The sequence below is a fragment of the Pecten maximus genome, chromosome 10 (genome assembly GCF_902652985.1).
Source record: "Pecten maximus chromosome 10, xPecMax1.1, whole genome shotgun sequence".
NCBI lineage: Eukaryota > Metazoa > Mollusca > Bivalvia > Pectinida > Pectinidae > Pecten > Pecten maximus.
The window spans coordinates 20,473,419-20,747,968 of record NC_047024.1 but is presented as its reverse complement, the minus strand read 5'-3'; the positions used below and the strand labels follow the sequence as shown (position 1 = coordinate 20,747,968).

General features: G+C 36.3%; 10 protein-coding genes and 1 long non-coding RNA gene across 24 annotated transcripts; 6 read left to right on the top strand and 5 right to left on the bottom strand.

Moving 5' to 3' along the window:
* Positions 1–57,246: 57,246 nt before the first annotated feature.
* Positions 57,247–93,446, bottom strand: LOC117336508 (troponin T, skeletal muscle-like). Of its 10 annotated transcripts, none has more exons than XR_004534637.1 (14): positions 93,083–93,292; positions 75,978–76,024; positions 74,595–74,612; positions 71,485–71,520; positions 68,125–68,161; positions 67,677–67,793; positions 67,164–67,250; positions 65,672–65,812; positions 64,867–65,076; positions 64,642–64,682; positions 64,452–64,481; positions 64,109–64,145; positions 62,424–62,831; positions 57,247–57,923 (listed from the first exon to the last, which is right to left on the bottom strand). XR_004534637.1 is itself a non-coding variant. In XM_033897109.1 (14 exons), the coding sequence occupies exons 2-14, from the start codon at positions 75,998–76,000 to the stop codon at positions 57,912–57,914; spliced, it is 870 nt and encodes a 289-aa protein (XP_033753000.1). In that variant the 5' UTR covers positions 76,001–76,024; positions 93,083–93,294; the 3' UTR covers positions 57,247–57,911. The 10 variants fall into 10 exon arrangements, 9 of the variants coding, with proteins under 9 accessions (XP_033753000.1, XP_033752994.1, XP_033752991.1 ...); XM_033897109.1 differs by lacking the exon at positions 62,424–62,831 and adding an exon at positions 63,385–63,465 and having other exon boundaries at positions 93,083–93,294; XM_033897103.1 differs by having other exon boundaries at positions 62,597–62,831.
* A 4,591-nt stretch (positions 93,447–98,037) lies between these two features.
* Positions 98,038–132,679, top strand: LOC117336224. Its single transcript, XM_033896683.1, has 5 exons — positions 98,038–98,104; positions 100,278–100,490; positions 100,905–101,301; positions 124,611–124,696; positions 131,148–132,679. Exons 2-5 carry the CDS (start codon positions 100,322–100,324, stop codon positions 132,581–132,583), a joined length of 2,088 nt encoding a protein of 695 aa, XP_033752574.1. The 5' UTR covers positions 98,038–98,104; positions 100,278–100,321; the 3' UTR covers positions 132,584–132,679.
* Positions 111,138–117,911, top strand: LOC117336225. The gene is made up of 6 exons (XM_033896684.1): positions 111,138–112,217; positions 113,174–113,300; positions 115,149–115,222; positions 115,551–115,965; positions 116,250–116,336; positions 116,767–117,911. Exons 4-6 carry the CDS (start codon positions 115,896–115,898, stop codon positions 117,060–117,062), a joined length of 453 nt encoding a protein of 150 aa, XP_033752575.1. The 5' UTR covers positions 111,138–112,217; positions 113,174–113,300; positions 115,149–115,222; positions 115,551–115,895; the 3' UTR covers positions 117,063–117,911.
* LOC117336223 lies at positions 132,593–159,024 on the top strand. 2 transcript variants are annotated; one of them, XM_033896682.1, is made up of 12 exons: positions 132,593–132,893; positions 133,497–133,591; positions 134,183–134,255; positions 134,520–134,636; positions 139,193–139,495; positions 140,418–142,662; positions 146,771–146,886; positions 147,135–147,277; positions 148,942–149,080; positions 149,709–149,840; positions 151,554–151,670; positions 152,066–159,024. In XM_033896682.1, exons 1-12 carry the CDS (start codon positions 132,690–132,692, stop codon positions 152,159–152,161), a joined length of 3,780 nt encoding a protein of 1,259 aa, XP_033752573.1. In that variant the 5' UTR covers positions 132,593–132,689; the 3' UTR covers positions 152,162–159,024. The 2 variants fall into 2 exon arrangements, with proteins under 2 accessions (XP_033752573.1, XP_033752572.1); XM_033896681.1 differs by having other exon boundaries at positions 140,418–142,950.
* Positions 159,025–159,597: 573 nt separating this feature from the next.
* Positions 159,598–166,206, bottom strand: LOC117336578 (secretion-regulating guanine nucleotide exchange factor-like; the record flags this gene model as incomplete). The annotated part of the gene is given in 11 exon segments (XM_033897189.1): positions 159,598–159,802; positions 160,128–160,280; positions 161,576–161,734; positions 162,215–162,286; positions 162,660–162,758; positions 163,416–163,491; positions 164,064–164,143; positions 164,380–164,535; positions 165,083–165,116; positions 165,118–165,213; positions 166,057–166,206. Coding segments are annotated over 11 exon segments (1,245 nt in total), but the record flags the coding sequence as incomplete, so codon positions are not given.
* Positions 166,207–168,474: 2,268 nt separating this feature from the next.
* On the top strand, positions 168,475–186,065 carry LOC117336222 (nuclear transcription factor Y subunit alpha-like). Its single transcript, XM_033896680.1, has 9 exons — positions 168,475–168,645; positions 171,267–171,558; positions 172,645–172,779; positions 173,694–173,753; positions 174,103–174,325; positions 174,609–175,129; positions 176,021–176,185; positions 176,498–176,620; positions 179,407–186,065. Exons 2-9 carry the CDS (start codon positions 171,349–171,351, stop codon positions 179,500–179,502), a joined length of 1,533 nt encoding a protein of 510 aa, XP_033752571.1. The 5' UTR covers positions 168,475–168,645; positions 171,267–171,348; the 3' UTR covers positions 179,503–186,065.
* Positions 186,066–198,291: 12,226 nt separating this feature from the next.
* Positions 198,292–239,214, top strand: LOC117336267 (ras-related and estrogen-regulated growth inhibitor-like). The gene is made up of 5 exons (XM_033896747.1): positions 198,292–198,540; positions 226,569–226,699; positions 227,467–227,654; positions 228,459–228,582; positions 238,199–239,214. The coding sequence occupies exons 1-5, from the start codon at positions 198,483–198,485 to the stop codon at positions 238,340–238,342; spliced, it is 645 nt and encodes a 214-aa protein (XP_033752638.1). The 5' UTR covers positions 198,292–198,482; the 3' UTR covers positions 238,343–239,214.
* LOC117336268 lies at positions 228,849–236,436 on the bottom strand. Its single transcript, XR_004534568.1, has 3 exons — positions 236,246–236,436; positions 229,106–229,161; positions 228,849–228,890 (listed from the first exon to the last, which is right to left on the bottom strand). It is a non-coding gene; the product is annotated as an uncharacterized LOC117336268 (long non-coding RNA).
* Positions 239,215–242,103: 2,889 nt separating the features above from the next.
* LOC117336010 (serine/threonine-protein phosphatase 6 regulatory ankyrin repeat subunit C-like) lies at positions 242,104–249,162 on the bottom strand. 4 transcript variants are annotated; one of them, XM_033896333.1, is made up of 2 exons: positions 248,963–249,162; positions 242,104–246,268 (listed from the first exon to the last, which is right to left on the bottom strand). In XM_033896333.1, the coding sequence occupies exon 2, from the start codon at positions 246,253–246,255 to the stop codon at positions 244,252–244,254; it is 2,004 nt and encodes a 667-aa protein (XP_033752224.1). In that variant the 5' UTR covers positions 246,256–246,268; positions 248,963–249,162; the 3' UTR covers positions 242,104–244,251. The 4 variants fall into 4 exon arrangements, with proteins under 4 accessions (XP_033752224.1, XP_033752222.1, XP_033752223.1 ...); XM_033896331.1 differs by lacking the exon at positions 248,963–249,162 and adding an exon at positions 248,342–248,668; XM_033896332.1 differs by lacking the exon at positions 248,963–249,162 and adding an exon at positions 248,082–248,330.
* An 8,903-nt stretch (positions 249,163–258,065) lies between these two features.
* On the bottom strand, positions 258,066–266,208 carry LOC117335992 (ER degradation-enhancing alpha-mannosidase-like protein 2). Its single transcript, XM_033896298.1, has 10 exons — positions 266,063–266,208; positions 265,393–265,503; positions 264,138–264,283; positions 263,685–263,810; positions 262,697–262,908; positions 261,792–261,933; positions 261,158–261,282; positions 260,038–260,182; positions 259,578–259,699; positions 258,066–259,245 (listed from the first exon to the last, which is right to left on the bottom strand). Exons 1-10 carry the CDS (start codon positions 266,170–266,172, stop codon positions 258,082–258,084), a joined length of 2,403 nt encoding a protein of 800 aa, XP_033752189.1. The 5' UTR covers positions 266,173–266,208; the 3' UTR covers positions 258,066–258,081.
* On the top strand, positions 266,156–269,133 carry LOC117335994 (40S ribosomal protein S10-like). The gene is made up of 6 exons (XM_033896299.1): positions 266,156–266,255; positions 266,898–267,039; positions 267,853–268,027; positions 268,281–268,343; positions 268,625–268,680; positions 269,052–269,133. Exons 2-6 carry the CDS (start codon positions 266,899–266,901, stop codon positions 269,085–269,087), a joined length of 471 nt encoding a protein of 156 aa, XP_033752190.1. The 5' UTR covers positions 266,156–266,255; position 266,898; the 3' UTR covers positions 269,088–269,133.
* Positions 269,134–274,550: the final 5,417 nt, after the last annotated feature.

Below are 274,550 nucleotides of genomic sequence, written 5' to 3'. Positions count from 1 at the left end.
ATTCCGCAGCAAGCCACATTATGTATAGAATATATGAGAAATGGATCTTTCCGAAAAGTGAGACTGATTAACTTGAATAAATGTTTTATATTATGGAGGTATAATACAAAGGAAAACCGGAGTTTAATAGTTTATTGGCTTTAGCCTTTCGGCTAATCAGCATAATCATGTACAATACATGATACAGTACAAATTGGGTAGGTGATTCAAGGTAATACAGACATACTCTAACCTTCGCGGTTTTGTTCAGAGTATCTTATTATACTTCCATAGCATAAAAACATATTCAAGTTAATCCTTATATAAATTATCAATATCTAGAATATATGGAATAAATATTTCTGTTGATAAACGTTCATTCAGTTCTCTTCCAATTTTCCCGCGTCAGTTTTGCCTCCCGACGCGCGATTCGTCCCTGTCAGAGATTAATGTCCACCATTGGGGTAGCCGTTCCCTATTGACCCCTGTCCGAAAATTTCATGGTTTTGTGTCAATGTTAAGTGATTATAATGACGCCGTATTTTCTGCATCCTAAATTACAGCCCCTGAAATAGATTAATGTTACTCTCTCCCTACCCTTTTAACGTCTCCTTTAAAGGGTTGAGCAGTCACGCATGCGCACCAACGAACTCGCACTGTTTAAAAATGCCCTGTATTGTATAGAAGGGGCGGCTAAAGGTTAGGCTTGTAGTCAATGATTTGTGGGGATTTGTTACAATGTGCACGGATTAGAGTGTAGGCGAGGTCAAACGCGCCATTGATAGGAACTCTTTTGTGCGCCGTAGTACGTTTTGTAGCAGTATTTCCGGTCCTTCAATTGACTCTGGTGACTCCGTTTGTTGCATAACGCCCAAGGTGTCAGGGGGTCTATTGTAAAATCTGATTTCTATTATCACTGATCTTAGCAACATCATTTTATCTCGGTTTTCTCTTATTAACCGACGGACGCTCGGTAACCGATACACACGTCACATTGAAACTTATTACGTCTTCTCTCACATTTTCGTCTGAGAAGAAAGATATATACTGAGAATTTTAAGAAATCAGTCAAGGCAACAATATTCAAGTAAGGCTCATATACTGTATACTAATTTCTTTTTCTTCTTCAGTTTGTAGATTTAAGGATTGAAAGATAAATTTATTGAAAATAAAACAAAATGATTGGAATCAGTTTTTTAAACTTACAAACATTACAAGTACATTTTTTTTCAGTGAAGTATTTATTATATCTATTGTTTTTAGAAAATTGTATTCCAACTTTTAGTGTCATTTGCTTATAACCTATGACGGTAGAAGTTATTAATCTACCTGAATTTATCACAAAAGACACGTATATTGTACACTTGTAAACCATTTCTTATATAAAGAGTATTCTCACTGTTTTGGGGATAAAGTTTAAATTTTGTACGGAAACAGTGTCCGTGTTGAAGGGACATTGAAGGTATCGGTGGTTTAGGGACAGATAAATCAATTGTAAAGATTGAACGAAACGGCGTCCTAACGAAATGATCACATTGCGTGCTAAAGCCTTATATCAACAACTTGTACGACTTGTTTCCTGTTCATTATATATGCAAAATAAAAAAAAACATCTCTTCAATCTACTGATACAATCACGTGTGAGCCATTATACAAATGACAGTCTGACATTATAATTTAAACATGTATTTTAACGTCAAATAAAATTATAATGAAATTTACTAAGTGCATGTCAAAGAACTTTAAAATTTCAACCAGGCATAAATTGAAAATCGCTTCCATTCAGAGAAATGTTCCCGTTCTGCGCCAATCGTTATTGCGTAATTTGTGGTAAAAGTCCATTCAAATTGTGATTTTAAATTCAAATTGAAATAAATTGAAAAGTGTCACACGTACAGGGAAGTAAGTACATGTGACTGGCGTCATGCTCTTTGCAATGGTGTATGGTGTCAATGCATTTAAAATTTACGGAGTTCGAATGCTATTGAAAAAAATAGGGAAAAAACAAGTAATCGGCGTTTTTGAGGAAGTAAACGATCTTTAACGGCCAATGGAAATATACATCGACATGCATTTCTTTTATAAGCGCATAGGAAGGAGACTTACGGGTGACACTTTCCATTTAAATCTATTGTAGACAATGATTAAGTCAGCCCATTACGTCGCAATTAAGTTATTAACTGTCAAAATGGCCGAGATACAATCAGGGCATTCTAGTGATATCGGTCTCGTTTGGTGACTCCATCATAGGAAGTTTGTCATTTAATATGCAAATTGAAATTATGACAGGATTTATATAATCGTTAAAATTTCAAATTGCGTAGCTCAATTAGTAGCCTTGTTATTTAATAGTATACAAATTGAAATTGCGGTAGGATTTTAATAATCGTTAAACTTTTTTGATAGCTTCATATGATATTATTAATGGAAAAAAGTGAAAATTGAAATTTTTCCAACTTTCATTATGATTTTACGCCAGACAGTTGTTAAGTTCACATTTAATTGGATATTGTCACAGCAAACATGCATCTCACAGGGACCTGAGAATGTGTTACAGTCTACGTGTATTTTGACCTTCCTTGTGTGAATAGCAAGGCCATGGCATATAATGAACATCGGGGTGTTATTTTCACCGATTTATTTTTCATCTAGCCCCCCAAAACCTCTGAAAATGTGCTGTACACACTAGGGAAGGTCCAAATACACGTAGAATGTAACAAGTTCTCAGGTCCCTGTGACGACGCAACTTATGAATGGTAACTCTGTGCGAAGTTGGAAATGATGAACCTGCCAACGTTTGAAGACTGACAGCGATGAATTGCCAATGTTTGAAATAAACATGTTGTCGCATTTCTTCATCCGGGTTATTTCAGCAGGGCGGTGCTTATTTTCATGTGTTTGGTAAATATTAGATTAGAAGATTTAAAGAAAGTTATTCAAGGTTGGATTTTAATTCGTGTTATTTTGTTCCAATCAAGACGTACCGACAAGAAAACAAGATTCATTTCAGCTCAGAAAAATCTGAAGCTAGAACATTTTCTACAGCTGGGTCTTGTGGTTTTCACATGTAAAATGTTTTATATTTGCGCACCAGACATATACAGCATGGCGGTTTGATAGAAGAGGACGCATATGCTTGACAAATGTGGCCATTCAGATCGGGAAAAAAATAAGAGTGTTATAAAGTGCTCTTAAGATCTCATTTAGGAGTAAAACATTGAATTACAAGTCGTAAATTCTCACTTGGTTATGTCAACTGAATGGCCATACACTTTGGTATGTAACTGTACACGGAGTCATTCTGCTGAGCGGCTCGTAGTTAGGGTAATGACCAACCGGACCCCCCCCCCCCCCCCCCCCCCCCCTCCTCCCCACTTCTCGCTCCCACCAGAACCTCGTAGATGTATATATATTTCAATCGTAAAAATGAGGAAAGTAATTTCAATTATGACATATACAATGCTCTTAAGTGTGAAAATATTTTCTTTCTACAAAATTCCTCGCCGCATTTTCATTTCTCATGATCTTGTCAAGGTTACATTTGTACGTGCATTTATGATCAGTATGTTTCAGTGAGGTAGCACTATAAAGTCGGCATCAGTTCCGCACTGTCACAAAGAGACAAACACGAATATACATCCGCAACCCATACCAGACTCTACGTCCGGATAAATACATCCGAAACCCATACCAACCTCTACGTCCGGATAAATACATCCGAACCCATACCAAACCTTACGTCCGGATAAATACATCCGAAACCCATACCAGACTCTACGTCCGGATCAATACATCCGAAACCCATACCAACCTCTACGTCCGGATAAATACACCCGAAACCCATACCAACCTCTACGTCCGGATCAATACATCCGAACCCATACCAAACCTTACGTCCGGATAAATACATCCGAAACCCGTACCAACCTCTAAGTCCGGACAAATACATCCGAAACCCATACCAACCTCTAAGTCCGGATAAATACATCCGAAACCCATACCAACCTCTACGTCCGGATAAATACATCCGAAACCCATACCAAACCTTACGTCCGGAAAAATACATCCGAAACCCATACCAGACTCTACGTCCGGATAAATACATCCGAAACCCATACCAGACTCTACGTCCGGATAAATACATCCGAAACCCATACCAGACTCTACGTCCGGATCAATACATCCGAAACCCATACCAGACTCTACGTCCGGATAAATACATCCGAAACCCATACCAACCTCTGCGTCCGGATAAATACATCCGAAACCCATACCAACCTCTACGGCCGGATAAATACATCCGAAACCCATACCAGACTCTACGTCCGGATAAATACATCCGAAACTCATACCAAACCTTACGTCCGGATAAATACATCCGAAACCCATACCAGACTCTACGTCCGGATAAATACATCCGAAACCCATACCAGACTCTACGTCCGGATCAATACATCCGAAACCCATACCAACCTCTACGTCCGGATAAATACATCCGAAACCCATACCAGACTCTACGTCCGGATAAATACATCCGACACCCATACCAACCTCTACGTCCGGATAAATACATCCGAAACCCATACCAACCTCTACGTCCGGATAAATACATCCGAACCCATACCAAACCTTACGTCCGGATAAATACATCCGAAACCCATACCAGACTCTACGTCCGGATAAATACATCCGAAACCCATACCAACCTCTACGTCCGGATAAATACATCCGAAACCCATACCAAACTCTACGTCCGGATAAATACATCCGAAACCCATACCAACCTCTACGTCCGGATAAATACATCCGAACCCATACCAGACTATACGCCCGGATAAATACATCCGAAACCCATACCAAACCTTACGTCCGGATAAATACATCCGAAACCCATACCAACCTCTACGTCCGGATAAATACATCCGAAACCCATACCAAACCTTACTTCCGGATAAATACATCTGAAACCCATACCAGACTCTAAGTCCGGACAAATACATCCGAAACCCATACCAGACTCTACGTCCGGATAAATACATCCGAAACACATACCAAACTCTACGTCCAGATAAATACATCCGAAACCCATACCAACCTCTACGTCCGGATAAATACATCCGAAACCCATACCAAACCTTACGTCCGGATAAATACATCCGAAACCCATACCAGAGTCTACGTCCGGATAAATACATCCGAAACCCATACCAGACTCTACGTCCGGATAAATACATCCGAAACCCATACCAACCTCTACGTCCGGATAAATACATCCGAAACCCATACCAGACTCTACGTCCGGATAAATACATCCGAAACCCATACCAACCTCTACGTCCGGATAAATACATCCGAAACCCATACCAACCTCTACGTCCGGATAAATACACCCGAAACCCATACCAACCTCTACGTCCGGATAAATACATCCGAAACCCATACCAAACTCTACGTCCGGATAAATACATCCGAAACCCATACCAACCTCTACGTCCGGATAAATACATCCGAACCCATACCAGACTATACGCCCGGATAAATACATCCGAAACCCATACCAAACCTTACGTCCGGATAAATACATCCGAAACCCATACCAACCTCTACGTCCGGATAAATACATCCGAAACCCATACCAAACCTTACTTCCGGATAAATACATCTGAAACCCATACCAGACTCTAAGTCCGGACAAATACATCCGAAACCCATACCAGACTCTACGTCCGGACAAATACATCCGAAACACATACCAAACTCTACGTCCAGATAAATACATCCGAAACCCATACCAACCTCTACGTCCGGATAAATACATCCGAAACCCATACCAAACCTTACGTCCGGATAAATACATCCGAAACCCATACCAGAGTCTACGTCCGGATAAATACATCCGAAACCCATACCAGACTCTACGTCCGGATAAATACATCCGAAACCCATACCAACCTCTACGTCCGGATAAATACATCCGAAACCCATACCAGACTCTACGTCCGGATAAATACATCCGAAACCCATACCAACCTCTACGTCCGGATAAATACATCCGAAACCCATACCAACCTCTACGGCCGGATAAATACATCCGAAACCCATACCAGACTCTACGTCCGGATAAATACATCCGAAACCCATACCAAACCTTACGTCCGGATAAATACATCCGAAACCCATACCAGACTCTACGTCCGGATAAATACATCCGAAACCCATACCAGACTCTACGTCCGGATCAATACATCCGAACCCATACCAGACTCTACGTCCGGATAAATACATCCGAAACCCATACCAGACTCTACGTCCGGATAAATACATCCGAAACCCATACCAACCTCTACGTCCGGATAAATACATCCGAACCCATACCAGACTCTACGTCCGGATAAATACATCCGAAACCCATACCAGACTCTACGTCCGGATGAATACATCCGAAACTCATACCAAACTCTACGTCCGGATAAATACATCCGAACCCATACCAGATTCTACGTCCGGATAAATACATCCGAAACCCATACCAGACTCTACGTCCGGATAAATGATTACTTGTTGGTTTTCATGTTATATTATGTTAGTTCAAGTTGCAGCGTAGATATACGTATATGATGTATATACTGTTTCAAATGTGTAACTACATCAAATATGTTCAAAATTGGGTCGAAAACGTGTTTTTTTTTATTATCATTTTCCCTTAAACTCAAGCGCCATATGTAGCTCAATGCTTCCTCAAAGACTTGTCCAGCAGGAGGTTTCAGATATTTTGCATTTCATTTCATATGAGTTGACATTGGGATGAAATTGATAAAAAAAAGAAGTTCTTAAGTATGGTTCTAAATCATAAAGGCTCCAAACATTATGCAAGTGAAAGTGAGATCACGCTTGTAACCGCGAAAGAAGTTTTTTGTCATAAATACCTTAAAATATAAAGGAATATCAAAAGGAACGTGCATTAACATACATGCACGTGATGAAATGCAAGTGAAATGCATACTTAATATCTTACCACTACTTTAAAGGGTTAAAGCTTTATGTGTACTATTAAAGAATACTTAAGACAATTTACATACACGATTCATTCCATTATTGGAATTCCAAGTCGGGTAATGCAATAGCGACTCCGAACCATAACGCCGCCTTTCCTGAATGAGGAAGTATTCTTTTAATCAAAAGAGACCCATGGGGTGCTGAAAGAGATCTCAGCTTTTTATACTTACCACAAAAACTACCTTCACAGAAATACAAACCATCTGAAGTCTTAAGCCTGTGTTTCACAACAGTTATGTAACTCGATATGGCTGTATGTTGATATCGTGGATTAAAAAATGCGCCGTGGAAAAATTTGAAAAAAGTAACTGCAAAGAATGTTCTAGATGAGACCAGGGACGTGTTCTTCAGACCTTTATAATCAGCTTCACAGAGACTTATCGTCGGAATATATTCCTAAATGGCTGAAATTAAAAATATAATTGAATAACGGACTGAATGTCGAGATAAAAAAAAAAAAAAAAAATTACTTGAAAGTTTTTTTTCTTTCAAAATTATATAAAAAAAAGTTGTGATAGTTATTCGTTAAACTAACTGGGTGATGTAAAACCGGTCAATTTTAGCAAAAATATTCATCTTCTTCGCTATATTTCTTCTCGACAACACCACAGGGCCTTGGGATCTCTGCTACTCCTTTCTCTATCAACGGCAAAATTTGAGACCCGGTTCTGTCCTCTGGCCCAGAGTTATTACTCCTGCTCAGCTTTTTGTGAGTGCGACGACTGGTTCGCCTTTTGTCAGTATATTGTTACCGGGTGGGGTGTCCACAGTATATCTTCGGCGGTATGCTTCAGTGAGGTAGCACTATAAATTCGGCATCAGTTCAGCGCTTTAACAAGGAGAAAAACATGAACATACCACAGCCTCAAAAACACACACATGCATATACAACACACATGTATCTCATACATTGGGGAGGCCGTAGCTTCATAGCTGTGGATAGGGCGTTAAACAAAACAAACCAATCCCAAAACACGACACCTACCCAGTTACATATTTATACAGTGGCATTTACTCGCTATTTGAAGACAGGAAGTACTCAAGCATTACCTTTACGATGATGACATTTTAAAGTTCATTTATCTTTGCAATCGTACATCTAGCTACAAAAACGTACGGCAAATATAAAATGTTTACTTGAAACTTCAATATATAATTTGAAAGACTGCGTTATACGTTTATTCTATTTCAAAAATAAAAATGTCGGTATCATTTCAGAAAATAATTATGTAATAATGCAAAATTTTCACAGTGCATGATTCGATATTATCATCATTCTAAACAGTTATATAAATGAGTCCAGATGCAAAGAAACTGGAATTTAGCGCGGGAAACGTTAAACCGCGTTGCATAATTGGCGCGAAATGCTGCGAGAATCGTACGATGTATAATATTTTTTTTCCGCGCCATTTTGACAAGTCATCATATGAAATATTTCATTTTGACCGACATATTTTAATAAGCAGTCATTCTGCAGATTTTAGATTTCCAGATTACCCGCTGTGATGTCAACGTGCTTCTGTACAAGCTGCTGCAGGGGATCGTAACTTGTGGCTCGCATGCAGAAAACGTCTTTGACTCGCAGCTGGAGTTGAAAGGAACTCTTTTGAACTGAAGTATGTTTGTACCGATATGAATCGTGGATTTTGTAATTTGTGTAATTAAGCTCCTTAGCTGAGCCTGGGTGGTAAGTGTTACGTTAACACGAGGGCGAATGGAGCGCTCGTAACTCAGTCGCCTCTGTGAATCTATATGTACCATTATAGGACCATAGAATGCGCCAGACTAAATCCGAATGTGTTGACATTTGTTTTTGAATGCTACACAATAAAAACTTATAAACACTTATTTGTTGTACATGTAGTTCATATCGATATAATTAGAATTGCACGAAAGTTTTATATCTATAAACCTACCATGCTTAGGAGGCCTTTGACATACAGGTAAATACCGCTGCTCTTTCACCATTTGGAACTTGACAGTACATCCGATCATCACATGGCTTTTTCAAAACACTTTACGGATCGTTATAGGTAGCAAATATAAAAATTAAAAGAATTATAATCAACATCAATAAATCAAAATGAAAACAAATCGAAAATATATATATTTGCCTGCATTTATATGACATTTATAATCCATATGAATGCTTCCACTTTGCCATGGTCGCTCGAACTCTAGACAGACGTCTTTGAGCATATTCAAATCAAAAGGTTTCGATTTTACATTGCCTCGACGTTTAAAACAAAGGCCTAATTCTACGTTACTTTATTTTTCTTTCATGGCACTTGAAAACAAAAGGTCTCGCATACAGTAGATGTTTGACTGAATGTTAGCTTTCACAAAACTTAATAACGGAACAAACTGTATCTAAAAATCTAATTTGCTGATTTCCATACAGCTAATTCCACAACTATGTACACTGTAGAAAGTTTGTTTGATGTTGTAAACATGATATTAATTTCTATCTATCTTTAGAAAAGTGAGACGTTGCTGAAATCAGCAGGAATACTTATTTAAATTCTGAAGGGCAAATTATATTCAAGCCGCGTTTTAAAGCCCTTGACAAACATTATACATTCGTAAATCACTCACGCGAACTCTTGGTTTTTCCCTTGTTCTGCCACGCCCCCTGCCCCGTCACCAGGACTTCTACTCTGCTTTAAGAGAACAACATTAAACGACATTACTTGATAATGCTAAAAGACATTTGTTATATCACGACGCCCTCCCAGCGATTCAAGGAATCTCAAAGAAAGTTTAACGTAATAAAAACCATTTGTTTTGTATCTCTAGACTGAAGGTACTTTGGCAGTGGAGACTAGCTCTCTCCGCCAACAACTTCAAACGTTTCAGATGTTTTGTTTGTAGAAAAAAAAGTCGTTTTTCTTGGCTTTGATCCGCCTAATCCCTCATCTCATATCTGTAATGTCGACTGATTGAAGCCAGCCCTTGTATTTATTCTATCAGACACTGTACATATATTTGTCATTCTGTCAAGTCTCATTATGTACTGTAAACCTACATATTTTAGTGGTTATCTTATTTTACCAATTTTCGTGCTAGAAGCGTTATGCTAAATTATCGTGGCGCCAATTGCACTTTCTATATACTGCTTCTATGTAAAATAATTTTGGCGCGCCAATTTATCATTGCGCTAATCTGAAATGCGCTAAAATTTGTGCTCGCCAAATGAAGTTCGTTTACAGTACGTCTGTTCCGCACGTCCGTCTTTAGTCCGCGTGCATCGTTGCGAATTTATCCTTTGTACGTCAATCCTTTAATACGTAGTGGTGAAAATATTTATCTTGGCATAATTACACTTACGATACAGATAACAAAGGTTTGTCAATGAACAATACACCATACCTGTAAATGAGACTGGCACCAGCCAGTTTTTAGTTAAGAATCTCTATGCTAAATTCTAATACTAGATTATCTTCCCCTAGTTTGAAACATGTTTAGACATAATATCCAAGAGACCAAAAATCATAAATATCAATTTCATTTTCAATCTTAATAGTCTAGAGACAGGGGGCCAATCTACATGTAAGTAAGCCGCCTGATTTTATTTTACAACATTTATGGAAGAAGGTTTCCAATGAGAATGTTCAATATAATTGATCACTCTTGTTGGCCCGTGTGGCAGAAATTGGACGACACGACGAAAGCGCAGGTTCTGTCCACCATATATCTTCACGTTCTTTGTGAAGGGCGAGTCCGCTATCCGGGAGAAAACGGGGTCGGTGATCATTTTTGAGATGTAAACAAGAGACATCCCACTGCCATCAGATTTTAGACAGGAGTCGCATCTTACAATAGCTACAGGGGGACACTCCCCTTCTTGATATTGTGCACAGGTAATGGTATATTTTATGTAAGCAGTCAAACCTCAAAGCTAATGACGCGAAAACTTTAGTTTCGACAGTAAAAAAATCTACGTAAAATATACACAGCTACCTCGAATACTCTGAATATCTCGAAGATGTTTTCCATGAAAGAACATTTCGAGATAACAAGATTCCACTGTATATCTGCTAAAGATTATCGATAATACCCGATATTTATATATGAAATTATTGATACCAGCGCTAGGGATGTAAACTGTTATTATTTATCTTCTACATTTAGTGAAAAACTTGGCACAAAGCGACGTGTTTGTTATTGGTATCCTTTAATGCTCCCCTCAATCATCGCAAAAACGGCAAAAAATAATTAACGAGATATCAGGGAAGTTCACTTCATTTTCTTTGCATTTTTCCATCAGTTGTAGCAAACCGTTAACACATCTTATCACATTGTTTTTATTTTTTTCTCTCAGGAATTTTATTACACGAAAACTATAATAAAAAATGAAACTGCTAAGATACTACTTGAATCAAGAGCACTCCAAGCTGCCCTGTTGATTGGACGCATCTCCTTAACGACCATCATTCTGTCTTCTGTCTATCTCAGTTCTGTCTATTACACGTCTATCATCCGAAAATCGTCAGCTCGTGGGGAATGTCCCTGAGAGATTTCGAGATAACAAGTCACTCTCCACCCCGTCGCAGTGCCCCGAACACGGCAGACAAGGAGTGTCATTGCTGTTTAAGTGAAACAGATATATTCCGAGATTTGTTTGACAAGCAGTTGTTATTGTATCCACATAGAGGCGATCCATATTTTCAAATGTAAACTCAATTTAATTAAAATATTTTTTAACCCCGCTCGCATTGCTGAAAGGCGAGAACGCTACCCACTACGCCACCCGATCACATTTCCTTTGATAACATTCTTCACCATTTCAATCGGCTGCTATTGCATTTACTGTCAAAATGAAAATATTCTTGGTGATAAATGCATACAACGACATCATTACCAGCGTGACGTCATTCTATTAATCCGTCATATAGATCAAAGTAAGATTAAATGCATACTTCTGGCAATCATTCAACAGATGTATTGGTGATTATTGTTTTCTAACCTGAGTGATAGCGGTTCTAGTTTCTTTAATCTTTAAAAACTCGCACAATTCAGATACAAATACATTTTTGATGCGAACTCAAAGTGCTCGTATGATGTTGCTGCCAACAGAAAAACGGTGGAAACTTCTGATAGAAATTGGTGCCGGTTTAATAACTAGGTACAAAAAATCAAAACAGGAAACCATTTTGTAAAAAATGCACGCGTCTGGAACAAGTGGAAATTTTCAGATTTTTAAATTCCGCTAATGTGTATTTTATTAGATAATACGTCTACGATTTTACAGCATGAGCAGACCTTTGAAGCCAGACAATGCGTTAATATTTATTTTGGTATATAACAAGCGGTTTCATTGGCCAATTTGAAGAATGTCATTTATAACGAAGAATTTGATTGGATGTTGCATTATTTGTTTTAAAGTACGTGTAGGTTACATATCAAAAGTCTGACTAATAATACATCCATCTTCTCTTATGTCAACAAATCTGGACCCTTTTCTCCTGTACTTGGTTCAACGTTCTATACAAGTTCTAAACAAACCTATTTAATGCTGTAACACAGAATTCACGTGTATCGGCGCAGTTTCGCTACACCAGAAATAAACCCCCTATCTACACACAGCCAGATGGTAAACTTCAATGTTTGTATATATTATGGAATATCGTTTTAAAAGATAAGAGAAAAAAACGTGTAATTTAGCCAAAACAAGCTATATCGCTGAGACTCTAACTTAACAACGCGTAAACACAAACAAGACAAAACTCAATTATAAGAAACCGTACTCTCTTGGAACGCAATGGCATTATAGCAACGCGGGGTTTTCTCTGTCATAACAGTGCAAATGTTACGACAAAGGGTTTCGTTGTTTTGCCAGGAGAAAGTAAAAACCAAGTTACACGTATCATACCGATTATTATAGTCGATCTACGGTGACATCAATCGGACAACCTCGGGCCTTTCCGGCAAGCTCGGATTATTGAAAATAATACCCGAGGAGTTCCGATTGCGGTGACATGAGTTGTCCCATTTCTTTGAAGTAATATTCAGTGCCGGTGCGATGTTTGTAATTCTGGATTGGATTTCCCCGAAAGAGGACCAAATCGTCACCCTCGAAATAAAAGTATATCCCATCGAGTTTGTCGAATCCAATTAAAGAGTTTCTCGAAATAAGCATGCGTCCCATCGAATCATGCGTACCTAGAAAATCAAATTATCAACATCAAATTATGACGTGGACCATGCACACATTAACTGGTGACAACACATCTACATGCCATTTCGTGTCAATTTTAACTTTTTTTTTTATTTTACGACAATTGCGAAACACGTTACACCGACTTACACCAGCCACTTCTGTTGGCCAGAATGGAAGCGCGCAAGGGGTCTTTCTTACTGTGGGAGGAAACCGGAGCAACCGGGGAAAACCCGTGTGGTCCGGCAGGTGACCCCATACCTTTTTACGCCCGATCGAGGAATCGAACCCCGGTCGCCTATGTGAAAGGCAAGTGTGTTAATACCGACCACCCTATGTGTCATATAAAAGCCTCCGTACAAACAAGTCCAATACATACAACTACTCCAAAGTTTCCTTTATTACGTATGAACGATTCCCTGCAAGCACATCAAAGGAACCCTTATCAGCAATGCATTACGCAAACAATATTGTCTATAGTATAAATAATAATAAAAATGTTAGACGGAGTTATGCCATTTCCCCCCTTCCCTACTTAATTAGTCCCTCCCAAAAATAACCCCACCTCAATCATCCAGACTACTTACCCACTTACCATTACAGAACCTTCGAACCCCTTCAAATGTACCATTATAATACTACTCTCCACACATAATCATCTCGGAGAAGTTGAGGCGTTCACGCCTTTTCGTGTCGGGATCGAAACTACGCTTAGCATGCATCGTACTTCTAAACGTCACCACGACAGATGCGCTGTGCTGTCTCACCGCAGCTGTCTTCGGGACACTTATGAGCACTTCGGAAATCCTCGCACCTCGTTTGAAACTTTTCCCGACCAGACAGGACTATGTCTCCTTATTGTCAAAATATTCGTGGGAATGATAGACTTGACATGTTTGATGCCTTTGGGAATGTTGGCTTCTCATGGGTTTTGTCCGTCTGAAGTTAAATTGTTTTTTGTTTGAAATTTCAACTCATGGCATTCATGTATGATGTAAAGTGCAAAAATAGTCAGCTATTTCTGTGCCTGTATTAAATTGAAAATGACTGTAGTGCATGATGGTGAAACTTCAAAGTCTTTGATGCAGTATTCAGCCATCGACGTCACCAATTTTAACATCAAGTAAACTTCACCGTAATTACAACTTCGATTAGATTATCCACATCTTACTCTTAAAAAACAATTCTTACTTTATCCTCAACCAATATTTGAATTTCAACGTAACCATGGCTACAACAAACCTTAATATAACCGCAATTTATCCTTATCTCATCTAACCTTGACCTCACCTAACCTTGATATCACCTAACCATGACCTCATCTTACCTTGACCTCACCTTACCTTGACCTCACCTTACCTTGACTTTACGTGGATATTTGAAACCTCCGATGTAATGGACCGTTGGACTATCAAACTTTAGAATCTACATTCGACCATATCTACTGTTTGACCTTCGAACTTAGTGACCTCCGAGGGACATATGGGTCATTCGGAGTGTGAAACTACCGAGGCCATTGGATTTTGACATAAGAACCGTAGTATTGGGTCTCATAACTACAAGACATCCGGATTAATGGACCTTAGAACTATAGGACAGCCATACTACTGGGACCTTGCATGAATTCGTGCATCACGTCACAGTTATTCGACATCATCCTTAGCTTAAGGATTGAAGAGTGCCCTCAGCACCATACATATAGATGGGGCGGGGAAAGTCAACAATACCCCGACAGGTACATTTACGGGGGTCGAAGTAATAGTTGACCTGTTCAGTTGAAAAGTTCCGTCGACCGTTCGGCGTACTCGTTAGACCGAACGTGCTTCTATGAAACCAGAACTATTCTAACATTGTGTAAAATCACATGAAATGATGTGAAACTAACAAGACTTAAATATTATACCGCATGTATTTTTATGAAATATTCTGATTTATTTTGACGCGTGGTGTTTTTTTCTCTCTCTCTCTCTTGTTTGCGGTCGTTGGACCCATATTATATAGTGGCATTTAATAAATCCGATACGATCTCAACACTTTCACGAAAAGGGCAGTTTATGCAAATTACGTTTTAAAAATATGAATATCTAATATATTTAATATCAATTTTATTCATGAGCTGACACCCACTACGCGATTACTGCCATGTTTTCTCCGCTTTGCAGGTGTGACTTGTAATTAACAACAGGTGTGAATATCGCTCTATCATGGAAGGATGGCACAGACATTCATTAGCTTATCCGGGCGTAAACAATTAAGAAAAATAAATTATGCTAATTAGGTAGGATTTGAAAACCAGCAGATATCCATAAACGTACATGGCTATGATTTGTTACATCGTGTTTTAGATGGGTGTATATGTAAATATAAATATCACTGCTACTAGCTATTCTGAAATATATCTCAGCCGAAAATACACATTATGTATATAATCTCGCCAGATTATGTAAAACGTTTTTAATCTCAGACGCAATGACATAATATTGAAATATGCAGAAAAATATAATAATGGCTTGATGTATTGCACTGTCAGTGGAAGTAATCGTGTATATATCATTTTATTCATTTGAGCGGGAATATCAAGGCGGGATCGGCCTGATATTGTTTACGTGTTTTTTTAATGGAAAAGCTATTTGACTAATGACATAATGCATTCACCATTTCCGTCGCAGTTTTGCATCGGTTACATGTTTAATGTTAGATGATTTCATTTACAAGCGGGGAATTAAGCAAGTGCTGAAATGCGATCGACATTAGCGCGCGCAGCTGTTGTCGGCCGCGGCCAAAATCAACATTTTTTGTAAGTTTGCATATAAATGTGTCCAGTGTGTGGTACATAAGCTGTAGGTTTTTATTTTTATTTAAAGTTTTATATCAACACGCTGGTAATGTAAACTAACAACAAACTGTCCCATATGCAGAAGGATGCTTGAGAGAAGTACCCAGTTACATAAATAGGTAACGGTATCTGCCACACCTATAAACGGTTTGAATCCGATTCCACTTCCGTTACATAATTTGTTGTTGGCTACGCCTGTCAGCTCGGGTAAACAAAACTAAACTGTGACTTGTTTCATTTACATCGTTAACAAGTTATATAGATATATTTACTTAAGTTACGACAGTCATACCCTCTCGTTTACAATCTGATGATTTGAAGGGAGCTATGTGGATCGTTTCTCCATGTTACAGATGTTATCAACGGATGATGGCACCACTGACGGACATAGTTATAGTGTCATCATACGGGAATGCCACACCTGGCTCACCAAATTACATTATACTGACAAAGGGTTAGCTAGTCTATACTGCAAAGCTGAACTCCAACTAGAGAACATCGAGTACGAATTTTATAGACTTAATAAATTCGTCTCGGTCTGTAAGATATATTTGAATTTAAATAATCTGAAAATGATAATTATATCAAAGCTTCTTTTAGATAAGAAGTGACATCTTGGGCCAAGATAAAGTATAACCCGGAAAGGCGACACCAATTGAGTACAGAAAACTGATAAAATCTACGGGTTTTTATCAGGATGTTTATTTTCACCTGTCTTTCATATAAACAAATTTATACGTATTGACGCTAAATTAAAATAAGCTTTGCCTGTGTGTTATCGGCTCAAGTCTCGCGTTATCTGATCTCCTTAATCGCGAGGGCGTTCAGGCCATCACACCGGACATACGGGGTTTAACTTCGCGTGATGTACGGTACAGGTGTATCATGCAAATGGGGGAATCTTTGTTTGTTTTTTGTGAAATGGATACTGGCATTTGATGACATTTAATTATAAAGATGTCACCAACGCTATCTGTCGTCCGGATACAGGTAGGTAATCCCGGGAAACGGCTGATGGAATGAACATGTCGTCTGCTCGGTTGGCGGAGAACTGACAGGAAGATAGGAAGGAAATCACATTTTAATGTTCTATGGCGGTTTGCATGATTAACCTCATGCAGTTGAATCATCCCAATAAAATCCATGTTATTCTCTTTGTCTTAAGGGCGTATGTCACCTGCAATATACATTATTCCAAAAGAGTTGAAATTGAAAACAAGAAAAAATAAAAAATGAAAATAAAAAAAAAAAAACGGCAGCAAGGAGTCGCAAAAACATTAATTTGCAATTTTAAAATATAAGCATGTTGATTGCTTCTAAACGACAGCTATTTTGTAAGGGATAGTCACCCTAACAAAACATAATGGCAGTGTTAAGCAAGAAACCGTCTTAGAAGTGATGCCCTTAGTTGTTCAGGTTTTCCAATTACGTCATAAAGAAAAAAAATCCTCACGAACATAAAAACAAAAACAAAAGAACGGCGAATCTCTTAGCGTGGTCACCGGGAAAGGTAAACTAGTCAAACGAAGTCCATAAAAGGGTCAGTGCTTGTCAAAGAATTATGTTGGCGTGAAAAAGAAATCTCTATAAAAATAAGCTAATGGTTCGTTAATAGGATGGTGATTATCTGACGGTAGTACAAAGTCCGTTAAACGGAAGTAAACACCAGTGTTGTATACAGTTTGGTCATGTGACCATTTAACAACTGGACAGCGGTATCCGGTAGATAGTTCTTCTTTAAGTGCCTTTCAAACACCACTTGTTTACATTGTAACTGAGTAGCCATTTTAAATATGGCTACCGAGACATGGAGACCGCGGTATTTTCAATGATGTTGCGACCCTGGAGATAAACAAACATCTTCGTCACGGGATGTATTGATGAAACACATTCTTTACAATGGAAGGTGACACTCGAGACCCCTACAAAGCGATCTGGATGGATTACTTTTTCCCCCTTTGATCCGCGGGATGAATGGAGGATGACGCTGCAGAACTCGGACTCGGGTCGCGATTTTGGGACATGATACATCTTATTTTTTAGTAATGTATGTTTTTTGGAAAGTTTTGTGTCATTATAAGTTGCAACATGAACAAAAAAAACAACAACAAAAACCAAAAATCGAGTGCAAAATCCAAGGCTAGGTCGAAGGTGGTGAATATACGAATAAATACGTAACTGAGTCTATGAATCGTGATTTGATGTTTTGTATAGTTTTACTGTGTACTTTAATGGAGTAACCCCACACCTATAAGCTTTGATATAGAGAATGTAAGTAAAATGTAGAGATACGCGGTACACGTGTCCTCGTGACCTTCCTCGGTATATTACCCTATTAGAGTTACATAGACTATCTGAAGAAGAGTCTATATACGGACACTGTACTGGGTGTCTTTACAATATAAAACACACAATGACTAAACATTTTATAGATATTCATTGCCATATAAAAATGTTAACTTTATTCAACAATTGCGAAAACAATTGATCTAAATAAGAGTCTGTTTCCTGTTAATCCTGTTGGTCCGTGTGTCCGGACGGAGCGTGCGAATGGTCTGACTGTGTGGGAAAACTAGAGGACCCGGAGAAAACCCATGTGGTTGGATAGGTGACCAGCATACCTTTTCACGTCCGATCGGAATCGAACCCCGGTCGCCTAGGTGAATGCGAGTGTGTTACCATTGCGCCATCTGACCACTAATTAGTAGCGGAAATGACGATTTAGGGTTGATTCTTGCCGCCACTGCGGCTGACCTTCATAGTTAATTAATTCTAGTGTTGAGGATTGGATCAATATCATTGAAATAAATGTATATTTAAAAGCACGTCCATGATCTGGCCAATTAACAATTTATGTTAAAACATGCATGCTCATGGTCAAGACTATCATGGAGAACTGGCCGATCATACGTCACGCCTGTTTTTATCGATAACACGGTATCAAAGCTTGGCAGCCGGCGTACATTTCAATAGAAACTATTGATTGAAAAATAAATGATTAATTTCACTACTCAATGCATTTTTTGACCTTCTTCATATTATGTATCTCAATTCGATTCGTGCAATACAGTAATCTTGCATGAGTTATTCGATTCAACAGGAAACCGTGAAATGGCTTTGAACTTTGGAAATGGACACCCCGAAGAGGGACTGAATTTTAATGTAGTGTCGTGCGCAAATCATGTTAACACAAATTAGTGGAGAGTAAAAAGTACATTACAGATATATTTCGAGGATCAGCTTTGCAGATTTATATTGATATAGACATGCCATGATATCCCTGCTGAATCGGAGTACCTATGTCGACGAGACACACTTTTAAATTGTGGTACATTTTGCTTTGTCATAAGCTTTTAAACACTATCGCTTTACAGGCGCGACTCCATTATGTCTCCATACGACAGTGCTCATCCCGGACACATTATCTATGTGTTATGATAACTATAAATGGAGTTTGTAAACAATACTTCCGGTACAAAAACGCCTGTATTCGGTTACAGAATAAGATGGAATTAATGCACATCTCGTTCTACATGTAAAGCATTTGTTTATGTCGTTAACGATATTCCTTTCCTCCATTAGAACCATCACAGGGATTCGGCACGAATACCTTCCGAACCCATGGTCCATATATATAGGTACACTGAGTTGTTAGTTTGGACCTTGTGTCAAGTCCCTGAGAGAATCACTGATGATCCCTAGAAGGACGAAACAGCTGTTTGACGCAATTTTATTAATCATTAGGCATATAGTGTAGCTACAACTGAATTGTTATTTTCTTAAAAAAAGATGTCATGGGTTTTTTGTGTAATCTGTGCAAATGCCTTCCGCTGCAGTAATCCATTACTGTCCCTTGACAGGTGGAATAGGCTTATATTTGTCTTAAGGTTAAAAATTGTGCTTTTCTAAAGGACAATGTGTTAGCTATAAAAGTGAACAAATTGGATACAAAGTGATCACGACAACCGTCAAGTATCATCTTCCGCCTTTTTACGACATGTAATGGTTATTACGACACTGTCTCAAATGGGTCCTTTCGTTTTCTCTTTCGGCGACATGTGCGACATCTAGAGGCAATATCAAACACTTTGTGATTCTAGTGTTTCGCGAGAATTATCATTAGTGAAACGAGTACTTCTTAGTTTGTCCTCGTAGATGTTAAGATGTCAACTTTGGTTTTCGTTTGAAGTGCTTGTCCTATCAGTAAATGTATGAGACTTCGTAAGTGATGTCATTGACGAAAATGGCGGCTCCAGTTTCTATTATTTTTGGATTCGTTTACATTACATGGGCTAATTTAAAGTGCATGTCACATATAATCACCTCCTCAACAGGGAATGGGATACGTCTTTAAACTATTTTCAATTTATGTAATTCCAAATTCTGCCGACATGCACTTTTAGCTCTGACACGTTGAAAAGGATCACGAATTAGTATGGGGGGGAAAGCGGTTAGACTTCCGTGAAGCTCGTTTGTTTAAATGTATCCAGAAATCTAGAGAATAATTAAATAATTAATTGATTGTACATGAATGGCTATTTATGTCCGTATACAATATCTACATCAGAGTAATTTATCGCCACAAAGCGCATAGTACTCAGGAGTCGAAGAACCTAAAAACAAGCACAGCTTGCCTGTAGCTACCGCAACAGCATAAATATAACTTTTGGCGGGAATACTGCCATGTTCGTTTCTTCTCCTTAACATCAAGTCGGAAATTTATTTCAAAAGAGATGACCTCACTTGTTTGTTCTTCAGCCGATTAGACAGGATTGTTCTTATGTGTAGAGACTTATAAGCGGAATTTTATAACTCTGAATCATAGCATGGCTAACGCTGCCGATGAAGCTTTCTTTCTTTCTTATTCCAGGTTTGCCTAATTTCAGAAATGTGTTTTCTTTTTCGTCAAAATAATCATTAAAACCAGCCCATTAATTAGATTTCCTGCATGTGCCAACGTAAAAATGAGTAGTTATGTATGTTACCATGGAAACATATGGTCCTAATTCTGCAGGGAGTCTGGAATCCCTTTCATACTTTTTTTATTTAAAAGAAATAAATAAAAAAAAATGAATGAAGTTCAATTACATAAGTGAGATTCGACAGTATGGCTTATTCGGGAGATGTGTGATGTCAAGCCCCCTAAATGATGTATTTTTCTGTATTAAAACTGGTAGGCTAATGAACTATCTGTATTTCAAAAGTCCTTAGGTTCTGTATAGGAAACCTGAACTTTCGGCAGGAATCTGCGTTATACTGTAATATTATTTTGAACCTAAATTTTCCGGTTTTTGTAAGAACTATGACTATAGAGTGTTTTGACATGAAGTTTAGTTGCCTGAATTTACATGGGACAGAAGATAATTTCTGGTTCTTCTAAGGCCATTAATAGGACCTTGCGGTATTGTTGAAATATATTCGCTCTATATTTTCGATAATTAAAATATTTTTCTTACCAAAACTTTTCTTCTATCAGTAGAAACAATAGCACAATGATATGGCCGACCGTAAAAACGTATTATGCAAGCAGGTATACAATAATATAGTGGAATGCAATATTACATTATCCTTTGTTTAACTCGTGATCATTAAGTCTGGATTTTGTATACGATAACACAGAGGAATACAACAGACAATTAAGACATTAGCTTGAGGTTTTACAGAAACAGGTGCCCGTAAAAAAACCCCTAAGTACCGTACTACTTCAAATTATAAAACGAACTCACATGTAAGTACTCAGTAGTACATCTGACCTAGAAGTGCAATTACTAGTTTAACATCATACCAATCAGGCATTTGGTTCAACTTGCTGCTACATAGATTAATATGCTAGTGGTTGGTTGATTTTTGTTAATTTTCTATCATGGCATTTAGTTGTGCGGTTTCTGTTTGAATGGGCATTTAAAAGGTCTGGGACGGGATATAAAAGGGAGATTACTTTCGGAAATGGAGGAGTATAACAAAAAGGAAACAGGTGCCTTTATTTCAGAGAAGGATTTTCATTTAATTCAGGTTCTCAAGAATATTTGTTCCTAATTTTGTCGGGGTAATTGATATGCTTGTAAGGAATCAGGATATTGTTATGATTTTCTCCTTTATGAAAATCTAATTTAAGATTAATCCTCACGTAAAATATTTGTCAACTGCATGGCTTCTGATTATGAAATATGAATTTTCCTCACCGCATTACCATCACCCGGCCATTTGTAGATCCAGTATGCTGACATCGGAAGGGGGCCAGTCATGTTCCCTTATGCAGTCCTTCCAGCACTGAGCGCCATAAAGGGGACAGTAGACACGATTCCTAATGATTGTGGTTCGACTGGTGATAGGTCTAAAAGCCTTTGAGGAGAACGCAGAACCAAGGAAGAAAGAAGCTCCCAGATCGCCCCCTTCGATGGTTTGGTTTGTTTTGTTTAACGTCTTATTAACAGCCAGGGTCATTAAAGGACGCGCCAGGTTTTGGAGGTGGAGGAAAGCCGGAGTACCCGGAGAAAAACCACCGGCCTACAGTCAGTACCAGGCAACTGCCACACGTAGGTTTCGAACTCGCAACCCAGAGGTCGAGGGCTAGTGATAGACTGTCGGGACACATTAACCACTTGGCCACCGCGGCCCCTCGCCTCCTTCGAATCGTGCTATTGGGTACAGAGCAAGTACAATTCTACCAAAATGGCTTGAAACTAAAATATTTCTTTTTTTTGTATGTACCAATTACCCTAACGCCCTAATTTCGCCTATTATACAGCAGATATTTGTCCGAAAACGAGCTCGGTAAGTTTTGTGGTCGTCTAGAACACGTCCGAAACTGCTTCACTTGTCCTGTGTGTGTTGGTAGTTGTCATCGATACAGTATGGGTAAGTTACTAATATACTTGGATAAGACTATCTGATATTTGAGCATAAAATTCATTAAAAACTCATGAAATAAAATTTCAATTTATACAAACTGATAAAAGTAATGAGATATTAGCATTCCACAATTCCAGATTGCAAAGAAATTGACATTCCGCTCGCTAGTAAGAATGATTGCCACTTGAAATACAAGCCACTAAAGTTGATAGAGTCCAAGTGTTATCTGCCGAGAGCGATATAGCTGTAATATATTTCTCATGATATATAAACACATCTATTTCTTTAAAAAGCATATGTATTCTTTGTATCAAAAAAAAATCTTAATGAATGTACTTTTATAAATATATAGTTAACATAATGTACTGTTAAAAAAAACTACAATAAACATAAATATGTGTCTATGTTAATATGTATGTAGCCTAGCATTCCTTACAATTATTGTCTAATACTTCTCTGTGTTAAAAGTTCAAACTCAAGTATCTGTCGTATTCAACTTTGAGATTTATGAGTGTTCGTAATGAAAAATAATAATCTCGTATTTTGCGGTCGGACTTGCTCACATGTTGCGTGATATCCCAAAATTACAGCATGGGGAACGATTAATCTGCCTCCAGTGAGGAAATTTTATGAGCATAGCTTCCTTTGCTGGGAGCAAGTAAAGAGGGTACATATCACTTGATAAATATTTCAGAAATGCACAAAACCAGACGAGAGGTTCAACAGTAATTCAAGTTTGGTTAGCTTTTTCTTCAACCTTTATTTATTTATGAAAGTCATTAATAAAAAATTCAATAGAAAATTGAAAATTCATATGAATATAAAAATCTTCAAAACATATTAGCAGTTGATTTTCGGACATCAAAATGAAAATGTATTAAAATTTAGCATAATCAACGATTGAGCTAATTGATATAACATGGCCAATGGAGATTAAACTACAATAGTATGCATGCTATTACGTTGAATTATATTGTATTATATAACTGTTAATTAATAAGCATATATACTGTCAGGCAGCGACTTCAAGTGCATGCCAAATCTAGAATATGGTCATATTTCCACTTAAAGGACTGAACGTTTCGCTCTGAGACTGAACGTCCCAGTTAATGATCTCGTTTATATCGCGAAATAGAATATCTGTCTATCTGCAACATATCTGTAACTTAATCGTTCTGTCCCAATACTGAGGATAAGATTTCGAAGGCATTTGAAAGGATCTGAGATACCAAATCTATACTTTTCAAAATGTCCTTCTCAATATACAAAAAAACATTGAAATGTTATATCCATTGAAATACTTGAAAATTAAAGTGCATCGCAATTGCCTTGTTAAAAACGAATAAATGAACTTCCTGTTATACGTGAATGGTATATATCAGAATATTTTAGTACTTTCGAATTTGTTAAATACGAGGTTGATTTTCTGTGATTTTAATTGAGTAACCTTGACCATGTGGACCGCGGAGGAATTCACACCAGCTGTGTTTCGTCTGCCACCGACTCACTCGCTCCTTCCGTGTAATAAATTAGAGGTTTGTCAAAAACATGTGGTCTTAGTTGTAATTCGCTCTGGGATTTTTTCCGCCCTTCAGCAGTGTGTGAGAATGAAGCTGACCAAAGTTTCACACAAATCACGGCATGCTCTTCTCGAAACGTGCATCTCGTGTGGTTTCGGGATGCAGTCCCGCAGTAAATATCCAACGTCTGTTCATTAGTGATCATCTTCACCGTTTCCTCCCGGATCTCACTGTGCAGTGTAAACGACGTGCAGAAAGTATCTTCACGGTCAGATCTGTAGACAATTAGCCTACATACAATGTTTATGAACGATGCATGTTTTAAGAGTTTGGTTTATAAGTTACAACTGTAGGGAACAGCACCACGCATGTTTACTTCAAAGGAAAACAGGAAATCTAGCAGGTCCCTCAGTAAAGAGTTATATACTTCAGAATATATTTGAACCTGGATGAGAAAGGCAAGGTTAGAATTGCTTTGTTAAGAAAAATGTAAACAAGGCTTCCGCGCCCATCAATGGCAATCAAACCTTTGCCCTCGTCGTATTTATCAAGGTTTTATCCGTTATCCATTTTTAAATACAAGTCTGTTTAATTTGAATAATTCAGTCAATTCGAAAAGCTAACTGCCAGTTATTTCATTTAATATTGTTAATGTACTGTTAAAGTAAAAGCAAAATTTCATTCAGGCAAATCCAATATGCTTAACTATTTTATTAGTTTAGTATTTTATCATTGCATGGTCAACGCTTAGCGATCAAAATGACCTGTTGAAATTTGTTGTAAAGCTTCAGAAAATTTAGACTTACATCCAAAATGCTTCTTATTATGGACAGATGTTCAAAATTTTTTCTTTTTTTTTTCTGTACAGACCAAAACATTTACTTTAACGAATTTTCAACAAAAGCGTAGTCACATAATTGTTAACATCATTTACGACATAGACAGTTTTTAATAGAACAGAATCAGTTAGGCAGGGACCAAGGAATTATGCATGACATAAGGGCATCATCAATCCGCGTGGCAGCGCGCGCGATGCACGTGCTTATATCTATGTCTAAAGAGGAATTATGTTAACAAAGCATATTAGATAGTTTTGTTATAAACACTCTTTTATCGATGATTGTGTTGATGCTGTGCTATCTTTGAAGATATTGGATACAGATGTTATTGTTTTTATACATTCTCTTACTGAAACTCATTTGACGTTTGAGATCAAAGGGTTCCTTACTTTTAAATTAACGTCTTTAGTTGTTACAATTTTCACTGCGACGCTGCGATTTTGTCTTTGTACCACTTGGCACCCAATCTAACTCTTAAACAACAACTCTCATCAAAAAAACGTCTATTACATCCATGTATGTAAGTAATTATCAAAAGGACCCCATCATGTGATCCTTAAGACAGAGAATCGTCAGTGGCCGAATTTCAAAGAATGTGTTTACCGAGAGCCATATAAATGTTCCTGGAGTAAGTGTTTGTTGTTAGAGAAAGTTAATTTCCAAATTAATATATCTGTTTATGAGTGGATATTTATCACTATTAAATAAGTGTTTCTGTGGGACAGTCAAAGAAAAAAGTCGATAAATGAAAGAGAGGCCAGTCATTTTTAGGATCTTTGATATCGGTAGTTACACAGAGCGTCAGTTTTCTGTGTCACGTCTTCGCGTCACTTGGAGAGAAGTGTTGAGCATTGAGCAAGGGTCATAGGACGAAGAGCGAGGGCTGAAAGTGCTAAGCTCTTTTAAAAGTGGGCTGGGAACATGGCTTATTTGGGTGTTTAAAAAATCTGTTTGCACTGTCTTGTGGATTTTGAGTGGACGATTCAGCTCGTAAGATTGATATTTCTTTCCCCACTTTTTTCACAATCCTCACCTTTTCGCGCGCAAACCACGAAAGATGTTTCAGCAGCATGCGGGAATGTTATGATAATTTGGTTACATTCCGATTGAATGAAAAATCCTTTAATCATCTGAACCAGACTGGGTTGCTGTCCAATCATCCAGAAAGTATGTTTATTTATTTATTTATTTATTTATTTATTTATTTATTTATATGTTTATTTGAAACCTGTCATGTAGACTATATATTATATGATAGATAAACAAATCCTATAATTACAAAAGTCTTTTGTTATATTTTGGTAAAACTTAACAGTTGCCACATGTTCTTTGAGTACAGGGGAAAATCGTTGATGAAAAGTTAACGTGTTCATTTCAAGAATTGTCGTCCATTTTTATCTGACGGCAAAATCTAGTATTCACACTGGGGAACCGAACTGTGTTGTATATATCTTTTCCTTTTGGTTTGGCTTGTAAGAACTGCTCTATTACCCCTCCTCTTGCTTCATATTAGGGACCCCTCCTCTCGCTTTATATTAGGGGCTTAGTCATCACTTTGAAATCGTCATACAAGGTATCCGTTTAATCTCGCAATATTTCACAAACCTGACCCATGGGATGAACTTTGAAATATGTGAAAATTTAAATAAAATTTTATTTAACTGTAGGTATATGGTTTATCAATTTAACCCCACCTTTAAAAAACAACTTTCTTGACCTTATTATCAAACGGGGAAACATTATCGATCAAAAAATACGTTGTCACTTGAGTGCGTAATCAAATTATATAAACGTGTTTTTTTTTCTTCGTTTGCATTTGTATTGCTTATTTCATATTTTTTTCGTTTCTTGTTGAAGACCTGTCTGGCCTTTTCGTTAATACTCGGACATCATGCAATGGAGATGTTAAAATGAAAATGCTTGACCGTTTATTATTTGAGTTTTCTTATTTTGTCGACAGAGAAATTAACCTTAACGAATTTTCAACCGATTTTGCATACAGTGTTTTGCATCATTTACAAACCTAGACAATTTAAAAATGATAGTTATATAGAAACTGTTGGGCGGAGCCAAGGAATGAGTGCCTGACAACAGGACACATGACAGTGCATGCAACGCACGTGCTTGTATCTACACATGCTTTAAGATGAATTATGTTGATAAAGCATGTTAGATATTATGTTATAAACACCCTTTTCAACAATGATTATGCTGATGTTGTTTTATCTTTGAAGATATTGGATACATATGTTGTTGTTTTTTTATACACAAAGGCTTTCTTACTTTTGAATTAGCGTCTTTAGCCGCTCCAGTTTTACTGTGACGCTGCCATGATAACATGCGAAAATATGATAAAGTTTTGTCTTTGAACCACCTGGCATCCAATCTAACTCTAAAACATTAACTCTCAAACAAAAACGTCTATTACATTCATCTTCAATTAAATCCAACTACCACAATACGCTTTACCATGGAAGTAGGTAATTTGAAAAAAGGACACCAGCATGTGTTCTTGAAGACAGTGGCTGAATTTCAAATAATGTGTTTACTGAGAGTCTAAGAAACATTCCTGAAGTAAATCTTTGTTGGTAGAGTAAGTTGATTTCGAAAATTAATAAATCTTTATATTATATAAATTAGATAAGTGTTTCTGTGGGATAATAAAGGATGAATCGAGACAGAGAGGCCGGGTCATTACTGAGGTCTTTGATACCTGTAGTTACACAGGGCATCAGTTTTCTGTGTCGTCTTTTCAGTTTCAAGTTAAAAACTTATACATGTAATAATTTGTGGTTGTTGTCATATGTTCTAGGGCGCAACAAGCGATTAACAGAGAGCATTTTGACGAGTGTCATAGGACCAAGTACGACTCGGAAAGTACCAAGGATTTGTAGACGGCTTTGGGACCATGACACCTCAACATTTAAAATATTTTTATCATGTAATCGGCCCGTTATCCAGTGAATTCGCCCGTGTAATATTTTTGCGCATATGTCATTTGTGTAATGTACACTGGAGCTATTTTATTGGCTGTGTCAAACAGAAATGAAAATAATAGAACAATGACGTTACGTCATGAAATGGACAAGGCAAAACAAAATGGCTGCCTCCGTTTAATTTTTCTCTCCACATTTTCACTTTGAAAAAAAAACTAAAAAAAAATATCTAAACTCGTTTTATAAAATCTCATGAATAAAAATTGAATTAATATTTGTTGTGTTTAGAAGATTTTGAATTGTAAGATTAAGGTTTGAAAACACATTTCTCTTCATTTTAGACCTTTTCACTATCCTAGTCTTCCGTGTAAGCAGAGGATATGTCAAGTTACCACAATTTGGTTCCAGTGTGAAAGAAAAATACCCTCTTGGACTGATCTGAGCCAGCTAGTTCGTCGTTTCGTCGTATGCGAGGTTAACTACTCTTTTAACAATAATTTTGCTGCATTTAGACATTGCTGTGTATATAAAAATATACCCTTAAACAAATACAGTCTTTGATTTATACGAAAAAATGCCGAATATTCTTTCAAAATTGCGACAAATCATCAACATAAAGGTAAGATATTACATTTCATGAAAGGTATTCCTTTTTGACAGCAAATGTCAGTATTCGCAGTGACCAATGTCAAGAAAATGACGGAACTTGAGTAATTTGAACTGTTTCCAGTTACCAGTTGTTCTGTTATTGCTCTACGACCCCTCCTCGGGCTAAGAACAACGGACGCTTTACATAAAGGCCACATACATTCACAGATGTCTTTGACCTGCCTTTGATACAGGGACATACAAGTTATCCGTTTAATGAGGCAAAACTTCACAAACATGTCCTCAATGGATATATTCACTTCAGGTTACCACGAGCAATAAAGCAGGAACGAAAAAAAGATAAAATTTCAAGATAGAAATTAATTACTTGAATTTTTAAGTTCTTTTTACTCATACTTCTCATGATATGGTCACGTGATTATTAAGGCGGTGACTTAATGTTGATTATTGATAAGGATGATGGTAAGAATCGATGATGATAATGATGATGATGATCGACAGTTTAGTTCATTTTTGGTTTATATTTTTTTTTTCGTTACAGATCTAAAATGATGCAATGGCGATTTTAGGTTTCCCTACCTAATCTTTTCATTCATAGCGGAGATATAGAACTGATCAAATATAAGTCTGTGTTAATAGTATATAAAATAAAAAAGACTTTCTTCAAAGTTTATACCATCTTTCTGAAATGAAAAAGTACAATTACGGAAAGATATGTCATCTTTGTAAAAACAAACATTTATATAAATTGATGGCCTTCTAATTCATGAGTCATCAACATGTTATCATATAGAAGATTACTTTGATAAAGACAGGGAAGAGCTTTTATCTAGAAGAGGGACATCCGGATCAAAATACGTCAAAAATAACAAAACAAAACCGAAACTTTACAAAGTGCAAACATATACAAGTGTAATGAAACCGGAAGTAGTTTGAGACACAAAAAAAGCTTCCTTCCGTGACTGAAAGTATAAAGGAGCACATCATTTCTCGATGAATTTAAACTTTCATTAGAACGATCGATTTAGCTTGCTAAATTAAAGTTATGATACTAGTTACAATCTAATTAACAAAACAATTTTACAAACGAAGTTATTATTTCGCCGAAAAAAATTTCGGGAATAACTGATGATATGGAACTTCAGTCAGTAGCTTGGTATCTGTTCGGCGTCACTACTGTTGCCCTTAGTTTGATTGTTTGAAATAACATTTTTAGTCCCAAAATGTTTATATCTAATCTTTGTTAAAGATTTTTCGTGTCAAGGTCATTTCCGAATAAGCTTTGTGAGTTGTTTTTTTTCATAACATGTTGTAACGTCAAGGCCGAGATCTCACGAGACAGTTAGCCGCCATATTGGCATTCCCTGGTATCAAACGGTGACAGATGGATTTTTTAAAGTATAATTAACATGTTGACGTTTGTAGGAATGTAATTAGTGGTTCAACATTTAAGTTAACCTTACCTTTTCTGTTTTTGATTAAAATTAAAGAAGTCGCGGTTTTTCTGCAAAAATATTATGACTGAATTTATTAAATCTTCAAACTCTAGTGTACTTGTATGAAACGATTTTGATTATGAATATTAAAGTCATAGTTTTTCACCCTCTACTATAAACCATGTTTTCTAAGCTAAGTCAGGTTTTCTAAATTATATTTTTTTTTTTCGTCTTCAAATAAAATATACATTTTCCTGTTTCTGATTATAACTTAGAAATTAAATCCTACCGCCCGTAGTTTTGCGAAATTTTGACATTTTTGAAAATGCTGTTATAATTTAATTAAACTTTTAACTACTGCCGCTGATACATTTCAACACATCACGTCTCGGCTCATGTACAACCCGAATAGAAAAATGAAATACCAAGATAGTATGTGAATTACACGGATAGAAAAGTGAAATACCCGGATAAAAATAAAGTACCCGGATAGAAAGTAAAATACCCGGACAGAAAAGGGAAATACCCGGATAGAACATGAGTGAAATACTCGGATAGAAAGTGAAATACCCGGATAAAAATAAAGTACCCGGATAGAAAGTAAAATACCCGGATAGAAAAGTGAAATACTCGAATTGAAAAAGCGAAATACCCGGATAGAAAGTATATCAACTATACAGATAAAAAGAAATACAAGGAAAGTGTCATGTCAGAAAAAAATCAAGTAGTTGGATAAGAATAAAGAAACAAGAAAGAAAGAAATAGATAGAAACAAAGAAAGAAAAAAAAAACCAAAAGACAACTTGAAGAACAATAAGACTGATTTTTAGGACCTGAAGGTGTACTATGTCCTATACTCGTCCTGAAGTCTCCACACACAGTCAAATGGATCTCCGGGCCATTCATTGGTAGACATGTGCTCGAAGTACGATATACCATACATTTTAAAATATCTATTGGACACGATATATCTACAAACTTTCAAATAGCGTGTCTGCGTTATCTAGCCACCCGAGATCGCTTTGTGTGATTTCACAAAGTATTGTTACCTTTTTTATTGACTAGACATGCCATTTAAAAACACGATTTTTAGCATGAGATATAAAAACTGTTAGTTTTGATGAAATGATAGATTCTAGGTGGGTTTTATTTCTCAGCACAACCAATAATCTGAACCTACAACAATGCACTTCTCTGCACTTTCTCGCCGCCGAGCTGCGATCACACCACAAGAAGTCGTGGTGGACAGGCTCGGATAGTTTCCACTTTCCTCTTCCGCCATGTTTACTTTGAAACTGATACCCGGACAGTTCAGCGAGATCACCGGAAATACATAGTTGTCATGCCGTAGTGGATGGATCATTTACATCACAAGAAACTCGCGGTTCAAATAATCATTTCTACAACTTTGTGTAAGCTTTATAACGCACGCATCAATGCTAGCAATGTTAGAAAGTCGAGAAAGGAATGGCGATATTGTAGTTAGCTCTCTTAGTCACCCATCTTCCGTCATGGCTCGTTGACTTCCGTCAGGGTGTATGCTCGTCTGCTCGTATCAGTTTCCGTCGAACGGACCAAGGTGAAGGGATAGCGTCCCCGGACCACCAGCATGGAGGAAAACGGAGTAAAGCATGCGGAAAGATATTTCTTAAACTGAAGAATTGTTTTTCATTCAACCGTTCATAATGAAATACGACCAAACATTTTTGTATGGTATAACTATAGCTATTGTTTATTAACCTGCCGGCAGCATTTATTTGAATATCATATTTCTATACAATTTTACAGCAGTCATTTCATAGTTCTGATGAATAGAAATTGCTGTTTGGAATACAACCCTATGGTGATATAGCTACAAAGCAACATAGTGCACCTAAATACCTAGTCAAACATGTTTTATTCTCTCACACGAATGAAATGTATGATATTCAGTGGAAAACCCTGAAAAGACAACTATTTGTGGGGCCCTTACAGGGTAGGGGTGCTTTCTTCTTTGTCTTCAGTCTATGGGTCATTAGGGAAACCTTGTGTTAGTCCCACTGCATGTCGGTAGAAGAACTAAAAGTGAGCCCCTTCAGAATGGATATTGAAAGAAACACAGTTAAGCTGCTGCCCCTATTACAACACTTAGGGATCTTCATCCTGTCATTCTTTCCCGTGTTTTCCTTTCTTCCTCATTTGTTCTTTCCTTTGGTAACCTGTTTTCTTCTCTTGGTGCCCATGAACACATGTTCTTGTATGACCACGGCTGTTGTGATAACTACTAACCCACTACATTTGTAATAACAAACGAGCCATTAAACTTTGGCCACTTTTTAGCAAGGTTTTTTACATTGGCATTAAAAGGAGGATTGTAATCACGCCAAATAGAGGAATTATTAATAAAAGGGAAAATATAGATATGTTAGTGATAGAAATTGCATTATATCGAAGTATGAATGCGCGTGTATTTCTGGGTTTTATTTTTCAAAGATCAGGGAAGATGGTTGGAATAGTAGTATTCTGACAGGGAAGTGTGATGGAACTGGAAGCCTGAATGGGTAAAGCTGCCATATTTGTTGTTTGTTTACAATATCATATCTTTTATGCGGAATTTATGGATTCGATAAAGATTGCCTTCAACTTTCTCATAAGCCTCTCTCATTCAACCTTAACGCCGGGTTCAGTAGTGGGGGTCATATTTAATTTCATTTACTGTATTCTGATTGGTTTAGGGTTTTGGATAACACATTTTGAATGGTTCCGATTGATCTTATGTATTCTCCTATCTTTCTAGATTTGTTCGACATTATTTACGAATATAATGCAATACATTATTACTTCCTCATTTGAAAGAATTATAATTACCCTCCATACAGTCTGGAGTAGAGACACGTGCTTTTGTGTCCATCTAAATCAGATTTTTTAAGCGTCTCGGTATAAATCCATTTCTTGTTTACGTTCGAACCTCAGGAGTATCACGTGCTTTTGTGTCCATCTAAATCAGATTTTCAATTTAGATTTTTTTTTAAACCGTCTCGGTATAAAGCAATTTTTGTTAACGTTCGAACCTCAGTAGTACATGTTTCTTGTTTTTAAGCGTAAAAATCTTAAAATGAGTATCTACCAAATATATCTAGTATTATCTAATGTTGTTGATGGAAAACAAAAAGTAAATACTATATAAATGTTTGTAATATCAAAAAGCCACAGGAATCTCTATGAAAATTTTCTAAACATCAATATTCTAAGTTTTATCTTTTTTTTCCCGAAAGAAAGAAAGAGAAAACAAAAAATGGAGGTCCTCAAGTACAAAATTCACAGATACATTGGTCGTGACCTCTGATGACCTCGAACTTGTAAGATGTATCTGCAATAACAAGTTCAGTATAAACAAGAACCATTACATTTATATACAAAACACGGATAGCTCGTCTAACCTCCACCAGGTGGCGCTTCCGTAATCTCCGTCGACATTGTTATCTTGATATCATCAATTTCAATTTCAACCGTAATATGTTTTGTCAATTTCTAAATTTTGATTTGAATTTAAATATTTTATTTACAAATGTACATCGAAATATTCAAATTAATATTATCTCGCGTGGCTTTGTTAATTGTCTTTAATTGATGTTGAACAAATTTAAACTCCCAAATTACAACGATATTAGCTTGTAATTGGGTTGTTATTTTTCAATACTGCTTTTGATATTTGAGCTTCTACTTTGAGTCAGTGAAACGTGATAATTTTCTCGAAAGAGTTGATGGAAATATTTTCTATGGAGAAAGCTAACAATACTGTTAGAGACTTTAAATGGATGTAAAGTTTTCTCTAGTTCATAGGTGTCTTATTACATGTTACCAACCACTGTTGTTTGTCAGAAGTAATTTTGAGTAATTCAATCAAACCTGATCATTTGTCGGCCACTATTGGGAGTTCTTTGTTACCGAAACACTTCGACGAAGCGGAAAATAAGATGATGCTAAGTTAAACAATATGCTTCAGAGCCATGGTCAAAATAGCCAACCGGCTTATATCGAGATACTAAAGACCAATATAATAACAACCACTCTCAAAGTTCATTTTCATTTTTCACATTCTTGCTGGTGCTGGCTTCTGTTAAAAGTCCAGCTAACGATTTCGTGAGCAAAGTCAACACTGCTTCCATGACCTTGTGATTAGGACGCATGCGCGGTAAGCGATAGGAATGCAGATTTAGAGACAATATGGGACTCGTTAAACAACCTCACAATCTGTGATATTTTGTGTGAAATATGGACATGTGTGTGTGTGTTTGTTAGTAAGGACGACAGAAAATATGTTCGCTCGTGTATATATATATAAATAGGACCGTGAGAAAATACACAAAAACATTAAACGATTGCGAGGAGGTTGGATGCGGTCAAAGGTCAACATCGTTTTGGTACTTATTTGCTCAGAAAAGAAAAAGAAACATTGTCTATATATTTGCAAGCTTCTTGTAACTAGCACATGCGGTCATGCCCAGTTTAAGATGTGATTATATTTTTTCTGCATGCACATATATAAATCACATCCTCGATGTTTGGGGGAGGTAAGGAACCGCTATCTCACGAACTCCTGAGTAGAGGATATGTTGTTTTAACTTCACGACGTAAGTGATCCTTGCCTGTTTTTATAACTGTGTTGATTTATGACGGACAGAAGAAAAAATAAACAAAATCACTGAAATGACATTTTAAGAAGAATAAAAAAACCTAACGATAGGCATTTTTTTACGACAGGACCATCGTAACATTTTGATCTAAGATATGAAATTCCCTCCAAGCCCTCTCTTATACACTGTTGGATGTCCCCATAACCATTGCACAAGTGTCCCTAACACAATAACAGATAGCCCTGATAGCAGAACACTTTCCATGTCCTCCCCCGAATTGCTCTCGATTTTTTTTGCCGTCCCTCCTCTTTCTGTTCCACTTTGTAAAACGTGGTGCAACTCCTTTACTTCCCTACGTGAACCCTGAGCATTACCTCCTTTCCTGGTTACCCTCCCGCTTACATAGATCTGATAGGATGAGGAGGTTGCCCCGCCCTCCTTCACTCCAATCCTCGTTTTGACTCCTCTCGTTCCTGCCTCATCATTGCGTGCTGTCAAAAAGTGCTTCAAACGAATGAGGAATAACAACATCGGGTTCAGAGAATGCGTGAACCCCAAATCATTACAAAGAATATCTCAGCATACCCTATGGTAGTGCTATGACAACACTTTCGGGAGACTCTTATGATGCCATACAGGGTGAAACGAAAAACTTTCGGAAGTCTTGCATGACAACGACGCCACGTCACCTGAAAAGAACGTTCGGCTCTCTTTGAATTTCAACAAATTTTAATGACATAGAAAGGAGGTCAATAGGGTTGTCTTTCAATGTTTTATGGACACATGTACTTTAAAATCTTTAATATACTTTTCTCTATCATATTCCGGGATATTAATTGTTTATAATCGCATAAAATATTAAATACAGAATTATGCCTATCTAAAGTTTTAATGGTAGAACTGATTGAGATGGGCGTGAGTTTTCTTTTACTGATAGAAACCATTGCAGGAATTTGGCTTAAGTAAAGTCAATATAGTGTAGATTATGCAAATACTATTCATGGCTGTATGTTTCCGGAAATAAAAAACGTGATAAAAAACACTTTCGTTTGATTTTCCTGATGCAATCTTATCTGATAAGAACTCGTAATGGTTACCAAGCAACCAAATCCAAATGTCAGTGATATCTGTTTGAAATCGAATCCATCTGCCAATCAATGAGTGACACATCGGGTATGCAAAAATAAACATGTCACGTGTCTACAAACACGTCACATGACTTCCGGTGACAGAAAAAAATATAGAGATTATGAGATTAAAAGTTAATTTGTTTCCATTACGTCGTGTGTAAGATTTCGGCTGTCAAACAGACAAACTCACACTTCACATATGTACATAGATCGCGTGAGATTAGCAAGTATCAAATCATATCGTTACAACTCGGAGATGTAAGTTTCGTAAAAAAAATATCTGCATAGTCCCTTCATTGTTGAGACACGCGTTGTGGCTCTATATTCAGTCTGAAAAAAAGGTTATATTTTTTTCCTTTTTCGATTTCGAGATTGTCTCTGATGAGAGATAATTTCAAGATAACGAATTAAATTACATGTCAATTTTATAATGTCGTCTGTCGAGTGGCGCAGAGGTAACGCACGCATCTTTCACCTCGGCCACAGTAATACCGATCGCGCGCTTCCAGCCGTACCAACAAAGGTGATTTTCTTTCTCAATTGTTGTAAAATGAATAAAGTTTACAATTTTAGACGTTATTGTTCTGGGCCCAGTTGTTCAAAAGGTGATGAGGCTAATCATGATTTAACAACAATTTAACAATCTTAATAAAATCATTTTTGGTGAAATTAACTTGACCAAATGTTATGAAACTATAACACTACTCAGTCTCTTCCTACCTGCCCACTTTAAAGAAATATACCTACACAGGTACTGAAGTAAATGAGAAATAAGATTTTCACTCATTAAGTGATTAAGCTAATCACCTTTTGAAAAACTGGGCCCTGGAATTTAGTATGAAGGCAATCAGCATAATACAATATTAACTCAGTTGTTGTAATCAAATGACTTAAGATATCGTAAGATATGTTACCATAGAAAACCATAGGACCAGACTTTATTCATTTCTGCCACAATGATCGATAATAACCACAGAGGTCATCCAGTTTAGCATTTACATTCGGAATCTTTCGGAATTTGTTCACCGCCATAGTGATCATTCCGTGACTCTCTCGATTAGGTATGAAACGCTGTACTCGTTTATACTTTATTAGGACTCACATCTGAATATTTTATGAACCATTTGTAATAAATGTTAGATAAAAAATAATTATCATTTACTACGTTGTAATTTTAAATCAATCATACAAAATTGATGTTCTGGCTTGGACTGTCTGACCCCGAATGAATTCAGATCACTTTACCATCGGCCTTTGAACGTGAAATTTCTCTAAGGTCCAAGGCACTCCCTTATAAATGGACGTGGTGAACTGAGGTTAGAAAGGCAAGGAACCTCGCATGATAAAGAAGCATTTAGTTTTACTACTTAAAGTTATGAGACATAGCAGAATTTTCAGTGTGTTTGTGCATCCACAAGTTCTCCGGAAGTTCTCCTGCGCGTGCGATGGTGAAGTCATTACCTAATGAACTCCACTTCATGAATACATGATATCAATCATCCTTAAAATGCGTGTATGACTACTCTCGATGTATCAAAAATGCAGTCGTTCAATGAAAGCACGAGGAAATAGTTAATTTGCACATGCGCATTGTCTACCTGTGGTGCGATATACAGCCTTTGATGTGAACGGCGATGGTGGTATTCAGCTCGCATTTTACTGGCATTTTATAAAGATACACCGCTGACACAAAATATGGCAGACACCCGCTGAGGATGGGGGCGGAAGAATAAAGATATATATTGTATATATAACATACGGCCATTGTGTCTAACCAGACGGGAAATATGAGTGAATGGAATTCCTATATAGGGGACATCTCGAAACTAAAATGTGTGAACATTTGGTATATTATATTTCACTGCATAAAACCCCTTCGTTGGAGTTTCTGGACGTCATAATTTTAACTTATAAATGTTTCTCAACAGTGATCTTTGGAACGGGCCACTTTAACCCGCCACATTTATCGGAAGACTATTAGAGAATGCAAATCTGACCATACTTACTAGTGACATGGTTGATTCAGGACAGATTTTGTTTGGTCCACAGGGTTGAGCCAGTGTCCAATTGACGTTTCTTTATAAATGCCTATACAAGAAATATTTGATCACATAATCATTTGTAATTCTAAAAACACATTTTGAGACGTCCCCGTAACAAACAATATGTGGAAATTTATCTCCTAATTACAAAGAGTTCTCTAATTGGCCGCTTACATTCTGCAGGTGTAGCCTCTTCCTGTGCTGGGGATATATAAACTGGCGCTGCCGGATACCTGGTTCGTCCTTACACCCCCTCTCCCTCCCCCTCCCACAACTCACCCCTCCAACAGCCACTTCATTACATAGATGCAAGTTGTGCAATAAAAGTTTCTGATACAATGTTTGTTTAAAATCATACCGGAAACTGGAGAGTTTATTTGAGCAATGTGTGAAGGAATGTGTGTTTCCGCCTAGCCTGGGATATATCTTAACTAGGTGTGTCGTACATCTAACGTATAATATAGAATTAGAAACGTACGCCATTAAAATCGGGTGTACATCCGGAATTCAAATATACAATTCTAAAATTAGATCAACTCACTTATTGCTAACCTGTAATCGGGGGTTAATTTGTACTGGAGATTAAAGGTTGAAGGCCAACTTCGTTATTCATTTCCATCAACATACTCTGTGAAGTTGTTTAACATTGATTCTTCAAAACTGCAATGAAACCAGAATAGTAATACACTTCAAACATCTAGTTTCACATCCTGTATTTTTAAAATTGCATCCCGTTCCTAAACTTGACTCCCCCACTTCTCGTCTCAGAATAACAGGAACTTGAAGTCCGGTAATGTTAAAAATAAACTGTGATTGGTTCCTTTTCAAAATGAGTTTGAATGCAAAGGATTTTTAAACCATACAGATATCATGGTGGACTGGACTGCGACCATAATTAAATACTTCCTGGTCCAAGCTCTCGACGAATAAAGTCCACAAAAATGTTTGTATTGTAGGAACACAGGGCCACTAAGAAGGGAGCCGTGGTGGGTGAGTGGTTAAGGTGTCCCGACACTTTATCACTAGCCCTCCACCTCTGGGTTGCGAGTTCGAAACCTACGTGGGGCAGTTGCCTGGTACTGGCCGTAGGCCGGAGGCTTTTCTCAGGGTACTCCGGCACAAAACAAACCTAACCACTAAGAATTGTATACATGTTTTTGACAACTGATTTGATGTTGATATGTTGAAGGGATGATATATCATTCTTGGTATGTGAATTGTTCTCATTAGATATGTTTTTGTGCTCCATGATCCTGTGTAAAGAGTCCTGTTTTGACCTCTATCCCTAACCCGGATGTGTAATCGACGTTGGTGAATCCAGAAAATGCCCAACATGCTGTGTTGAAACTTTTATGTTTTGTTGAAACGTCTACACGTGAGGGGATAGCTATCTTGTTATGGCTTTAGATGACGGTGGTGATTGTGATCTTTCCGTGATTTTTTCGGCATAGCCGTATAATATTCTTTTGGCCCCGGATAAGACGCGACAGGTGGCGTTACTGGTCAAGATGAAGTATGTGATTGGTCAATGTAGCGGTAAATGCAAAATGCAGATATGCAGTTAAAAACGAAACAAAGCTAAGATTGAATGCAAGCTAAATATGTGGATGTACCTTTTCAAATGACACATTAATAAAATTATGTTTCTAATTCAAATGCAGTCTTATTATCACCAAAAATGATTCAAACTGATATAATTTTGTTATCCGTGCTGAAACGCATTAGTTCGTTAATCTATTTCACCAGCAGTTTTACATTAAACACCAGCATTAAAACTATGCCGTTTATCTTTTTTAAAGATATTTCTTGTTTCTGTGTATTTCTTTTCTCCGATTTCATTTCTAGATACATATATACAATGTACATCACAAACTACATTTGCAAACCCTACAATTTCCCACAGCGGACAATGACCTCTGGTAGGAAAAAGTCACGAAAAGTGTTTACGATAAATATAAACGTACATTTGGCATCAGAACCATTAAGTCTGGGAAAATTAGCTATTCACACAAAAATACTAAGAGGAAAAGTTGTCATTTAAAAACATAACCTTGTCGACTCCCTGCAGTGGGGCAGGTGTCCCTCTGCCAGATTACGGCCCCATCACCTGACCACCGGCAAGGGGTTATGTTTATATTGGATCAGAGGACACACGCTGAGCTGGCTTTAGGGCGAGTTCCAACCTCTAAGGGTCGGTAACTAAAAACCACTTGACAGAATCTTAGAGGAGATTATCTGTTTTCAGGGATTATACGGATACTTATATGCCATTAGGGATCAAGTGTATTGCGGAGAGGGGCCGGGGCTGAAGGGATGGGGGAAGGGGCGTCAAAATAGAAACGTGGACGGTAGGTAGAGGAGAAAAGAGGGATGAAGAGGAGGAGAGGAGAAGGTAGTGGTGGTAGCGGAGTGTGGCTAAGAAAGATAAGGAGAGTTTTGTCACTTTAGGTCAGTAAAATTTCAATGTTTTATATGAGAAAACATATGGGTAAACACGAGGGACGATAGGACAAGCTCAGATTTTGATATCAGCACCACGGTCTAAATCCGCGATAGGGCCTATATTGTCGGTTTGCAGGCATTAAGAAATTAAACTCCACCGTATATTTCTTCTTTGAATCCATTTGCTCTAAATTAGAGACAGAAAATGTGAGATTTACCCCGACTCGAGTTACATACAGACACGCATTCCATAAAATTTAGAAATCTGAAATCTCGGTTCAGTCCATTAAATCATAACACCCACCAACTACAAGGCCAAGCCTCGCTTTGACTTTAAAGATACCTTACATATCAAGTTTAATTCAACGAGATGCCAGTGGCGTATTTCAAATGCCTTCTACAATACCAGCGCCAGCTTCAATGTCAGAAACATAACTTTCCTTTCGATTGTAAGAATTTAAGAGAAAAAGCTGTGCAACGTCGAGATAACTCAATTTATGTTCCAGGCAGAATTTTTCAGCTAAAAATACACACAGAAAGAAAGGATGACAGCAAACACGAAATCGCTATTTTTGCGTGTGAATTTTACGGACGTCGCCATGTTTGATTTCTTGTCTATTTTAAAGAAAAGTTATTATTTTAATGTGATGCATTTCGCTTTATGATTTCCGATACATATTTTTGCGACATAATACATTTATAAGTGGCCCAATAGGCCTGTATCGCATCCCTGTTAATCAACAATGGTATTCTTGCCACCAGCTCTAAAGATTTTATACAGAATTGCCCAGCTAGATCTTAATTCAAGCCCCCCCCCCCCCCCCCCTTCCCTCCAAGTTTGTACCATGGAATCAGACATATCTAAGATAAATTTTAATTTTAATTCTTAATACTCTTGAGACAGGGGCCAGTCTATAACGCGGTAGCCCCGACAATTTATCACTAGCCCTCAACCTTCCCTTCGAAACCTTCGGGGGCAGTTGTCAGGTACTGACCGTAGGCCGGTTGTTTTTTTCTCCGGGTACTCTGACTTTTCTCAGCCTCCAAACCTGGCACGTCCTTAAATGACCCTAAGGGTGGCTGTTAATAGGACGTTAAACAACATAAACCAAACCAAAGATACAATGTTATTTGGAAGAAGCTGACGGCTAACTTGCAATGGCTCCTACTATCTAGAATGTATCTGTTGGTATTCTTAATTAAGAAGTCGTGAGGAATTTTAATAATTTTGATTTTTTTCCCCCCTCACCAAAGTATTGGAAATAGTTCATGAGTATTCATTTTAAACAAATGATGGCCATTTTCTCTCAGCAAGTTTCTATGACCTTGAAGTATCATTGTAATTTATCTCAACTAAGGCGACGCCTGGACACAGCCATGACAACTATGGCTCGCATGATGAGCTAAAAATAAGGCTAGCTTCCGGTGGAAAACATCATGCAAAGTTCGTATTACATAAATGTGTATTTTTTTCCATGAGTAGTCCTGTTTTGTATATTTCTACAAATTGGTTTTACTTGCAGAGACACACCACATGCACGTGTTCCCTGTACGTGCATAATATACTCCTACACTGGCCACAGGGATGATTCACGTGCACGGAATCCAAAAGCGTTGGCGTTGGAAAGGTTGAATGATTACATAACACTAAAATTACATTAACAGGATATATATGTCTATTTAAACACAATTTATATTCAAGTTTTATGTTATTTCTAATTGGCATCCTTGATTTAGTCATGTTCGAGTCGGACATCTTGCGTCGTAACGGGCAGATTTCAGGCTGATCTATAAATTTCATGACGAATTTCAGTTTGTCTACAGGTTTGAGACAGTTATACAAGTTTCTTTGCGGATTTCGGACCGGTCTATAAGTTTGTCTACAGATTTCAGACAGATATACAAATTTCTTTGCAGATTTCGGACAGGTCTATAAGTTTGTCTACAGATTTCAGACAGATATACAAGTTTCTTTACAGATTTCGGACCGGTCTATAAGTTTGGCTTCAGATTTCAGACAGATATACAAATTTCTTTGCAGATTTCGGACCGGTCTATAAGTTTGTCTACAGATTTCAGACAGATATACAAATTTCTTTGCAGATTTCGGACAGGTCTATAAGTTTGTCTACAGATTTCAGACAGACATACAAGTTGTTTTGCGGATTTCGGACCGGTCTATAAGTTTGTCTGCAGATTTCATATTGCTCAATACATTTGTTTGTTGATGTGCAATACTTGACTGACCGTCATAATTGACTAACCTTACCAGCCCCTGCATGGTGGTTTGTTTGTTTGTTTGTTTGCTTGTTTTTTGTTGTTTTGTAAAGAATTAATTAGCTGTATTCAATAGCTTATCTCAACCTAGTTTAAACTAGCTTTAGGGGCCAGTCTATAATTTTGTGGACTGATTCCGTATTGGTCTGCATTTTTAACATCAGGTTAAAACTGACCTATACATTTATATTATTGGATATTAAGTACGCTGGAAGACGAAATATGTTAATTCTTTAAAATCATCTTCCTTCGAGAGATCAATTCAGATGACGCAGATGTCACGTGGTTCAGTATTCAGAGAAGACAGTTAAAGCGATGAAGTATTCAGGGATGGGAAACGAAAGTGTGTTGTCGTGGTGGTCAATTGATCTCTCAGTAGAGGGATTCCGCCTTCCACCGGAAGGCTCATTTAATATCTAATTCTATCAAATCAACCTACTGTGAGAAATGATGCGAGATTTGTGTAAGTTTTATTATGTCATCTAACCCCAAGGGTCAGTGTGACCTATAGTGATCATATTTCGTCCGTCGTCGTACGCCGTGCGTAAACTTTTACTTTCAAATCGTCACTTCTCCTTAACGCCAAAAGTAGATTTCAACCAAATTTGGTCTGTAACATCATGGTTTATATAAATGAGGCTGGGGAGTGTCACAGATGTATTAACATCAGTGAACCCTAAACATTCGGATTTTTCCACTTGCCCTTTCTTTAAAAAGACCCTTACGGTTTGTGGTGGAGTTCCCATAACGTGTCGGTTTGTGTTTCTCGGAAAGCCGAGAAACAGGCCGGTCAGTGCTGTCATAGTGGTGTCCTTGGGCAAGACACTTTACTATAATTTCTTCGGATGGCCTGCTATTGGCCTCCTGTATCTTGTTCATTGAGGTAGTCACCAGCTACTCTGTCCATATGAATTGTCTCATAGTATCCCTCAGGTGGTGTGTCATAGAGGTATGTCTTTTTTTCAGATTCAGATTCTTTATTTTGCCGAGAGCCTTACGGCTCATAGAGGCATCAATAATACATGTACAAAGAATACAATTATTCACGTCTAATAAACACACCCGCACACTTTCACACACTCTCACACACACCAACATAAGTAAATACTACGTAATCAGGAGAGTGATGGCTATGTGTAATAATACACAAAACTTAACACACAAAAGTGTTAAATGGTAAAAGTAAGCATTGTAAAAATTACACATAATTAAGTACAAACTCATAATAGAGAATAATTAACTGAATATGTAAGAATAAGCTGCAGTGTGGTATACTATAACTACTAAAATATTACTGGTTATCACGCTGCCTTCTGACGCTGACGAGTCGTACCCCCTCCCCTAGCCTCCTTTTGGGTTTTTACTGATACGTTGAGTATCAAAGAGATCTTTGGTTTGTTGCTCAAGATCATTTCCAAATAATCGGTCAGTCACAAGGTTGTCTGAGAAAATCTGTTCGCAAAGCTGTTATGCTGTGTAGAACTTTCGCCACTCGGGGGTTAACATGCTAGTATTTATATTATTTTATGTTGTTGTTCGTAAAATGGTCCTGTTTCCTGAATATCGGTGTTCATTGCCATTGGGACGGCTTGCCGTCATTTCCCTCGTTGGTGATAAGAAGCATACAAATTGTACTGTTTTCTCAAAATTTGGCTGAAAATGGAGCAAAACCCTCGGCGTTGTTTGATTCGTGACAGTAGTTTGGCCATTTCTATAATTTTTTTCTTCAAAAGTGTTCATTGATCGAGTCATACTGTTCATGAACTATACCATCGAGCGGTTTTGTTCCATCAACATTTCGGAGAATTTTCTGACGAACGATTTCCCATTTTAGTTTGTTTTGGTCAGTCGGTACGTTTTGTAACGCCTATATCCGTGAGAACTCCTGCTAAATGGAGGGACCGTGGTTATGACTCATACACGTAGCTTATATATATATACTTACCCCTCACTCGGTTACCAGGCACAGTGCAGAGCTCACAACACATAAAAGGGAGAATTTCAAACACATAAACAAATGAGAAAACATACATCTAATCACCAACGATACTTATTGTTTTGTTTACTGATAAGTGAATAATCGTCTTTTTAAGTCTTTGTATTAATTTCCATATATTATAAGAACATTCATTTGATATCATTTTTTGTCGGAAGTTTTGTTTGTTTGTTGGGTTTATCGCCCCGTGAATAGTCAGTGTCATTTTGAGGTAGGGTATCCTTGTAGTAGTTGGTGACTACCGCACTGAAAAAACTACGGAAGGCCGGTCGCATGCCATCCATAGCAATAAGGGTAAAGTGTCTAGCCCAAGGACACAGCCACGACAACACAGGCCGGCCTGTTTCTCAGCTTTCCAAGAAACACGAGAAACCGACACGGGTACGGAGCGTCAAACCACTCATCTCGAATCTTTACCCGAGATTACGTGGCTGGCGCTCTGACCGAATCAGATATCGCGGCCCCTTATTTGAGTGTCAGCAGGAATAGAGTTTGAATTCATCACTCCCTTACGTATTAAGAACATACATTTTGGAAAAGAAACGCGTAATTTTTGTTTTACAAAACCTGGTCGATCAATTAGTCTATGACAACGTCAATATGGAAACTGCGATCGCGCTATCAACGGGGATGTACTTTTAAAAACAGAATATTTCCCAGTGGAACTTTCCGTGAAGTTGAAGTTCACAGGGAGCAGTTTGGTGAATAAACAGCTGGTTATCATACCAGTGCGAAAATAATTACTACAGCTACATGTTTATTTGGATAGTTCGGCTAAATGTCCGTACACGTAGATATATGTAATGTATATACAAACAATTCTTGTCAGGATAAAAACGATCTATAACATATATCATATTTTGACAGTTGTTTGTTTACTTACATCTCCTGCCAGATTGTCTCTGTACCAGGCCAATGTCATTCGTTACCACGGACACATTCAAACAAGAGGCCCAAAAGGCCTCACGCCCTGAGATTGTCTCTGTACCAGGCCAATGTCATTCGTTACCACGGACACATTCAAACAAGAGGCCCAAAAGGCCTCACACCCGTACCAGGCCAATGTCATTCGTTACCACGGAAACATTCAAACAAGAGGCCCAAAAGGCCTCACGCCCTGAGATTGTTTCTGTACCAGGCCAATGTCATTCGTTACCACGGACACATTCAAACAAGAGGCCCAAAAGACCTCACGCCCTGAGATTGTCTCTGTACCGGGCCAATGTCATTCGTTACCACGGACACATTCAATCAAGAGGCCCAAAAGGCCCCAAGCCCTGAGATTGTCCCTGTACCAGGCCAATGTCATTCGTTACCACGGATACATTCAAACAAGAGGCCCAAAAGGCCTCACGCCCTGTAACGCTCACGTTTGTCTAATGCAACTTTGAAGTTGATCGAAGTCAATTAGGCAGACGTTGAGATCATTACAACTTTATTCAAGTATTAGAGTTGGGTAGGTTTATTTATCTAAATACATTTTGTAGCCCTCCACCCTAACATGCTACAGGCCAAATATTAGGGCTTCTTGGTTATTTAGTAGAATTCATATAAAGATTTCAGTCTACTTGACTCCTGTGACCTTGAATGTAGGTTAAGATTATCCATTTGAGTGAACTTTGGAGCCCTTTACCCCGGCATGCTACATGGCCAATATTAGCTGTTTGTGCCTCTTGGTTTTTGAGAAGTTACTTAAAGTTTTAGTATATTTGATATCAGTGACCTTGAATGTACGTCAAGGTTATTCATTTGAACAAACTTATTAGCCCTTTACCCAAGCATGCTACAGGCTAAATATCAGGCATTTTTTAGCATTTAGAAGAACTTGTTAACACAATTGGCCTATTTGACACATGTGACCTTGAATGTAGGTCAAGGTCATACAGACCAAGTATCAGGTCTCTGACATTGAGAAGAAGTTGTTCAGATAGGGAGTTTACGCCGGACAGACAGCCTGACGATGGACGCCTCACCACAGCATAAGCTCACTGACTCTTCGGACAGGTGAGCTAAATAGTGTGAATTACTTACCTGGTAAATTTAACTTTTTAAAGCTTTTATTCTGGAAAAATATATATTTTGACTGACACAACTTGTATAGATCAATACAAAGATCTAATAGTAAGGCTTTTGCGTTGAATCCATTTTGACCAAACATGGTTATTAGATGGTTTAAATCTTTTGTCGTCACTATCATATCATGTGGTATTATTTTTCATTTGCGACATGGTAACAGAGACCTGGCACAAATTACTAGCTCATTATATATACATGTGTATACAGATCGAGGTTTGTGTCAAGTCCCTGTGTAGATTCCCTCCACTAAATCCTGTGAAATTGTTTTATTTCTGTTTCACGAAAGTTACTTATTGTTTCATCGGTTAATTTGAATAACATGGAATATCTGTTTAAATCATGAATTATATCTGCGTACTGCATTTCGTTCTGTGATTCATTCAATTCTGCACGAAGAACCAAACGTTATCGTGACACAACCTAGGACAGAATTGTTTCTATTTCATAGAGAGTTGAGCAACACAATTTTTGTCTGATAGACTAAACACCTATTTATTATTAATAATTACTCACGATTACTCACAAGACGCGCATGTATGAAATGTACGAAAAGAAACTGCACATAACAAGTTTATTTGAAACTGACAATAATTCTATTTTGATTAGCATATTATATTTCATGTATTTGTACGGCTAGTTGACCTATTGACTCGGAGACGTTCTGATTGAAATAGACACCTTCGCGAAGGCCACTCATGGACATAAAATCCTATCTGATTAAAATCAAAATTTAATGTCGCACGCTCCCTATAAATTACACAAAATTCTGTGAAATCTGAGATGACACTAGAAAGACCATATAAGGTCGTTTTAACGTTAATTAGAGCTAGATTTATATTATAATTACTTCCCTTCCCTGTCATTAAGATATAAAGCTACACAACTTTAACCAAGTCTTTCAAAATATGAATGAAATGGCATTGTTCGTTGTGAAAGTAAACTTGGGGTTTAAATGTTATCAGACTTTAAAGTTCTTTTTCTTTTCTTCACTAATCTCAGAGATAGTCTCAAGTTACATTGTCCACGATTAGCGAAGCAAACACGCCATCTATGGTTATACAAATCGGAAAACCTTTCGGACCTTTCCGCCATTACGATTTTTTTTTTTTTTTTTTCAAATTGTGTTTTACTTGGTAACTGTGTTCGAGTTAACTCCCCTTAACGTTTAAGTTTGCAGTAGCTGTAAGTACCTGAGCTGGAAGTTTATGAAGTATATTTTTGCAAATTTCGAAATTGACAGTCAAAGAATCACCAAGTTACAGTATTGATATTTGAGAAAGGATACAAATACGTTTCACATAGCACTATAGCGTTCACCCTCAAAGGATAGTTGGCTTTTCGTCTTATAACCTCTCAAGTCTGTATTTTCCATCTTTCTTTGTTCACCTAAAATAAACCACGGAATTGTACAAAACACACCACAAGAGGAAAGCATCTTTAATATCCGGAATCTTCATCCCTTAAATACCTCGTTTACGGAAAATGCCGAAGGTTCCCGATTGTAATGAATATAAGAATACACTGGTAAATGATGACGAACGACCGACGGCCGGACGTACGGACGGAAGGGCCAGGTCGATGACTCGACAAAGAAGAACCATCCTTTTCTAGCCCACAGGGACTTGAGAATTAGTTACAGTCTACATGTATTTGGACCCCGCATTTTAACCGAATTTTAATCTAGGCCCCCATAACGTCTCCAAATGTGCTATACACACTAGGGAAATGTCCAAATACATGTGGACTGTAACTAATTCTCAAGTAACTGTGTTCCAGTCCACGATGTTCCCGAGGTAACGATCGTCTATAAAGAATGGAACCCTTGGATATCGAAGTTGTCCGTTTCCGTGCATGCAAATTCGTGACTGAGAAATCATTTTAAAAGGGGTTAACTTTACAGTAATTTGAATGAAAGTATAAATCAATTCAGATAACCGTAGTGTTACATCCAATACATGTTCGGTGATCCCACTTGTAGACAGGTGAACAACAGGTATATCTTATAAGTCGGTATCGCCCACTCACAACCACTCGACCAACTTAATCGAGAGACACTTTTAGACGCCCCTTCCTGTTTTATACAAATAACCGGGCGATTTATATATAGATGTGCCGAAATATCTTATCTTTGAAAATCCTCAGGTAAAATTTAAAAACAGAAATGATGCAATATGACCACGAATTAACTGGTTTACGTTTTGAATTTGAACCGGCCGTTTATTGATCAATTCAAATAGGCAGATTATCTAAACCGGTTTGGTATATGATAAACCAGATGTGTTTCATGAATTTCCCGTGACATTTGTGCAGTCCTTAAATGAGTGAAATAATTTATAATATTTCAAATGTATTTGATTGAACATATAATACAACACGTCTTCAATTGAAACAGAATCGACGACGGCGACGACGACACGATGATGACGATGATAATGATGATGATTCGAAGACGATGAAGACAATCCATTCTGATACGACGACGACGCGATTGTGACGACGACGACGACGACGATGATGATGGCGATGACGACGACGATAATAATAATGATGATGATGATGATTCGAAGACGATGAAGACAAAACATTCTAAAATGTAGATACTATCTGATAATTTATATAATGCAGCTACCATGCTTAGCAGAAACCCACCCACGATGTTCGAGATCTAGTGGTTCATCAAAACGCAAACCTTTTGATGCTCGCTTAAATTCTACTAAGATGACTGACGATAAACAAAACTAACACTTATATAAGATAAACGGTTGTGTGTTGTTATCGTTAACCCACAGCCTGATTAAACAACATGTTGTTTCGTTACCCTAAATTATCGTAGGACGGACCACACCCGGTGAATACAGATTTTTATTACATCTTAATAAAATAGTGCTGCTAGCAGTATCTGGTATAACGGTTGTAAATTGAAACCTGTATTTATTGCAAAACGCTATCCACGGTAAGCATTGTTACACTCCCTGCATTGTATCGCATGCGTCAATATTTTGACGATTTAACAGTTCTGCGTTTTAATATTAACAACAAACAGCAATAATACAATTTAATTTCCGCTAACTATCTGAAATATGTGTACCACTCACTAATCAGGTTTATCAATAAACAAAAAAAGTTACGATTCATGGCGGCCATGTTGTTACTTTTTAAAATAGATTATTTGTTTGATTGATTAAAGTTGTATGGTTTTGTATGCCTCATTTGACAAAATTTCTAGAAAAGGTTATTAAAATGGTCATCTGTCGTGAAAAACTATTCTTGCTGTAAAATGATGATATTTCTTTCTAAAATGTAAACTTGATTTATTTTACAACAATTACAAAACATGTTATATCAACGTACATGTATATAAATTACGCTGGTTGATGCGGATGGGAAAAAAGGGTGGGATGGGGGTGAGGTCAGTTAATTAAAATTATATAGATTTTATAGTGAACTTTATAAGTTTTGTCTCGGTGAGTTTCTGACTCCGGAGGCTTGTGCGACATCTAAGTTTCAAAACCTGAGGGGCTTGTCTAATTTCTTTTCAACTAATTCCAAAAGTCCGTCAGATCATTCCCCATTATCTGTACCTGGGGCCGTTAATTTAAATCCAGTCGTCTTCATTCAAGTCACGCTTATCATTACAAACATTTCAATACATCACTGATTTGTTCCTTTCATTTAAAAAAAAAGATGTTTCATGTTTGTAAATTATAATTTTCCAATTGAAAGGCGAGATATATATACAAAACAACTCAAAGGTGTTGCCGATATCGATTTTAAATAAAACGAAATTTATACTGTCAGTGAGCTTTGTTGTCTGAACAAACACAGATTCGTTGCATGCACAGGAAGTGGTAATTTGTCAACCTTATTGATAACACAGAGAAAAAAAGGACTTAATCATGGAACTGTAAAGTTTGTTGTGTTCTTTTGAATATAAATACGTCGTGAACGCGTAGCGTGGGTCGTTAAATCGGGTCGTGATGTTTACAAAGCTGGACGCGAACAAATTAATTATGAATTCATGGATGGCAATCCAATTCGACCACTTCATACGGGGACAGTTGACAAACGGCGCACTGTACGGGATGAAAGCGGTTAGGGTCTAGAGTCCGCACATATCTAATTCGGGACCCAGAAGGGAGCTTCTTCGGCCCTTTTATCTATTGTCCGGGAGAGGCGGGGCAGTTTGCATTTCATGTCCATTAGATATTCGCGAGGACTCTTTACAGAGGCTGCCTCCCACAAATAGGTGTTTTCTTTGAGTACTTTTATTTTCACAGCTAAAAACAAATTATTTCATGTTCACACAATTTCTGAGGACATTGATCATTAAATTATTTTTCCGAGTCGCGGGTAAGTATATATGCTTCCGTTGATAAAATGTAAACTTATTTTACAATTGTACAATCAATGTATATTAATAACTTTTGTTGGCCCGGATGAAAGCGCGTGAGGGGTCTTACTAGCCGTTGATAGGACGTTAAACAATACCGAACAAAATTAAACCTCGATGGAGAATTGAAATTAGAAACGTATACTATTTCTGTTATAATCATGGCATTTAAATGCGAATGGTGCATAATGTTGAATACATCCTTTTAAAAATAACCGATTCAATAGACAATATGTCTCAGTTTTGAATTGTCAGTTAATTCTCGGTCTATATCTAACCAGCGCCGGCAGTTCGATGGGAGGCAACTCGTATTTAGGATCTCGTCAAGACATACGTCTCCGGCGGTAATGCTGATTTACATTAAATTGTTTCGAGATATAAAAGGGATAATTGTTTGTCAACGATTTGACTTTGCGTTCAAAATAATATCCGTGGGAGAGGGGCACACAATTCAATGTTGCTCTTTCAGACTCACTCTTTTGGATAGCACACGTCCTAATTAGATCTATATTATCATTTCAATGGATTTTTTTTATTGGAAATTATTTTTTAATAGATTTAAAACGAATAACTGGGTAGAGTAAAGGTGCCGCCCTCCTCTAATGGCATTTGATGTACTCTGCAATTCGTCAGACAATCAACATCAAAGTAAAAAATCACGAAAAAGAAAGAGTTTTAGGCAATAAATTGCGAAATGTTTAAATGATGGTTTCATGAAAATACATTGTAAAACGTTTTTATTCGTTATTTTAAGATGAATGAATTAAAAAAAAAAAAACTAACTTTAATGCTTGCAGTGACTGAGAAATGGTCACTAGACATACGTTTCACTGTTTGCTCTTTTCTTGTTTTTCCTCATAATATTTAATTTCGGATCGAATTACTATTATCTATATCGGTTTTTTATTTGAAACAACATTTTAGACGGCGTCACCATCAATACCATTCAATTCGAATTCATGCGAAACCACGCCCCGAAATTGATATTACCTGTCAATAAAAGTTACGTGACATTACGTCAGAGATTTAAATTGCTGTTAGGCATGCGCCAAATTTTAATTTAGTGTCGTCTGCATAAAAAAGGCAGCCATGTTTCAAAGTTTTGAAATAGCAAGATTTTAACCAGAAGACAGATGGAAGTGACTCATTCATTAAAACATCAAACAGCATTCTGAAAATGAAAAAGGTGGTATCAGTTGTTTTACTTTACTGCTTAAAAAGGTAAGGTATATTATTGGAAATTATATGAGTTAAAATGCAACATGCTCTTCTTTTTTTCCGAAAAGCCACGTCATTTCAATTGAGCTGACGATTAGAGTAAGTGGTGCCATACTATCCCAAAAGAGTTTGTTTCACAAGACTTTTATTCCGCCAATATCCAACTTGTCGACACATTGGGGTTCGTATCCAATGACGATGTCGTTTTACAATAGGGATGGATGTCTTGTGACTCAAATTTCACCGTGTATTAACTAAAAACGTTAATTTTACATTCAAAATTATAAACTTCTTTTTTTCTCTCCAAGATTTTATTTTTTCCATTCCAGCAGATTGTGTTTTCTTGTTACTAATAGCATGTTCACCCAAACCGCATTAGAAACCAGATTGTGTACACCAAGATCTAATTATGGTATGATGTAAAAACGGGGAAAAATCGAAGATATTGTCCGTGCTAAATTTTAAAATGTTTTGATTTACACAGACATTCTCAAACTGTTTACATGTGTTTTTAGATCACTTCATGCAAGTTCCAGGGTTGCAAAGATGACTTTTCAATAGGTCTTCTCTACTGTACATATTCACCATAGGTAATCAATTTCTCCGGAATCTAATTTCAACGAGTGTTCGGGTGTACTTTTTTCCGTGCAGTTTTGAGGAGAGGACGGAGAAAATTGCCGTAGGTGACCAATATGTTGGATCCATCGTTCCGATGGGAAAAAGGTAGTGTATGCTTTTCTTCTTTTAATAACACTTAATTCTTTTAAAAGTCAAATACATCAGTAAAAATTTGTGAAAAGGTATAATACATCAATAGTTGACCGGACTACAGTATACGCATTTGTTTCACAAGACTTTTATCCCGCCAATATCCAGCTTGTCAACACATTGGAGTTCGTATCCAATGGCGATGTCGTTTAAACAATAGGGATAATGTCTTGTGACTCAAATATCACTTTAGTAATGTTACTAGAACCGTATATCAACTATAAACTTTTATTTCAATTTTAAGATTATAATCTTCTCTATTAAAAATTTACACCCCAACAGTGTATGCCAATATCTAATTTTGGTATGGCGAAAACGGGAAAAAAATGTCCGTGCTCAGTTTTGAAAGGTTTGCATTTACAACGACATTTTCGCACGTTTTTATGTGTAACTAGGTTACTACATGCAATTTCCAAAGTTACAAAGATTGCTTTCATTGTGTTTTCTCTACTTTTTAAAACCGTTTTCGTGGTTATGCTCATTTATCAAAGGTAATCAATTTCTCCGGCATCTGATTACAACGACTGTTCGCGTGACTTTTTCCGTGCAGTTTTTAGGAGAGGACGAAGAAAGTTGCCGAAGCTGACCAACATGCTGGATCCGTCGTTCCGATGGGGAAAAGGTAGTGTATGCTTTTTTCTTCTTCTTTAACCAAGACATTAGACACCATATATCTGTATGAATTTGTGAAAATGTGTATCATATCAATATTTGACCGGGCTTGTTTCACAAGATTTTTATCCCGCCAATATCACACATGTTCGTATCCAATGACGATGTCGTTTTAACAATAGGGATGCATGTCTTGTGACTCAAACATTACCTGCTTAGGTAATACTTATGTCGCTGGTCACAATTAATACTTCATATATTATTTGGAGTTAGTTTCGTTGTAAAGCATTTGTATTTTCATTTCTTGAATATTTTATCGAAAAGGAGAAAAGCTGAACACGCTGAGAATTGATTTTCGTACATTGCTTGTTGTCTAGATCAATATTTGACGAAAGAAATAAAAAATCTGACCTATACAGAATGAGTATCATACAGATGGGTGCACAAATACCGAAAAGTAAAAGCGAATTTGTAAAATTAGGTACATTGAAAAGTCATAAAAATAAGTAAATTTTACTGTTAAAAGTTGCAGAAAAAGTCAACCACAGGGAAATTCACAACCCCTTCCTTGTGCAGTACGAAATATCGCCCCCAGATACCAGCGATCGGTCCAACTTCTACTTTTTTAGCGTTGTAGAAATATTTGATAGCCATGGTGCAGGGGCAAAAAAAAAAAAAAAAGTCTAACTAGTCCATTTAAAAATCTATAAGCTAGTCCCGTACATACGCGGTGCAATCTGGAACATTTTAGCCCGAGTTTCCTCTACACTAGACATGGTGTCAGGAGATTTATATAAATATCTTATCACTTCCTCTTACTATCAGCCATATTTGAATAAGCCATTAGACACTAACATACAGAGAAATGTAACTATGATTCGGTTATCTGCACATTACTTGAATATAGAAAGAGGAAGATACAGGAATTTAGATAGAAACCATAGGATATGTACATTTTGCAATGATAATGATATTGAGGATGAATTTCACTTTTTGATCAAATGTAATGTTTATGCAAATTTACGAGCAAAATATCTTAAACCTTATTATATAAAAAATCCAAGTATGTACAAACTGATTCAATCATTAGGCACACAAAATTTGAAAGAAGTATATCTTGGAAATTATACTGGTTTAGCTATGTACAGAAGAAGGTTGTTGCCAGCTTAAATCCATAATTTCATATACTCTCTCTCTCTCTCTATAATACTATGCCAATCATTATGTTGGTATGAATGTATATGGTGTGCATGTGAATTAGTGAAATCTGATTGAAATCATAAGTATGTACTATGTATCAACAATAATCCAAGGGATTAGATATGATTTCAATTAGATTTACTGTTGTATGAAAATTTAATGTGTTCGTGTATGTAAATATTGTATTATGTCTTATGTAATTGTGATGAGTTCAAAAAAATGAAAAATAAAGAATCGGAATCGGGCCAGAGGAAACTCGGGCCAGAAAATCTCGTGTCCAAAGTAACTATGTTTTTGTCGGGAAGCTGGGAAACGGGTCCGTCTTTGCGGTCACTTTACCGTAACATTGAAAGTAATTTGCATTTATTAGTTCACGATCAGCTTCCTCGTCAATGGTTTGATTCTAACGTTGATCCTGATGCGCCCTATTTTGCCTGGAAAAACCACAAATTCACAACGCACGGTCCAATAACTGTTCTAACTGCATGTTGTCCCAGTTCTACTTTAGTTTTACTGTTGGGCAAAGGGAAGCAACCCCTATACATATGCAGGATGTCCAGGTATGTCGACTCGGCGCAGTAGTAACAGCCGCGGATATTTCTGACTCGGCAATTTTGTGTGGATCGGGAGTTCGATGCCTGGAGAGTCAAACAATAACTTCCTGCTTTGACATTGCTGTTTCCGTGTATATTTATCGGGCATCAGGTGTCCGTGTCATCTATGTTGTTACTACAAAAATGTCAGGTTGACTTTTGAACACTGGGACATTTTTAGGGATCTCAACTTGGCGCAGTGCAGTCGGTAACACCCACTGATATTTTCTGCATAGCTCAGTTGAAGTAATTTATCTTTTTTTTCCCAAAGTTTAAATTCATTTTCCTAAATTAAGCAACTTCGCTCTCTAAACTAACAGATTTTTCTAAAACTACATGTCCTCTGGTATTAGTCATGGATGCTGTGTTTATCCTAGTTTGTACTTGTAACCAAATAAAATAATCCAATATACAATATGTATCATGTTTCCTTTTTCGCTATTCTTCTTAAAAAATTGTTGATGGAAAGTTGTGACATTTTGAAATAATATTAAGGTTTAACTATAAAACACCTTGAATGATCTGACAAATTACTGATATAACCCACGTTGGGGACTGCATTATGATCTACAAGTGCTACCGCCCTGTCAGATGGGATAAGCTTGACGTCGGATAAAGCCGAGACTGTAGTCAAAGTGCCACCAGGGAACCTAGCTTGGAGGGAGACTGGAGTGAAATAATATTGCAATCAACAGCCATCTAGAGCTGGGACACAGGGACATGTCTAAGTCTGATATTAAAAAATAGAAAGAAATACCTACATGTACATAATTATTTAGATATTTCTGGCTACGTCTTTAATATAAAACCAGACATGCCCCTGTGGTTGGGGGGTCCGGAGCTCGAATTTAAGTCAGGTCATTGTATTAGTTCAGTCCTCTTACATAAGGTATTGCTGTGTAGGGAAGAATATTTCTTCTGTCTTAGTTTAGAAATACCAGTTCCATCAGTATCGGAGATATCGAGTAATTGGTCAAAAGAAATAAATCAGTTAACTTGGTTTTCCCACCACACCTGAGCCCAGTTGTTCAAAAGGTGATTTGCATAATTACTTGATTAGTGAAAATCTCATTTCCTCTTTCCTTTAAAACCTAATTGTTTGTATTCCTCAAAATGGGCAGGTAGGAAGAGGCTGACGAGTGTTATAGTTTTGTAAAATATTGTCAAGTTTTGTTTTACCATAAATGATTTTATCAGGATTTTGAAATTGTTGTTATTCTGTGATTACCCTAATCATCTTTTCAGCAACTGGGCCCTGGTCAAATAGACCTGTCCGTGCTGGGGCTTGACCTAGCGACTTCTCGCTCTAAAGGTCAACATCTTATAATTAACACAAAGCTGAAGGGAGATTCCCGCTAGTCTGAAAGGTGACTTTATTTCTCTCCACTTTTACACTACTATGTCATTCACAAAGTCGTCGCCCCCAAAGACAACCACAACAAGTTCTAAACTTACATGGGCTCAAACGAAGCCCTTAAATAGGAATAATACTTGTAATATAACTATCATTCTATTATTATTATAACGAGTGTTTTGCAATATACATGAATTATTCGGGTATGAGTGATGCAGGCCCTCTGGACCTTTTGTGTTTCTCGTTCAGTAACATGTTATCATGAATCAAAGTCACCCGAGGTCACAGAAAAAATGACAGACAACACAGAAATATGAAGGGATAGCCAAGCCTTTTATTCTCATTATATGTTTTCAATATAAAATCCTAACAAGGGACTATCCTCTGATACAACACCAGCTAAACCACCGTGGTGCTGGAAGGTCGAAGTTCACCCCTCCAGCCCCTATGATAGGCCTACTGTGTCTGCATGATCTTTCCGTACTGTATAATGGTCTCTATAGAATGGGCAAAAATATGGAAAGTAAAAATATACAACCGAAAATGTAAAAGTTCTATATATGCCTTCCATTTTCTGAGGAGCCGCTGTTCAGTTATATTTTTTGAGAAAAAGGAAGACATAATCTAGAACTTTTCCAGAGTTATCTACTGCACAAAATGTTTAATTAATTAAATTAGAGGAAACAAAATTACAAGCTTTATACACTGATGGCCAAGGGAAAAGGTTTGTTTTATCTGGTGGTATCCACTGGTTTTTCTTTTCTTGACATGGAGTTCTCTGCACTAATATCGTAATGATGGGTTAACTAATGAATGAATTCACTGTTGCTACTGACAACAAATGCTTCACTGTTGCTAACGACAACAGTAGTCGTTACTATGGTGACTAGGATGACATCACACACATTTGCTGTCTCAAGCTACGCCCTGTAACACACCCTCTTGGCAACGATACACATGGTGTTTATTCTCGACATCTATGACTCAATCTGCAAGAAAGAAAGCAATACAAATTAATTTGATTATCAATTTTAAATGATTTTAAAAGCCTTGACATTTATAGTGAATCTTATTGCATTTTAATTAATATGTCTAATGATAACATGTTTGATTTTTTAATTATCTACCATGAATTTATCTATGATATCAAATAAGTCCACTTTAACTCTAACACTTAGCATACAGTCCTTTACTTCTTTGGTCACTTTCATAAATCATTCCATATTCTCAGATTCAACACACTTTTTACAGGTACTTCCTTTGGCGCTCTTGTGAAATTTTCAAATAATTTCAATTAAACTAACTGCAATGTGTTATGCATGATGAGCATGATGTTATTGTGAGATAAAACACAACGGTCAAAAATTAATTTCAGCAGTCATCAAATTCCAAACAGGCTAACAGAGTTGTCTTACAGATGTAAGAACAGGAAATCAATCGGGACGTTGCTAGGAACACAGCACAACGAGAACCAGATCCTACTCTTTGTCAAAGTAATAACTAATGGCACATGCTCATATAAATATAAATATATATATATATATATATCTTTTGCACTAAATATGCATCTTCATATACAACGAAATACAATGATTTCTCTATGAAATATTACTTTTTCATTCTGTGGTTTATGAAGGCTTCAAAATGTAATTGTAACATGCAAAGTTATGAATCAGTTCATGACATGCCAACTTTTTTTCCCGAAATAAATGGAAAAAATAATTAAGAAAGTGAAATGATGGTTAATTCATAACAATTATTTCATGTTTGGCAGAATAAAAATATAAAGCATGCAATTTTACTAACATGTCAGCTACACTGCCAGTGATGTCACAACAACCTGTCCCACTACAGTTAAAGGTTACAACCTGCCCCATTACAGTTAAAGGTTACAACCCGCCCCACTACAGTTAAAGGTTACAACCTGTCCCACTACAGTTAAAGGTTACAACCCGCCCCACTACAGTGAAACGTTACAACCTGCCCCACTACAGTTAAAGGTTACAACCCGCCCCACTACAGTTAAAGATTACAACCCGCCCCACTACAGTGAAACTTTACAACCTGTCCCACTACAGTGAAACGTTACAACCCGCCCCACTACAGTGAAACGTTACAACCTGCCCCACTACAGTGAAACTTTACAACCTGCCCCACTACAGTGAAACTTTACAACCTGCCCCACTACAGTGAAACTTTACAACCCGCCCCACTACAGTGAAACTTTACAACCTGTCCCACTACAGTGAAACGTTACAACCTGCCCCACTACAGTGAAACGTTACAACCTGCCCCACTACAGTGAAACGTTACAACCTGCCCCACTACAGTGAAACGTTACAACCCGCCCCACTACAGTGAAACGTTACAACCTGCCCCACTACAGTGAAACGTTACAACCCGCCCCACTACAGTGAAACGTTACAACCCGCCCCACTACAGTGAAATGTTACAACCCGCCCCACTACAGTGAAAGTTACAACCCGCCCCACTACCATGAAACTTTACAACCCGCCCCACTACAGTGAAACGTTACAACCTGCCCCACTACAGTGAAATGTTACAACCTGCCCCACTACAGTGAAACGTTACAACCCGCCCCACTACAGTGAAACTTTACAACCCGCCCCACTACAGTGAAACGTTACAACCTGTCCCACTACAGTGAAACGTTACAACCCGCCCCACTACAGTGAAACGTTACAACCCGCCCCACTACCATGAAACTTTACAACCCGCCCCACTACAGTGAAACGTTACAACCTGCCCCACTACCATGAAACTTTACAACCCGCCCCACTACAGTGAAACGTTACAACCCGCCCCACTACCATGAAACGTTACAACCCGCCCCACTACAGTGAAACGTTACAACCCGCCCAACTACAGTGACATGTTACAACCTGCCCCACTACAGTGAAACGTTACAACCGGCCCCACTACAGTGAAATGTTACAACCCGCCCCACTACAGTGAAACGTTACAACCTGCCCCACTACAGTGAAATGTTACAACCCGCCCCACTACAGTGAAACGTTACCACCCGCCCCACTACAGTGAAACGTTACAACCCGCCCCACTACAGTGAAACGTTACAACCCGCCCCACTACCATGAAACGTTACAACCCGCCCAACTACAGTGAAATGTTACAACCTGCCCCACTACAGTGAAATGTTACAACCCGCCCCACTACAGTGAAACGTTACAACCTGCCCCACTACAGTGAAATGTTACAACCCGCCCCACTACAGTGAAACGTTACCACCCGCCCCACTACAGTGAAACGTTACAACCCGCCCCACTACAGTGAAACGTTACATCCCGCCCCACTACCATGAAACGTTACAACCCGCCCAACTACAGTGAAACGTTACAACCTGCCCCACTACAGTGAAATGTTACAACCCGCCCCACTACAGTGAAACGTTACAACCTGCCCCACTACAGTGAAATGTTACAACCCGCCCCACTACAGTGAAACGTTACAACCCGCCCCACTACAGTGAAACGTTACAACCCGCCCCACTACAGTGAAACGTTACAACCCGCCCCACTACCATGAAACGTTACAACCCGCCCAACTACAGTGAAATGTTACAACCTGCCCCACTACAGTGAAATGTTACAACCCGCCCCACTACAGTGAAACGTTACAACCTGCCCCACTACAGTGAAATGTTACAACCCGCCCCACTACAGTGAAACGTTACCACCCGCCCCACTACAGTGAAACGTTACAACCCGCCCCACTACAGTGAAACGTTACAACCCACCCCACTACATGCAGTGAAACGTTTAAACCTGTCCTACTACATTGAAACGTTACAACCCACACCACTACTGTGAAACGTTACAACCCACCCCACTACCATGAAACGTTACAACCTGCCCCACTACAGTGAAATGTTACAACCTGCCCCACTACTGTGAAACGTTACAACCCACCCCACTAAAGTGAAACGTTACAACCGCCCCACTACAGTGAAATGTTACAACCTGCCCCACTACAGTGAAATGTTACAACCCGCCCCACTACAGTGAAATGTTACAACCCGCCCCACTACAGTGAAATGTTACAACCCGCCCCACTACAGTGAAATGTTACAACCTGTCCCACTACAGTTAAAGATTACAACCCGTCCCACTACAGTGAAATGTTACAACCTGCCCCACTACTGTGAAACGTTACAACCCGCCCCACTACAGTGAAATGTTACAACCTGCCCCACTACCATGAAACGTTACAACCCGCCCCACTACAGTGAAATGTTACAACCCGCCCCACTACAGTGAAACGTTACAACCCGCCCCACTACAGTGAAACGTTACAACCCGCCACACTACCATGAAACGTTACAACCAGCCCCACTACAGTGAAACGTTACAACCCACACCACTACAGTGAAACGTTACAACCCGCCCAACTACAGTGAAACGTTACAACCCGCCCCACTACAGTGAAACGTTACAACCCACACCACTACAGTGAAACGTTACAACCCGCCCAACTACAGTGAAATGTTACAACCCGCCCCACTACAGTGAAATGTTACAACCCGCCCCACTACAGTGAAACGTTACAACCTGCCCCACTACAGTGAAACGTTACAACCTGCTCCACTACAGTGAAATGTTACAACCTGCCCCACTACAGTGAAATGTTACAACCCGTCCCACTACAGTGAAATGTTACAACCCGCCCCACTACAGTGAAATGTTACAACCCGTCCCACTACAGTGAAATGTTACAACCTGCCCCACTACCATGAAACGTTACAACCCGCCCCACTACAGTGAAACGTTACAACCTGCCCCACTACCATGAAACGTTACAACCCGCCCCACTACAGTGAAATGTTACAACCTGCCCCACTACAGTGAAATGTTACAACCTGCCCCTTTACAGTGAAATATCACTTCCCGCCCTTTACAGTGAAATATCCCTACCCGCCCCTTTACAGTGAAATATCACTACCCGCCCCGTTTCAGTGAAACATTACAATCCACCCCACTACTGTGAAATGACCCCTCCTTTACAGTGAAATATTACAATCCACCCCACTACAGTGAAATATTACAATCCACCCCACTACTGTGAAATGACCTTCACCCTTGTAGAATATATCAAACAACTATCCATCGTTTGGTGAAGACTCTTCAATCTGGAAATATTCCTGGAATGCTTTTCATGTGATTTATTTAGCTATACATTTAATTCAAAGTAATTGTTTAAATTGGATTAATCTCCTTACTCCTTAACAGATAAAAATTGATTGGCAGATGCCATAATTTATGAAGACAAATAGCATTTAAAATAACAAAATAGCTGTTTCAGTCTGGAAATTTTGGTTAATATGGTGCATTAATATGGAATTTATAAAATATCTTGCTCAAATCATTTTAGGATGAGCATATTTCATTTTACATTGTATCGAGATAGAAGAGTCTCCATCAAATCAATAATTTAAGGAGATAGTGAACAGCTACCTGGTAAAATGGTCTGTATCTAAAAGGACATGCTACAATGATGTGACTGGATGATGTTTCCATGGCGATAAGAGGAGTGATAGCATGCTCTAGCGATCACTATTCCACCACACAACAAATTCAGGTCACCACACAACAACCAAAGGTCACCTGTTGACCCCCAAGGCTATGACCTTGATCTGATGACCTCTATTCCTCCTCTGCGGCAGGTGCAGCCTCAGCTTCGCCTTCTGGAGTTTCTGCTACTTCTTCTCCCGTTGTCTCCAAAAGGTTGTCTTCATCATCTTTCTTACCAACTGCCAATTCGGCTTCTATTTTTTTGGCTTTTGTTTCGAAATAATCTACCCTGTTACCGTATGATCTAAGGTCAGTGTGTCTCTCATATTTGCTGTACATCTGAACTTTGGGCTGTATTGTATTTAGTTCCAAACACAAGTTCAAGATCCATTTTCCATTTCCATCGGGTTTTCAATTCATCGGTTTCAAAAATCGTCATTTTCCATTTCCATCAAGTTTGTAATCATTTTGAATAAACAGCAATATTTTGAAGTTAAAAAGTGATATTATTCACAATGAATCAAATGGAAACAATAATGCAAGTTTCCATTATTGATAGTTGATTTTCATTGGTAGCCATGATAATGTTTCCATAGTGATACACATTGTTGATAAATTTAAGAGAGAATCCACAGTGACACACATGATCAGTGTTTATTTGTTGAAATTTTCATCAAGATTGGTTTCCAAAGTAGCACAAAATTGTCGTAGAATCCGTCAGGTGTAGAATGTGTGGTGCAGGAATGGAGAAAAATGTGGTCAAATGTGCAGGTTTCATAGAGTATCAGCATCGTCAGTGTGTAGTTTATAGATGTGCCCATACACGGATGCAGAGTGAGAGAGAGAAAAAAAGGATACACAGTTATATAACTATCATATATTGGTATACAGTACACATTCCTACCTTTTTAAACAAGTTTTTCCGTTCATCAAAAGTTCGTCTATCCACATTACGTTCAAATTTACTTGCTACCTGTATCTTTGGCTGGAAAAATTTAAATGTCATCCAATTCTGTCATGAAATGATGTAAAGCTAAACATGAACTGTGTCTACTACCATTAAAGACCAATACATTTAGATAGCGATTAATAGTCTAATTTACTTTCCAGAAATAATTTTCATAAACATTAAATAAATGAATCATTTGAAAAAGCCATTTCATGGCGGGGGCATTAAACACTCATTGTTAAAATCCAAGGTTTCTGTTCTACCTATCTGTCCTTTTTGGATAGGACTGGAAAACTTCAAAGGCTCTTAATTCACCAACTCTTCAGTGGTATGATGGACCCGTCAGGGATAAAAGGAATCAGCATCATGGTAAAATAAACAGCTTTAAGGATATATACTACATTGATGATTGGACAGGTGTTTTTGTCTGAAACCAATCAAACCGCAACAAGTCTTCAATTTTGCTTTGAAGTCTTGAAAGGTATAGAGAAGCTATGGATACTGGCAACAGAATCCTTGGATTTCAGACGTGAATTACTGGCACCAGCATATATTTTTGACCATATTTCTAAATCCTTTTGAACCTATCAATGTGATGTTATTAATCACCCACAAGAAGAGGGAACAGTCCACTGATAAGTGGCAGGGGACATATGTTGTTTTTGGAACACAAACTTACGGGAGCGCTGCTGTATTTTTCTGCCATGGGATCAAATCTATCAAAGAAAATGTAAAACGTTAAAACTCAAAACAATATTAAAATCTGATTCTTTTATCAAACTGTATACATCGTAAATTTTTGATATATTCAAATTTTCAAATTGATTTAAAAAGGTCCATGAAAATGTTTTGTAATGCATTAATAATTTTCAGATGAATATATTTTTTCTTAATGAGATATTTAACAGCCATAATGTAGAAAGCAAAAAATGAAATAACAGGGACATTAATTATATTGACAGTCTCCATCAACTGATATAATTCGTCAAACAAGGGAGGTAAGTCACATGGAATCTACTTACGAGTCATCAACCTGGACAGCCCTCTTCTTTCTGTAACAGTTGGAGACACAATGTTATTTACAAATGAGACGTTTACTAACACAAGTCTTAGGGGAGATAATAAAAAAAGAAGGTTCCAGACCCATTCAACTTTTAATTGATTATAAATTGAGGCAATTTTATTATTCCCTGTTAGGAAGTTCTTACTTACCCCTTGTTCATCTGTCTAGCCCTCTCAGCCAGTTCAATCATCTGAAATTAAAATCATATAATGAAACTACTGATTCTGGACTTTCTATGTTTACATGCACCAGACACATTTCAATTTCAGCCATGGACAAAAAGTCATCAAACTGTTATATCCATAAGAAATATTCCATAATTCTATGTCCCAGACAGGTGACCATCGCTCTGTTGTTGTTTATATTAGACTTACGTCATACTGCTGGCTCTTGAAGCGCTCCTCCAACTCATACTTGTCGTTGGCAAGGTTCTTGATCTTGTTGTGAAGCTCTGTTGCCTTCTCTGCCAGGGCCGCCAAGTCCAATCCATCTACAGACAGAGGCTGGATACGCTGGGCAAGGATGGCACGCTTCTCCTCCTCCAACTGTTCTTTGGACTTAGCCATGTCTTTACTAGCCTCCTCCTGGTGACGTATACAACAACAGTCCGTCATATTTATTCCATAAAAGGCCATTGAGTTTAACATTTTGTAAAAAGTATTTATCTCCATGAAAATCCCTTGATTTGTAGCATGACCATTAAGGAAAATTCAAAATTCTTGATCAATATTTGTTAATGTGCTACCTCTCTTTTGGGTTGATAATGTAGGAAACATTCATCAAACAACATCGAAAAATATTAAAGGCTATCATAATCGAAAACTAATTAAAAAGAATTCATTTAACTTCAGTTTGTTAAATTCAAAATTGTATCAAGAAAAATATTTTGCTTATTTAAAATTTGAAAATTAAACAAAAAGGTTTCCATATTGTCTTTTACAAATTGAAAAGTAGCTATTATAAGATTTACTGATCTTGCCATCTGGAAAACGTGGTTATCTTGGAAACAATACAAATTCATGAAAAGAACTATGATGCCAAATGGAAGATAAGATTTCAAAATAAAAAGACTGACAGATGTCAGAATGTTATCAACATGACAAAATGTAGCAACTCCAGGTGTATTTATTTAACACTTCAGTAGTCACTTTTTCATTAAAAATGATTCACTCAACACACCAAGTTAGTGGCTCCCTTCTTTGTAATGACAAAGTTGGGTGTCTTCGACATCTTCTTTCTCTCCTCCATCTCCTTCAGTTTAGCTTTCTTGGCTTCGATTCTCTTCCTCTCATCTTCTTGTTTCTTTCTCTTCCTCTCCTCCTGTGTCACAAATTCAAACCAACACAATTATATTATTTCATAGTATGTTAGAAAGATCACCACTTCTTTTAAGTCCCCTTCGAAAGAGGCCACCCTCTATCAACAGCCCTTTTCTAGAGACCAACCTTTATCAACATTCGCTCTCTTAAGAGACCACCCTTAATCAACAGTCCCTCTCTAAAGAGACCACCCTTTATCAACAGTCCCTCTCTGAAGAGACCACCCTTTATCAACAGTCCCTCTCTAAATAGACCACCCTTTATCAACAGTCCCTCTCTAAAGAGACCACCCTTTATCAACAGTCCCTCTCTAAAGAGACCACCCTTTATCAACAGTCCCTCTCTAAAGAGACCATCCCTTTATCAACAGTCCCTCTCTTAAAGAGACCACCCTTTATCAACAGTCCCTCTCTAAAGAGACCACCCTTTATCAACAGTCGCTCTCTAAAGAGACCACCCTTTATCAACAGTCCCTCTCTAAATAGACCACCCTTTATCAACAGTCCCTCTCTAAAGAGACCACCCTTTATCAACAGTCCCTCTCTAAATAGACCACCCTTTATCAACAGTCGCTAACTAAAGAGACCATCCTTTATCAACAGTCCCTCTCTAAAAAGACCACCCTTTATCAACAGTCCCTCTCTAAAGAGACCACCCTTTATCAACAGTCCCTCTCTAAAGAGACCACCCTTTATCAACAGTCGCTCTCTAAAGAGACCACCCTTTATCAACAGTCGCTCTCTGAAGAGACCACCCTTTATCAACAGTCCCTCTCTGAAGAGACCACCCTTTATCAACAGTCCCTCTCTGAAGAGACCACCCTTTATCAACAGTCCCTCTCTAAATAGACCACCCTTTATCAACAGTCCCTCTCTAAAGAGACCACCCTTTATCAACAGTCCCTCTCTAAAGAGACCACCCTTTATCAACAGTCCCTCTCTAAAGAGACCACCCTTTATCAACAGTCCCTCTCTGAAGAGACCATCCTTTATCAACAGTCCCTCTCTAAAGAGACCACCCTTTATCAACAGTCCCTCTCTAAAGAGACCACCCTTTATCAACAGTCCCTCTCTAAAGAGACCACCTTTTATCAACAGCCCTATCTCTGAAAGAGACCTCTCTTATTAAGCAAGAAACAAAATTCTACAAAAGCTCATTTTTATCAATTTATCAAATGATCCAAAACTAAAAACATTTCATTTTTCCCCATTAATTGATACTAGTTTTTAACTTACTATAATAAATATAATATGAACTTAGTCTTATTCAAATTAGTGATAATTGACAGCATAGTAATACATTACAACTGATCATAATTTTATATAACACAGGGTTACATATCAACCACTGACCTCTTCTGCCTTGCGGCGTTTGTCCTCCTCTTTCCTGATCTCCAACATCCGTCTATCATCCTCTATCCGCTCTTGCTTCCTTTGTTCCTGTGATAGATATCAAACAAATACATATTAAATCTGTTCAGTTTGTAATAAATTGTATTAAGGATCGTTGATCATGTCAACCAACACTCAAAAAAGTTAATTTTGTCATGAATCAACAAAATGCCATGTTATATTCATTGTGTCATGAATCTGTCAAGTCATGTGAAGCCATATGTTTATGTCTGGGTGAAATATACGGAGCATTAGTTAGTTAATAGCATTCAATTTACTAATTTGTTCAAAATAAAATCTCTGCAGTTGAAAGTTGAACTTTTCCTCTTCTTGCTAATGGTATCAAGTCAAAATGGAGTATCTAATAATATGTGATAGGAAGTTTGCAAGTTTTGTTCACATTGTTAACAACTATGGAATAAAGAGGAATGTTTTAATGAAATTTACCTGATATATATTGTAAACATTACTCACCCTCTTCTGACGAAGTTGATCCAGGTCATCAGCCTCCTTCTCACGCTGTTCCCGCCTCATCTCTTCGTACTCTGCAATCTCATTCTCCACCTTCTCCTTCTTCTTCCTGGCGGCCTCCTGTAAAATCATGACCAAGCAAAATAATCGTAACATGAGGTTTATCTACGTGAAAAAAAATCCAGTACACATCATCTCCGCTAAACACTTACAAATAACTTTACATAAAATCATCCAGATTACATAAAGGAAAATCCAACTAAAAATACCATCATTCCATTCAATCGTTTTAATCATCCTTTAGTTCTACAATTATCGACCTGTTTTCAGGTGAATATGATGATTTATCAACATGAAAAAGTGATATTTCGTCAGACTGATCCATTGCCGATGCTACACACTTGGCATAAACACTTTCTTATATTTGAAATAAGTACAAAATCCTGCTTACCTCCATTGCTAGTCTGGCTTCATTTGCATCCCCACTTCTGTAAAACACAAAGACCAGCAATCAAACCAGGCCATACTTTGTCTCTAAATAACAATTTTTTTTGTCATTATTCTTGAATAATTGTGTATATATATAAATTCTCAAGAATTTCAGTAACAGTTAAAAATACTACAACTATATGACGTTTGACATGAATTGGAGAATGACAACCACATGAACACGTATTGATCAATCTACTTTTTTTGTTGCAAATCTCCCTTAACAAAGCATTACTTTCCCTTGTCTATTGAGAAATGTCCCATTGAATTATCTCCCTTTATCTAAAACGAAACCGCATGCTAAATCTAAAAGTAAAACACTTTTACCACAGACACAGGACAAAAACAACTACTGGTATCTACAGAAAAAAAAATCCCCAATAGTTCAGTAATTATGGAAAATTACAGTTCTTCAATCAATACTAACTGGTAAAAATACTTGTTTTTCTTCTTTTCCTTAACTCTCTACAGTATATATCCATCCTTATAATATATTACTGTTTAGACTCATCAACAAATTCTTTACACATTTGATGTGAACGTGTTCCATGAAAACTATTCATTTCATTTTTACGTTTTTCATTTGAAAGGAAAAGCAATGAATTAATTTTGCAGACAAAGAAATGACTGAAATATGGCGCAATTAGTTTGTGATTAACCTGAAGGTAAAATATAATGTCTAATATTTACCACAATCTAATTAAAATTAGACTTGTAATTTCTTGTATTGAAGTGTATAGTAGAGTATTGTAGAGGAGCGAAACTTACAAGTCTAATTTCAACTAGATTGATATTTACCAAACACTGTACACCAAATCTTCATTTCATTATTATTACATGCATCTTCTACTGCACACAAAATTTCAAAATATCTGTCACACTTGAAAAACTGCAGTTGTTTGGCACAGGACAAATAAATGGAAGATAACAAGACGATCCTCCTTTAGCAAAAAACCGATATAGAACAACCTAATACTAATTACATATGTATTTAGGAAACACATTTTGAGAGCTTATAACAGTCAAGAACATCCCTTTCAATTTCAAGTAATTCACAGATTTAATTCAAAGAGTATCTGTATTGTAAGATCAATGCAAGCAGGTAAAAGAAGAAATTCAGCTAGCTATTATCTCTCAATGCGCCCAGTGCAAAATCACAAGTTGCAATACCTTAAAACGAGAAAATAATATCTTCACTAAAACTGTGGGCTAAGACCATCACCCTCTTGAATAGGTTTTGAATACCTTTTCACTGTAAATTGGTTATCAATTTCAATCATGGACAAAATAGACATGTTTAATTTCTTATCCTTTTAACCTTAAATGTTTTTCTAGATCTCAGATGAGAATTTCAATTGGAAAAAAGAAGTAAAAACTTCAGACTGAGAAGTGTCACAATCTTTTCTTGAGAAACATGGAGACAGAAAACCAAAGTCTTTCTTTACAAAGAAAGCATGCAAGACCTATCTACAGAAAATAGTGGTAATCTGTGAAATCAGCATACTCCATTTGAAAGACTTGAAAAGTCCACACCAATCTGCTACTGAAGGAGGTCTATCTCAGCCAATCACATTACTAGAATAAACTATCACCAATCAAACATCATCTCAATTTCTAAGGACAACCATCACAACTTCTGAAAAAATCAACTCCTTTTTCGTGACTTACTTAACACCAACTTTTGACTCCTCGACTGGTTTCTGCCTAGAGACCATATAATGACAAGAGTTATCATGACTGATTGAATAAAACCAATGTTAGCACTAATTCTATATTAGAATTTTATTATCAAAGAAGTCAACTGAAATGAATTTTCAAACAACTAATGAGATATTTACTAGAAACTGAAATATGTATAATTAATTATATAATGTCATCAAACACTTTAAATATACATTCAATTGTCTGTAATAAGTTCATTTATAATGTCATAATGTTTCCTTTAAAACCAACAAACACAAGAATTACAAATTAAAAGTTAACAACAATTTTTCAGCATTACAATCTGAAAACATTATTTATATCAGGATGGACAGTTTGACTATGTACTAAAAGACACACAGACTTCATTAAACTGTACTTGTCTACCACAACCAAATATAATGTGACACAACAGTCAATCAGCAGTAAGTTAGATTTTTCAGATTTTTAGAAATTATTTCTGCAGCATTGATTTATAAACTTTGAAGATTCCATACTGTATAGAGATGAGAATAATCTAAAGATACCATGAATTATCTAGAAATATGTGTCGTATTACATTATCAACCAATTTTGATACAACTAATCTGAAAAAGATAAAGATTTTAGAGAAAGCATGGACCCATCTATTTATAATTGTATATAAGCCATTAACAGAAAACTGATTTTGTTATTTTATCATTCAAAGCAAAGTTTTAGGGACTAAGGAAAATGGAAAATAAAGCTCTGCTTCATCTAAAGAGCTGGATTTTATGATACAGTATATGAATAAAAATATGTCTTCATGATGGCACTAGAACACAAGATAATCAGGTGGTAAATTTGATTATTGTCATTCTGTTTCCTTTAAATTTCCCAACCAACAAACAGAATTACAAATTTAATGTTCACAACAATTTTTCAGTATCACAATCTAAAAACAACACCTATGTCTTGATATTACTATCGAGTGGGAGGAAATGATGTCTATCTACAACACACAAACCTTGTTAAACCTCAGATGTACCACAAAGATAGATATTTTACATGTCTACCACAACTGAACGTAATGTGACACTCCAGCAGTAAACAGTCCGTCAGAAGTAAGTGTAGTAAGTTATGATACTGATTGGCTTTTGTTTTGTTTCAATATTGATTTTTTGAAATTTCACGTCAACTTAAAAATAATCTAAATGCATAATTATCTAGATACATGTGTCACATTGCATTATCAACCCATTTCTATATTCTACAGCTAATGTGAAAAAGATAAAGATGATTTGAGGAGGCAAGACCTATTTGTGTTAAATCAGAATTAAAATTACTTATTTTCTTACAGCTTAATTTAAGTATAAGCTGTTTGTAGAAAACTGATTGCTGTTTTTTTTACTATTATTATTTAAAGCAAAATTTCAGGGACTGGAGAAAATGTAAAAACAAATTGGGACTCTGTTTCATTTTGAGAGCTAGATATGAATTTCAATGTAGTAAATCAATGAGAAAATCATGTTTTCAATGTTTTCTTTTGCATTGCACTTCATTAGTAAATGTAATAAAAGACTATTTTATGAGTTATTTTCTTTTCTAAAAGGAAATCTACAACAAAGGTTTTAATCCAGACGGTTGCCATGGTAGCACTCACTCGACTGGCGGTTGTTCTGTTGGCTCCTCAGCAGGACTGTACAGTATATATACAACCATTACATATATTACAACACACTATGGAAAATCATAAGGTTTTTAAATGTTGTGTAGATTTAAATACTGCAAACAAATTTCACCTGATCAATGTCATTTTTTGACAATGAAATGATTTCATCCTTACCTTGAAATATTTACCTTAAAATACATATTTCAAAATATCAGAAAATAAATATTCAATATCATAGAGGATACTTTTCTACAACAGTTTAGTTCAAGACAATACCCATCCCTTCCAAGCTCCTACTAAATAAGGATTCATTTCTAGATGAAACCTCACATTCTTTATATTAACACAATACAAAGACAATAATATAAACCTGCTGCTGCAAAGACAAAATAAAGCAACACTGACATTCATAGCAACATGAATTCACATAAAAAGTATTACATTTTGTAATATAAGAAGCATCACTTTATGTTATGTTTTAAAAACTTGGGATATTTGAGCAGAATTTGACAAATTTTTAATATTTCCTTCAATGAAGTACTTGTGGTACTATACATATATATTTGAGTTAAAATTCTTTGTTAATTTGAAGAAGCTTGAACCAATTAAATTTAAAAATGCTGCTAATCATTAGGTTACAGCTAGTGAGTAGTGTAACTAGTTAGCAAGGAACACAACAGAAACCATGGAGCATGTTATACACACTTTATCATAATCTTCTACATGCCAGGGCATCTTCTCTGAACCCTGGGACTATTACAGTGATACAAAATAGAAGTCTTGTGGGTAGACATTTTATGGACTGCCAGTATAAAACAGTTCTTTGAAATTACAAAGGGTGAATAGCACTGATACCAAAAGGAGATCAAACATTACCACCTACACCATCTTGCACCCCCCCCCCCCCCACACACACACAAATTAAACTGCCTTGCTATCCTGGAGATTTATCCACCCTCACCGAGTTGAAACTCCCCCCCCCCCCCCCAAAAAAAAAAACAACAAACCACAAGACAACAATGTGCCATCCTGCACCAATTATGTCACCAATTTGTGCCGCCCTACCCCAACATTTGGTACTCTACACTGCCATACGCCACCCTGCACCACCATTCTGCACTACCCTATGCAATCCTACACAATCCTATATAAAAAGCTGCAGACTCCTCACTATTTACCTCTGACAAGTAAGTAACCAGTCAGATGTATGATTCCTTTCATAATACAGACAACACAGAAGCCTTTCATTTTGCATAACAAGGGTACAGAGAAGACAATAGAACCCTTGGATATAGGAGGTGTTTTATCATATGTTTTGTCTCAATTTCACATGGAACGAAAATGTTGATGGCTGGAGGGGTTGTCAAGACGTTTATATAAATTATTAAAACCAATGATGAAATAATCAAATACAACATTTATAATATCTCAGCGGAAGTTTAAAAGGACCTAGGGAGAGGTGCTACACAATAACTTTATGTCAAAATCTGGTATTTTCTTTATGGTTTTTTTCACAATAGATTAACAGTGCATTCCTTTATCGGGTTCGTACCAGTTGTTCCGGTACAAATCTGCTGTACTCATGATAGAACACGCTGCAATAGCAGAACCAAACAAGTTCTCGTGGTTCATTTTTACAAACCAACCACTTGGATCCAAGATGGCGGAACCGTGATTCTTCATGTGTCAAGCAAGTGTACATTTTTGTTAATATCGGGATGGGAACTCCTCATTTTTGATGACATTTCATGAATTATATATGTCAAAGTTTGACGGAACTATTGAGGTTTTGATTTTACATCTGTGACATTGTAAAAAGGGAAAATAATCAGTTTTCATGTTTGAAGCGAACGACGGCCGCCATCTTGGGAACTCATTTGAGATTTGATTGCATTCCATTATACAACAATATACTTATTTGGTACAACTGGTACAAACCCACAGGAACATATGGTATGTCTTGATAATGGCTTGAAATAAGCAGTTTCCTTGAGAGGAATGATTTATTTTGAGAAAGAGTCACAATCTTTTTGATAAATTCGTCCAAGGTTTCAGTTGTGTTCCCTTACCTGGAAACAGAAGCAGCCACAACAATGAAAGAATATTTAATAAAAGCTGAATTATTATTTTACATTTATGAATTTTAAATCCCTGCAAAAAATTCTTGATTAATTTACTACAAATGAAAACATGGAACAAACAAAATTTGCTTGATAATAAAAAAATCTTTAAAATATGAAGCCAGTTTAGACAATTAAAATCTATTTTTGTATCTTAATGTCTGTTCTATCTACTTCAGAATATTTGATAAGTTCCAATGCTTTCATTTCGCTTACATCATCAATACCAGATGTTTTGTCAGACAATAAATATTTCCATATTTGTATTTGAAAATTCACTCAATAGGTAGCCTTATGTTAATGATAACCATATCTCTTAATTTTTCTTCTACTTTTGTTTTCTTACAAAATTTCTGAACAGATGTTTTAAATTGAACACAAGATTAATTTTGAGTGAAATAAGCAAAATTCTATGATCTCCTTCAAATTCAGTTACAAGAAGGTATGAGCTCAATAAGCCTGCTTAAAAATAAAACTTATGAATATCTGCAATGATAGAACATACACAGAAGTTTTATTAAATGATATTCATGCTGGAAAAAGCTTTTCTAGGATGACTCTATTCCATCCTTAAATGACCTTAGCTGTTAATAGGAGGTTAAACAAAATAAACCAAACCAAACCAAACTATCCTGTGACTGATCTTCTTGAACTTGTCACAATATTTAAGACATTTACTAGGAATTCAGAAAGCACACTTATATATTAGCACAACCAGGAAGATAATGTTAGGAAAAGGTTTTTATGTATAATTTTTTTCTTACTTTTTTTTTTAAGTCAAGGTGGTCCTTTTGCTAGAAATGACCACGCGATTTTATATTTCAAAATATCACCAAAGACTTTTTTCACAGGCACATTGGAAGAAAACGTTATGAAGGGAGTTACTTCCCTTTGACCATTTAACTTCATTGTCTGAAGATCAAAATCTTAATAGGGTTAGCAACATCAAACTACTACATAGCTACAAATATAGCAACTTACGTTTCTTGGGTCTCTTCTCTGTAAGCAAAAGTTTAGAGAGTAACGATCTGTTCTATGCATTAATTTCTTAATTAAAATAAGGTTATAAATCCTTATCCCCAAACTTATAACTACCAGTATGTCTTGAATGGGGAAAATCTGTTTAATTTGAGACTTTCTCTCACTAAAGATTTTTATTATCAATAGGATATAATGATCATATTAGGTATGTAATATTTCATGAATCATTTGTTTTTTTTTTGTTTTTTTGTTTTAAATTTGCCTTTTTGCAGAAACTTGAGAATTAAATCTTAACAATTAACTCCTTGGAATAACAGTGATACAACATAGAAAATGGTACTTTAAATATACATATGTACATGTATTAATTATCTTTTCAATATACTGTACATGTATTAATTATCTTTTCAATATACATGTATTAATCATCTTTAAGTTCACTGAAGAATGGAAATATTTTTATTATTTTTTATTAAATATAATTCGTATTTCTTCTATATATTGATAAATGTATATATAGTATTATGATTCCAAGAAGGTACGTATCCCATATCTTCATATACAATGTATTATACATGTAATTATGAAGAAGTAACCTCAATTACGTCCACCCTAATCCTCCACTAGTTTATATATCAGCCCCCCCCCCCCCCTGGAAATATCAGACAGTACCTGTTAACTGTAAAGTTGCATACTTTTTATTGTTGATAAAAACTATACTTTAATATAATGTAAAGTTGCATACTTTTCAATGTATCCAAATTTTAGTGCATTACTAAATTTTTACACGAATTTACACATTAACACATTGATGAATTAGCACATCGACAATACAATACATTTTTAAAACGAAACTTCAGCTAGCACAATGGTTAAGTGCAATATATGTATAAACCATGAAATGCACCAGGTTTTTTTTCATTGGTTTGTGATGGGGCCTTTTTGTCTAATTTTGGAGAATTTGGAAGGAATTTTTTCAGAGTAAATTGCAAATTTTCAGAACTTAGCTTTAATATGAAATAATTTGGATTTAAAATAGGGCCCATTATCAGTTCCAAAAAAGCCCACAGAAAAAAAAAACTGGGTGCTAAAATAAAACTACACTAAAATATGGACGTTTACAGTATATTAAGTTTGCAGCTTAAGACAGAAAATTACAAAAGTATTTGGTAAGACAATAAATAGCTCATGCATTCTACAAATAACTAACATACACATTATTCTTTTAAGCAAAGGTTCCTTTTCTTTGGAGAATAAAAGTAATCAATTTCATACATATAATTTAAGAACAAAATTACCCATGACAATATACTCTGGCAACAGATTTGATACTGAGAATATTTCTAGTGGCTATGCTGATTGTTTAGTTGCTATGATACTTACTTAGGTTCGTCGTCGTAATCCATGGTGGGAGTTATATGTTACACAAACTGAAATAAAGATAGAAAAAAATTACAGATTAAATTTTCAACAATATAATTCAATAATAAAACCCATAAAAGGCATGAATTATCTATCCTGTTTGAGAAAATGTAGGAAAATATCATTTAATATTAATTTACATTGTGTATTGATTAATTTCTTTTCAGTAATAATGACCATAACTTTAGTATACCCATAAAGTTATAGTAAGTATTACCTCATGAAAATTGGTTTTACTATAAAAACCTTAAATCAACACTGTATTCTAAGCAATCTTGATCAACAGGGGCAGTAACTCTGCCATCCTCACACAGTGATGGAAGATTTTAACTTGATTTAAGGCAGTGTCAGAAAATATTTTGGAGTAAATGATACATGTACCATGTACATTTATGTGCACAACTGAAAAAGAAAGTTTTTGTGTGTGTATGCTGTAGTTTGTTCTTATGATCATGTTCTATTGAGATTTTTTTGCAAAAGATTTCTGTTTTGTTTGTTTTTGTTTGTTTTTTTCATTATAGCTTTTTATCTAGGACAAAATTTCTAATTAAAGTAAATAAACAAGCACTAAGCTACAATTTGTGACCTTGTTATCTTACTATAACTTAATTGGTGCTAGATTTTTGTCAACATCAAAGAAGTGTTTTGCAAGAATATAAAGATGAGAGAAAAGTGATGAAACATGATCCCAATAAAGGTGATTTGAGGCTGTACACAGAAAATGTTGACCAAGTTGATGAAGCTGATAATTAAATAAGAATGCTGAACATGCTGTTCATGACTAAGAGTCTGGCAATTGATATTTGTCTGTTATTCTGGGGATCCACTTGCATAATATGACATAATTTCTGATGACCGAGAAAAATAATGACTTTGTGTACATATACTTGAGTGATATACTTGAACAAGATGTCTTGGAGCGATATCAGTTATTTACAAATACAATACACACTTAGTACTAATGGAATCATTGTGAAGCAATACACGTATTACAGGAAGGAGGAGGGAACCAGTTCAGGAGGCATCGACATGGACAATGAGGAGGAAGAGGATAAACCAAGTAGGGAGAGTGATTTACTACTAACACTACTACACAATCTGATATGATTTAAAATATATTTTTCAAAAAATGTCCAAAAAGATATCTCATATGAAGATACCCTTCCTCCTTAGTTTGGTTCACTGTACAAGAGGAAAGCTTGTCTCTTGGACCCCCACTGCCTAACATTGTATAATACCTTTGAGATAGACCAGAACTTGATCAGCATTTCTTCTGTGTATACTGGTCCAACACAATGTTGCTGATCCATGCATTACTTATTGGAGCAAATTCATCTCATTATTGCCTATCATTATCAGGTTGAGATCTGAAGATTCCCCCACTCCCACCATCTCTTATTTATTGTTGGGTGGATGAGAGAACATTTCTTCCATTAGTAACATCTTCTACTGCTGTTTATGCAGCTCATCAACTGGTAGATGTATAAGCCTAGTTAGCTTTCAGTCTGAAGATAAGGTTTCTACAGAGGAATATAGACTACATTTCTCATATATTTTAATTCATGTTCATTTTTTCTATGAAGATTTATAATGCTTTTCTCAACTGTTCTAAAAATCAAGAGATAAAAAATTCTGGTTAAGAAATATTTATGCTAACAAGGAATGACTGTTGCTACCTATTACCAGTACTTCAGCTTTAATCATCACACCAAAACGTAAAAGCTTTGTCAGCCTCCCACAACTATTTATATACATCTGTTCAAGGCATCAGCCAAGCCACACAAAAGGTTAATCAAGAGAAACTACAATGCCATCCCACCATTAGGATAAATGTACATTATAAAACACCTTGTACCTAAACATAAGTGACATTATAATTATGTAATCAAGGCTGCACTTTTTATACTGAAGTTCTGCAAGCTAACAAGCCAACATTGGTGAGATAAGACATAAAATGTCCAGGCTGTGTGTTGGAATGGATAACACATGATATCCTATACACCCCAACACAACATTCACCAGATCCACACACATGTACAGCTATTTCCAGCCTGTCATGGCCGATCCAGCTGCAACTATCAACTCTTCGATATTTTTAGAATGTTGCATTTTACAACCTTTCCTCTGTCTATTGTAATACCTGAAACTCCTCAGAGACATGCAGAAATATGCTGATGACTGAGTTGCCTCCCCTTTATCTAGAGCTCACATCTGTCATCACATTTTCTGGCAGATTGTTTTGATGTGGTAACTTTACCTTTGTTTTGTGGTGTTAAAAACTATCAATTTCAAATAACAAAAGGTGTGAAATTATTAGGTATGTTTGTTGAAGGTCATACGAATGATATGTTTATTGGAGGTCATACAAATGCTAAGAATAGACCATGAAGTAGTAATAAATTACTACATGTTTAAAAGTTCCCAAAGAAATGTTTCCATTTGCTTCTTGTTTTATATTGCATTTTTCTTTTTTGTCTATCCATGTTCTTTCCATGGTTAGATTCACACAGATTAAGTTTCATCAGTCACCTTCTTATTTAGAACTGTTTGCATTTGCAAAGAACATGATTACAAGTGTGTATACCAAGAAAATCTGATGAAGAGTTTGTGTATTTATACAAAGAAAGTTAATATGTTCAAAATTGTTTCTCTCACTCTGCCATGGAAATAGAACACAACTCACTAAACATATAATTACAGTATGTTTTAAAAGGATATGTATAATTCATGGCTTATATGTATGCTGTTGTCATATTCAACTAAAAATCAAAAATAAACTAAAGATGGATTACTTCATAATGTTTATGGGTTCGTTCTGAAACATTTAAAAAATGTTCCGAAAATAACACCCCGAAAATGAAGACAAGCTTGCAGTCGGAGACTACAACACTATACGTGTTGTATTTTTGCTACAAGGCTTGCATGTCAAGTATGATGTACCAACACTCATCTGCTGCCGACCCTCCTCCCCACCGATTTACTCCACGATACATACAACACGTAGCCATCATGACATTTGTAATCACAATACATCTGTATACATCAGGTTTTTCATATTTTCAAGGTAAAGCACATTAATATAGATTGGTAGTGAGATATATAAAAAGTTAACACATCCTACCATTTATAAATAACACTGTGAGATAGGGTACATGTTACCTACATACATTAAAAGTCAGGTTGTAGAGAATATTAAGGAACCAAAGTTGAAGTTTTCAATGAGAAAAATCAGACAAATTTTCAAGAAAAAATCAGTAAAAAATTCCCTGAAACGATACTCACGTCTTGAGAGAAGTTAAATCCTGTAAAATGTCCGAGAGTAGAGAAGAAGGAGATATATCACAGCTACTGATGTAGGCAGGGAATGTATCTAGAGGCAGACTGAGGTATGTAGTATCTCCCCACACTGGCAGACCCGTGTGGCTATCCAGTTACTTACATACCATCACAGGGGGATACACTGGCTGGGAGGAGGTGTCACAGAGAGGGGCATCTGTCGCCCCTACCAGGGGGGCAGTGATGTTATGTGAGGATTACAACCTTCCTTGTAATATCATATGGTGGTCAGTGAGGGTCAGACCCTGCATTTTCTATAATGAAGGATAATGTTTGCTGTCCATCCCAATGTTTGGGTTCCCTGAACTGATTAGACCCTATCCCCTGAGAGGTTTATAATCCTGACCCAAGTGGCCATTCTCTTATCACCAAAACCTAACCCTCAAGTCCTTACCTTCTATGTTTTATTTCCCTTTAACCAATCTGGTATAACACAAACCACAGGGGCCAATTGCTTTATGAACTAAAACCCAAACCAGGGTTATAAAATGTAGTATTACAGGTACTAACTACACCCCAACCTAGGATAATAGTATCACTTCCTCAACCCCAACCCAGGGTCAAAGTATTACTACCTCACCCCACCCAGGGGTCAAAGTATTACTACCTAACCGCCCAGGGTCATAGTATTACTACCTTACCTCACCCGGGGTCAAAGTATCACTATCTAACCCGCCCCAGGGCCATAGTATTACTACCTCACCCCATCCTAGGGTCATAGTATTACTACCTTAACCCCACCTCATGGTCGTAGTATTACTATCTAACACCACCCCAGAGTCGTAGTATTACTACCTCACCCCATCCTAGGGTCATAGTATTACTACCTAAACCACAGCTCATGGTTAAAGTATTACTACCTCACCCCGCCCCGGGGTCAAAGTATTACTACATCACACCACCTCTGTGTCATAGTATCACTACCTTAACCCAACCTCATGGTCGTAGTATTACTATCTAACACCACCCCAGAGTCGTAGTACATGTATTACTACCAAACCCATCCCATAAAAGTTTTCTTTTAAAAGTCTTTTGAAAATAGATTGACTTAATGATATGGTTCAGTCAGTGTCTTCCCAAAATATAACCCCAAACACTTGATCTAAGTACATCTGATCACACCCTTAACCCTCTGAACTTATAAGAATGTGTTCCCATTGATGTTCCAGTGACTTACATACCAGATCTCTGGCTTAGGTTAATCAACTTTCTGTAGCAGATTTTGATAACAATCATGTGTAGGACCTGTTATAACCTCACTGAACTCCAAAGCACCTGTTCCTCAACAGCAGTATTATCATGTTAGGGCATTGAAGGATATAAATAGATCTACAGGCTATATTTTTACTGTTTATGATACCCTAAAGTGGGGTATATCGTTGTCAGGAAAATCTGATATTTTTGGTTATAATGGGGTAGTTTTATTTTTTATTTGTCAAAATTGGGCATTTTTACCATCCTTGTCAGTTGGTTATTTAAATTATCTACTCCAATCGATAATGTTGTCAAAGTTTCTGTCTTAATTTAGGTTATCCATATTCTGTATTCAGGTATCTATTATTTGCGAAATTAACCAAATAAAGGAATTCAACTTTGATTTGGTGAAATTTACTTCAAAACCCCCTGCATACACTTTTGTAGACTAGCCCCTTGTCTCTAAAATATTAAAATTATTAATAAAATTGAGCTTTGTTCCCAAGGGTATGTCTGATTCTAAGTTTCTAACTAGGGGCAGATAATCTAGTATTAGAATTTAGCTTGGCAATTCTTAACAAAAAAAAATTGGGGTCAAGTGGCCAGTCTAACACTTATGCACAGTGATGTTTTACTATCCTCCAAGTTTCTTCAGCATTGTACAGCATAATGATTGATTGTTTATAATGAAGACTCATGAGAAACAAGATATCTTATAATGATATCTTTGTTAAAAAGCACTGAGGTAGCAACTTTGTGGGAAAGTAAAAGTCCTGAGAGATCACCTTCATGAGAAAGCACCTGTCTTGGAAAACGCATTTGTGAGAAGGTACAGGTCTTGAGAACATAACTTTGCGAGACCCCTTTACATCTTCAGATCGAGAACACTTTAATTAGAAAGCACCAGTCTTGAGAAGACAACTTTGTGAGAGCCCTATGACAGTAATGGCAAATTAGTTAATAGACTTTTGTTGTTGTTTTTGTTGCTGTTGTTTATATTTTCCTTCAGGATACAGGTTTTTCAGCTTCAGGTGTTTGGCATGCTAATTTATAAGAGGCAATATAGATTTCAAGATATGGTATATGATACATTACAATCAATTTATCTATTTTCAAATTAGCATGTCTAACATTGATATCATGTACTTGAGCTTGGTTTATGAGACCAAGATGAAGAATTCTGGGAACCATAGATAAAAAAAATTCAAGAATGAATAAATTCAGAAAGGAAGATCTGGTAAAGTAAACAACTACACTCCACCTGATAAAGGCCACACTGGGTTCAAATAACAAACATTTTATAAATTCCTTCTCATTGGTTATACAGGTTTTGTTCTGCAGAATATATTATACGCTACAATATACTTTAAAATAGGGTTAATTAAATGGACTTAAAATTACTATTCTTTTTCTTGTATGGTTTTGTTTCATCTTTTTTGGGGGTACCTGCATCTAGACAAATGGCGCTCTAATAATTTATCCATTTCTAATGGTTCCTAATCAACATCAAAACTCACAAATACTTATACACAAGTAATATTTCATGCTGTATGATACTACATGTAACTTCTGTAGAGAGTACCACACAACTCCCCTTTCTGAGTATTCTATACAATCAGTTAAACTTTGGAAACAGAACAAATTACATGTATGTCTCATAGCTTGGGTGGTCAATGATATTTTTTTATAAAAAAAGATGTCATCACAATTTTTATCAGTTCACTACACATACACCAGTGAAGTCCTGGTACACATCATACTTTGGTAAGAGTATTTCAAGTATTTGTTCTGGTGTAAACTTAAATATAAATGACCTTCCTGTCAGGAGACATATTATCAGACAGCACATAAGATTGATTAAATATTTCGACCAAGTTCTCAGGCTATACACAGTTTTTTTCTACCCTAAAAATATGAACTGTTGATTGAATATCAAATTGGTTCCTACAGATATGGCACCTTGATTTCTCTCATATTTATACAACGGACCTGGATGTTATAACTCACCTCCCTGATGATGATATATCATGTATGATTATGTAATAGGAAGGAGTAATGAAAGATACCCTGCCCCATTGGGGCATGAACTAATGACCTCTTGCTTTCAAGGATATCCTACCAATAGCCTTCCGTAAATTCCCACTTGCCTAAGCTTTTATACTTCTGATGACTAATACAGTAATGTCTCTATAAAACACTACATATGATAGAATACCCCAATGTTTCATTCCTGATGTATAACACATGCTCTGTATTCTACCATTGTGTGATAATAATATTCACACCTAATAAGAACACCACTCGATATTGCATCCCCTTGAAATAATACACTGATGATTGGGGATGTCATAACAAACCTTTATCCTATTGTCTGCTATCCTGCTGTAAACCCATGCTTAGTAATAAGCCCATCCATATCTATTGCAGTTCAGCAGCAAATGATACCTCAGTATTCCATTATCCAATGGTGACTGAGTCTGAGTTCTTGTGATGGCCCCCTTGGCATATTGCAGGATAAATATATAGTCACACTTTAATAAAACACCTCACAATATTTCAGTACTCAATATTACACCTTGGAACCATTCCCCTTTATACAATGCCCTCAATAAAAGACATTGGAACCATGCCCCTTGTTATAATGCCCCTCAATATAACAGCATTTGATATCATGGATTCTCACCTACATTTTATGTCGCCAATGTTTTAGATTTTTACACAGAAATAATGTTTTACTTAATTCATATGACACTAATCTGGTTAGTTCAGGAACATTTCAACATAAAACTGATAGCGCATTTCAACCCCATAACATTTCAACCCCATAAACTTATTGAGCATTTCAACCTCACAAATTGTTAGAACATTTCAACCTCATAAACTTATTGAGCATTTCAACCTCATAAACTGATAGAGCATTTCATCCTCTTAAATTTTTAGAACATTTCAACCTCATAAATTGTTAGAACATTTCAACCTCACAATTTTTTAGAATATTTCAACCTCATTAACTGATGAATAAATATCACTGAAGTGTTATATCTTTCTCTCCTTCTACACTTGGCCGCTCCTCATACTCCAACCCCTGGGATATCTTGGATGTACTTGGCCCCTCATCGATACTCCAGTGGTTACAAGAGTAAATGATCTTAAGCCCCTGGAATATCAAGGATGCACTTGGCCCCACAGTGGGTGCTGAATGTAACCAAATGGAAAGACTGCTGCTCAAGACAATACCAAGATTTGAACCCAGAATCTCCAAACTCTAGACGGATGCTGCAACCTAGCCACCAGTGTTCAACCCATTCCAGCTAATTTACATCTAAATTAAAGCTTTAACAAGTTGGACCTAATCTTTAAAACAGGCAAACGGTCTTAAAAAAATAGAAAAAAAGTAGTGAGTTTATGCAAGCTAGACAAAATGAAGCATTGGCTCCGGTGTTCTGCTGATGGAAGAACCACTGTAGATAAAATGTGATCATTCATACATACTCCAGCTCTCCCCTATCTGTGTAATGTGTAACGTTACTGTAGCAGATGATAACCAACACAGTTTTAAATCTATACCCAGCATGTCAGTGGAATGTGGACCAGTTCCTCCACACCTAAAACTGTACAGCATATATATCTGTATAGTCCGAAAATGTTTTTACTATTACTTGCAATATTCTTTTGGTCTATGTCACAGTTAATACCTTAACAGAAACCAGAATCAAATTGTGAATCGATAAAATAGTCAGAACCCTAAAGCCAATCTGTACATTTTTTTCCTATGGACTTGATTAAGTCTAAGGACATGATGATAACTTGATGACCATGCTTGTTGCTTTGCTGGGTTTATCACCCTGTGTACAGCCAGGGTCATTTTGAGACGGGGTCTCCTTGTAGTAGTTAGTGACTACCTCACTGAACAACATATGGGAGGTCAATTGCATGCCATCCAGACCAATTAGGGTGAAGTGTCTTGCCCAATGACACAACCATGTCAGCAAAGACTTGGCCCTTTTTCTGCTTCCAAGAGGGAGTGTCGACCTGTATTCCCAACCCCTCCCTCTCCCTGATGTCTATGCAGGAGCATAACTGTTGTAAGGAATCTCATGTGTAACACACAAAGAAAACAAAAACCTTGTCTATAATTCAAGATGGTAATTAATATCAACCATTTTTTCATATTTCAAAAGTTCTTTTAAACTTGTATTATGTGTATAGGATTGTGAGAAAGCTATCAGCACTGTTCTAAAATTAACTGCAAGTTTCCAAAATTAGATACAGCAGTCAGATTTCTGCTACTACACATGTGTAAACCATGTTTCATGCCATCAGTATGCAGCCGATCCCATTCACCATAAAATTGTATCTAATGTTAGGTATGTAATATTGTCTGTAATGTGTCTTCAACTCTCAAAGAACTTTCTCTGAAAACTGGAATCTTTCAATAAAAAAATATCAATTATTTTTAGGGGTAGTAAGTGAGGATAGAGGTTGGTGAGATTGGGGCATAAAATAAGCAATTTTTTTTATAGAACTAAATTATCAGGTTCCAAGTACATTGGTAAAATTTAAGAAATTAAAATGTCTTGAACTTTATATTTTCGTTTCTGATGAAATAGGACCTCTGTATTTTAACCTGATAGAAAGAACATGTGCTTAGGGTGCTCCAAAGAAAATACGTTAATTATTATGGAAGCTGTAGTCAGTTTACACATTGGTCAGTCAGGTAAATCTGACCACCAGAAGCCTGTTTCCATGGTAACTAACACATCTGGTACCTCCTATATGGGGAGATCCTGTGGAGGAATATGTTACCATGACTTGTACAGCCCTGCACCTCCCCCTGAGAGACCCCCAGTAGAGGTATTGATATATTGGTTAATTAGTTATGTGTGTGAGGTACTAATACAAACATACAGTACATGTAGCAATATGAGTCTACATCATCTGGTTTTGTCCAACAAGCTTCATATCTACATTGTACTTGAGCTACAGAGTTCTGTAGAGATATAACATTAACAGGAGTTTATTGTATTGTACATTAATTATCTCAGAGAAGTATTATGAATATGGTGTGTGAAATATAGTACTCTCCACATGGTTTGGATTTGAACAGTATATCTGTACACTCTAGTCTCTTAGGCTAACTGAAGTGCATGTAATCTATAAGTAGTATGAGCCAAAATTCAAGAGTCTATTTGGTCAAGAATTTTTTTTTTACAAAGCTTGGCTTGAGTTTTATTCATCACATATTTTTTTCATATAGGCAAAATTTTTGACCACTGGAAAAAAATTTATTTTAATAAAATAATATTATCACAAATTTGAATAATAAAAAAAATACTTAGAACATGGATTAAATAGGTTTAGGATAAGTTTTCAGTATATTTTTTTTATATTCAAATGTAGTTCATATTTAATTTTTTTTTACCAAATGTCAAAAGATGTATTTTTCATAAAAAAAACTTTCAAAAAAGGCTCTGTTATGGGTATTATTCTTTCCTTGAAAAAATATATAAAAATATATAAAATTTCTTTCTTCTTATTGCCACTGATCAGTCATGTTATTCATATACAGCTATGTTGAGTGTCAAGGTCATGAGTTGTATGAAGGTCAGAAAAATAACTGTAGTGTGTGTATGAATCACCTTGAAACTTATGTTCCTAGACAAAGGTCAAAGGTCAGACAGATGATAAATCTACATGCAGGTCAGCACGTATTCCCCTCTCAAAGAATTGACAGAATGTTCCCAGTATATTTGTGTACTATGTTGGAAATAAAACTGGATATCTTGTGCCTGAAGAGAAATGTGTTGTTTCATTCCAGAATTAATAGAATGTTTGCAGCAACATTTCTTTCTGGTGGTGCCTTATCTCCACCGATGTATACACAACCTGAGGTAATCTACGAGACAAGGGGGAAACTTACATGTATACATACAAGTCAAGCATACACAATATTTCAAAACATACAATGGGTATCTAAGTCAATGCAAGTCTTGTCAGGAAGGCAGAGTCCTTATCAAAGTCACTGCAAGTCTTGTCAGGAACATGGAGTCCTTATGTTGCAACTGATATGCTTTCCAAAAATGTAGATTTTGAAGAATTTTGTTTATATATATATGTTTTAAATAACATGTAAATAGTTTCTGTACAAGATGTCTAAACTTTTATAGACTTTCCTTTCCTGATTAACTGTTTATTTGAAATATAAACTTTTCCCAAACATTTAAGTTTCCTGCCTGACACATGTGTGTGAGTAACACATGTTTACACAAGCATCTTATCTCTCCTACCAGGAGATGTCTGAGGTATGAGTGCTTCCCAGTAGCTCTACAGCTGTGTATTAAACAGATGGTCTAATGCTAAACCCTCCCCACTCCTGTCCCTGTCTGACCTTCCCATTACACTTCTATATAGTGAAGCTTCAGTCATTTCTTCAATACACCACAACATTTTCTTATACTGCCATCTTGTCTAACAATTTTCATTTTGATCAGAAGTATGCTGTAAATATACTTCTATACATGGAACACCTAAATCTTTATTTTAAAAAAGAAATTGCTATGTCAATGAAATTTGAAAAATGACCTTGGCCTGATCATAGAATTTATGAAACCTAGGTATGTGATGGAACTCTACTCTGGGGCACTATACCTCTTGATGCTCCCGAGAGGTGTTTTGGATGTGTTTGTTAATCTGCAAACATCTAAGCACACATTTGAGGGCATTAACTGGTATTATCTCTTTGTGTTCTCCTGGGTATTCTGGCCATAATATCAGACTTGTTCTAGATGTGTAATACATGTAGTTAAATTATAGTCTAAGGTACATTATGATATATCTGGAGATATTTTGATAGAGTCACTCTGCCCTCACCAGTCCAGCAACTGACTACGGTGACCAATCACCAATCAGAAAGAACACCAGAGCAAAAGTTTTGATCTGGTAAACCTATCTAAACTTGTTTCACCAAGAACTTGAAATGTCCTTGATTCAGAGTGGGACAAGAATAAATTTATGATTGCAATGTTTTGGATTCATCATTACAGATTGGAGTATTTTAACAGTATTAAGTATGGAGAATTAGAATCATTATGGGAATACATCAAAGAAATCTCAACTTCTAGGATAAGATTTTTGAGGTTCTGCATTCCCCTTTAGTCTCATTATGAACATTAGAAATCCCACTCTTTCCTAAACTGGACATTTCTTTGTCTACATCACAGATATGCAAGACTCTTAGTCTGACTACTAGGTAATTGAACCAAAACACATTAATTCCATGTTCTCCAGGTATACTGATTAAATTCATACTGATGTACCTTGAGATATGTTGACAGAGTCACTCTGCCCTCACCAGTCCAGCAGCGGACAACTGACTGACCACCTACGTGACTGAGAAAAGCAGGTGACTCTTTTGAAATATCCATTACATTCTGCAAAGACTAGAGTTTCATTGCATGGTGTATGTTGTTGGTATGATAACCACAAGTCAGGGTACATCTTAAGAACACAATTATTATATGGTATCCATACAAAATTACGCCTATTGATAATGATTAAGGTTGTGGAGGGCAACTATTAAGCAGTTAACTGGATGTAAGGACATGTCATACTCAACATCTATGATAGAACGGCAATTTTTTTTTTTAAATGTGGAATGATAAGGTCCAAAGACAAAGAAGAAGAGGCTTAACTCCAAAATATTTTTTTTTGCAGAATTATAACAGGATATCGGGAAAAATGTTTTTGCTCTGCATATAGTTTAAATGTGGATTACTCCAAAAAATGTCAAAAAAATAAAGAATAATTGCACCAACAGTGAATTCTTTCAAAAACAGATTACACATGAATTAAGCAGATTGGAACTGTTGTCACACAGTTTCACTATGGTAAGTATTGCTATTATTGTATAACTGATCCTGTACTGGTAAGCCTACTGGGTATTGCTAAAGCAATATATGTCCCTTATCCCCCCCCCCCCCCCAAAAAAACAACGAAAGAAAACAAAAAAACAACAGTATCAGTGACCTTGACCTTAATCCCTCAAATTTGTCAGAGATATTATGGACCTTTATCAAAAATCCACCTAGGAGCACTGAAAACTTTGGGTGTTATGAACGTACATAAGTACAACTACAAGACGAATGGAGTGATTACCTCTTATCCCTCCTCCCCTTCCCCAACCCTCACTCCTGGTAAACACCCCTGGTTTCACCAGTAAAGGACTAATAAACTTAACATGTAATACAAAAGATCTTGGGCATCTGGATATATTCTTGTCTAGATTGGTTGTAGGGTATAGTCTAAGATACCAAACCAGTGCCATCAACCTAAACAAGTGTAGTACCAGTACCACAGGGTCCTAAGATGTTAGTGGCATCGTATTCCATCGCTGGTCCTATCCTTTAATGAATACCTGGGCTCGGAAGTCATCAATACCAGTATGTGCTACAGGCAGGAATCTGTTCTGCCTCTTCCCCTCTGATTTGTGTAAATAGATGTTAATGAACAGCATATGTAAATGGCTTTTGTGATCAGATAACATAAGAAGATGATGTATAATTTACATGGCTGGTGGTTATTCCTAACCTTGACATCTAGATCCTGGTCCTGAGCAATGCATTAATGATGGTCATTCTAAAGCTTTTAGACTTTCATTTAACTTAAGCCCTTGGTAAAATCTTTATCTTTGAAAAATGGAGCCTGCTTTGTAGTATAAGATATTAGAGCCTTGTTATACTTTTTGGGATGAGGGCATTTTTGTCTCATTAGTAATTACATATAAAAATTAGCCAAGATTGAGAAGGAATTTACCCAAAAGTCAAATTCAATTTAGTTATTTGTCTTGATTTTATACAAATGCGAAATGGTGCCCATGCAATATCAGCACACAAAAGCCTTCGGAAAAAGTTCTGCAATTCGGACTATCATATGATATTCGTAATTCTTTTAGACTTTAATATACTAGATTACTAGTGTGTTATCTATTATATAATATTTTGCATATTTGTTGCTTTCATACAAATGCAATAACGCGATAATTTTAAACAACATAAAATCATAAAATATCAAACAAATAAGACTGAATCTGAATGTCTATTATCATTACTGTGTAGATAAATGTCTTCGAGGGGAATTATCCTTCGCCATTCCTCTAGGTCTATACCTAATCTAAACAGTGTGTATGTGTAATGCACACGCAAAGAAAAACCTACGTCAAGCACACCCTCCCACACATTTCTGACTATGGCACTGGCAGACAAAATATCTGCTCTATCTCATTAAAAGTCCCAATCCTGCCAATAAAAACACCAATCCTGCTTCACTCCTATTTTTGTCTCTTAATAAGGACAGAAATATCAAACACACACCTCTGTACAAGTCAGTAGATGTTTCACACCTCAATGACCATTATATGTAAACAACATCAAATTCTGCTGATCTTGCAAAGTTACCTGCCAAACTTGACAACCTGTATCACACCAAAGGGATCTTTCTCTCTCTTTCTTTTTAGAACAAAATCAGGAATTTATTCTTAAAAAGCTAACAATGATCCTCTTTAAATGGTGACTTTGGCATCATGAAAAAAACAACTTGTTCAAGACATTCTCAAATTTGGTGAATATAAGAAGCTTACTAAAAATCCATCCAAATTTAAGTTAAGTCATTAGATGAATGACAGTTTTGTTAATAAATAGTATTTGGTGGCCTTGCCCTTTACAACATGAAGTGCTACGGAATAAAGTTGCTAAAAGGTTAAAGATGATCAGTGGGAATACTAAATCCTATCTAAACCTTATCATAAAGAAATAATGCATGAAATACTGATGGAGAAAATTGGATCTAATCACCTCAGACAATTGATAAAAACATCTTTCAATTAGCCATAAAGATACTTGAGATTTCAGCTTTAATGCTGACACATGACGGTCATGGAAAAACTTTGTTCAACAAAATTGGAAGTTGAGATCTTGTCTTCCACTCTATAGTCGAGGTAATATAATCTGACACTCAGTAATTCAGATTAAATAATTTGACACTCAGAAATCAAGATAAAACAAACTTATTCTAAGTAGTCCAGATAAATAATCTGACACTCAGAAGTCAAGATAAAATATTATGATACTCAGTAGTCCAGATAAAATAATCTGACACTCAGTAGTCCAGATAAATAATCTGACACTGAGTAGTCCAGATAAAATAATCTGACACTGAGTAGTCCAGATAAATAATCTGACACTCAGTAGTCCAGATAAAATAATCTGACACTCAGTAGTCCAGATAAAATAATCTGACACTCAGAAGTCCAGATAAAATAATCTTACACTCAGTAGTCGAGGTAAAATAATCTGACACTGAGTAGTCCAGATAAATAAGCTGTCATTCAGTAGTCCAGATAAAATAATCTGACACTCAGAAGTCCAGATAAAATAATCTGACACTCAGAAGTCCAGATAAAATAATCTTACACCCAGTAGTCCAGATAAAATAATCTGACACTCAGTAGACTAGATAAAATAATCTGACACTCAGAAGTCCAGATAAAATAATCTTACACTCAGTAGTCGAGGTAAAATAATCTGACACTCAGTAATTCAGATTAAATAATTTGACACTCAGAAATCAAGATAAAACAGACTTATTCTAAGTAGTCCAGATAAATAATCTGGCACTCAGTAGTCCAGATAAAATATTATGACACTCAGTAGTCCAGATAAATAATCTGGCACTCAGTAGTCCAGATAAAATATTATGACACTCAGTAGTCCAGATAAAATAATCTGACACTCAGTAGTCCAGATAAAATAATCTGACACTCAGTAGTCCAGATAAAATAATCTGACACTCAGTAGTCAAGATAAATAATCTGACACTCAGTAGTCCAGATAAAATAATCTGACACTCAGTAGTCCAGATAAAATAATCTGACAATGAGTAGTCCAGATAAAATAATCTGACACTCAGAAGTCAAGATAAAATAATCTGACACTCAGTTTAGTCCAGATGAAATAATCTGACACTCAGAAGTCAAGATAGGATAACCTGACACTCAGTAGTCCAGATAGAATATTCTGAAACTTAGTAATAATCTGAAACTCAGTAATCCAGATAAAATAATCTGACATTCAGTCGTCCAGATAAAATAATCTGTCATTCAGTAGTCTAGATAAAATAATATGTCATTCAGTCGTCCAGATAAAATAATCTGACACTCAGTAGTCCAGAAAAAAATATTCTGATACTCAGTAGTCCAGATAAAATATTATGATACTCAGTAGTCCAGATAAATAACCTGACACTCAGTAGTCCAGATAAATAATCTGACACGCAGAAGTCAAGATAAAATAACCTGACACTCAGTAGTCCAGATTAAATAATCTGACACTCAGAAGTCAAGATAGGATAATCTGACACTCAGTAGTCCAGATAAAATAATCTGACACTCAGAAGTCAAGATAAAATAACCTGACACTCAGTAGTCCAGATAAATAACCTGACACTCAGTAGTCCAGAAAAAAATATTCTGATACTCAGTAGTCCAGATGAAATATTCTGACACTCAGTAGTCCAGATGAAATATTCTGACACTCAGTAGTCCAGATGAAATATTCTGACACTCAGTAGATCAGATAAAATATTCTGACACTCAGAAATACAGGCAAAATATTCTAAATTCATTTGTAAAAAAAAATATATATATATAATCTACATAATCTCCAAGTAAGAATTCGGCTCAGGACAATTACCTGAACTCTGAATCAAAGAAGTGAAATCTGGATTGTTCCATCATAAATATATATATGTACACAAAGTCATAAGATAAGGTGTGGATATTTTAGAAATGGCGAGAAAAGGGCGGGGATGAGGTTGGAAGATGAAAAAGCAAAAGGAGAATTGGTATAACAGAACTTCCAGGCTAAAAGGAGTCTGGAAATATCACAAGAACCTGTCAAGAAGGTGTCATGTTGATAAACATTTTGTTTAACATAAGCGTAATTAGACAACACAAACTGTCAATAAACATATTTCATACACAATCCACTCTGTCCTGTAATTTGTCGGAAATGAACTCTTCAAAACAATATTCCAAAAAGATAGTAAATTAAAAATCACTATATTCAGAAAAGGTTCAATATTTAAAAAAGTTTCAATCTTGACCACCAAAATGACCACATACAGTGACCAATGAATATGAATTGATCGTTTTTGATGAGATTTCTCTTGATACCAACAAATTTTACTAAATGATATAAGTTATGTTCAGAACAGAACTTGGTATGTTGCTAACATCCGTGATTCAAACTATTTTTCAAACCATGCAGCTATTTCTATACAACTATAGAGTGAGTGTCCATATGACTATAACCAAGTACAGAAAAGATGAATGGGTTGTAAGAGTATAAGAGATTGGGTGGGGCAGGGCAGGGCGGGATAGGGTGGGTTCCAGTGCAGACAGAGACCATGTCTGGCGGAGAAGTTTAATATAAAGGAAAGGCAACATCACATTCAATAAAAATAGAAAGCATAACATCTCCTACCTAGTAATGTCGAAAACAAAAATGGCCGCCAGAGAGAGTTTAGCCTGCAGCTGGAATGTAGACTGAAGAAGCAATCAGTGGTACAGTCTCATCTTTTACATTAGCAGCCTCAGACCAACTCTTCTGAGTCAACCTCTAAAAGTGGGGGCCACAGGTTAAATAAAAGTCCAGAGTGGCAGAACTTGTCAGAAATGTTCTCAACTCAAAAAAACAACTACTTCGTATCCTGATGAAATATATTTTAACCAGGACATAGGTGGATAGGATGTTAAAAATAATGTAAACACCTAATTATCAAAGTGGTAATTTACAACAAGATGTTTCCTACCTGATCCTCCCCAAGTGAGAATGGTTGGTTCTGCAGATCCAGAAGAAATGAACGGTCTGTACCTGTTCTCCACATATAGGTGGCAGTGTGATGAAACTGGCAGTTCCTTATAAAGCAAACAAGTAATCGGAGAGCAGCACCTCATCTCAGACCCAAAGTTATTTATAGACCATCACTGAGGGGATTCTCCAACTGCAGAATGGTAGAGGCCCACAGTACAAGCTGGGATAGCACCTCATAACAGATTATGAGGGAGTGATCATAACACCTCCAGTGTTCTGAAACAGACACTAAGGACTAGTATACAGGACAGTTAATTAATAAAATATGTTAATTTATCATCTGATCATTGAGGATTGAAATTTATATGAATAAAAGTCAGAAATGAGACTTAAACAGTTAATTTCACCATCTCAGGGACTTGTGTATTATATATACTGGATCGGTTTTATATGGACCATGTATTGAGAGATTAATGCCAAGTTCCTGTACATAAATCAATAAAGGAGCATCAAACGTGTCATCAAACATCAAACATGTCACGAAACGTCAAATGTGTCACCAAACATCAAACGTGTCACCAAACATCAAACATCAAATGTGTCACCAAACATCAAATGTGTCACGAAATGTCAAATGTGTCACCAAACATCAAACATTTCACCAAACATCAAATGTGTCACCAAACATCAAACGTTTCACCAAACATCAAATGTGTCACCAAACATCAAACGTGTCACCAAACATCAAACATGTCACCAAACATCAAATGTGTCACCAAACATCAAACATGTCGCCACACATCAACGTGTCACCAAACATCAATGTGTCACCAAACATCAATGTGTCACCAAACATCAAACGTGTCACCAAACATCAAACGTGTCACCAAACATCAAACATGTCACCAAAAATCAAAGGTGTCACTTTTCTGCCCTTAGCCGACAGAAGATGACGGTAAATAGAAGTATGACTGTCTGGTTCTTTAGACAAGCCTTTATTTTGCTATTAATGACCTTAAAAACCTGTAACATAGGTTAAATACCAACATCTTACATACATAACTACATGACGTCATTTACATATAATATTACATGAAGTTATTTACAATATGTTTCACCGTATATTAAATAACGCATTATTCTACATTACAATGAAATATTAATTTATTTGTAAGATAGCTTACACATGTAAACAGACAAGTGCATAGAAATTACAATCACACAACAGTAAAACAGTTTATATAAAGGTTTACTACTTACAAACTGTATAGGGAGTTTAACAGAAATTACAGTAATAATATATGATGCGGCGATAGAGTTATTTTATACAATACTTTGGTTCACTAAGGAATAACGATTATAATCAACAATGCTAAACTTACTGAATGGTGTGTCGAGGGTTGACCACATTTCACTTCACAAATTCACATATTTCTAACCTAAAACAATAATAAACCTTAATAAGTATTGTAACACATGTATGGTAATGTTTACAAACAACACTTCTATCTATTTATAGAAAGTAACACATGTTTGTGTTTACATTCAACTTATGAATAAACAATATCAATGGCATTATACTGGAAACAAAACATCAAATTTGAGGACAGTATAGATGATAAAATTATGGACTTACTTAAATATCTCTGGAAGATTTCCTCGTGTCTGTCCGGGAGGCCGAGCTTTCAAAACAGACACAAACAAACTCGATGACGTCATCAATAAACAAACTAAGGGCGATAACTCGCTGCGGTGCTCCAACTGGCGCACAAATGATAAAACACCGGAAGTATCCGGTACAGTCACCAAACATCAAACATGTCACCAAACATCAAACATGTTACCAAACATTTCACCAAACATCAAATGTGTCCTAAAACATCAAACGTGTCACCAAACATCAATGTGTCAACAAACTTCAAACGTGTCACCAAACATCAAATATTTCACCAAACATCAAATGTGTCCTAAAACATCAAACGTGTCACCAAACATCAAACGTGTCACCAAACATCAAACGTGTCACCAAACATCAAACATTTCACCACACATCAAATGTGTCACCACACATCAAATGTGTCACCAAACATCAAACGTGTCACCAAACATCAAACGTGTCACCGAACATCAAACATGTCACCAAACATCAAACTAAAATACAGCACAGATTTTTGCCTAAATTTTTCAGCTCACTGGTGTTGGAATGAAAAGATTTTGAACTACCAATATGGCTTATAATTATTTTTAACTTGATGATAAAGAATTTTGTAGTATTTTGAATGTATGAAATAGCAATTTACTAATCTCATAGGCAAAACACGTTTATATATTTTACTTCTAAAATATGGCATGTTATTGAATTTTCATGTTTTCATGTATGACCGATGGTACATGATGGACATTTGGGGCCGCGGTGGCCGAGTGGTTAAGGTGTCCCGACATTTATCACTAGCCCTCCACCACTGGGTTGCGAGTTCGAAACCCACGTGGGGCAGTTGCCAGGTACTGACCGTAGGCCGGTGGTTTTTCTCCGGGTACTCCGGCTTTCCTCCACCTCCAAAACCTGGCACGTCCTTAAATGACCCTGGCTGTTAATAGGACGTCAAAAACAAACCAAACATGACATACAAAAATAATATTGAGCATCAACTTGACCAAATGCGCTGAGTTGGTGTTATTTTTGTCAATATTGGACCAGAATGATATAACTATTTCTGCAAGCTCTAATTTAAAATACGGCAAGAAAATGCTCAAAAACTTTTTATATTCATGTATGTGCATCGCTTACCTAAACAACCAATTTTGGTAAGATCAATTTAAATATGTGTCGAAGATCTATAGAGTGATAAAACCAAGCAATATTATCTAACATTGATTTCCATTAATCATAAATACAAAAAGTGTATTCCACAATCAGATAAAAAACAAAATGTATACAGTATATCATTGTTGTTCAGAATGATGACCTTTTAATGGTTTGGTCAAATTTACATGAACAGGGGTATTGATCAACCCGACTTCTTTCATATTTTTCAGATATCTTAGGAAAGATGTCATTTCTGCTAAGACGATATAATCGAATAAGCACATAAAATGGTTTCCTGAGCTTTTCAGCACTAGTCTTTCATATTATTCAAATAGAATGCAAAAACTGGGAAATAATTCAATGGACTTTGAAATAGTTCCAAATCAGCAACATGCAAAGTTAATAAACTTCATTGCATTAAAGCAAAACCTTTTATTCAAGAAATGCCATATTTCAATACAATAATTCTAAGCTAGCATGGATATCATTTATCATTATATTTTTCTTCTGTCAATTAAAAATGCAACGAAAGCCAATATGTTCATGATTTGAATGCTGTTTAGCAATATTCATTGTGTCATATTGCCTTGATTCACAGTTTCTATTAATTTTTTGCCTAATCTAAATTATACATGGACTGGTCTTACAATAAAATACATTATAATTCTTATCAAAAAATTCAATGTCACACTTCAAAGTTCATTAAGCATATTATGCTTATTTTCACTTAAGCAAAATTAAAAAAAAAAATCTAAAGTTCCATATTGGTAGTCTTTTTTTTTTTATGTTACCAACAAAAAATTACTATGTCCCAGTCAAACCCACAGCTGACTGGACTAAAATTAAATACAGGTATTATTTTGGAATAACATTACAAGCATGTCGTACCATTTAATCATAATGTACAGTTATAAGCACAATCATGATTATATTATGAAGAATGACATGATGAAAATACATAATTTGTGACACATCACTTCATTACATTTTATTTGGAATATGAGCAACTTTTTTTCATTCATTCATAGCAATATTGTATATTATTAGGCAAGCCACTGGGTTTTTACCTATTTGATATTTGTATTTATTTCATAAAATACAAATATCGCTAAACCTAATTGATGATATATTAATTCAATTTATATACTGCATGTAATAGAAAATAGAGATATTTGAATAGATATCCTAATTAAATGGTAAAACATTGTCATACAATTCATCATTACGTATTGTTTGTTTTTATTGATTTTGAATCCTTTAATATATTGTCTCTGATTGGTATTTTTGGCAAAATATATATTTAACCAAGGCAATCTTGCTAAAATTGGCAAAAAGCATTTGGGAAGAGCAGTCTTAATAATTTGGTTATGAAGAAACTTGTGCAAGTATGACAAGGGGAACAACTCTGCGTGTATGTCAGTGGGCTACAAATAAAGCAATTTATAAGTAATTACGTTAATTAATTAGCAATGCAAGAAGATATCAAACAACTTCTTGGAAGATTAACGGGAATAGTGCGGTAAGAAATCAGTTATATATTGCTTTTCTGGTAGTGGTTCCTCTCTAGGCGTCTGCTCCACAAATGTAAACAAATTCACCAGGCATGACATTATGGCGGGAAACTGTGTGAGACAGTCTGCTACCTTAATATGCGAATTAAAGATAACTTCATATGGTAAAATAATGTAAATATCGTACTGAAGAATTACATTATCTCTTTTGGTGACGTATTGAGTTTCTTACAATATATTTGATACCAGATCTAGAACTATATTTTGTCCGTTACTTCCGGTCGAAAGCGTGAGGAGGTCGCGGTAAAATTCAAGAAAGATGCTTTGCATGAGTGAGGTCGATCGACTACTGAATTCTGAAGATGACGTTTATTGGTAGAGTATTTTATTTACATTTCTGGTGCAATTATATGTGATCAATTGAGCAGCTTTCACGCTCTTATTCCATGTTTAAACTTTGTTTAAATCCTACTGCACACACGTATGAAAGTTTAGTTAGTTTGGGCTTGTTTTCATCGTCACGCATGATTTGTAAATGGGGTACGTATGCAGGCCAGTGTTTACCTCGTATAATAGCCGTATCCCTTTAGACCCTTTGTCATTCATCGAATCTTGGTGAGTGTGGTACGGGCTGTCTTTTTGTATAAATTTTGTTTACAACTAGACCTAAAATGCATTCAGTAGAACACAGGAACAGACATCACGCGTACGTTGAACTTGAATGAAACTTGAAAACAAAATTGATAAATTGCGTCAGTTCTATTGGTATAGGTTATAAAGAAAACCACCAACTTGTGTACAAGTCAAACACGCCTATTTTCACCACTTGGGGTATGGATTTCTTACTAAAAATAAACCACATCACTTCAACTTGTAAACAAGCATTAAGCACATACACTGTAATTATGCTTCTCGTCTGCATGTACAGCTAGTCTGATTATAGCTATATAAGCAAACTCCAAACTTCACTAAAATTTCATCATGTTTTCTGAAAATAACAAAAAAATCTCCATATGATGATATGTAAGCACCCTGTTACATTACAGACGTGTAAAGAGTGATGCATTGCAAAACATATATATATAGGCAATACTAATATCACATTTTGCAAAATTACTCTTTTTGAAAAATGAGAGGAAAATAAAAATGATGTATGGTATGTCAGATAGATTTCATACTGACATTCCAATTTGGATATAAACTAATTTGTAAATCAATAGTTGATCCTCAACGATGTGAATACAGCTTTTCTCAAGCATTTAAGCATGGCCAAACCAAAATTAAATAACCTTACAAGTGCCAGATCTTGTTGTTGGACAGTACAGTGGCGTTTTTTTTCTTGACACAGGTTTCCTTCGTCTTAGACCCAGAGAAAAACCATAAAGAACTCCCAAACTAAATGTCTGTGCATCTTTGAGATGCATTGTAATTACAAAATCTGCCATACAATAAAGAAATAACAGTTGATTTTAATTGTCACTAGTATTTTATTTTGTGTGCATTTTATAACTTTAAGCAACATTGTTATACCTGATGACCAACTTGCAATTGAATGCTTGAACTGCAGCTTTACCATGATTTTGACAATTGTAACATGTCATGGGACTCCTGGATTTCACATCTTAATTAGAGTCCCTGGGACCTGAATAGCATAACAAAATTACAGAGAAAACCCTGCAGTGGATCCCCGGATATGGCAGTAAAATTTTGCTGTTAAGGAATTCGAAGCTGTAGCTTTGTTAACGTCCTCTTAAGATTATCAAGATAATTGATATGTTCAATTATCGAAAACAAAACTTTATGTCTGGCCTTCATCATCAATGTCATTCACAGGTGCTTGTCAAGCCCTGGATAATTCTAATTAGGTGCACATTTGAAAATAGCTATTGATACAATGCTTCTTTCAGTTCTTATATCACATTACTTAATGCACAGGGGCTAGCGACAGTGCATGTAATGCAAAGGGAAAGTGATAATATATTTGAGAGTTTTATGGCGCTCAAATATTCAAACCACAGTTATTGAAAAATTGGTTTGAAATCAGTCAAACTAGTCTACTGATGTGTAGGAAATTGTCATTTTGATGAACGTTTTAACGATATCATGATCCCTAATCAGAATCAAGTGAAAACTAAATAAATTATCTTTCCAAGTGCTCTTTTCTGTAAGTATGCATTTACCATATTCTACATGTACGCCTGTATTTTCGTTATTCCGAAGGTTTCTGGTGTTAATATTGCCGTTAAGACTGAAAGTGATACTGCCGTATTATAATTGAAAGCTGGAAATTCACTGCACAACCACAAGTATCTCACATTCAGTCCAACAAAGGTGTTTATTAACTTGCTTCGCATCACATGCACATGGCAATAAGGAACACCATTTTACTATATTTACTACAGATATATAAAATTATTGTTTCTAGTATTTGTATCCGATCCTGAGACATTTATATGTCATTATTCACATAGGAGATTTGGTCAAGAGGGATGACAAGTATTTAGATTTCTGAAAATGATCTAAAATGGCATTTCTGTTTCATTTTCAGATTGATGTTATAGCCTTTTATGCTACCTGGTGACCCATCTCACCATGACTTACTTCCAGCCTTATGTGACCCAACTGGGAGCCCAAGGAGCTGGGAGGTCAGCGGGGCCTGGGTTTCCACCATTGACTAGTCAGGGGTACATTGCAAATCCTGGTGACCAACAGTACATGCAGATGCAGTCGACACCATTTTACCCACAACAGAATCTACGAGGTACATAAATTTGACCAAAACCTTTCGTTGAAGGTTGTTACAGAGCTGTTCATGTTGCTATTGATAATTTGGCCTAACTAAAAGCTATTTTGATCAAATTATCAATTTTAATAAAACTGAAAATGTTCATGAATGTTTGAAATTTGTTTAAATTGTGTTAATTAACATTAAAGCATATCAAATTTAAATCTATTTGTCAGAATAATTGTAAGAAATACCGGGTACAGTAAACAACATGGGTTTCCTAGATCAAAGAGTGTGATGCAGAGGGAACTTTGCATAATCATTATTGAGAATTTCTTTGTAGTACATTACCTATTATTATACCTGGTTTGAATGGCAGATGTACCTTTGAGAGCTTTAGTTTTGATACTGGGTTTATACAATGCATTCATAGTGTTATGATTGTTTTAGGTACATATGAATCACCTCAGCAGCCACCAAGGATTGAGCTAAATCCTAATGCAGTGGCCTACCAGTCCTACACAAGTCCATCTCCTCCGGGACCAAGCAGCCAGCAGTATCCTAGGGGAGGAAACCAGTATCAGAGAGGGGACCAGATATTTCAAGGTGGTGACCTGAGATACCAAGGAGGGGACCAACGGTTTCAAGGAACGTACCAAATGGAGGCTGGTCAGATGTACCAGGACAGATCCAAACAGTACCAGGTCACACCGCTGTTCCGTCCTTACCAGAATGGTCCAGAGATCCTAAGGGTCGCAGCACAAAAGCCATGCCCGCAACGCCCCATGACACCACACACTTTGAAATCTCCTTTACAGACATTTAGTGTGCCAGCTCCATCTCTTGGGTAAGACTGAGTTTGCGTGCAGCTTTTTTTTTTTTTTTTTTTTTAGCATTGTGCATCATAGAAATTAAAAAGGACCATTTATTTTCAGGAATTTCATTTTGATATGCCTGCTCACAGGGCTTTTTGGGGCTGTTAATGGGCCCCATTCCCAATTGAAATTATTTCATATTTAATCCAAATTCCCAAAATTTTCAGTTTACTCCTGAAAAATCTTTCCCAATTTACCAATTTTCTTCCAAAAATGAGACAAAAAGGTCCATTCCCAAATCAGTGAGAAAAGCGCTTGGCTCAAGGAAAGATAAAAAAAAGAAAACAAAATCTTTTCACAAGAACATGTACTGTAGTTTGCTATCCATTGCTTGACAGAAATTGAGAAATACACTTGTTCTGTGCTTGTTCAAAGTCATAACTTGGAAACAGTTGAGAGCTTTTTTACCAAACATGGCCTGACCTCATAGCAGCAATGCCCTAAATATTGATCTCTGTCCTAGCGTCCATCCATCCGTCCATCCCAAAAGAATTTGATATCTGCTTCATATCTTTGTCACTACTACGTAGTCATTTGAATTTCATACTTTTGGTATAGGTTCATACTTTTGGTATAGGTTCACCATGGTGCAACAATGTCTCATTAAAAGTAGGTCACTGACCTACATTTTGACCTTTGACCTACATCAAAGATAAGTTTGTCCAGGCCCTTATCTCCTACACTACTGGTCACTAGAACTTCATACTTGAGATATGGATTCACCTTGGTTAAGCAGTGTGTCAAGTATCAAAACTAGGTCACTCTGACCTACACTTTGACCTTTGACCCACTTAAAAGAAAAACTTTGTCCAGACTCCATCTCCTACACTACTAGTCACTAGAACTTTATACTTGAGATATTGGTTCACCTTATCTATTACAAATGTATCATCTCTGCATTTTTAGCCCACCATCATCAGATGTTGGGCTATTCAAATCGCCCTGCGTCCGTCGTCCGTCCGGCCGTCCCTCCGTCCGTAAACAATTCTTGTTATCGCTATTTCTGAGAAAGTGCTGAAGGGATCTTTCTCAAATTTCATATGTAGGTTCCCTTGGTGCCTAGTTATGCATATTGCGTTTTGAGAACGATCGGAAAACAACATGGCCGACAGGCAGCCATCTTGGATTTTGACAATTGAAGTTTGTTATCGCTATTTCTGGGAAAGTACTGAAGGGATCTTTCTCAAATTTCATATGTAGGTTCCCCTTGGTGTGTAGTTATGCATATCGCATTTTGGGACCGATCGGAAAACAACATGGCCGACAGGCTGCCATCTTGGATTTTGACAATTGAAGTTTGTTATCGCTATTTCTGAGAAAGTACTGAAGGGATCTTTCTCAAATTTCATATGTAGGTTTCCCTTGGTGCTTAGTTATGCATATCGCATTTTTGGACCGATCGGAAAACAACATGGCCGACAGGCAGCCATCTTGGATTTTGACAATTGAAGTTTGTTATCGCCATTTCTCAGAAAATACTGAAGGGATCTTTCTCAAATTTCATATGTAGCTTCCTGTTGGTGCCTAGTTATGCATATCACATTTTGGGACCGATCAAAAAACAACATGGCCGACAGGCAGCCATTTTGGATTTTGACAATTGAAGTTTGTTATCGCTCTTTCTTAGAAAGTACTGAAGGGATCTTTCTCAAATTTTATTTGTAGGTTCGCCTTGGTGCCTAGTTATGCATATCGCATTTTGAGACTGATCGGTAAAACAACATGGCCGTCAGGCAGCCATCTTGGATTTTGACAATTGAAGTTTGTTATTGCTATTTCTGAGACAGTACTGAAGGGATCTTTCTCAAATTTCATATGTAGCTTCCCCTTGGTGCTTAGTTATGCATATCACATTTTTGGACCGATCGGAAAACAACATGGCCGACAGGCAGCCATCTTGGATTTTGACAATTGAAGTTTGTTATCGCTATTTCTGAGAGAGTACTGAAGGGATCTTTCTCAAACTTTTTTGTAAGTTCCTCTTGGTCTGTAGTTCTGCATATTGCATCTTGGGACCAATAGGGAAACAACATGGCCGACAGGCAGCCATCTTGGATTTTGACAATTGAAGTTTGCTATCGCTATTTCTCAGAAATTACTGAAAGGATCTTTCTGAAATTTCATTTGTATGTTGCCCTCTGTGCCTATTTATGCATATTGGATTGTTAGACCAGTCAGAAAACAACCTGGCCGACAGGCAGCCATCTTGTATTTTGACAATTGAGTTTGTTATCGCTATTTCACAGAAGGTACTGAAGGTATCTTTCTCAAATTTCATATGTAGGTTCCCCTTGGGCCCTGGTATTGTCTGCCCTGCAGGTAGGGCGTAAGAATTGTACCTGCTGCCCCCCATTGCATGATCGTAAGAGGCGACTAAATTTGGGATCTTATCTTTTCTCTTCTTTCTGAACAACTTTCTTCTTCCTAATGTCTCCCTTGACAATGCCTCACTTTTGGCCTTTAGTTGAGCGTTCGCCCCTGTGAGGAAGGCTTTGGGTTCTATCCCCTGGCCGAGACATACCAGAGTCTTTAAAAATGGTAGTTGCTTCTCCTGCTTAGCGCTCAGCATATTTGGAGTGGAACGACTGGTTCGCCCGTTGTCAGTATAATGTGACCGGGTGGGGTGTGTTGCTGGGTGTCTTCGGCAGTATGCTTCAGTGAGGTAGCACTATAAATCGGCAAAAGTTCCGGCCTATCACAAGGAGACTTCACACGAACATACCGCAGCCTCCCAAAACATACATGCGCACTCAACACACGCATGCATGTCGCACGCACGGGAGGCCGTCCTTAAATGACCTTAGCTGTTAATAGGACGTTAAACAAAATAAACCAAACCAAACCAAACCCTGGTATTGCATTTTGGGACCAATCCGAAAACAACATGGTCGACAGACAGCCATTATCGCTAAATCTTAAATTTGATATATAGGTTCCCCAGCTTGTTTGAAAAGTACTAGAGGGCTGTTTCTGAACTTACACAGATTAGTAAGACTTAGAGGAAGAGAAAAGTAGAGAAAAGATCAATCTGACATGGAACCTATGAAGATCATTCAATGGTGGGCGCCAAGATCCCTCTGGGATCTCTTGTTGGTTATAATTTTACATCTGATAATTTGACAAAATGTTCTTCAAAGGTCAAGGTCTCAAACTTAGGGCTTCTCATTTACCTTATATGATGAACAACAGAAAGATATGTTCTCTCCGTAACTTTACAATCAGTTAAAGTTTTGCCATAACCACACATGCCTGTTTGATAAATTTGCTACTGTCAAGGTCACTATCTGTCATCCTCCATCGGCAGTGTTGTCCCACTTTTCTGCAACTCCTTCAAAACTGATTGACAAAAGTTCAACAAACTTTAAGGGTTTTTAGGTCATCTGACCCGAAGGGTCAGGATGACCTATAGTGATCATGCTTCGTCCGTCGTCGTGCGCCGTGCGTAAACTTTTCACATTTCAATCTTCTTCTCAAGTTCCACCAGTGGGATTAAGCTGAAACTTGCCTGAAATGATCCTGAGATGATCCTGACCAAGTGTTGTTATTTTTCGGGTCGGTCCGAAATCCAAGATGGCCGCCATAGCCGCCATCTTGAAAAACACATTTTAAACTTCTTCTCAAGTTCCACCAGTGCTGCTGGGCTGAAACTTGCCAGAAATGATCCTGAGATGATCCTGACCAAGTGTTGTTATTTTTCGGGTCGGTCCGAAATCCAAGATGGCCGCCATAGCCGCCATCTTGAAAAACACATTTTAAACTTCTTCTCAAGTTCCACCAGTGCTATTGAGCTGAAACTTGCCAGAAATGATCCTGAGATGATCCCGACCAAGTGTTGTTATTTTTTGTGTCGGTCCGAAATCCAAGATGGCCGCCATAGCCGCCATCTTGAAAAACACATTTTAAACTTCTTCTCAAGTTCCACCAGTGCTATTGAGCTGAAACTTGCCAGAAATGATCCTGAGATGATCCCGACCAAGTGTTGTTATTTTTTGGGTCGGTCCGAAATCCAAGATGGCCGCCATAGCCGCCATCTTGAAAAACACATTTTAAACTTCTTTTCAAGTTCCACCAGTGCTATTGAGCTGAAACTTGCCAGAAATGATCCTGAGATGATCCTGACCAAGTGTTGTTATTTTTCGGGTCGGTCCGAAATCCAAGATGGCCGCCATAGCCGCCATCTTGAAAAAAACATTTTAAACTTCTTCTCAAGTTCCACCAGTGCTATTGAGCTGTAACTTGCCTGAAATGATCCTGAGATGATCCCGACCAAGTGTTGTTATTTTTCGGGTCTGTCCGAAATCCAAGATGGCCGCCATAGCCGCCATCTTGAAAAACACATTTTAAACTTCTTTTCAAGTTCCACCAGTGCTATTGAGCTGAAACTTGCCAGAAATGATCCTGAGATGATCCTGACCAAGTGTTGTTATTTTTCGGGTCGGTCCGAAATCCAAGATGGCCGCCATAGCCGCCATCTTGAAAAAACAGTTTAAACTATTACTCAAGTTCCACCAGTGCTGTTGGGCTGTAACTTGCCTGAAATGATCCTGAGATGATCCCGACCAAGTGTTGTTATTTTTCGGGTCTGTCCGAAATCCAAGATGGCCGCCATAGCCGCCATCTTGAAAAACACATTTTAAACTTCTTCTCAAGTTCCACCGGTGCTATTGAGCTGAAACTTGCCTGAAATATTCCTGAGATGATCCCGACCAAGTGTTGTTATTTTTCTGGTCGGTCCGAAATCCAAGATGGCCACCATAACCACCATCTTCAAAAACACATTTTAAACTTCTTCTCAAGTTCCACCAGTGCTGTTGGGCTGAAACTTGCCTGAAATATTCCTGAGATGATCCCGACCAAGTGTTGTTATTTTTTAGATTGATCTGAAATCCAAGATGGCCGCCATAGCCGCAATCTTAAAAAACACATTTTAAACTTCTTCTCCAGTTCCACTGGTGCCATTGAGCTGGAAATTGGTGAGGATGTTAAGGAAGAAGGGCCAACAAAGTGTTGTTGTTTTTTTTCGGCCTCGTAAAAACTTTAACATGGCAGCATTGACGGCCATTTTGTAACATGATTGCACAATCATGGTTTTCATGAACAACATCTATTTCAAACTTTTTCTCAAATTCCACCGATGGGATTCAGCTCTTATAACTTACCAGATATTATCCTTAGATGGTCCAGACCAAGTGTTATTATTTATTGGGTCGGTCAGAAATCCAAGATAGCCACCATGGCCAACAGTGCCACTATATACTTGCTACAGAGAATGCATACTACAATAATATAAAGGTTTTAATTTAGAGTCAGATGACCGTTAAGGCCCCTGGGCCTCTTGTTAGCTCACCTGGTCCGAAGGACCAAGGTGAGCTTATGCCATACCGTGGCGTCCGTCGTCCGTCCGTCCGTGCTTGCAATTGCTACCTTAGGTGGTTTGTTTTACGTCCAATCCGTTCTTCAGTGGTAGAAAATTCTTAAGCGGTAACCACTAAAGATGGACTGTTTTAATGTGCTGGAAATGACCTTAGGTGTAATCTGAGACTATGTCTTAAAAATCCCACTAAAGAAATTTTGTCCAACTGAAAAGGACTACTACGGACATTTTCCGGACATTGCCACAAAACGAGTGACAATCGGAATGTTTTTTGTTCTGTGTCATATGAATGAAGTAGTCCGAGGAGTGCCGAAAACGTACCGCGGGAGACGCCGCCATTACAGGCTTGCTTGTGATCAGGTAAGTCGAAATCCGAGTGTTCTAGTTAGTTATTTCAATTGATTTTATGAATCATTTACACGAAAATGCAGTTGTTAATCACCCTTTAACATTATTTAATCGTAAACGCAAATTGTTTAGTAACCAACCTAGTCAGATCGATTGAAAAACGTCTCTACTCTAGAAATCTGAATTAGCCTAACCTCGACGGGTTTGATCAACGGAGAGATTTACAATTTATAAACGAATTCAAGGCAAAATCTTAATCAAATCTCAGTTATCATCCTAGTCGAAGAATTAGCTTTTTTATGCATTATTAGCCTAGGCTATTCCTGTTTCAAGGCACGCGATTGGCCTAAAAATACTCTAGGGCGTGCTATTTTCAGCTTATACAATTTGTATCTGTATATTTGTCGACAGAGAAACTCTGAAAACCTTGCTAATGTATTGAAATATGTTAGGTACAGGGATGTTAATAACGCAATAAACAGAAAAATGTAGATATATTTGTCAACATTAAATGATGTACCAGCCGGTGATTTGTTGGTCTATTTAATTAAATCGCGCGATCGTAATGTAGGAACACGGCCTGCTTCTACGCTTGGACATTTCCACGAATATTAAATGATATTTATAACTATTATGTTAGGCCTAATATTCATGCGATGTATTTTCTAAATGGCACAGATTTATTACTTTGTAATTGCCCAGGGGTGTACAATTCCACTAGCCAGACGCCCGGGGCTATTAGTTTTCAGGTCAGGGCTAGCTGCTCTATGGCATGAAAAGTCAAATTGTTTCTGTACCAAAATTTTCGTTAATAAATCTACATTAAAAGCCAGTTTGTTTCTGTATACAGTTCTGACATTTGTAAACATGGTAACTGGTCAAGTTAATAAGATTTTTCAACCACAGGTAGTTGACATCGGTTCAACACGTTTCCCAAACGTAAATAATATCTTCATCTAGGTCTATCAAATGCTTAGTTATGCCATTGATAGCATTCAAGCGCACGAGTGATCCAGATGCAAACACGAGTGACCCAGATACGGACGGTCTGCCGACATGTCAGCATAGTTACAGAGATAATTAAGATAGGAATTAAATTATGAAGTGACAGTTAGTGATCATATCATATTTATTATTAGGATATATGGATCTTATTATCAGTTGAGTTAATCTTCCTGTTGAAATTGAAATTAGATCGTTGGTGCTGCTATATGTACAGGTCTGTTTTGATAGATGTTATATTCACAAAGCAGGCGTGATCACACCAAATTTGTTAAGCTGTTGGTTTTCTAAATAAAGTAGGGGAATCTTGTAGATATAAATATATTTGACAGATTGACAATTGTCATAACATTTTCACCTGAAAAACTCGACTTAACATTGTTTTAAATTAAAATTTGAGCTTTACTTGAATTGTCATGATAATAATTTCCTATGATTATGATTAAAAGTTAAAAGTTCATTGACATTGGCACCTTTAGTTCCATTCCAATACAATTTGCTAGCTATAAGTTTTTCCCTCAGGAAATGAGATGGAGAACAAACATATCTAGAAAGTAGTGGATCAGAGTGAATTAAACGTCAAGTTCACTATGACATGAAACCAGAACTATTTTAAAGTAGTGATTGAGTTGGTAATGTGTTGGTTTATTTAAACTAGCAGCTTTAAATTTTTGAAATTAATTATTTCCTCTCATATAATTTAGATTGAAGTATATTTCAGTTTAACTATTCAAAATACAATATTGACATGTCGTTGTATAGGTACATGCAACAGTCAGAAAGTTTTAACTCTTATCTACAACCAGTAAAATAAAATCCATATTTTTATACTCTTAATTATTTTGAAGTGTGTAAACTTATTTTACTGTACAGTTAATTTTTTTCGCAATAGTTATGACTATTTTCACACACAGACCATATAACATTCTGAACAATATTAAAATTGTTGAATTCTTTGTTAAATGGCAAGATTCTGATCAATTATGTTGAGGGAAAGGTACATTTCGGAAAACAATATTTAAATAGAATACATGTATTGAAAAATTTCAAAAGTGCAGGGCTAGTAGAATTTTCATCAGGGCTAGGGGAAAAAATAAGCTACTAGCCCTTGGGCTAGTGGAAAATTTTCAGAATTGTACACCCCTGATTGCACAAAAACACTTGTTGATTTAAAAAAATCAAGTTTCTCCAGCCTGATCTTTTCACTAATCTCAGACTGTATGACAACAGAACAGTGCTCCATCATCACTTTGACGGTCTGTTTAAAGTAGAAACATTAGAGTTAGTATGGAAGTATCCAACGTACCCTCAATTTTTGTTTATTAAGGGTCATCTTAATTGTAAACTGATATTTCCTGTTGCAATGTGACATAAAAAAACCTGATTGTAAAATTCTGATTTATTTTCAATATCATTGATATTTTTGAAAGTGAAAAAATATAGGTACCCGTACACACATTTCATTCACCAAAATTGTTGGTCCATAATTTCATATTATAGCCCAAATGGGAATCTTTAATTAACTGTACACAAATGTTGAACCAATTTCAAAAGCAATGATCAATATTGACGATTCTTACTTTTAATATTTCACAGAGATGTAAAAACACTGTAAATGATTGACAATGGAGAGAGTAGAAGTTTTGGGCTTTTGCTTGTTCTATATTGTTAATTTCTTGTTGAGAATATTCTCATTCATCAATCCAGAGTTTTATGGATTGTTTGTTACAAGCTCATTTTTGGTCGACCTGATATTTTTACTGGTTGTTTTGATTTGGTCTGGTTATCTCCATTGTCATGAAGAAAGGTGTCTGAACAGCTAGGTCATATATGTGGTAAGGTTCTCTATATTTTTTACATTCTATTGAATTCTAAGTTATTTATGATATATTTACATTTGCTCTGCATTGCAACTATATAACAGACCATGTGAAATACGCCGGTCCGTCGGACAATGTCTGGCAAATTTGCTGTCGGTCCGGTAACCCGCCATATCGGTCTGGACCGATTGTCCGGTACTATGAATGTTGAAATTATGAGTTGTAAATACTTAATGATTAACTGAAGAAAATATGAATTTATAATGAACGGAATCTTTTCGATGAGCCCATCACAGGTAAAACAGTTCTCCGCTATTCCTGCATTTTGATTGGTTACCGATAGTGACCTGTAGGTAATTATTTCCTAACCTGAATAATGTGCAGTGATTTCTAGTATGAGTGCAATCATTTAATACGATCCTACAGCGTACATTATTTTTGTTTACGCAATGTATTTTATGCAGGTAGGGCTATGCATATTATATAGTCAGAAACATCAGATTTGGAGCCGTCAAAACATAGACAGATATCTTTGAAACTTAATCCTCATCGGTTAAATTGTTGTACATTTAAAAACTTTATTCTTTGCCAAACTTTGAATCATACATAGTTGAAGTATGAATATACTTCAACCATTGTTGTGTTTCAGGGTTCCAGGGTCCAGGTCACCGTCATCGGTAGCTAGGGCTTTATATAGCAATGGGTGTTATAGGACCATATCAACATTTGCTAAAACATTCATTACTTACATTTTAATGTAGTGTTATTATTAATTTCGCTATATTCCGTCTCCAAGCGTCGGACCAAATGTTGAACATTATATAATTATATATAAACTACAACACACATTAATACTGTATGCTCTATGCAGAGCAAATGTAAATATAAAGTTTTGTTTGTTTGTGTTTTACATCCTATTAATAGCTATGGTCGTTTAAGGTTGAGAGACCAATGCTGATCTGCCCATATTTTCACTTCAATATTTTTGCAAGTTTTTGTAAAGTTAAACTATGTTACGAAAATTTCTCAAAATTTGTGAGTGTATTTTTGGTAAATCTGACTCCATTTCAAAATTCTTTAAAGAGATTATATGTTCAGAAGTACTACAATGATTAAAATGACATTGACTTCATTATAATAACAGATAAAACACCTCGTACATGTAATTCACAGTTTAAAGCTTTTAAAATTAGGATCATCTGATCTGATCAAGAATAACGTATAGCTGTTTTGTTGTATCCGCTAACATTACTGTGCATAGATCTAGAATGTCAATATTTTGAACTAGATTTTTTATCCTGACCAAATGCTGATATTTTACCGGCCAGTTTGAAAAAGAAATCACCAATAAACCTGAGCGACCACTCAAACACCAAAATGTTTCCACACGAGACCAATACCATATACAAAATGTACATGTACATGTCCGACAAGATATGATAAGTAAATAAATTGCCACTGAACACTATTGAACATTCATGATCATTACTTAAGTTAGGTTTGGTTTGAAACAAGTTACCACTTATTAACCATTTTGGTGTGTAGTACATAAAGCCCCAGTATACTAAAATCACTAATGTCTTTGGACAAGTAGGAAGAAAAATGAAAAATTTTAAAATGCGTTGAGAGTACTAAATGTACTCAGGATTTTAAATTTAGTTGTAAATTTAATACATTGTGAAGACGATTGTAGGTTTATTAGGCCATAAACAAATCCAATGTTTCAGCTAACAGAAACAGTTCCGACTTTACAAAAAGAATGTATAAAATCGCAAATTTAATTCTTCATGTTTTGTTTTGACAGATTTGCCTAATTGTGTCTGGAATTGTAGACTAAGTAGAATTTAATTTTGAAGTTTATGATGGAACAAGTTTTGGCGGATATCCCTTTTGGTTTCATTGGTTTTCTCTCTGACTTCGAATTTTCTGAAGCTTGCTCTTTTTGTTCTGATTTTAATTTTGATGTTCTAGAGTTATTTATTTGTGGATTAAACTATTTGGTTTTCTTCAATGCTGTAGAGTTTAATTCCACTGTTGTCGTAATTTCACTTAAAGCCATCTGATAAAAGCAACACATATGATTAAGCATTAAAAGTAAGTATACAATGCAGACAATCACATAAAAAGCGTTGTTCCTGCATAAAGTTTCATTAAAGGGTTTGCTAGTACAGTGTGTATTATTTATCATTTATCAAAGCTCTGTAATTGTTAAAATAGAGCATATTGAAATTAATAGATGTAATTATTATTAAATACAATTCAGTGATTTGCTTTTATTTCAGTCAGTACCAGCTGGTATTTACAATGATGGCATCCAGATCTAGACGTCGGCAACAAACAGCAGGTATATTTTTTTTCTTGTTCATAATTATAGTATAGTTGCCCATTAGTTGGGGAACTCTATCCAGTGCTTTATATAGGGTGGTCATGATCAGGTGGAGTAGTGGGAGAGCATTCGCCTTTTACCAAGACGACCGGGGTATTGATACCCCGTCTGGACATGAATAGGTTATGGGTCACTTACCCTTGTACCCTTGAAATTGGAAATTTTAGCCTAGAATTTGATGAAATATGCATTAGCTTCAATTCTGTATAATAAGTCACTTTATTAATTTTCATTATATGCTGTCTTTTTTTTATCCTATTGGTTTACACTGATTGAAGTTAGAATTTTATTATAGCTAATTAAATTTTCTGGATATCAGTATGCTTCCGTGACTGCTTTTAGTATTTTTGATGTAAAGTCTAGACATGAATATAAAACTAGCAATTTTTGTTGTCTTTTGTATACGTTAAAACTTAAAAGTTTTTGAAGGCCCTTAAATTTACGCAGAAAGGCCCTACAAGGCCAGAAATTTCATAACAATATTCCTGTACGAACCCTGTCTATATATGTGTACACTTCATTCTTGTATGATGATCTTCAATTTCTAGGCTTGAAATGATATTACACTTAATGCCTGTCTCAAGCTCTCTAGCTTAGGGAATAACATATTTTATTGATGTATTATACTTTATAGTTTTAGTACTGTTCTCTGACCATGCATGTGTTCAGTTGATTCTGAGCAATGATTGATAACAGAATTTAGATTATTCTTTCCGTTATATTATTTGTAGGGTTAAAAAGACATTTTCAATCTGTGACAAAGAGTTGATCTCAATGAAGAGATTCAAAATCATACCTAGGTTTATTCTAAACAGTCGATTGAATGCATATATATCGCAGCAATATTTGCTAAACATGTGAATAGGATTTAAGTTACAAAATAACTTTTTGAGATTTTCTTGTTCATTTTGCAGATTTACAAATACCATGCCCGGTTGGCCACCCAGTTTGGGTTAAGTTAACAGGGGATGGAGGTGGGGCATGGTGGCCAGGAAAACTTTTAAGAATAGACGAAGTGTACTTTTGGAGTGATCAAAGCAGGTAAAACATGACAAACAAAACATAATTGTATTTTTTCGAGACTGATTGTCTTTACTTATCAATGTATTTTGATAATTTTTTGGAGGGGTAAACATGGAAAGTAGTTGTTGGATGCATGTTTGATATATCTGCTATAACATGTATCAAATTACAATTCTACATACATTTGTATTTAACTATAATTAACAATTTTTCCTAAATGTCATAATTAGCTCATAATTTGACCAATTCTAAAAAAACAAACAACTAAGTCTTACTAAAAATCACAGGAAAATTCTTTGTAATTAATTGGGCTAATAGTTCAATTGACATCAAACTAAAGTTATAATCACACAAAAGAAAAGCATCTCCATATCAAAATTTAGTTCTTCGCCATCTTTTCAGTGCTTTCAAAGATTTCAGAAAGCACCCATTTTATTTTTGTGAAATATGCACAACCACTTTTACTTTCCACATCAAAGAGAGGGACATAAAAGTATTGGCCAATCTTGGATGAGCCTTAGCTTTCCGAATTGTCCTACTTATTATAATATTATATATATAAACTCTGTAACTACAAAATATATTGCGGAGGAAGTACACCTCCCTGTACCAATACTCTAATTACCAAGGATCGATTGTTCTTTACCATGACCATTCTGTAAGATAATATATCAGTTAGCTTGTAACAAATAACATTCATCTCTAATTCTTAACATTTAAAATTTTTAAGGTGTAATGTAACCAGAGCAACTGTGAAACCATTTGAAATTTCTCACAGTTTAGTGAAGTTCACAAGAGGTACAGTGTAAAGAGTTATGTTGCTGTTGATGTTTCTATTTCAGTGTTAGGGAGTCATGGTTTTAGAATCCGGTAATCCTATTAAACAATTTTGATGAAGAGCCAATTCTTACAGTTGTCTTGATAAGTTGATGTTTAAGAAGAATACCAAAAATATGTCTTACTGTTTGAAGTGTTCCTGAAGCACAAAGTATGTATTGAAAAAATGTTTTAAAGCAGTTAAGGGCAGTATAATCCTGAGGATATTACTGTGGGCTTTTTGATGATGACCAGCAAGCGAGGAAAAATTCTAGATATTCTTAATATAAAGTGAAAAATATACCAACTTTATACAAAAAAAAAAACCAGCAAAATATTTCTAATTTAACCAAATTATAGGGAAGAAGGTGACCAACATGACTCCCTAACCATTTTCAATTTGATGTTCAGTTTGATTTAAATGTTATGATTATGTGATCAGCCACAACAAATCAGTGTTGATGAGTTCTAAGAGTGTGTGAGAGAAAGACATCAGATCAGAGTTGCAATGCTAGCAGTTTGTTACTATAATAACTACCATCTGACACTTAAAAAAAATTATTCAACTTGACTCATTATGCTGTTAAGTATACATAAAATCACGATAAAAAATATTTAAGTGTATTTCTTAAAAATATATGGTAAAAATTGTTTTTTTACTCATTGTTAAAGGATAAGTTTTGTTTAGTAATATGCAGACATATCATTGAAACCTTTCATTGTGGCTGGTAAATACAAACATTAAGAAATAAGCTGTTGCTAGTGCTCTTTTCACATAGAGATTTTACAGCTTACTCGAGACTTTCTTTATTTTCTCTTTTTCAAATTGCCATTTGTCTGGCTGTCCTTAAACCATTCTTGCTATCTCTTTTTCTTTAAAGGTACTGGATGATGAATCATTGTCAAACTTCATATTTGGAGTCCCCTTTTTCTGTAGTTGTGCATGGTCCATTTTAAAAATACATTGAAGATCTCTTGAGAATATTTTGACTTGCAATTTTTTATCATGGCACCACGATTTGTCTTAAATAAGATGTGTTTTTCTTTCAGGACAGTTAAGATGCGCAGAGGACAAAGAGAATTTTGAAACAGATCTCAAAAGAGCATTGGCTCTACATCAAAAGGTGATTATTTATCAAAAAAAATTTCACACAATGAATTTTTGTTTTTCTTGTTATCGCCCTGTAAGCAGAAAGTAGCAATTTTAAAATGTAGTTACTGTTAAATCATGATATACATGTACAAAAAAAGTCAATTTAAGTTTATGTAAGCAAGATTCATTCATAAGGAGTATCAAACTGATTTCATGAAGCAATTTGCAGTGAAAAAAAACAGCTAAAAATCTATCCCTTGTCCCTTTAAAAGATGTAGAAATACCGATGACTTTGTTGGCTAAATAGGCAAGCTTGGTAATGATAGAAAAATGCTAATGTGAACTCTTATGATTCTAAGGGAACTCCAGACACTGTCAGTGAAGGCAGCGATACTAAGGGAAATCCAGACACTGTCAGTGAAGGCAACGATACTAAGGGAAATCCAGGCACTGTCAGTGAAGGCAACGATACTAAGGGAAATCCAGACACTGTCAGTGAAGGCAACGATACTAAGGGAAATCCAGACACTGTCAGTGAAGGCAACGATACTAAGGGAAATCCAGACACTGTCAGTGAAGGCAACGATACTAAGGGAAATCCAGACACTGTCAGTGAAGGCAACGACTCTAAGGGAAATCCAGACACTGTCAGTGAAGGCAACGATACTAAGGGAAATGCAGACACTGTCAGTGAAGGAAAACTGATGTTGATCCAAGATTTCAATGCAGTCAGCAAATTCAAAGGCAAAAGTATTCAAGAGATCAGTGTAGATGGTAAGAATGTTTACAGCACCTAGATAGAAATGCTTCTATTATTTCATTTCGGAACCAGTTTTTAAAAGAATGAATATCGAAGATATATTCTGATGTACATTTGCATTACTTTGAAATGCCCAGACCAAGATACAATAAAAGTCTCAGTTGCTAGTTTACTAACCCTATTCTATATTAAAAATTGATTTGTTCAAATCTAAAAAATAGCATTCACTATTTGATTTTGGAGGGTTGAGTCCTTTAAGGGTTTGTGTCTATACAAAATGATTTTGATTTCGTTTTAGAAATCATACAAGAAGGAGAAGACTTTGTCTCTGGGAATTCTAGTGACATTGAGGCGGCATTGCACCAAAAAAGTCAGGAGAACACAGGTATACCATTGGTTGGATTTCGGTGAAAGTTGGTACATAGGGGTATTGAGGGCAGCCAAAGAAAATGGTACCATTTACGAAACCATCCGTTGCCATGGTAACGGATCCTGGTCTCTGATTGGTTGAAATTTAGATCAGCACTGTTATCATGGTTACAAAATGGAGGCTTCTGATTGGTCTAAATTTAGCATAATTTACGACTGTAGGGGTAGTTTGGGGGACATTATAGTAACTAGCGGTTACAATAGTACTTTTTGTTTAATACTGCTTTATTGCTAAAATTTGGAATTGTTTGAATCATTAAATAATTGGTCCACTTGTACCGCTGCTAGTATATCATTGATACTTTATAGCCGGATGATCATTAAAGTCCATTGCCTTTTGTTTTTCAAGAATGTACATTTTAATATTGCTTTTTTAATTCATTCAGAAATGGAATCGGAGGAAACACCAGAAGCTATGGAATTGGAGGAAATCCCACAAACTTCCAGACCACTGCCACCAAAAGAGAAAAAAGCGACAAAACAGAGAGTTAAATGGACATGTGAAGAAATCGAAGAGGTTGAAAAGCTCTTCCAGGACAACTTAAAAAATGGGAAATGTCCTGGTTTCAAGGAAGTCAAGAAATGCATTGCTATAAGCAAAACACAGAATGGACTTATCCACAACAGACAGTGGGAGACCATTAAAAAGAAAGTTTGGAATCTAATCCAAAAAAAAAAGTAGCTCTTCAAATGTGTATTAACTATCTCTGAAAATTGACTGACCAGCCCTAATGTTTAGCTCTCCTGATAATAGGGAGCAATTGCTATTCACTCTGTCGACAGATGTTATAGAACTTGGTGACTGTTAAGGCTCTTGGGTCTCTTGTTTTTGTTTAAGTGTTCAGTTTCAACAAGATGACAAAGCAGTCATGAAGACATTGATCAGCTAGTGTTCTTGTTAACTGCATTGAAGTAAATTTCAGTATAAAAACAATATTGTAACATATTCTATTATTATATTGTGAGGGGAACATTCTGACCTCTAACAGAAATATTTCATAATGAGCATTCAAATTTAACTGACAAGCCATTTCCTGAAAACGTTTTAAAATTCAATGTTTTAGTCGAGACAATTTTTGTCATTTATTTAGTTACTGATGAGTAACTACAGTTTTCAGATAAAAATGCTTCTTCTTGACATAATGTGAAATAATTTTAACATATTAGTTTTTAAAAAAACAGGTAGTTTACAAACAAAGTGGAGGGGAACCTATTTTGTTTGCTCCGTTTCTTATTATCATTATTATTCGGCTTTCTTCGATCTTTCAATTATGGACTTGTCCAGCGATTTCCTCCTAAAGCACTGGTTTTAAGTACATAAATGTCGGTATTGATGTCTTCACTTTGATAGATATTTGTGTGTTAATGATTACATTTATTAACAAAACACAACTTGTATGTCCCATTAAAAAGGAAGAAACTTTTCTTAATGTGAGTGTGTGTGTGTGTTTCACATGGTTTTCAAATTAATTTGTGGGAATTATTTCATGGAAATATGTAAAATCCTCAATAAACAGGAGTTTTTGTTGGATTTTGTTTGATTGTTGATTATTTTATGGACTACAACAAATCTACTTTATAACAAAGATGCTTTAGTTTTGTATACAATAGAGATTTGTACTAAAATAATTTTACACAGTTTTTGAATTGTACCTCAGCAGAAGCTAAGGTGACACTGTCGAAAGACATCAAAAACTAAATTACAATTAGAACAGCACGATTATAGATACATGTAGGTTTATGTTCGAGCTTGATACTTACAGACATATTGTATGACTGAATTTCTCCAGGAAATTCAGCCCCTTATAGTCGAGGGCCTCGCAGATTTTGGGATGTTTTTGAACAATTGAATTATGAATTATGTAAACATTGTTTTACACAACCATTCAACATTGGCATTTCGATGACTAGTACATTATGTCATCTTCATTACACAACAGAACGTAACATAGCGAAAAGAATCTTTACATAAATCATACATTCCAACTGAAGAATAAAAAAAGTTATGAATTATTTTGAAGGGCAGTAACATGGTGATGTTGCAACAATGATGATGTAGCTTGGAACACAGAACATCTGATAGTTTTTAAACTTTGTACAGACTTCTACTCAACTTCATAATAATTGGTAAAATAGCAGTGGTTTTGTTTTTAACTCATAAAAGTTGGTTATTCTTGTGTGGTAGTATTTGACTTCATTGTTTTTTTAGTGGTAAAGAGTCCATGTCTTATGTGGTAGTATTTGACTAGAATGGACACACTAATGTTTCTTTAGTGGTCAAGAGTCCATGTCTTGTGTGGTAGTATTTGACTAGAATGGACACATTGAGGTTTCTTTAGTGGTCTAGAGTCCATGTCTTGTGTGGTGGTATTTGACTAGAATGGACACATTGAGGTTTCTTTAGTGGTCAAGAGTCCTATGTCTTGTGTGGTAGTATTAGACTAGAATGGACACATTGAGGTTTCTTTAGTGGTCAAGAGTCCATGACTTGTGTGGTAGTATTTGACTAGAATGGACACATTCTTGTTTCTTTAGTGGTCAAGAGTCCATGTCTTGTGTGGTAGTATTAGACTAGAATGGACACATTGAGGTTTCTTTAGTGGTCAAGAGTCCATGTCTTGTGTGGTAGTATTAGACTAGAATGGACACATTGAGGTTTCTTTAGTGGTCAAGAGTCCATGACTTGTGTGGTAGTATTTGACTAGAATGGACACATTGAGGTTTCTTTAGTGGTCAAGAGTCCATGTCTTGTGTGGTGGTATTTGACTAGAATGGACACATTGAGGTTTCTTTAGTGGTCAAGAGTCCATGTCTTGTGTGGTAGTATTAGACTAGAATGGACACATTGAGGTTTCTTTAGTGGTCAAGAGTCCATGACTTGTGTGGTAGTATTTGACAAGAATGGACACATTGAGGTTTCTTTAGTGGTCACGAGTCCATGTCTTGTGTGGTAGTATTAGACTAGAATGGACACATTAAGGTTTCTCTGGTCAAGAGTCCATGACTTGTGTGGTAGTATTTGACTAGAATGGACACATTGAGGTTTCTTTAGTGGTCAAGAGTCCATGTCTTGTGTGGTAGTATTTGACTAGAAGTCAAGAGTCCATGTCTTGTGTGGTAGTATTTGACTAGAATGGACACATTGAGGTTTCTTTAGTGGTCTAGAGTCCATGTCTTGTGTGGTGGTATTTGACTAGAATGGACACATTGAGGTTTCTTTAGTGGTCAAGAGTCCATGTCTTGTGTGGTAGTATTAGACTAGAATGGACACATTGAGGTTTCTTTAGTGGTCAAGAGTCCATGACTTGTGTGGTAGTATTTGACTAGAATCGACACATTCTTGTTTCTTTAGTGGTCAAGAGTCCATGTCTTGTGTGGTAGTATTAGACTAGAATGGACACATTGAGGTTTCTTTAGTGGTCAAGAGTCCATGACTTGTGTGGTAGTATTTGACTAGAATTGACACATTCTTGTTTCTTTAGTGGTCGAGAGTCCATGTCTTGTGTGGTAGTATTTGTCTAGAATGGACACATTGATGTTTCTTTAGTGGTCACGAGTCCATGTCTTGTGTGGTAGTATTAGACTAGAATGGACACATTGAGGTTTCTTTAGTGGTCACGAGTCCATGTCTTGTGTGGTAGTATTAGACTAGAATGGACACATTAAGGTTTCTCTGGTCAAGAGTCCATGACTTGTGTGGTAGTATTTGACTAGAATTGACACATTCTTGTTTCTTTAGTGGTCAAGAGTCCATGTCTTGTGTGGTAGTATTTGACTAGAATGGACACATTGAGGTTTCTTTAGTGGTCACGGGTCCATGTCTTGTGTGGTAGTATTTGACTAGAATGGACACATTGAGGTTTCTTTAGTGGTCACGAGTCCATGTCTTGTGTGGTAGTATTTGACTAGAATGGACACATTGAGGTTTCTTTAGTGGTCAAGAGTCCATGTCTTGTGTGGTGGTATTAGACTAGAATGGACACATTGAGGTTTCTTTAGTGGTCAAGAGTCCATGTCTTTTGTGGTAGTATTTGACTAGAATGGACACATTCTTGTTTCTTTAGTGGTCAAGAGTCTATGTCTTGTGTGGTAGTATATGACTAGATGGACACATTGAGGTTTCTTTAGTGGTCAAGAGTCCATGTTTTGTGAGGTGGTATTTGTCTAGAATGGACACATTGAGGTTTCTTTAGTGGTCAAGAGTCCATGTCTTGTGTGGTAGTATTTGACTAGAATGGACACATTGAGGTTTCTTTAGTGGTCAAGAGTCCATGTCTTATGTGGTGGTATTTGACTAGAATGGACACATTGAGATTTCTTTAGTGGTCAAGAGTCCATGTCTTGTGTGGTAGTATTAGACTAGAATGGACACATTGAGGTTTCTTTAGTGGTCAAGAGTCCATGTCTTGTGTGGTAGTATTTGACTAGAATGGACACATTGAGGTTTCTTTAGTGGTCAAGAGTCCATGTCTTGTGTGGTAGTATTAGACTAAAATGGACACATTCTTGTTTCTTTAGTGGTCAAGAGTCCATGTCTTGTGTGGTAGTATTAGACTTAAATGGACACATTAATGGTTCTAGTAGTCAAGAGTCCATGTCTTGTGGTATTTTGAAAATTACAATTAAAGAAATTAAAGAAAGTTATTCAATTTTATTTTGGATTAATTAGTCATATTTTAGCTTACTGTTATTCAATATAGCATCGTCTCTGCAGCAAAAATTCTTTCATTTCTTTAAATCATGAATAAAGTTATTTCACACTATAAATATTGCAGAGAAAGATTTTATTTTAATAATTATAAATTACAAACCTTGCTGTTGAATAAATTCTTTTAATTTCTTTATTCAAAATGTTAATTTATATATGTTACCTCTTAAGACGGACAATACACATTGTGATAGAGGGCGCCACTGTCCATTTGTTCTGCTTAAGATATCGTTGAACTTAATTATTTTTATACCATTTAAGCAATTATTGAGCTTAATAAAATACCGCTTTAGAATTTTACCACTTAAGAACCGTACCACTTAAGATAAGTTCCACCTAAGGTCAGTATGTGGGTACGTCCGTCCGTCCGTCCGTCCGTCCGTCCGTCCGTCAACAATTGACTTCTTCTTCATAACCACTGATCAGAATTTGACCAAATTTGGTCAGAAGCATCCCTATGGGTAGGGGACTCAAAATTGTACAAATGATGGGGCTGACCCCCCAGGGGCCTGAGGGGCGGGGCCAAAAGGGGTCAATTTGGCTATATTGATATAAACGACTTCTTCTCTGAAACCGAGCAAAGGATATTGCTCCTATTTGTCTGGAAGTATCACTATGGGGTGGGGATTCAAAATTGTACAAATGGTGGTGCTGACCCCCAGGGGCCTGATGGGCGGGGCCAAAAGGGGTCAATTTGGCTATATTGATATAAACGACTTCTCTGGAACCGAGCAATGGATATCACTCCTATTTGCCTGGTAGCATAACTTTGGGCTGGGGATTCAAAATTGTACAAATGATGGGGCTGACCCCCAGGGGCCGGAAGGGCGGGGCCAAATGTGGTCATTTGGGCTATATTGATATAAACAACTTCTTCTCTGAAACCGAACAAACGATATTGCTCATATTTGCCTGGTAGCAACACTATGGGGTGGGGATTCAAAATTGTACAAATGGTGTGGCTGACCCCCGGGGGGCCTGAGGGGCGGGGCCAAGAGGGGTCAATTCCGCTAAATTGATATAAACAACTTCTTCTCTGAAACTAAGCAATGGATATCACTCATATTTACCTGGTAGCAACCTCCTAGAGTAGGGATTCAAAATTGTACAAATGACAGGACTGACCCCCAAGGGGCCTGAGGGGCGGCGTCAAAAGGGGTCAATTTGGCTGCATTGATATAAACGACTTCTTCTCTGAAACCGAGCAAAGGATATTGCTCCTATTTGCCTGGAAGCAATCACTATGGGGTGGGGATTCAAAATTGTACAGATGGTGGTGCTGACCCCCTAGGGGCCTGAGAGGCGGGGCAAAAATGGGTCAATATAGCTATATTGATATTAACGACTTCTTCTCTGAAACTAAGCATTGGATATCACTCATATTTGCCTGGTAGCAACCCCCTAGGGTAGGGATTCAAAATTGTACAAATGACAGGGCTGACCCCAGGGGACCTAAGAGGCGGGGCCAAAAGGGGTTATTTTGGCAAAATTGATATAAACAACTTTTTCTCTGAAAATAAGCAATGGATATCTTTAATATGTGACTGGTAGCATTCACTTTGGTTAAGGATTCAAAATTGTACAAATGATGGGGCCGACCCCCTGGAGGCTGAGGGGCTGGGCCAAAAGGGGTCAATTTGGCTAAATTGATATGAACAACTTCTCTGAAACAGCTCATATTTGACTATTAGCATTCTATTGGGGTAGGGATTCAAAATTGTATAAAGGAAGGAGCTGACTCCAAGGGGGCAGAGGGCAGGGTCAAAAGGGGCCAATTGGTCTAAACAAGATCTTCTCTGAAATTAAGCAATGGATATCACTCACATTTGTGTGTTAGCATCCCTATGGGGTCGCGCCAAAAGTCAATTTCATTTCATGGATTAATGTACCTTTTGGCATTTTTAGGTCACCTGAGACGAAGTCTCAGTTGACCTATTGCAATCGCCTTTTGTCCGGCGTCGTGCGTCGTCCGTCGTGCGTCGTAAACAATTTACATTTTCAACTTCTTCTTAAAAACTGCTGAACTAAATTCAATGAAATTTTACAGGAAGCTTCCATGGCTGAGGGTGAACCAAAATTGTGAATTATATGGTCCCCACCCCCCAGGGGCCTGAGGGGCGGGGCCAAAAAGGGTCAAATTGACTAAAACTTCAAAAATCTTCTTCTCTACTCTTAGATATGGTAGAATCAAATACTCTTCATAGATGGAAGGATCTTAAGGTGCTTTACCAAAATTGTGAATTTCATGACCCTGGGGTCTCACGTTTGCCCCTGGGGAGGGGGTAAACTTTACTATAGTTTATATAGGGAAATCACATTTTTGACTATTATTTGTTGGATTTGTATTGGAATTCATTCTAACTTGTATCGAATAATCAGCATGGGATGACACTTTGATGGTATGTACAGGTTGGCCCTAGTTGACCCCCAGGGGCTGATGGGCGGGGCCAAAAAGGGTCAAATTGACTAAAATTTCAAAAACCTTCTTCTCTACTCTCAGATATGGTAGATTCAAATACTCTACATAGATGGAAGGATCTTAAGGTGCTTTACCAAAATTGTGAATTTCATGACCCTAGGGTCTCATGTTTGCCCCTGGGGAGGGGGTAAACTTTACTATAGTTTATATAGGGAAATCACATTTTTGACTATTATTTGTTGAATTTTTATTGGAATTCGTTCTAACTTCGTTAACATTATCAGCTTGGGATGACAGTTTGATGGTATGTACATGTTGGCCCTGACTGACCCCCAGGGGCTGATGGGCGGGGCCAAAAAGGGTCAAATTAACAGAAATTTTAAAAATCTTCTTCTTACAGCCCAAATAAGGTAGAATTAAATACTCTTCACAGATCGAAGGGTCTTAAGGTGCTTTACCATAATTGTGAATTTCCTAGCCCTGGGGTCTTGCGTTTGCCCCATGGGAGGGGATAAACTTTACTATAGTTATAGGGAAATCACATTTTTGACTATCATTTGTTTTATTTGTTTTGAAATTCATTCTTTCATTCAAATTTACTGAAATATTTCAAAAATCAGGTGACCGTTAAGGCCCATGGGCCTCTTGTTAGTATTAAAATAAAACCATTGTACATGTACCCATATAAAATGCTTATGATATATATTGACATAGCAATACCAGCGACAAATATACTTCAGCATCATTCTTGTTTCATATCTCATGAAACCAGGTGAGCGATACAGGCCCTCTGGGCCTCTTGTTTTTAATCTGGGTATGGATAAGTGCAATGTAGGTTTCTTAATAGATGGTACAAGTATAAACATAGATTCACAGATCTATCCTAATTGGATTGCTCCTGCGGTCTAATAGCATGGACATTATTCATATCCCCTTCTTTAACCATTTGCTTTCTGAGCATGTTTAATACCAAATACTGTATGTATGATAGTTCTGGATTCTAAATCTTCTGGCCTATTGTCATATAACACCAGGTTGTAAAAATGTTAAAACAGACAATTGTAATAGACAAAAAATGTTCATCTTAGACTTTTATTGTACAGGGAATCTACTATACAGACACCGAAACCTGAAAACACGGATGGCCTAACCCTGAGTTACCCAGATGACCAGTCCATGTTTGTGAAAGGTAAAGTTCTCCAGTTGTCAGATGATTTTGACCAGAACTTTCCAAAGCAGGGGTCAATCTGGGATATAGAGGGGTACCCTTTTCTGTGACTAGGGGGAAAATAGCTAGGATTCAAAGAGGCCACAGACCCCTGGCAGATCCAAGGGAACGTCCTGGTAGTGAGTCTCAGGAATGTGAAGCCCCTAGGCCTAAAAATGCTTTTAAGCTTTTCAGTACCTTTTGATTGGCTCCTCATAACTTTTGAAGTGTAAATACAATCTTCTTTTTGAAGAAAAAAAATGTGTAATCCTGATGAGGTTTATTTCAGAGTTCATAACGTCCTGCTTCATCCGTGCTGGAAATGACTAAGAGTTGCACATAATTCATTCCTTCTTTTTCAATGCAAACATGATTTCTGTTCACTTATGTCCATGACAGTATATATACACTGCTTGTCACCAAAATGCATGGCACCCATGGTTACGAATACAGTTTTATTTATTCGCTTTTTAAACGAACATTAATGTTCGGTTATTGCCATCAAGAACTGGACTGAGAAATATGACCATATTTGGTAGCCACATTCACCAATACGCCATCTACTGTCTGTTTCAATGAAATATGGCTGCCCCCATTGCCTTACGCTTCAAATAATTTACTGGCAAAAACATCTTCGTTTTATGTAGTAGTATTACCGAAAATGTTGAAATGTATTCAGTAGATGTTTTCAAGATGCATACGATTTGAGAAATACATAACTCTAGCGAAATGTGAAGACTAAATGAACCTGAACTTTGCGAATAACTCCAGGTCAATATATTTATGTAAACAAATATTGCGCAGGCGCATTCGTCTCCGGATGTTTAGAAAGTTTTGCTCTTCCGTGTTCATTCCAAAACGGCTGACATTATAGCATAGGTCTGCAAATATGTCCGCGATTTACTTAAATGTGTAATATATATATTCTAGAATGCAACATCATTATCAACTAGATGAGTATTTCTATAATTTAGAGAAAAAAATATATCAATAACGGCATACGAGACGATACATTGTATCATACATAGGTTACTGTACATGTTTGCGAGAAAGGTAGATACTAGGTGGCATTTGTGGTCAGGGTGACTGGTCATAGCGTTAACATTGTCATCGATTTCCATATTCCATTTTCCTTTGACGAAAACGACCAATAAATCAAATGCAAATGATAATATCTTGTTGCCATGTGCACGGGATTGGTTGTTGTAGGCGATACTTGGAACGTATTTACTGTTGTAAGGGAGGTAACTGCAAGATTACGGAAATCAAACGTTAAACCAATTTGATTGGTCGATTCTTCCATGACTTTGGCAATGGGTTTACAATCGAAGTGACAGATAACTACGGCAATGTTCAGATGATGTCAACAATAACATTTTTAGATACGTGTGGTCGGCAGTTGTCATGTTTAAAATGAATAATTATATAGGTTGTTTTTATTTCGGCAAAGTCGAGAATATTTACTGAAACGGACCACAGGTGAAGCAGACTTGGAAATACCGAAACGAAGAAAAATGGGGCTTAATTATAATATAAATTGGCATTATTTTCAGAGAATTGACCCACATATATGTTTTTCAATGCCTAATTGTATCATATGTAAAATATTAGAGGTTTACGAATTTTAAATTAATTTTTCATTTGCGAATCGCGGCCCGATTGTCGTTAGAGTTGAATTACCGAAATGGCCGATAGTGGACCCAAATCGATATTTTTACGAGAGATTGGACCCAATATAGGATCTATTAATCTTTGGTGTGTGTATAGAGACCATATGAATTTTTTTCCTTTACCTGGAAGTATTTTGAAAGAATTTGCAAAATACCGAATTCACGATCAAATTTTCGATTGTGACGAACTACTGAGACGGTGTTAAGTTCATGTTAAGTCAAACTGATTGAAATCAGCTGTTACATATGTACACATGGCTACGTTTACTATGCAATACGCCTACGTATTTTTTTTTTTTTTTCAAAGACGGAAAACGGAAATCCGGATTATCTAAAAACAAATGCAAAAAGACTTGTGATATTCACTTTAATTTGATATTCAGCCATTAATTGTTATTTGTAGTTTTATAACTTCTGAAATAGTGTGATCGATTCTCTATATAATATTGCTGTGGAACTTGTGTTATTTTTCAAACAAATTCATTTTGATAATTTGTTAATTTAGAACGTTCATGAAGTCATGATCAAGACTTGAAATTCTCGCTACACCATACTTCAAACACGGAGTAATCAATGAATTGATAAATTGAAAATTGAAGTCAAGCAAATGAGTTAATATTTACCTAAATAATTTTTCAATATACAACACATGTTCAGATGACTATTTGTGCCATGCTGTTACAAGATTTCAGTTACAATTCTAAAAGTCAAGCAAATGAGTTAATATATATTTACTTAAATAATTTTTCAATATACAACATATGTTCAGATGACTATTTGTGCCATGCTGTTACAAGATTTCAGTTATAATTCTAAAATTGAATTACAATGTAGTATGTAAATATATGTTATACTGTCAATATCCACAAAGCGAGTGTAGTCTACTGTACTCCGTCATGCCGGTAGATAGCGGTACATATACGTACTGCTTACATCTAGTGCTTACTTGTGTGAACTATAAATCAATAACAAAAATGGTTCATATATTTCTATATACATTTATGACTTCACAAATTATGCGGTGTCTGAAGATCTGAATGAAGTGAATAAACGATGTATAAAATTATTTTTATGAAATATTCAAGTCATAGATCATTCTTTTTTTTTTAAATACTGATTTCAGGTCCATTTTGGTAATTCAACTATAACGGTAATTAAAATACTTCTCGTTTTTTTTTAAGCCGGAAAACGGAAATCCGGATTATCTAAAAACAAATGCAAAAATACTTGTGGTATTCACTTAATTTGATATTCAGCCGTTAATTGTTATTTGTAGTTTTATAACTTTTGATATATTGTGATTGATTCTCTATATGATCTTGCTGTGGAACTTGTTTTATTTTTCAAACAAATTCATTTTAATAATTTGTTAATTTAAAATTTTCATCAAGTCATGATCAAGACTTGAAATTCTCACTACACCATACTTCAAACACGGAGTAATCAATGAATTGATAAACTGAAAATACAACAAATGTTCAGATGACTATTTGTGCCATGCTGTTACAAGATTTCAGTTACAATTCTAAAATTGAATTAGTATGTAAATATATGTTATCCTGTCAATATCCACAAAGCGAGTGTAGTTTACTGTACTCAAAGTCATGCCAGTAGATAGCGGTACATATACTTACTGCCTACATCTAGTGCTTACTTGTGTGAACTACATGTATAAATCAATAACAAAATGGTTCATATATTTCTATATATGACTTCACAAATTATGTGGTGTCTGAAGATCTGAATGAAGTGAATAAACGATGTATTACATTATCTTTATGAAAAAGAAAAACTTTAAAAAAAGTCATAGATCATTCTCTTAAAAATATTGGTTTCAAGTCAATTTTGGTAATTTTACTATGACGGCAATCAGGCCTAGAATGGCATATAAACCCCTAATATTTTACATATGATTAATTTTGACATTGGAGAGCATATAATTGTGTCCATTCTCTAAGCACTGGTAGAATGTACAGAATAGAGCTTCATAAATATATTCTCAAAATTACTAATTACCCCGATAAATACAAATGTATAACATTTTACATAAACCTCCCATGACTGATGATTAAACTTGCAAATCTCCTGTGTCATTCCAATTTTGATATGTGTAAATATATACACGTACTGTATATATATAGTTATAGATATGGAATGCTTCACAATTTGCATACAGTTATGGAATATTATAACACCCCCAAAAATGTTCTCTCCACATAAAGGTGTGATTTGTGCAATTACATTGCTGAATTGTGTGGTTCAGTATGATTGGATGATCAACATTGGAAAAGGACAATAAATAGGGAATGTGTCGTCCCATCGAATGGACTGTAATCTTTGTGATCAGGTTTGAAGTTGAAAATGAATCTGGAAGTTTTCTTTTCCTGTTTGCTGAATTATTCGATGAAGATAGTCTTTATCTGGTTGTTATTCTTTATCACATTGTTTACAATACTGTAATCATACCAGAAGTTTATCTTCTCATATACAGATTTATTAACATCAAATGATTCCTGAACAAAAGGAGTCAGTTTTTTTTTGTTTTGAAGTACCATAAATGCTTGAGTACAGTTTCATTCTTAGATACATTCTTAATTTGGGCCTTGATTAGCAGCTCTGGTTTTGGTTTTCAGTAATTCTTTATGTGTGTTTCATCATATTAAGTTGAAATACAACTATGTATGCCAAACTAACGATGGAACTAGCCTAAATTTAGTGCATATTAGAAGTTGGCATCAATAAGGTCACAGAGTCCTGGCTGTATTATAACTGATGATGCCTTCCCGAAAGAAAGAAGACATATTTTATTTTCATCGATCCAAGATAGATCAACAAACTTCCAATTTCAATTAGGACCTTACAGAAACATGCACGTGTACAATCAAATCAGAACAGCTGCAAACATTTCAAATTATTTGCAATTAATTCCTAAACCGATATCAGTAAATTTATCAACTTAAAACTTAGAAGATTACCGATTTTGCATTAAACAATAATGTTTGTTTACAGTACTTCCAGTACTTTGATTAGGTCATCTGACCCGAAGGGTCAGGATGACCTATAGTCATCATGCTTCGTCCGTCGTCGTGCGCCGTACGTAAACTTTTCACATTTCAATCTTCTTCTCAAGTTCCACCAGTGGGATTAAGCTGAAACTTGCCTGAAATGATCTTGAGATGGTCTTGACCAAGTGTTGTTATTTTTCGGGTCAGTCTGAAATCCAAGATGGCCGCCATAGCCGCCATCTTGAAAAACACATTTTAAACTTCTTCTCAAGTTCCACCAGTGCTGTAGGGCTGAAACTTGCCAGAAATGATCCTGAGATGATCCCGACCAAGTGTTGTTATTTTTCGGGTCGTTCCGAATTCCAAGATGGCCGCCATAGCCGCCATCTTGAAAAACACATTTTAAACTTCTTCTCAAGTTCCACCAGTGCTATTGAGCTGAAACTTGCCTGAAATGATCCTGAGATGATCCCGACCAAGTGTTGTTATTTTTCGGGTCGGTCCGAAATCCAAGATTGCCGCCATAGCCGCCATCTTGAAAAACACATTTTAAACTTCTTTTCAAGTTCCACCAGTGCTGTTGGGCTGAAACTTGCCAGAAATGATCCTGAGATGATCCTGACCAAGTGTTGTTATTTTTCAGGTCGGTCCAAAATTGAAGATGGCCGCCATAGCCGCTATCTTGAAAAACACATTTTAAACTTCTTTTCAAGTTCCACCAGTGCTGTTGGGCTGAAACTTGCCAGAAATGATCCTGAGATGATCCTGACCAAGTGTTGTTATTTTTCAGGTCGGTCCAAAATCCAAGATGGCCGCCATAGCCGCCATCTTGAAAAATACATTTTAAAATTCTTCTCAAGTTCCAACAGTGCTATTGAGCTGAAACTTGCCTGAAATGATCCTGATATGATTGCGACCAAGTGTTGTTATTTTTTGGGTCGGTCCGAAATCCAAGATGGCCGCCATAGCCGCCATCTTGAAAAACACATTTTAAACTTCTTCTCAAGTTCCACCAGTGCTGTTGGGCTGAAACTTGCCTGAATTGTTCCTGAGATGATCCCGACCAAGTGTTGTTATTTTTCGGGTCGTTCCGAATTCCAAGATGGCCGCCATAGCCGCAATCTTAAAAAACACATTTTAAACTTATTCTCCAGTTCCACTGGTGTCATTGAGCTGGAAATTTGTGAGAATGTTAAGGAAGGAGGGCAAACTAAGTGTTGTTGTTTTTTTCGGCCTCGTAAAAACTTTGACATGGCAGCAATGACGGCCATTTTGTAACATGATTGCGCAATCATGGTTTTCATGAACAACACCTATTTCAAACTTCTTCTCAAATTCCACCGGTGGGATTCAGCTCTTACTTACCAGAAATTATCCTTAGATGGTCCAGACCAAGTGTTATTATTTATTGGGTCGGTCAGAAATCCAAGATGGCCACCATGGCCAACAGTGCCACTATATTTTAAAAGATAAAAGGATATTATATATAACTGTCTGTTCTGCTCAGTGATATACCCGGGTAGCAGCTTTAAAGTAAGTAAATCAGGTAGTTAGTTGCAAGTTCTTAACAGCCCATCAACACTATGAGTTCATTATGTACCAGGTATAAGGGCCAGAAATTATGGAGTAAAAGATTATGAGCAATATGGGCAAAAGACATAACATCAAACAACTGAAACATGTTAAAATGTTAATATATAAATAGTTAAGTCTTAGTTAATGATTTCATATTAAAGGTTGTCAATATCCATCTTACAGATTCTGGTCAAGGCATGCCGGTACCATCCACAGCAGCAGAAGATGTTTTCAAGGCCAAAGCGTCATTGTATGGCATTGAAATTTGTACCAAGGCAGAGAGGCTCGCCACTGCAGAGAAGCAGAATAAAACTGTGAACCACCAGCTGTATTCCTTACATAAGGATTCAACTGAAGTGAATGGAGAAAAAAAACCTGAAATGTTATTCCAAATGACACATATTGAACCTGAAGAGAGTAATGAAAGTGAGGAGGATGCTGCTACATCTTCTATAACTGAAGTGACCTCTGAATGCACAACAGTTCATCAGCAGTTCATACCAGATTACGACCAAGGAAAAAACCTGAACTCTTCTGAAGATATATCCAATCCCTTTTTTATCAGTCCGGAGGAATACAATGGTTGTGTTTTGTATAGTGAAGGGACGGAGCAAGAAACAGAAGAGAAAAGTAAATTAATTGAGATTCCTCGTAATTCATGGTCCAGTGGAAGTTGTGCTAACAGCATAGATGAATGTGACAGCTTTAACACTGCTCACAATCAGGATGGTTCAGATGGAGAGATTGGAATTTTCAGAAATTATGTATTGGAAGCTCTGATGTCTAAATCGCCCCAAACCAAGAAAAAAGATGATGCAATGCAAAATTCTGAATTCCCAGTTATTGAAACAGAGCAGTGTGAAACTATGACGAAGAAAATTGCTGATACAGATCTAGAGGAGATTAATCACAGGAATACAGAGGAGTTTGATCACGGGAATGGGGATACATTTGATAGTCTAGTTGAAGAATATGTAAAATCAATTATCAGAAAAGCATGTGAAGCTGTTACAAAGCAGTGCAACTTACCAGGAGAATGTAGGCCAGCGGTTAATGAAATGGATGAAGAAAATATCAACAACTGTAGTTGTAAAGAGACTGATTATGAAAAGCCTAACTGTGTAAAAGAAAATCACCGAAAATTGAAATGCCAGGATGAAGCCGATGACACAAGGGTCAGTCATGAGGATCAGGTATCAAACACAACAATCAAGCATCAAATTGATGCAGATGATTCAAAGGATGGGCCAGTTGAACAAGTTTCAGAACTGTCTTTAGCGTCGTCTTCCTCCAGTGCCTGGGCCATGGCATGGAATGTAAAACACAGCAGTTGCTTGGATGAGAATTCAAATTACTGCAACAGTAATGTTGAGAAAGTTAAGGCATATCATCAGGACTCCGAAAGTACTGAACAGTCTAGTGATTACAGTGACAGTGGGAGTGGATCACAGTTAAATCCGATCACACCAGAATTCAGACCACGCAAACATCTGAAAAACAAGACTGTGAGTTCTATGAGACCTGATGCACCTGTGTTTCAACCTCTCAATGTGCAGACCCTTCCACGGTCTGTGAAACAAAAGGTGACGATTATGAGAGAGGTGACTGTGTCAGACTGAAAAGAAGGAACACAGGGAGGTAGCTAGTAACACTCGCAGGGTGAAACAAGTGGATCAGGTCTCGGAGACCGTCAGTTGTGACACTCGCGAAGTTTGTGTGAATACCATGGATTCCTGTTTCTCTGAGGGAAATGAGTACTTTGTGGATGAAGAGACCACGTTCTGTGATCAAGGTACACTGACAGAGTCCCTGGACAAGAGGTCGATTGGGGTGTTAGTCAAACCACATTCTCTTGATGCTTGTACAGCGGACAAGGAATCGATGACAGAACCTGTTCCAGACTACCTGGAGAACCTGATAGCTACACAAGTCAGTTTCCATTCTCACATTTTAAGTTTCAGATTACCCGGTAACGAAATCAGATAGTATAAGAGCCTGATAAAGGTGACAGTGTACATACAGTACTAGTCATTGATACATCACAGATTACCTGGTAGCGAAATCAGATAGTATAAGATAGAGCCTGATGAAGATGACAATGTACATACAGTACTAGTCATTGAAACATCACATATCTAAACATTCATTGGTTATGTCTGATGAAGGTGACAGTGTATATGTACATACCGTGCTAGTCATTGAAACATCACATATAAACATTCATTGATTGTGTATCAAAATCCTTGCATAAAGTTTAAGTGTTGGGTATTCAGTAAAATATATAATATATAGAACAGTTTAATAGGTCTATAAATTAATATTTATGGAATGTATGAAATGTTGCTGTCATATTGGGAGAAATAATCAAATATAGTGATAAAAACATGTACCCTTGAATCTACAATTAAAATTTTTATGATATACAGTAACACTTTTTAAGGAAACTCCCTACATGTTCTATCAATAGATGACATTTCCTGTTGCACAAATTGATGTGATTGTCTTGATTTATTTTATCTATTACCTTTTCAGCGAGAGCTGCTGCATCTGCGTGGAGATGTTTGTGTTTTGGAGCTAAAGCAACAGATTCACCAGCTGGAAAGGAACAAAGAGTTGTTTCAGAATATGTAAGGAAGGTTTTTTACCTGAATATGTATAAATTTAAATGCAAATTTATACAAGAAATAGCAATTTCTAATTATGCAATTTCATCTTGCTGTGGCATGTTCATCTATTATATGCAGGGATAACTCTGGAGGGGGCCATTTGCCCCATATTTTCCAAAATGGCCCAACAAAACTCACAAACTTCTTCAATTTTCTGTTTTGGCCCATACGATTTCTGAAATCTTGACAAAATGGTCCATGATTTTTGGGTCCAAGATGAACCCTGATATGTTATAGTTTTATAACCTTCAGATGCTCCCTTCTCCTAGATATTTCTTCAGTCAAGTTTATTGCAGCATGCTGCCATCTCTTCTGATAACATAAAATGAGTGTTTTGTTGCGAAAACTTGTTTTGGAACTAGACAAACTAAAGGATCTGACGACAAATTATGTGTACAATGTATCCACTATCAATATGTGTCTGTCCTCGTCTATAAATAGTGTACACCATATACAAAAGTACATGTAGAACTGATGATAATGCAATTGAAAATTTTATCTTTTCCTAGCTAGGGCTACCAGTTATTATTGTACAGTTTTTATCAATTGCAGGAGAGGAGAGCCTCTTGATAATATTGTTGACGACCGGTTAACAAGTCTGAAAATTGAACTCAACATCATACAGGTATTGTTATATTAACCCTGTCAGTTTTGGTATTATATTTCATATGTTAACGCAAAATGTGGACAAGATTTCAACTCAATGAATGTTGACTGACCTGTCCAACATGATATATCAAATGTGTTGGAAAACATTTTCACAAAATTATTAAGATATAAATCATTGTGTACTATGTTATTCTTCATAACAATTCTAGTAGATGTATAAAGCCATGTCAAGTGTTTTTATATGCAAAACAAATGATGTTATGTTGCTTATTCATTTCAGAATCAAGTGATGAGCTATGATGCACATCTTGCTGCTGGGAATGTGTTTAAGTCTGTTCCTCAGTTCACTGTTTCAATACCAATAGGCGGCCAGAATATGATAACCGTCAACAAAGTTGTACGTATCGCAGGAGTACATTTCTAGCAATCAAAGAAATTTTTAACTGCAAGAAAAATAAATTTTGCCTTTCTCAGGGTTCCCATTGAAGCCATCCCAATAGCCTTTTGAAGCATAGAAAATTGAAAGGACCCCATTTTTAAACGAACATTAATGTTCGGTTATTGCCATCAAGAACTGGACTGAGAAATATGACCATATTTGGTAGCCACATTCACCAATACGCCATCTACTGTCTGTTTCAATGAAATATGGCTGCCCCCATTGCCTTACGCTTCAAATAATTTACTGGCAAAAACATCTTCGTTTTATGTAGTAGTATTACCGAAAATGTTGAAATGTATTCAGTAGATGTTTTCAAGATGCATACGATTTGAGAAATACATAACTCTAGCGAAATGTGAAGACTAAATGAACCTGAACTTTGCGAATAACTCCAGGTCAATATATTCATGTAAACAAATATTGCGCAGGCGCATTCGTCTCCGGATGTTTAGAAAGTTTTGCTCTTCCGTGTTCATTCCAAAACGGCTGACATTATAGCATAGGTCTGCAAATATGTCCGCGATTTACTTAAATGTGTAATATATATATTCTAGAATGTTACATCATTATCAACTAGATGAGTATTTTTATAATTTAGAGAAAAAAATATATCAATAACGGCATACGAGACGATACATTGTATCATACTATAAGTTACTGTACATGTTCGCGAGAAAGGTAGATACTAGGTGGCATTTGTGGTCAGGGTGACTGGTCATAGCGTTAACATTGTCATCGATTTCCATATTCCATTTTCCTTTGACGAAAACGACCAATAAATCAAATGCAAATGATAATATCTTGTTGCCATGTGCACGGGATTGGTTGTTGTAGGCGATACTTGGAACGTATTTACTGTTGTAAGGGAGGTAACTGCAAGATTACGGAAATCAAACGTTAAACCAATTTGATTGGTCGATTCTTCCATGACTTTGGCAATATGGGTTTACAATCGAAGTGACAGATAACTACGGCAATATTCAGATGATATCAACAATAACATTTTTAGATACGTGTGGTCGGCAGTTGTCATGTTTAAAATGAACAATTATATAGCTTGTTTTTATTTCGGCAAAGTCGAGAATATTTACTGAAACGGACCACAGGTGAAGCAGACTTGGAAATACCGAAACGAAGAAAAATGGGGCTTAATTATAATATAGATTGGCATTATTTTCAGAGAATTGACCCACATATATGTTTTTCAATGCCTAATTGTATCATATGTAAAATATTAGAGGTTTACGAATTTTAGATTAATTTTTCATTTGCGAATCGCGGCCCGATTGTCGTTAGAGTTGAATTACCGAAATGGCCGATAGTGGACCCAAATCGATATTTTTACGAGAGATTGGACCCAATATAGGATCTATTAATCTTTGGTGTGTGTATAGAGACCATATGCATTTTTGTCCTTTACCTGGAAGTATTTTGAAAGAATTTGCAAAATACCGAATTCACGATCAAATTTTCGATTGTGACGAACTACTGAGACGGTGTTAAGTTCATGTTAAGTCAATCTGATTGAAATCAGCTGTTACATATGTACATATGGCTACGTTTACTATGCAATACGCCTACGTATTTTTTTTTTTCAAAGACGGAAAACGGAAATCCGGATTATCTAAAAACAAATGCAAAAAGACTTGTGATATTCACTTTAATTTGATATTCAGCCATTAATTGTTATTTGTAGTTTTATAACTTCTGAAATAGTGTGATCGATTCTCTATATAATATAGCTGTGGAACTTGTGTTATTTTTCAAACAAATTCATTTTGATAATTTGTTAATTTAGAACGTTCATCAAGTCATGATCAAGACTTGAAATTCTCGCTACACCATACTTCAAACACAGTAATCAATGAATTGATAAATTGAAAATTGAAGTCAAGCAAATGAGTTAATATTTACCTAAATAATTTTTCAATATACAACACATGTTCAGATGACTATTTGTGCCATGCTGTTACAAGATTTCAGTTACAATTCTAAAAGTCAAGCAAATGAGTTAATATATATTTACCTAAATAATTTTTCAATATACAACATATGTTCAGATGACTATTTGTGCCATGCTGTTACAAGATTTCAGTTATAATTCTAAAATTGAATTACAATGTAGTATGTAAATATATGTTATACTGTCAATATCCACAAAGCGAGTGTAGTCTACTGTACTCCGTCATGCCGGTAGATAGCGGTACATATACGTACTGCTTACATCTAGTGCTTACTTGTGTGAACTATAAATCAATAACAAAAATGGTTCATATATTTCTATATACATGTATGACTTCACAAATTATGCGGTGTCTGAAGATCTGAATGAAGTGAATAAACGATGTATAAAACTATTTTTATGAAATATTCAAGTCATAGATCATTCTTTTTTTAAAAATACTGATTTCAGGTCCATTTTGGTAATTCAACTATAACGGCAATTAAAATACTTCTCGTTTTTTTTTTAAGCCGGAAAACGGAAATCCGGATTATCTAAAAACAAATGCAAAAATACTTGTGATATTCACTTAATTTGATATTCAGCCGTTAATTATTATTTGTAGTTTTATAACTTTTGATATATTGTAATTGATTCTCTATATGATATTGCTGTGGAACTTGTGTTATTTTTCAAACAAATTCATTTTAATAATTTGTTAATTTAAAATTTTCATCAAGTCATGATCAAGACTTGAAATTCTCACTACACCATACTTCAAACACGGAGTAATCAATGAATTGATAAACTGAAAATACAACAAATGTTCAGATGACTATTTGTGCCATGCTGTTACAAGATTTCAGTTACAATTCTAAAATTGAATTAGTATGTAAATATATGTTATCCTGTCAATATCCACAAAGCGAGTGTAGTTTACTGTACTCAAAGTCATGCCAGTAGATAACGGTACATATACTTACTGCCTACATCTAGTGCTTACTTGTGTGAACTATAAATCAATAACAAAATAGTTCATATATTTCTATATATGACTTCACAAATTATGTGGTGTCTGAAGATCTGAATGAAGTGAATAAACGATGTATTACATTATTTTTATGAAATATTCAAGTCATAGATCATTCTCTTAAAAATATTGATTTCAAGTCAATTTTGGTAATTTTACTATGACGGCAATCAGGCCTAGAATGGCGAATAAACCCCTAATATTTTACATATGATTAATTTTGACATTGGAGAGCATATAATTGTGTCCATTCTCTAAGCACTGGTAGAATGTACAGAATAGAGCTTCATAAATATATTCTCAAAATTACTAATTACCCCGATAAATATAACATTTTACATAAACCTCCCATGACTGATGATTAAACTTGCAAATCTCCTGTGTCATTCCAATTTGATATGTGTAAATATATACACGTACTGTATATATATAGTTATAGATATGGAATGCTTCACAATTTGCATACAGTTATGGAATATTATAACACCCCCAAAAATATTCTCTCCACATAAAGGTGTGATTTGTGCAATTACATTGCTGAATTGTGTGGTTCAGTATGATTGGATGATCAACATTGGAAAAGGACAATAAATAGGGAATGTGTCATCCCATCGAATGGACTGTAATCTTTGTGATCAGGTTTGAAGTTGAAAATGAATCTTGAAGTTTTCTTTTCCTGTTTGCTGAATTATTTGATGAAGATAGTCTTTATCTGGTTGTTATTCTTTATCACATTGTTTACAATACTGTAATTATACCAGAAGTTTATCTTCTCATATACAGATTTATTAACATCAAATTATTCCTGAACAAAAGGAGTCAGTTTTTTTTTTTTTTTGAAGTACCATAAATGCTTGAGTACAGTTTCAATAGGATACATTCTTAATTCGGGCCTTGATTAGCAGCTCCGGTTTTGGTTTTCAGTAATTCTTTATGTGTGTTTCATCATATTAAGTTGAAATACAACTATGTATGCCAAACTAACGATGGAACTAGCCTAAATTTAGTGCATATTAGAAGTTGGCATCAATAAGGTCACAGAGTCCTGGCTATATTATAACTGATGATGCCTTCCCGAAAGAAAGAAGACATATTTTATTTTCATCGATCCAAGATAGATCAACAAACTTCCAATTTCAATTAGGACCTTACAGAAACATGCACATGTACAATCAAATCAGAACAGCTGCAAACATTTCAAATTATTTGCAATTAATTCCTAAACCGATATCAGTAAATGTATCAACTTAAAACTTAGAAGATTACTGATTTTGCATTAAACAATAATGTTCGTTTACAGTACTTCCAGTACTTTGATTTTCTGGAAGCTCCATTCAAATTATTCGCAGGGACCCCATTTTATCTGAAAAGGACTCCATTTATGAAATGCCCAGTGCAAACCCTGCCTTTCTTAAACTTGGCCTCTTATACAGGCTTTCAATTGTCAGATCGTAATTACGCTTTGTCAAAGAAATAGCATCGTTAACAAAGATTAACAAGGTAATTATGTATTGAAAGGAAACGTGATTTATATTTCAGTTAAAACAGAAATCAACTAAGAATGCAGGTACAAAGCGTTCATTCTGGGATGCCTATACTCCAGAAGAGGAGAGGTCACTCCGGGACTTGGGAACAAGCCGTCCACCAAAGACGAGCAACAAAGATGATAATAGCAATCATCCAAAACCCATTTCAGCGTTCCAGATAAAATCATCTCAGACTAACAATTTTACATCAGCCAAACGTTTTGGAAGTGATCCTTCCAGTAACGGTATAGAAGATGTTACACTTACAGAGGACAGTGTGACAAATAGAAAACTGGGGCAGGACACATCTGTAGAGGTGAGCAATATTCATTACAGCTCTGACTTGGAAAGAATTCCCCCCAGTATATTGAATCTTTCTTAAGTTAAAAAGCTGGCCCTGGTTTCATTAAGGACATTCCTTAGCTTCAAAATTTTTATTATTATATAAAACAATTTAATATTGGATTGAAGGGGGAAATATTAGTTCAGGATTGTTCCTACAATTCTGTAATGGTTTCCTATTGGAAATTTTATTAAGGAATATTGATGAAACTTTTATCTTTCTTTTAATGATATTTGTTTTAAGCTTTGATATTAAATGTATTTATAAGTGCATATTAATTTAATCTAATGTATTTTTGTGCTCAGTTGTTTGAGAAGTATTTACATGTTATAAAAAATATGAATATTTGGCTTGAAAGTATTTACATGTTATAAAAAATATATATAATAAAATTAAGACTCCCATAATTACAATTAAAAGAAATTAAAAGTGTCTGCAACTGTGTTTTGTAAATTGCTTAAATCAATCAAAACAATAACATTACAATTTGGTAGGTCCTACAAGAATGCATATGTTATTGCTTGTAAGCAGAGCTCAGTGTGACTCCATTGGGCTTCTCCATGTAGCTTTCTGAACAAAATCAACTAACAGTGTTTTAAAACTTCTATCCATTCAAGTTTTTTTTATATAAACTCTTACTATAAGGTTGATATAATTTATATATCATATTTGGTTTCATACCAACCGCTGATAGCAGGGGATAATGCCACGCTATAAGGCACGGCTTGTTATGGTATAGACTCAGGCATTGCTACATATATCGAAACCCTATTTCACTATTTATGTGAGGATATCGCTGTTTAATGAATATGAAATCTACAGATATATAGTCGCTTTAACATCCAACACTCGCTCAGTATTGAGTGTATAATTTAGTTTGTTCTTGAATTTTCAGGTTACAAAAGATGTCACTGATGTCACCTATCTGAAAACTGATGAGGAACTTGTGCTGGACATGGATGATATTGATGATATTTCACTTCCTGAACTTTCCAAAGCCCCACAGAATAAACAAACAGATCTATTTGATAATACTACAACACGTGGAGGTGATCCAGTTTCTGACGGTGTGAAAAATGGCTCAGTGAAACAGATCGTTAATGATTCTCCAGTGTCATTTTCAATAGACTCGAGAGAGGCATCATGTGAATCTCGTGTGACAAGTGATTTCAGTGCTACTGCTAGAACTGCCTTCTCAACAAGTGACTCTGTAACAGAGAATGATAAACTTTCCAAGCTCGCCTGTAGATCAGCATCTGTTATGTCAACAGTAAACAATACCTCTACTTTATCCTCAAGTGTACTAGCAACGGAGACACAAAACAACAACATTACCACATTTTGGAGTGGATCCTCAGTTGTCAGTAAGGAACAAAGCAGCAACATAACCACATCAAATGGACCAACCACAGTGTCTAGTGTACCCTATCCTGTTCCTGCATCATATGTTCCAGTGTCTGTTTGTAATGCTTCAAATTCTGGAAGTATCATGACAAACCCTATTCCAGTCAACACACAGCGTTTGGCATCAGCCCAGCTAACTCCAATGATGACCAGACCTCCCCTATTGGCCACACCCAGAATCATTCCAGGACAACAGGCAGTGGTGCTTTACCCTCAGGGACATCCAGTCCAGCCAAATGTAGCCCCCTACCTCCCGGTCCGTCAGTCTCAGCCAAGCCTACCTCCGTACCGCCAAGTCCAGCCAAGCATACTTCCCTATACTCAGGTTCTCCCTGGTCAGGCCACAGTGCCCTCCTTCCCTGTGATAGCAAACATGAGAACACCGCTACTACCTCAGCCTCCTAGGGTTTCCACATCAGTTTACCAAGGCAATCCACTTTTTCATTCACCTCTAACTGGTCAAACTCCCCAACCCCTGGGAGTGGTTCCTTCAACAATCGCACAGACCAAAACCTCCGTGGTACCAAGTCAAACGGTATCCCAAGTAGTGCCAGGACAAGTGTCAAATCTAAATGGACAACAGCCAGGTCTACCTGGTCACATGAATTCCACAGCAGTTCAAGAACAGAGGAGAGGAAATTCACTTGTGTCGTCCTCAAATGCTATGTCTTGTGCTGTCACAAGCACTACTCAAACGTCTAAAATTGCAGCTACACTAGACAGGCCGTCTGTCGACCCAGAACTGCACCAGGCAGTGATAATGCAACTACGTCAGGCATACCCTAACTTGGCTGCTGATCCTGTGTGGCTTGAAACAGTTGGTATACAACAGACAATGGTTTTACAAAAGTACATAGATGCCAGCAAAGATGTAGCTTCAGACAAAAATAGCAATAATGCTGTACAACAGACACCAAATTTGGACTTTGGGACAGATAGTCAAAGGAAAGACGAGTCTTCCAGACTTCCTACAGCTTCAAGCTCTCAAGTGTCAAATGGTGACATTCCCCAAACCGAGGTTGTGTTAAAGCAGAAATCTGTGATTGACGAGAATTGTGCTGTGATTCCCCGTCAGCCTCCAGGATTGGCCAGTCTGGCAGACACAGACCAATCACTGAGCGATAAGTTTGAGAATTTTCCAGAAATCAGTATGAAGGACTTGGATGGAGGGACCACCAGTTTGGTGAAAACCATCAGTGATTTGACAAAGCTAAACAGAAATGAATCCAAAGATATTTCACCAGGTGAACAAAAGGAAACTATGGATGGTAGAACAGTGGTTCACAAAAGTTCTGTTGGAAATAAAATCTCCCAGAAACCAAAATCACTGTTGGACAACTTCAAGCGTGTTGAAAAACCTGTTCTTCACGAACCCAAAGTGTCAACTGTGTACCAAGATTCATTTGAAAAACAAAGATATTCCACTTCCAAGGATTCAGATCTTGATACCTTACATTCAAATTTAGCTAATAACAGATCCAAAAACATACCTCATCGCCAGATGCTCGTATCAGAAAGTACGAAAACAAGCAGGGAAACCGTCAGTTCCAAACCTAAGTCTGTGGGTGGGGAAGACTGGGAAGATGATATTGATCCAAACCCTAAACCATTTCAACATGACTTCCGAAAAGTTCGACCGGCCGAGAAAACAAAGACATCCTGGATGGCCGAAATGTCCAAGACAAATTTGCCTCCTGGTTTGCCATCCAAGAAGCCGACAGTTCCGCCAACAGCAGGTAAGGATGATTGGTGGGACACACCGACAATAGATCGCGGTTCTCCAAGTTCTAAGGTAATATATGCATCCACAGTTAATTACAGTCAAAAAGTCGAGCAGTGGCTCAATTTGAGTCAGCCTTCCTCAAATGATGTGCTGGTCAGGAACAAGAGTCCTGAAGATTCAGGAACAGCGGGCCAATCTGGATCCTTGTACAGCTCCCGGGGAGAATCGACTTCCAGGTCTAGAGGAGATGTCAATTATCTGGATGACTTTGACTTACCCGATGATAAAGATGTAGGAGAGGGTAATTGATGCTGAACTATATTCTAGCTTTGTAGATAGTTGCACTAAAATCTAATATGCATGGTATCAAGACTACCACATTTGTAGCTTGTAGCTCACTTTGTAGCTCTATATCTGAAAGGCATGTATATACAATGTATGCAGTATCTATATTTAATATTTAGGCTGACGCTATTCCAATACAATATATATCCCATGGGAAGACTTTAGAAAGAAGAAATTCTTGATCCTGTAGAAGATGTATTTGATGGTACTGTTGGAGTTCAATCACTTCTTTTAGTCACAGAGTTTAATCTAGGCTGATTTTACTACCAAAACGTGGTAATATTCCTGACTGACACCTGATGGTGTTTTCCCCTTTGAAAAAAAATTCCCCATCAAGAAATCAAAAATCCCATAAAATGGGAAATCCCCTAAGTTGTGATGAAATATATAAGAATTATAGCAAAGAATAGATGTAAAATGTTTACCGGTAAGTTTAAAGGCCCCTCAACTCATTTCCCCTAAACTTCATAATGGTAGCATGGTAGTATTCCTCAAATCCTAGATGAACCCCCGAGTCAGTTTGACAAACTCATGTCTTCCTGTTGGGTTGATATTTTACTGGAATAACATTAACTTTGTATGTTTATCCTATAATAAACCAAGGCCTAAGCCAACAATATTAGAGGATTACATGGTTACCAGGGACCTGTTATGTTATAGGAGTAACCAAAGCCTGGTAATAAACCTTGTCAGTAACAGTTCTGTATTAATGCTAATAAGTGACTTGCAATAAGTCCACCCCTATTTTTAGTCACAATTGGTCCTCTTGGCTTATTACAGGATAAATAGGTACATATGTCAAATGTAGAATGCATGTGGGAGTATGTACATTTGATCAGTAAAAGCATTTTAGACATTTTAATTGTAGAAATATTAATTATTGATGCTCATGCTCCTGCTTATGATGGCTAGTTGCATATGTATCATATCATTCTCCTTGTCTGTCTGTTGCACTTCTTAGACTTAACTTTTTTTAGTCCATATCCCAGTAACTCAGAAAGCTGCAAACAATAATACCACTGGACACAGGGACAAACAATAATACCATTGGACACAGGGACAAACAATAATACCACTGGACACAGGGACAAACAATAATACCACTGGACACAGGGACAAACAATAATACCATTGGACACAGGGACAAACAATAATACCATTGGACACAGGGACAAACAATAATACCATTGGACACGGGGACAAACAATAATACCACTGGACACGGGGACAAACAATAATACCACTGGACACAGGGACAAACAATAATACCATTGGAAAAAAGGGCAAACAATAATACGACTGGACACAGGGACAAACAATAATACCACTGGACACGGGGACAAACAATAATACCACTGGACACGGGGACAAACAATAATACCACTGGACACGGGGACAAACAATAATACCATTGGAAAAAAGGGCAAACAATAATACGACTGGACACAGGGACAAACAATAATACCACTGGACACGGGGACAAACAATAATACCACTGGACACGGGGACAAACAATAATACCACTGGACACGGGGACAAACAATAATACCACTGGACACAGGGACAAACAATAATACCATTGGACACAGGGACGAACAATAATACCATTGGGAAAAAGGGCAAACAATAATACCACTGGACACAGGGACAAACAATAATACCACTGGACACGGGGACAAACAATAATACCATTGGACACCGGGACAAACAATAATACCACTGGACAGGGGGACAAACAATAATACCACTGGACACAGGGACAAACAATTTTAACAATAGAAAGTGATGGATTTGCAGTGTGTATATGTAGTATGTAACAGTTTTAGCTCGCCCGTTACAAGTAACCCATGGGAACCCCACTTAAAAGTTTTTGGGGTAAGTACACCTCACAACCTTCTAATTTGGTTTATACATTCATTAAAGGTCTAGGAGTCATGCTATGACAAAATCATGCAAAAAAAAATGTGATTTTTTTTGGCATTTTACCATTTTGTGGACTGAACTTTTTTGGCAGCATAACCCACTTTTAAGATTTTGGGGCAAGTTTTGGAAAGTCCACACCCTTCTAATTTGGTCTAGGAGTGATATTATGTGATGTAAAATTTCAAAATGACATACTTTTACATGCATAAAAAATTAGTGCATGGTGTGATTGCTGCTGCCGGTAAGCTTCACAATCATTGATTGCACTTGTTTAGATTGCCAGTAGCTGGATATTAATGCATGCCTCACTACTTACTAGTCAGAAATAGACAATATTAAAATGTTTCTGATTATATTATTAAGATAATGGTAGAGAGTGAGAGGGGATTGATCCAAAATTAGAAGGCTTTGTTACCATTCTATGTAGTAGGTGTGTACATGTATATATATGCTTTCAGAAGCTTTGTTTTGTTTCTGAGATACTTGAAAGAGTACTGTAAATCACTTAGATTTCGCAAATACTTTATTTTGTGAACTTATAATATCATCTTCAGATATATTTGCAAATGATAAGCTATCAGAGTCATGGACTCTGTATACGCAAGACTCCTATATCAGTAACTGAAAGTGTGGTTATTATTTTCGTACAAATAATCACGAAAGAACTCAATTCACTGTTTAGTCTCTTCGCATATCAATGCGAAAATAAATCCCATATGAAATATAAGTGATTTGCAGTAATTGTTCTTCATTTTTTCCAAGAATTTAGATATTAGCTACATCAAATGTCTCATCACTGACCTCAGTCAGTTTATTTTTGACTGATCCCTTTTACACACGTGGTGGGTTTTATAATTGTGACATGTAGTTATGTTCTTGTGGCTATCTGATAAAATTAAATTGTTGTAATTATATTTATATACTATACTTTGATAAAACAATGGATGGTATTGTGGAGGGTACAATGTTGTTGTTCGCCTCAAAGGTACTAAATGCTGTAGTTTGTCTGGTCAGTGAAAAATATTGCATTTTGTCCTGTGATACTCATGTATTATCCATTTATAGTTTATAGAAAATGCATTTTATCAATGCTGTTAGCCTGTTACATTCATGTACTTCATGACCAATATTCTATTTAGGTGATCAGCTTATTTCTAACTCTAGAGCATGCCATGGCTATCAAATATTTATTGTAGCTCAATTGGTAGAGCACCCGGTCTGGCAGTGCACTACATATAGAGTGTATATGCATGATGTATAATAATATACAAATATTAATGTCATTTAATGATTTATATTACCAATTTTCTTTAGAATTTTATGTTGCTGTGAAGAAAATTTCAGTATTTGAAGTGAAATCAAAGTATACTATGTATATTGCAAATTTAAATGTATGATTTGTTGGTGTCAACTTGTCAGTTGTAAAGTCTTAACATATCACATGTGCTAGAGAAGATTACATGGTTACTACAGATAATAGTGTTTACAAGTTAACATTAGTTGTCATGAATACAGGGGTGTTTTTAACAAAATTTCGTTGGTGTTATGAAAATTTGTAGATCTGTCAGAATGTCTCAAATCTGGTTTCAGTGTTGGGGCTGGTTTCAGTGTTGGGGCTGGATTTTGAGATCTGTCAGAATGTGTCTCCCATCACAAAAGGAAAATCTGCTATCTGCTTTTTCTTGATCCCAATTTATTTACATAGCAAAAATAAAAATGTATATCCTTAATTGTAAACAAATAATAATAATCAAACTGAATATATACCTGCAAAAAAGATGATCTCCCATCAGAATTATAACAACAGCTACCTTCTAACAACATGATGAAATTGATGTCTCGATATTTGGCAGGTATGAATAAGGTGGGGAGTTCTGGAATGGCAGTCATACCTCTGGCTTCTAAGGCTATAAAGACAACTAGTGATCTAAACTGTGTTTCTGACGGAGAAGGCGAAGACTGGCACCAGGTAATCCACATAAAAGAACGTTTGGATCATCATTTCAAAGAATTGAAATATGTGAAAATTCATTTACACTTCATAGGTACAATGTATTACAATAGTAGTAAATTGAAATCAATAATTGTAATTGCTGTTGCCATGGATACATTATCAATGGGATTAGGGTTTTGAAAGCTTGAGAAGTCAGTGATTTATATTACATAACATTAACTTGAGAGTCACCTGTATACATTATCCAACTATATCCATCACAGGTTAGTAAAAAGAAAAAGGAGAAGAAGAAATCAGAATCGGAGCGACCCAGACGAAAGTCTGGTTCAGATGCACCTGGAACAAAAAGTAATAACTTTGAAAAATTGATAGCCAAGTTGTCGGAAGTCTTCACTACACTCAGTAGGTAAGTAACCATGGCAGTTTGGTGGTATCCTTGATGATACTGGAAGTCGGTAAAGATCTGAGTCTGACTGGTATAAGTTTCTTGACAGGGAGTCCTGGGAGAAGTAAATATGTTTTTGAAGACTAGCGGGTTCCTTGGCTAAAATTGTCACTAATTAATAATTTTAGTTTCAATGCCCATCACAGCATCCAATGTTTATTGATCTCCTGATACAATGTAAAACTACTGTTTAAAGATTACAATGTATTTGTGATCAGTAGTTCAGATAATGTAAAACAAGTTTATATTACAGTCAAACTTCGATGTTTCGAAGTTCAAGGGACTAACAGAAAAACTTTGAAACAGCGGGACTTCAAATTATTCATGGTTGACAATAAATCGATGTTTTCTTGATAATGACCATATCTGTTAACGTTACATGTCCTCAGTGTCTTCGTGTTGATCGTCGCCTGTCAGGCTCACATCGAAAAGTTTAGTTAATTTATACCTCAAACACAACAAAATAAAAATACTTTTCATTAATTATACCTAAGCATTTTGTTAATTAAACAAAGTATGTATCGGTTACAAAACATTTATATAGCGTTTAACAGATAAAGCATAAGAAGTACAATGCACACTTACGTAATGCGGAATGCCGATCGGTTGGAGAATGCATGATTGAATGACAAATAATCGATTTACTTGGACAATTATGTATAAGTTTGAAACGTGACACTTTGAATATGAGTGAAGACATCGCTAATTGTTTATGTTTAAAATTGGTCCGCTTGTTTTACAGTTCCAGAAAATTTACTCACCCACCGCTGATTTCAATGGCGGCGGAGATTATAAGAGACGAATACCGAAATGTTTTACCGGAGTGATTAAATGTCATGGCTTCTAAATACACCTTTTAGCTATCAATTTGGTCTGATTATTAATTAACCCCATGATCGGGAGTGACAACACATGCTATCGTTATCCCTATTGTCAGTCAGGGCATTTGGGGGAGAGGTGTGAAATCTTGCCGCAGGGACACGACAAACACCTGTCCAGTGGTCAGTACAGGTAAATTTTTTGTTCGAATCATGAGATGTCAATTACCTATAATATCATAGCTAACGGGTCATGAAAAAAGTTTGATACATCGAAAACTTCGATTTATAAAAATTTGAATCATACATAGGTTCGTTAGTAGTGTTATATAGTGAGAAAATTCAGGAACCAAGCAAAAAGTTCGATACAGCGAGAAATTCGAATCAACGAAGTTCGAATCATCGAGGATTGACTGTAATTTTGTAGTGTATTGATAAAGGATTGGCTTGTGAAAGTATATTCTGCTTCACATATATACAAAGAACTGTATCCCCTATCCAAGGTTTCATTATTAACCTGTAGTATTATATAACTGAATTTTTCAAGTCCATTGGAGCAGATAATCCATTGTCGCCTTGGTTACACGTTTTACCTCGGAAAAGATCTAATTTTCATGTCAGACAGAGTCTGTCAGAACTATGTTGTATAAAGAGTGCCAAATGTTACCTAGTAAATTCTGTTGTAATTTCTACCGATCTTTGTGCTGAATGTAAGATGTCTATAATTCCATCACCTTACAACGCTTTCATTGGACAAATCTAAATTTGTATCTCATAGTTGAGGTGAAAATACATGTCTTTTATCAGGGAACGTATCATCGAGCTGATCACAGAAGTAAGAAATGAAACCAAGGGGCTCAGTGGAATGAATATGAAACAGATCATCAACATGTCACGACAAGTCTTCATGGCTAAACGACATTACTATCAGGCAGAACCAAAACAGGTAACCAATATGTTATACTTGTGGATGATAACTCGGTTAATTCTCCCAACTATATTACCATTTTTCGTCAAGTCGGTTAATTCTCCCAACTATACTACTATTTTTAGTCCTAAAAACTGGAAACTAGGTGGGGACAGGGAAGGGAGACCATTGGATTGAGTTGTGTCCATCTGTATGTGTTCCTCTGCACTTTACCTTGCTCAGGTTCATTTTGACCTTTGACCCATATCAAAGTCTAGGGGACTGTATTTTGCCGAGGAGATTTCTATTTTATGCCCGATCTCTTCATGGTTTAGAGACTATGTAGTGTTCACCCTGTCACCCTTTGGTTAGACTCCTATTTAGGTCAATTTCTCACAGAAGAATGGTTTAAGTTGCCAATTATTTTTTAAAGGTTCTTTTAAAGTCTAATATCAAAGTTGTCAACTTAATTTCTGACAAGTATTAAACATCATAGACTGAAATCTACAGACTGGGGTGTTAGTCTGAACTGGTTAAACTGAAATTGAGGATGGCTTGATGAACAAGGTTGGCTGTACAGATTAAAAAGTAGTGCAGATGAATTGTATGTATGATAGTCTCTATATGTTTGCAATAAATTTACACAGACTAATTTCTTCTCTAACAGAAACATCCTTCACCCACTCCTACAGCTCAGAAAAGTCAAAGGTTGTCTCCCCTTCCTATTGTTGGGATGACTGCCATGCCTGGACCAGGGAAGACGTACAACTTCAAACCATTGTCAATGAGTGTGATCCAGGTAAATTTGGTTTGTCAATGAGTGTGATCCAGGTAAATTTGGTTTGTCAATGAGTGTGATCCAGGTAAATTTGGTCTGTCAATGAGTGTGATCCAGGTAAATTTGGTCTGTCAATGAGTGTGATCCAGGTAAATTTGGGTTTGTCAATGAGTGTGATCCAGGTAAATTTGGTTTGTCAATGAGTGTGCTCCAGGTAAATTTGGTTTGTCAATGAGTGTGATCCAGGTAAATTTGGTCTGTCAATGAGTGTGATCCAGGTAAATTTGGTTTGTCAATGAGTGTGATCCAGGTAAATTTGGTTTGCCAATGAATGTGATCCAGGTATATTAGGTTTATCAATGAGTGTGATCCAGGTAAATTTGGTTTGTCAATGAGTGTGATCCAGGTAAATTTAGTTTGTCAATGAGTGTGATCCAGGTAAATTTGGTTTGTCAATGAGTGTGATCCAGGTAAATTTGGTTTGTCAATGAGTGTGATCCAGGTAAATTTGGTTTGTCAATTAGTGTGATCCAGGTAAATTTGGTTTGTCAATGAGTGTGATCCAGGTAAATTTGGTCTGTCTATGAGTATGATCCAGGTAAATTTGGTCTGTCAATGAGTGTGATCCAGGTAAATTTGGTTTTGTCAATGAGTGTGATCCGGGTAAATTTGGGTTGTCAACGAGTGTGATCCAGGTAAATTTGGTTTGTCAATGAATGTGATCCAGGTAAATTTGGTGTGTCAACGAGTGTGATCCAGGTAAATTTGGTCTGTCAATGAGTGTGATCCAGGTAAATTTGGTGTGTCAACGAGTGTGATCCAGGTAAATTTGGTTTGTCAATGAGTGTGATTCAGGTAAATTTGGTTTGTCAATGAGTGTGATCCAGGTAAATTTGGTCTGTCAATGAGTGTCCAACAGTAAAGACCACCAGGAACTTTTGCCTTACATCCTTCTGTGTTTCAGTACATTATCTTGTCCGGGCTCTATCTTCTACACAACTTGTGTGTCATGTGTTAAAATTAGGTCACTCTGACCTACATTTTGACCTTTGACCTACATCAAAGAAAATATTGTCCAAGCTCTTATATATTCACACTGACCTATATTTTGACTTTTGACCAACATCAGAGAAAAATTGAGGCTGTATCTCATTAGATAAGCTTGTTTATGATGAATTTATCATCTATGCATTCTTGGAATATGATTTCACATCCGATGGGGGTCTGTAATTCACCGAATTGTATTAATTTAAAAATGTAATTGATATCGGGAGAGAAACAATGCTAGATAGACATTTAGGACAACTTCAGCAGTCATAACAAGACATTGTTTGTTCATGCATAAACTTATTTAGTTTTGAAAGAACAGCCATGATTGGTGGTTGTCCATTCTCAATGCACATATAGGACTTAATTTCATAAAAGAAAAATATTCATTCTTATTGCTGGTCTAATAAATAATTTTGCTGGTTTAATCAATAATTTCGCTGGTCTTATCAATAATTTTGGTATAAATATGACTTGCAGAAAATGAAGAAAAAAGACTCAGTGGACAAAATGATAAGGATCTTACTATATCAGACTTTGAGTGATTGGCCTGTATCAATCCACATCTGACCAATGATTCAGACTTGATTGACTATCCCTGTAGCTTCTCTCCAGGTGATAGCTCTGTCAGGGTTGTAGATTTAATGTGCCTTTCACTACTAACTGTATTTTCTGTGTGTTTGACAGACTGCCAAAGATGTACCATTGATGGATGATGAGGAAGAGATCTGCGTGATCTGTCACGATGCCCTCCTCATGGAGGAGACCAAGACTCTCGAGTGTGGCCATGTCTTCCATTCAGCTGTAAGTAGCGTGGCAGATAATTTTATTGTGCTTATCTATTCAGAAATCACATATGTTGGCGATATCTTGATGATATTTATATATGATAATCAAAATTATATTTCCTGAAAATTATGAAAGAGTCCATTGGACACAATCAAACAAATTATTTCATAATTTCAGCTGGTTCGATTTAAAATCTGTTGAGTGGTGATATTTTTTTTTACGGGACAGAAACCTGGCATTCATTTCCTTTCACTGATAAACCTTTGATAGGATTTGTATAATTTGTTGGCACTGTAAAATAGTATAAAAATAGAACAATAACGTCAGTACCGAAAGCTGAAATATTGTGATATATTTTTATTATACTGTCAGAACTAGATTCCGTTCAGCTTTTAACTCATTCTCTCCAGTGTATCAAGCAGTGGGTATTCGGCCAGGAGAGGACTTGCCCAAACTGTCGACGCCTTGCACTGTTCCCAGAGGAATTTCCACGCCTTGGCAAGTGACCGGAACCTTAATGATCGCCTGTCACACAAAACGTTTGCCAGATATCCTAACACTTCGATATTGCAGTGGAATCTGTTTTTGACAAAACATGGTTGTGCTCAATACTTTGAGTAAAGGCATTTTTGCACCTGTTAAAATCTATGCAATCAAAATTTTTGAAGCAGATACTGCAAGTTTTACATGATGTGAAGCTTCATCCATTTTGATATGGTGGATTCTTGTATTTTGTTTGGTTGAAAAGAAATATGGTTGAAAAGAAATATTTGAATCTCAGTTGTTTTTGTTGTGAATTTTATTTTTGTATTTTAAAGAGTCTCAGCAAAGTGTGTAGTTTCCTACGACAGAGAAAGACATGTATTGTAGTGCTTTACTATGACAGAATGCTATTTGTGCGAGTTTGGAATCATGAGACAATATGATTATGGGGCCAAATACAGTGTGTATGAGTTGAGAGAAGATGAAGGGTATCACAGTTTGTATAAGTTGAGAGATGAAGGGTAATACAGTTTGTACAAGTTGAGAGAAGATGAAGGGTATTACAGTTTGTTCAAGTTGAGAGATGGTGAAGGGTAATACAGTTTGTTCAAGTTGAGAGAAGATGAAGGGTATTACAGTTTGTTCAAGTTGAGAGATGGTGAAGGGTAATAGTTTGTTCAAGTTGAGAGATGATGAAGGGTAATACAGTTTGTACAAGTTTAGAGATGGTGACGGGTAATACAGTTTGTACAAGTTGAGAGATGATGAAGGGTAATATATTTTGTACAAGTTGAGATGATAAAGGATTATACATTTTGTACAAGTTGAGAGATGATGAAGGGTAATACAGTATGTACAAGTTGAGAGATGATGAAGGGTAATACAGTTTGTACAAGTTGAAAGATGATGAAGGGTAATACAGTTTGTACAATTTGAGAGATGATGAAGGGTAATATATTTTGTACAAGTTTAGAGGTGATGAAGAGTAATACAGTATGTACAAGTTGAGAGGTGATGAAGGGTAATACAGTTTGTACAAGTTGAGAGATGATGAAGGATTATACATTTTGTACAAGTTGAGAGATGATAAAGGATTATACATTTCGTACAAGTTTAGAGATGATGGAGGGTAATACAGTATGTATAAGTTGAGAGTTGATGAAGGGTAATACAGTTTGTACATGTTTGGAGATGAAGGGTAATATAGTTTGTACAAGTTTAGAGATGATGAAGGGTAATAGTTTGTACAAGTTGAGATGATAAAGGATTATACATTTTGTACAAGTTGAGAGATGATAAAGGATTATACATTTTGTACAAGTTGAGAGGTGATGAAGGGTAATACATTTTGTACAAGTTGAGAGATGATAAAGGATTATACATTTTGTACAAGTTGAGAGATGATGAAGGGTAATACATTTTGTACAATTTGAGAGATGATGAAGGGTGTTACAGTTTGTACAAGTTGAGAGATGATGAAGTGTGATACCTTTCGTACAAGTTTAGGGATAATGAAAGAGTTTTACATTTTGTTCGAGTTGAGACATAATGATGGGTTATTCAATTTGTATGAGTTGAGAGAGAATGATCAGTAATGCAGTTTTATTTTTATAACTTTTTAATAGTTTTTGCAATTTGCATTCCAATAATCTTTTGTGTTCAGTTAATATTGACTATAGTATGTTTTTATACAAATGAATATACATTGTATATAAACTATGAAATTTCATTAAAATATGAAAATTAATGTCAGTTAAATGTCAAAGAAGTATTTCATCTGTACAACGAAATGTTGTTCAATTCTATTGAAGGTGGAAACAATTAGTTTTCATTACAAATATAACTTGAATATAAGTATTTTTTTGAGTTATTGATAGTGTATGTTTTAAGGTAAAGTAATAGTGTTTATTAGATAAAACATTCTTTTGCAAATATTTAAAAAAAAAATAGATCTTTTCAGTAGAAGACATTTCATTAAAAGTAGAGTATATCTCATTACTTTACCTGGGCTATTTTTACTTTAAATGAATTTCTCTGGTGAACTTTATTATTACAGAGATATCACAGGGGCATGTTTCTACGGTAGGTGGCTTGTCAAGTTAGTGACCCCCTCCTGCCAGAAACATTGTTATATGCCTCTGTGCTGTGTATACAGCTTTAGTTTAATACTGAAATTTTTCCTATTTTGTCTTTCTTTTGTGACCTCCCCTGGCCCATTGAAAATGGCTATATAACTTTTCAGTAGGCTTAGAAAGTGCAAAACATTATAAAATCGGGAGTTAATATGCTTACTGAAAAAATTTGAGATTAGTCATCACTTTGTTACTTATTGTTTTACTCACTGTTTAATTATTAGATATAGAATAAAACTAATTGGTAGATTAACAAATCTAAAATGTCCTAAAATTAATATATGAAGATAAAATATTTTGTTAGATTTTATGTAAACGTGTTAAAGGGAGCTGAGGATGTACATATATACATTTATGATATAAAATATTTTCTTATTACCAAAACACTCCAAATGGAAATTATGTCTCTTGATTAATGCATGACATAATCATCATACAAGCTATCAAGTCAACCTTAATTTACCGACATCATCTGCTGTCAACCAACCAATTCCCTTTGAGGGAATAAATCATGACATCAATCCTTGTATCACCTTTATGCATTAAGATCACTTCATTTATAGTCATTCATTATCAGAAATAACATTTTAAAGTATGGAAATGAATACTAGTATATGCAGACCACAGGAAAAATCTGTCACAAAGTTAATGTGTTCAACTCTCAAGTCTGTCACCAAGTTAGTGTGTTCCATCCTCAAGTCTGTCACCAAGTTATTGTGTTCAACTCTCAAGTCTGTCACCAAGTTAGTGTGTTCCATCCTCAAGTCTGTCACCAAGTTATTGTGTTCAACTCTCAAGTCTGTCACCAAGTTATTGTGTTCAACTCTCAAGTCTGTCACCAAGTTATTGTGTTCAACTCTCAAGGCTGTCACCAAGTTATTGTGTTCAACTCTCAAGTCTGTCACCAAGTTAGTGTGTTCCATCCTCAAGTCTGTCACCAAGTTATTGTGTTCAACTCTCAAGTCTGTCACCAAGTTATTGTGTTCAACTCTCAAGTCTGTCACCAAGTTAGTGTGTTCCATCCTCAAGTCTGTCACCAAGTTATTGTGTTCAACTCTCAAGTCTGTCACCAAGTTATTGTGTTCAACTCTCAAGTCTGTCACCAAGTTATTGTGTTCAACTCTCAAGTCTGTCACCAAGTTAGTGTGTTCCATCCTCAAGTCTGTCACCAAGTTATTGTGTTCAACTCTCAAGTCTGTCACCAAGTTATTGTGTTCAACTCTCAAGTCTGTCACCAAGTTAGTGTGTTCAACTCTCAAGTCTGTCACAAAGTTATTGTGTTCAACTCTCAAGTCTGTCACCAAGTTAGTGTGTTCAACTCTCAAGTCTGTCACAAAGTTTGTTCAACTCAAGTTTGTCACCAAGTTAGTGTGTTCAACCTTCAAGTCTGTCACCAAGTTAGTGTGTTCAGCTCTCAAGTTTGTCACCAAGTTAGTGTTCAACCCTGAAGTCTGTCACTAAGTTAGTTTTAGTTAGTGTTCAACCCTGAAGTCTGTCACTAAGTTAGTTTTCAACCCTCAAGTCTGTCACCAAGTTGGTGTTCAACCCTGAAGTCTGTCACTAAGTTAGCGTGTTCAGCTCTCGATCCTTTCATTACCAAATGTTGTGTTCATTCAAATATTCATGCTAGTAATAACAAAACGTCTTGTTTTTTTTAAGACTGGAGATCTGTTTATTGCCAAGTTATGTGTTCAGTAAAATATGTTTATTATGTGTTTAGATAGAACCATAGTACCACATTTGTTCCACAAGTAGTATAGTTTAGTATTTGTTGTGCAATATTGACATTTGATTAAAACAGTACGTGTATAATGAAACCTGCAAATGAGTCAATCTCAGATACTTATTACGCATGGTATCACTCTTTAGTCTCAGTTTGATAAAATGTGTCTTTCATGATCATTGCTATATATGGAAGTAGTAAATGCATGTGTAAGCATGTCTTTTTTTAGTTAAATCTATCACTTGTGTTCATATTATATTGATTTTGCTAAACTTGTGTTAATAGATTGAACATTACATGAACATTAATGGTAGATTCTCAATTTACAGTACAAAATATATATAACCAACATAACCATTAGATATTAGCATAGATCTAACATTATTTTATTAGAATATTGCAATTCTTTGGTGTTCATTCCTATATTTATAGATATTATTTTGTTGTTTTGTTTACAAATAGAAACAATATTGATCAGAGCACATTTCTAAAAGTTGAAGCCCTGTTCATTAAAACAAATTGAAGATGTTGGATAGAGGTACATGATTGTACAATATACAATAGATAAATGTTTAAAGTTTGGCAGTAAGAGAGCATAGCAACTAAATTAATAAATATTCCTCTTACCCTGGACAGGGATATCCTCAGTTTTACGGTGGTGAGATTTTCTTATCTCACCCTAGGAAAAGACAAGCTTTCAAGCTCTTTGAAAGTTCTCAACAATTGTATTTCGCCACGTCAACAATACCATAATGTCACGTCGACAATTCAATCGCGTCATGTCAACATTTCCTTGCATTGATGTAACGTCAATATTAGATACATAAGAGGGTAAACAGGGTAAGAGAAAAATAATCATTTACCCCCATGGAGGTGAGACAGGGGAATCTCTACCCTCTGGGTAAGATAATTAAGCTGCCAAACACTCGGCAAGCCTCGGGTTGAGATTCCCCGGTCTCGCCCCAAGGGGGTGAAAGATTCTATTTATCACCAGATTTTATAAAAGATCAATCTGCATTAATAGTTGACTCCATTTAAGGAGGTTTGATCATTTATAAAATCTGTTGATATAAGTAAATTATATTATTGTTGGTAAATAATCTGTTAAATATTTCCTCTTTCTTTATTTTGTTTTTGTGAAACAGGTTAACTTTGTGGTTCATGCACTTTGTTTTATTTTGATATCTTACTTAACATACTTGTCCATGCCAATATCAAGTGCCATATGAGATGTATCTTTTTTTTCTGGTTGTTAATAAATGATAATGCTTGTCGGCTACTTAATTTGTGTTTACATACACTGTTTTAGGGAAACCCAGACAGATCATGTACAAATCACAAAAGTGTGTACCATATACTGATCCTAAGGGCTGTAAAATTTAATAGCGACCGCCCTGGTGCCCTAAACTGAAAGTTTCTGATTCAGAAAAATTGTCATTTTAACTTTATCGTGAGATGATTAAAATGAGTACACTTCTTTTTTATTGTATAAGTTATAAAGTATAGTCCATGAAAACAATGGATCTTTGATATAATTGTATAGGAGTTGGTCTGGAGATTAATTTGCAAAAATTACAATGAAGGTTACATTAAATTTGTCTTGAGAGCTACTTCATCCATCACCCCATGAATTTGATTAATAAATATTAGTCTTTTAATAATACATATAAATGTCTACAATTTGAAACTCGTCTTGTAAGACCATACAATCAGGTTAAGTTATTTGAATTGTTTTTAAATGTAACTTTCATTTTGATATATATATTTTTCAATGCCAGTAAAGCATTTATGTATGAGGGCTGATTGATAAGTTGTGAGCCTGATATTGAAGGATTTGAATGTTGCTGGACATATTGTATTCATTTTTCAACATAATCCCCTTCAATATCTATACACTTTTGCCAGCGGTGATTAAAGGCCTCAATGCCACTTTTATTGAACTCCTTTTCTTGGCTGTTCAGAAAGTCATCCACTGTATGTTAGGGTAACTGTTAGGGTTAGGGTGCCTGAAATAACTGTTTCCAGTTTTTGGAAATAGATGAAAGTCTGATGGAGCAAGATCAGGTAAATCAGGCAGATGCTCAATAAATTTAAAGCCACAGTCGTGAATGGCAGCCATATACAAATATGACTCTTTCACCCGAACCGATTTTGTCCATTTTGCAAAAGCTGCTTGTCTTGTTTACTTTAAAGTGCTACCTCGTCAATATAAACTAACCAAATGAGACCAGTCATTGGGTGCATGGCCCTATATATAGTCGGAGAATAGTAGGACTTAAAAAGAACATCTTTGAGTACCTTCTTCAATACGAGGCTCACAACTTATCAATCAGCCCTCTTACGATGCAGTATAGTTCCAAACCTCAGGCCAAACTTTGTTACAAATGTAAAACAGCTATAATTTAACATCTAGTCAATGGATAACGGGTCAGATAATTGTAATTTTAAGTCTTCCTTTAAGCATTCAAGATTGTAGTATTTATTGTGAAAACTTATATATAATTACACATACAACACATACATGTATCGTGGTCTTCAAACTGGCATTTCCCGAGCTATGTAAAAACTTTTTATTTAAAAAGATATTTACTACTTGTTATTGACCAGCATCATGAAGTACCATTTGTCTCTGAAGGTATCTCATTTTGAACTTGGTTATTTGTCTAACCGTATTTATCCAAACAATAAGCCCACCCATGCCTATTGCAGTTCAGTAGGATTACTGTTACCAACAAATTGCTATTTCATAACCAGTAAGTTAAGTGTTGACCTGGGCTTAATACTGGATAATTACATTGACTGTGTCCCCCCCCCCCCCCCCCCCCCCCCCCATGTCGGTTTGAAAAGACTGATAGTTATAATTCAGACAATAGGGTACTTCATTGCGTACTTTATCAACTTGGCATTATTTGAGCTAGCATACAGGATGTATATGCACGTATGATAATTTCAACTATACAGGATGTATATACATGTATCACATATTGTTTCTTATACTTGTTTGCAATATAAAAAAATACATATCATTGAAGTTGCATTCTGAACCAAAAAGGGCCAGATTAACTGAAATATTTCAAAACTCAAATAAAAATTGAAATGCTTCCTTGAATGAGAATATTTCTGAAATATTTGCATGAATAGCAGAACTGCTTAGTGATATCAAGGGACTTAAGCGGGGATAATTTTGAGGCGAGATTTGGGAAATTTTACCCATACCTCATATGACGGCGAGCTTTTGTCCCTAGTCCATCTTTCAAATACACAATGAGAGTTGAGAGCTTGTCCATGAAGTTTCTTTTTTGAAGATTCATTAAGCAATTCCTGAGAAATTCTCTCTGGTATACAAGATATGTTTGTGATGTTACAGGACAAATGGATTGAAATTTGTAGAAAGGTGAGACCCAAAATTCTAACCCTAACCTACATTGGCAGATCAATAAATACCTTCCATTCCTCACTCTGAGGGTATGATGAATAATCATAAATAAGATAAAATTTACAAAATGAATTAAGTTTATTATTGTGGGTTAAATAATTTCAGAAAGAAACACTAATGATTGTCCATTTGTGAAAGTATTTTGAATAATCATAAATAACATACATGTAATATTTAAAAATTTAATTCAGTTTATTTATGTGTTAAGTAATTTCAGAACCAAACACTAATGAATGTCCATTTCCACATCCAAAGCATTTGACCTTGAGATTCGACAGTGCTGCCACCTGCTGAGCATTATAGACATTATCTTCATTGCCTGTTCCACAAATACCATGTTCATTCCACCCCCAGGAAAACACCAATCCATCACCTGCAGAAAAGACGAGACATCTTTTTATCGTCATTAGGTAAAGGTATTTCTGATAGAAAAATCAATGTAAAATATAGATTACTGAAAACATTTTTTTATTCTAGAACTTGTCATAACAATTATTGACATTTTGCAAAGATTTTGTTTTTGATTTTTTTAATTTGATCAAAATCAAATTATCATGAACTGTACCTAAGTGGTCATTTCTAAAAAAAAAAGTAATATTGAGATAGACAATTAGAACAAAATTCAGGGAAAATCCTAACAGATTTTCAGTGATGTTCTAAGATGACAAAAACAATGAAAAGTATATTCAGAGACTTACCACTGATGGCTAGGTTATGTTCAGATCCACAAGATATGTTTTGAACAGAAGGCAGGTTAGGTATCAAGGTGGGAATGTGATCACATGACCCATCACATGATCTCCCCAGTTGTCCATAGTCACCTCTGCCCCAGCTGTATAATTTACCGTCTTCTATGAGTCAAAGAAATAAAGGGAGGTAATTTAATGAATACTTAGATAGGTGTTTGTGTGATTTGCACCAGAGACGAAGAACACCATTTCCAGTATTGGCATGAAGTCATTCCTTGTTCTTAACAATTTGTTTGCTGGGTTTTATCGCCCCTTGAACAGCCAAGGTCATTTTGAGGCGGGGTATCATTGTAGTAGTTGGTGACTACCTCACTGAACAACATATGGGAGGCCCATCGCATGCCATCCAGAGCAATTCAGGTGAAGTGTCTTGCCCATGGACACAACCTAAACAGCACAGACCAGCCCGTTTCTCAGCTTCCCTGCCAAAGGTAGGGAGCGGCAATGGTCATGATCATATATTCAGTGTTTGTATTTTGGGATCGAGGACTTCATAGCAGTAATTATAGCGACTTTGATTAGAAATTGATGAACAGATGTGTGAAATTTAAAACCTGTCAATAAACAACCTTGAAGATAAATGAACTAAAACAACACAAGTCACTATATCTCCATATTTATTATATGTCTGTCGAATATCAACAGGCATATTATGGTATATAGCCTTTTGTGTCGATTTAGTTAAAGTTTGGGTGCAAGTTTCCTCAGAGGTGTACAGTTCAGTCAGATAATATACTGTTGTCCTAATTTTTGGCATGAATGTTCATGTGGGGTCTGATAAAGACAATATGGATTTAATTTTGGAAACCTGTTTGGAACTTCACACTTTTCTGATAAAGTGTTGGTATAAGTTTCTTCAGTGGTCTACAATAAGGTCAGATAATGTGTTATATATTGTGTTAATTTTTGTTCATGTGGGGTCCAAGAAGGACAATATGGATCTAATTTGGGGGGGAAACCCTGATTTCTACTTTTTTCTTTACATCTATAGAACAAAATTATTTTATTTCTAGTAAACTTAACTTTTTTGGTACAATTATTGCCAAATCCAAGAATATTCTAAAATATCAAACAAACAAAAAGGTCGTTGGATAGGGTCCAACAGGCGTATTATCGTCCATTTGCAGTGCTCATGCCCTTAATAACAGCAGGCTTTTTTTTAAACTTTTTTTTTGGTCAATAATGAGCCCTATCCCAAATTGAAATGACTTCATATTTCATCGAATTTCCCAAAATGTCTTTCCCAATTCACCAAATTCTCTTCCAAAATGAGGCACAAAGGACCCATTCCAAAGCTCTGAACATTATATCTCCATAATATAAACAGATTATTACCACCTCAGAAGGAGAAATTCTGAAGCTGACTGTATGTGTGATATCAGTGTATATAACCATACCTGTCCTCGCTAACAGGTGTGTCCATCCACTGCTGAGGTGGGTCAATGACCAGTCCCTGGGTGGGGCGGCTGTGGGGGTGGGGACAGAACTACAGTGACTTGGATCCTGAAGACACTGGCCATACTTGTTACAGCCCCACAAATACACCTGGCCCCGGTCTGTAATTAATGACAAAATTCTAAAATCGAAGTTCCCATAAAATCTTATGTCTGACAGGGAAATGCTGTTTTATTGAGAAAAATAATAAGGTAAAAAAAAGAAAAAAAATATACGCAGTAAACCTTCCTTCAGTTCGAACAAAATCAATTAAATATTAATGAATCAAATTGACTTACAGGAAATTATGCTTCAGAAAATAAGTCTGAGTTTGAACTATATTTTTTTTTCAGAAATACATGTACTAGGTACATAGTATATATATGCTTATATTCTGTTCCAGATATTTTCATTTTTTTTTTCAAGCATTATAAATTGTAAATAAAATGGTTCCACCAACTGAACTTCTCAAGACTGTGGAGTCACATGTGAAAAATACAGTATCTATATAACACAAGAATAAATATTCCAATAAATTCTGAGTTCAAATTGATCAAAACAAGTACAAATGCAGAAAATATTACAAATAGCCAACCACAGACCTGTCATGGCCACTGAATGGTGAGATCCCGCAACAACTGCATGCACACATCCCTCAATCTCCGGTATTGTCACTGGATAAAAGTGCCAATACAAGCTATTTAAACCAACAGAAAATTACAGACACTGTGCTTAATACATTTGACATTTTTCTTGGACTTGAGTATTATAGTGCAGTATTTCAAATGAGAGATCAAAATTCAAAAGATTATTTCTTAAAATTCTGTTTACCCGGTACATACAATTCGTCTACTGAATGTTATGTTCCATAGCTTGAACATTGACTTATATCATAAAAACAGTTCTCATGCTACATTTTTGATGATTACCTATAAAACCAATGCACTATGGACTTTCAAAATTCAAGAGTTATTTCCCCTGGATTAGAACACCAAGCTTTAATTTAGCCCATAGCAAATTTGTGATACAGGTATTGGATGTACTGACCTTGAGATGGACTTGTAAGTTTATTTGGAGGTTTGTTGTCCACTAAAACTCCACACTGACCCTTTCTCCCAGCACCCCAGCAATAAACATTGCCACTGACTGAGAAACACAAAGAAAGTACCAATTTAACACAACCATTATCATAACCAGTGGTGTAATGGAAAAAGTGCAGTAAGAATTTCTCATAGAAGTTAAAAGTGAAATTTTTTCATGTGTATCTAAGTATTTACTGTTATTTCACTTTAAAACATATCAGATTTGGATAGGTTGATTTTCAATTGATCAACAGTATACTTGTGTTACTCTTAAACTCATTATACTTTGATATATATGTATGTCGTTGATTGTATTACTTCATAATGTTGTTACCAAGACATCACAGGTAATCACCAGGGCACAGTTGTTAAAAAGATGAATAGGCTAATCACATTTTAACATTTTTCAAATCCTGATATAATAATTTATGGTAGAATTAGCTTGACAAAACTTTATGAAACTCTGAAATTATCAATTCACTTCCAACTGGCATAATCTAAAGATGATATACTCACAGGTTTTGTAACAAATGAGAAATGAAATTTTCACTGATCAAGTTAATCACCTTTTGAACAACTGGGCCCAGGATTTTTAAGTTGTTGTTAAACTGTGATTAGCCTAATCACCTTTTGAACTGGGCCCTGAAGATAGCTGATACAGGCTTGAAAACATCACATACTTTGATATATAAATGGTATATTTTAAACATATAATTCTAACCTGTAACCATGACTACATGTCTGAGCCCTGCAGCAACATCAGCCACCTTCTCATGATTTGGTACCTTTACTATGACCTACGAAAGGAAAAATTATCCATAGAGTATTTATTTGACTGTACATTTTGTATTTGTATTTCAAATGGTTTACTTTTGTGTTTTTAATGGTTTACTTTTTTCTTCTTCTTTTTTTTTAACACAATATAGTCTCCTTAATAAAGTAATCAATTATTCCTGAAAAACATGTTTTTACAAAACTTTTTCTAAAAGGGTTTAATTATATTCCAAACTAAAGGATAATTTGTTGCTTGTATTGTTAATCGCCCTGTGAATAGCCAGGGTCATTTTGAGGTGGGGTCTCCTTGTAGTAGCTGGTGACTACCTCACTTAACAACATACAGGCGGCGAGTCGCATGCCATCCAGAGCAACTGCGATACTGTTTCTTGCCCAAGGACACAAAATGACAATGCAGAACAGCCCGTTTCTCAGCTTCCTGAGAAATACAAAATGACACTTGCAGACAGTGTCAAACCACACTCCTTGGATCTTCACCTCAGGTTACGTGGCAGGCACTTTGACCGACTGAGCTCCCGTGACACCCTTTAAACTAACGACAAGATTTTGAGGTCAGAAAAACAAATAACTTTACCGGCAGTAAGACTTGGTTTGCACCTGGTAACCCCAATTGTCCAAAGGCATTTGAACCCATCGCAAGCAGCTCTCCTGTCGCTGTTGGTCAAAATGTAAACAAACATATTTTAAAATCAGTATCATTTCTTGACAAAATTATTTAAAATCTTGTTTCATAGGATAATTTGAAACAATTAATCCCCTAAACAATATATGGCAAAGATAGCATTTTCTCTCATGCCCAAAATGGGTATAATTTCTTTATTTTCGAAGTCCTCTCATTGAATAAATACTTTGCTGGAATAGCCCCCGACACTTTTAAACATTTACTGTACCTGTTATGATCAAGGTGAAATCCCATCCACCTGTTGCCTTGGTAACTACAGTGTCACCGGGTAACTTGACCTTGGTCAGTGTGGAAATGTCCTGGGTGTGACCAAGTCCCAACTGACCCTTGTTGTTTGATCCACAAACAAACAGACTGCCATCATCTTTAAAAATAAGTGGAAATAAATAACTTAAAATGAAACATGTACTGGCTTCAAGATATGGACTGGGTCGGGACTAAACCGATTTGTCGATGTGCATTCCAACATAACCAGTCAAATGAAATGTATTGACGGGCAGTTTAAAGTGATCTGTTTCTATAAAGTGATTGATGGGCGGTTTAAAGTCATCTATGTTTCTATAACGTGAAAACATATTTTATAGAAACTTAGATCAGTGACTTTCGTAAGTTCATATGCAAATAAGCAATGTCCAGTGTAAAAGTCAATGCAAATACCTGGAGTTAAAATACAAATAAAGAAAAAATTGGGGCCCAATAATTTTTTGCAAATAAGTGGGTTATGCAAATACAAATAACATGTAACTAACATGCAAATTAGGTGAATTCGTCTGTATAACTGTTGCATTGGCTTTGGATGCTGGATGTATTCTAGATTCCCTGTGTATCAATAAGTAACAATTACAATAACCAAAAGGTAGGTTGTATCATAAACCTTAAAATTTAATATACAGTACAAAATTTTGTATTACCATCGATGACCAGGGTGTGACCACCACCTCCTGTGAACACTGCGAATATTAATGTCTGATGGAGTTACGTCCCCTGGCAGGATTTTATCATCTGTGTGACCCTGACCAAGCTGGCCATAGCTGTTGGCTCCCTGTAATAGAATTGAATGTGAACTTGTATTTCTTTTCTTATTAAACATAGAAAATATGTCAATATGTGATTTATGCCGTCTGTTCATTGTGTATTATCTACCCTTTAAATGCCTACTTCTCCTGAATAAACCGCCAGAATTTAATCATAACCTTAATGCTATATTTTATTTTACAAGCAACCAAGGCAACCAAACCTGTACAAAGTACAAAGGGTTCCAGGTAACTCCAGCATACAATAGATTGGGGGTCAGGGGTTGGGTAGGGTTAAGGGGAAGAATAAGGCAAAACAATATAGCTTATTAACAGTGCATAGGTTAGTTCAAACAAAATTAAATAAATATTGACGAACCTGTTTGAATTATTTGAAATAATGCTTCTGAAGATAAGCGCAAGTTTGAACTATCCCAGTCGAAAGTGGTGAAAATCACGGCAAACACATTATATAGCATGACAAGACAATTTACTAGGTAAACTTCAAAATCCTACAGTATTTTTCCTGCACATCTACTTGAATTGTTACCATATTTAATAAGAAGCTATTACTAAAGGCAATCATGTTGTACAAATATCAGAATTGTAATTTAGCTTCAAAACCTTCTCCTCCTATATGGCTTTAGTAGCTAGACAGTTATATATTCATAATTTTCAATACTATCAATTCACTCTTGATAAGTTGATATTTAATTTAGTGTTAGCAAATTCAAAAGTCAACATTTACCCTAAACGATGTCCTAACCAAATTACTATATTGTGTTTACAATCTTCCCAAGCTAATTTTGATGGGTGAAATCAAAACATATTATCTAAGGCAGGGCAGAGAAAAAGGCAATTACAAAATGTACCTTGTTTGCATATGAAGGAAGTATCTGTAACTCTGAAGGTTGGAATGTACAAGACGGTTCTTGATTCTGGTGATTTGAATTAAACGATTCAATTAATTTTACCCTTTCTTCTATAGCTTGTGATTCCACTTTTAAAATTTGTTTTATCTTTATTTATATAACAAAGGGGTTTAAAGAGACTATGAAATCTCTCAAAAGCAGGAAGAAGATATCTGGGTTTATCAAGGGGAATTATCTAATATATTTCTGGTGATAATTCCCACCTCTGATTGGAAGAGCGATGTCATGTGGTAAGTCTGCAAAAATCTGATCTCTTCTATGAACAGGAAAGTGTTACTAACCTCAATCCATGACATCACAAAGCCCCAATGACATTAAAGTTTCAACTTCAAGTAATGAAATATCAAATAAGTAAAGTTAATTGTGTAAATTACATTGATTTGAAATCAAATATCACATGAATCTGATATTGTGTATGTTATTAGCATTTGAAGTTCTCCACTTGGTAATTCAAAAATAGACATTTCCATTTTTTTCTTTTGAAAAATGATTACCAGTAATCTCACAGGTGAAAAATATCACTTTTTCTGATTTGACCAATCACAACACTGCTTACAAACAACAATGGGGAAAATTAAGATTTTGTATATAGCTCTCCGTCATGTGATATGACATCATAATGCAAGAAAGAATACATAACGTCACGATTTGGCGTACATTTCTGAGCTGTTGATAGGGGACCGCAATGAATTAAATGGGAGAGATTGAGGTGCCTTGTTATATTTTGCTATATAATATAACAAACAGAATATCTAACAGTATCTTCAGTAATACCAAATACATTGTGTGACTATATATATTTATAATATATTGATAATTTTAACTCAAGTGAAATATAATTGGTACTATTACTGAAGACACTGTTAGATATCCTCTATATATATATATAATAAAACCATTGTGGACTTTGGTTTTGGTCTATCCCTGCTTTATAGACCTGGTCGAGCTTTGTTGAATGTTATTCCGGCCAGGTTCATAAACCCTGGGATAGACCTCACCTGAAATCTATCATTGTTATTACACTTGAAGAATATCAGCAAACTACAGCATAGGGGGAATCAATAATTTTGTTTTCTTTAATGAAAGAACTATTCATAAAATATCAGTAAAAAATATTTAAAACTTCATGTTTTAACAAAAATATGCTCATATACTATAACAGCGATTTCAGGGACGTTTATGCATGTTCCTAGTTGCAGATTTATTGATTAAATCAAATTTGCTATGTTTAGCATTTTACCCTTTTTGTTTACCCTTGCCGGAGAATCAGTTGCTTTCAAAGAATAATGCAAATAACCTTTGGGGCTGAGATTTAGATAAACCTTTGTATTGTTCCGATAACAACAGAAACATTTGCAATGTGTCAGTGACACAGGGACAAATGTCATTGTCTACACCAGTGATTTTATTTTTACAAGCACTGTCCAAGTCTTAATTCTTGTTTACACTTGATTTCCTTAGGCCTATCGATACAAATATTTTACTAAATAACTAGAACCCAGTCTGGGTTTAGCCTCCAGTCAGGAACTCTCGTACAAAATATGTGGTTTGTTAATTAACATAGAAGCAGAATATTGTATGATTTACGTCACGACTGAGCAGGATATCAATCGATACATATTTTGCTTATTCATTGACTCAGCTAAAACAGGAGCCTGATTTTATCAGATTCAATCAAGATTTGTATTGTAGATTACGGTCAGGCATAACGTTCGCTACGGTGTCCGGTAATTTAACATTATTAATGAACATTATGCACCATTTGTATATGGTTACGTCACTAGATCGATGCCAATTACGCCTGTCTAGATCCAAGACAGTAATACTTGTACTACACATACACACGTGTTTATACTACACATGCCCCTTGACTGGGCCTCCACCTTGTAAACAATCAATGAATGTAAGCAACTTTGTCAATCATTTGAAAGCGTATGAATTCAATCGTTTCAGAGTTAAACATACGACAGTTTTCAGTAACTGCCTATGTTTCTTTTATCCCATCCTCCAATCAAGGACATTCCCTGTGCTTCCGCGTTGTAGCGGCCTTACCCAGGACGAAAGCTTGCAACCATGTCTGGCCCAACCCACTGCTAGCTTACAATCAGTGGCCATGCTATCACTCGCCGACTGTGTGAAATTGACACTAGTCACGTGATTATTCATTAATTGATAGGACGAATCCACTGGTTGACCTCAGGTCCCGCTGTTCCATCCTAATTCTTCACTCCCCGCTAAAACGAATCATCCCACCATAAATATTGTAGATTTATTTACTTCCCGTTTAAAACACGTGTGCAATATTTAAAATGTTATTTTTGATATAATACTGTACCGTCATTTTTAATGAAAGAAACACCCAATAACGATTTATGGAAATTCCCAAGCGGAATTTCGTTGTGGGTGGTACCTTCAGTAATCAGCACCAATGGCGTCGACCAACAAGGCCGGATTAGCCCATGATTCGTTGTCCACGACAAGTTGATTTCCATAGCCAATCACCAAGAAAAGGGTACCTATTGGACCCAAGTAAGTCGCTGAGTTATCTTATGATTCGCTTCCATCATAGCTCTTACTATTCACACGTTTTTAGTTTTAAATGTGTCATTTCTTGACACGAGACGAAACATTCGGTGGTTTTTCGTGGCTTTTTGCCAAACACAATCGCCGGGGAAAATGTCCATTACGTCTTCGCTATTGTTTCGGTATCGCACACATGTGTGCTTTTAATTTTTGTTCCGTGTTTCTTAAATGAAAAACATAAACACTAGAATATTTTAATGTTAAACAATGTTGTGAAACCTAGTATCTAACAAATATCTAACCAGTTTATTTAGGAAGTGATTTTGTCGTCTACACGGCAAGCTCATTTGTATTCACACCGCTAATGAGTTGTCTATTTATCATTTATTGGTAAGTATTTATTTTCAAGTTCCATTCAAAACGAAACTGAAAACACCATTCTTAATTCAAATATATATTTTTGAATAGCAATAATGGTAAGTTAGGCCTTCGTACAGTAAACAAAACTATCACAACACGTGACTTGCGATTAGGCCTACAACATTTTAGTTTACATTGTGATTCTATTTTGTTCATCATGATCATCATCATCATCATCATCATCTTAAATTGAGTTTCCATGTAAATAGCTCAATAAGTGTTATTTTATTATATATAGATCTAGTATATGCCTATATTGTAGGACTTTGGTAGACTTATATATTATTAAGATTTTTTTCAAATGTTGTCAATTTATGTTTTTAATTTTTGACTGTTTGATTTTCATATGTAACAAAAGCCTATATTATGTTGCAGTTTGAATTTGCATGAAATTTAAAAGAAATGTCGGTCCCAATTGATGTTTGTAATAAAAACAAAAATAACATCAATGACATAATTTATACAGTACATATCTATAAAAAAAAAAGGTGGTTTATCATTGTGATTCAAAGAAAACATTTTGAACGCATATGTTCATTTCTACGCATTTGCTAATTTCTTCGCATTTGTTCATTTCTCGTACAGAATATAATGCCTGATTCATGGAAATTTGTGTCTATGCAAGCTTGTTGCAGTAGTTGCCTTGAGGTTTATTTAGAGCACTTAATCATATCAAAACTTTTAAAAATTGAATTTGATAATTTAATAATAGAATATTTCAGTAGAAGCCTTTGACGTACGTAGACTGTAATTGTGTAATTATTCTACTTTGTTTACTAACAATTATTGTAATTAATAACCCACAAATCAGAATGACACTAATCATGTAGTATCATTAGATTGTTATTATGACGCTGTCTTCAAAAAGGATTTGACAGTTACACTTTGGCAACAGGTAAACATAAAAAGTTAATGCAGAGCAAAGTAAGAAAGAAAAAACTATGAATTTAACATAAAAACAACCAATAAAATTTTATAGATTTCAATTAATTCTTTGCAATTTTTCTTTATTATTCATCATTCTGTTTATTTAAAGTAGCTATTTCATATATGTGACCAGAGACTTATAAAACTATTATAGATCTGTGGTTTAAAGGAGAAATTATGTTTGTGTAGTTTTTCCCCTCACACATGAGTGATCGACAAAGTAATCATGCGAGGGTTACTTCCCCTGATCTGTGCACACCATGATCCTCTCTTCAGCTATCACTATTGACAGAGACGTCGGTATATATATCTGACAAATTGAAATGAAGGGAAGTAACTGATAGATCAGAATGGATGACACAATTCTATTATAGATTTTTACATAAAAACTTATACTACTAATTTACTAAATTTAATTCCTCGTTATTACAAGCAACATGTATCACAAAATGATGATATCAGTAAATGATAGCAATGGGAGAAAGTCTTAATTCAATTCATCCTTTTTTCAGGTTATTAAAACCATGAATTGACCTTAACAAGATTTTACTTGGTACCTGGTTAGGAAGATGTTACAAATTGAGCTAAATAGGACCACTATATATTCTTACCCAAAGAACCAGTCATGCTGAAATTTTATTTCTTCCTCTGTTAAGTATTTATTGTGTTAAGATCTGTAATTCAAACAACTTTAACATTTCTACGTCTTCTTTGACACTTGAAATTGGATACAAAACTGAATACTGTGTAAACAGTTGATGTCAGTAATGCCACTATTTAGTTAATGTTGTGATCGATTGTGTTAGAATGAAGACGTTGAGTAGCCCTGTGGTTGATTGATACATCAATATGGCTTTAATCAGGTTTTTCTCACTGGTTTGGGATGGGGCCTTTTTGTCTCATTTTGGGAAGAAAATTGGTGAATTGGGAAAGAATTTTTCGGGAGTACCGGTAAACTGGAAATTTTGGGAATTTGGCTTTAAAATAAAATGATTCTGATTTGGAATGGAGCCCATTAACGGCCCTAAAAAGGTCCATTAACGGCCCCAAAAATCCCTCAGAAAAAGCCCAGTCAATAATGTGAGGATGGTAAAACTTAGTGGAGTGAAAGATGGTATGAAAAAACATTAAATTTGAAACTACATGGTGTGTATTTGTATTGGGAAAAAAAATAGCAGCTAAGCCTGTGCACGTTCCTCAATTTCCTTCTCATTATATAAATGAACACATTTTCTATGGCAGTATATGTATATATTTTTTTCTATATTTTGTCATTGTAGAAGCCCCTATGATCATGTAGTCAGTACCGTCCAAATGTCCAAGTTCTTACTGTTGCAAGAGGCAGAGTATTGAGTAACCGCTATGGATCAGCAAATTCAGGTTACAGCAATGCAACCATCAGGAGATGGACAGCAACAGCAACAACAGCAGCAGCAGCAACAACAACAACAACAGCAACAACAGCAGCAGCAGCAACAACAACAACAACAACAACAACTTGTGATGCAGGCACAGGGGCTACCTCTTCAATGGCTCCAAGGAAACCAGTTTCCCATACAGGGACAACCACAGGTATGGCATAACAAGCAAATTGGTAAACTTCAGTAACTTGATATGGCGAATGTTCTTCCAAAAACAGGAAAATAGACATGTAAACGAAATTATAATTCTGCCTCAACTTTGATCAAATGAGGGCAAAATATATTTCGATGGAGACCCTGGAAAAAGTACATGAATTATCTGACCAAGTTGTCCAGAAAGGTAAAACGTCTTCAGTTTTATCAATGCCCCCTGCCATGTAAAGTAGGTCAATTCCATGGCCAGGTTATGTCAAATCTAATGAGAACTGACTTGATAACAGAAGGACTTGATTACTGCTAGGTACATCAAAAAGCAATGAACATCTTAAATTTCATAGCACAATGAAATGATATTTCTCAGTGTCAGAAATCTTTGCGTCAACCTGTATAAAACTTTTCCACATTGTCTTTTCAACATGCATTTTTGAAAGTTTTTCTGTCAGCAGTTGACATATTTCGATGGAAGATATAGAGGATATCTAACAGTGTCTTCAGTAATACCAAATATATTTCACGAGTGTGGCTAATATTTTGATATTTTTCACGAGTGCGCAGCAAAATATTAGCCACACGAGTGAAATATATTTGGTATTACTAAAGACACTGTTAGATATTATGTTTATTATAATTTTTATCAACGAAAAACCTACCCCGTATGCTAACTAGGCCTACAGCGATAATTTGTAAACAAAAAAAGTAGTTTCCCCTGTCCAGGTGCTGACATATATGTCGGGCTTTCTGATTGGTCAATTATTTTGGTATTTTCTAATCATTGATTTGATTGGTCAAATCAGCAAAAGTGATATTTTTCACTAGTGAAAAATATAAATATCACTTTTATAGAATGAATAATTTTTGATATTTCACTGGTAAAAATGTAATAAATGACCATTTTACATGAATTTATTTTCTACTTGCTGAACATTACTTGATAGAAAATATTTAGCCTAGTACAAAATACTTCAACACAATTGTGTATTTTATCCCTTTAATAACTTATTTTAAGATGAGAATGTAGACTTGAAATGTACCCTAGAAACATTTGCTGTAATGTTTTGTTAAATCTTTTCATAAACAGATCATACAAATAGGACAGAATCAAATGTTACAAGGACAGCAGATTTTGCTTCAAGCATTCTCCCAAGGTCAGCTGCTCCAAGGTCAACAGCTTCAAGTTCAAGGTCAAAATGGCCAATTTTCACAAGTACCACAGGTATGAAATCATAACTAAAGGGACAATCACTGACCAGCTTTAAAAAAAAAGAACAACATTTTCAGTATTGAAAGTGATGGCTATGGATACACGAGATTATTCCAGTTTTATATCGAAGAGGGCCGCGGTGGCCGAGTGGTTAGGTGTCCCGACACTTTACCACTAGCCCTCCACCTCTGGGTTGCGAGTTCGAAACCTACGTGGGGCAGTTGCCAGGTACTGACTGTAGGCCGGTGGTTTTTCTCCGGGTACTCCGGCTTTCCTCCACCTCCAAAACCTGGCACGTCCTTAAATGACCCTGGCTGTTAATAGGACGTTAAACAAAAACAAACAAACTATATCGAAGATCTGTCTATGTTTTTCAAGTTTTAGTCAAAACTTGCTTTCAATACTGAAGTTTGTTCGTTTGTTTGCTGGGTTGATCCCCCTGTGAACAGCCAGAGTCATTTTGAGGCAGAATCTCCTTGTAGTAGTTAGTGAATACCTCACTAAACATCATAAGGGAGGGCTGTCACATGTCATCAAGAGCAATTAGGGTAAAGTGTCTTACCCAAGGACACAACCATGATATCACAGACCAGCCAATTTTCAGATTCCCGAGAAATATAAATTATGGGTTGGAATCGTCAAACCATGCACCTCAGGTGGCCTCCACTCAAAGCTGACGAGCTATCATGGCCCCGGGGGCGTTGATAGTGAATAGGATCAATTTTAATTTTATAATAGTACATATGTTTTGTGATTTATGTGAGAGAGAATCAATTTTTTTAGTAGTTTCAATAATATCTTATAAAAATGTCATCTCTGAAGTTCCTTCATGAAAAAAAGTTACTCCATGTCAAAATATTCTCTACAATTTATACATGTCATGGTTTGCTGTGCATTATTACGTTACCGTGTAAATATCTTTATAGTTTCAGCTGCTGGCTCCTGGTGGACAACAAATCCAAAATTCTTTACAAGCCCAACAACAGGTAAGGACTGCCAAGTCTGTTTGAGAGCCCATGGAGACGTGATACACATTATATGGTTAATTCCATCTGCTTTACTTTGCCAGAGCCTTTTTTTCAGAAGAAAATCTATGTACAATGTATTGTCATAAGTAGGAAATTTTCCACCTTTTACATGTAATTTCACAGTTAAAATCGCATTGGCAACTGTGAATGGGACTCTTGATTTTAAAACTCTAACAGTTTTGATATTTAGTAAAATTGACTGAAAACTTGAGTTAGTGTACTACAGTGGTTTCAAAGATAACAATAAATTCTGGAGGTAAAATTATGTTTTCCTGGATAAACTGTTTATTAATCTTTTCTTAACTAGATATTTCAACAAGCTGCTGGTCAAGGTACTGGTCAGATAATGGCATTTCAAGGTCAGCCAGGGCAGATTATAGGTCAGCAGCAGTTTGGAGGTCAACTGGTGCAGACTCAGGATGGACAAACCATACTGTACCAGCCTCAGCAACAGCAGATTCTGCAGGCAGGGGCAGACGACTCCGCCAATAATCAACTACAACTTTCGCAAGTACAACAACAGTCCCAAGGTTAGTCTCCTATAGAAACTTGTATATGAGTATACAAATATCATGTATGTAAATTTCTTGAAAGATACTTTAGCAGATGGGTAAAAAATGAATCGGCATATTTTTCAAAAGTGAAAAAAAAACAACAACACAATCATGACTTGTGTTTATGTGTACACAGGACCAAGTGTTTATGCATACAAAACATGAACTCATAAACACATGATCCTGTGTACCCATGAAATGTAGCCTGTATTGTTAAATCATCTGTGTTCTTGCACTAAATGGTAAAATAATTTTTCAGCCACCACCCCCTCCGTCCAATCTGTCTCACCTCAGGCAGCTAATCTTCAACAAATGCTGCAGGCGGGGATCATACAGGGTAACGGTCAGATTATTCAGGGGGGAATCCCACAGATGGCACAGCTACAGCAGAATGGGGCCACACAGCTAGTACAGAACTCAATACCACAGAGTAGTTCGCCTCAGATGCTGCAGGCTGGTGGAATGCCACAGGCCAGTGCCGCACAAATCTTACAGACAGCACTACAGCAAAACAGCATAGGTGGTCAGATGTTACAGTCTGGGGGACAGGTGTTACAGACGGGAATGCCACAAACCACATCGCCAAGTGGCATACAGCAGTCGTCAGGGGAGACCAACAGCCAGGAAGCCACAGTGGCACAGATGTTACAGCAAGGCTTACAGCAAACCAACGGACAGATTGTACAGACGACGAACGGAACAACAGTGCCACAAGTCCTACAAGGCCTACAGGCCCGTGGCATGCTGCAGATGGGTGCTAACAGTAACCAGCAGATCATGGTATGTGACAGAGTTCATTTCTTGTTGGTCAGAGTCGTGACTAACTATCAGCTGGGTGCATACAGGCTTGAAAAGACCTAGAATTTTGCTTTCCAGTCTTAAAGGGGCATTTGAATAAAATTTAGGTCATCAAAATGGAACTTAATGGAAAATAAGTATTTTTTCCAAGTAGTAAAAGTTATAATAATTACATTAGTACGTCAGTTTTACTCGCAAGATAAACCAAAGTCCTTCAAGTATTAAGTCCTAAAAATCCTTAATTCGCCCAGAAGTATTACTAATTACCGCATAGACAGATGGTATCTGTGTACAATTCGTCATTGTTCAGTACATTTCGGCTTTAATTTCATTACGTGTAGGCACAAACACTCATATAATCCTTGATCGGACATATATTTCATCAGTAGAAATTTAGCATGTTTCTGCTGTCCGAACGAAGGAATGCCCCTTTAAAAAAGCCTTGATTTTACTTGAAAGGCCTTGAATCTTGGCTTGCATTAAAAAGTCCTTGAATACAAAGAAACTTACTTTCAGTCCAAATTGGAAGAGAAACCCTTTGTTCTAATCTGGGGTATACATGTGCAGACAGGGGAATTGCATTTTGTGTTTCATATGATATTCCTCAAGAAAATAGGTGAATCAGTGCTGATATCAAACATGAAAAGTGTGTAGCTTTAGGCAAAATAAAAATATCCTTAATTCTGCATGAATAGGTCCATGAAATACTTAGTAAGGTCATTGAAAATTCTAGAAATGGCTTCGACTTTGGTTTGACCAATCTGTATGCACCCTGATTATTATTAATTTTTTTTGAATTTTCACAATTTAGCGAAAGTTTTTAATAGCGTTATGTAATACACAGTATTGACAAGTTCCTCTTTGGTGTGGCAGGTTTTGAATGGGAATACACTACAACGGATGCCTATACAAACACAACAAGTTGCCTCTGATGAAGAGCCACTGTACGTCAATGCTAAACAATACAACCGCATCCTCAAACGGAGACAGGCTCGAGCCAAGTTAGAGGCTAGTGGCAAAATCCCTAAACAGCGACGGGTGAGTAGAGTTTGATCCAGATTTTTAAATTTTGATAAACTCTAATTATTGTTTTACCGAAAAAGTTGATTTCTCAAGGCTGATATCATTGCTGTAAATAAACAGATGTGTGTAAAGATAATTTGAAATGTTAATCTGTCAAAATATGTTTTATAAAAGTTTTATACTACTGTATTTTATGTTTATTGTTCAGACATGAAGAATATTGTGTGTTATCATGTAAATTGAATTTTTCATACTGTGCCAGTACTATAGTCTTGTTTCAAGAACAGATATCAAATGAGCAAAATTTTCCAAAAATCTTTGCTGCAGAAATATCTACATGAATCTCGACACAAACATGCCATGAACAGGAGTCGCGGTGATGGTGGTCGCTTCTATTCTCTGATAAAACAAGAACCTGATGATTCGCAGGAATTTAAACAAGAACCTGTGGTGAGTAAATTATATTATACTGCTGTAAAAGTGAAGTTTGTTACAGACTTGCTACTGTAGTAAAGTTTGTGACAGACTCGCTACTAAAGTAAAGTTTGTTACGGACTCACTACTGTAGTAAAGTTTGTTACAGACTCGCTACTATAGTAAAGTTTGTTACAGGCTCGCTACTGTAGTAAAGTTTGTTACAGACTCGCTACTATAGTAAAGTTTGTTATAGACTCGCTACTGTAGTAAAGTTTGTTACAGACTCGCTACTATAGTAAAGTTTGTTACAGACTCGCTACTGTAGGAAACTTTGTTACAGACTCGCTACTATAGTAAAGTTTGTTACAGACTCACTACTGTAGTAAAATTGTTACAGACTCGCTATTGTAGTTAAGTTTGTTACAGACTCGCTACTGTAGTAAAGTTTGTTACAGACTCGCTACTGTAGTAAAGTTTGTTACAGACTCGTTACTGTAGTAAAGTTTGTTACAGACTCGCTACTGTAGTAAAGTTTGTTACAGACTCGCTACTGTAGTCAAGTTTGTTACAGACTCGTTACTATAGTAAAGTTTGTTACAGACTCACTACTGTAGTAAAGTTTGTTACAGACTCGCTACTGTAGTAAAGTTTGTTACAGACTCGCTACTGTAGTAAAGTTTGTTACAGACTCGCTACTGTAGTAAAGTTTGTTACAGACTCGCTACTGTAGTAAAGTTTGTTACAGACTCGCTACTGTAGTAAAGTTTGTTACAGACTCGCTACTATAGTAAAGTTTGTTACAGACTCGCTACTGTAGTAAAGTTTGTTACAGACTCGCTACTGTAGTAAAGTTTGTTACAGACTCGCTACTGTAGTAAAGTTTGTTACAGACTCGCTACTATAGTAAAGTTTGTTACAGACTCGCTACTGTAGTAAAGTTTGTTACAGACTCGCTACTGTAGTAAAGTTTGTGACAGACTCGCTACTGTAGTAAAGTTTGTTACAGACTCGCTACTGTAGTAAAGTTTGTGACAGACTCGCTACTATAGTAAAGTTTGTTACAGACTCGCTACTATAGTAAAGTTTGTTACAGACTCGCTACTGTAGTAAAGTTTGTTACAGACTCGCTACTGTAGTAAAGTTTGTTACAGACTCGCTACTGTAGTAAAGTTTGTGACAGACTCGCTACTGTAGTAAAGTTTGTGACAGACTCGCTACTATAGTAAAGTTTGTGACAGACTCGCTACTATAGTAAAGTTTGTGACAGACTCGCTACTATAGTAAAGTTTGTTACAGACTCGCTACTGTAGTAAAGTTTGTTACAGACTCGCTACTGTAGTAAAGTTTGTTACAGACTCGCTACTGTAGTAAAGTTTGTTACAGACTCTCTACTATAGTAAAAGTTTGTGACAGACTCGCTACTATAGTAAAGTTTGTTACAGACTCGCTACTGTAGTAAAGTTTGTGACAGACTCGCTACTATAGTAAAGTTTGTTACAGACTCGCTACTGTAGTAAAGTTTGTGACAGACTCGCTACTGTAGTAAAGTTTGTGACAGACTCGCTACTATAGTAAAGTTTGTTACAGACTCGCTACTGTAGTAAAGTTTGTGACAGACTCGCTACTATAGTAAAGTTTGTTACAGACTCGCTACTGTAGTAAAGTTTGTTACAGACTCGTTACTGTAGTAAAGTTTGTTACAGGCTCTCTACTATAGGGGGGGTAAAGTTTGTTACAGACTCGCTACTATAGTAAAGTTTGTTACAGACTCGCTACTATAGTAAAGTTTGTTACAGACTCTCTACTATAGGGGGGTAAAGTTTGTTACAGACTCGTTACTATAGTAAAGTTTGTTACAGACTCGCTACTGTAGTAAAGTTTGTTAGACTCGCTACTGTAGTAAAGTTTGTTACAGACTCGCTACTGTAGTAAAGTTTGTTACAGACTCGTTACTGTAGTAAAGTTTGTTACAGGCTCTCTACTATAGGGGGGGGTAAAGTTTGTTACAGACATGCTACTGTAGTAAACTTTGTTATAGACTCGCTACTGTACTAAAGTTTGTTACAGACTCGCTACTGTAGTCAAGTTTGTTACAGACTCGCTACTGTAGGAAACTTTGTTACAGACTCGCTATACTGTAGTCAAGTTTGTTAACCGACTCGCTACTGTAGTCAAGTTTGTTACAGACTCGCTACTGTAGTCAAGTTTGTTACAGACTCGCTACTGTAGTCAAGTTTGTTACCGACTGTCTACTATAGTAAAGTTTGTTACAGACTTGCTACTCCAAGTGCATTTATGTAAACTTAAAAGATGTAAAGATCAAAAGACTTCACAGCTGGATTTGAGGAACTTTATCAACATTTTTGAGAACTGAATACTAGGCTTTCAGGCATTTTGCTATTTTGTGTGGGGACCCTGTCCTAAAATTGAGAAAGTTTGTTTGCATTTTTCTTAAAGTTTTAAGGGAAAAAAACAAAAAAAACAACATCATAGTTGTCATGCATCGTCATAATCTACAATAGTAAGTATGCAATGATACTTTGTTGGGAGCCTCAGCTGTACTTTTTGATCAACTTTGGGAAAATACAGAGCTGATTTTCAATCATGAATGACCACTCACACTTGATCCAGTCCCTAGACACCAGCCGAAATCCCTGGCTTGTATCTATTTAACTTTGGACCGTTTAATCAAATGCTTGAATACTGATGTATGATAAATTTTGTATGATAAATTTAATTATTTAGAGCTAATCTTTAAGTCCTTGTGCCGAGTATATTTACTAGTATTTCACATGAAGCGTCTTTCTCTTCCACTGTAGGACTATCCTGATGATGCACATGATATGGCAGATTTCCTCGGGCTACGGACAAATCATCACCGACCAGTGGCAATCGCAGCGAAACAAGGACCCTGATCAAATGAGCCATTACACTTAAAAAATTAAAAACTAACACTAGCTATAGGTGTGCTTAGCAATCAACTGGCTGGACCAGTTGACCATACTAGTCCAAAACACTTGCTCACCATTAGGCTGGCTGGACCGGTCAAGGATCAGACCCAGAAAACCTGGTTTCGTGAATGGTACAGAGAGACAAGTTGGCTTTCCTTATGTATGGCTGTACCAGTACGACTGGTTTGTTCTATTAAAAGAACATGAAAAGCTGTGGTACCAGCTCACCAACCTGTGCAATGGCCATATAGCATACATAGTACTTAGGTGTGACCAGTCTTAAGGAAAGGAGGCCTTCAAGTATTGTTATGATGACCATTGGATATTGATCACTGAAAGAAACACCAAGCAATTAATTTATTAATTGGACAATTTGCTGAAGTAATAAATGTGATTGGTCGCTATTTGGAACTGGATTTCAGTATTTACAGAATACTTTTCGTACGCTGGTTGACATCACAAAGAAGAGACAGGGTCGTGTACTGTGGAAATTGTCAGTAACCAAGTTATGTCTTCGCACAGTTCAGATCGGTCCCGTCAGGGGCACTCACACAAAAAGTCTCGTATTCATGAATTATTCATTTATCATATCCAGTCATCTGATTGGTTCTGTAGAAAATGCCTACAGAAAATCTTACCAATCAGAAACATTGTTCTGTATGTTCTGTGGTTTGTTTGACAAGATGGCAGATAGCAAAGAATGCCGACACATGGGTGCAGCCATCTTGGTGTTGTACTGTTTCTATTTTCCAGGCAAAGAAATAGGAAGCATTTTTTGGGTTGATAATATATGAATATTCATGTCAAATTGAAGGTTTCCAAGCCAGTGCTTCCATGGGTCAAACAAGTGAAAGGTGTAGAAGACTCTGTGGGGACCGACAGTGTTGAAAACTCTTCAGGTGAATGTCCGACATTTACCGTTAAACAACATTACTGACTGCATTTATTGAGAAACAATATGTGTGGATGTTATCACTATGCAACACTGATGCATACATGCAATTGAGATAGTGTTGGAAATGATAGAATAGATTTAAAACATTTTTAAGAGGAAATGTCATTCATATTTCTGACATTGATGTTTTTGCTGGACAATGCAGACGCCTGCATGCCTTGTTTATGAAGTACTATTGTGAAGTGTTATTAGAGCTTTTCATGATCGTTTAAAGTATCAATTGTTGACCTGTGCATTTAAAAATGATTTATTATAAAATAATCCAGTCCATGAAAAAGCAAAAAGCAGATACATGATTTTTTTTTCTAATAAAATATCTGCAATGCTGACCAGATATAATCATTTGAATAGACTGGCAATTTGCCTTTACATGTATGAAAGTGTTCAGTATTAAAACTGAATTCAGTATTTTGGAAATATTTTCCCCAATGTATGCCTATGTTAAATTTTACAAAACCAGCTACATTATGTATTTCAGTATTCCAGGAACCGGGATACTTTCACCCGTGCCGTTATCATACACTGCCATGTTCTATAATAAAGAAAAGGAATTTCTCCAAATAATGAGCAAATAAGATATTACAGATTTAGATACATACCTGATTTTAAGATGAAATTTTGTACACAAAACTGTACAGTCATCATTGTTATTGTGTATAACACGGTAATCTTCTATACTGGTAAGATTTATTGGTTTTTTCCCCAAAAGGGACTTACATTTTTAGACGAAAGTCTATCTGAAGACATATGTTTTAATAGTTAAATTTTGAGAAAAGCAAAAAACAAAATTTACAAACTATTTTCTTGTATAGCATAATAGGAAGTACAGTCTCCGAAATGAAGATTTTGATCTGGATAAATTATGCTGTTAAAATGTTGAAAGGAGAAATTTCCTACACATTTTTAAAGTATGTACATACAAGAATTTAATGACTGACTATACATATTTTACTGTAATTGTATAAATTACTTTTGCCTTCAATAATTTTAACTGATGTCCTAAAATGAACCCAAAAGCATTTTTACATTGAAAAGTTTTAAACATTTTTATCTTTTTGTGGAAGCTAGCTCTGAAGTCTTCATTGACAAATCTGACATTCTAACAAATCTGACATCTTAGATTTACGACATTTAACGTGATAATTCGTAATTTTACTTTTAAACTGCAACAAAATTTTGCAGGCCATTTAAAGCAATATTTTTAACGGTAGAGCAAAAATTTTAAAATAAATACATAAATATTTAATATAAAGATTTTGAGGCCTGACTCAAAGTGAAGTGAGGCAAGGGAGGTAAGTCTTGTTTTAGAACCTATTTTATATCGAGAAAAGTCAAAAAGTGGTTTTAAAAGTCAAACACTATGTTTGCATTATTTTGTATATGTGTATGAAAGTATGTAAACATATATGTATATAATGATCATAATTTGTGATATTTATTTTAATGTACATGTAATTTGTAACTTTTGTGAAATGTCTTTTTCACTCTTCTGAAATCCATTACGTACTGAGGTTTAGTGCTCAATTGTGAGATCTTCTGTAAAATCTATCATAGCTGTATTACTACAGATTGTGATTGGTTACTTAAAAACGAGAACATATCATCTTCAAAGACTGTTGGGAATGAAAGATTGGTAATAAATAGTTTATCTTTCTTGTGGTAAGTTTCAACTCTTTGGCAATAGGAAAATGCTTTCAAAAATTTTATAGGAAAATCTTAATCCTGAGAAATTAAATAGATCTATTTTAATTTCTCAGTATTATGATTTTCCTATAAAATTTGTCAGGAATTTTTGAAAGCATTTTCCTAGATATACAAAAAAAAATGTACATTTAAAAATGAAGAATGTATAATCATGCCCTTTCTCTCTGATCTGAATAGGTACTGTATATTTGTTAAATTTCACGTGGCTAATATTTTGCGGTTGTCAGAGTCGAAAGTACTGTAAACATATATATTTATGTGGTAATCTTATTTTAGCCTTTTTGCGCCAGAAATCATGATTGCGCTAAATGCACTTTCTATATCACGTTTCTATATCAAATGATTTTGATGCACCAATTCATCAATGTGGTACTCTGTTAGGAAATTCGCTGAGATTAGAGTACACCAAGTAATGTAGTTTACAGTAGTCGGACGGCGGAGGGTATTTATTTTCGTACAGCACACCTTGTAAACATTCTGCGTTTAACACTTATATACAGTTGTGTGTATACTGTATATAGATATTCATGGAGTGTTTATTTTTGTGCTATACTTAATGACTGCAAATGTGTGTGGAGCAAAATGCAACTCCCTGCGAATAATACGATACCCTGGTCCCAACTTTACAGTAATTCAATCTTTTATGAATGAATGGTGTTTGTTTCCACAACTATCTATAGATGAAAATTTCCATGCCCGGTGAAAATTCAAAAGAGTTCGTATAATCTTATCTTTATTGCCTTTATGCTTTCACTTATAAATGAAGCTCAATTTCTGTTAAATGAATATTGTAATTATAGTACTTAGTAATCGCTAATTAGTGGCTATGATTTAGGCAATCCATTTTATGGAAATTTTGCTATGTACTTAAAACTTCGCAAGTGAGAAAATGCTGCCAATTATAAGATCACTGTATCGTTATAGGGTAAGGTATTTTGACATACCGTAACTGCAAACCATCATGAATGTTTCAAGGTGTATTTTTCTACCTTAAATATACCCTTATTCAGCCCTTAATGGGGTCAGTGATAGGCTTAGGACTAATCTGGTGTAGGATTTAGTCATGTGACTCTAGGATTAACCTTAGGTCATGTGACTGAATCACATCTGTAATAATGTTAATGCTGCTGTGTTGTTATGAGAGCACTCAATTGTTTCGTTCGTGTAAAATATACTGTACAAAAAATTTTTAGTCATGAATATGATTTTAAGGTTTTTGCTTTAATTTCATTGCCATGAATATGAGATGAGAAATAGAATCTTGCACTCCTTTCTGTGTCACATTTAATTTATTGAACTTATTCAGTAAATGTATTATGACATGGATCGGTTTAAGATCCTCAATATTTTAAATGTACGCCTCACCTTCAGACAATGTTGACTACCATTGTTGATTTTGTACTACACTTGGATCATCAGATCGTAGTTGTGTTGATGGGGTCAGGCCTAAGATTCTCAGAGAACTGGGCACATTTTTAGCTTAAAAAATCTGGATTCTCAGTACTTTTATCTTTATAAAAATGTACAGCCTTTTTCAGAGTTTAATGTTAAGCAAGGTTTTTAATTTTTCCTATAACAAGTTTCAAACATTCATGTTTCTGCTTATAAGTCTATTTTTGCCATTATTTATGAAATGTATTCGTCAGTGATGTTCGCCTTGGAATATGAAACATAATATTTTGTATTTCACAAAAAGATCAAAGAAATGTATTGTTTGCTTGTTTACAGTATTGATGTTGTCTTTGTTTTGTCATAGTAAACAAAACTGTTGTTTTTGTATTTATTTTTATGTTATGAGGTGTAATTTTTATACAGTATCTTGATCCTTTATATTTACATAAGTAAATATAAGAATGTTTTATACTTAATCACAACTTTTAAATGACACTAAATTTTATTTTGTCATGTCTGTTTAATTCAAGTACATATTGGACATGTTCATGTCTGACATTGGAGTCTCAATGCAAAGCACTACATGCAAATATTTGCCATCATCTCTGTCAAAACCATTGGTTGTCTTTTTATTTCTCTTTTTTTCTTCTTTTTTTTTCATAATTGTTATTGTTATTTTTTTTTCAAATATGATAGATCTTATGACAGCTTTTGAATAGGTAACAGGAAACTTAATCTTGATTCAGATCTTATTCTTTAATTTAAGTGTATTGATTCCCATTTTCACTAGACACAAACCAAGCGATGAATTTCGTTACTGTCTGTGAGCAGGTCATTAATGCCCCACATGTTATATGCCTTTCACTAGCCAGCAAGCCTTACCTGTCATAGGCCTAAGTGAAACTAACAAGATGAATAAGGGCTCCATATATCATGGGGTTATCAAAACAGGTTCCCCAAAATCAGGAGAATACCCTTTTTTTAATCAATACGATCAGGGCATTGAGTCTGAAAAAAAACCCCGACTAAATTGGAAAAGATGGCAAGTATGGTGAACACATATTTCAAATCATTGAATGAGTTTGAATATGTGATAATTCACCAAAATGTCTGATAGTGTGAGAGGCTCGTTTTTGGTGATTAAGACCATATAAACTACAAACTTAATGAAATATACAGTACAGTACTTAAAGATGTCACATCACTATGATAACATTTTTATCATCATTCAAGTTTTTCCTAATATTTTCAGAATCTCAGCCAAGTTCATCTTTGCTCACCTTATTAAGTGCAAATTCACCATTTTTATCCAGAAATGTAGAAAACATCTAATGATGACGATTATTGTATGTTACAATCGCTAATATATCACTTAAAACATAAGTGTGTGAAAAAAAGTCTTAATTTATCTGGATCCTATCAGCAATTACTTGCCAATGTATATTTACCAACCAGACTATGCATTTCCCTCTTTTCTGATATAATGGAGGCTTTGATATTTGGGAAACAAATAGTATTTTGTCCCTCCAAATTGTATCTAACCCCTGTGTCCTCATGTTCAGTACAAGCCCCTGTGTTAGAAATTCAGATTTCATTATTAAATAATGTTTGTTATTTTTGCAACCATAATTGTGTTTACAACTCAAACCATGAAAATGTTTATCATTTATGGAAAATCATGATAAAATTTATCATGGTATATGTTACAGAGTGAATTTGTCAATTTAAAGCTGATAATTGTAATCCAATTCGCCATTTATCAGATCAGAATTTAAAACAAAAAAGTGAAAATTATATTTTTACAATTTTAAATCTGATAATTCTAATGTTTGATGCAAAGTATCCTCACAATTACATGCAATGGTACATGTAAGGGAGAAGATCAAATTCATGAAGTCCTGATAATTAAGATGAATTTAGGGAAAAGGACATGCACCAACACTCCTGTAGTCCTTCCATACAAAATCTTAGTTTACTGAATGAGGAAGGGGAGGCAACTGTTGTTCGCTTCCTTCAAATAAAGTGAGTGAGGGAGGAGTCAATTCAGGCATTCAATGTACCGGAGTACTTTTTATATACAACCTTTGGAAACCTTTGATACTTTATTGCATTTTACATTCAAAGAACCTTACATCAATTGTGAACTTAACGGTACAGTGCTGGTATTCGAGTGGTATAAAACTGAGAATAGATCAGGGTATTATGTGACTTCGCAGATCTGGACATCAAAGGTCTAGATTATCGTGATATATTAATGTTTCCAATAGCGAGAAGTATGTATGTGAAAGGAAGAACCAGAAATTTTTATGACTGAAAACTGTTTAATATAATGAATGAAAGAAATTCTTAGTGTTAGAAACTGTTGTCAATATTTTATTTTGTACATTTAAACTTTTTAAATTTATTTTATATTTTTACCTGAATAAAAGGTGATGTTTTGTTATAACGCTGTAATAGATGATGACACTAAAATGAAGCTGTGTTTTGTTATTTTTAGCTAACAATGCATGAAGTGCTGGTGAACTTATGCTATCATGAAGGATCCATCAACATGTCGGTCAACTTTTATGTTCATCCAGAAAACTTTTAGCAAATGAGTACTACTATTTGGCTAAGAGGTACCTGGGATATTATACAGTTCCAGAAAACCTCAGGTCCTGATAATTTACCAAGGTACTAAGGTACCTGTTATAAAGGTTCCTCATATAAACGACCTTGACTTGTAAGGAAGAGTTATTTCTTCCTCAGAATCGTCTCAATGACCTAGTGAACTGATACTTGACCTGTGGTACTTGAGAGGGAGTCTTATGAAGTTTTCTCATATAAACGACCTTGACCTGTTAGAAACCTCTATGACCTGTTAGAAATCTTCATTTCTTCCTAAGAATCTTCTCAATGACCCAGGGTACTGATATTTGGCCTGTTGTACTTGAGATGGAGTGTTATAAAGTTTCCTCATATAAACGACCTTGACCAGTAAGATATTTTCCTTAGAAACTTCTCAATGACCAAGGGTACCGATATTCGGCATGTGGTACTTGAGATGGAGTGTTATAAAGTTTCCTCATATCAACAACCTTGACCTGTTAGAAACCTTTATGATCTGTTAGAAAGAAACATTTGTTTCTTCCTAAGAATCTTCTCAATGACCCTGTCTACTGATATTTGGCCTGTAGTACTTTGGATGGAGTGTTATAAAGTTTACTAATGTTAATGTCCTTGGCCTATTTTCAAGGCCACAGGGGTCAATATTATAATAAAACCTTCAAGAATCCTCTTGAGTTTCATAAGACAGGAGAAACTGATATTGACTTGTGGGTATCTTGGACAGAGTGCATTCAACTTTTGCCACATAATGTTAACCGTATGAGAAAGGGCTTTGATATTTTAAAAGTTGTTTGATCTTGTGACAAGATATTTCCATTGGTAGTACATTTACAGACCTGCTGACCTTGATCGTGACCTTTGACCTACTTTCAAAAAACTGATTCTGAATTTAAACCCACTGTGCGAGCTATCGTCTTCTGACAACTCTTGTTTTAAAGAATATTTTCAAGTTTACGGAGACTCAAAGCACCTTACTAATATTTTGGTCGGTAGGTACCTGGGATGGAACACTTTAAAGCTCGTACGTGTAAATGACCTTGATAAGGTCACAGTAATCAAATAAGTTTAAATAATTTTCTCAATATTCCTGATATACTGTACTAACTACTGTCTATTACAATCCACCAATGTAACAGTGAATTATTATACCTCTATTAGAAATAGTATATACAATTTCCAGTCCGTTTGTCTAACCAATACCACCTACAGTCCGTTTGTCTAACCAATACCACCTACAGTCCGTTTGTCTAACCAATGCCACCTACAGTCCGTTTGTCTAACCAATGCCACCTACAGTCCGTTTATCCAACTATTGCCACCTACTGTCCGTTTATCCAACTATTGCCACCAACAGTTCGTTTGTTTAACTATTGCCACAAAAAGTTCGTTTGTCTAACTATTGCCACAAACAGTTCGTTTGTCTAACTATTGCCACAAAAGTCCGTTTGTCTAAGTATTGCCACAAACAGTCCGTTTGTCTAAGTATTGCCACCTACAGTCCGTCTGTCCAACCATTGCCACCGTAAATCTGTTTATCTAACCAATGTCATCGCTAGACCATTGCTATCTCCCATCCGTTTGTCCAACTATTGCCACCTACTGTCCGTTTGTCCAACTATTGCCATCGGAAGTCCGTTTGTCCAACATTTACCACCGAATGTCAGTGTTTGTCCAACCATTGCTACCGAAAGTCCGTTTGTCCAACAATTGCCGACGAAATTCAGTGTTTGTCCAACCATTGCCACTAAATGTCCGCTTGTCAAGCAAGTGCCACCACAAATCATTGAAAGACATTGAAGCTCGAATCTACATGACAGCACAGGCGTCTGCATTTGGTTCTTATTTATAGAGAAAAAATATATATTAACCCCTACTCCTACTTTTTTCTATAAATAATAACCAGATGCAGACGCCTGTGATGGAAGCAACTGTGATGCGGTCGTTTCGTTTCCTCGTAAACATGGCAATTATCGTATAATTCACACATGCCTTTACATACGGTGAGCTGCGTATAATCTAATAATCCCTGTGCACTTTTAGAAGATTTCTTCCCGTTCCAATGTGGATTCATTATTGATCCATTAATCCTCTAACAGTGCATGGCTTTCGGTTGTTTTTCGGCAAATGGCCTTGGCTGGTTTTCAAGCAAATAGTAGTGAGGGGTTATTTTATAAATTTGTTGTAACACAGCCTAAATCTTATTCGATGTGGCTTTTTGTATTGTTTAACGTCCTTACAACAGCTAAGTTCATTTAAGGACGGTATCCCCAGTGTGCGAGATGCATGTGTGTTGTGAATGTATGTTTGGTTTGAAAGACTGCAGTATATTCATGTTTATGTCGACTTTATAGTGCTATCTCACTGAAGCGTACTGCCGAAGACACCCAGCAGGACATACCACCCGGTCACAGTATACTGACAACGGGCAAACCAGTCGGCCAACTCCTGAAAATACTGAGCACCAAACATGAGTAGCAACTACAATTTGTATAGACTCTTGAAGTTTCGGCCATGGGACAGAACCCCAAGTCTACCTCACACGGGCGAACACTAATTTTTTTTAGGAAGAATGAGGTTGCTAGAAAGAAGAGGCGATGTACTCAACATACTCCCATTGAACCATGTACTATAAAAAGTATGTACAATATTTTATATATTCATTTTACCCGAAACAATACAATATTCGGGGAGGAGCCTCTTTCTGGTGTTTCTAATGGAAATTTCGATATACGAGCAAAATTGTGTGGACACAGATCATGTAATTGTAATAGAACCCTTGTTAAGAGGACAAGGTTGTACTATACAAACCACTGGATCCAAAATGGCACTGTTCCACCTCAGCATAATCCGTGTCCGTTTTTACGACTCCTGTACACACAAACCGGAAAATCCGGACTAGGGTACTTCACTGTAAACGAACCAAATATCCCTAACAACACAGTGTCCTGATTAACGAGATCCATTATACACAAACCGTTATCTCCACACAAACGTGGTTAACCATACAAAAGACAAAATATCCGGAATAACGAGTTCTATTATATACACAAAATGTCCGGACTAATGATGCTCCACTTTTCACACAAATTAGTGTCCGAAATAACGAGTCACCAATGTCTATACAAATGAATCTGTCCTGACTTATCAAAATCCTTTATACACCAACTGTAAAGAATGGATAGAAGTTCTCTTGGGTGATACAAAAACATTATATTTACATGTAAATCTAGGACTTTCAACGTTCATGAAAATATTAACTAGAGGAAAAATACACACTATATGCGTGACCTATCCCGAGTTTCCTCTGGCCCTGACACCATGTATGTCTGATGTCAGGGCCAGAGGAAACTCGTGCTAATGCGTGACCGAAATGTGTTAATTATTCGTCTTTGAAATAAATCAAGTTAACATATGCTTATTTCAATTATGAATTATACATGTAGCTGTTATATGATAGGAAAAGGATGACGTAATATCATTCTAAATTGAAAATGTATCCTTTTTTTTGGAAGTGCTCATGTCCTTGTGTGAAGCGGCCGCTTATAACTCTCTGGCACGTAGCTGTGTTTACCCATTACACTGCAGTATTATCTACAAAATGCACTTTAATAATAATTATGCTGTTAGACTTGCTCGCCAATCTTATAGTCGACAGTAAAATCCCTTTTCAATCTTCATCAATGCAGTCATATAGATACGAAGCAATATCTCCCAGAGTGCATTGCGGTTCCCTTCATAACAGAGATTGGATACGAAGAAGATATTTTTATACAGGTTACACAGTGACCTGAGAATTTGTTACAGTCTAGGTGTATATTTGACTTTTGAGACGTTTCAGTAATTGGACCTATCCTAGTGTGAATAGACTTTTGAGACATTTCAGACACAGGGACCTGAGAATTTGTCAGACAGTCTAGGTGGATTTTGATATATCCTAGGGTATAAAGTACTTTTGAGACGTTTCGGACACAGGGACCCGGCAATTTGTCATACAATCTATGTGTATTTTGATATATCCTAGCGTATATATAGTACTTTTGAAACCTTTCTCACACAGGGACCTGACAATTTGTCATACAAACTAGGTGTATTTTGATATATCCTAGCGTATATCGTACTTTTGAGACCTTTCAGACACAGGGACCTGACAATTTGTCATACAGTCTATGTGTATTTTGACATATCCTAGCGTATATAGTACTTTTGAGAACTTTCTGACACAGGGACCTGACAATTTGTCATACAATCTATGTGTATTTTGATATATCCTAGCGTATATAGAGTAATATCGAGACGTTTCGGACACAGGGATCTGATACTTTGCCATACAGTCTAGGTGTATTTTGACTGATGGTATGGATAGAATAAATCAAAAGCTCGAGGGGTCGAGATAGGTATTGTTTTTGTGAACACAACTTTCTGAAACGACTAAAATTGCTCTACAAACACTAGTATAGGACTGAATATACCCTGGCTAACAAATCTCAGGCCCCTGTGTTAACGTATGGTTTGGCATGGTCATTGATTAGTCTACAGTAATCAAACTGTGATGGTTAATATAGTATCGTTTGTAGCCACAACAAGACGCCAAGCGACAGTGAAATAACGAAAATTTGGTACACACAGTTACTGGACCCCCCTCCCCCTTTTTCAAATTCCTGGATCCGCGCCTGGGTAGGTTGGGGCAATTTGTCCAAGATGTCCAAAGACATCAACATATAATGTAGTTTTCTTCCTCATAGTCTGCGATAATGAGGTCGAGATGAAGTATATTTTATGGAGTTTAAATAAAATTTATGATAAAGCCATTATCAAATAATATGTTATCCATACACCGTAACACTTTTAAACTATGAGTCTCCTACCACCGACTGATGCTACAAGGTTAAGCTGATTATATCCACTCAGTAACTCATAGAAAGATTAATGTTTATAGGAAAACCGAGCCAAGTATATACTTCTCTCTGAAAAACTTAGGGTGGAACTTGAGAAATAGACTTTCAGATAAAAACAAAAACCCAAAAAAACGAAGATATTTCAACAGCTTCATTTTGATTTAAGAGCCGTCACGTACCCTGTCTGACAAATCTATCGAGGCACCGATCTTACTTAAGAAATTTGAGATATCTTGTAGGAAATCGGGTCTGGGTACCTGTTTCAGAACTCCAACCCTCAATATACTGTAATGCAATATGTTCATACTTACGTAAATGCCAATGTTACTTGTCTGGAATTTCTTCACGTGTCAAAATTTCCTAAATGTCGAGTTTAATACTTATGTTATCGTTACCTTTCAGATAACTTATTTATCTGACGGTCAATGGACTGAGGAGTTTGTCTGATTTTGTTTAGAATTGTTGTATGCTCCATTATGGTCATTTAAGACGGTGTCGACAAATGATTGGATCGCTGATGAATGATTGTATAGTGTCGTCACACTGAAATGTCACACCTGAGTAAGGTAGAGTGACACCAATTCAATTGGTCGCCTCAACATAATGAAGAGGGATATTGTGGTGACTGTCACATTAGTCGCCTCAACATAACCAATTTTAACAGGTTAACAGAATACTTATTTCATAATAAATCTGTCTGAAAGTGAAATCTTCGGTCTAAAGCCAGTCTCACTTACGAGGAATGCCAACAGGACACAGGGATTTGGTACGAATTTCCAACCTTTACGGTAAATATTTATGGCCAGTGAGCTAGAAATTCATGCCAAGTCCCTGTGCAACAAGGCGATATCTAATGATGTCACTTTCCTGACGCCATGCCCATGTTTGCTGAATTTGATTTTAATTCCCTACTGTACGATAAAGTCTTCCAATAAACCTACCCGTGTTTACCATTCGACAATGATAATGTCAGCCGGTGACATTTTGACAAACTCACCCGTCCAGACTCTAAGCGATAATTCTCACCCCATCGCCAAATTGTAGCAGGGCACTGATAACAAACTAACTCGATGGATGTTTGGTTAGATTGAAGGCAGAATCAAATGTTTATGGACTCGGGATCAATGAAATTTGAAGTGCCTTAACCAGGCTGTAACAACGCCCGGATTTTGTTCGTATTCTCGCATTAATTGTTAGCTATAAGCTAGCCCGAGTTTTCTCTGGCCCTGTCACCACGTCTGGTGTCAGGGCCAGAGGAAACTCGGGCTAGCTTTACTTGTAAGCGTCCAGCTGAATTCGGACGTTACTTCCAGTATCAATGTGCTCAGTGCATTTTATGCTTAAATACGTCACCTCTTTTCCACAAGAGTTTTGTCCAAGTATTATGAGCTTAAATATCAATTGAATTAGAACCCACTTTTGTCTAAATCATGATCTAGTCAATACAGTTGTAGAATGAAATTGATTTTCATCTATATCTTAATTCATTTGTTAAAAAATGAAAATCGCATTGAATGACTGAATCACTTAAAAAATAATATCAACAACAATATTTTGTAAAAGAATACAGACAAAATTCTGAAGTAAACAAGATCCATTTTGTAAATATCATTATATTTGGTCAACAGCCCGTATATGGAAACACGAGAATGTTCGGGTGAGTCGAGGTCAACATCTTATGTTCAAAAGAAAAATTCCGCAGATCTCGTGATAATCTCATTGTTTGGTTAGTAGAAAGTTAAAGGTCAAGAAAGTTCACTAGGAGGAATGTGAACTCTTAATATCAAAATGAAACCTGTTGCTACCTTATTGAGTCGTATGAAAAACCGTGTAAATGTTTATTTTGTTAATTTCGCTTTTCCGCAGTAAGCACGGTGTTTTGATGAAAAAGTGCTGCTTCTTTTAATCCACTCCTATGGCAAGCCAAGTTGTTATTTATTCACGGAGCAACGTTGATCCAGGGATTACCCAAATTATATAAGATATCTTATGATTATATAAGATATCTTATAATTATATTCGGCGGTGGCCGAGTGGTTAAGGTGTCCCGACATTTTATCACTAGCCCTCTGGGTTGCGAGTTCGAAACCTACGTGGGGCAGTTGCCAGGTACTGACCGTAGGCCATTGGTTTTTCTCCGGGTACTCCGGCTTTCCTCCACCTCCAAACCTGGCACGTCCTTAATGACCCTGGCTGTTAATAGGACGTTAAACAACCACATCTTATATACTATATACGATATCTCATAAAAGATAGAAGACATATTATAAAGAAAATTATATAAGATATCTTTTATAATTCGTGTATAAGATATCTTAAAAAAGATATAAGATATCTTATAAACTTTCAATAAGATATCTCATTAACATACGTGTATTAGATATCTCATAAACATATAAGATATCTCATAAACATATAAGATATCTCATAAACATATAAGATATCTCATAAACATATAATATATCTTATCAACATGTAATATATCTCATAAACATATAATATATCTCATAAACATGTAATATATCTCATAAACAAATAATATATCTCATAAACATATAATATATCTCATAAACATGTAATATATCTCATAAACAAATAATATATCTCATAAACATGTAATATATCTCATAAACATATAATATATCTCATAAACATGTAATATATCTCATAAACATATAATATATCTCATCAACATATAATATATCTCATAAACATATAATATATCTCATAAACATGTAATATATCTCATAAACAAATAATATATCTCATAAACATGTAATATATCTCATAAACATATAATATATCTCATAAACATATCATATATCTCATAAACATATATGATATCTTATAAACATATAAGATATCTCATTAACATATAGGATATCTCATAAACATATAATATATCTCATAAACATATATGATATCTCATAACCATATAAGATATCTCATAAACATATATGATATCTCATAAACATATAAGATATCTCATAAACATATAAGATATCTCATAAACATATAATATATCTTATCAACATGTAATATATCTCATAAACATATAATATATCTCATAAACATGTAATATATCTCATAAACAAATAATATATCTCATAAACATGTAATATATCTCATAAACATATAATATATCTCATAAACATGTAATATATCTCATAAACATATAATATATCTCATAAACATATAATATATCTCATAAACATATAAGATATCTCATAAACATATAAGATATCTCATAAACATATAGGATATCTCATAAACATATCATATATCTCATAAACATATAATATATCTCATAAACATGTAATATATCTCATAAACAAATAATATATCTCATAAACATGTAATATATCTCATAAACATATAATATATCTCATAAACATATCATATATCTCATAAATATATATGATATCTTATAAACATATAAGATATCTCATTAACATATAGGATATCTCATAAACATATAATATATCTCATAAACATATATGATATCTCATAACCATATAAGATATCTCATAAACATATAAGATATCTCATAAACATATAAGATATCTCATAAACATATAAGATATCTCATAAACATATAGGATATCTCATAAACATATCATATATCTCATAAACATATATGATATCTCATAAACATATAAGATATCTCATAAACATATAAGATATCTCATAAACATATAGGATATCTCATAAACATATAATATATCTCATAAACATATATGATATCTCATAACCATATAAGATATCTCATAAACATATAAGATATCTCATAAACATATAGGATATCTCATAAACATATAATATATCTCATAAACATATAAGATATCTCATAAACATATAAGATATCTTATAAACATATCAGATATCTCATAAACATATAAGATATCTCATAAACATATAAGATATCTCATAACCATATAAGATATATCATAAACATATAAGATATCTCATATCATATAAGATATCTCATAAACATACAAGTAATCTCATAAACATACAAGGATATCTTATATAATTTGGTAAAATACCGGATCAAAATTGCTCCGCGAATAAATGACAACTTGGCTTGCCATATACACCAGTTGAAAGTGTTTATACTGCAAAAACACTCTGTTACCAGATTTCTTCCATTTATGAAATACAAAATAACCGGAAGTCAAATTTGAACGCATCGACTTTAACTATTAATGTCGAAAATATGATATTTCTACAAGCTGAATAGCTTACAATTGCTACTGTTTTACATTATATAACCACGTAGAAGCATATCTTTTTCTGATATGTTTTTTGTGGAAAGTTGGTGGAGTAGAGAGGGGATGCGGTGGACTAATTGTTTTTTAGAAGGCATTTATTTCGTTAACAGGACGCCCAATCATAAACAATCATTTCGGACCAATCAGAAAGCCAGAAAGTGTATTACACGTGCTCCTTCTTTACGTTTTTTACTCTTCAACTGGTAAATCATGTCAAACAATATTAAGAACACCTGTCTGTTGTCGAAATATTGCGGAGAGGCCCGAATGATTTTGTGATCATGCACGTAGCCAAGTTATTTTGTATGTGTATGCAGAGAAATGAAATAAGGGGTAAATGAGTACCGTATTATGATATACAGTTAAGTGTTTGGACAATTTAAGTCCGTCATTTAACGATGTCCGAATAGTTACGTTGTCCTGTTTTCTTGAAACGACGAGCCTTGTACAGCATTTAGAATGATAATTTGTGTTGACTTTACCTTATTTTGCACGCTTGGAACACGTTTACATAATGTCCGAATATGTGTTCAATAACCATACGTACATGATGTACATAACCATAGTCCATTGGGCAAAGCAATACCATTTCTGTGGGAAGGGCTGTAAAAGAAAGAAATCAAGACCAAAAACCTGAGATCAACCTTGCATTTAAGTCGCGTTACCGTAACACGACGTTTTGGGATGATCATTACGACAATGGGCGATGTTTTCATGACGGTATGTGTAGGTAAAATTCATTTATATATAAAAGTACAGTTGTAGTTATAAAAGTTCCAATAGAGTTGAATTTAATTTAATATAAATTAATCTGTCAACTGTACCGGTGGTCATAACATAGCACGACATGTGTTCTAGAGGTAAGTTAAAAGTTGGAATTATAACGATTATCATTATACTCAGATAGGGGTTGATTGACGAGGATTAGTGTCCTTGTTCCGGTTATAGCCGAGCCTAGGACACTCTCTCAGATAGGGGTCAGAGTTCAGAAGCTTAACTGCAAGGGAACTGTGTTCATGTGACAACCCAGGCAAGCCAGGAAAACCACACTTGGTCTCGTTTGGAGACGTTAATCCCACTATTTAGCAGCCTTGCTATATACGGCAAAACATTCGTGACAGCGTTGGTGTGCAAACCTAATGATTTAAAAATACATTAATTTACTAATTTCATCGAAGATCAGACAGAGGGTACATATGTAATATCAAAATGTGTAAATTTGAAAATTAGATTACTGTGTCTATCTGCGTTCAGAATGTTGTGTTTCATTATATTCAACAACATTCATTAGCATTCATATGGTAACGTTCACCTAACGTTTGAAAGCAAAACAATTTCCTTGAAAATTTCTGCATTTTACCAAATGTCTGGTAGTAAGGAAAATTCCAATAGTGAATTTTGTACTCTATGCCCATATATAACTCCGGACCATTTCTTTTGGTTAATGTTTTACAATTTATTACAAGTTAACAATAAGAAATATGTAAATCAGACCTCACCCAGGTGTTCGGTTGTTAGCAGTCCTTTATAGGAATGGCACTAAAGGGAGGATGGTGGGCTAGATCAGAACCCAGAAAAATACATAAATGTTACTATGCCCAAATTTTACATCATATTTAAATGAGCAATTTAAATATGCAAATGAGATATAATCTCCAATTTTCACGATTCGCTATAATTCATTACATGTACGTTTGACAGTAGATGATATAGGCGCTTATTTTAATTGAGAAAGTGTCAGATTATTTTTTCTTACAATTTCCATGCAATTTGTGTCTCGTGAAATACGCACATACATATTTGAAAAAAAATCGTTGTGTATAATTATTGTAAAGGAATGAGTTAAATTATAATTTCATGTTGTACTGTGTTTCGGCATATTATCGTGATAACATATCTTATATAAAATAATACATTTTAAAGGGATAGCAGAGATCTAACAATGCTATATAATTTAGAAACGACGGATCTGAATATAGTAGTAAGATTCTCTGATATGTGTAAAGAGCTTTTCAGATATCCCATTTCCTCGTGGAATCAGTTGAAATCTACTTTTACCTGAAATAGTTTTACATGTACGTCTAACTGCAATAAAGCAAATACGTGTACTTGAGACATATTTAAAAATATAATCTGTTTAGTAAAAAAGAGATAATCTGTATTGTATAAATAAAATCTGTATTGTAAAAGGGAATGGTAGAAGAGATAAACAAGAAAATTAGGAGAATTTAGAAAATAATTTGCTCTATTTTGAAGGTAGAACAATACCAAATAGACTGATTGATCAAGACAAGAGATCACATAGGGATTTTGCGTCCACAATTTTAAAGAAATATTGATAACAAATTCAGCTGTCAAAATCCAAGATGACCTCGTGTTGGCCATTTTGTTTTCCACTTAAACAAGAGACCCTTAACTTGGAAATTCACAAAAAGGGGTAAAATTGTGTCGTCTTGTCCATATTCTTAAATGTTAGTGTACGCATTTTGCAATTCTGACAACCACCAGGGAGCTTTGCTACATCAGGTGTATCATTTTGACTTTTTTCCTGATGCTGATGGTTCCTGCGGGGCGAGCTGAAACTTCTTTCAAAGAAACAGGTCTTCGGATATTTTTTTTATCAAATATAGTGTTTGATTAGAACCATCACCTAGGGACAGCATCAATATTTTGTCTGTAGATAAACTCATATAAATAACAGAGCGTTTGTTTGTTTATTTGTTTGTTTATTTGTTTTTTTCTTTTTTTTCTTTTTAAATTTGCGTATAGGCAGCTACGCCCCTGGTGATCACCAGTATCTATCTACGTGCTCGTGCATTCGTAATTAGCGCCACCTGTCGCCCCTACAGTGTATACACTACCGGATTTTTACCAGTGTATAAAGGCCGAGGTATACAAACTCACTGTTTACTATCAAACCTTACGCCGAACTACCAGCTACCCTGACGGAGGGGGTCTAAGACCATATGTTTTTATCTTATTCCATTTAGTATGAACATTTCCTATATATTTCATAACTATAAAAATGTGTTGTTTTCTGTCACGGATAACGGAGAAATAACAATGTTTTCTTAATGGACTTTTAACTAAAACATTAAGTGTGGATTTTTCGGAACCACTATGAAAGGGAACTCTGTAAATATCCTCGTACTAGGAAAGGAGGGCGTTGGAAAAACAGGTAAGTGATTTGCAATTAAGTTCGTTATTTGAATTATGATCTGACGATAATGTTAATTATCCCGCAAGATTAAGCTGATGATGCTACAGGCTTTGAACATCAAGTTTTCCGGCTCACAGGGACTGGACACGAATTCATAACCCACGGTCCCATAAAGATACTATAATACATATATAAGTATGAACCACGGGTTAGAATTTCGTTCCAAATCCCTGTGTTCTGGATTAATTTTAGTGGCAATGAGATATCGATTAAAATAACTTCCGGAAGGTGAGTTGTCCGGGGAACCGAATTCCAAATTAACAAGATTAGATATTATTGTGTGCGCTGCGGGAGGCCGGATTAACGAAACTGGGATTATCTGGTCTATCGGAATCCGTATTAGTGAGGTTGTCATAAGGTTGCACGATTGAAGGTTGCATGTGGAAATCATTTTTTGTGGACTTTCAAAATCCGGATTAGTATGATGTTAACAGTTGTCTGACCTGTGTCGGTATAATGGAATGTCTATTCTATATCTGACGGCACCATGTTCTCCTCTTGAGCTTACAGAGACGGTCATTGAAACCAAATCGGGCATTTAGATGATTAAGTACAATAAAGTTATGATAGCTTTTGTGAATTCCAACAACTGGGATGACAAGGTACCTCTGTCCTTTAGAAGTAAACCTATTTTCCATTTTCTATTTAAACTGACATACTACTGCATTTTGACATTATTAAAAAATTTTTTACGTGTTATCCTTGTATAAATCTCCAAAGCATGCATTTACTGCAAGAAAGCACAGTTAAAGCATGAAAACAGATTTTTCAAAAAAGTTATAGCAACAGAGACCTTGACCTTGACTTTTACACTTGAACTGCAATCCAAAACAAATACTTTTCATTTAGGAAGCACTTTTGAAAGTTTAAAGATTGCTTTACCCAAGATAACTAAAAAAAATCATCGACAACGATTCATGCAGAGCACCTCTTACATCTGACATAAAAATCTGTGTCAGATGTATTGGGTTGTAATTGTAGCACAGTAACCCCCGTTATACCGCCAGTTTTTGGCGCGTGCCGACTTTGGCGGTATAAAGGGGGTGGCGATACAACGTGATGTATGTTTATATACTATATTGTTGAGAAGGTTTTGATCATGATTTTATTGTTTTATTTGCTTCGAGAATTGAAATATCCCAAAAGCAACGAGACATGTTTCAAATAAAAACGAAATAAAATCCGTTTTTGAGATAAGATAATGAAGTTTTCCCACCAGGACGCACGGGAACTTAAGGCTCATAAAATCATGCGGAATTGCAAAGTGCCAAAATATGAAGGATCGTGAATAATTAAAATGTCGAGTTTCATAAATAAAACATTTCATTGCCAAAGGTTTAAGTTGAAGATGTTTTTGCTTTGTGTAAATGCAGTTTGGCATGCTCATACATATTTCCCCATGTATGCAAGTAATACTAAGACTCAGATGGGTTATTTAATTTCATTTCATGTAAAAGTAAATATAATGTATTTTAAAACCAATACCGACATAGCCTTTATATTGATTCTTTCTTAAACAAACTTCTTCTAAAGCAGTATCATACATTTTAACTTTTTTTTTTGAAAATATTGAGATATACCTACCACGCGATAAACATTTGAAAAGGGTATCATGCTCTGATACTCTGGGCAGTATATATCGTTGTTTTGTGTTAAATCTTCTAGGAATTAGATTTACAAACAAAATTTAAAAACAAAGCTGAAAATTATGCTTAGATGCAGTGACAATTTAAAATAAATAGCTTTCTCACAGCTTTCCCTTGTCGGAACGTTCTTTGCACAGGGACTTGGCATTAACTTACACCCCTCGGTCCATATATATGCGTTATGTATCTATATGGGCCATGAGTTTGGAGTTCGTGCCACGTCCCTGTGATTCTGTGTATACAATGTATTGTCATTCATGCCACGAGAAGATTGCAACTTTACGTAAGTGGATTAATTAATCCGTCATGTGTATATTAATGTACGTAGAGACCTACTTCTGTAGAACTGATTCACGTGCGTATTTCGGTATCTCGAACTCTCGTAAAGTCACTCTCGCGTTTTTACATACTTATCTCACTTACATCAGAAAAATTGAAAAAAAAAACAAAAAACCAGGCTATCGAGATATATTGGTAACTGTGAAATGATCATCTTGAAGTAAAGTAAATGTAATATTTTATAATGATATCTGTTTTTCATTTCTTAGACATAGGTATTCAATGTGATAGTGTGTTTTGTAATCGCTTTTGATCTCTGAAATATATGTACCTTCACATGGTAACTCGTCGAATGTTTTTGAATACAAAGGGACATGAAAACTTGCTACACATACCTCCGTGTACTATATAATTCCAAAGACGTTTGTAGGGTTCGGAAAAATTGACAACCCTCAATAATAACCGAAAAGTACTACAATATGATACCAGTGTGTCATTGAGGGGAGTAATTTTTACGGATTATGTTAATCTAGCCACCTCGCGTACCCCCTTAACACCTAAATCTATTTGGATATACAGTTAGGATATGTCGAGGATAGAGCTGTGTAAATTATCAAATCCCTGTGATTAAATGTCTTGTTTTGGTGACGTCTCGGTCACGATATAATTTAAATATTATTTACGCCATCATGAAACTTATTAGTCAGAAACACGAAGTGCGTCTTAATTTGATGTCCTTGATGGATAGACGGAAATTATGGCTAAATTAAGGTAATTTTAATATATTTTCGAGCTACATGTAATTATGTGTTTCATTAATAATCAAATTTGAGGTAATAATGCCGAAACCGTTGTGTATCTTACTACGATCAAGCTTCACAAGTGAATGAAACAAGACTGGAAAAAGATAGTGAACATCTTTCTTTCTTTCTTTCTTTCTTTCTTAGCAATGATATCCAAATAACAAAGTTTTCCTGTTTCTGGCATGTCCGTTTTAACTAAGACACAGAAGAAACATCGAGATAACAAAATGACGTCACATTAATTCGAGATACCAAGGTTTCCATAGGTGTTCATTGTGACTGTATAGTCGCGTTTTGTATGTTTTTCTGGCAGGCTAGACATACTAGCGACCGATTTCTAGATCATATGAATTTTTGCCAAGATATCATGACTTATATAAACAGTTTTCTGAACAATAACTGAAGTAGCTGGTATTAGTAACAATCTGGGTCGTGAGAACCGACACAAGGAACATCCTACAAACAGGGCGATTAAAACCGGTTGCGGTACATTTTAAATGCCATACTCGCCTCATGTAGTCAATAACACAGGGGTTTGGTGTCTAGTTCTGTGGCCAATAACACAGGGGCTTGGTGTCTATGTCTGTGGCCAACAACACAGGGGTCTGGTGCCAAGTGTCTGTGGCCAACAACACAGGGGTCTGGTGTCTGTCATTGTGGTCAACAACACAGGGGTCTGGTGTCAGTCGTTGTGATCAACAACACAGGGGTCTGGTGTCAGCCGTTGTGATCAACAACACAGGGGCCTGGTGCTAATCTCCGTGGTCAACAATACAGGAGTCTTTGTGTCGAGTCCCTGTGTTCGAATAACACATGAGTTTAGTGACAAGTTTCTGTGGTCAATAACACAGGGGCTTGGTGTCAAGTTTGTGGTCAACAACACAGGGGATTTATACTCTGTCCCTGTGATCAACAACACAGCAACATTTACCAATCCTCAAAATTCACCAAATTAAAACAAAGCTTCTTTCCTTGAAATTCACCTAAATACAATTCTTTTCGTAAAAAATGACCTTTTCAAGAGTTGAGAAAATACACGCGATATATCACAGTACATGTTTCAATAGACCTTGTTTGAAAGGTCATGCAAAGATACAAACACACACTCCTTTCCGAAACGCTTTATTACATAGAAATGGAAACTTAACAATTGGGTTACGGAAATCACCACCTTTATTTCGGAATTAATAATAACCTATCCCTGTTGGTTACGCTGTAAGCAAAGACAGAGGCAAGGGTCTGGTGTAGACGAGTCGTGTGTAGAAGTGTCTGGTGTAGACGAGTCGTGTGTAGAAGTGTCTGGTGTAGAAGTGTCTGGTGTAGAAGTGTCTGGTATAGAAGTGTCTGGTGTAGAAGTGTCTGGTGTAGAGTCTGGTGTAGAAGTGTCTGGTGTAGAGTCTGGTGTAGAAGTGTCTGGTGTAGAAGTGTCTGGTATAGAAGTGTCTGGTGTAGAGTCTGGTGTAGACGTGTCTGGTGTAGAAGTGTCTGGTATAGAAGTGTCTGGTGTAGAAGTGTCTGGTGTAGAAGTGTCTGGTGTAGAAGTGTCTGGTGTAGAAGTGTCTGGTGTAGAGTCTGGTGTAGAAGTGTCTGGTGTAGAAGTGTCTGGTGTAGAGTCTGGTGTAGAAGTGTCTGGTGTAGAAGTGTCTGGTGTAGAGTCTGGTGTAGAAGTGTCTGGTGTAGAGTCTGGTGTAGAAGTGTCTGGTGTAGAGTCTGGTGTAGAAGTGTCTGGTGTAGAAGTGTCTGGTGTAGAAGTGTCTGGTGTAGAAGTGTCTGGTGTAGAAGTGTCTGGTGTAGAAGTGTCTGGTGTAGAAGTGTCTGGTGTAGAAGTGTCTGGTGTAGAAGTGTCTGGTGTAGAAGTGTCTGGTGTAGAAGTGTCTGGTGTAGAAGTGTCTGGTGTAGAAGTGTCTGGTGTAGAGTCTGGTGTAGAAGTGTCTGGTGTAGAGTCTGGTGTAGACGTGTCTGGTGTAGAAGTGTCTGGTATAGAAGTGTCTGGTGTAGAAGTGTCTGGTGTAGAAGTGTCTGGTGTAGAAGTGTCTGGTGTAGAAGTGTCTGGTGTAGAGTCTGGTGTAGAAGTGTCTGGTGTAGAAGTGTCTGGTATAGAAGTGTCTGGTGTAGACGAGTCGTGTGTAGAAGTGTCTGGTGTAGAAGTGTCTGGTGTAGAAGTGTCTGGTGTAGTCTGGTGTAGAAGTGTCTGGTGTAGAAGTGTCTGGTGTAGAGTCTGGTGTAGAAGTGTCTGGTGTAGAAGTGTCTGGTGTAGAAGTGTCTGGTGTAGAAGTGTCTGGTGTAGAAGTGTCTGGTGTAGAAGTGTCTGGTGTAGAAGTGTCTGGTATAGAAGTGTCTGGTGTAGAAGTGTCTGGTGTAGAAGTGTCTGGTGTAGAGTCTGGTGTAGAAGTGTCTGGTGTAGAAGTGTCTGGTATAGAAGTGTCTGGTGTAGAAGTGTCTGGTGTAGAAGTGTCTGGTATAGAAGTGTCTGGTGTAGAGTCTGGTGTAGAAGTGTCTGGTGTAGTAGAGTGTCTGGTGTAGAAGTGTCTGGTATAGAAGTGTCTGGTGTAGAAGTGTCTGGTGTAGAAGTGTCTGGTGTAGTCTGGTGTAGAAGTGTCTGGTGTAGAAGTGTCTGGTGTAGAGTCTGGTGTAGAAGTGTCTGGTGTAGAGTCTGGTGTAGAAGTGTCTGGTATAGAAGTGTCTGGTGTAGAAGTGTCTGGTGTAGAAGTGTCTGGTGTAGAAGTGTCTGGTGTAGAAGTGTCTGGTGTAGAAGTGTCTGGTGTAGAAGTGTCTGGTGTAGAAGTGTCTGGTGTAGAAGTGTCTGGTGTAGAGTCTGGTGTAGAAGTGTCTGGTGTAGAAGTGTCTGGTGTAGAAGTGTCTGGTGTAGAGTCTGGTGTAGAAGTGTCTGGTGTAGAAGTGTCTGGTGTAGAAGTGTCTGGTGTAGAAGTGTCTGGTGTAGAGTCTGGTATAGAAGTGTCTGGTGTAGAAGTGTCTGGTATAGAAGTGTCTGGTGTAGAGTCTGGTATAGAAGTGTCTGGTGTAGAAGTGTCTGGTGTAGAAGTGTCTGGTGTAGACATGTCTGGTGTAGAAGTGTCTGGTGTAGAAGTGTCTGGTGTAGAAGTGTCTGGTGTAGAAGTGTCTGGTGTAGAAGTGTCTGGTGTAGAAGTGTCTGGTGTAGAAGTGTCTGGTATAGAAGTGTCTGGTGTAGAAGTGTCTGGTGTAGAAGTGTCTGGTGTAGAAGTGTCTGGTGTAGAGTCTGGTGTAGAAGTGTCTGGTGTAGAAGTGTCTGGTGTAGAAGTGTCTGGTGTAGAGTCTGGTGTAGAAGTGTCTGGTGTAGAAGTGTCTGGTGTAGAAGTGTCTGGTGTAGAAGTGTCTGGTGTAGAAGTGTCTGGTGTAGAAGTGTCTGGTGTAGAAGTGTCTGGTGTAGAAGTGTCTGGTGTAGAAGTGTCTGGTGTAGAGTGTCTGTAGTTGTAGAAGTGTCTGGTGTAGAAGTGTCTGGTGTAGAAGTGTCTGGTGTAGAAGTGTCTGGTGTAGAAGTGTCTGGTGTAGAAGTGTCTGGTGTAGAAGTGTCTGGTGTAGAAGTGTCTGGTGTAGAAGTGTCTGGTGTAGAAGTGTCTGGTGTAGAAGTGTCTGGTGTAGAAGTGTCTGGTGTAGAAGTGTCTGGTGTAGAAGTGTCTGGTGTAGAAGTGTCTGGTGTGGTGTAGAAGTGTCTGGTGTAGAAGTGTCTGGTGTAGAAGTGTCTGGTGTAGAAGTGTCTGGTGTAGAAGTGTCTGGTGTAGAAGTGTCTGGTGTAGAGTCTGGTGTAGAAGTGTCTGGTGTAGAAGTGTCTGGTGTAGAAGTGTCTGGTGTAGAAGTGTCTGGTGTAGAAGTGTCTGGTGTAGAAGTGTCTGGTGTAGAAGTGTCTGGTGTAGAAGTGTCTGGTGTAGAGTCTGGTATAGAAGTGTCTGGTGTAGAAGTGTCTGGTGTAGAAGTGTCTGGTGTAGAAGTGTCTGGTGTAGAAGTGTCTGGTGTAGAAGTGTCTGGTGTAGAAGTGTCTGGTGTAGAAGTGTCTGGTGTAGAAGTGTCTGGTGTAGAGTCTGGTGTAGAAGTGTCTGGTGTAGAGTCTGGTGTAGAAGTGTCTGGTGTAGAAGTGTCTGGTGTAGAAGTGTCTGGTGTAGTCTGGTGTAGAAGTGTCTGGTGTAGAAGTGTCTGGTGTAGAAGTGTCTGGTGTAGAAGTGTCTGGTGTAGTCTGGTGTAGACGTGTCTGGTGTAGAAGTGTCTGGTGTAGAAGTGTCTGGTGTAGAAGTGTCTAGTGTAGAAGTGTCTGGTATAGAAGTGTCTGGTGTAAAGTGTCTGGTGTAGAAGTGTCTGGTGTAGAAGAGTCTGTAGTGTCTTTTTGATTCTATTCTCTAGTGTTTAGCCGATCGACAAATCCAATATACGTGTTCTTCATTCTTACAGTAAGGTAACACATTGTTTATCTTAAGGATGATATTAGGAGACTTTGCGAGGTTTAAGTTCCGGTTTCAATATGATTTTTGATGAAATCAGCCTCGCTTTGATTTGTCCGGTTTCCTCCCGCAGTAAGTGTAAATATGCAAAAGCGCGCTACAACAGGATTTCTTTATTTACCGGAAGTGCCCATTGGCATTTAAAAATGCCTAACTACTTACTTACGTAACTAAGACTAACGATCAATAACAAAATACGACTTTATCAAAAAGATTACGAAGGAAAGAGATATTTTATGGACGAACAGACAAAGTGTCCGCGCCCATTCAATTGGCATCAATATGGAATTGAGTTATAAATGCAAGTACAAGATTTTTTTAGATACATGGTCAAACATTATGTTTACCTATTTGTCAGATAAGAAGCAGACGACAAACAAATTGTGTAGTTTTACAACAAGCGATAAATTCTACCGCTACTCCTGTACCGGAAGTGCTTACCGGAAGTTGCAATCGTTCATTCGACAGTCATCGTGCATCTGGCGTGTTCTGTTCATGCATCAGACGAAATTATGTATATATTTAATGCTTTATAGAACAAAGACTGCATGCATCTCCGATTACATATAAACTATTCATTAACCACAAACATGCCCTGACATCCACAGTTAATGAGCTAATTAGTATTACATATGCTTGCATTACAAAGATTAGTGTTTGAAAACAAAATTTCAACAGATCTAAGTTTATTCTGAGGGATGCTTGAAATTCCTGTCGACTGTAATCTATTTATACATCTTATATGAGGTCATTTAATGATAATTGGCGACCGGATGCAAAAATGTTAAAGTGAAATGGACACTTGCTTGATTTCTTACAATGTCATATGAAATACGAGTGTGTGAGGGATGGAAGGAGGTAGGCAGGGAGGGAGGGATGGAGGGAGGTTGGCGGTGACTGAGGGAGGGATAGAGGGAGGTAGGCAGTGAGGGATGGATGAAGGTAGGCAGGGAGGGAGGGAGGGAGTTAGGCAGGGAGGAGGGAGTGAGGGAGGGAGGTTGGCAGTGAGGGAGGGAGGGATGGAGGGAGGTAGGCAGTGAGGGAGGAATTGAGAGATGGAGGGAGGTTGGCGACTGAGTGATGGAGGGATGGAGGGGGTAGGCAGTGAGTGAGGGATGGAGGTAGGCAGTGAGTGAGGGAGGAAGGGAGAGATGGAGGGATTGAGGGAGGTAGGGAGGGGGCATGGAGGGAGGTTGGCAGTGAGGGAGGGAGGGATGGGGGGAGGAAGGCAGTGAGTGAGGGATGGAGGCAGTGAGGGAGGGAGGTTGGCAGTGAGTGAGCGAGCGAACTAGTGAGTGATTTTGATTATTATGTTCGTTTGAACAGTATTTATTGGTTCAAAAGGATAATAAAATATTATGTAAACAGAGAATTCGGAAAGAAGTATTTACGAAGTTGTGTTAACCCGTCTGATTATTATGTTGTAAGACCTTAAGTGTTCTGAACGAAATCCGGGAGTATGTAAACAACGGAAGTTCAGGACGACATGACATTTGGAACAATGTCATTTAATTTGCGCACTTGCATTCTGCTGTTAGATTTCATCAGTCATGAAATTTTACAGCACTCTGTATTTTACATCACTTTATTATGTCGATGAGTCTAACAGGTCCTGGGCAATGCTGTTTGAAGCGAAATGTCAATTCTCTCATTTATACAGTAATCAAAGTCACGTGATTATAGTATATGTAGTCATAGCACATGGAATTGTAAGGTCGAAATAATTGCCAATTGCCTCCATTCGTTGTAAATCGTAATGAAATCTTAAGCTTACAACAATGTTTAACTTGTCTGGTACATTTGGCTCCTTAATTATATGATCAACGAATCTGTTTATCTAACATTTGAGTTCAGGCAACCATCAGACCTCCAAACGTGATCCATACAGATGTAAAAAGCCGTTCTCCTCACCGGAACATATGTTACACATAACCCTGAAGCCAAAAACAAGCATACAACTCTAAAATTACAATTTCTTCTACAAGAAAATTTAGCAAAATAATGAATTAGATTCAGAAACAGCCCGCCCAAAACAGTCGTTCTGATAGCAGTCATTACTTTTCTTTAAAGAAAAAAGAAAACAAGAAGAACTCTTTAGTATTGCGTAACACCAATAGTGCACGCACTTCGGTACTGGTTTTTGGGAGCACTGTCTATCATTAAGGGTGGGGTTCAGATGACCTGAATGTCATAGTATTTAAAACATAAGTGTTTCACTGTCCAGTTTATGTGTAATTGACATATGCATTCTTTCTATAACGGTAGAGTTTTGCAACATCAACATTGAAATAAACACCGTAAACTGGACAGTTCAGTAACTTTGATTTAAACACATTGTTTATTTTGTATCCGAAATTGGTCTATTGTGTTTGGTAGAAAAAAAAGATCCGGCAGCAATAGTTTGGTTTGCACCCTCCTTCACAGAAAGTCTCCTAATTATAGCTATAGCTATTCATTATTGTGGCTATTAAGGGCCATTGTGTCGGCCCTGAAAAGACTGTTAAATACAAACATACAAATATAAATTATTAAATCGTTCCAATTTTGACAAACAGCCTTTTTCGATTTATAAATTGAAGAAACAGGCCAACACTCTTATGAGCGAAAATAAGGAAACTTTTTGATTTGCTTATTTATTCATTTGTTTATTAATTTATGATATGTTCATTATTTATTTATCTATATGCATCCTCTAGAAATAGAAATATCGTCTTTTGAATTGAAATTATCTGCACGAGAACGTTACTGATACATATAGATATTTCTCATAACACGGGGAAAGATCTAAGCTAGGATAATGTTCATGTAATTAGATTGTACAGGCAATATTTATAGAAAATAAAATGGTTTAATTCACGGCATGATTAAGTTATTTTAATCTGTGCCAGCGCGTGCAGAATCCCAAAAGGCAGATATAACACCATTCGCGGTGTAAAGGACACGCCGGAAGTGCAATCGATATCAACAACGTGAGCTGACCTTCAAATTAAAGATGGCAGACTCTATTACCAGAAAATTGCATGTACGTACACAAACCGGTACTTTACGGGACTATCGTGTCGAGATCTACCGACAGACGTTTAGTGTCCCGACAGAGAATGTCTGGAGAAGAATTTCCCATCAGCGTATCTAGGTATATACCTGACGTAGTTATAAATCATAACAGCTAGGAGTCTTATGTAACCGTTACGCTCAAACCTGTCAGCTTGTGGAAAGCGGTGAAAAATGGAATATTTTATTTCTTCTTCCTTTGAACTACTGGCAAATTAACTTTATTGGTTTTCGTGACGACTGTATTACTTTGGCGCATAACTTTGGAACTAAATTATTTGTAACTGTGAGGCGACTAATGTGAAGTGACCCCATAAAGTACCATTTTTTCTCTCATGAGTCGGATATATGCGACTTGTTGCAGTACATTTTCTGTTTTAAGTATAGAATATTAAATACACTGTACCTTCATATTTCGTAGGTGTCAGACCCCTGTGCTTATTTGATTGACAACTAAACCCAAAGATTCAATTTCTTGCAATGCTGGTAAATGAAATTAATCTTAACACTAAAATTCTATAAATAACTCACAAGTAAAGCTGATATCTACCTTGTAGGTAAACCATCACTTAAAGATAATTCAACAAAATTCTTCAGCTAACTCTGAGATTGACAGACGAGCTTTCTGTTCAACATTCAGATCTGTTGTTTTACGTTTTTTTGACCTTTTTTACGATCGAGATAAAAGTACACCCTAATTACATCGTACTTGTATGGAGAGGGGGTATCTAGCTTCTCAGATAATTTTCTCAATTACTCAGATTTCAACCAATTAGCAGACTCAACAACATACTTCAGTTGTTATTATAGTGACGGTTTGAATTTTCTTATTCGTTATTTTTAAACTAAGAATTTATGTTCATTAAGTTGCCGAACCGACAGACAGCTGCCGATTTTTGTAATTTTATCAAGAATTAACTGTGAACATAAAAAAAACAACAAAAAACATAAAAAGACCGAAGGTATGTGTGATACCTTCAATATTATGCCCCAAAACTCACTCTCTCGTAAACAAATAAACACAAATTAAAAAAAAAAACAAAAAAAAACAACCTTTGGTGAACTTTGCGAAGCGAACCCTTGGACGATAGTGTAAGTAAAAAGGTCAGCAGCTCCCTAAATAAACGACCCTTGGAGATAACACGTGATTCTGAAGTCCCCTTCTGATGTTGAGGCACAAGGAGCAACTGAAAAGGATAATCTTCCAAAACTATTTTAAAGCCATTCACGGAATTGTGTTGAAAGTAAGAGCTTGCAGAGGCGCGCTTTTATCCCATAAAGATCCGGTCTCAACAAGCAATGTTTCTCACTTCTAAGGCGTTGTGTAAATTGGTAAAGTTGGAGAAAACACTCAAAGATGTTATATTCAAAAGATTTAGAATCTAAGGTACATGATTTGGTAAGCGACTTTTGAAGTTTTACCACGACACTAGAATTAATTGTATGGGACCAAATAAGCTTCTAAAGCGTTTTCGTTTGCTTTGACATTTCAAGTAAGACAATACTATTATTATGTTGTGAGGGATTCAGATAAAACTGCTTCGTCGACTTCTAGCCATGTTGATTAAATACCGGACTCTATCTTCGGTTTCTGTAAGGGACATTCTCAGATATGTTAAAAATATCCCCGGAGCAGTTGTCTTTTCGTAATGCCGTTAACCTGACAATCCTTTTAAAATCATAACATAGAGTTTGTTTGTGTTACAACCTTGATTTTCTCCATCTTTCTTTCTATGCCTGCTATTAACTCATTTCTCCTCCTCCTCCTCCTCCTCCTCCTCCTCCTCCTCCTCCTCTTTCGTCTGCAGGCTTTATGATTAGTTCTACTTGAATAGTAACTGTCACAAAAATGCGCAGCATCAGTTTTTGTAGGAAATAATTGTTATTTACTTTATGAATATTTCCCCTTGAAATTCAATTAAGAATCGAATGCTTTGATGCTATTTATAGCATACCTACCAAACGGACCACACGCAAAATGTATTATGTAAATTTCTGCACGCAGTTACGTTAAAAAAATAAAAGTTTTTTTGTTGTTCTTCAGCGCGCATTTTTTCTCGAAATGTCAATTATATCTGAATTACTGGGGGAAAAAAGGTAAAAGTGAAAAACTAATTGGGTTGAACTTAATCTATCTCAGTCAAGCAGTTTAAAACAGATATCAAGTAAGTTTTTTTTTTCTGTAAGTAAAAACAGGAAAAGACAATTTAAACTTCACCTGTTGACAAAAATCAAGAATCGCCATCATTCGTAAATATCACTGGGATAATATGAAGTGTTATTTCGATAACAAATGATCCCGAATCAATGTATACCAGTTATATTTACTATGACCCTAGTTTCAACCTGAAAAATGTCCCCAAAAAATCTTTACAGAATTTAAGAAAAAAAGTTCTTTAACTATAAGATGTTTCACTGAAATTCAAAAAATGATTACATGCTGAAAATTTATAAGTTGAAGAATTCCCTTAGGTTCATGGATGTTGATGATATTTTGACCTGATGGCGTTCATAAGAACTGTATATGTACTCATAAACTGACATGCACTTTTGACAGGTTTCATTTTGAATGCACGAGTAACATAGATCATGATCTATATATATAGTGTAACTCCTCCTCCTCCTCCTCTTCCTCCGTGTGGCATGTCTGTGTATCGTTACTCAGCAATGACAGGTGTTTTTGACTTGTCATGTCAAGGTCACTAAATAACACAGAAAAAAAAACACACAAGGAAAGATAAGGAAAACAAAGCTCGCTTGCAATACATCCTTTGCCGATACCTAGCTAGCTGTAACCGAGGCCATGTGTATGGACGCGAGCCAGATGGCACCGTCATCAAGTTATTTACTGGTACATTTTCATCATTAATATATTAAAGAAAAAAAAATCTAACATAACTCTACAAAAATCTACAGTTCTGTCGAGATTCACTTCGCATTGCTAGTCTGCGTTAATTGAGTGGCACACAGGCGTTTCTTGTTGAATAATGCTGTTATCAAGAAGAAGAATTAATATTTGCCCGAAATTTTGACATTTAGTCTCACATTTTCAATTATATGATTTATTTTCTGTCATATTTTATCAGCTTGATGAAAAGATTCTTTCAAAAATGAGATGAAGCATGTGATGTTTTGAACATGCAAAACTGCAACTCCGAAAACGATAACAGCAGGTTGTATATGTCTATCTCCGCCTCCATAATTCTTCCATTGTTGATGAAGCTATCCTGTACGATACCTGGGGCAACCCGTCAATACATGAATAAAAAATCCGTAGATCTTGACAAATCAAAAACAATTTATTACTGATTATCTAGGATTTATTTTGCAACGGTAAGCAAACAACTTTTTTTTTAAAATTATATTTGTTTACATCACCAAACCACATTGTTTACGTTATTCCACTTCGTCAAAATTGCTTTTGTAAGTATGCGTTAAAAGCATGTGGTGTTTGTTGTTTGTTTTTGTGTTAATGATGTTTATTTCTTATCTTTTCAAATCCTATAACGTGCTATTTTGTCTCAAACTGTTCCGATAAACAAGCCATGCCTTTTCTACCTAAATTGACGATGTGAGAATCAATCAACTTTCACTGTATCAAGTTTATCCCCCGATTTATTTTCTTTGCTGAATAGCCAAACGACCGCGAAACTTTATTACTTTCAAATCTTACTGCTTAAGGTTTCCGTAGATCCACGAAAACAACTCTCCGTGAGGTGAACTCGCCAGATATCGGGGTTAAATGTCGGGTCGTGCAATAAGGGGCCCGTTAACTGACACACACAGCGTGGATGGCAGCTCCATCCATTCACATCTTGTGGTAGCTAATTAATGGCGTACCGTTTTAATGAATTGCCATATCGTTCCTCCTGGTGGGTGCTGGTGATGGCTTTACAATTTTCCCGCCACATGTCTGTACCGAAACCCCTACCTTCTACAGAGGTTATTTTTATAATGGAATTGCTAATTAGAATTTTTGATATACAGAAATGAAGAGTTTACAATGGAAAATACCTGATTAACTCAGTTTACGAAATGGTGCAAGTTATTTTAATGATTACAGCAGAATTAACCTCATACTGCAACGCAAGGGCTCAGTGGATAGTGTACTCGGCTTTCAACAAACAGCCGGGATACGATTCCCTGTTTGGGCACGAAAAGGAATAGGGTTACCTGCCCAAACACGTGGGGTTTCTGCGGGTTAATTTGTTTTATTCCGCATTCATTGCCTCTTTCCGTAGATTAGTATGAATTGGTGCCAAGTGTATTTTTTCATAACGGTCTAACCATATCAAGGAAACCTCGAGCTATAGATATAATTAGATTTTTTTTATACAAAAAAGAATGTAAAGTACAAAAATACAGCATAGCGCTGTCTATGAGAAACCAACCAGGATAGTAAACTTAGAACACTCAATAATCAGTACTCACTGACTTCAAAATAGTTTGTAAAAAAATATTGTATAAATATTTGGATTTCATAGACGTGTTTTTTTATGAATGGATTACGAACACACATGACCTGTAATTCGCACAGAGTATAACTGCGTGCAAAAATAATCTTGATATCTAATATTTTGGAATTGGGACAAAAATTCAACGTAAACAAAATGAATCTAAATCAAACGTGGTAGAAATAGCCCAAAATGGTGGACTGAAGCTTTCAGGTTAATAACACAGATGAAACGTGGAGTACAAGTCATGACCACCTCATTAAATGTCAATAAGGCTACACTACAACAACACAAGGCCACGGGAACAACAAACATTACTATCCAAGTCACGGAATGAGGAGTGTAAACTTAGCAAACGACGAACACGTGTCCACATCGTGTATTTACAAGTAGGGGATACGGACCTGATTAGCTAAATAGACATATTGACATCATCACGTCAAGTAGTTTTGAAATACTCTAACAGACGAACGTTGTGTTAATCAAAGGAGGGCAACGAGTATTACCATCCTCAGTACTATAGGGCAAACGTTCACTTTCACTCATCCTCGATACTACAGGGGCAACGTTCACTTTCGCTTATCCTCGATACCAAAGGGGCAACGTTCACTTTCACCCATCCTCGATACTACAGGGGCAACGTTCCCTTTCGCTTATCCTCGATACCAAAGGGGCAACGTTCACTTTCACCCATCCTCGATACTACAGGGGCAACGTTCCCTTTCGCTTATCCTCGATACCAAAGGGGCAACGTTCACTTTCACCCATCCTCGATACTACAGGGGCAACGTTCCCTTTCGCTTATCCTCGATACCAAAGGGGCAACGTTCACTTTCACTCATCCTCGATACTACAGGGGCAACGTTCACTTTCACCCATCCTCGATACCAAAGGGGCAACGTTCACTTTCACTCATCCTCGATACTACAGGGGCAACGTTCCCTTTCGCTTATCCTCGATACCAAAGGGGCAACGTTCACTTTCACTCATTCTCGATACTACAGGGGCAACGTTCACTTTCACCCATCCTCGATACCAAAGGGGCAACGTTCACTTTCACCCATCCTCGATACTACAGGGGCAACGTTCCCTATCGCTTATCCTCGATACCAAAGGGGCAAAGTTCACTTTCGCTCATCCTCGATACTACAGGGCTTTTGCTCCCTTTTGCTCTCTAGGCAGAGCAAATGTGATTGTAACCCCTTGAGTATCGAGGATGCGAGTATCACATGCATTGCTTTGAAATAAAATATTTTAATGTCTGTTTTGAAGAGAACAGACAGTTGCAAATCTTCATGTTTTTTTCTTACCCAGGTGAATACAGTTCGATAACATTCAACGAATTGCCATTTTCATATTGATAAATGCACTATGATTAACGGAGCCAGCATGCCATTTTGCATTTTACTCAGGGATTTCGATGAAAGATTTTGAGAGCATTGATGAAATGCCATATTTATATCAAATCGTTATATCATCAGAAGTTATTTGTTGGCACGTGATGAATTTATAACAATCCAGAGGTAAACGTCATTATATCAACGAACTCCGACAGTATGTATGGTATGGATTGCCCCCTGTACCAGATGGCACGTTCCAGTCCGACAGGGATGATTTCAAAATGCCCTAATTAGTTTTTTTTCGGTATTTCATATATAACTCATCTCGACATTTGACTTGATATTACGAACTAGGTTTCACCGAATCCACAATGTCAAAGTTGCGCCTAATGGGTGATATTAAAAACAACAGATGTCCGTTATTCATACGGTGCAACTCATAACCACATAATGCATATCATCAAAATTGTGCCACAATGGATACATTTTTGTGGAAATTCGAAATAGTCAAAATCAAAAGATAAATGATCAAAACAATTACCAGGTATTCTAAATCGGATAATTGTTCAGTATTACTTACGAAAATAAACAAAAACATACGGACACGCAAAAGAACTTTGAACTAAAAACTGATATTACGTGCGCTACATGTGACCAAAATATATATTTATAGAATAAGAACATATGTTCGGAAGGTTTACCGTGCCATGACATCACTAGCCATGTTAATCTAGGTTAAATATACACAATGTCACGTTCACGAAGTGAGAACAATGGCAGTTACAATGGAACTATAGACGGCAGTTTGTTTATATCATATGTAGACGATGTCCTTAGATGGTAGTGTCACCTTGTGACGTCATCTCGATCAACTTTTAACGTCATAATAATGACAATGGTGTCTACAGATGATGCGCGGCTTCTGAAAGCGCCATTTTATAATGTCGTCTCACTGATCGTCATATTCGAATATAGCGCAAGTGTTCTCGTAAAAAAACCTTAATGAATTTATTTTTAGATTTGTATGTGCATATAACATGCGCTCGATTATAATATCCTTTTCGAAAGATGGTTTTCAATAATTTTGCTTGTTGATAGACAAGATAGCCCGTTCGTTAATATTTTTGAATAAAGACTTCACTGCTGTTATTGAAATTTGTGTCCATACTGTTCAGGAGTATCAAATCAAATAAACACATTTCATTTATCATAGTATCATTGGCATCAAATACAATATACGTCTTAAACACACATAAATGATAGAAATATTCTCTCACCCGGCTAAAATGGATCTTTATTTCATTTTTCTTTACAACATGCGTTATAGATAAATATCTTTTGGGAAGATAAGTTATCGTGGTACATATTGCCAATATTGAGAAGAAATATAAACTAGGTATAGCATGAATGCACAAAATCTTATTCAGTGAAACACATGCGAATTAATATTAGTTGTCTTCATGCGTTTCGGGAATGCAATAAGAAGCTGTTATAAAACTTGTAGTGTTTTAGGTGCACGATAATCTTATATAATTTTGTTTCACCCTCCCCTCTTCTTAATGGAGCAACTTCAAGACACAAAGGATTCTCTCATTCAATATTCTCGTTTTTCTATAACTGAGTCTTTGTTGATGAATTTGTGTCGGTTATAAAAGTACATCTGCACCTCTTTAAATAAATGTTAGAATTTCTAATAATCAACATGTTTTCCCGAAGATCTTAAGTTATGGAATCATAAATTAACCTATAAAAACCAGGCTTCAACTTCGCCCGCTCAAGTACGATCTATTCAGGACATGTTTCATCTCAACTTCGTAATATGACTATAGGAACCCTAGTGATAATTCCTATAATTTTTATTGCGTTATGAGTTTATGAAATAATAATTTCAATGTATGTATTCACTGTAAAACCGGCAATGGATGTTTAACCTGATTTGTATGAACAAACTTAAAGTCGTCAAAGTGATCATGGATATTTATCAGTTGACAGACATTGAATATCATCAGTTGACAGACATTGAATATTATCAGTTGACAGGCATTGAATATTATCAGTAGACAGACACTGAATATCATCAGTTGACAGACATTGAATATCATCAGTTGACAGACATTGAATATTATCAGTTGACAGACATTGAATATTATCAGTTGACAGACATTGAATATCATCAGTTGACAGACATTTAATATTATCAGTAGACAGACATTGAATATTATAAGTAGACAGACATTGAATATTTTCAGTTGACAGACATTGAATATTTTCAGTTGACAGACACTGAATATCATCAGGTGACAGACACTGAATATCATCAGGTGACAGACATTGAATATTTATCAGTTGACAGGCATTGGATATTTTCAGTAGACAGACATTGAATATTATCAGTTGACAGAAATTGAATATTATCAGTTGACAGACATTGAATATTATCAGTAGACAGACATTGGATATTATCAGTAGACAGACATTGAATATTATCAGTTGACAGACATTGAATATTATCAGTTGACAGAAATTGAATATTATCAGTTGACAGAAATTGAATATTATCAGTTGACAGACATTGAATATTATCAGTTGACAGACATTGAATATTATCAGTTGACATACATTGAATATTATCAGTTGACAGACATTGAATGTCATCAGTTGACAGACATTGAATATTATCAGTTGACAGACATTGAATGTTATCGGCAGTCAGACATTGAATATTACGATGTTAATCACATATGAAATGTATTCATCCCAGTAATCTACGTTGTTTTAAGTTCCTTATTAAATGTCATTTATTGCATACCTATTCCTTTACAATTAGTGTTGAGTATTTTTATGTTCTAAAGAAAAACTGGAATGACTAAGTGTTTTGGAATGTGTTCGATGACCCCGTTTACACAGAAATAGACTAGGGTTAATGAAGGAACTAAATATCATCACACTTCTGTACCATTTCCATGTATTGCATGTGTAGAGCGCTTGATTCGCTTCATTACCATTTAGTGTACCGAATAAATCATAATTGGATACAGAAAGCACTTCAACGGTAAAATCCATCACTTCAGATAAATGTAGAATTAACTGTTTAAACCACTATACCCTCGACTTATTGCTAGTTGAAATCAGTGTCTAATACGTCATATGCGCTGTTCTTAAGCATTAGAATATTTTTTCAATCAATAGTAACAGAGTTATATACGTAGTCAGGGCTTGCCTGCCATAAAAACAAACTAATGCAGTCAGTGAAAACTAGTTCACACACGAACATAGATATCGATACTATCTCCTCTCCACGTGCATCAACACGGCCAATACATATCAACAACAAGTACCTTGGCACGTGCGGTGAAGCTAGGTGCTCCATGTCATGATACGTTCTGCGCGTTACGTGCAAGTTCAATCTGATTGAAATTGAAAAAAATGGAGAGGAGTATAAGTTCACCTTACTGGTTCAGGATGATATGAATTTCCCTTTAGATAAATATAAGGATGTTCGGGCCAAAACTTGAACAGAATATGTTTCCTTTCCCCTTCTCATTACTTGGCTTGGTACTAGACCTTATGCATTCTACTACACTGTAGTTCCTTTCTTACCATTAGACTGAGACAGGATATCTTCATTACTCCTATCTACAACAAAATAATATGTCTTTAAAAAATACAACACTGATCGTAAGCACTGGGGTTTCAATTTACAGTAAAGAATTGTCCACATGAATTACATGTACAATACTAGCTTATCTTCGCCTGCTTTGAAACATAGCCATGGCATTGCACTGCTCAGCCCTACTACAAAATTACATCTTCTTAGCATATAACAATGAATTTTCATTTAGAATGCTTAAGAAGTAAGATTATGTACTTGGAGGTAAGGCATACTACAGTTGGTAGACAGGGACTCAATACACGTGGAGGCTTTCATGGTCATACATGTTTAGGTAGAGCTATGTCCACTTCTTGTCCACCTGTAGCACCAACTTTGTGCACCAGTAGTGAATCTGGACCCAGTTGTTCAAAAGGTGATTAGCTTAATCACTTGATTAGTGAATATCCCATTTCTCATTTGTTGCAAAACCTGTGAGTATATCATCTTTAGATTATGCCAGTTGGAAGTGAATTAAGAATTTCATAGTTTAATAAAGTTTTGTTAAGTAAGTTCTATCATAAATTATCACCTGTATATCAGGATTTGAAAAATGTTGTTCAAATGTTATTAACCTAATCACCTTTTGAACAACTGGGCCCTGGTGTTATGATGAGCCTGAACTCAACTGTACGGCATTTATAACATGTTCTTAAAATTCAAACCAGCAAATCAGATGTTCCTTTTTCATTTTAATAACGTTTGGTAATCGACCAAGGAATAAGATATTTTCATCAACCTGAATTTGATAACTGCAATAGTATGTCTATTAAAATGAAACATACGTGCCTTTGTAATTTAAGGTTATTGCATAAAATGGATTATTGGACTTGAGTATCTGTTAAAATGTTTACAAAATCTATATTCTAAAACTTCTTATAACAGTATCAAGTTTCGTGTGTACTTTCGGAATTGCTTTTATATTATTAGTTTCAATCACAGACGAGTGCTTTACTTGTAAAAATTACAGGTACTTACCAGGGAAAATAGGTACTTATAAATGTGACCACACAATCTCTTTAGAAGCTCAGTGCACTTTATGACATCCACGCGGAGGGTATTTTGATTCACAGTTCTGCGTGCTAACTTTTATGTTTTATTATCTAAACGTTTTAACTTGTTCGGGTTGATTTATGTAAAATATTACCTACTCACAATTTTGACCCAAAATACGCTCACATCAAATGGCTGTAAACAGTCGTTAGAATTGTGATCCAAAATACCCACCATATGAGATAGCTTCAAGCAAGCGGACATGATCCAAGACGAACGCAGAAATTTTCAGAGCTATCAAAATACAATTGGCGGGTTCGGGTCTATTTGACTAGACTGTTATTGTAGTAACAGACATTGATGTACCATAACGAAACTTGACGGGTTCATGCCAAGGTTTTGGCAGGGAAAATATAATCCAAACTGGCTTTGTAGAAATAGGACTGCAGGCATACCTAAGAGACATGTAGGCCGCAGTTCTCTGTTAAATCGAGAAAGGCGGCTATTGCACGTCCATCAGATGTATCATATGTGTTCAAAATAACTTTTTTTTTGTATTTATGGGGTATTATGGTAAAGGGATATCGACTGTTCATTGAAAGGGAGGGGGTGGGGGTGGGGGTGGGTGGGTTGGTTTGACACTTGGTAAGTTCTTAGAAGGAAGAGGATGAATATTATGATTGTGAAGTATAGTTTATTTATAATCTTAAATATAACAATACTACCGTCCATGTCTGACTCATGTAGAAATGTACGTAGAAACGATTAACGTTTAAACGTAAACCACTACTGTAAGATGCCAAAAATAACAACCACTTAACTCTACAGCCAATATGTTAAGGTTGTTTATACAAACCAATGAGGGTCAAGATGCTTAGTGGTCAGTTTCTGATACAAACCCAGCTCTCTCGGGTCTCTCTAGGGCAGTTTAACGTCCTATGCGGAAGTTATATAGAAAAATAATACAAATGACGTTTTGAAATATTTTTATGAAATGTAAAAAAATAAATGAATGTACGCAAGACAATTATTGTGCCTTTTCAAGACTAAAGAACAAACAAACAAACCAAAAACTATATCGATAAGGTTGTATAAAGACAATGGTTAGAGGGCGGGTGTTTGAAATGTATCTACAATATGAATTGATTTTATCTTTGATTCATCAAAGAATCATTTAAAGCGACTATAACTGTAAAGATAAGGGCTGGGAAACATTATCGGGAGTGATATATATATATATTGAAATATATCAAACTAAGACTTTCTATTAATTACGTAAATTAAAAGTGTTCGCAATCATGCTTTGTAAAGTTTTATAAAATATGCTTTTAAAAATCAGTGCAAAACAAAAATAATGCATGTGCTACTGCTCGTAAACAGAAATGACGTCACTCGTACCCACGTGACTCCATTCGGGTTTCTCCGTGCAGCATTGTTTACAAATATCAACAGAGGTAAACAGATTTTTAAAACATGCAAAAATATATTTATGGACCAGCGTTTGAGGTTTAGACTCGTGTATCGCTATAGCTTATGTTAAATCTATTTCACTATTTATAAAAAAGAAATTACCGTTAAATAAGTGTGAAATCTACAGTTATAGTCGCTTTAATAAATCCGAAAGAATTTTACAGCATACTTCGGATATTGTTGGCAAATGATAAGATATTTGTAAATCAAAATGACTTTTGCACCGCTGCGACACTGGGGTTTTGATTCTATTCTCAAAAGCGTACTACGTTGCACATATTTTTGGCGAATTGGCAATTAATATTAGACGTTGTTGCTTTTAAATGTAATCAACATTCTCATCATATACTACAAAAATAACTTTTATCACCATTTTAACGTAGGATCTCAGCTCGTGTACATTTTTATCAGAGGGCGATAATGCATCATACAAGATAATAATATTCACCAGGTATTTGTTTTTGTGAATTTCAATTTCAAAAACACATGAAATGTATTCGCATATTGTTACTTAGAGATAATTAAACATGTATACCTGTTGTGCATGTTATAATTTCAGAATTAGAAAATGTGCTTTAACAAAAAAGAAAAAAAAAAGTACCTTCAACACGTCAATATATCACAACGGACCAAAAATTTATGCACACATATCAGACTTAACCGGTAACACAAAAGTATCACAGGTCTTTGCTACTTGATTAACTTTAGTTAAAATATTACGCATATATTTAGATCAGGACACTACGTTTTATAATTAGCGGATAATTTACGACTTGTACGCTTCGAAGATCAAAATACTGCGTTGTTACTGAGCGAGGCAAATTTTGCTATGTGAAAAATTTATAGTGTTGACAATACCAATCAAGTTTAAACTGACCTTAGACGTCCAGGACAACCCATTTACGTATGTATCTGTGGAGCAACATGATTCAATGTTTGTTTTATTTTATTAATCATTTGTAGATTTTGTTTGTAAAGCTTAATACTTTACCATGTATTGTAGTGACAAGCCAAATAAGAAAACAAATTTACGACTGAGTTTCTTTAATAGTCTTGCAGATGAGTCTAGTCGTGTAAAGACATTCCAGCTGGACTTTAAATAACCATGAGAAAACGCTTACCTGGCTTGAAGGGGGATTAACCACTAAATCTGTTTGTGAGGGAACTTGCTGGAAATATCAGCATTGCTTGGATTTGTGCAATTCTGGACATTCCACAATGATTACAAGCGTTGGTACAGTCGAGACACTATTGAACTAAAAAAGATATATGCCTTTCTATTAATCTTCCTTCACAATGCAATTCACAATTCCATGTATACGAAATATCAATACATTGCAGATAGTTCTAGAATATCAGTTATATAAATTACAACAATAAATAAACAAATGGAAAGTAATAAAACAAAATAAATAAACACCCACAATAAAACACTTAAGTATGATAGAAGTTATATGACACAACCAATATATTGATATCATAATGGTTGTGTCATATAACTTCTGTCATATTTACTTAACCAACCTGAAGAAAGTGTTCCAGAACAACACTTTAGTGTGTCGTGCTAGAATAACATAATTGCATTGATGTGATATGGTTCTGTAAACAACAACGTGACTGAGAGGTTCGGTTCCCCAACCAGACGTGAAAAGGTATGAGGTCACCTACCATACCACACGGGCAATGTTTCCTGCCACAGTTAAACCCCTCGCGCGCTTCCATCCGGTTCAACCAATTAAGATAACTTGACATAGCTTGTTTCGCTAATGTTTTAAAAAGATGAATGTATTTTTTTTTTATATATATTTTTAACCAACAAATAAACCAATCTTGATCGGATTAAAGATAGATCTTTGTAAGCATGTAATATATGAACATTGCCATTTTATATGAAAATGTCACTAATGAATTCAATTAGAGAAATAAACAATGAGTGCGCCATGAGATTGGCTTAGTTATGTTAGAGTAATTTGGAGTCAAGGATATAAGTTACCACGACACTGTCTATAAACCATGTTCTTATACCTCCCCCTCCCCCTCTACCCCTCTAAACCATGTTCTAAGACCCCCCCACCCCCCTCCCCCACCCCGTAAGTCGGTTATGAAGTCATTCAAAGATGTTTAAATGTAGACTTTTCCCCATATAAACATCTCGTAAATGTTCACTGTACGCCACAGTTCTCAAAGTTATTACGTAACATACACCTAATAACGTTACTATCCAAGTAGACTTAAGTCAATTGACCCAGTTCTCGCGGGAGTTTATGGGATGATAATGTGTGCGGGCGGAAGTCAATGAAAACGTTTATTTTACAACAGTCATTGAGTCATTATTGTCTGACAAATATATGACATTCATGTTTGAGTAGACCAGCTTTTCGACAGTGCATTTTTCTTTAAAGCGAACCACCAAAGTATCATTTTCTGCAAATATGTGTTGTAAATGAATCATGCAAATAAACACTCATATCGAACCAGGGAAAGACTTACCTATGTGAAAACCCCTAACTTACTGAGAAACATGACTTGTCGACATTTCACACACACACACACATATATATATATATTAATATACGGTACATATTAATATATTAATATAAGGTACATCAAACGCAGTTTAGCTTCAGACTTAACCTTTAAAACACCTCTCTTCATCAAATGGATAAATCGTCATTTACATTTAATGTTTATTTTTATCATTTAATACGTTTATCTTATATATATTCCTTCTAATAGCTGTAGGTTATGAATATATCAAATAATATCTAAATGAGCATAAAATCAAATAAAGATATAATTACAGTAGATTAGGGTGAGATTTATACACAGTTTGAAATGGCCTTGTTGATATCAAAATCTTTGAAGCTTTTTTCACACGATGATTCAGGGATTAAACATATTAATCATAAAAGGGTGAAAAAAATGTACATGAAAACACGCCCTTAATCTCGGGGAAAGATCACTTCATTAGCAAAGTGTAGGCCTGTAATATACAACATCTAACCCACCTGTGAGAACAATCTCGTTCTGAAAATCCCAAGTTCCTAACGTAAAAATGTCTACTCTCATATAGCTGTGTACTATGATAAGTCATTAATGATAAGCATATTTTTGAACGTCAGAAATCTATGAAATATCACAAATACACATTACGTCTATGTGTGTCTTTTATAAAGGATTTCTGTTGTCTTTCCTTTTTGTTTGTTTTGCTTCGGTTTTGTTTCCTTGGTCTGGCCTTCCCTTCCAAATTCATGTCGGTCCATGTGTCGGCTCCTCAGGTTGTGCATGTCTGCTTGAAGCTATAATGCAATGTCGGGCATGTCACATTGACGCTGTGGCCTATTGTGTTATGGTTAAGTGTCGCTAATGCTGGTTGTTGTTATGGGATGACTCCCTGCTACGTGTGTATATTTTTTGTTGCTGTGGGTTGACGTATCCGGATAATTCTTAGCCTCTTAATCGACATATACGTAACCACTTGGCTGCAGAGCAACTAGCCCGAGTTTCCTCTGGTCCTGACAACACCAGACATGGTGTCAGGGGCAGATGAAGCTCGGGCTACAGAGCCACATAAATCTGATAAAGAGCACAACACTACATGTTGCTGTACACGAGACGAGTCGACAAATAACACAAAATAACTAATAGTTTGTAGACAGCTGGATGAATCCCTAAAATTAAAATGAGTCCTTTAATTAAGATAACGTAGCAAGCAACAACTGAATCATGACAATAAATATGTTTACATTTACGGATCTGGGCTGGAATGATTTTTTTTAAACACTGATGCAATATTTGATAGGAATAATATCTATATGATAACTTCCTGTTTATTTTGCACATGGTTGAGAGCTACGATGTTTATTTAAGAACTGAGAAAAAATAGCCTGAGGCCTGTTGCTGCATATCGACTTAATCTCTACTTACCTTATGCACGATTGAGTTGTTATCGGTTTGAGAGAAATGGGGTATATTCATTGATACCGTCTACAAGTGGGTAACACCCAAACATTAACAAACGTCAGTCAGGCAACACTAGAATATATATCATAGATGTAACATTAGATGGCTTTTACCTATCTATTCCGTACTGTGGAGTACATACGTGTGTGATGGCCACCTTGCTTCCCAAGTTTCACTCCGATCTGTTCTTCTGATGTAACCTATATCGGAATTTAACTTCCGATAAGAAAATGTACCATTTCCACGCTCTCTCATTCCATCTCTTTGTTTCTTAAATCATATTCCTGAAACAAACCAATAAAATACGTTTATTTCAAACTCATCATTTTTTTTATGTTCAAAATAATTTTATTGATCAAAAACATGGAGTACATATAATTGGTGTCCTCACAGAGGAGACTTATCAGACATACAACTTTTCTTTCATATTCATTCATACGTTAGTTTAAAGAAATATATTTGATAAACTTATCATTGGATATTTTTATCCTCTCATGTTATTTATTTAACCGAAACATTATATAAATTGACCCATGTATGGTATTTAATGATGTTTGTTAAAGATATTTTTATTTGAGCTCTTAATCAAAATTTTGTTTTTAAATTTTAGTAAATACAATCAGCCCGATCATCTTAATTCTTATCTGAGAAGTAGTTTTATTAACTCATTGCACGTTCTGTTTAGGAATTTGATACTACCTCTCCTGGTTGGTGTTCTAAAGGTAGCTAATTGTGTTTCAATTGCACGTGTTCGGAGTGCTAAAAAAACAAACATAGATAATGCCGGATTTTTAAAACCTAGATCCATATGTATCACGTGGAGTCTTCGTGGTAGTTTAAATATACAATTTATAAGCATATTTCAACATCTATCAGTATTTCAATTCTTATCATTTAATTGCCACCCACGTCGAGAAAGGTATGTCTTTGATCTCAATCGCTAATCATAACAATAACAACTATATTTATGTAAATTAAGAGGTATCCGAATGGTACGTGTAATGTTTATATAGATTAAGAGGTAGCATGGATAGAACATGTAATAATTAAGTAAGTTTAGATGTATTCCGAATAGTACATGTAGTGTTTATGTAGATTAAGAGGTATCACAAATAGAACACGCGAAATGGTTATGTAGGTTTAGAGTTATCCCGAATAGTATACATATTACGATGACATTGTTAACACTTCAGATTGGTTGTTGCTTTAATTGAATTTATAACTTATATTTAAAGAGAACGTGTGAAAGTCAAACATTTTCTCATTCTTGATAACTAAAAATCAGTTGATAAGATGTGCAGAGAAACTGTGCCATATCCGTTTTGTTCGCTATTCTGTTCAGCACATACAACCTTCGTCTCTATTGTGATCTCTGCGGTGTACATTGCATATGTTTGTTTCATTTTGTAATGTCTTCAGCATTGAAAGCAGTTTTACGGGGTTTTTTGTTTTGTTTTTTTATTTTTTATTTTTTTTCGTCAAATGATCGTATCCCAGACTTTTTACTTTTTGCTTTTAACATTTCTGCTACGAATACTAAAAAGTATTTCTCCACTTCTTGGTTTAACCTTGATGTTGTATTTTTGCTACGGATTAATGCTTGGTTAAATAAAGAATATCAGCAACCATGGTGTACCTCTTACCCTGCTACTTATCATGAAGCACACACTCGTTGATGATAAAGGTCAGTTAAAGGTAAAATTTGGCGTGCTTGCTTCGATACCGCCCATATTGTTTCTCTTTAGCAGGAGGTCAGATCTGGCATTGCTATAAATAACTACTGTTCAGAACTAAAGTAGTAACATGATAGAAATAGTGTAACATTGTTTATCTTTATTCTGATATCGTCTGCTTTTATTTTTATAGCACTAGTTGTCCGCTTTCTGACCGGAAGGTTTCTAACGGAGTATGCGCAGTGCGATGAAATGGCGTACGAAAGGAGCATCACGTTGGATGACAAGCAAGTGTCTCTCAAGGTCATAGACGTTGGAGGCAAGGTTAGTTTAGAGGTCATATAAGGAATTGAATAAAGAACAATGTGTTTTGTTTTCACTTTTTTGGCCTCTTCTTATACGCGATACGTCCAGGTCATGAATATAGCACGACACACATATGTTATAACAATAAAATGACGTCTTCAAAAATGACATCATGCCATTGACATTTTCTCGGCAGTAACTAAAGATTAAATTGAACATATTTTTATGGTATAGAGTTATAACTTGAAAATATCAAAAACATACGCATGTTAATCCTTATAACTAAATTTACTGTTTTACTAATTTACTAGAAATTAGTATACACTGCTTTTACGGGATGATAATATTGATTTTAAGCCAATGGAAATGCTTCTTAGAGGAAAGATTTAACGATAAAAAATAATGTCCAAGTTGGAAATTGCAGCTGAATCAGGAAACTAGATTGCATGGTTTCCGTTCATTTCTCATGAATGTGTATTGTGATAAATAGGATCTTACACTCGTGTCAGTGCAATATAAAAAAACGCTCTCGGGTCTGAGTACGGCAACATCTTAATTAATCTGAAGACAAACTGTTATATGGGAGGATGCAGTCAAATGCAGGAAATCTATAAAAAAAACTTTTTAAATACAAAAGCCACACTATGAGTTGCGAACATCTTACAAAAAACTGTAATTGCCCTGTTATGTTATGTAGCATATGAGAATCTGTAAGTTCTATATATATGTATTAGTATTTTCATTAACTGTCATAAGAATATTTTTTATATTGTTCTTTGTAACAGAGCATAGACAAAAAGTCTAGTTCGAAGGAGTGTCTCCAGAAGATTGATGGCGCAGTTGTTGTGTACTCCATCACCGATCGACAGAGTTTTGACGTAGCCGAATCCGTCGTTGATTGGCTGAGAAGAGAACGTAGTTCATGCATTCCACTGGTGTTGCTAGGCAACAAATGTGACCTTGACCACGCTCGGTAAGACTACAATCTAAATACATGTTTTCATTCCTACATAACAAGCCTTCCTCTTCTCGGTAATTAATGCAATTCCACAACGATCTAAGTCTTTTAATATAAAATGGGATCTCTTTTGATTCTTATTTGATTCTTTTTTAAGATAATGTTATTTCTGTTTTCGTTTACTTGCTGTGTCCATGGACAACACGCTATAAGTACATCTCTACAATGGAACCATCCCATCTTAACTTTGTTAACTTCCTTTTCTTTGATAGCAACACTATTTAACAAAGTTGAATGGAATCAAAACACTCTATAAAATTGGCTGCTACAAAGATATTTCGTTCAAAGACGCCATACATTTCTTTCCTCCTAAATTCTACCACCTCCCTCGTTTTCCTTCTCACATAAACGCAAATTGACGCCTATTTACTGCTTTACACCGTATAGATAAACAAAGTATGTGTCAATTCATATGCGAAAAACTAATCTAATGTTTTTATGTTCATGCATGTATACAGTTTATGCCAAAGCCATCATCATTATCATGTCAGCATAATTCAAGCTAATTCTAGGGACAATGTAATTTATGCAATGCTTTGAAAGCCCAATTTGGTACGAAGATATATATATTTTATAAAAAAATATACGTTCTTCGGTTTAAGTATGCTTTTTCTTTGTTAAACATAAATTGAAAAAAATACTGATTTTATAAAACAATTTTGGACGAATTTTAATCAATTGGAAAAAGTTAATGACACCAAATTGTAATGCCTCTCTCTCAGTGTGTTAATCTAACATATATATTTTTCGCAACCCCAGGGCTGTCTCTACCCAGAAATCAGAGGATATCGAATGGCGAAACACTGGGTACATGATTTCCGAATGTTCTGCGTCATCAGATTCCGAGGGAGTGACGAAGATTTTCCACATGCTTGTCCGAAAGGTAAATATTGGTATCCCCAAATATGTTTCTCTAAACATACGTTCGTGTAAAATCCGTGCAAACCTATAGTTATGTAAATACAAGGGACAGCTAATGGTTATTACTGATACACACGTGAATCTCTGTTTAGAAAATTTGATGGGGACTTAACTGTTTTTGCTAAATCGAATATCATTATTATTAATAGAATTATGATAGGATTTTGAACATTTGTGAAACGGGGTGGGGATTTGGGCAGAGGCTGATTGATAACCACAATGGCACAGTTCTTTTCACGTTTTATTCATAGACAACTTCAGTCAGACACCCTAAAACAGTAGAAACAAATACTATCAATTTACAGTAGATATGGACATCACAGATACATTTAACAATGCAGTAATAAAACTCTACATATGACCACATACAGTTACCATGATAATAATACAATTACATCATCCCCAAATTACATTAACAATAATATGGATGATAAGGAAAATGACCTTATAACTAATTTGACATGTCTTATGTTAATAACACTTACTCTATCAATGTGACAGGGGTTCTCAATATCAATTCCGTCCTGTTGTTACAAAGAACCTGACAAAATGAAAAAAACCACCATATACCACTATACTTTATACAGTGACAAATATATATATATCTATAAAAATACTTCAGAGATAACTAAAATACCACTTAAAAGTGCTATATTGGACAAATGGCCTGAACTTAGAAATAATTAAGAATTATTTTCAATATGGCCGCCAGGCCCAACACCTTACATATTTTTGCAGATAAAGTAGATACTGAACCTGAAGACAATTAATTACCAGGTAATATTGTAATTGGCTACAATGGTATGTACAAATACAATTTCTAAGTGAACTACAATACTTAAAACTAACTTAAAGAACTTTATGCATATACTTAAAAATACCTTATATTATCATGGCTCTGTGTGTCCCCTGGTGGTCCAACTATCTCTGTCCCAGCTCTGCATGTGCAGGGTGGGCCAGGTGTGCAAAAGGTGGTCATATGGTTACAGGTGAAGGGTATGAGGTCAAGGGTCACAAATACAAAACATAAGCACATGGCACTTGACATGGACACTGACACGACTTGACTACAGTTGACATAGACGGTGACATACAATTGACAGAAACTCACAACCTCACTATTATACTATTAATTATATATATATATATATATTATATATATATATGTTATACACACTGTTTAAAATATTCTATGAAAATTGTATTTAATATTAATTTCCAAGACTGGATGTCTCCGCCACATACACCCCCTCAAGGTTGAATGACGTCCCGGAATTCGAATTAAGTCCTGCGGCTACAAGAAAATAAAAACATGCTTATCAAAACTGCTATGTCATGCTGAAATAAAAAAACAACTTACCCACTACTGGACAAGATGTCTACCAAACAGTTTGCCACCCGGTCTAGAGTCCGAGCATTGACCAGGCTACCACGGTTGATCAACCTCTCGAGGATATCTGCCTTTTCCTTCCACTCGGGCTCCACAATCTGCTGAGCCAAGACATACTCCTCGCTTCTCATCCATTTGGGAGGCTGTCGATTCCTTGTGGGGCGGCCTTCCGGTTCTGCCTTCCCAGATAAATCTGACTCCGCTCCACCTCCTTCCGATGGCTCGGCCGTGACAACCTCCTCCTCCCGCACAGCCTCAACGGGGTCGTCACCACCGTCTTGCTGTTGCGGCAAATATTCCGGTACCGGTGTCTGTACTTCACTAGTCTCCTCCCCGTCCAATAAAGACCTCTCCTCTGAGAGAGGTTTCCTGACAGGAGTTACTTCCAGTAGAATTGAGTTTTCATCCTCATCTTCATCATCTTCACCCTCTTCACTATTTCCTTTGTGATCTTCCTGTTTCTCAATTATAAGTGGTGCCTGTATTTTCCGTGGCCTAGGCTTAGGCTTAGGTGTTGGTGTTTCAGACTCTGATATTTTCGGAACCTCTTCCTCTGTCGGAAGATAACCGATAGGTAGTAGATTATTTCTATGGAGTGTCCTCCTACGACCATCAGCTTCACTCTCAACAACAAAAACAGGGATATCATAACTTGGTTGCTTTATGACTGTGTAGGGCGCATCCTCCCACCTATCCTCAATCTTGTGTTTCCCCTCAAACGCTAACTTCCGAACCAAAACACGGTCCCCTTCCTGAATAGATGCCCCTCTGGTCTTAAGGTCATAGGTTCCCTTCTGACGGCTCTGTCTCTTCCGTGAGGCTGCAGCCGCCGCCTCATAGGAATGCCTCAGCCGTTCCCGTAAATCCTTCGCATACTTCGTCATGGGAACGAATGAACTGGAGTCATCTTTCCGGAGATCAAAAGCGATGTCGATCGGCAACCTCGGATCCCTGCCAAACATCAAGAAATATGGTGTGTATCCAGTACTCTCGTGTCTGGTACAGTTGTATGCATGAACCAGCGGGGCCACGTGTGATTTCCAATCCTTTTTCTTGTCTACATCTAGAGTGCCTAGCATGTCCAATAAAGTACGGTTAAATCGTTCGGTCATACCGTTTCCCATGGGATGATAAGGAGATGTTCTAGATTTCCTTATCCCTGCTAATGCGCAAAGTTCTGTTATAACCTTACCGACGAAGTTCGCTCCCTGATCGGAATGGAGGCGTTGGGGAAATCCATAATGGACCATGAAATTCCGAAAAAGGATATCAGCGGTGGTCCTGGCTGTTTGATTTTTCGCTGGAAAGGCCTGCGCATACCTTGAAAAATGGTCGGTTACAACTAGAATATGTTGATATCCCCCGATTGAAGTTTCCAATGACAGGTAGTCAATGCAGACTAATTCCATAGGTTGTCTAGATGTGATACTGACCATGGGAGCTCTGTCCACCGGTGATTTTCTTCGAAGACATCTCGGACATGACTTAACCCATTTCTCTATATGAGTAAACATGTTTGGCCAATAAAACCGATCTCGAACTAAACTCGCGGTCCGATCCCTTCCCGGGTGTCCCGTGTCAGTGTGAAGTTCCTGAAGGGCTCGCTCCTGGTAAGCTGTCGGCAAAACAAGCTGTATGTGCTCAACATCCTCTACCATTGTCACCCTATGCAAGACTCCTTGCCTGAACTTGAGATTGGAAAAATTCTTAAGCAACGCTGCATTCTCCGGCGTATGAGGGATATCCTTCCATTTAGGTCTCACTCCCTTTCTCACTGCAGACATCCAGGGTGCTAGCCTAGGATCCTGTTCCTGTTTTTTTCTCCAATCCCGGAATGTTAACTCAGTAAGATTATACTCGTCAGGCTGCTCAAAAACATCCACAGCATCGACAGACATACTGCATTTCCCAATGATAGGCTCCGTGGTGATAGCTCCACATAAGGCCTTGATGGTATCTTCTGCAATACACTCCAGGCTGGGTTGCGATTCCTGCCTTGGTAGGCGCGACAAAGTGTCAGCATCTATATTGCTGGTTCCAGGCCTGTACCGTATCTCAAAGTTATAAGCAGCCAATGCAGCCAACCAACGGTGCCCGGTGGCATCCAACTTTGCTGTAGAAAGCACATATGTTAATGGGTTGTTATCTGTTAATACTATAAACTTCTGTGCTCCATACAGATAGTCCTTAAATTTTTCAGAAATCGCCCATTTCAATGCCAGGAACTCCAAGCGATGGGCCGGGTAATTCCTCTCCGCCTTGGTAAGGCCCCTACTGGCATAGGCAATGACTTTCTTCACACCCTCTTGTTCCTGGTAAAGAACAGCGCCTAACCCATCTTGCGATGCATCTGTGTGTAACTCGAATGGCAAGCTATAGTTCGCATATCCAAGAATGGGTGGTTCTGCTAGGGCCTGTCTCAAGGTCTGGAATGCTAACTGTTGCCGCTCTCCCCATTCCCAGGCTTTCTGCACAGAGTTCTGATTCCGCTTGGTCTTTGATGTTTTCCGTTTTGGCACTGGCATCAACTCCGACAAAGGCCTAGCTATCTTCGAGAAATCTCTCACGAATTTCCTGTAGTATCCCGCAAACCCCAGGAAGCGTTGGACATCCTCTGGGGTTTTCGGAGTGGGCCATGTCCGTATTACCTCTGTCTTCGCAGGATCGGGCTTAATACCAGCTGCCGAAACACAATGTCCAACATAGACGACCTCTTCCTTGAAAAACTTGCACTTCTTTGGGGAAAGCTTCAATCCACTCTCTCTGATCCGCTGAAACACTTTTTGAAGTCTTTCCATATGTTCTTGATATGTTCTTGAGAAAATAATCACATCGTCGAGGTATATGAGACAGATGTTCAAATTGTAGTCTCCCAGGATATCCTCCATTAGACGTTGATAGGTTGCTGGGCTGTTTGTCAAGCCAAATGGGAGGCGATTGAATTCGTAAAACCCTAAAGGGCCCACTGTGAAAGCCGTCCTCTCCTTATGTACTTTAGCAACTTCAACCTGGTGGTATCCGCTTTTCATATCGATAACAGAGAAGAAACGTGAACCCGCCAAACAGTCGAGAATATCCTCCACACGAGGAAGTGCATAGGAATCCCGTATCGACATCTTATTCAGCTCTCTGTAGTCAATGCACATCCTGAGGGAATTATCGTTCTTCCTAGCTAAAACAACGGCTGATGCCCAGGGGCTGCGAGATCTTCTAATGATACCAGAGTTCAGCAGTGTCTGAAGGTGGGCTCTAACCTCATCATACAGGCCAGGTGGTATTCGCCGGTGTTTCTGTTTAAATGGCTTGGTATCTTCTAAGTTGATGTAATGTTGGACAGTGGTACTGTGTCCAATATCGGTATCCCCGTGAGAAAAAATGTCATCAAAATACTCAATAACCTTGGTTCCCTCACGAAATTCCTCATCAGTGAGACTGCCTTGTGTGAAATCAATCTTGGAAAGTGTTGAATCATCTTTCGCGGAGTCCACCCGAGTTTCCAACAGCTCAATACTTACAGGTTGCAATTCGCACAACACCGCCCCAGGTGTTATCGTTACAGTGCGAGTAGAGAGATTGGCGATACTTACCTGCACTGGTCCTGTCCCTCTGTAGTTGTAATTTATAACTGTCGGTGCAATACTGAGGTCAGATTCAAGGACAGAGTCCTTACATGTTTGTAATAAAGCACATGAGTTAGGATAGTGCTGACCTTTGTCCACATATCCTGACACAACAACCTGTCGGTTAGGGTTAATGGTAATACTTCTGCGTTCTGCACTCTTTACAATTCCCAATCGATGATGATGACGGGCCATTCTCTGCTCCCTTAGGGCTATGCATCTAAAAGCGATATAAGATGGGGTATCCATGGAACATCGCTGCATAAAGCGTGCTCCATAACGTGACTGAAAAATAGACATAATCCTGCCAAGTACATTAGTTCCCAGCAGAACAGGAACTCGGGAATTATATGTACTCTCCGCCACCACTAACATCAGGCAAGGTACTCTAATACCTTCAGGCTGTCCATCCCACGAAAGTTCCACCTCTATGAAACCTTCATAGGGCAAAGGATTCCCATCAGCACATTCTATGTTTAACAAAATATCCAATGGCTTCACATCTAAGTGTGGAAAATTAGCCTGGTAAAATCCAGTACTGATGGTTGACACACAGGATCCTGTATCCAGTAAAACTGGTGTTGCAATATTTTCAATAAATACTGTGGTCTCGTTGGCCTCACCAACTAGCTGCTGTGACTCGGACTGGGCCGCTATATTGGGACTATATTGTTGGTACAGACCTACAGAGTGTCCCTTCTCAAAAATCCTGTGGTCGTCGGACATGATCCACATTAACACGACAGCCGTATTGTAGATGTCCACTCTGTCCACATCTCCAACATGTTGGTTCGTCCCGCTGTTCCCATGTCCCACCATCATTGTGGCTATGGTGTTGAGGATAAGTAGATCCACCCCAGTTGTTTGTTGCTTCTTGATGAGAAGCCCTATCCTCCCTGTGTTGGTTGTTTCCTTGTTGATTTTTGTTGTGCTTGTTATGCTGAGACTGTTGATGTCTGTCTCCTTGTTGTTTATTCTTGTTGTCATACTGTTTCTTGGAATTCCCTTTCTTCAACTCAGCCATATCCACAGTAAGCTGCTGTACCATAACTGCTAACTTCTGAAGGGGATCCTCTTGAGCTGACTTTGCAGGTACAGACTTCTTCCCTGTAGGCTCCTTCAGTACATCTGCACTGGTGGCTGGAATCTTATGCTGCTTCTCAATACGTCTCAGGGCTATACGAAGATCGTCAAAATTGGAAATCTGATCAACCAAATACCCCGATATATCCTTGAGGTCCTGTCTCAACCCTGTCCACAGCATATTTCTCAACATCTTGTTGGCCGAATAAGGCAGGTTACACTGCTTCTGTACAGAATCCAGGACACTTTCCAGCCTACATCCCCAATCAGCCACAGACTCATCCTTGAGATGTTTGGCTCCATAAAATTCTGCAAGGAGATCAGCCTCACTATCAATCTCTCCAAAAACGCTGTCCATCTTCTTCAGTATTTCTTCAATGGAAGCTCCATTCCTAATCCTGGCAAATACACTTGCAGCCTTACCTTGCAGAGATGAACGGAGAGCATCCATGATATCCTGAGCCTTATGGTTCTCCTGCACCAAGCTGATGAGTTGATGTCTCCAAACTGCATAGCTATCCTTATCAGTCCCATTAAACTTGGCAATCCAGGGTTTTCTGTTAAGATGAACCTGAACAGGGGCATTTTCATCTTCAAAGACTTCGTCATCATTGGTAGTGCCCTCATCTTCCTCCTTAATGGGCCGGTCAATATCAGCAGTAGTTAGGACCCCTTGCTGCTTTAGATAGTTCACCATCCATGACTGAAGCTCCTCCTTGTTGCTAGTCTTGGGCTTCACCCCGAGTTTATCAAAAAAATTCCTTCATTGGATCCACTTCGGAATCCGCACCCTCAGACCTGTCAACTAATGGTTCTTGTCCACCCTCAGCCATTACAAATGGTAAGATGTTAAACAAGAATAGAACCAAAGCTGAAATAAATAGAAAATTCTGAAAACCAAGTCTAATATAAGTCATCAGCTGAAAGGGGGACAAAAAACAAAGTAAGGAATAATTAACAACAACAACAAGAGAAAAAATAAAAAAAAATAAAGAGTTATTCCCCTTATAACGCTAAGGGTCAAACCCTATACAATTATCTCCCCTTGATTGGGAGGGGCACCTGCTCACTAGTTGCTACCGTCGACAGATGACCAGAATGACACCAAGTATGGACAGCCACACTGGGTACCCACTACAAAGCAATTAATCATATATATATGCAAAGAAAAAAATGAATATGCCAATGAAAAATCTCTAGCTCACCAGATCCACACACAACAAATAAGAACATTCAACACTGAGTCAACAAAAAACAAGGGTGTACTACATATAACACTGAACATATAAACATAAAATGCAAGTGTGAATGAATGAGAGTAAGTTAATAGGGTAATGGGTAGGTGACCTGCTTCAGAGCTTTAACCCACTGGTAGAATTTAACACTATGTACTTACCAAAAATATGACAGTATTGTAACACGAAATATGAGTAATCTATCTATCGTACACAAGTTACAACTAAATTGTTTTAAAAAAAAAACACGCAAAAAACAATATTCATACACAATTAAGTTAACAGTTCGAGTCTCACGTAGTATTCCCGGTGATGTATGACATTCCTTGTAACAGTAATTGTTCAATGTTCCATAAACTGCAGTAGTAACTTCTCGGCGATAGAATGTAAAGTTCTGTTTTCCGCAATCACTTCCGGTATAACGTTGACTTCCGATGTGACGTAACCTCTTGTTCGATTAGAAACTCACGTACGCGTATGGGGTCACAGCACACGTACCCCGTGGAATTCACTGGTCTTCTGAGTTGCGAGCACTTGGCGACTTCCCATGAATATATATATAGTTATATTCAAAAATAGCATGTTGGTGAAGTTCATAGGTAAAGTTGGTTAAAAGCGTGGCAAATATCGTGTCTAACCGGCAACCGGCGATATAAAGCTAACTGTTACCTTCTTAGCTTCACTAGAACATCATCTTCCTCTCCACATATGGAAACATGTTGAAAGTTCTCAGAACTGTTCTGTACTGATGTTGGGCGCCTCTGCCCCACGTTGGGCGCCAATGAAACGGGGTGGGGATTTGGGCAGAGGCTGATTGATAACCACAATGGCACAGTTCTTTTCACGTTTTATTCATAGACAACTTCAGTCAGACACCCTAAAACAGTAGAAACAAATACTATCAATTTACAGTAGATATGGACATCACAGATACATTTAACAATACAGTAATAAAACTCTACATATGACCACATACAGTTACCATGATAATAATACAATTACATCATCCCCAAATTACATTAACAATAATATGGATGATAAGGAAAATGACCTTATAACTAATTTGACATGTCTTATGTTAATAACACTTACTCTATCAATGTGACAGGGGTTCTCAATATCAATTCCGTCCTGTTGTTACAAAGAACCTGACAAAATGAAAAAAACCACCATATACCACTATACTTTATACAGTGACAAATATATATATATCTATAAAAATACTTCAGAGATAACTAAAATACCACTTAAAAGTGCTATATTGGACAAATGGCCTGAACTTAGAAATAATTAAGAATTATTTTCAATATGGCCGCCAGGCCCAACACCTTACATATTTTTGCAGATAAAGTAGATACTGAACCTGAAGACAATTAATTACCAGGTAATATTGTAATTGGCTACAATGGTATGTACAAATACAATTTCTAAGTGAACTACAATACTTAAAACTAACTTAAAGAACTTTATGCATATACTTAAAAATACCTTATATTATCATGGCTCTGTGTGTCCCCTGGTGGTCCAACTATCTCTGTCCCAGCTCTGCATGTGCAGGGTGGGCCAGGTGTGCAAAAGGTGGTCATATGGTTACAGGTGAAGGGTATGAGGTCAAGGGTCACAAATACAAAACATAAGCACATGGCACTTGACATGGACACTGACACGACTTGACTACAGTTGACATAGACGGTGACATACAATTGACAGAAACTCACAACCTCACTATTATACTATTAATTATATATATATATATATTATATATATATATGTTATACACACTGTTTAAAATATTCTATGAAAATTGTATTTAATATTAATTTCCAAGACTGGATGTCTCCGCCACATTTGCACTAAATAGACAATAGTGAAATTACATTATGGGGTCAATTCGCATTCCCTGCTACCCTGACGTCACTTACGAGTCCTAGAAGGACGAAACAGTTTTGTGATGCAGTTCTATATTTAGTATTTGGCATAAACTCTAAATGTTAGCTATTTTCAAATGTGTCATAGATAAGTCTTCTGTACAATCGTTTAAATAAAAGAATGTACTGCCAATTCAATATATCGAAATATCGGGAAGTAGATGCTTTTTTGTTTTTGTTTTTTTTCTCACTTTTTCACTATTTCAATATCATAATGTTTGTTTCAGACGACATTTGAACAATGTATTATGTTACTTTTCCTTTTTTTATTATCTTCATGTTGTTTGTTTTCAATAAATATTTGAAATTCAATATTTTCCAGATACTGGAAAAACGTGACACTCACTTAAAGGTCCAGAGGAAGTTGTCATTATCGCACGCGCCACTTGGCTCACCCAAATTGATCCGAGCCCATCTTCGCCGGCGGTTTAGTGTGTTTACACGAGAACGGACGTCTACAATGTAGCAGTGTTTTATAAACAAAACTGTTTTTTTTATTCTAGTCACAAGAATTTTTATTTTACAAGGAGTGTTCCTATTCCTGTAAAAAAGTTGATGGAAGATGGAATAAGTATTTGTGTTTAGACGAAATACACGGTATCGTAATCTGTTTCATTGTTATGTACCAAGGTAACAAGGTTATCTTACTGCATAGCAGATGTAATCTAGTGTCTATGGAGATTCCAGTCAATGTAACGCAGGATAGAAAAATTGATAGAACGATTTCCGTGAAAATCGTCAGAGATTTGAGTCTTTGCCATTGATACATAAACATCAAACACGCATACGATCTGGAGGATTGTGTTAAGAACAATGTCTACCAACAATGTCTGTGTTTCAAAATACCGCTATTGTAAAGATACGCCATAGCGATGAAACGTCCGTAGACTTCGGATCATGTGTAGAAGTTGGAAGAGTGATCGCATATCATATATTTCCCAACTTTTCAGGAATCAGCGTCGGTCGTCCTCACATGGAAACACTTGTTTGCGGCGCTGAGACATCAAGAGATGACACAAGAACTGGACCCTGGGTCATTTGTATAAAAAATGAAGATGTATTGCCATATATTTCTACCGATGTGAAAATTCGTGAGGGGCTCGACTTTTCACAACAGATTTCCGCAATATGTGTAGAGAACATATTGTCAGCTGACGACCGTCGTGGAGTAATCACGTGTTGAACTCATACAGTTATGAGTATACCCCCTAAGAGGATAATTTCTGTTCTGTGATACAGCTGGATGCAAAACATGTTGAAAGGGTGACACCTAATTTTTTTTTTAGGTCATCTGACCCAAAGGGTCAGGATGACCTATAGTCATCGTGCTTCGTCCGTCGTCGTGCGCCGTCCGTAAACTTTTTCTTTCAAAACGCTACTCCTCCTTAACGCTTGGGTGGATTACTTCCAAATTTGGTTTGAAGCATCATTGGGGGAGGGCAATCATATTTTATATAAATGAGGCTGGTCTGACCCCTGGGGCCAGAGGGGCGGGGCCCCAAAAAGGGAACTTAGGTGAATATTGTTATAAAATCCTACTCCTCCTTTACCCTTGGGTGGATTACAACTAAATTTGGTGTGAAACATCATTTGGTGAGGGCGGTCATATTTTATATAAATGAAGTTGGTGTGACCCCTGGGGCCTGAGGGGCGGGGCCCCAAAAGGGGAACTTTGATGAAATTTTGCTATAAAATCCTACTCCTCCTTAACCCTTTGGTGGATTTCAACCAGATATTGTGTGAAACATCATTGGGGGAGGGTGATCATATTTTATATAAATGAGGCTGGTGTGACCCCTAGGGCCTGAGGGGCGGAGCCCCAAATGAGGAACTTTGATGAAATTTTGCTATAAAATCCTACTCCTCCTTAACCCTTTAGTGGATTTTAACCAGATATGTTGTGAAACATCATTTTGGGAGGGCGGTTATATTTTATATAAATGAGGCTAGTGTGACCCCTGGGGCCTGAGGGGCGGGGCCCCAAATGGGGAACTTTGATGAAATTTTGCTATAAAATCCTACTCCTCCTTAACCCTTTAGTGGATTTCAACCAGATATGTTGTGAAACATCATTTGGGGAGGGCGGTCATATTTTATATAAATGAGGCTAGTGTGACCCCTGGGGCCAGAGGGGCCTGGCCCCAAATAGGGAACTTTGGTGGATATTTGCTATAAAATCCTACTCCTCCTTTACCCTTTGGTGGATTACAGCTAAATTTGGTGTGAAACATCATTGGGGTAGGGTGGTCATATTTATATAAATGAGGCTGGTGTGAGCCCTGGGGCCAGAGTGATGGGCCCAAAAGGGGAACTTTGATGAAATTTTGCAATTAAAATCCTACTCGTCCTTAACGCTTGGGTGGATTTCAACCAGATATTGTGTGAAACATCATTGGGGGAGGGTGGTCATATTTTATATAAATGAGGCTGGTGTGGCCCCTGGGGCCAGAGGGGCGGGGCCCCAAAAGGGGAACTTTGATGAAATTTTGCTATAAAATCCTACTCCTCCTTAACCCTTTGGTGGATTTCAACAAGATATGGTGTGAAACATCGTTGGGGGAAGGTGGTCATATTTTATATAAATTAGGCTGGTGTGGCCCCTGGGGCCAGATGGGCAGGGCCCCAAAAGGGGAACTTTGATGAAATTTTGCTTTAAAATACTACTCCTCCTAACCCCCGAGGTGAATTATTGCCAAATTTGGTGTGAAACATCATTGGAGGAGGACAATCATATTTTATATAAATGAGGCTGGTTTGACCCCTAGGGCCAGAGGGGCGGGGCCCCAAAAGGGGAACTTTGGTGAATTTTTGCTATAAATCCTACTTCTCTCTAACCCTTGGGTGGATTAATACGAAATATGGTGTGAAACATCCTTTGGGAAGGGTGGTCATATTTTATATAAACGAGGCTAGTGTGACCCCTGGGGCCTGAGGGGCAGGGCCCCAAAAGGGGAACTTTGGTGAATATTTGCTGTTAAATCCTAATCCTCCCTAACCTTTTGGTGGTTTACAACCTAATTCGATGTGAAACATAAGGTGACGGCAATCATATTTTTTAATGAGACAGGTCTGACCCCTGGGGGAAAAAAATGGGGCAAAAGGAGCGCTTAGGTTAAACATTTCTTAAATTCCTTCTCCTTAATGCCTTAATTGATTACAACCATATTTAGTATGAAACATCATTGGGGAAAGGCAATCCTAATTGATATAAATGAGTCTTGTCTGACCCATTGGGACAGAGGGGCATGCCCCAAAAATGGGAACTTGGCTAAAATTTTGCTTTATGATGCTGCTCTTCCTGGACAAGCTAAATAGATAAAAACCAAATTTGATCTAAAACATAAGTGGCTGCGATAAATAATTTATGGTAATAATGCTGGACTGAGGGGTGTGTCCCTGCTGTAAGTGTAAGTGTTTGTCAGATGACCGTAAAGGCCCATGGGCCTCTTGTTGTTCCATAACACCATGACCAATGTTTCTATAAATAGATATGATGATGCTCTATGAACGATTCATTAGAAGCAATGAAGAACCATCAGTCTGGACACTTTGGCTGGTGTACTTAGTACATTTTATTACTGACATGTCGTTTTTTTTTTTTTATTTTGTTTGATTGTGTTATGTGTTATAGGAAGTATAAAATCGGAAGCTTTTCCTGATCATTGGAGTTGAGGGTAATGTATTCGTATGTTTAAATAATGAAATATTCTCTCGCTTCATGCAAATGTGCTGTGACAATGAGCAATGAAAAGCTAATTGTCACATCGATACCAAAGATACAACCTGTTTGTGATCTTAGATACTGCAAGTATACATATTTTAACGGTGTTAAATCATGATTACGGTAATTGCAGTTTATTTATGTTTTTTCTACTGCAAGTATTTTTGGTGCCTTAATTTAACGTTGTGGAAAGTTTATACCAATGACTTCTAATCGTGCAAAGGCAGGCCACATAGGATCACGTTTTTGGTATAATATGTATTTCACTGTCTTTCAACTTAACATGTATATAAACACTTTGGAAAAAAAGACGACATTTGCAGTCTGAAAGACGCAGGCAGTTTGGACGAAACAATGCAGACTCCAATTTTAACATTTAATGTTTTATGCATACATTGAATATTATATCTACTTTGAACATATCGCTATTTCAACATTTTGTGCCGATTCTTTTGCGTTAGTGTTCGGCTTGTTGAATCATGGGAAATATAAGATATTATTTTTCTTTTTATTCATAACTATACAGAAATGTCAATTTCAATAAGTAACATGTAGCTATGACCTGACTAGTCTAAAATATATTTCATATTTACTTAAACATTAGAATAATGATAAAGCAACTTCGCAATGTCTCATAATCTTATTTGTTTTAAGTCGATATGTAGAAATCCAAATCCTCTTAACGCCATAGCTACAGATGGACTCCGATTCATTTATTTGAATAGTCAGTAAGTGATAATTCGAGGCGGTACTATAGAAAGAATTTAAATAATTTAAAATGTTGAATGGATCATCTTGCTAATGTTTTCGGAACTTCTTGTACATGGTATTTCCGGTCTTTCAGAGAATGATTGATAGATCTACAGTTTCATCCTTTTAAATTGTTAGCGAAATCTGTTTCCAACTTTAATTGAATTAGCTTATTTCAGGAGCCATATCCATGGGAACTTCATAAACAGTCAACTGAATCAACACAAATGCTGTAGTAAAATATTTGATTTGATCAAGTGCTATTTTTTTCAAAACAGATGGATGATTTTTCAAGCAAGCCTTTTTATTTAGAAATCATCTTTGATATGGTAGATTGAAACCACAGTTTTTACATTTAAAAACACCCCTGACATATGGACAAAGTATTGCATAAAATTCAATCAAGCCCATAGCGCCATTTGAATATGAATTTGTAACAGGCACCTTATATAGATGCCTAATGATGAATCTTAAACTGCATCAAACAGCTGTCTCATCGTTAATGACTCGTCAGTGATGTTAGGGACAACATACAGCTGTCTTGTCTTTCTAGGACTCGTCAGTGATGTCAGGGACAACATACAGCTGTCTTGTCTTTCTAGGACTCGTCAGTGATGTCAGGGACAACATACAGCTGTCTTGACTTTCTAGGAACTCGTCATTGAATGTAGGAGACATTATACAGCTGTCCTCGTCCTTCTGGGACCTTGTCATTGATGCTTGGGGGCCAAAATTTGAAACGGAATTTTCACAAAAAGCTCCTATGGTAAAAGTATTTGAGTCGTTGGAAACTTATAGCACAAAACCTGTCGACGTTTTGGCTCAATAGCTGTCGTAATTTGAATTGTCTCCCTTCACTAGCCAAGAGACAGGTCAGTTGATATGTGTTCAAACTCTAAATTATGAAAATGTTTTGATGTAAATAAAAACACGTTATATTTTCATCAGTATCGTTTTTATTCCTGAATATTTTAACAATGAAACCTTGTGTGAAATACAAATGGTACAAAAGTAGATCTTTCAACACACATTTATTTATTTAATGCTATGAATTTAGATATGTGTCACCACGTTAATACATACTTTTCGATAATCGTTCAACACACCGATTCGTAAAAACCCGTATATGAATTTTAGCTAAAATTAATTGAGCATAAATTTACGTCATTTAGCAATAATATACCATACAGATGATTGGCTTCTTGTGTATGGATTGTTCAAAAGGCACACATGCAAAAGCACCATTCAGTTTGTAAGAGTATCATATACTGTATAGGGTGAGTAATGAGTAAAACCGGGTTCGTCATCTAGGAGTCTTCAGTGACGCTTGGGCCAAAAGCATCAAGAATAGTTAGTGAAATCAAATTTTAGAGCATGAAGAGATGTACCAGCTCCATATAGTTCTAGCGATTATCGATTTTGGGTATTGTATAAATTTCGAAGAGGCATCAAATATGTGTGTATATTCTTAATCAGTACAATTTTTCATGAAAATATAGACGTGACATTCAAAAATATATTAGTCACATATCAATGCATTAAAAATATAACTTTATAACAAACGATTAATTGTTTGATTTTCATAAAATGGAAAATTTGGTGATAATATATAACATATATATTCTTGGTTATAAATATTGACGAGTCAGAAGAAAGTTAACCCCTGCCATACATTTGCATACAATGCATAAACACCTTTAATTTCTAAAATGAAATACCCAGGTATTTCTTATTAACAAAACACTTATACTATCATATCAAAACAGCAGTTATGTTCTTTTTGTATTTTAGATGTTATTATGATGTTCTTCTTTATTTTAATTTGTTTTGATACGACTAGGGATTGACACTTCGCAGTAAAATCATGCTTGAAACAAACACCAGTAACGCAATAAATCTTCATGTCAAGCATTTTCCATTTGGAAATATTCTAAGCACTCGAATTCAAGTGCGACACTTATTGCTGTTTGTCCTGCTAGGTTCTCTAAAGTTTTGTTACTTCCAGCGTTCATCAGTTCTTCCACGATCCTCTTGTGCTCTTTGCTTGCCCTGGCGCCGGAGCCAAGGACTTTCTTGTTAGCGTGTATGATATTCATCATATCAAGGTTCATTGTAAGTTCACTTGAGTATAAAGCTGGTAACGGGATGTTCCGTCTCAGATATAGGATTCCATTTGAAGCAGCAAGATGCAAAGGTGTATTTCTATATCGATCGACCAAATCGACGGACGAATCCTTAGCAAGCATATGACGCAATGTCTCCAAGTCTCCGCTCGCAGTCACATAATGAATTGGAAAAATACCAAAGTTGTCAGAAAGCGCGACAAGGCTTCCTTGCGATAGTAGAAGTCGTGCTGATATGAAGTTGCCACTTTGACAAGCTTCATGAATGGGCAGATTACCTTTCTTGTTTTTCGTGTTGATGTCACATCCATATTGAATGAAGTGGCTTATCATGTTTTCTCTTCCGTACCGCGCAGCTATGTGCAATACATTATCTCCCTCAAATCCGAGAACTTTCGGATCTGCTCCGGCTGACAGCAATGCTTGAACAGACGCGTCCTTACCGTACTGTATTGCTACTAAAAGCGGAGTGTTTCCTAAGAATGGAAAGTTTATGTCCACGCCCTCCCGCCGAAACTGCAGAATTTTATCCAAGTGTCCGTTTTTGACAGCTAGCTGTAGTTCCAGTAATTTGGTGGGATTTGTTTGATAGTAATTCAAGCCAAAAGCTAAGTAGTGCTTTAACGATGAACAAAGTGGAAGTGTGTGAACGTTTTGAATGATTTTGTTACCAAGGCAGCGTCTGATTTTACGCCTGGAAATCCTCTGAAGTGAATCGGGAGATCGGTCGAGGCAAAACTTTCTAATGATTTCAAGATCACCGTGAAGACCATTCCCCTCAACATGGACATCCAATAATTTTTGTAGCCTACTCTTGTTTACTCTGAAGTGGTCGAAATCACTCAAAAGCAGTTGAAGAAGTAATCGACGTTCAGTTGACGTGGCTTTTGGGCACATGTTTGACGTTGATAATCCTTTCAGGAGCATTGCCATTGGTCCGCTATCGCTTTCGATTTCAGGAAATGCAGCATGTAGGTCGCATCCATACAATATTAAACTAGATGCAAATTTGAGGTATTGTCGCCCAGGAGACATTGCTAGATGTATTGCTGTCAAACCATCATTATTTCTCAGTGTCATGTTACAACCGTTCTCGGCTAAGATGCAGGCCGAGAGTAGCTGGTCTCTAAAAACACATAAATGCAAAGCGGAACATCCTGATCTGTCTTGTAAGTTTGTGTCGCAATTGTGTTTTAAGAGAAGATTGAGCAATTCTGTCTTATCGCATGGATGGTTAGTGCACATCGACGACGGGATACATTCCATAAGAGGGGACCGGAAGTCGAGTGTCTGTTTATTGACGTCACATCCGCTCTCAAGTAAAACTTTTGCCACATTAAAAGACCCAATGGAACATGCCCGAAGTAAGGGCGATTCACCACGTTTGTCACTACGGTTTACATCGGCTCCTGCCCTTATTAAAGTACTCGCAACTTCAGAACAGTCGTACCAAACCGTTGCTCCTAATGGAGTCACCCCATCTAGGTCAGCTTGATCCGCCTCAACGTCAAAGGACAAAAGGTGGTTTACAATAGCAACATTGCCAAACTTCGCGGCACAGAATAAGGGAGTTCTGTCAAAATGATTCTTTGAATTTGGATCAAATTGCGAACACGACAAAAGTAGTTCAACTATCTTGACATTGACGTTTTGTTGATCTAAAGCGAGGCTGAAAGCAGTATCACGACAATAGATCTGATTCACGTCGACGCCACTGAAGACTAATTGGCGGGCAGCTTTGAAGTCACCATCCCGAATGTGTGTGTGGAGTGTCTTTACTTCCATTGCAACCAGAGCCCTGCCGAAACAAATTATCTAGATTTAAAAATACATTTAAAAACGTATCTAATCTATGAAAGGAATAAAACATGAGCTAATGAGAAAGGAAAAAAAATCAATTATAGCAATCAAAATGTTAGTTATTTCTTCCTGTGTGACATGTCTTCAAATTAAAACAATCCATAAAACTAGGATATGTACATCCCCTGTTATTGATTAGCAGTAACTAGTCTAATTAAGAAGGAACAATATTGAATGACTTTTTCTATTGCCAGGCGGAGAGATGTTGACCTTTTATTATCACGAACAGCCAATTAGTTAGTTCCTGATAGAAGAATAATGGATAAACCCTCACTTTACCTTCACATAACTTAAACGACTTCCACTTGAAAGTGAATCAATAATACCAAGCATTCTTTTACAGGAGCAAATAACAGGGTTGTCCTTTTTCTTAGTTCTTTTCTCGACATATATGCAGTTTTTCGTATATATACATGTACATCATAAATTTATTACGTATAACAAATTAAAGGGGACATTTTACAATATTTCTGTGGCTATAATATGTAACTTTGCTTCGTGTTCTGTGTATGTGATTTAATATATATATATATAAGCATTGATACAGGGGCGGATAGCCTTGAAAGTTTGACGACTTACCCCTACTATCAAGATTACTTCATTAATCAAAATAATCATCGGTATTATATGTAAACTGATACACATGCGTAGCATAATCCTTATTACGTAACAAATAACTATTTAATCAATAGCACAATACTGAATAAATAAGACACCTACATATACCATAGCACTGTGTAAATGATAAGCCTACATCGCCGTTTATTGCCATACATTATGTAGATATCTTCATCAAGAGTAACATTATTAGTATCTTGTATCGGCTATATCATACATTATTCAGTGTTGGTTTCGTTGTCTGGCCAGCTGTTGCATCTACTATTCGTGCACTATGGGCGTGACCTGCAGTTGTCAATCACAAAGACTTTCTATGGTCTTATTTGCGTTTGAATTGAATGAAGAATATGTATAGGTTGCAAGGTATTCGCAATGTGGTGCATTTGCAAAAAACATTATATGGAGTTTACGCTGCAGAATGTTTAGAATTGTGTTATTTCATTATTCATGAATAAACGTCTGAACGAAATAATAATAACATATTTAAACGTACAATGGTAGTGGAATGGTAGATATAAGAAAAAACGCAAAATTATCATAAGTCATTCCAATAGCAAGTTCACTATATGCCATAAGGAATTTCAGTTACAATAGAACTATTGGTCTATATTAGGTAGTAACAAGGAACTAAATCAGATATTCAATTGACTGAAATATGGAGCTAATGAACCTCCTCATTCACACCTGTGTTTAATCCCTTAGCACATCTTGCTGACGAGTCCAAGAATGGACAAAACAGATGTGATGCATTTGAATGCATTTTGGTTATACTGGTACCGTATCTAACTCTCAATTTATACTGATATGTTCTGGTGAATTGTGTGTAATTTGTACAAATCATTAGGATTTGTCCCTAGCTACTTATGTACCATTCAGACCCAATGAATAAATAAAAGTAATGAAAGCATGTTTTTGCAAATGAAAACGCAGCAAATCAGGATATAATCATAGCTATAAACAAAAACAAAAACGAAAGTAGGTCATGACTATAACAAGGATAAACAAAACATCCAACAAACATATTTGAATATCAATGCATAAAAGACACCACGATTATATACGTACGTAATGTAAGAAAGTACAGCATAATGACGATAAGCATTAACGTATACAGGAGTAAATAAACATCCTACCTTATATAGAAAACAGTGTTGACAAAATTAGTTTAACTTATTTATAACTTCGAGTCACAAAGAAAGGAAGTCACCAATATCCGTAGTTGTTTAAACCCACCGGTTTCAGGTTACATACACTAGCTGTGTATATGCAATGCACAGGATTTTTCAGACGATGGACTTGCACCAAGCAAAGTGTTATACATTCAGGACAGCTTTAAAGTATGTATAACTAAATGAAAATAAAGATCGTTTTGACATAAATTGTCTTCACAGACCAAACAAGAAAACTCCCTGCGGCAGTCGTGTCCTCACAATCACCATTTGACCGGTTCTTCACATCACGCGTAACCTGCGTTGCCCAGCCACCCGTGTCTCCTCGGAAGTATACAATACAGGCCTACTTTCATAAGGCACATATAGCACGCCTAGCCTTAACATTATATACGTATACACCGTGTATATATATACATATATAGTTAAGTTGACGTCATACTGCCTCATCTAGGACCATTTTCACTGTTAAAATTTGCGTCATTCCTTAAGCGAGACTGGTTACATACTGGCGATACATATCTCTGACTATGAACAGTTTTAAACTACAACACACATGTGAAGTGCAGAATGTGGTTTCTCGTTTACAAACTCTAGTAAGTCAAATCGTCCATTTTTTAAGATCGTCAAATTGTGACAGTAAAAAATGACACTATTTATAGACATGCTACTAACATTAGTAATTAAAGGTGTATTTAGAATATTATTTCATCTATGTTTGGAAACATGTATATAACACAAATAATTCGCTATAGACAATTGGTATCTAAGGAACTATGCAATTGTCAATGTACACTTAGGCTTCCGTTTCAATACAATATATACATAAACATGACATAACTTACCTGTAACAGCATATTACCTTAATGCGAAACAAACTTCAACCCACGAGCAAATATACTAAAACAGTCCTAGACGATCTGATATAAATATTGTCACTCAAACAAGTGTCTTTTTTAAGCAGCATGTGCATATTAATGTGTAACATATGTGAGTTACTTGTTATAACGATCACATATGTATTATCTGCTCACATGACCGTAGCTTCCAATACCACAACACAATGCACTATTGAGTACAACTGAGCACATACGGTGACCTGAATTATATATGTGTACTTGATACTGGGTAGATGTAGGCGGTATGATCATGGTTGATCAACCAAGTGATCTTCTTTTATGATGCTTACCGTTTCATCTCATATCGACTTTTCCATCTTGTATACCTAGGTAGAATAACAGGCATTTAATTAGGCTGCCAGCCGTGACGAAAAACATATTTTCAAATTAACAATTTATCGATTGAAATAAAATGAGATGTTTTCATATCAGAGTATATTCATTTAAATATATATGAGGATGTAAATTTAAACTTCATGTTAACATGCACAGTTGAGAGGACATATGAAGTATTTCAAGTGCTTGCTAGCAATGGTGCACATCTGTATACACAAAAAAAGCGCTTTTAACCTCTCCTTTCCTTTCCGGTCTTGTAAAGGTTAAAAAGTGGAATAAGCGTCTAGTATGTAGGTTTTCAGCAGACATGAACTATTTCCATACTAGTAGTCTAACCAAGATTTATTACACATATACATTATCCGTTTAATAAGGTTTCACCTGCCGTGTAAGCCTCGAATCAAATCAACTAATGTCATGTCCTCAAGATGAACACCGGGTTAGTGACAATAACATCACTAGACGTACTAATTACTCTCCAAGATAGAGAATGTTTCCCAAAGAGATAATTGTGTTTGAAATCGGTAAGAATCTATAGGAAGCCATTGTAGTGAGAAGTTTGTCCGTCGTCAATCGATAGTTATCACGGCAATGCTGACAAAAGAAACAAGCCCGTGATTAGAGAAGCAATGTAAGTAAGACTGAGGTAAAAGAGTCTAATGTCTAATGTATTTCAATTCTTGAGAGTACATGTAATCAATAGTCAGCAAGTATATAGTGCAATCAAGATATCAAAAAGCGAACTACGCATTTTAATTAAAACTTAAACATTTTTATACTTATTTTGCATTATGAAATAAATGACATTGATTCACAGACATTAATTACATATATAACACAACTATTTCATGATTAAATTGTTCATGAAATGACATAAAACAGACTCTCTGCAATCCGAAACTCTCTACAAACCGGCCAAATTATATAACCCCAGAAAGGTCTAGTTTAGACAGAGTTCACCATACAAGGATCCGGTAAAGTTGATTTTGTTATCGCAACTGATAAAACAAGAATAACTTACCTGGTATCTCATTTCCTAGAAAGAAGATAATCATGTTTGTCATGTTTAAATGTAGTTAGTACGGTGACAAGATAACGAATATGTGTCATATTTTAATGTATTTAGTACTGTGACGTATTGGGACATATCCAGATTTTGATATTTCTTTCGATCTATTCTGAATTTCCACCGTCATCTCAAATGTATCAAATTTAAGGCTCTTAACATCAATGAGGTGACTTAGAAGGACGAATCCTTTGCTCTTTACCGTACCTAACGCTCAATTTGTATTGAAATGTGTTAAAATCGTGTGTATCTTTCGAACAATTATATAGTTTTGCCTGATATGTATGGCACAACACATTGCGTGGAAGTATGATATGTTGATTCCATTTGATTGACAGCCATGGCTGTGGTAGTTTATCAGTGACGCTCGTATCATGTACAATGTATCATCATATATCAGTTTTGACATTAGAGATAGTCGGATAACATTCGGAGAATAGGTCTGATTTTATCACATAAAAATATTTGAAAGGATTTCTATTATCTATATGTACGTCATATCAACGCGTCCTTCTGATTAAAATTTTTTAAATATATCGAATGCACTTTCACTTTCATACTCAGAAAACCCTAACTACTAAAACATCACAATACTCTTTAAAGAAGTATGTTTGAAAATGAGAAACTCGAGTTTAACGTCAAAGTAAAATATCTACAAAATATATCTCTCATCGTAAACGGCAATATTTGTAATAGTTAATAGTTACCGATATATAATCAATATTCTTGAGATTGCAGTGTTTAATATGATAGTCATATTACGCCCCCTTTTATCGCCAACCCCACAAGTTTTCCCTGTTCCCGCATATAGCCATCCGCCTAACAGTACATATTTTCTTACATTTCATTTCCCTCCAAGATTTATCCTACTGTAACAGAGCGGGTTACACTACAATAATTGTTTCATTTTCCATGAGAAGTTTCAATTTTTGATATTTAGCAATTCCTCGATACACAGAAATAATTCAAGCAGTTGTAAGGTTTAAACTTACCCCTATTGCCAAGATACTGACTGCCTGCAAGTAGGGGGTAAGATTGTGCCTGCTGCCCCGGTGATCATAAAAGGCGACTACTAAACTTGGGATTTTACCTTTTCTCTTTCTAAACAATCTTTGTTCCTCCTTGTTGTCATTGACACCGCCTTTTTTTGCCTTTCGTTGAGCGTTCGCCCCTTTGAGAAAGTCTTTTTTTTTGTATCCTGGTCGAGACAAACCAGAGTCTGTATAAATGGTAGTTGCTACTACTGCTTAACGCTCAGCGTTTTGGGATTCTTGGTTAGCCCGTTGGCAGTATAATGTGACGGATGGGGTGTCCTGCTGGATGTCTTCGGCAGTATGCTTCAGTGAAGTAACACTATAATGTTGGCATAAGATTCGCGCTATCACAAACACCAATACACCGCAGCCTCCCAAATCATACATACACTATATCAATATATCACGAACACAGGGGAGACCGTCCTTCAATGAACTTTTTTTTGATAGGATGTTAAATAAAACCAAACCAATAAACTCGTTAATGCTTGTGAATAGGAAGCAACACCATCCGATTTACGTATGGGTAGGGTCAGTTTGGAACAAACTCAATTGTGTATGCAGATCATTTGATTTAAACGCTGTGATCGTAGCCTTGGGTCAGTACACGGGACATGACTTTAGCTTTGAACAATCTATTTATCGATCTAATATTAAACACTGTGACAATATAGAACAATTATTACTACAGTCATATGTATGTGGGAATTATTTATCGATCTGAGTGAGTACTTTTCCGAAATTGCCCCAGATAATGATCACATAATAATGTATTAATAACATGCACAGGGAAAATCTCTTCCTGTCAATCGCAAGTCGATTTCATATTTACCTGAAATGCTCCTGAAATTGACGTAGAAATTTCACCGGAACTTATATGAAGATTTTACCTCAAATTGACATGAATTTTTTTCTTCAGATAAAACTGACCCTATTTTCAAGTCAATTTCAGGTCAAGATTTTTCAGTTTAAATTCACCTCAAGACATTTTGCCAGTGTACAATATACCTACCTAAATTGGTCCGCGGATCTGTACCTATGTAAAAGTCCAATACAAAAGAGGCAGGTTCATATTCTGAATTCCGTAATACAGAAGCATTATTATCTAACTACTGAATGGTCATTCTAATCTCTAGAGGTAGGCTTCCTTGTGTTGCTTTTCATTATAGATATCAAGACTTTCATCATTTTAAACGAAAACACTTGATAGATTTAACTCATTTAGAAAGTTTATACAATTCAGCATGGTCATATAATGTCCACTAAGTGTTGTAGTTACTTGTAAAAGAACATCACTAAAACACAGGATCCTTCTTGAAATGCTGTCACGGGAAGATAACTAGATCGCCACTTACCAGCTTGACCATAGTCTGTATGGGGATGTGTACCTAGCACATGCTGAAGGGGTAAACATAGACTTATCCAATACTGTAGTGTTCGCTAATGATTGAAATTCACGAAAACAATTGGTATACAATAAATGATAAAGAGAATATCTGTACGATGGTAAACTTTGACAGACTTGTGATATATTGCTAGTGTTAACGGAAACAAACAAACACAAACACACACCCTCCCTCCCTCACACACAAAAAGAAAGAAATTGGATCAATATCTCAGATGTTGTAATCAAGTTTGAGATCTTAGGGAGAAGTCAACCGAGAAACACTCCACATTTAGTCGCTTCTGAGATCTTAGATAGAAGTCAACCGAGAAACACAACGCATTTAGGTTCCACCGCCACCATGTCTTGAGATGCAGCGAACATGTTTCCCCCGTTCATGCCCCAGATGAAGGAAACACTTTATCCCCTGTTGACGAATTTAAATTTCATAAAAATATTGTTATCGCTGTGTAAAAACGGATACTGTCCATTTGGATACTAATATCTGGTTATGAAATTCGAATCAGCCAACAAGGGACTGACGAGTCGAATTTGTGTCATTAAATCAATAATTAATGACACTCCCGATGTAGTTTACGAATGTCACCAGAAAGATGAATATGCGTGTAATATTGGTAATACACAACAAACAAGAGGCCCAATGGGCCTGTATCGCTCACCTGGCTCTACAGCAAATTTGCAGTTGATTGAGGTCATTTCTACAGATACTATGCTGATAACAACTTTATTCAAATATCAGAGTAAGCTAGGTTTATTCCTGTCAATATATTTTTTAGTCCTTCATTCCAGCATACTATTGGCCTAAGATCGGGTCTTGGCTCTTGGCTCTAAGCATGCTACAGACAGGCCCAATATCAAGTCCCTGGGCCTCTTGGTTATTGAGAAGAAGTCTTTTAAAGATTTTAACCTATTTGACCCATGTGACCTTGAATGAAGGTCAAGGTCATCTATTTGAACAAACTTGGTAGCCCTTCACCCTAGCATGCTACAGGCCCAATATCAAGTCCCTGTGCCTTTAGGTTATTGAGAAGTCATTTGAAGATTATAGTCTATTTGACCCGTGTGACCTTGAATGAAGCTCAAGGTCATTTATTTTAACAAACTTGGTAGCCCGCCACCCCAGCATGCCACAGGCCAAATATCAAGTCCCTGGACCTCTTGGTTATTGAGAAGAAGTCGTTTGAAGATTATAACCTATTTGACCCATGTGACCTTGAATGAAGGTTAAGGTCATTTATTTTAACAAACTTGGTAGCCCTTCATCCTAGCATGCTACAGGCCAAATATCAAGTCCCTGGACCTCTTGGTTATTGAGAAGAAGTCATTTGAAGATTAGAGCCTATTTGACCCATGTGACCTTGAATGATAGTCAAGGTCATTTATTTTAACAAACTTGGTAGCCCTTCACCCCAGCATGTGACAGGCCCAAAATCAAGTCCCTGGGCCTCTTGGTTATTGAGAAGAAGTCATTTGAAGATTATAACCTATTTGACCCGTGTGACCTTGAATGAAGGTCAAGGTCATTTATTTTAACAAACTTGGTAGCCCTTCACCCCAGCATGCTACAGGCCAAATATCAAGTCCCTGGACCTCTTGGTTATTGAGGAGAAGTCATTTGAAGATTATAACCTATTTGACCCATGTGACCTTGAATGAAGGTTAAGGTCATTTATTTAAACAAACTTGGTAGCCCTTCACCCCAGCATGCTACAGGCCCAATATCAAGTCCCTGGGCCTTTTGGTTATTGAGAAGAAGTCGTTTGAAGATTATAACGTATTTGACCCCTGTGACCTTGAATGAAGGTCAAAGTCATTTATTTTAACAAACTTGGTAGCCCTTCACTCCCAGCATGCTACAGGCCCAATATGAAGTTCCTGGGCCTCTTGGTTATTGAGAAGAAGTTGTTTAAATGAAAAAGTTGACACCGGACGGACGGCCGGACGGACGGACGACGGACGCCGCACCATGGCATAAGCTCACTTGCCCTTCGGGCAGGTGAGCTAAAAATCACTCAATGCAGTTCGAGTTTAAACCGGGCCGTTTTCGTTATTGCGGTTCAAACGGTTGGACCAGTGTTGTTCGTTTATGAAATACAGACAGACCTGGTGATTTTATATTGTTTTCAGACGAGCCTTGACATAGACTTCCAATGCCTGTATTAATATTTGCAGGTCCGTCAAGATATATGTTTGAAATATATTATATCTAATAACTGACGAACCGGTTTGTCCGCATAAACGAACAGGCCCAAATTCTTGTGTAGTTACTAGTCACGTGATTTTTCATACGCTCAGTTTGACAAATAAAGTATGCGTGTTTTAAATGGTATGCCTTTGAATGAAAATGACTTCAGTGGTTTGTCTGTGTAAAATAAAGTGAATGTTTGTTTCTGTTTACAAACATGGACAATGGTTTACTGTACCCAAATGTAACCCCAACACACAAGTCATAAGATCCCTGTTCGAGGTCAAAACAGTGTCGCTTTTTTTTCTTAAAAGCAATCAACACTACCAAGTCATAAGTTATTTAAATACATAGCTTTCCTCATAAAATCCTAAAATACACACTTACACTTACGTCATAAGTGTGTTGGTATTTTTTTCGGGTGGGGGGGGGGTTATTGGATAATGAAAAATTAAAGATAAGTACGTCTGAACCGGGTAAACATACATGGGTACATGAACTTGTAGGTTATATATACACACGTAAAGAAATGTTTCTCGCTGGGTATATAATCCTAGTTAAACGTAAAACATATACCTGTCAATTCAGCTTGCATACTTTCTGGATATTGGAGATTATTACAGTAATTACATCAAACAATTAGTGCGGAAGGAACGTGGGGTAACCACTTTCTTGGTACTTACATAATCACTACAGTCGAGGTACCAGGAATATTGCTCAGACATGATTTATAATTAGAAGTCTAACCCCGAGCATTCTGACACACCTACACGAAAGTACAGCAAATTCCATATACCTTTTGATAACTGTAAGTTCGGTAACAATGACGACAAAGCAGACCTTTCTGACATTTATTAGATTACTTATCACAGAATGTTTTCACGTCCTAGGCAGGTGCTTCTATAAATTGGCATATCTTTTTAAACCACTCTCGAAACAAAAATTATTTCGTGCCATTTTAAATAACCTAATTACCACAATTACAAAATTGAGTAAATTACGGGACTAATTCATTGGCCCTGTCTGTTTTTTGATAATTTTCATTCAGCTCAATTTTACAAGGATTCCCACACTTCAGCCCCCAACAATATTCAGCCCTACCTAAACAAATGTTGTCTGTATGATGAAGCTCAACATAGCTAGCCCATTAAAACGACTCTCTCCTTTTCACCGTTATTGTATTGAACACCATTAGCGATTTTAGTTTTCTTCATTTTTCGAATTTTCTATATTTCGTTTCTAAAGGACATTTGAAAAAACATTCTAGCTCTGACTGAGTGTCAACATGACCACAATGGTACACAATTAAATTAAATGAAGAATTTACTGCATTTATGACGAAAACTACAATACGTTACTCTCATAAGGGGTGTTTAGGACGACTCAGTAATATTTCAATGTCACCTTCAGACAGTAAAATATTATTTCTCTCGGTCGTGTTGTACATTTTGTATACAGGTTCTACGAGTCTTCGTGTCAAATAAGAGACAATTCCAATCATTGGCAAATCTTACTAGATGACACGAAATGTTTTAATTAATTTCAAAAGTGCATAATTTACGTATACGTGTGTTTTACCGAAGACTAGTACGCGTCCTAATAATCTGACCCTTCGTTCTGACCACAGGGGCTTGGCACGAAGCCCCTGTGATTCTGACCACTATAATTATTTGTAATATTGGCAAACATGTACTGTATGAATGCTCTTTTACCCACAAGACGTTAACTACATGTTATATTATGGATAGTTCTGATTCTACTCAATTACCAGACACGGGGCCCATTCGTATCCTTAGAGACAATATATAAAACATCTCTCGTCGGGCATAAGGCTACGTCATCACAGCTAAACTGAACGTGTGAACAGAATTTTGGAGTTTAGAAATATAAACTGTCTTAAACGAATCTTTAAAATTATGAAAGATAAATACCTTATAATAACAGCACAATGTCTAATCACAGGTTCCTGAGGCATAAGACAGGATGATAAGTAATACATATATCTCTATATATACCGTATGTATTTTATATTATTTTCCTATCTTATGCGTCAGGAACCTGTGGTCTAATGAAAAAAAAACCGCTTATTAAAAATGACGTAATTCGGACAGGAGAAACAGCGTTTCAGTTCGCCTTTGGCAGGCTGTTCCACTACCGCATTGAAAGCTCATTTCTGAACTTTTTCCATTTCTCAACAAAATCTTCGAAATTGCAGGTGTGGGTCTGATATACAGTGCCAAGCTGTATTGTGATTATATTAACGGGCATGCCAATTTTAATTCAATTGAAAAGTGGCATGGCCCAGAATATACACTTTTCCTCAACCTTCTTTTGAAAGCCAATATTGAAAATTATGAAATTTATTGAATAATTGGGTTATCGCATATTCCCATCCAGCTTTTGACATTTCTTTCCACCTATTCCGAGTTCGTCCGTCGCCTCAAACTTGTCAACAATTTAGACCCTTTAAAAGCCTTAGCATCACTGACGAGTTCGTGAAGGACAAAACAGTTATATGTTTAACACTTTAATGGAAGGGGCTAATATCTTGTTTTTTATTGAACCCTTTAATACGAGCAACGTGGGAAAATGGAGTATTTCTAGGTACAATTTCTTGAACAGGGATACATTTTTTTACAGACTTGAAAATGTGGCAATAACACCTTCATACCAGGCCCTATATTGCACATTGTAGACAATGGTAAGAAGAAGAAGAAGAAGAAGAAGAAGAAGAAGAAGAAACGATTCCAATAGGCCTTGGTGAAAGCCCTGATAAAGAAATTGTACTGATAGCACCCACACAATTGGTATGGTATTTTCAAAATTAACAGAAACAATGCATGTCACAATTACAATTGTAAGTATTAAGCTAGAACATATTAACATTCTTAAAAACTTATGAAACTTATACAACATTCATTGAAATATTAGGCCTATATAATATAATGCTGAAATGAGTCACAGTTTTCACTCGGAGATAAGTCCATTTTTACTTCAAACAGTCAAAAATAATATTAACCTTATTTGGATTTCAACATTTTAATTTCCAACATCATTAAACATTTCTCCCATGACAGACATTCTCATATGGAAGGGTTGGGCTGGACAAACCATCATGGCTGGATTTGTTTTGTACCCTAGAGGATAATACTGCATTAGTTTATATAGTGTGTAAATATTGGGAACCTTTTCTTCAGGTTCCTTTTTACCAAGTTTATTTAAAATAAAAGTAAATAATTTATCTAAATTTGCTGCTGCAGAATTGACAGCATTTGCTTTTGCCGATTTTTCTTTCACATGCTCGGCAAAAGACTTTGTGTGTGCCTTTGGCTGTGAAGGAATACTGGATTTTTCCTTTTCAAGTTCTGCAGGTAGAGAAACTGTTTCACTTTTATCCACTTTATCTACTGTTTCTACCTGACCTTTGTCTTCTGAACTTTGACCTCTATGATCAGAGTCTGTGGGATTGAGATTCTGCTCCTTAGCAGATTTACTATTTTGAGACTGTTCACTTTCATTTTCTGGATTTTTTTTATCATAAACTTCATTATCTTTTTTATTAGTTGAAGAAACTAAAGCAGCCTCTGTTGAATTTTTATCAGTTTCATTTGTCTGATCCAAGTCCTTAGGCTGTGATGTACTTATTTTGATTATTTCAATTTTTGGATTATTTTCTTCTTTTCCAGATTTGTTATCATTAAGGATGATTTCTACAGTGTCTTTAGTTTCTGATTTAACTTCCACTTTTGAATCACGGTTTCTATTAATTTCATGTTTTAAAGACTCGAGTTTCTCCTGTTCCATTTTTTGAAGGATAGCTTCTTGTTTTTGCTGTCGTTCCATCTCCTTGCGAAGGTTTTTCCACTTTGTACCTCGGACAGTGTCCGATGGCTCTACGATACCGAGCATTGACAAAAGGTCCAATTGGTCATGCATGCCTTGTATGATTTTGTCATCCTCTTTCTTTTGAGAGCTACAGCAGTAGACACAAGCAACATCTATAGGATGAGCCTCTGTATTGAAAAAGTAACCGCCAGCATCAATCACACATTCTCCGTTGGGAGTCTGGACCACGGTCCCTGAACTGCCGTTGTTGTGGATGAAATTTTCTGTGTCAAACAGTAAATAGAGATATTTTGTTGTTTCTGCCAAGAAAAAACTCTCCATTCTGTTTTCCAGCTCATGAGTGGCTACATTTTTCACCTGAAATAGAAACAGATCAAGATTTTGAGCGCTGCTTTTTAGTTTGAGTAAACAAACATAAGACCAAAAGTGTCAAGAAAATGCCCTACTTGTAGAAATTTGTCTACAATCAAAAAGTCTACAAGTACAATTAAAAAAGAAGAAAATTTTTGAGAAGAAACATTTACCTATGAGTATGATTATCAAGAAATACTTGGTAGGAAATCCAACAGCTAAGATTGCTGTGTGATTTTTTTGTCCTTTGGTTTTCTTGTTAATCTAAAGACCCACAAATGCAGAACCATTATTCGTGCTGTAATCTGCAGTCCCTGCAGAACAGAGAGGCTACTTACCGTGGCATATCCACACTTGGTTTTGGTGCTGTGTTCTATAGACTCCAGTATATCTACCCCAATGTCCAGTAGATAGGGATCCTTTGTGGCTCGGTACAAATACATAGCACTCTCTATTAACTCTGAAATACAAAATGTAATTTTCTTTGCAACCTACCTTCCGTCGGTCAAATTTTTTACTTTTTAGAGAACACATTTTGCAGAGAAATTTTTTTTTAGTTTAAGTTATTATAAAATATTCCAGAAAATGCTCTAGAATTTGTTTCAATTCAACTAAATTGATTATTCAATTATTTTTTTTTACAGAACATCTTTTGCAAAGAGGAAAATTCTTTTAAATGTAAGTTATAAAATATTCCCAAAGAATCCCTAGAGTTTGTTTCAATTTATCAGTGATCAGCAGTTTTACTATTTATTTTATTTCTGAAGGTTTGTACAAATTAATTGAACTGATACATACCTGGCCTTAGAGGATAACCTTCCCTTCCCCCATGAACCTCATTCTTTGGGATGTTGTAGTACTCTGGAGTGAAGCCATACTGCTTCCAGACTTGGTGGAAATTATGCATGGTCTTCATAGCACCATCAATGTTCCCAAGCATGCTCTGGAAGAAAGGAAGACCTTTACCATTTCTAGACTTTTACTCCCTTGAGATTAATATAATCTAACATTGGTCTGTTCCATGGACATGGATATCTCAACCCTTGTGTAAAAGTTTGGCCAGTCAGCATGAGGCTTGCCCTCATATAGCACGTGCCAGCTGTCTTTACCCCCACCTCACATTCAAGATTGATTTATCTTTTCCCTAGCAACCACAGGATAACCCTGTGAAGTATGTGAGAAATATATATGCCTTCAATAATAATTAATGGATCCATGTAAATGTCTATTTATACAACAAATACTATATAAAAGTTCATCACATGACAATTTCTGAACTGGTCTGACGCACAAAAAGACGGACCAAGATCATTATTGTATTTTTATTTCGTGACCAGTCGGTAATGTAGCATAAATATTGAATAAGGCTCTATACAATATTTGCCATACAGTGAATCCTGCCTAACTATCATATTCAAACCTGTTTGTCAGTTAAGAATTTTTTGTCGATCATACATTTGTATTTTTTTTATCTAGTTTATGAAGAAAGAGCGAGTCAGATATAATGCAAGTGCCACAAGCATGACAGGGGAGACAATTCACATCATTGGGTTGAAATTCTGATTCCAGGATAAAACAGTGATGTATATATGAATATCTGTTTTGCACGTAATAGTTCTTGTATCATTTCATGATTTTTTAAGTCAGCTTTTATTCAGTACTAGTATTTTCCTTAAAGATATAGAAATGTATATTTATTATATACACAGTATTTTGAGAAATTTTTGCAACCATTTTTGCACAGAGGTGTGCAGATTCAAAAATTTCTAAAAATTTTCAATAGTCATTGATGTAAACATATATGCTCACAGCAAATCTTAAATGAAGTGAAAAAAATATTTTCTTGTCCGAGGGAAATGAATTTGAATAGAAAGGAATCAGCGTTTATATCAAGGATCATCTATATTAATAGCCTCACCTGTATTCCAGGCCAGTATGCATCTAATGATGTGAACATCGGCAGAGTTATCCCCCCTTTGTTCATATGAGCCCACAAGAACCAGTCATCCCTCTTCATGAAATTATTGATTGGCTTTTCATATTCTGGAAATTGATAATTATCAAGATAACAAATACTATTAACTTATGAAATCAACATCTCATCTGATAAAATAAAATTCACTCAGAGTTGAATTTGCTTCATATTTATACAATACATATTAAAATGAAAAAAAAACCAAATCTCTATATATTTATATGTATATGATATATATCACTGGTGCTAGTGATGGGAATCAGTTAAAATTTCTTTATCCATCCAATCAACAGCCGATTAAAAACCAATTAATTCTTAATTATCTTTCTTTGGTATTTAAACATTTTTACATTCCTTCATATTGCTTACCTGGTGTTTGGTCAAACACCTCAAATACATGATACTCGACGAACTTGGTTAATTGGAACACCACTAACTGGTGCTCCTTGTTGAATAAAACAATGCAATTTCTCTCTATCAATTTTGATACTTGAATCTAATGATTCTATACATAATGTTCACCTAATGCCTTAAATCTACGTGTATAATGAGGAGACCAAATTTTCTCTTTACTTACCATGAAACATCTGCAGAAGTTCTGGAATCTCAAACATGATTCCGCCCTTGACCAGGTACTCGAAGTAAGAGTCTATCCCGCCCCCGATACCAGAGTCCAGTGCCGTCCACTTCCCTGTGCTAACATCCACATGGTTACCCACCTACAGGGTAAAGGAAGATGTTTCTTGTGATATTCTAATTTTGTATCTTAAATCTACAGATTTTCATTTAATGTTAAAAACCTGCCTGCCAACGTCAATCACACAATGCATGAAAAAAAAAAAAAAGATACTGTCAGGGTTCTTTATTTTGTGTACTAAAATTTTAGCGCATTTCCAAATTTTAACAGATTAGCACATTGATGAATTGGCACGCCAAAATTATTTTATATAGAAACAGTTTATAGAAAGTGCATTAAATGCAATCATGATTTAGTGTAATGCTTCTATCGCAAAAAATGCTAAAAATATATATGATTACCGCTAAAATATGGATGTTTAGTCATTTACAGTAGTGGAATTCTTATAGAGTCATGCATATATATACACCATGCCCAGACCTGTCAAGTACCCCGCATTTTGCGGGTCACTCCCGGAAAATCGGTCAATAACCCGCAGACAGAAATAGCTCCCGACGGGTGTTTTGAATCTCCCGCATTTCAGTAAGATCTCGTTTTCGTTCGAGCTACCTCGGATTTTTTCTTTGACGCGTAGGAAGTAGCATGATGCCGGATGTTTTATTCAACCCTGTTTAACTCAGATTCAGAAATTTTTAATATATGTACGTGTACATGAGTGAACAGTTTTCAAACTCATCTCTGTAGTACCAGTAATCTGATTTGAAAATCAAAGTTATCAGGTAAAAGTTTTATAAAGATCATCAAAATTTCTTTTCGGTTTGAAGATATCTCTAAGGATAACTTACCATACCAAGTGGTGACCTGTAGTTCCACAGTGCTCGGAGTGCTCTCATTGCAACCTTCTCAAACACAGGGTCTCCAGTAAGTCTACTGAGTGTGCCAAACTCCACGATGAATGTACCCACCCCTGCCGTACATGTAATGGGCGTTTCCCCTTTTGGGACACCATGTCGTAGATTCACTGTCCCATATGGCATCCCAGTCACAGTGTCAAAGGCTAAAACATACATGTACATACTATTTATTTTTAATAGGTGTAATGTTTGTTCCTCCTCTGAATCTGGAGTTCTTACTGCACGATTTGAAATTTCAACAAATTTGCTAGTGATTTAATTCATTTTTTTTTTTTTCATCAAAAATAAATTACGTATACAAGTTGACAATGACAAATAAATCAAAATTCCAAAGCAATGAAAAAAAAACCAGTTCTTAAATTAGGATACAAAAGGTAGAAATATATTTCATATTTAAATTTATTTCTACAAATAGTAACACATAAATGCATGCAGAATGACAAATGTCATTAAATCTCCAATATTAATGTAGCATGTATTTGTATATATTTCCCTATCAAGAAACTTTCTCAAAAAAAATCAAAAAAAAAAAATCTGGTAAGTCAAAATAAGTCAATTTCTTCAATTATTGCTCGAATTACTCCCAGTTTAAGTTATTTGAATTGTGTTTTTTAAGGATTTACACGATACAGGGCATTGAAAAAAGGGACACAGCTTTGTTTTGTTTAATAGATATATGAACACACATGGTACTTAGGTGTACATAACATTTTATTTGCTAATTTTTCATATTTAAAACTTTTTAGCAATATGGATTAAAATATTCATGCAAATGTACAGTATTAAAATTTGAATGGATAGGTACAATGTATATGTTTTTGGAAGAATTACATAATCAGTCACCCTACAAATTTAGGAAGAGCAGTGAGAAGACTATAGCTAATTATCATGTAGGTATTCTGACAGTAAGCATCCATACCTGGAAGGAGTCTACGAGCGACGTCCTCTGCCATTGACAGCAGTGGCCCAGAACATGGCCAGCCTGGCTCCAAACCGAGCCCCGCCTTGTGTGACATTAGATGGGCTGACAGCAGACCTCCTAGTACTGTAATATATAGCAGAATTATATAACTTTGTTTTAAATGTTATCATAAAGCCAAATAGAATTTTCCTAACTTCTGGGGATAAGAAACAAAACATTCCACTAACTCAAACATCTGAACAACTCTAGAAAAATTTATACTTGGGTAGAATTGTCATTAGCTGACAGGAAAGAAAATAGATAATTTTTTCAATATTTAGTTATCATATGCTCATCTTTGGTTTAACATAAGGGTTTTATGAATGAAGAAAATAATTTATGTGTATTCTTAAACAATTTAACAGTCATATCATGATCAGTGGTTAGAACTATGCAATTAAAATAACTTACTTCGGATATTTGTTTCAAACACTGAAACATTAATATCAACATCAAAGTCCATCTTCTGTGACACCAGGTGAGCTACTCGTCTAAACTCGGAGTAGTTCCCCACTATCGCAAGTGTATCCAGAGCATCAATCAACGTCAAGGAGTAACTGCAGAATACAAATCAAATACTTTCATATGCTCAATTGTCTTCCCTGTGTCAATAATTTTATCATAATAATTATTAAATTTAGTAAGGAATGATTCATTTCTTTAGTTACAAATCGAAAAGATTTATTTCCTTAATAACAAATCAAAGATTGGTCAATTACGCAAACAACTTTGATTGCATTTGTATAATATACGTTGAAAGAAGCAAGATGATTTCAATATACTGTCTGTATTAACAAATAATACAGTGTATTTCAAAGACATCAGAGACCAAATGTCTGGTTCTCACATTTACTTATAATTTTAGTCTTTACCAGTTCTGGTCTCCAAAAAGTTTGAGAACTTGTTAGAAAATATGGAAGGGAAGAAGAAAATTTGAAGCAACTGGTTTCATTTTTTTTTTTTTTTTTGTCAGACACTCTCTTACGGTCCTATATATGTTTGATAAGGACATAGGACCAAATCATAGATGTCCTGTAAAGTTAGAAAATATCACATCAAACTGAGGTTCAAACACCTACATTGCTCAATTGCTAAAGATGATGGTAAAATAAAATACTGCATGTTTATAAACAGTATGATGAAATCACTATAGCCACAGGATAACATCAGATCAATTAGAAACCCACATGCTATTTGCAGATTTTTTTAACACATTGGTGCTGGGATATTAATTTAAATGGCATATATTGCCTGTGAGGTCATGCTAGCAAAATACTGGCCAAATATCAATATGCTAGACTGCAATATATATTTATTAGAATTTACTTTGATTCAAAGATACTAACATCAGATGTGATTGGTAGTCAAGTGTTAATCACTAGAATTCATTTCAACAATCCTGTTAGTTTTACTATTATCACAGGAAATTATAGACAAAATAGCAATATCCTAGGTTTTCTTCTTTTTGTGAAGAAGCTGTTTAAATATGTAGACTATAATGTGTTCTTTTATTTTACCTCAATGGGCACTGCGTCTATGTCCTCAACAATAGAATATTACATATCGTACTTATATTACATCGTACTTATTACAGATATATCTTACTAGCTACTGTTGTAGTGGACAAGCATGTCAATTTTGTGTGTAAGAGTAGCTAATATCTCACCTGCCCCATGTGTCAAATCCATCACATGTCAAAGGTCGAAGCTCATCGTATGGGTAAGCATATTTTACATAGCCATCATAAGCATGATGAAACATCTGCAGCACTCTATCTCTGAAAGTGAGGAAGTCAAAACTTTATACAAATGTTAAAACAGGTACTTGCTGTAATTGTGTGGTTGTCATATGGAAAAACTTTGAACACACTGTAAGCTGACATGTATAAAGATAACACTGTTCTGGAGAAAATAGTTTCCTCTGGCCTGACATCAGACTTAGACCACAGGGGCATGTCTAGTCTTATATTAAAAAATAGCCTTAATATATAGGTATTTCTGACTATTTTTTTTATAAAAGACTAGACATGCCCCTGTGTTTTGACAGGCGTCTGCAGGACAGGAGGAAAATTAGGCTATGGACCAATATATCCTCTATTTTAAAATCAGCTACGGCAATGCTTGTAATGTTAATTAAAAGTAATTTAATATAAAAAATCACAAAAAACTATGAAAGACAGTTGTTCCCTGGGGAATATTTTCTTGACATTTTTATGCACATATTTCAGTTTGGGACTTTAGCAGACGATTTTTTTTCTACAGAACTGAGTACTAGTCTGACATCAAACAAAGATGTTTTCCTAGAAGTACAAATGGGTATGTTGTCTTAATAATAACCTGTATTTATCTATCTCTTCCTTCGTGTAACTTTTGCCAGAAATCGTCGTCTGATTTAGAATGCAGAGCAGATAAACCAAGACTTCTGTTACACGTCTGTAAGCTGCCATCTTTTTTTTTACCGGTCTCGTCCTTTTCGAGAGTTACCTGATCCATTTCCTTTTCCGGTTTGACGCCATAATCTATTGGCAAAGTGAGTGGAGTCCTCTTTTAAATCGAGCTTATATTCTCCTCAAATAACATCAATCGGTCACAAACACATCCAATAAACAATTACAAGAAACATATATTCCTAATCCTGTGTAGATTTTCACTAAAAATGCTAAAGGTTAACGTCAAATGGTTCTTCGAGTTTCCACAAGTCCCCATTCAGGCCATTTTGCGAATGTGTTTATCCTTCTTCTTACATTGCTGATATATTGTTTGGGGAATTATTATCGAAATAAAACATAGTTTGGAATCCTTATGTATTGAAACATTATTTATATTGTATAATAAACAAGTTCAACTACAGGATACCGTCCATCATATTTAGAAAACCTCGATAGCATTGCACTACTCTTAAGTCTCTTTAGTTTCGATGTATTCACATGATGGACTTGTTATTTTGCTGCATTTAGTAATATAGTAATTATGATCAGTAATGATTTATACATGTTGTCATTTTGTACCAGTTTGCCAACACACGGTATAAAGATATTGAGATTGACAGTACGGATGCATAAAACAAGTCGACACTCGTAAAATAGTGTGCATATTGCGTCGTGGTTGATAAACCAGGTTCATTATTAGCATAATTCAGATTCATATCACAAAATTTGTTTTTGTATTGTAGGATGTTGATGCCCAAGAAGAACCGTGTGCAGATATACGAATACTTGTTCAAGGAGGGTGTCCTTGTAGCAAAGAAGGATTTTGGAGCACCCAAACATCCCGAGATTGATGTCCCCAATCTGCATGTCATCAAGGCATTGACAGTATGTCTTCATCATGATTTTATCTTTTTTAACCATTGAACAGTATGTAAACTGCTCCACATTCTTTAACGTTGTTTATAAGGTAATTCTAATTGTTTTGGCATTGCACTGCACTGTCAAGCCTTTTTTGCGTCATTTTTTAGGACTTGAACAATCAAATGCCTGTAATTCTGCTAAATATAACTTAATGGAGAAAAAAAACCGGTATATTGTTGGGGAAATCTCTTCTTTTTTTTTTCAACTAAAATAGTTTTCACTAAGACAATAGAGTCGAGCAATCTTGACTTTAATATCCTTTCTTTGAAAATGGCAAAAAAACTTCCGAGCAGGTGAAAAATATAGGGTCAGTAGGGTTAGCAGAAACACAGGTATTTTTTTGAGGCCTTCAATATCCGATACTCAAAGGGTTTCTTTATACATATTTGGTAGATGGTATATGTTAGCATGTTCATCTTCTAACATAGAAATATTTAATGTGAACTAAAAGTGATGACTGAGGGTCCCAGGTACGTTTATATATAGAACAGTATGTTTTCCCAGTGTCAATCCCCCCTATCCTTGAAATGGATCAACCTGGATTTTATATTTTTACCATCAATGCTTGCAACAGCTCTTACAAAGTGAATGATAATGTTAAGTACTATTGCTGTACCACATAACCCTTGAATCCTCTGCGCTGAGTTAAATTTGGATCTAATATATTTGCCTTTGATTTGCATATACTTGACTTAAAATACCTGTGCCGGGGCTCGAATTTGCCTCGTTTTGAATCGCCTTTTAAACAACTGAATTGTGTTTTAAATTCTTTTCTAGTCTCTGAAGTCCCAGGGATATGTCAGGGAACAGTTTGCTTGGCGTCACTTTTATTGGTACCTTACCAATGAAGGTATCCAGTACCTGAGAGACTTCCTCCACCTCCCAGCGGAGATTGTCCCTGCCACACTCAAGAGACAGACAAGGCCAGAGACGGCCCGACCTAGGCCCAAGGGTATGTTTTAATTAGATCTATCTTGTTTGATTAATCAAATTGATTAATAATATTAATAATTTAATAATTTAAGCTCACTTCATGAAATTCTGTGCTAATTTATCAAAGTTTTACTGTATTATGAAAACATTCTGAACCAAAATGTGGCGAAATGCCTCAAGACATTGGACATTTCTGAAGTAACTACCATGTGAAATTAAGTGAAATTTATTTTAAGTAGTATTTCTAATATTTGAATGTTATTATGTTTTAGGTCCAGAAGGACCACAAAGAGGCTCTGGACCCAGTGATAGGTCTGAGTACAGACGTGCACCACGTAAGTAATTGCTTATTTAGGGGAAAAGAGATCAAAATCAGTAACAAGACATTGCTTAAAAATGCGAGTGCCGTGAAAATTTGCTGTCATCATGCTCTCATTATTAAGCTGTGTTGTCCGATTGATTTCCATCAGAAGTTCAAGCATTTATGTTTCATGGACAATCTTGTTCAATAAGCTCTCAAAAAGTTTTTTTATTTAGTTTTGTCCAAAAGCCTCTCCTAAAGTGCAATTGATATGTTGCTGTAATCTGCTACAATTTGAAATGTTGATGTTTACAGCCAGCAGCGACAAGAAGACAGATGTTGGACCAGGTGCCGACACAACGTTCCAATTCGTAAGTCTTCAGTTATAATCGTTTAAATAAGTGGTTAGGAATACACTTAATTAAATTAGAAAAGGCTGTCCATATAAAAATATCGGGTAATTTAATAAGAAAAGGCTGGTCATATTTAAATGTTGGGAAGCGATTTTCAAAAAAAATTATATTAAAAAAACCCAAATATTTTAAAAAACTAATTGTTTTACATGGAAAGGATTTCATTTCACTTGCTTATGTTCTATATTGAAAACGTCTGTTTTTGTTATTGGGTAAATTTAATCAAATAATTCTATTACATCAGTTTTTGTTATTCGGTAATTTTAATCATATAATTAAATTGTATTCAAATAAAATTGTCTAATACACACATTTTATTTTGTTTACAGAGAGGTGGATTTGGACGTGGAAAGCCTGCACAATAAATGTCATCTTGTAAATAGGGGGAAAATAAAGAAAAAAAATCTTAAAGCAATCTTGTTTTCCTTTTTAGCTCACTTGGCCCAAAAGGCCATGGGTTAATGCCATACCGCAGCTTTCTCCGTTTGTCTGTCAAAAATTTCTTCAAAACAACTGATGGAAATAATTTAAATTGTAGGAATTGGTCTGAACCAGCCTTTGGTGAAGGAAAATCAATTTCGTGTAAATGTTGGGTCTGGCCCCCTAGAGGCCATGAGTGGTGGGGCCTGATAAGGAAGACATAGCAAATTCTTTAGGGACCTTCATTTATGGATGATATGATAAAATGATATATGATCAATTTCAACCAGGTGGGCGATACTGGATACTGGGCCTCTAGTTTAACAATACAGATATGCTTGCATTCTGTTGAAATATTGCACGCATGGCCAGTATTGTGCCATGGGAGAATGATCTGTTGTCTGTATCTCTGGACTTCTAACTTAAAATAATTGTATGCAATTCAACTGGGTAGTGATCGGTTAAATGTCCAGGATTAGGTACCTGAAATGGAACATACTAATTTTTCCTCTGAATGAATTCCATCTATTTTCAACATCACAGGGGTCAAATATGTTAAAAATTAATATAATCTTTTTTGGACGGAAGGTCCCCAGGATGGTGTGCTATTTAAAGTTTCCACATATAAATGACCTTGGCCTGTTATAAATATTTGACCAGTAGCAAATGACATTTACAGTAAAACTCGGATAAGTCGAAGTCGACAGGACCAAGCAAAATATTCGACTTATCCGATGGTTCGAGTTATCCGTGTTTGTATACGGAGACAAAACCCAACTATCATCGGTTGTATGCAGAACAAGTGCTTGCATGATAAGATAGTCGAAAATAAGCAATACATAATAACAAAGAAATTAATTAATTGTACATGATAACAATTATTCCTTTATCTAATAAACAATATTGTGCACAGTTACAGACAGAGACCTATATACTATAGAGTAAGTTCGGGTATTATCGGACATACGGCTTATATCGGACACCTCTATTTCAATGCAGATAGCCTCTCTTGTTGTAGCATTAAAATTACTTCGTAGTATCTCGTTCACTTACGTTGTGTATTGCTTTGGTTTCCGTTTCATACGGGAACATTATGTGCTATATTTATGCGTTCTTTCATTGGCTGATTTGTTGCATCACACACCCGGAACACCTCTTTTCCGGTTTCACCGAAAAAAAGCGTCTGCTACATTCCACTGACAGTGAGTATATGCCTCATAGCTACTGTGTAATTTCTTTCGACATGATTTTAAGTTAGTAACTACAGAAATGTTGAGAAATTAAATTAATGATTTTTTCTTGTTTTATGGTGTTGAATGTCATTTCAAAGCAAATATTCCTATTTTAAAAACTGTCCGATAAACCCCTCAGGAAAACTTTACCTTCAAACACTTGAAGGGTTATATCGGACACCCGATTGTGGACCATACACAATAGCCTGAAGAAACTTGATGCTACAATTCGAAACAGTACTCATTAAAAAACATTATTTCTGAATGCATATAGCCCTGGTCATTTATCAAATATTCATAACCAGATAAGAAATCTTTCAAAGTGATGTTCACAAAAGTTTCCAAAGTCAAATAACGGTTAAGCTAAAATGTTACAATGTAACAAATTTACCACGACCTTCATAGTGTATTCTGACGATGTGTTCATCCTCCTTTAATGTACAACATTGTTCTACTCTTTCATCTTTGCTTATATAAATACGTCGTCACGCCCACCATTAAGGGCACATGTACTTTTAGATTGCATGCTTTGATGTTGGTGACGTCACAGTTGGTAAAAGTGCAATTAACCCCATGGCCAGTGCACTTTCGGGATATTGAACATTATGCAGACATCACCGACAGATAGAACGCATATACCTTTAATTTCTAATGTTGATATGAAAAAAAGAGTGTTCTCTCCCTATTGTGTTTATGAAAAAATGTCAAAATTTGATGAAACCAATCACTAATATGTATCTTTTTAACCTTCAGATTGATTGAAAATGCCACATAAAGGAAAGGGAAAGCGATGTCAATATGACACAAAAAGTCTGGACAACGCTGTTAGTGCCGTCAGGGCGAATACTATGTCCATACGCAAAGCTGCCATGCACTTCCAGGTGCCGAAATCCACATTAGGGGATCGTCTGACTGGACGTGTAGAGGAAGGAGCGTCACCCGGGAAGCAACCAGTATTTCCTCTCGAGGTAGAGGAAAGGGTGAGAGAAAAGATCATTGTTGCCGGGAAAATGGGATTTGGCATAAGTCGGGCGCATCTGTGTTTTAAGATGGCTCGGCTTGCGACCGCCCTGAAATTGAAGACGCCGTTCCGAAATGGTGTTCCTGGTAAAGATTGGTTGGAGGGATTCAGGAAACGCCATCCTGAGATCACGCTAAGGTCGCCGACACCTCTTAATAATGTCCGGGCTCGGATGTTAAACGTGCAGGTGACAAAAAAGTATTTTGAGGACTTAGGGACAACATTAACCAATCTTGGCCTGCAAGGCAAACCAAAACAAATATGGAACATTGATGAGACAAACGTTTCGCTGACCCACAAGCCATCAAAAGTTCTAACTGAATTGGGACAACGCAATGTACCAGGAAGGGTTGGTAATACTAGAGATGGGGTCAGTGTTCTTGCTTGTATCAACGCTGCTGGTGAAGACATTCCACCACTTGTAATTGTAAAAGGTTTGACTGAAAAGGCGATTAGGTCATACAACGTAAAAGAAGGCCCAGAAGGGACAAAATATACCTATCAAAAAAAGGCTTGGATGGAGGACGTCTTGGGAGTATCTTGGTTCCAGGACCATTTCCTTAAACATTGCGGCCCTGAGCGACCCCAAATCATTATCCTGGACAGCCACAGCTCACACGAAACTCTCGGTCTTATTGAGATAGCGCGACAAAACCACATAACACTGTTTGCCCTTCCTCCACATACTACCCAATATCTTAACCCTCTTGATAAGACTGTCTTTGGTCCATTCCAAAGAGAGTACAACAAAACGTGCAGTGACTTTATGAGCCAGTCACCGAGCAATATCGTTACGAAATGGGAATGGCCACGCTTATTTAACGACGCTTATGTAAAAGCTGTCAGCAAATCTAACATAACAAAGGGTTTCGAGGTTTGCGGTATACATCCTTTTGATGCCAACAAAATCCCTTCTTCTGCATTTGCCCCTTCTGCTCCTTTTGACAGGAAGTCTGACGTGCACGAAGATCTTCCGGAAGCGGTGACACCATCATCTCCCGCTAAAGGAGTCGTGCCAGTGACTCCAGCTACAGCTGTATCGGCAGAACCTGACTTATTACCTCCCGACGCAGCATTTTCTGTCGTTGCAACTGCAGATGAGAACGGTTTTGTACAGTTAGACGACGCAGAGGCGTTACTAGATTTAATTACTACAGGCAAGATCGAAATAACAACCAGCACAGATCAGTCAGAGTCGGACCTGGTGTCATGGAACACTGAGATAAACAACATATTTGATTTACCAGCGCCACCTGTAGTTGACAGCGACAAAAAAATATCTAAGAAAAAAATAACGACACATCGTTTATTGACGTCGGATGAGATATATGAGAAAAAGAAAACAGACCAGGAAGAGAAGGAGAAACGGGAAAAAGAGAAAATGGAACGGAAGGAAAAGAGAGAACAAAATAAACTAAAACGCCAAACTGAGAACATTGAAAAAAAGAATAAGAAAGCAAAGAACATGTAGGGTTAACATTCCAAACTGTGACAACTGTTGTTTCCAAGTTTCAGAGACGTTTCCTTTAATTCTGACATTTAAAGTAAAAGTCAATGTTGATCTTTGTTTAAAATCATGATATATTTCCCAGCAGAGGATATTGTAATGTAGGGTGTATCTAGTTATATTTCAGTGCTAATGCATTATACTATATGCTCTTGCACATTAAAAATACATAATAGTTCTGATTTTAATAATGATAAGATACATGTGTAAAAGATTTGACATGCGAGTTCAATGACGTAGAAGAATAATATCTGCAAAACAATCTCGACCCATGTGTTATTTATATTATCACAAAGTAATAAATATAGTAACATGTAACCATACTCATTACATTCTATGTAACCTACACGTCATAAATAATCATTAATTGATTAATTGCTGTTAAAAGTGTTCGAAAGATATATAGATCAGCTGTAGTATGGAACTGCATGTGACCGTTGGTTGAATGTAACTCATGGATACTGAATATTCATAAGACAAAATAACGAAACGAAAGGAGCATTGGTTATGCAATTCATCCATGCTTATAAATCAATGGAGCTATAATCCTCATTTCAGTAATAGGGAAAAACAAACAAAACCCAGACAGTGTCCGATGATACCCTACAGCTGATTTACTGTCCGATCATACCCGAAATCAATGTCCGATACTACCAGCTACTGTCCGATATCACCCGGTCAGAATGTTGACCTATTTCCAGTCATTACTACAACGAATCGTTGGCAAAGCCCCGAAAGCTTCCGAATGCTGTACAAGCAAATTGGTAACACTGAAGGTTGCTCGAAGTGTACAGAGGTAAATACAGTCGGCAAGTTGGCAGATTGAGTTGACGGCTGGACGTGTCCGATAATACCCGAACTTACTCTAGGTCTCTGGTTACAGATAAAAACAAAGTTCATGCGTAAAATAGTCTTTGACATAGACACACGATTTACACACGGGAGTCGCAAATGACAGCATAATATTCTATGAAAACGTTACATATATTATAAGAATATAAATGTATATATTGTACTCATATTATCTATCTTTAAATCCGTTTATATTGTTCTCCAATTTAACAATATTAAACAATAAACAGTCCAGGAAAATTGATCGACCGTACGCGTGCTGATTTTGTATCAAAGGTGAAGGCCGCGGTCAGTGTTTTATCGGCTGCATAATCATGCATTGCCACAATCTTTTGAACAGAGTAAAAACATTCCGCATATCATTGTTACTATTGCATCGTCGTATTCAGAATTTAGGCATATATAGATAAATCAATGACAGACAGGTATTTTTCTTTGCATTTTTCGATGGAAGATATGTAATTTATCGTTTACCTTTTCCTTATTTTTTTCGGCGGCCTTGTGCATCAAAACAGTAAACAGAACACATTGGTTTGTAGACTAAAACGTGCACATTTTATTCTTAGTTATGTATACCTGAACGTTTTACTTCACCTGAGCACCTGTATAAACAATTGGATGATGCGTAACCGACAGCCGGAAACTAATAATAGGCTCTGTTTACACCGTTACGGGTGATCGGTCACACTCGGTCAATCAGACGAGGCCAGCAAATTTTACCTGAGACAGCATGACGCCACGATGTTCGACACAAAAATGGAAATTTTGGTATAGTTTAGAAGGGAGGGACCACAAA

Excerpts from the sequence above, each read along its gene's own strand:
- LOC117336508 (XM_033897103.1), bottom strand. The coding sequence starts at position 76,000 with ATGGATTACGACGACGAACCTAA. Across the intron at positions 68,162-71,484 it reads ACAGAACAACCGCCAGTCGA|AAGTGGGGATGCAAATGAAG; the intron begins GTGAGTGCTACC and ends TGTGTTTTACAG. Across the intron at positions 64,683-64,866 it reads TCAAGAGCCAGCAGTATGAC|ATGATTGAACTGGCTGAGAG; the intron begins GTAAGTCTAATA and ends TTTTAATTTCAG.
- LOC117336224 (XM_033896683.1), top strand. The coding sequence starts at position 100,322 with ATGACTTACTTCCAGCCTTATGTGACCCAACTGGGAGCCCAAGGAGCT. Across the intron at positions 101,302-124,610 it reads GTGCCAGCTCCATCTCTTGG|GGAATCTACTATACAGACAC; the intron begins GTAAGACTGAGT and ends TTTATTGTACAG. Across the intron at positions 124,697-131,147 it reads CCAGTCCATGTTTGTGAAAG|ATTCTGGTCAAGGCATGCCG; the intron begins GTAAAGTTCTCC and ends TCCATCTTACAG.
- LOC117336225 (XM_033896684.1), top strand. The coding sequence starts at position 115,896 with ATGTTGATCCAAGATTTCAATGCAGTCAGCAAATTCAAAGGCAAAAGT. Across the intron at positions 115,966-116,249 it reads TCAAGAGATCAGTGTAGATG|AAATCATACAAGAAGGAGAA; the intron begins GTAAGAATGTTT and ends ATTTCGTTTTAG. Across the intron at positions 116,337-116,766 it reads AAAAAGTCAGGAGAACACAG|AAATGGAATCGGAGGAAACA; the intron begins GTATACCATTGG and ends TAATTCATTCAG.
- LOC117336223 (XM_033896681.1), top strand. The coding sequence starts at position 132,690 with ATGGATTCCTGTTTCTCTGAGGGAAATGAGTACTTTGTGGATGAAGAG. Across the intron at positions 139,496-140,417 it reads GGCAGGACACATCTGTAGAG|GTTACAAAAGATGTCACTGA; the intron begins GTGAGCAATATT and ends TTGAATTTTCAG. Across the intron at positions 149,081-149,708 it reads ATCAGGCAGAACCAAAACAG|AAACATCCTTCACCCACTCC; the intron begins GTAACCAATATG and ends CTTCTCTAACAG.
- LOC117336222 (XM_033896680.1), top strand. The coding sequence starts at position 171,349 with ATGGATCAGCAAATTCAGGTTACAGCAATGCAACCATCAGGAGATGGA. Across the intron at positions 171,559-172,644 it reads CCATACAGGGACAACCACAG|ATCATACAAATAGGACAGAA; the intron begins GTATGGCATAAC and ends TTTCATAAACAG. Across the intron at positions 175,130-176,020 it reads ACAGTAACCAGCAGATCATG|GTTTTGAATGGGAATACACT; the intron begins GTATGTGACAGA and ends TTGGTGTGGCAG.
- LOC117336267 (XM_033896747.1), top strand. The coding sequence starts at position 198,483 with ATGAAAGGGAACTCTGTAAATATCCTCGTACTAGGAAAGGAGGGCGTT. Across the intron at positions 227,655-228,458 it reads TGTGACCTTGACCACGCTCG|GGCTGTCTCTACCCAGAAAT; the intron begins GTAAGACTACAA and ends TCGCAACCCCAG. Across the intron at positions 228,583-238,198 it reads TCCACATGCTTGTCCGAAAG|ATACTGGAAAAACGTGACAC; the intron begins GTAAATATTGGT and ends AATATTTTCCAG.
- LOC117336010 (XM_033896333.1), bottom strand. The coding sequence starts at position 246,255 with ATGGAAGTAAAGACACTCCACACACACATTCGGGATGGTGACTTCAAA.
- LOC117335992 (XM_033896298.1), bottom strand. The coding sequence starts at position 266,172 with ATGGCAGCTTACAGACGTGTAACAGAAGTCTTGGTTTATCTGCTCTGC. Across the intron at positions 262,909-263,684 it reads CGCTCGTAGACTCCTTCCAG|CCTTTGACACTGTGACTGGG; the intron begins GTATGGATGCTT and ends TGTATGTTTTAG. Across the intron at positions 259,700-260,037 it reads AGGTTATCCTCTAAGGCCAG|AGTTAATAGAGAGTGCTATG; the intron begins GTATGTATCAGT and ends TTTGTATTTCAG.
- LOC117335994 (XM_033896299.1), top strand. The coding sequence starts at position 266,899 with ATGTTGATGCCCAAGAAGAACCGTGTGCAGATATACGAATACTTGTTC. Across the intron at positions 268,028-268,280 it reads GGCCCGACCTAGGCCCAAGG|GTCCAGAAGGACCACAAAGA; the intron begins GTATGTTTTAAT and ends ATTATGTTTTAG. Across the intron at positions 268,681-269,051 it reads CCGACACAACGTTCCAATTC|AGAGGTGGATTTGGACGTGG; the intron begins GTAAGTCTTCAG and ends TTTTGTTTACAG.